The sequence below is a fragment of the Ursus arctos genome, unplaced genomic scaffold (genome assembly GCF_023065955.2).
Source record: "Ursus arctos isolate Adak ecotype North America unplaced genomic scaffold, UrsArc2.0 scaffold_18, whole genome shotgun sequence".
Taxonomy (NCBI): Eukaryota; Metazoa; Chordata; class Mammalia; order Carnivora; family Ursidae; genus Ursus; species Ursus arctos.
The window spans coordinates 34,182,699-34,471,056 of NW_026622852.1; the positions used below are offsets into that span (position 1 = coordinate 34,182,699).

Sequence of the window (288,358 nt, forward strand, 5' to 3'; positions counted from 1 at the left end):
GCATCCAGTCTTTCTTCTTCCCCACAGCATCTAATCCAATGCTCAACACACAAGAGGTGCTTAATAATATTCACTGATATGAGTAGAATACTTCTTAAGGAACATTTTGAAAATTTAATTGACACATTATTACCACTTATTTATATTAATAATAAAGCAATTAACAAAAGTTATGATGGTAATTCATCTGCACTAAAGTTTTTCTCTCCAATACATAATCCCATATGGAAAAAAAGAAGAATTGTAAATTAACTCCACTCTATATTTTGTTACGGAACTCAAAAATTACAACAAAAATTGCACAATTTGAGCTTTTAATGAAGTAAAAAGTAGTCTATACCACCATCTAGTGGCCTCAGAATATAATAGTACAAAGAAAAGTACTTACCAGGAATGTCACCAAATACAAGCATCTGGAGTTTACATGTAGAGCTCCTGCCTTCCTCCCTACTCAGTTGGGACAGCATTGGTTCCACCTCTGTTGCTTCCTTCTGCAGATCTGCATGAGCTGGACCTTTGGACAAAACCATGCAGGAATACGATCAAGTGGACTGTTGCCTTTGCCACCTCATATAATTTCTTCCACCCTTAAACTGATACCTATTTATTACGTGAGATGCAAAACTGCATCTTAATACCCATTAAACCAAATGAGCAATAATTAAAAACTGGTCAGAAAGGGGCTCCTGGGTGGCACAGCGGTTAAGCGTCTGCCTTCGGCTCAGGGCGTGATCCCGGCAATCTGGGATCGAGCCCCACATCAGGCTCTTCTGCTATGAGCCTGCTTCTTCCTCTCCCACTCCCCCTGCTTGTGTTCCCTCTCTCGCTGGCTGTCTCTATCTCTGTCGAATAAATAAATAAAAAATCTTAAAAAAAAAAAAAAACTGGTCAGAAAAACCTCATACACTGTGGTTAAGGGTATAAATTTATAAGACAGTTTGGCACTGTTTGGTAAAGCTAAATATGTGCATATCTTATGATCCAGCAATTTTATTCCTAGATTATATAAACTAGAGCAATGGTTCATAACCTCCAGTACACAGATCCCCAAAGGGTCTAGGTATAGAATTCAGAGGGCCTGATAACTTGGATGAAAAAAAAGTTACATCTTTAATGTCACCAACTTCTAACTGAAAATAAGCATTTCCTTTGAATATGAATGTAAGCAACAAATCACGGTATTTTTTGTACAAGTCACGTTAGCAAGATAGACTTTGTAACCAATAAAAATCAGATATTGTCAAATTCCATTAACAGATCAAAATTTCTTATATGCTTATCACTAATTCAAAATTATATTTCATATCTACTGATAGATCTTACTATTTAGTACCCTAATAAAGAACTATGTCTACTTCTTTTTGAAGATTTGCTTTTTGTTTTCCAGTTTTTTTGAGATATAATTGACATATAACACTGTGTAAGTTTGTTTTCTTTGTATCTTTTTTTTGTAATTTATACTTTATTTTCTTTGTAACCCTATTCATTTGTTATACATTTAAAAACATTTGGAGGGTGCTCCTGGGTGGTTCAGTCAATTAAGTGTTTGCCTTTGGCTCAGGTCATGGTCCTGGGGTCCTGGGATCAAGCCCAGCATCTGAGCGACCTGCTCTGTAGGGGGCCTGCTTCTCCATCTCCCTCTGCCTGCCGCTCTTCCTGCTTGTTCTCTCTCTCTCTCTCTCCTTCTCTCTCTCTCTGTGTCAAATAAACAAATAAAATCTTTAAAAAATAAAAAAATTAATAAAAACATCTGGAGACTATAGACACAAGATTTCCAAAGGGTTTTAAGACACAAAAAAGGTTTAGAATGCCTGCCCTGAAAAAATACTTCCATTGGAACCAGGAAACATCTACAAAGAAAAAACAGCTTTGTTCATATAGTCAGATGGACACATAAATTAAGGAATGGAAGAGCACAGAAATTAATTACTACAACTATATTAACATGGGTGATTTTCAAAAGCCTAAAGTTAAAGCTAAGAATTATGTAACAAAATTTTTTAAAAATCTGATTCCATTTAAAGAAATGTTTAAAATAGACAAAGCAAAACAATATCTTCTATAGTATTATTTACAAATGTAAATTTTAAAGACATCAATATAATGATTAACACACAATTTGAGATCATGGTTAATTCAAGGAGATCTGGGAGGGTGTTATAGAGAAAATGGTACCAGGAAAGAACATGTATTGAGCTTCTAAGTTGCTGGAAATATTTTATTCCCTAAGCTTGGTGGTAGGGGCACAGATGCTCATTTTATTATTTTCTTTAAAATGTAGATACATTAAAGATATATTAAATATACTTTTGTACTGGGGTGCCTGGGTGGCTCAGTAGGTTCAGTGGCCAACTTGTGATTTCAGCTCAGGTCATGATCTCAGGGTTGTGAGATCAAGCCCCCTATCAGGCTCTGTGCTTAGTGGGGTGTCTGCTTGAGATTCTCTCTCCCTCTCTCTCTGCCCTTCCCCCAGATCACACACTCTCTCTCAAATGAATAAATACCTCTTTAAAAAAATAAAAATTTAAAAAATGGTAATCTCAACAAATTAAAAAAAATCAAAGTCACACCTTTAATTTTATCTGACCACAATGCTATAGAAGTTCAATAACATACTACTAAACAATGAATGGGTTAACCAAGAAATCAAAGAAGAAATAAAAAATTACATAGAAACAAATGAAAATGAAATCACAACAGTCCAAAACCTTTGGGATGCAGCAAAAGTCGTGCTAAGATAGAAGTTATAGCAATACAGGCCTGACTCAAGAAACAAGAAAAATCAAATAAACAACCTAACCTGACACCTAACGAAGCTAGGAAAAGAAAAACAAACCAGAAACCCAGCAAAAGGAAGCAAATAATAAAGATTAGAGCAGAAATAAATGATATAGAAGCAAAAAAAAACCCAAAAACAAAAACCAAAAAACTATAGAACAGACTGAAGAAATCAAGAGCTGGTTCTTAAAAAGGTCAAAATTTACAAATCTCTAGCCAGACTCATAAAAAGAGAGAGAGAGAGAAAGAGAGAGAAAAAGGACCCAAATACATAAAATCACTAATGAAAGAGGAGAAATGACAACACCACAGAAATATGAACAATCCTAAGAGAATAGTATGAAAATCTATATGCCAACAAATTGGACAATGAAGATAAAATGAACAAATTCCTAGAAATATATAACCTACCAAAAATAAAGTAGAAAGAAACAGAAAATTTGAACAGACCAATTACCAGCAATGAAATTGAATCAGCAATCAAAAAACTCCCAAAAAACAAAAGTCCAGGACCAGACAGCTTCACAGGCGAATTCTACCAAATATTCAAAGAAGAGTTAATGCCTCTTCTTCTCAAACTACTCCAAAATATAGAAGAGGAAGGAAAACTTATGAATTCAATCTATGAGGCTAGTATCACCCTGACCAAATCTAGATAAAGACACCACAAAAAAAAAGGGTACTACAGGACAAAATTTGTCATGAATATAGGTGATAAAATCCTCAACAAATTATGAGCAAACTGAATCCAACAATACATTAAAACAATCATAAACCATCATCAAGTAGGATTTATCCCCAGGATGCAAAGGTGGTTCAATATTTGCAAAACAATCAATGTGATATGTCACATTAATAATAGAAAGAATAAAAATCACATGATCATTTCAACAGACACAAAAAAGCATTTGACAAATACAACAACCATTCATGATAAAAACCCTCAACAAATTAAGTTTAGAGGGAATATATCTCAACATAATAAAGGGCACTTACGAAAAACCCACAGCTAACATCATCCTTAATGAGGAAAAACTGAGAACTTTTCCTCTATGGTCAGGAACAAGATAAGAATGTCCACTCTCACCACTTGATTCAACATAAAACTAGAAGTCCTAGCCACAGCAATTGGACAACTAAAACAAATAAAAGTCATCCAAATTGGTAAGGAAGAATAAAACTCTCATAATTTCCAGATGACATGATACTATATATAGAAAACCCTAAAGACTCCGCCGAAACAAACAAAAACCTACTAGAACTGATAAATGAATACAGTAAAGTGGCAGGACACAAAACCAATGTACAGAAATCTGTTGCACTCCTATACATTAATAATGAAGCAGCAGAAAGTGGAATTAAGAAAATATTCCCATTTATATTTGTACCAAGAATAATAAAATATCTAGGAATAAACATAATTAAAGAGGTGAAAGACTTGTACTCTGAAAACTATAAAACACTGATGAAAGAAATTCAAGACAATAAAAAGAAATGGAAAGACATTCCATGCTCAAGGGTTGGAAGAACAAATATTGTTAAAATGTATATGTTACCCAAAACAATCTACAGATTTAAGGCAATCCCTATCAAAATACCAACAGCATTTTTTATAGAACTAGAACAAACAATCCTAAAATTTGTATGGAATTACAAAGGACCTGGATAGCCAAAGAAATCTTGAAAACCAAAAATAAAACTGGAGTTATCACAATTGAATATTTCAAGTTATATTACAAAACAGCAGTAATTAAAACAGAATGATATTGGCATAAAAATAGACACATAGATCAATGAAATAGAATACAAAATACAGAAATAAACCCACAATTATATGGTCAATTAATCTTCGACAAAGGAGGAAAGAATATACAATGGGAGAAAGAGTCTCTTCAACAAATGGTGTTGGGAAAATTGGACAGACACGTGAGAAGAATGAAGCTGAACCACTTTCTTTCACTATACGCAAAAATAAACTCAACGGATTAAAGATCTAAATATGAGAACCGAAACCATAAAAATCCTTGAAGAGAGCACAGGCAGTAATTCTCTGACATTGGCCATAGCAACATTTCTCTATATAGGTCCCGTAAGGCAAGGGACATAGAACCAAAAATAAACTGTTGGGACTATATCAAAACAAAAAGCTCTCAGTGAAAGAAACTATCAACAAAACCAAAAGACAACCTACTGAATGGGAGAAGATATTTGGAAATGGCATATCCAATAAAGGGTTAGTATCCAAAATATATAAAGAACTTATACAACTCAACACCCAGAAGATAAATTCTCCAATTAAAAAATGGGCAGAAGACTTGAACAGACATTTCTCCAAAGAAGACATCCAGATAGCCAACAGACACATGAAAAGATGATCAACATCACTCATCAGGAGGAAAATGCAAATCTAAACCCCAATGATATATCACCCCACACCTGTTAGAATGACTAAAATAAAAAACAGAAGGAACAACAAGTGTTGGCAAGAGTGTGGGGAAAAAGGAACCCTTTGCACTGCTGGTAGGATTGCAAACTGGTGCAGCCAACATAGAAAACAGTATGGAGGTTCCTCAAAAAATTAAAAATAGGACTATCCTACAATCCAGTAATCACACTACTGGGTATTTACCCCCCCAAAATACAAAAACACTAATTCAAGGGGATATATACACCATATGTTTATGGCACCATTATTTACAATAGCCAAATTGTGGAAGCAGTGAAGTGTCCATTGATAGATGAATGGATAAAGATGTGGTATATATACATAATGGAATATAATTTAGCCATAGAAAGAATGAAACCTTGCTATTTGCAATGACATGGATGGAGCTAGAGAGGATAATGCTAAGTGAAATAAGTTAGTCAGAGAAAGACAAATACCATATGATCTCACTCATATGAGGAATTTAAGCAAAACAAATAAGCAAAGGAAAAGAGAGAAAGAGACAAAACAAGAAACAGACTCTTAACTATAAAGAAAAAACTGATGCTTACCAGAAGAGAGGTGGATGGGGGGATGAGTGAAATAAGTGGTGGGGATTAAAGAGTACACTTATCATGAGGCAATAACATAAAATAAATATATATAAAAAAAATAAAAAATAAATAAAGATGAATGGTAGACTGGATTTGTTTTACAATCTGCCTTTAAACCCTGGCTGAGCCACTTAGCAGCAGTGAATCTCGGGAAATTATTTAATCTGAGTCTTACCTTTCTCACTTATAAAGGTAGATAACGTTTAACTTACAGCACTTTGAGGATAATTAAAGCCTGTGAGAAACTGAATAGGAGATTATCTTAGGCACGTGATACCACTTAACAATGTTCATCTATCTCTAAGTTATAGCTGTGAATTTTACTCCTGTGTTGTAAGCATTTCCTTTTAGATCTTCTTGGGGGTTCTATCTTTTTGCTGACTAGAAGCAATTAATGATGAGGTTCTAGTGAATGGCAAAACCACAAATTGAAGGAAATCTGTGTCCTTAATTCAACATGTATAGAAGAACTGCCCATATACTAGGAAAACTCACTTTGGATTCTTACAAAAAATAAGTTTGAGTCATAATACACTTTTGGTATTAATTTGTAAAAGCAAATTTGCCTATGCTAATTAATATATTCCTGAAAGATACTACCAATATTGAGATCTCTGGCCGCCTTCTCTCCTCAACTTCAGGAACCTGGCAATAAAGATTATATCGCACAGATGGGACGCTGAAATTTCTTTTCAGGGGAAATCTTACTAGACAAGAGAAATAACTCACAGACAATAACAGTTGAGGTGAGGGAAGTCCACTGAAGGTCCAGGCAGGTCACATTACAGTAAAGCCCATTACTTAACAAGACCTACCCATACTCATATAGCTTTCAAAATTTTTTTGTCTCACTCCAAATATAAGCTGATAGACAAAGGTCATGAAACAGAAAATTTTTCATAACTTAAGAGTATCCAAATTGGAGAGGGTCTACTGAAATAATAAATTAAAAAAACAAAAACAAAAAAACCATCTACTGCAAGGCACATTACTGTGAAATTTCAGAAAATCAGGAAGAACGAGAAAAACATAAAAACTTCCAGAGAGAATCAAGTCACATACCAAAAAATCAGAAATCAGAGTAGCATAAATTTTTCACTAGAAGCTATAATGCAATGATGCATTACTTTAAAAATATGAGGAAAAAATTATTGCCAATGTAGAATTTCATACCCAACCAAACTATAAATTAAGAGGGTTGATAAAATAAAAACAGTTTTAGAGATGAAGTTCTCAAAAGTTTAACTCCCATGTACCCTCTCCTAAAATCAGGAGGGGAAAAAAAAAGACAATATCCTGAAAACAGGAGATCCAAAACGAGGCAAATGATATTTCCCAGGATGTAAGTGAAAGGGGATCCCAGAAGTACTACCATGCCACCTTAGAGAACAACTAGTCCACAGCGGAGCAAGAGAACAAAGAATTTCCAAAAGATAACTCCATTAGATGAAACTGACAAGCTGATTAATAGCTTTAATCACATTGAAGGAAAAAAATGTATACTTTAGGCAAAGACTTTGGTGATTAGTAAGTGATAGGTATAAAGAAAATAATAGAAACAAATGAGAGAAAAATAAAAGTCACCCTCCTATTGATGACAGTTATAGGTTTAAGCCATATAACAGTAGCTTAAACTAGAAGATGATTTCTCTTGTAAAATAAGTCCAGAGATAGGCAGTCCACAGATCCTAGCATGGTGTTCCCTGGTGACAGAACCTAGGCTTCTCCTCTCTTGTTCTACCATCTCCAGCTTGTGGCTTCTACCACACAATCCAAGAGCTTTTCCCATTATATCCACATTTCAGCATGCAGAAATAAGAAAGGGCCAAAAAGGAGAACCACCCCTCCTACACTGCTTAAGATCACTTACAGTAAAGTCATAAATGCACTAAATAAAGGCACTGGCCAGGACTCAGTCACATGCCTGCACCAAGCTGCACAGTTTCTACTGCAAATTTTTTAAAAAGGGGGACAGAAGGAGAATGGATAATGATAAACAGCTAACAGTCTCTGCTACCTCCCTCCAACACTTTCTGTTCTTCAGAACTTACTTTGTTCTTCCTCATAGTATTGATTAATCTCTGACATATTTTCTCTTCATTTCTTTGTTTCCCCTAACCTTCAAGTTCTAAGAGGACAAGAACTCTCGCTTTTGTTCAACTCTGTACCCCAGTTACTGCAAATGTGCTTGAAACATAAAAGAAATTTAACAAATATGGGTCGAACAAGTGAAAGAGTTGTTAATTCCAGAGGGGATAAAGGCTAAGAAAATAAATTTAAACATTAAAGATCCAGTCTGGGTACAGATGATGCTTTGTTTTGTCTACATGAGTTAGAAATTGATGCCCATCATCCAGAAAAACTGACTCATTCCCTCTGGAATTACAATTTTTAAAAATCTACTTTCTGCTGAATAGATCATTGAAAACTCTTTGCACAAAGTACAACTAATTCCTTAGTCCTAATAATGTAATATGACATTGTTTGCAATAATGTAATTATTAACAAGAATGTTAACATAATGTAGATAATGTAAATTAATGAAATCAAATAACTATTTTTAATGTAAGCATTAGACGCTGGAAGGAAAATTATTTTGATGGACTGGTACATAGAGACTTAAATCCTCTTGCATAAAAGTCAATAGATACTATCTATAACTGAAAAAAAAAATCAAGAAATAGCAGAAAATGCCTACAAACAGGCATTAAAAGAAACAGCATGAAATGCTGAAGGTGTTACTTTGGTGACCAATAACCAGAGACAGGGACTACTGACTGACTAGATCATAACGTCAGCTGTTCTGCTTTTCAGGTTTACAGAATTATCTAGTTTTAAACAGTGTATGTTGAACTTTCACTTTTTCACGTCTGGTTCAGCACCCTCATTCTTGGGAGCTCCTGGGAAGTACAACGTAAATTATTAGAAGCCTTATGAGGTTATGCTGGGGTGGCGATTAGGGAAAGAGGACGTACTTCATGAGGAAAAGTGAAGGCTCCCTGGTCTTTACGTAAATCACCCCGACTAAAGATTAACCACGGCAAAAACCTCCACGATTTTAAATGCACAGCATTACGCGTGTTCGCATCTTACTCCCTTAAAAGGACAAACACACGCATTCTGCACACGAACTCTTCAGGACTGTGCGCAACAGCGCGTGGAGACAAGGTGATGGGCTCAGAAAAGTGCAAAAGGAACGATCTCCGGCTTCAGCCAATTCCAGTGTCCCCTCTGACTTTTGGTTAGGAATGTCTGAGGAAACAACCGAGGACCAAAAAGCACGTGCCGCCGAACGCGCCCGGGGCTGGGCCACGGAGCACGCGAGCGGTCGGGGCGGTGCCGCCGCACTTCTCGGCACCAGAGGCGGAGCTGACGCAGCTGAGTCCCGCCCCAGACTGCGTCCGCCAGGAGTCCGGTCGCTGCTCTTTTCCAGGAGGGTAAGCCCTAACGGGAGGAATCTAAGAAAGAGTACCGGCTGGCTGTCCTTCCCAGCGCTCGAAGCTGCGCCATGCTCGTCTTCCGAAGCGGCCTGACTAGGGCTTTGGCTGCGCGGACGCTCGCGCCTCAGGTACCGGCCGCGGAGAAGCGCCCAAGCCGTGCCCTGGGGGAGGGGAGCGGGCGTCAGCGTGGAGCTCGCGGCCCCGCGCATGCGCTACCGTACTTGCTCGCAGAGACGCGAGTGCCGCGAGTGCCGCGCATGCGCCCAGCCGGTTCGCCTGTGCAGATTGCGGGCGTGGAGCCACCGGGGAGGTTGTAGTGGTTGTCCCAGGCCCCGGAGGCGGGGCATCCCACGACGCGCGGGAGGAAGCGGGGCGCAGCTCGGAGGAGGTCCGGTGGCCAGTGTCGCCTCCCGGACAATTCGGGAGCAACTGCAAACACGGTTTTTCTGGCCTAGGTGCCAGGCGGCCCTTAGGACACCCCTGAAGCTCCAGCCCCTGCGTTTGCCACGTTGGGGCCAGTGCCTGGTCCTTGCTAGTCGAACCTTTCCTATTGATTTTGTCGTTTGACAAGCACCGCCCCCTCCAGACAAAAGGTACAGGAGAAATAGGTCAGCCAAAGGCTGGCGAAAAAACCGGCCTCCACCGTTTAAACAAAATGTACACAACTTCCGAGCATTTTGCAGAGAACCTTGAAGAGGAGGGCAGGGCCCTGGTGGTGGAGCGTCCTGCGGGCGGTGTCTCAGCCAGGCAGGGCCACGAACCTCCTGGCAAGCAGGATGTTAACAAACACGTTTAACCTTAGATGAGAAAAACACACAATAGATTTTTGTGATTCACTGTCGGGACTTGGCCTATTCTGTGAATCTACAGATTTTTTTCCTTTGCTATTTAGCTTGTACTTTTCTGGAAGGTCACAAGTGGAAGGGGATGAAACTACTCTAGAGACTGACTTTCTGCTGAAGACTGAGGAACCAGCAATGGCCTGTTACTCAAGATTAGCGATCCAGTCTTTAATCTTAACTGATTCTCACTCTAGTGGGGCAGGGCCAAGAGTTATTCCTTACAACTTTATTCTGAACTTTGATTATTAAATGTCAGCCAGTTCTCATAAGTGAATTGGAAGTCAGTGCTGCGCAAAATGAGCCTTTTTTTGGAGATCAGGGAGCCTGAAGCACTCATGTTTCCTTCCCTAGCATACTGGTCCTGTACTGTGGTTGCATAGTTCTAGTGTCCCTCAACAAAAATCACCTCACCCCTTCCCACACACACACATACACATCTCATTGCTTCATTGCTCTTAACCTCTCCCTGAGCTTTCCTCTTGTACGTTTCTGCAAAAAACAATAAAACTGTGTGCCTGTGATCACTTACTTTGTTCTCCAAATACAAATTCCTTGAAAAACAAAAGCAATTGTCGCAAGTACCCCATTGGCCTATTTTTTATACATTTATATTTTATTTATAATATTTTTAAGCTATAATATTAGGCAGTTTTCATTTGCATAGCATTTTGTTATTAGAGTAGTAAAAAGGCACAAAAAAGAATGTCTGCCAAACGTAGGGGCAGCTGCAATTGTTTTCAATGGCAAATGTCAGTCAGACAATAAGAATATAACTCATCATAGACATGAACGGGATGAGCTCAAGATAGATGATTATAATTCAGCCTTACACACAAGTAAAATACATATACTATGGTGCTTTGTAAAAAAATATATATATATATATGTATATATATATACGTCAGAGCAAGAAGTCTACTGCTTTTGATTTGTTGTATCAGGTAGTCAGCATAAGCCCAAAATTCATCTATAGCTTTACAGGTATGAAAACTGTTATAATAGATTATGCTGGTGTAATCAGCTTTAGGAAATGTGCACATGCTAACCAAACTTATGTAAGATGGATTTGTAAACTAGAATACCATATGACTGTGTCTGTGTTTATGTACCTGTATTTGTGTGGATATATACACATATAAACACACAGAGGATAATCTCTGGCAAAGCATTTCCCACTGAAAGTTCAGTTCACTCAGAGAACCAAATTAAAAATTTGCATAGTGAATATATGACTATTACAAAAGGAACTAATGGTTCTTAAAAAGCATTTCCATTAACATGGTATAACTGGGTGGGTTAAATGCCCTTCTTCAGACTGCATCTATAATTAAAAACATAATGACTCAAGAGTACCTGGGTGGCTCAGGCAGTTAAAGTGTCCAACTCTTGGTTTCAACTCAGGTCATGATCTCAGGGTCCTGGGATCTAACCCCACCTCTGGCTCCCACCCTTAGCATGGAGTCTTCTTTTCTCCCTCTGCTCCTCCGCACTACCACCCCCACTCTCACCCCCCACCTCTGGCTCATGTGCACTCTTCTCTCAAATAAGTGAATAAATAAAATCTTAAAAAAACAAAACAAAACAATGACTCAGACAATTGTGACTCATTGACTTTTTTTCCTTTTTCTAGCTTTACACATTCTATGACTATATTACAATGCAATTGGATAGGTTATAGTTTCCTATTACATTAAATTCCTATCCTTTTTTTTTTTTTTTTTTTTTTAAGAGCGAGAGTACAGTGAGCAGGGGCAGAGAGAGGGAGAGTGAGAATCTTAAGCAAGCTCCATGCTCAGCACAGAGCTAGAGGCAGGGATCTTATAACCCTTAGATCATGACCTCAGTGGCAATCAAGAATTCAGTGCTTAACCAACTGAGCCACCCCAGTGCCCCTCTATCCTATTTTTTGACCAGTGGTCTTCTTCATTGGATTTAGGAAATACTTTGACCTGACCAGCAATTTCCATTATTTCAAGAACCCAGAAAGAGAGAGAGAGAGAGAAAAGAGAGAGAGAAAGGAAAGAAAAAAAAGAATTTTCTGCTAGTAAACACATTTTCATTGTGCCAGCCAAAATACTGTATATTTTATAAAATTGTTTTAAATGTTTAATTATAACATAATATTGACTAAAGATGGAATATTGACTAAATAAGGGATAATTAAACTATTTGCAAAACTTATTAGGATCCTAATTGTAGTTTTTGGGTAAAGAAATTGCCCCAATGGCTTCTTAGAAGAACGTTCTCATGGAAAAGCAACTAGAGGTAGACAACCTACAAGGACATAGTATCTATATATTTGTAATACTTAAAAGTAGTTCACTTTACTGATCTCTCTAAACAAATTATCTATGGAGAAAGGACCACAGAAGTACAGATTGTTAGTCTACTGACTGTCCCTTGTTTCCAGATTCAGATTTGGTTGTAACATAATATTATAAACCCTACCTTCCCAAAATATTTAAATTTGCCTTATCTTTCTTCAGGTGTGCTCATCCTTTGCTACAGGCCCCAGACAATACGATGGAACACTCTATGAATTTCGTACCTATTATCTTAAGCCCTCAAAGATGAATGAGTTCCTGGAAAATACTAAGAAAAACATTCATCTTCGGACAGCTCACTCTGAATTGGTTGGATACTGGAGTGTAGAATTTGGAGGCAGAATGAATAAAGTGTTTCATATTTGGAAGTATGGTATGAGTCATCAGCTTAAGTATGAGTCATCAGCTTAAGTATTCAGTACAGATTTTCATTCTGATAGATGTTACCCACGACTTAGTGACTTAGTTCTTGGATCTATAGTACTATAAATACATACATATTATTATAAATACATACAGGTGAAGTAAAACTTTTAAATAGCAATACTAAAAAATAAATTAAGGGATTGTGCCTCCCAGTGGTATACCTATAGTAACTCATTGCTGGAACCTTTTATTAGCATATGAGAATGTGACAGTGAGAAAATGGCATCTCAGATTTCAAGTCATAAAATTATGAACCACACTCTAATTCTTAGGGAAAGTTAAGAATAGCTTTTTGTAAAGATGGTTTATAAAAAATTTAAAGCAGTGATTGCAAGAACCCGAGTGGCTTAAGATCATAAAAGCAAAGTAGAATTTTTTTTTGAAGCTATAGGGGATATCAGTGTTTCAACAGAAATTATTCAAATGTCTAGGGACTTTAGTGAAATAGAAGGTAATAGGAGATGATAGTAAACTTTGAAGGCTTCACCCTTCTGTAGGATATAATAAATCTGTTAGGTTTTGGACCACTTTTATTTTATTTCTATACCCCAGAGTTTCAAGGAATTCACTGTCATTATACTAGTTTAGGGAAGTAAAGGAAAAGGAATTAGAGTTCTTCCCATATTGAAACTGATCCACCCCTGGTTTAGTAGAGGAAGGAGTATGGTTACTGGAATCCCAAGAATGTTTGTTACTCCATTGTCTAATTATCCTGAAGTCCACAGTAGTACATCATGATATCCAAAAGCTTTTAATAATTTCATTTAGTATTTGGTCATCTGTTTCCAAAGTTAATAGTCATAAAATACTTTAATGTGAAAAGTGCTCATTCTATACTTACCATGTCCACAGTTTAGGGGTCTTCCCAACTGTAGTAGAACAAACCCCATTAAGACACAATTTATGCTTTAATGCACCACCAATTGAATTGTATCTCAGTAAAAAAAAACAAAAACAAAAAACTGCTTGTACAGTCCTGATAAAACTTACTTAAGCTCTAGGATAGATATTATTCCTTATCCTCAGCATAAACCATAGAAAACTATTTTACCATTAGTCTTATGAGGCCTTAATAGTTAAATGTAGTACTAGGCCCATATGTTAACAAATATATGTACTTGTTTGGGAAACAGAGAAGAGAAATAGTACTGAGTAAAAAAGAAGGGATGACAATAAGAGAATCAGCACTATTTCTTTGGAAGCTCTTGGTTCAAAGCAATAGCTGTCAAAGTGCATCTTAATTTCATTTACGTTAAATGTAATTCAAGGTGTATCTTGACCTGATCACCCATCACCACGACCACCATAGAAAAATACCCTAAACTGCCACTATAATTTAAATGCCTCGATTAAATTAATAAGACTAGTTAATGTGTTTTGAGTTCTAAGGAGGTGCCAAACACTGTTGTAAGCTCCTCTTGTTTACTAATTCATTTAATCTTAACAACACTAGAGGGAGATACTATATCATTATCCCCATTTTACAGATTAAGAAATAGGCACAGAAAGATTTAATACCTTAACATGAGTTAACCTAACTGCCTACTAAGTGGTAGAGTCTGTAAAGCCCACTACATGACATTAGCATTAGTTGTTTACATTTCTACTGCCCTTTCAGGCCACGAGAAACTTGGGAGACAGATGTCACATCTGTATGTTATCTCTAGTGATATAATACAGTGTCCTTCTGTGCCCTTGATGAACACATGGTGAACTGAATGAAACAGAAGAAACACAGGTGATCTTAAATCAGTAATTTTTGGTTTTCTTACTCCTTTTCCCATAGATAATTTTGCTCATCGAACTGAAGTTCGGAAAGCATTGGCCAAAGATAAGGAATGGCAAGAACAATACCTCATTCCAAATTTGGCTCTTATTGATAAACAAGAGAGTGAGATTACTTATTTGGTGCCATGGTGCAAACCAGAAAAGCCTCCAAAAGAAGGTAAGTCCTCCCCCTTAGTCACTTTTGATTCCGATAGAGAAAACATTAAAGATTTTAAGCTATAAAAACTCAAATTCTAATGGAAAAGAAGTTAATCTTTGTTTAATATAGGAACATATGTTAATTGTTCAGATAAAAATAGATTGTGCTCTTAGCTTGTCTTTTTAAGAAATGACCATTAAATAATGAAGTGTTTTTCCATATTGGTATCTTATTGATTCTTAAAGCTTAGCTATATTATAGAAAACATTAACATGGTCAGTAAAGGTTGAGAAGTTGGGCCTTGGGAGCAGAGAACACATCTGTGGGTAGGTGAGGGATGCTATGTGATACTTTGTCATAATTTTAAAATAACATAAACTTTTAAATATAAAAGTATTTTTCCATAAACTACAACTAATCTTAAATCTTAAGTATATATTTGCTTATAAAACTGACTAGGAATGAGTTAACTGCACTGCAAAGCTGTATTACTATAGTCTTAACTTTCATGTCTTCCTCTTTCTTATTTCTCAGTTTGAAAGTAATTCCTAAAGATTTGTCTTCTTGCTGATTTCACTTCTTGCTGACTTAAAGAAATTATTACCTCAGTCCAGTTTTAAACAAAGGTCAGATTAGCAAAAGCAAACTAATTTAAATGTTGTCTTATTTCCCCCATTATTCCCAACTTTGTAGTGTGTTTTAGATTATAAGAGATTTGAAAAGTCTTTAGAAACTTACCCTCTTAGCTCCCCCTCAGCTTTCAGCACTAACTAAATGAACTAGTTGGCTTCTCAGAAAGTATCAAATCTTAGTTCTTTTCCTCTGTGTTATTCATGATTCTTCAGTAACTTTGCATGTTTTTCTTTCACTTTCTAAATCTACTTGTCCCCTGGTTTCCTTCTCTTCACCTGGTCTATACTTCCATCCAGAAGGTAAAATGCTTTCCAAATATTTACCTGGATATTTAGGAGTAATAAAACCATCTCTTTTAGAATTATTTTTTTCCTCAGAACTCGGAGACAGTCACTTCAGGTTCATTATTTGCTTGCTGTTCCTGTTGGAAATGGAATCTTACAGGGGAAATTATAGAGAGAGATAAATTGGTAGAAATTGGTAAGAAGAATAGAACTGTAAGAGACTGGAAATACGTCCTTTATTCATTTCTTTTATAAAAATATGACTCAGGCAACTAAAAAGTACTATTGCATCATAAATTCTCACTAACTTTTACTGACAAATTTTATATTCTAAAAATAGCTTAGATAATACCTTAACTATAGATTCCATCCATTTTTGTTTGTTCTGTATGATAAATTTAACAACTGACCCTTAAACTGGGACAAGGACTTTTTAAACATAAAAGCAAAGAAAAACAATGCAAATTATTAGTAAATATGTCTACATAAACATGTATGTGGGTATGATCCTCAAAATCTATATATATAGTTAGCCTTCCACTGGAAGCAAACTGAACTTGATTAGAAATTGCTTGAATGTGTTCTATAAAATAATTATTTTTCTCCCTATTCTAGGAATCTATGAACTTGCTACTTTTCAGATGAAACCTGGTGGGCCAGCTCTGTGGGGTGACCCATTTAAAAGGGCAGTTCATGCTCATATCAATCGAGGCTACACAAAACTAGTTGGAGTGTTCCATGCAGAATATGGAGTGCTCAACAGAGGTACAGTTGTCTATTTCTTCTTATGAAATTGCAAAATATATGGGTGATCCACATTAAGTTCCTTTGATCAGTTTGTCTCTGTTCTTATTATGGAGTATATTTTATTTTTTATTGTCCAAGTTTTAGCTTTGTAATTTTAAGGGTTGAGCAAACCTGTTTTACATCTTATTTAGAACTTTATTCACCTGGGAGGCCTGGGTGGCTCAGTCGGTTAAGTGTCTGTCTTCAGCTCGGGTCATGATCCCGGGCTCCTGTGATCGAGCCCCGCATAGGGCTCCTTGCTCAACTGGGAGCCTGCTTCTCCCGCTCCTCCCTGCTCGTGCTCTCTCTCGCTATCTCTGTCACTATCTCTGTCTCTCAAATAAATAAAAATATTTTTTTAAAAAAGAATGTTATTCACCTCATAAAGTTTTTTAAATACTAAACTGTTCTTTTCCCTGATACATCAAAATGATAAAATTTTAAATACTGGAAGGAACCTGAAAAAGTCACCTATTTCTTTCATCACCTTATTTTCCTCCTAATGTACTTTTAATGATTTTTTTTTCCTTTTTTCCCAGTTTTATTGAGATATAATCGACATAGAAGTTTAGGGTATACAACATAATGATTTGATATATTTATATGTTGTGAAATGATCACCACAATAAGTTTAGTTAACATCCATCACCTCACAGTTACAAATTATTTCTCCTTATGATAAGAACTTTTAAGATCTACTCTCTTTTAGCTTTCAAGTATACAATATAGAATTGTTAACTGTAGTCATCATGTTGTATATTACAGCCCCAAAACTTATTTATCTTGCAACTAGAAGTTTGTGCTTCTTGAATTTTTTTAAAAAATTTATTTATTTTTAGAGAGAGAGAGAAAGCACACATGCACGAGAGAGAATGATGGAGAGGGGTGGAGGGAGAGCGGGTCTTAAGCAGACTCCACACTGAGTGTGGAGTCCAATGAAGGGCTCAGTCTCAAGACCCTGAGATGACCTGAACAGAAACCAAGAGTCAGACACTTAACTGCACCATTCAGATGTCTCTGTGATTTTTTTTTTTTTTAAATAACATTACTTGGGCTAGAAAGATTGTTTAGGGGTGAAAAAGTAATATGTAGTTATTATAAATATTAAAAACATGGACAAGCCCAAAGAAAAAAAATTACCCATTTTCCACTAAGTATATGTAATATATATATGATATAAGCATGTGGTTTATTAATTTAATAAAATACCTATTTGGGATCTTTAATTTTTAAAGTTGAAAGATACTCCAGTCAGAATTTCAGAGAGTTTTCTTGTGGCAAACTCTGAAAAATGTTTGTAATGTTTACCTGAAAGGATAAATGACTAAGAACAGCTCATAAATATTTGAAGGACTTGTACTATCCGGTTGCCTCTTCATCTTCTCCACTGTATGTCCAATGGACATCTCAGACCTGACATATCCAAAACTGAGCTAATCATGGCTCAGGAAGCCAACCTCTACTAATATATATGTAATAGATGTATATTCAATTTGGAAAATATATGAAGAGGAGAAAAAAATATTAGATGCATATCTTATACAATATGCTAAAATAAAATCAAGATGGATTATGGATTTCAGTTAAAAAATTGAATTCATACAATTACTAAAACAAAGTACAGATGAATTTAATTAATAATGTGTATGGAAACAATATTTCTAAGCCAAAAAGCAAATGAAGAAACTATGAAGGGAAAAGAGAATAAACTGATGATTTTATTAAACAAAGGTCAAACCTCGTGCCTCCCAAAATACCTAAAATGAAATCAAAAAGCAAAAAATAAATAAATAATAAATACTTCTACAAAGGTAGACACAGATGACTACTAAAAATGTATTAAAGAAGATTCAGATTAAAACAATGAGATGCCAGTTTTTACCTGATAAGGATACATTATATAGATATGGTATTAGATAGGTCAGAGAAAAATGAGTTAAACTTTTGGGTTCATATCTGCTTCATTTTCCCTCAAAAAATTGGCAATATAAATAAAAAGGCTTACCTGTTATATTTGACATTTTTTTAATTTTTCATTTTTTTAAATTTCAGTATAAGTAACATACAGTGTTAAATTAGTTTCAGGAATACAATATAGTGCATCAGCAGTTCTATAGATTACTCAGTACTCATCATGATAAGTGTACTCTTAATTCCCCTCACCTATTTTACCCACCTTTCCACTTACCTCCCCCCTGGCAACCAACAGTTCTCTATATTTAAGAGTCAGGGCTCTTTGTCTCTTTTTTTCTTTGTTCTGTTTCTTAAATTCCATTATGAGTGCAATCATGTGGTATTTGCCTTTCTCCGATTGACTTATTTTGCTTAGCATTATATCCATTAGTATTATATCCATCCATATGTTGCAAATGGCAAGATTTCATTCTTTTTTATGGCTGAGTAATATTCCGTTATATATATATACCACAAATTCTTTATGCATTCATCTATCAATGGAACTTGGGTTGCTTCCATAGCTTGACTACTATAATTAATGCTGCAGTAAACATAGGGGTGCGTATCTTTTCAAATTCATGTTTTCATATTCTTTGGGTAAATATCCAGTAGTGGAATTACTGGATCCTATGGTAATTCTATTTTTAATTTTTTGAGGAACCTCCATACTGTTTTCCAGAGTGGCTGCACCAGTGTGCATTCACACCAACAGCACATGAGGGTTTCTTTTTCTCCACATCCTTGCCAACACTTGCTGTTTCTTGTGTTTTTTTAATTTTAGCCATCCTGACAGATTTGAAGTGATATCTCATTGTGGTTTAGATTTGTTTTGATGATGATGAGTGATGTTGAGCATCTTTTCATGTGTCTGTTGGCCATCTGTATGCCTTGTTTGGAGAAATGTCTATTCATGTCTTCTGCCCATTTTTTAATTGGATTATTTGTTTTTTGGGTGTTCAGTTATATAGGTTCTTTATATATTTTATCAGATATATCATTTACAAATATCTTCTCCTATTCAGTAGATTGTCCTTTAGTATTAATGATGGTTTCCTCTGCTGTGCAGAAGTTTTTTATTTTTTTTCATTTTCTTAAAGATTTTATTTATTTGAGAGCAAGAGTGAGAGAGGGAAAGAGAGAGCACAAGCCAGAGAAGAGGCAGAGGGAGAGGGAGCAGCAGACTCCCTGCTGAGCAGGAAGCCTGACATGGGGCTCGATCTCAGGACTCTGGGATCATGACCTGAACAGAAGGCAGACACTTAACCAACTGAACCACCCACACACCCCAGAAACTTTTTATTTTGATGTAGTCCCAATAGTTTATTTCTGCTGTTTCCCTTGCCTTAGGAGACATATCAAAGATGTTGCTACGGCTAATGTCAGAGAAATTACTGCTAGTGTTTTCTTCTAGGAGTTATGGTTTCAGGTCCCACAATTAGGTCTTTAATCCATTTTTTAAAAGATTTTATTTATTTAAGACAGAGAGTGGGAAAGAGCGAGAGAGAGAGAGAGAGAGCACGCACATGAGCAAAGGGGAGGGGCAAAAGCAGGCTCCCTACTGAGCAGGGAGCCCGATGCTTGGCTCAATCCCAGGACCCTGGGATCATGACCTGAGCCAGAGGCAGCCACTTAACTGACTGAGCCACCCAGGTACCTCTGGTCTTTAATCCATTTTGAGTTTATTTTTGTGTATGGTGAAAGAAAGTGGTGCAGTTTCATTCTTTTGCATGTAGCTGGCCATTTTTCCTAGCACCATTTATTGAAGAGTGTCTTTTTCTTTTGCCTCCTTTGTTGAAGATTAATTGACCATATAAATACGAGTTTATTTCTGGGCTCTCTGTTCTGTTCCATTGATCTATGATGGATCTATGCATCTGTTTTTGTGCTGGTACCATACTGTTTTTATTACTACAGATTTGTAGTATATCGTGAAATTTGGGATTATGATGCCTCCAGTCTTGTTCTTCTTTTTCAAGATTACTTTGGCTATTCAGGGTCTTTTGTGCTTCCATACAAATTTTAGGATTATTTGTTCTAGTCCTGTGAAAAATGCTGTTGGTATTTTGATAGGCTTGCATTAAATCTGTAGATTGCTTTGGGTAGGTAGTATGGACATTTTAAAAATATTGGTTCTCCCAATCCATGAGCATGGAATATCTTTCCATTTGTTTGTGTCATCATCAACTTCTTTCATCAGTGTTTTATAGTTTTCAGCATTCAGGTCTTTCACCTCCTTGGTTAAGTTTATTCCTAGGTATTTTATTATTTTTTATATAATTGAAAATGGGATTGTTTTCTTAATTTCTCTTTCTGCTACTTCATTATTTGTGTATAGAAATGCAACAGATTTCTTTATGTTGATTTTGTATCCTGCAGCTTTACTGAATTCATTTACCAGTTCTAGTAGTATTTGGTGGGAGTCTTTAGAATTTTCTATATATAGTATCATGCCATCTGCAAATAGTGAGTTTTGCTTCTTCTTTACCAATTTAGATGCCTTTAATTTCTTTTCGTTGTCTGATTGCTGTGGCTAGGACTTCCAGTACTATGTTGAATAAAATTGGTGAGAGTGGACCTCTTTTTCCTTACCTTGTTCCTGAATGTAGAGAAAAAGCTGTTTTTCACCATTTAGTATGATGTTAGCATTGGGTTTTTCACATATGGCATTTATTATGTTAAGATATGTTCCCTCTAAACCTGCTTTGTTGAGGGTTTTTATCGTGAATGGATGTCGTACTTTGTCAAATGCTTTTTCTACATCTGTTGATATGATCATATGGTTTTTATCCTTTCTTTTATTGATGTGATGTATCATTTGATTGCTTTGCAAATATTGAACTACCCTTGCATTTCAGGAATAAATCCCACTTGGTTATGGTGAATGATTTTTTTAATGTATTGTTGGATTTGATTTGCTCATATTTTGTTATAGATTTTTGCATCTAAGTTCATCAGGCCTGTGGTTCTCTTTTTTGTAGTGTCTTTATCTAGTTTTGGTGTCAGGGTAATGCTGGCTTCATAGAATGAATTTGGAAGCTTTCCTTCCTCTTCTATTTTTTTGAATAGTTTGAGAAGAATAGTCATTAACTCTTCTTCAAATGTTTGGTAGAATTCACCTGTGAAGCCATATGGTCCTGGACGTTTGTGTTTTGGGAGTTTTTTGATCAGTGATTCAATTACATCACTTTTATAGTCTGCTTAAATTTTCTGTTTCTTTCTTTTTTTTTTTTTTTTAAGATTTTATTTATTTATCTGACGGAGATAGAGACTGCCAGCGAGAGAAGGAACACAAGCAGGGGGAGTGGGAGAGGAAGAAGCAGGCTCATAGCGGAGGAGCCTGATGTGGGGCTCGATCCCACAACGCCGGGATCACACCCTGAGCCGAAGGCAGACGCTTAACCGCTGTGCCACCCAGGCGCCCCTCTGTTTCTTTCTGATTCATTTTCAGGAGGTCTTTTGTTTCTAGGAATTTATCCATTTCTTCTAGGTTGTCCAATTTGTTGGCATATTATTTTTCATAATATTCTCTAATCCTCTGTATTTCTGTGGTGTTGGTTGTTATTTCTCCTCTTTCATTCCTGATTTTATTTAATCCTCTCTATTTTTGAACAGTCTGATTAAAGGTTTATCAATTTTCTTGCTCTTTTCAAAGAACTAGTCCTGGTTTCATTGATATGTTCTATTTTTTGTTTGTTTGTTTCTATTTAATTTATTTCTGATCTTTTATTATTCCCTTCTACTGGTTTCTGGTTTTGTTTGTTCCTTTTCTTCTAGCTCCTTTCAGTGTAAGTTTCAGGTGTTTGAGATTTTTCTTGCTTCTTGAGGTGGATCTATATTACTATAAACTTCCCTCCAAGAACAGCGTTTACTCCATCCCAAAGATTTTGGACCCTTGTGTTTTCATTTTCATTTGTCTCCCTATATTTTTTGATTTCCACTTTGATTTCTTGGTTGACCCATTCATTGTTTAGTAGCATGTTATTTAACCTCCATGTATTTGTGGTCTTTCCAGACTTTTTCTTGTGATTGCTAATTTCATAGCATTGTGGTTGGGAAAGATGTATGGTATGACTTCAGTCTTTTTAAATTTGTTGAGACTTGTTTTGTGGCCTAACATGTGATCTGTCCTGGAGAATGTTTCATGTGCACTTAAAAGAATGTGTATTCCACTGTTTTAGGATGGGATATTCTAAATATACCTGCTAGACCCATCTGGTCCAGTGTGTCATTCAAAGCCATTGTTTCCTTGTTGATTTTCTGTTTGGATGATCTAGACGTTGATTTAAGTGGGGTGTTAAAGTCCTCTATTATTATTGTATTACTATTAATTACTTCCTTTATGTTTGTTAATAGCTGCTTCATGTATTTGGATGCTCCCATGTTCGGTGCATAAGTATTTATGATTGTTACATTTTCCTGTTGGATTGTTCCCTTTATGAGTATGTAGTGTCCTTTATGTCTCATTACAGTGTTGTTTCCATTTCTATTTTGTCTGCTATAAGCATTGCTATCCCAGCTTTCTTTTCATTTGCATGATAAATGTTTTCCCATCCCTTCACTTTCAGTCTGCATGTGTCTTTAGGTCTGAACTGAGTCTCTTTTAGGCAGCATATAGATGTCTTGCTTTCTTATCCAGTCACCTGGATTGGAGCATTTAGTCCATTTACATTCAAAGTAATTATTGATAGGTATGTACTTATTGCCATTTTGTAACTTACTCTTTTTTTTATTTATTATTATTCTTTGTTCCTTCTCTGGCTCTCTTCACTTGTGGTTAGATGGCTTTCTTTAGTGATATACTTGGATTCCTTTCTCTATACTTTTTGTATATCTACTACCGTTTTTTTTATTTGTGGTCACCATTAGGTTTATATACACATCTTATGCATATAGCAGTCTATGTTAGGTTGATGGTCACTTAAGTTTGAACCCATTATAAAAGCACTAAATCTTAACTCCCCTCCCTTCTACATTTTAGGTATATGTGTCATACTTTACATCTCCTTGTGAATCCTTTGGCTGATTTTTATAGATATACTTGATTTTACCGCTTTGTCTTTAACCTCCATACTGGTTTTATAAGTGATCAATCTACTACTTTTATCAAGTTTATATGTACCTCTGAAATGTTTTCCCCTCCTCCTTTTCTTACTCCTGCTTACAGTCTTCCCTTTCCACTCAAAGAATCCCCTTTGACATTTCTTGTAAGGCTGGTTTACTGGTGATGAACTCCTTTAACTTTTATTCATCTGAGAAACTCTTTTTCTCTCCTTCTGTTCTGAATGATAGCTTTGCTGCATAGAGTATTCTCAGTTGCAGGTTTTTTCCTTTCAGCACTTTGAGTATGTCATGCCACTCTCTTCTGGTCTGCAAAGTTTCTGCTGAAAAATCAGTTGATAGCCTCATGGAGTTTCCCTCATATATAACTGTTTTGTTTTCTTTTGCTGCTTTTAAATTTTTCTCTTTATCAGTACTTTTTGCCATTTAATTACTGTATATTTTGGTGTGGACCTCCTTGGGATGATTTTGTTGGGAACTCTCTGTGCCTCCTGAACCTGGATTTGTTTCCTTGAGTTTTCAGCTATTATTTCTTCAGATAAATTTGCTGCCCCTTTTCTCTCTTTTCTCTGGAATCCCTATAATGCAAATGTTATTACACTTGATGGTGTCACTGAGTTCCCTTAACCTATTCTCATTTTTTTAAATTAATCTTTTTTCTTTCTCCTGTTCAGCTTTATTGTTTTCCATTACAGTCTTCCAGCTCACTGGTCCATTCTTCTGCTCCCTTTAATCTACTATATATTCCCTCTAGTGTATTTTTTAATTTCATTTACAGAGTTCTTCATCTCTCACTGGTTCTTTTTATATTTTCTATCTCTTTTTGAGATCCTCCACTCCTTTCTCAAGCATAGTGAGTATATTTATGATCATTACTTTAAATTCTCTATCAGGTATATTGCTTATTTCTATTTCATTTTGTTCTCTTGCTGGATTATGTCCTGTCGTTTCATTTGGTACATATTCTTCTGTGTCTTCATTTTGTCTCTCTGTGTCTCTTTCTATGTGTTAGGCAAGTAATGGCCTTATGAAGAAGAGGTCATGTAGTGCTCTGCAGTGCAGTGTCACCTGTTCACCAGAACCTGCCCCTTCCAGAGTGTTTCCTATGTGTGTTGCATATACCTTACTATTGTGGCTGAGCCATATTTGCCTGGAGTCCAGTTGTCTGCAATAGCACTTTTTGCCAGTTGTGGGCAGGGCTTAGTTCCTGTGTTGTAAGAGGCCACTCTGGGGCTGCCCTGGGCAAAAAGCCTTAATTTTTTGAATTGTTTTTGCCAATATTAAGGAAATATGCATGGATATGTAGGTGTGTTTAGTTATACAAGAAGGAAACTTGAAATGACACAAAATATATAGCCATATTTAAATAATGAGATTAAAGATTTTTTAAGTTTCTAATTTACTATAATGGACATGTATAACTTTTGCAAGAAAAAATTATGCAAATGTGTGTGCATACATATTGTAATCTTGGGGCGCCTGTGTGGCTCAGTCAGTTAGGTGTCCAAATTGTGATTTCAGCTCAGGTAATGATCTCATGGGTCATGAGATTAAGCCCTGCACTGGGCCCCGCACTCAGTGGGGAATCTGCTTGAGATTCTCTCTCTCCCTCACCCTCTGCCCTTCCCCCCATTCATGCACACATGTGCTCTCTCTCTAAAATAAATCAATCTTTAAAAAAAAAAAAAAAGAAGAAGGGGCACCTGGGTGGCTCAGTTGGTTAAGTGACTGCCTTCAGCTGAGGTCATGATCCCAGGGTCCTGGAATCGAGCCCCACATCAGGCTCCCTGCTCAGCAGGGTGCCTGTTTCTCCCTCTGCCACTTCCACTGCTTGTGCTCTCCTGCTCTCTTGTTCTGTCAAATAAATAAATAAAATCTTTTAAAAAAAGAAAAGAAAATGTGTGTGCGCACACATTTTTTAATCTTAATTCATTGTTAGTGTACTAGGAGAATGGTAATATGCTGAGTACTTCATTTCTGGAGGACAGTGTATAACATATACACTGTATATTTGTAAGTGTATATATATATATATATATATACACACACAAGATATACTCTGGTTCTCTGAATTTAAATTTTAGGAGTTTATATTAAGAGAATATTCAGATCCAGACTTCCTGGGTTTGAATCCCAGCTTCACCACTTAGAACTTTGTGAGCCTGGGTAAGTTATTTAACCTCACTGTGCCTTAGTTTCCTCATCCATAAAATGATGATACTAATAATCTACCACCTAAAATTATTGTGAAGACTAAATGAGTTAATATATGCAAAATGCTTAAAACCAGGTCTGACATAATCAACACCCAATAAATATTAGTAGTAGTTGTCATCAACTTTGTTATTATAGATATATATATAGATGCTGCTCTAACGAAGTTTATGTCAGTATTATTTACAATAAAGGAACATTTTTATGTAGTATGCATATAATCCAGAAAAAAATATGTATCATCTACATCATGTATTTATATAACTGTAAATTTACATGTTTATGTGTGTATAAATACATATTCATAAAAGTACATATATGTATATACATAAATATGGAAAGAGATACAGCAAATATAAAAGTTTTTTTTTTCTATGTGGTATAGAAATGACTCCTCTTTTCTCTTTTTATCCACATTTTCCTATACAGCTAACATACTTACATTGTAGTTATTAAAAATTTGTAAAATATTATGCACAAAAACATTTATTCCATATTTCAAAAATAAAATAATAATCTAATAGGTCAGGGGTTTGGATAAAAAGTTCTTATATCTATAGGGAGGAATTCACATAGCTGTTAAAAATTAAGGTTACTACCATGGGAAATACGCATTATTGGTTTTTTAAAATCTATTGGTAAGTGTAATATATAGCTTGCCCCAATTTGATTTTACTCATTTGTTTAAAAGAAATGCTCTAAATGTCAATAGAGGTTCTCTTGAGGTGGTTAAAATTACGCTACTTTTGCTTCTTCGTATCATCAAAATTTTCAGTAGTAAACACAATTATTTTATAATCTTCCTTTTTTAAATAAACTAAAAGGTATTAGAAAGTCACGAGGCCTCATTCTAGACTTAATTGTGTGTTTAGTGTGTTATTTACTTTCCCTTTAGAGCCTTCTGTTTCTTCATCTATAAAACCAGTTTGATTAATTTATAAATTTCTCTGCCAAATCTCTGAGCCCTTCTGAAATCTTACTACTAACATACTTAATTTTACCTTTTGGATATTCACTATTTTGATTTAAACAACAAGACTTAATGTTTCTGATTAATTTTTCTGTATTTCTTACTTGTAGTAACGCCATAGTCTTTAGAAACTATTTTTGGTTTATTTCTGCAGTTCATGTTCTTTGGTGGAATGAGAGTGCAGACAGTCGTGCAGCTGGGAGACATCAGTCTCATGAGGATCCCAGGGTTGTGGCAGCTGGTAAGCTATTTCACTAGGCATGAATTATTCTCATAACAAATTTGATTTGGTTTTTAACTTTATATGCCTTCTTATGAAATGTTTTTTTCCAGTTCGGGAGAGTGTTAACTTCCTTGAGTCTCAGCAGAATATGCTTCTGATTCCTATGTCATTTTCACCATTGAAATAGTTTTCCATTGAAATACGAAGCATTTCATTAACTGCTATAAGATGCGTCTGCTAATGGTGCTTAAATTCTCCCAAGAGATTCTTATTTTTATTTGAAGGAGGTGGTAAGTTAATTTGCTATGTCCTTTGCATTTTTAAAAGCTACCTCTGTCCATTGTCTCCACCATGACGAAATAGTTCTGTTCATTTTCCCTTTGGCATTTCAGTATCTGTCATACATTAAAAATTGTTGTCATTCCTACAAGATCTTGATTTTTTTCATTTGTTTCAGAATATCTTTTGTACTCTATTTTGACAACTCCCTGCTTTTATAGCATTTCCTTATGTTGAAATGATTATGTCACATTTCCATGCCTATGATAATATTTTTAAATTATTTATATACATTGTCAACCTTTTCATGTCTATTTTTCTGAAATTTTAAAAGTTTTTGTCCAGTAAAGTTTATTTTGTAATACTAAATGAGAGTCATAAAAATATTAAACATGTTTATTATGGAAAAGTACAATATCATCTGTATCATCTCTACTAATTTTGGTTTTTATATTAATAACTATTTATGTGAAAAATAATGTTATTAGATCCTCATATTAAAAACTGTTGAAGACTCATTGGTTTATATGCTGAAATGTCTTCATTTACAATTTATTTTGCTAACTTTTAGTTCACCTTGGATTACTATTTAACAAAGATACTTGGGACAATGTATCTGTGATAATGAGATATTTGTGGTTATGGAAATGTTTGCCCTAATAAAAGCCTCCAGATACATTCTGATTCTTTTTATTGTGTTTTATATTTGTATCCTCTTACCTGGAACTATTGTGTTGCTATAAGGTAATGAGCCAGTAATAAATGTACTGTCTTTATTGTAAGTATTAAGTTACTTCAAGTAAATAGCATGCTAATAACCCCACAAGGAGAATTTCATTGGTACTGTCACAGATGTATTAGGATTTTCCTACAAAAAAAAAAACTTTAATTTTTATTTTAGTTGAGTACCTCAGCCTTCTTAAACTAGATTTGGTACTTGCAAGCTCTCATGGTAGTCTATATTTACAGCTATATGATTTTATGTTTCTAATATATATTGCAAATACAACATAGTAAATTATTAGCTATCTGAGGGAAAACTGAAAAACAGGAAGAATACTCACCTCTCACTTATCTGGTCCTCAAGAATTCAAAGGACAGATAAATTCCTAGTAAGGCAAAGAACATCCTAACTCTGGAGGTAAAAACCTATCAGAGAGGTTTTGAGTTTTGACTAAGAGTCTTCTACCTTAGTGTTTCTTTGAAAAGTTGTCACTTAGCAAATTAGGTGACAGTGGTATTACTTGCAGTCAGTGTAGACTGACTTTTTTTCTCTCTGGCATAAGATCAGTTCTGTGTCATGAAAATATACAGCTGCTTCTGCCTTTCCCTTTTTCATTCATCTTTAGATTAGCTAGAACCCTTTTAGAAGAGACAGGGGCTCTTTCTTCCAATCCATAGCCCCAACAGAGATTTAGAAAGCAGCAGCAGATGGGTGTTCTTACCGTATCCCACACAAAACTGGAGAGCCAGTAGAGGACAATCTACACTGCTCATGAACTGCAGTCATGAGCTTCACTGACCCACTCCTGGATCAGGAACACAACACTGGCTGAGACGAAGAACATTTCAGAGATAACACAGATGGACACAGGATGTCCACTGACATGCTCTTCCTGGAGAGAGAAAGTCAGTGAGGATCTGAGGAGTCACTGATGCAGTTGAAAACACAATCAAGGAGGACACACACACACAAACACACACAAATATCTGATGAACACAGATGGACACAGGATGTCCACTGACATGCTCTTCCTGGAGAGAGAAAGTCAGTGAGGATCTGAGGAGTCACTGATGCAGTTGAAAACACAATCAAGGAGGACACACACACACAAACACACACAAATATCTGATGAATAGCCCAGGGAAAAACATCTGTTCAATAAATAAATACATTTCTTTTACTCAGAGTTTAAACATGATTATTTTCAAGTCAAAAATCTGAAAAACAAATCCATAACATCTCACTGAGTTCTAGTCTAGTACCAGGGCACCTGGGTGGCTCAGTAGTCGGTTAAGTGTCTGCCTTCCGCTCAGGTCATGATCCTGTAGCCTGGGATTGAGCCCTGCATCAGGCTCCCTGCTCAGTGGGGAGCCTGCTTCTCCCCCTCCTGCTGCTGCTCCCCGTGCTTGTGCTCTCTCCTCCTCTTTCTCTCTCAAGTAAATAAATAAAGCCTAAAAAAAAAAAAAAAAAATGTCCTGTACCATAATGAAACTATTGAAAGAAGTCTGAGAATGGCCTATTGGCATTCACTTTGGTCCACTGTTCCTGACCTTATAAGAATAGCAGGTTGTAAATTCTCACACACACACACACTGTGGCTTGAAAACTTAGTAAGTACAGAAATATTAATGTGAAACTACTTAAATAAGTTAAATTCTTCCAGCTGTAAATAAATTTAAAACAACAGTATATAGCATAGCAATCTAATAGAGAAATTCCAAAAAAAAAAAAAAAAAACGAAAAAAGAAAAGAAATTCTAAGATTCTGGTTATAAGAATGGTTCTATAAGCCCATTACAAAGGGTCTTGTATAAAATTCCTAATGACCTATATTGATACCGTGTAGGAAATAAGAGAAAGAATAACTGCCATGCTCCATATACAGGATGTACACTTTCAAATACTAAATATACAGAGTAGCTCAGTCTTGGCTGACACAAGCTCACTAAATACCAGTGATGGCTTTGTATGCAAAAGTCCTAAACAATAAGCTGCTACATGATCTGACTGACCTACTGTGACTCCCACATACCAGCAACTCTGGGCCCACTTTCCTGACAAGTCTTGGAATAGATAAAGTACCTTGGCCAACTTCAAGTGTTTCTTGAATCCTTTGACTCAGAGGAGGTGACTGAGAATTACTGTCACCAGGGAAAACCCACCGTACCTAAATAACAGCCTGACATGAAACACAGACAGTGTGGAACACAATACCACTCAGCAGCAGATACCACAGGAGTATGTACGTGTTTCATTTAGATATTTCCTCTTCAAAGGAAATTCAAAGTTAGACTTTGTGGAAGTTACATCACAGCCACCTCTAATGGATTCTGGCAAACTTTTGACTCTTATAGAAAGGGTCTATAGGGGCTTATAGAAACTCCAGTGAGATAGCGAAGGGACCTGGGCCTGATTATTGACTCTGGCATCTGACACATTGAGGAAGGAGTGGTTATTCGTCTCAGATGCTCCTCTAGACTTGGTAGCTCAGGCCTGAACATGGGTCTCAAGCAAGCAGATGGGGAGCCATAGCAAACAGATGGGCACTGACCACAGTAGGCTAGAGAGGGCTGGATAGACAAGCCATGGATCCTTCCTAGCATGAGGGCACTTTAGGGGTCCCACTCTGCACTGCTCAGAGTACTGTGGGTACTGGCTCTTGGGGAAAAGGCAAGGGAGGAAAAATTGGAAGTAGTGACAGAGCTAAGTTTTGAGGCAGCCATAAGGCATCTCATTTTCCAGGAGGTATGAATGGACTTCAAGGACTCCTTTTCTTCTCAAGTCCCACTTATTCCTTCAAAGCGCCAAGAAACAAATGGGTTGAAAAACAAGGAAAATAGGTAGTTTTAATACTATTTCTTCAATCCAAGTCCTTGTCAGGTCCATATAAAAAGTGAAAACTAAAAAACTGTCCTGGAATCCATACAACCCTCTGGGAATGTGATTTGGGAAAAAGTATAACTGGAATAGGAGACTCATACTTTGAATTAAACCAGTTTAAAAACCACCATATTTAATAACATGACTGAACTAGAAGCTCTGTAAATTTAAAGTAAAGAAAGCACATGTGCCTTTATGAACCACAGTTGGGGCAGAAAACAAAATGGGTAGCAATGACACATGTCCCTCAAACATGGACCACAGTGTGACCAGACCCTGCCCACAGGGCTCAGGCACTGCCATCAGCCAAACACAGACGCTGGTCCATTCAGCTGTCAGCATTGGCCATTCACTTATGCCAAGCCAAGATGTCCCCAAGGAAATTATTCTGAACTACTGAACAATAGACAGTGGGATATGAGTCTTCATAGTCACAAAGGTTTTTAGGGAGCAGTATCACTGACCATGCCCAGTGACTTCTTTTCTTCATTGGAGTTATACTGATGAATAGATTCACGGTTATTTTAAGGAGAAGTAACCAGGACTTCATTAAGTTCTCGCACCTATTTACAGTTGCTGGTCCTCACCCTGCAACCAGATGCTGATGAAGCAACAGAGGGAGATCACAAGCAAGCCTCTTCCTGAAACTGTTCTCAGAAAAAAGGCTCAGAACTGCTCCCCAGACTCACAGTCTCACAAACTGTCAGAGTTTTAAGACCCACAGAGGTTTTATGGGCAATTCAGAGGTGAGGAAAAAGGCCCAAGAACTGAGTGGCCTGTCTGAGGTCACCAGCTCATCTGTGGCAGAAGCAGGGATGAAGCCGGGCCTGTCAGAGTATGTTCTGTCACATTAACTCAGTGGGAGAAGCCAGACTGGGTCTTCCACAGCCCACGGATCCTCAGTGTTGTGATCTGGTTTTAACTAAAAAGTAAGTAACGTAGGCTGACTTTTCAAAATAGAGAAACAAGCTTAAGATATAGAAACTTGTGGACCAGCGTCTTCCCTTCAAAATGCTTTTTTTTCACATGCTTTTCCCTAAGATGAGAATGAAGATCAAGACTGAAAGACAACCCCCTGACATGACAGGTCAGCCATTCCTTCTTCCCAAGCAGCAGCTCCCAGCCTACCCTGCACCGCCATCTGCTCAGTCACATGGAGAGTGACTCACTTGTGGAGGAGGCAGCCCCCTGCCCCCAGGGGATGCACGGGCAGCATCTTCTTGATTTTGTCACTGCTACACTGGCAGGTGGGTGAGGGGTTCTCCATCATCCAGTTTCCTTTTTGGAAGAGGTCCGTGATGGTCTGGGGAACTGGGGCGGTGGTCCACTCCTCCTCCCCCACTGAGCAGGGCATGTCTCTGCAAAGGGAGGACATCAAAGGTAGCATCACCCGAGAGGACCTGGCCTTTCCTGGTGCCTCAGGAGCACACGCCCACCAATAAGCACCGCAAACACGCAACCACCCCCTCACCATTTGTTTGATCTCCCCAGACCACGTAAGTGAAACTCACTTTACAGTTAAGGATGAAAGAACACAAAGAGGCCCTAAATGCTCAGATACCAAACTCCAGTCAATCCAGTCTGCCGGCATTTGCTTTCTTGTTCCCGTGTTCACTCAACGAATATTCACTGAGCATCTACTATGTGCCAGACACTGTTCTGCATATTTGAGAGTCTGGGGTGAACAAGACAAAGTCCCTGCCTTCACGGAGCTTGCGTTCTTGTAGAGGAATGCGGCAGTAAGCAAACGTCACTCAGCCAAAAATAAAGCAAAATAAGAGGACAGTGAATCAGGAGAAGAGGGACTACTACCTTCTCCCAAGGCATAAAAGCTTAGAAAGGAGTCAGGAAAAGATTTGGGGAGAAACAACACTACAAGCAAAGGTGATAGAAAGTGCAGGTACAAAGCCCCTGAAACGAAATGAGCTCTCCATGTTTGAGGAACAGCAGGAAGGCAGCGTGGCTGGGACAGGATGAGGTAGGAGGGAGAGTGATGGGAGATGAGTGGTGGAGGGAGGGAGATGCCAGATGACACGGGCCTGGGAAGGAGTCTCTGTGTGATGCTCAGTGTGCCCAGAGTCTGGTGCAGAATGGCAAGATTCCCTTTATGTTCTAAAATGAGCTCGGAATTGGGGTTTGGAGGGGATGGGGTGAGAGTGCTCAGTACATGAAGAGCTAGGTTGTCTGCAAGCATCACGAGGCCTTGATGCCTGACCTGAGCGCTGAATCACTGTGGACCATCAACACGACGCTCACCCTCTTGGGTCTTATCTTCTCCACCAGTAAAATAAAAGTTCAAAATGACATGTGGAAATAGTCATTTCTAGCAACCCTTCCAGTTTCAAGATTCTACAAAGCAGAGCCACACTCTTTATGTTGTTCTTGCACGTACTAAAAATATCAAAGGATCACATTTGTGGACTGCTCTCTCGTTCTCTCTAAAGCACCATGACTTGATGGAAAAGTCAAAGTAAGACATGGGGTTCACACTCTAAAACCTTCACAAGATGACTGACCGAGACAAAGCTCAATGCCAGTGTCAACATCCCAGTCAAACCTCCCTCAGTTCAACTCCTTTTGGTAAAACCTAGAATGTGAATTCAGGAACAGTTGCCAGAGTGCGGCCCCTCCATCACCCCGCCCCTCACACGCACACGCAGCAGTGTTCTGCCCAGGTGCTGTGAATCCTCGCACAGCAGGGGCCGGACCTCTTTTGTCTCTGGAGGCTAGCCCAGAGCCCAGACCAGCTCCTTCCGTGCTGGCACTTATCTGAGTCCACACTGCTCAGCGGGCATATAACGAACCCACCTCATCTAATTCTTCTACCTCACCTACGAAACATGCAGATTTGTCAAAAGTCTTGTGACTCCAGAGAGGATGTCTCCATGTCCTTTTCCATCACGGTCATCTTGTTCTTTAGGAACGAACACTGGCTGCTAGGGCTTACCACCCATGAAGCAGTAAGTACCAGCAAATGTTCAGTAAATATCCAATAGTAAGAGCTGGCAAGGACATGGTAGCATTCCGTCTAGAAATCTGCTCTGAAACCTTGCACACCCAGGTAAAGGCACACTGGTCTGTCACTTGCAAACTCAGTAACTTCCCTTTAAAACCTGGAATTCAAGTTAGTCCTTCTCCAATCCTCCTATACCTTCCCACACTCTCCATAATTCCTCCATGTCTGTGCTACAACTGAGCCAGAAAATCATTGTATCTGAGCCTAGAACCTTTAACCTGCATGGGCCGCGGTTTGGGTAGCTTGGAAACGCACCTCTCTTCACGGTCTTTATGCACAAAGACCTCCGCACACACCTCCCCCCATACCCACTTAGAGACACATGGGTACTTCACTGCGTTTATCCATACACTGCCTACTTCCTTAAAAAGGATTTGGAAGAAAAATACAAAAATATGCAACTCCAAAAGAAGAAAATGTCCATTTTTACACACAATAATACAGAACATCTTTCAGGTTGGTAAAGTGAAGAAACTGATAAGCCAAACTGCAAATGATATATAATGGCAGCCTATCTCTGTGTCTAGGTACAGGAGCTGGTAGAAAGGAAGAAGGGGAAAGCAACTGATCAGTGCAAAGTGCTATTTGAATTAAATATTAACCTCTAAAGCAGTAAATAAACGTCTGTAGTGATTTTATATTGCAGATGTTAAAATACTCTCCTGGTCGGCTCAGTTTGTTTCTAGATGGTCTGGTTAGATTACTGTATCAGCTTTTTAAAGATAAAAAATGTTTTGAGGGGCGCCTGGGTAGCGCAGTCGTTAAGCGTCTGTCTTCAGCTCAGGGTGTGATCCTGGCATTCCGGGATCGAGTCCCGCATCAGGCTCCTCTGCTGGGAGACTGCTTCTTTCTCTCCCACTCCCCTGCTGTGTTCCCTCTCTCACTGGCTGTCTCTCTGTCACATAAATAAATAAAATCTTTAAAAAAAAAGGTTTTGAAGGACAAATGATACTAGTCACAATGTGGCATCTATCACAGCTGATAAAGGTAATATAGCAGACATCACGCCAGGTGACAAGCTGTCAAGGGTCTCATAGCTCAAGGGACACTTACGGGATTGGATTTCCTTCCATACATCGGGTCCCGAAGCCAGGGTGTCTGGTGAGGGCATTCAAGAGTTCCTGGGTGCCCAAGTCCTCAGGAGCATCATTACTGTGGGTACATGAGAGGCAGCCAGCTCAGCAATTCATTTAAACCAGGAACTGGGAGGTGGAATTGTTCTTTGAAACTGAACATTTTGGTAGGCACTTCCTGTGTGCCAAGCGCTCATAACAGAAAAGAATAAAACACAAAACCTACCCAAAAGGAGCTGACGCTCACTGCTTACTTGGGATCAAGGTAAGGGACAGCCCTCTGAGCTTGTATAAGTTGTAATGAATGGAAAGTTGTGCATATGGGTGTGTGCACACGTATAAATGCACATGCACATTGATACACGTATTTTTGATGTGAAGAATTTCATTAAGGATCAGTTTTTCAAACATACTTTCACAGTTATCCATGAACCTGAACCAAACAGGAAAAAAACATGGGGCTAGAGAAAGAAGAACGAATTTGCATATTTATGTATATTTTGTTTTCGTTGTTTGTTTTAAGGCTTCCCTTTTACATTAGTCAGATGCTTCCCCATCTAACGGTGTAGAAAAAGCCCAAGATGAAGAAAACTGTGGAAGGAAGTAGGGAAATTCCTTTGTCCTTTTGTTTGAAGCACTGGATTGTTAGAGTAGCTGGCATTCGTGTCTGAAGAACAAACACTCGTTAATATCTGCAACGCAATGAAACCATGAAATGTACTGTGCAGACAAGAAGCTGGAGGTGTAAAGCTGGGACCGTGTGCTGAAGCCCTGGGATGAACCGGCAGAATTAAAACATAGCTGTGAGAAGTCCAACCTATAGCTTCCTCACAGGTGTTTTGCAAGGGCAGATTATTTACGTAAAACACAGATGACAGCAGGGTAAAAAGAAAGGAGGTCAAGAGCGGGAACAGAGGACGGGTCTATTTTTGGAGGTTCAATTTGTTGCTGTTCTTTGCATACGATATGAGTTTGTGTTACGGCTTTAGAATAGCTGATAAAATCCATTCCACTGTGTGATTCTTGAGTCCACCTCCCCTTGGCCCTCAGCAGCGTCAACACCCTCCATCTGCGTGAGCTCTCTTCTCTCCCGGGGCACGGAAAGCAAACACGTACCTGACAAATGTGTACTGTTCCTTGTACATCCAGGGCTGAAGTTCCAGGCTGGGGTACTTGCCAAAGGGGGGCACAATCAAGCTGAACACCAGGGCAATGCAAACAAACACAGCTGGCAGGATGATCTATAACCAGGGGACAAAGGGGGAAAGGAAATGGCAAAACAAGGGCAAATGTCACAACAAGGAGACTGGGACAAGCCGCTAAGAGTCCAGCCAGCCTCCCAGACCAGCCAGCATGCAAGTGAGCACCGCAGGACCCACAGCAAATCTCCACCAAGGCATTCACGGCAGGTGGGAAGCAGCAGATCCTGCCACCGAAACCTCTTCCCTCCAGGCCATTTCTGGAGCCTGGCAGCACAAGGCCGGGGCTGTGGCCACCTCGCAGAGGCACGAAGCTCAAAGCTTTACAGAGTAAATGGTGGTCACATGTGAGAGTGACTCACAACACTGGGTCCTGGCCTCTTCCCTCTGAAGACCTGAGAAAGACCACGATGGGCCATGAGCCCAGCTCAGCTCAAAGAAAGGCCGAGAGAACAAGCCATGCACCAGGAGCCAGAAGACCTGAAGCCTGGTAATTTAGTCTCTACTACAAGTGTATCCATGTGAAGTCACTCCCGCTGCAGCCTCAGTATTCTCACTTGTAATCTACAGGCCAAGACTAAATGACCCAGTCAGATCCCACACTCTGAAAGGAAACAGCAGCTGCTGTCACTATGGAATGGCCTCAAAAAGTATCATTACCTAAATCCTTCTTTATGAGAAAATACTATATGACCATTATCTCATTGCATTATCGTTACAACCCTATCACCAATCAACAAACAAGGTAACTGAGCTCAGAGAGACTAAGTAACTTGCCCAAGGTCACAGAGCCAGTAAGTGGCAGAACCGGAAGTCAGACCCAGGTCTGCATGCTCCAAACTCATACTCTCTGCATTACCCACATAGTCTTCAGGGAAGAATCTCTGCAGACGCTTTCTCTATGCTTCTCGATTTTAAACAGTGGAATAATTTTATCCCTTCTGACCAAGCGACTTAGCATGTAAACACTGACTGACATGCAGGCAACAGTGTGATGAGTCCTCTCTGTTTGTCCATTTTTTTTTTTCTGACCCCTCTGGCTACCTTTCCATCAACTTGCAGTTAAACATCAATTTAGAGAAAAGTCATGTTTCCAAGAAGTTTATATGTCAACTGCATTTCAGGTTACAAAAACTAAATTGACCCAGTCAGTTTTTCTAAACTCTGTCTTTTTTACGCTGTCCTCTACCATAAAACACACATGTGCGTGCACACACACAGAGATACACACACACACAAACACACACAGCACTACTTAATGCCAGGCCCCATTCTAAGCACTTACTCACTTTAATCCTCATAATAACCCTTGTCATAGGCACATTTTTTTTTTTAAGATTTTATTTATTTATGTGACAGAGAGACAGCCAGCGAGAGAGGGAACACAGCAGGGGAGTTGGAGAGGAAGAAGCAGGCTCCCAGCGGAGGAGCCCGATGTGGGACTCGATCCCAGAACGCCAGGATCACGCCCTGAGCCGAAGGCAGATGCTTAACGACTGTGCTACCCAGGCGCCCCAGGCACATATTCTAAAGATGACGACATGGAGGCACAGAGAAGTAACTTGCTCGCAGATGTGTGAGCGACAGGAAGCAGGACTGGGATTGAAATACAGAAAGTCCGGCTCCAGCATCCACCTCATAACCATGACCCTCTCCTGCTTTCACTGGTCAGGGAGCCTGCAGCCCACCTGTGAAGCCAGAGTCACTGCCTGGAGCAGCACTGTCACCTGAGCAAAGAATCCCTTCCGACTCCGTCTGGCAATCAGCAGCCTCTTCCACAGAAGGGCCACAAACTGCTGCTGTGTGAGCTTCCAGCCCTTCACCTGGTAGGAGCCTTTGCCGTCCATCCCGCTGAGCAGGTCTGTTTCTCTGGATTCCGCAAGAAGCCGACACTGAAGGTCACCTACTATCTAGGCAGTTTTGACATCACCTTGCTCTTTCAGGCTTCTCCAGCAAGACTTCAAGTCAGTAAGATAAAGATGAATGATACAACCGAAAATTGGGCAACGGTATTAAAGTGAGATCTCAAAAAAATGAAAGCGATATGGCCTAGAAAATTATGAAAAGATGCTGAATTCACAAGAAATCAGAGAAATGTAAATTACTGCTCACATATAAATGAAAAAATTATAAAGATGCTGCCAAAACGATGATGGTCAAGTAAAACTAAAACACATTAAAAAGTGAATTAATTACTCAGCTCACAGGTATCTATTTCAGCCTGTGGAGGTGAAAAGAAATACACTGGAGAACACTGGATAATGGGTCATTTGAAAGAGGAACTTCATGAAAAAATATGTCACAAACTAAGTGCACAAGTGTGTTAAGCTAGAAAGTATCTCAATTTATATGTAGGAAAAAAGCCAGCATATTTAGTAACAATCTAAAACAAATAGCAAAAGTTCCAGAAATACTTCTCCCTTAACATCTCTCTCCAACTCCAGTTGGGAGGCACAAAGATTACTCAAAGCAAGAGACTTGCAAAGCCTATTTCAAGAAATAATTACATTTATTAATGAGAAGTTTAAAATATTACTGGCACTAGAATTCACTTTTAAATGCAAAACATAAAGAAAGCCAATTAATATAGGATATCTAAAAAGGGCTATAATAATAAATATTAAATACATATGTTCATGTGTTTTAGTAATAAAAACAATTTAAATAGAAACAACTTCAAAGAAATTCATGCTATATTTCTATATTTAATACTGAGTTGCTCACAAATCTTTCCTACTAATTCCAAGAAGACTACCAACAAGGAGGCTGGTACAGAAATATCAAGACATGTTGACAAACTAAAGAAGTAGTGTACAGTTTATTTTCCTTCCCACGGCATTTAACTCAACGCATAACACACAACAGGTGCATAACAAAAATATTCACTGATATGAGAAGACTTTTTAAGAAACACTGAATGAAAACTGAAATTATTTTTTATTTCTGAAATAAATACTTACAAAAGTAAAAATAAAGAAACCCATAAACATTGACAGTAATTCACCTTGTTGGAAAAGAAACAATAGACCCAAAATGGAGTCATTTTCACCCATAACAGCAAACCAGGACTTAACTGCAGTTTCCACCTCTCCCAGAAATGGGACCTTGAACAATCTGTTTTTGAAATCTGAAATTTCCTGATTAGCACTAGCAAGGTAATCTGCATAAAACCCCTGCCATTCCCTTTCCCCCAAAAGATGACCAGGCCAGAAACAATCTTTTTTTTTTTTTTTTTTTTTTTTTTGGCTAATAACTTCCTTGCCCCACCCTCCTTCTGTCTATAAAACTTCCATTTTACACAACTCTTCCAAGTACCTATTACTCAAAGAGATGCTACCCAATTCATCAATTGTTGAACAAAGCCAAATACATCTTCACATCTTCAAATTTCAAACTTGAATTTTTGTTTTTTAAAGGCCTTTACTGAAAATTTTCTCTTCCAATACATAATCCTGTATCATGCACACAAAAAAGGGAACTGTGAGGTAACTCCACGCTAAATAACTATAGCTTAAACCACCGGAACTCAAAAATTACAACAAAAATAGCACGTTAGCTCACACTTTAATGGAGGGAAACTAGTCTATACCGCCATCTAGTGGCCTTAGAATACAGCACTGAGGTACTTAGCCAGGGAAGTCACCAAAATACAGACATCTAAAGTTTACCTGTAGAGCTACCACCCTCCTTCCTACTCATTTGGAACAGCATTGGATCGACCTCTTCTCCTTCCTTCTGCAAATCTGCATGAGCTGGACCTTTGGATAAAACCATGCAGGAATACCATCAAGTGGATTATTGCCTTTGCACACGTCATACAATTTCCTCCACTCTTTACTTGATACCTATTTCTTATGTAAGGCATAAAAATGCATCTTCATACTCATCAGACCAAATGGACAGTATAAAAAATTGGTCAGAAAAACCCCACACACTGTGAGTAAGGACATAAATTTATAAGATGGTTTGGCATTGCTCAGTAAAGATGAATATGGTACATATCTTATGATCCAGCCATTCCATTCCTAGGTGGTATATACTCTAATGCAGTGGTTCCTAACCTCTGGTACACAGATCCCCAAGGTTTCTATGGAAGAATTCAGAGGGTCTGGTAACCTAGATGGGAAAAAAATTACATCTTTATTGTGTTAAAACACACACACACACACACACACACACACACACACAAAACCAAAAACAGTGCACCAAAATGGCATCAGTTCAGTTAAGGTCCCAAGTCAATAAACCAGGGCTTAATACCTAATCTAACTGCAGTATCAATCTTACCCCAAAATGTAATCTTAAGTGGTCAGTCAGGAATTTCCTGAATGGTGCCACTGAGTCTGTCACGTGTCCCTCTCCAACCCCCCAAAGGAAGATGAGGTAATCTGCATAAGAACCCCTGCTCTTCAATCTACACTTTCAATGCCATCCCGATCAAAATACCAATGACGTTTTTCAAAGTGCTGGAACAAACAATCCTAAAATTTGTGTGGAACCAGAAAAGACCCTGAATCGACAAGGAAATGTTGAAAAAGAAAAACAAAGCTGGGGGCATCACGTTGCCGGACTTCAAGCTATACTACAAAGCTGAGATCACAAAGACAGCATGGTACTGGCACAAAAACAGACACATAGGCCAATGGAACAGAATAGAGAACCCAGAAATGGACCCTCCATTCTTTGGGCAACTAATATTTGATAAAGCAGGAAAAAACATCCGGTGGAAAAAAGACAGTCTCTTCAATAAATGGTGCTGGGACAACTGGACAGCTATATACAGAAAAATGAAACTTTATCACTCTCTCACACCATATGCAAAGATAAATTCCAAATGGATGAAAGACCTCGATGTGAGACAGGAATCCATCAAAATCATAGAGGAGAACATAGGCTGCAACCTCTTTGACATCAGCCACAGCAACTTCTTTCATGACACATCGCCAAAGGCAAGGGAAACAAAAGCAAAAATGAACTTTTGGGACTTCATCAAGATCAAAAGCTTCTGCACAGCAAAGAAACAGTCAACAAAACTAAGAGGCAGCCCACGGAATGGGAGATGATATCTACAAATGACACTACAGATAAAAGGCTGGTATCCAAGATCTATAAGGAACTTCTCAAACTCAATACATGAGAAACAAATAATCAAATCAAAAAATGGGCAGAAGATATGAACAGACACTTTTCCAATGAAGACATACAAATGGCTAACAGACACATGAAAAAATGTTCAACATCATTAGCCATCAGGGAAATCCAAATCAAAGCCACATTGAGATACCACCTGACACCAGTTAGAATGGCAAAAATGGACAAGGCAAGAAACAACAAACGTTGGAGAGGATGTGGAGAAAGGGGAACCCTCTTACACTGTTGGTGGGAATGCAAGTTGGTACAGCCACTTTGGAAAACAGTGTGACGGTCCCTCAAAAAGTTAAAAATAGAGCTACCCTATGATCCAGCAATTGCACTACTGGGTATTTAACCCAAAGATACGGACGTAGTGAAGAGAAGGGCCATATGCGCCCCAATGTTCATAGCAGCATTGTCCACAATAGCCAAACTGTGGAAGGAGCCGAGATGCCCTTCAAAAGACGAATGGATAAAGAAGATGTAGTCCTGGGGCGCCTGGGTGGCACAGTGGTTAAGCGACTGCCTTCGGCTCAGGGCACGATCCCAGCGTTCTGGGATCGAGCCCCACATCAGGCTCTTCTGCTATGAACCTGCTTCTTCCTCTCCACTCCCCCTGCTTGTGTTCCCTCTCTCGCTGGCTGTCTCTATCTCTGTCAAATAAATAAATAAAATCTTTAAAAAAAAAAAAAAAGAAGATGTAGTCCTATATACAATGGAATATTACTCAGCCATCAAAATGAATGATTACCCAACATTTGCATCAACATGGATGGGACTGGAGGAGATTATGCTAAGTGAAATAAGTCAAGCAGAGAAAAACAATTATCATATGGTTTCACTCATATGTGGAACATAAGGAATAGCAGGGAGATCGGTAGGAGAAGTAAGGGAAAAATGAAGGGGGGTAAACAGAAGGGGAAATGAACCACGAGAGACTATGGACTCTGGGAAACAAACTGAGGGTTTTAGAGGGGAGGCGGGTGGGGGGATGGGCTAGCCTGGTGATGGGTATTAAAGAGGGCACATATTGCATGGAACACTGGGTGTTATATGCAAACAATGAATCATGGAACACTACATCAAAAACTAATAAATAAATAAATAAATAAATAAATAAATAAATAAATAAAACCCCTTCTTCCACCACCCCCGCCAAGAGAAAGTGACATTGCCTGGAACAACCCTTTCTTTTCTTTGGTTTATAACTTTCTTGCCCCACCCTCCTTCCTATAAAACCTTCCATTTTGTATAAGTCCTCAGAGCATCCCTTACTTGCCTCATGATGTTACCCAATTCATGAATCTTTTTAAAAATTTATTTATTCGAGAGAGAGAGAGAATGTAGGCAACAAATCACAATATTATAAACGGGACCTGTGACTTTGTGACTAATAAATATCACAGATATTGTCAAATCCATTCAGAGGTGTTACAAATATATAAAAATTTCTTTTATGCTCATCACTACTTAAATTATGATAGTTGTTAAATCCAATGATAGATCCTGTTATTTAGTACCCTAATAAAGAAGCATGTTGGGGTGCCCGGGTGGCACAGCGGTTAAGCGTCTGCCTTCAGCTCAGGGCGTGATCCCGGCATTATGGGATCGAGCCCCACATCAGGCTCCTCCGCTAGGAGCCTGCTTCTTCTTCTCCCACTCCCCCTGCTTGTGTTCCCTCTCTCGCTGGCTGTCTCTATCTCTGTCACATAAATAAATAAAATTTAAAAAAAAAAGAAGCATGTTTATTTTTTTTTATCAAGAATTTACTTTCAGGGGCACCTGGCTGGCTCAGTTGGAAGAGCATGTGACTCTAGATCTCAGGGTTGTGAGTTTGAGCCCCATGTTGGGTGTGGTGATTAGTTAAATAAATAAACCCAAGAGAAAGAATTTACTTTTATATTTTGATCATTCTAGCTTAATCTATTTGCTTTGTAAACCTGTGTATTGGCTAAGCATGTATAACAGTAGGGTTGTGTAGAAGAGTGAGAATTCCTGTCCTCTCCAGGGGGTTCTTCTAGCTGGACTAAGAATCATATTGATGAGAGACAGATTAACAGGAGAAAATCAAATTTAATAGCATATATATGGGGAATCCAAATAGATATGGAAATTCCAAAGACAGGCAAAATGAGGTATATATGTCATCCTGAACTAAGAAGTGTGTAGGTTTCCAGAACTTCACAGGAAAAAAATGTAATTCACAGGGCAATAAGAAGAGCAGATGTTTGGTAATCAGATGTTTGTCCTGCCATACAGATGGGTCACTCATATAAAATTTATCTCTGGCAATAACCCTTATGCTGGCAAAGATGCCCAGTTTAGGTTCTTTTATGTACTTAAGAGAAGGGAAAAAGTTTCTCTTGAGCCTGCAGGGTCTTGATTGCCTTCAGCTCAAAATAATCTTCATTCCAAAGTGGCCCATCTTGGAGTGACCTGCCCTCAACCCCTACATTTCCATAGGACTACAAGATTCCCAAAGGTTTGGAGGGACTGAGTGGCTCAGTTGGTTAAGCATCTGCCTTTAGCTCAGGTCATGATCCCAAGGTCCTGGGATCAAGCCCCATGTCAGGCTCCCTGCTTAGTGGGGAGACTGCTTCTCCCTCTCCCTCTGCCCCTTCCCCACTCCCCCGCTTGTGTGCACGCGCTCTCTCTCTCTCTAGATCTTTCTCTCTCTCAAATAAATAAATAAAATCTTTAAAAAAGATTTCCAAAGCGTGCAATGCATAAAAAAGGTTAAAAACCCCTGCCCTAGAAAAAATTTTCACATAGAAACAGGAGCTATATATTTAAAAATTCAAAACATCTTTGTTCATAATATCAAATGGAAAAATATATATCCAGACAATGGAACAGCATATAGTAGAGAAATGTATTAATTACTGTGACTGCATCAAAATACATTATTTTCAAAAATCTTATGTCAAAGCTAAGAATCAACTAACAGCATGACAAAAATAGTCTGATTCCATTTATAGAAAGTTCTAAAATAGGGAAACCAATGCAATATATTATTTAGAGTTATACACACATGTAGATGAATTTCAAAGAAAATGAATGCAATGATTAACACAAAATTCTGTGTCATGGTTGCTTGAAGCAAGGAGGTCACGAAAGGTGTTGTAGGGAGGCAAATGTGACCTGAAAGGAACATATATTGGGCTTCTAAATTACTGACAATATTTTATTTCTTTCTTGGTGGCAGGGTAACAGGCATTCCATGTATTATTTTTTAAAGTATACTGACACATTACATCTACTTTTGGGTATGTACGATACATGTTTCATGTTACCTTCTTAGACAGGCAACCTTAGTCCACCCAATCTAAAATAACTATCCAGTTGGTCTATATCACATTAGCCTACTTTAATATTACAGATTTATCTAGTTTTGGACTACTTGCCAGAAGTGTAGGATAGACAATGATAATTTTCAACATACTTTGTATATCTTCTAGGCAGTTCAGGGGTTTGTTTCAAAACACAATGTCACATAAAAACATTTTCTGTTTTTAAATGGTTTTTAGAGGCTATATTCTACCACACATATTTTTAAAATAAATGGTGAAATGAACTGGTTTTATAATCTGGCTTTAGACCCTGAATGTGCCACTTAGCAGCAGTGAACCTAAGAAATTTAATTCTCTCAGAACTTCACCTTCCTCACTTGGAAGTGAAGTTGAACTCACAGGGTTTTGAGGATGATTAAAACCTGTGAGTGAACAGGAGACTGTCTTAGGCACCTAGCTGCACTTACCAATATTTCCCCTAAGTTATAGCCATTAATTTTACAGTGATAATAAATAACAGACAGTGATTCACGGATAGTGATCTGTTAAGTATTTTCATCTTGGAAATTCTCTCTACCTTTCTGCTGGCTAGATGAAGCTGATGATGGGGTGTCCATGGATGGCAAAACCACTAGGTAGACGTCTGGATCTTTAATTCACTATGTATAGAGAACTGCCTGCCAAAGAGGAAAACCCATTTTAGATTCTTAAGGAACAAGAAATAAAATCCTATTGTCTCTGAGACATTAAACATTTGGTGTCTATTTGTTACAGCAATTTAGCCTGTCCTCTTTAATATATTCTTAAAAAGGTGAACCACATTCAGAAGTACCAGATACAGTTGAAGGGGTGGTACCAGTCATAAACAAATTAAGTGAATGGCTACCTACCAAATAGTGAGATATCCAGCCTTCTTCCCTCCTTAGTCACAGAAAACTGGCAGTAAGGCTTGTAACTCACAGATGGGAATCTGGAAGTTTCCTTGCTTGGTAACTGACTAAACTTAAAAATATTCCTTACGGATGAAAACAAATGGGAGTTTTCCCCCTCAATGAAATAAAAGATAACCTATAGAAAAACCTAAAGTGAAGCCCACTATTTGACAGGCCACACCCATACTCAAAAAGCTTTCAAAAAATTTTTGTCTCACTGCAAAATATGAGTTGAAAACCAAGGATTACAAATACAAAACTATTTTAGGAAAAACACTAATATTATGGAAGAAAACAAATCAAATGATAAGAAATATGAAACAGAACAAAACTTGAAACAATTCAGGAAGAAGACCCACAACAACTAAAAAATAAACACCTACAATTAATGTCCTGAGATAATTTCTGATTAAAAAGAGACAGAGAGAGAAATAAAGAAATATTCTGGGGAAGGGATAAAAAAAAAAGCTTTTAGAAATAAATACCATGAAAGTATGTTTAAAATAAATGAGTTAGAAGATAAAATTGTGGTACTTTATCCCCAAAACCACAGACCAAAAAAGCAGAGATGTAAAACAGTAGAAAGAATAAAATTAGAAGATCAAGTGGAGGTACAATGTTTGATTAACGGAAGTTCCAAAGATTGAGAAGAAAATTTAAAGATCCAAGAAACGAAAAATTTTCAGGATTGATGAGTGTCCACATTATGAGGGTTACACTGAGTGAGGAACACTGTATGAAAAAAATATCTACTCCATGGCACATTACTGTGAAATTTCAGAACGAACAAAGAGAAAAACATAAAAGTTTCCAGAGACTGCAGAAACAAGCAAGTCACATACAAAGAATTAGCAATCAAAATGGCATGAATTTCTTAACTAGAAGGTATAATACAATGGAGTACTGCCTTTAAAAATATGAGGAAAAGTTGTTTCCAATGTAGAATTTTATACCCACCCAAAATATGAATCAAGAGGGCTGGTAGAATAAAGCATGTTTTATAGATACAAATCTAAAAAGTTTAATTCCCATGTACCCTGTCCTAAAATTAGAAAAGAAAAAGAAACAAAATCTAGACAATAGGAAGTCCAACACAAAGCAAAGGCGATCCCAGAATTACTACCATGCCATCTTAGAGAATTAATCCACGCTGGAACAAGAGAACAAAGAACTCTCCAAAGATAACTGTAGAAGATGAAACTGAAAAGCTGATTAATAGGTTTAATAATATTTGTTACCAAAAGATCCATCACAGCTGCTAACTCAGTAAACATATGGGTAAGTAAGCCCTGGTGCACTGCCATGGCCAATTAATTATTCCGTCCCAGAGAATTCGAAGGGGACTGGACAAATTGAAAGCATAGCTCCTGGCTGGGTTTGCCAACACTGTTGCAGAACAGTCAGATAAACTCGTCACAGGAGTTTATCTGAGAAGTAACTCAAGAGATAAGGGTTTGGAAAAGAGAAGGGAGAAATTTGTTTTGGGTACTGGCAGTCAGGGGAGGTGGCAAGCTCAAGACTTAACAACCAACCTCTCTGCCTCCAAGATGGACACTTAACAATTTTGTAAGGAGAGGTCGGCGGGGAGCAGACACCTTGTAATCATGGGTGAGGGTTGGTATGTGTTCAGCCCATGATCTCTGACAGAAAGAGGACCTGTGGGTGTGGTCTTTCTAGGCATTACATTGCTATCAGGGCTTCTCTGGTGTGGTGTTTGGAATGTTCCAGATCCTTGCAAAAGAACTTCATCATACTTCAAGAAAGTATGATAAGAAATAAGCACAATGGGTTTTAGTTAACAGCACGAGTTAAGCAGTCTTGTCTAATTTCTGGTTTTAACTGTTGGGGTCTACAGTTGAGCAAGAGGGCTCACTAACATATTGAATGGTAATTTATTCTTTTGGCAAATAGTTTGGTGATTAATAAATGATAGCTATAAAGAAAACAATAGAAACAAAGCAAAGAGCCAGAAAAAAATGTAGTCACTCTCCTATTGATTAAGATTACAGGTGTAACCCACTTAGCAGAAGCTTAAACTAGAGACGATTTCTCATGTAAAAGAACTCCAGAGATGGGAAGTCCAGGACTCCTAGCACGCTGTTCCACGGAGTCAGAACCTAGGCTTCTTCTCTCCTGTTGTCCCATCTCCAGCATGTGAGCTCTACCTCATAATCCAAGAATTCAAGCCATTACAACCATATTCCAGCATGCAGAAATAAGAAAGAAACAAAGAAGAGAACTGCCCCTCCTACACTGCTTTACGATCACTTATAGTAGGATATAAAAGCACTAACACATTACACTGGCCAGGACTTAGTCATACAGCTGCACGTAGCTGTATGGGTTCTATTACTAATTTTAAAAAAGAAGGCAGCAGGGAGAATGGATAATGGGAAATAGCTAATAGTCTCTGCTATCTCCCTCCAGTACTGTCCACTGTTCATATCCTACATTGTTTTTTCTCAGAGTATTTATTAATCCCTGTATATTTTTCTCTTTATTAATATTTCCCCCAACCTGTAAGTCCCAAGATGACAGGGACTATGCCTTTTGCTCACCTCTGTACCCCAGTTTCTGGGAAAGTACCTGAGGCATAGAAGGAATTTAATAAATATGGGTGAAATGAATGAATGAATTGTTAATTCCAGGGAGGGAGCAAAGTCTAAGAAAATAAACTTAAACATAAAGACCCCATCTAGGCACAGATGATGCTTTGTTTTGTCTCACTTGATTAAAAACGATGCCCATCACCCAGAAAAAATCACCCCCTCTGGAATGATAATTTTAAAAAGCCTCCCTCTGGGGGCACCTGAGTGGCTCAGTTGGTTAAGCATTAAATGGCTGCCCTCAGCTCAGGTCATGATCCCAGGGTCCTGGGATGGAGTCCCCATCAGGATCCTTGCTCAGCGGGTAGCCTGCTTCTCCCTTTGCCTGCTCTGCCTGCTGCTTCCCCCTGCTTGTGCTCTCTCTCTCTGACAAATAAATAAATAAAATCTTTAAAAGAAAAAGAAAAAGAAAAAGAAAAAGAAAAAGCGTCCCTCTGAACAGATAATTCAAGTCTTTGAAGAAGGTACAACCAATAAAACCACTGGTGATATCCCTGTAATAATTCCCTATTCTTGATAGTATAAGCAGTATCATTTCATAGTATGCAATAATGTAACTTGTGTAATTGTGAGTCTAATTAAGCACTGTGTAATTACGTGTTATATGTAATGTAATTGGTTATAAAATGTAAACATTAATATACTGTAAATTAATAATGTGACAATTTTTAATGTACCCATTATCAGATGAGGAAGGGAAGATTATTTTGAGGGAGTGGTATGTAAGAGACCTAAATCCTCATTTACCTAAATCCTCACTTTCCAAGCTACAGATACTATCTATAACTGAAAATACCAAGACACACCAGAAAAAGCCTATAATTTACAGAAAGAGAAGAAAGCATTAGAAGAAGTAAGTGGAAAATGCTGAAAATAGTTATTCTGGGGACCAATAATCAGGGATACGGAGGACAAAACCCGAGGTCTGCTGGTATGCTTCTTTAAGGCTTACAAAACTATCTGACTTTTTAATACTTAGTTCGATGTCCCCATTCCAATGAGCTCCTGAAAAATACAATTTCAATCATAATTAGATGCCTAATGAGGTCATCCTGGGGTGGCGATTAGAGAAAGAGGATGCACTTCATGAGGAAAAGTGAAGGTTCCCTAGTCTTTACGTAAATCACCCCGACTGAAGATTAACCACGGCAAAAACCTCCACGATTTTAAATGCACAGCAATTCGCGTGTACGCATCTTACTCCCTTAAAAGGACAAACACACGCATTCTGCACACGAACTCTTCAGGACTGTGCGCAACAGCGCGTAGAGACGAGGTGATGGGCTCAGAAAAGTGCAACAGGAACGATCTCTGCCTTCAGCCAATCCCAAAGTCCCCTCTGACGTTTGGGTAGGAATGTCTGAATAAACTACCTAGGACCAAAGAGCACGTGCCGCCGAACGCGCCCGGGGCTGGGCCACTGAGGACGCGAGCCGTCGGGGCGGTGCCGCCGCACTTCTCGGCACCAGAGGCGGAGCTGACGCCGCTGAGTCCCGCCCCAGTCTGCGCCGGCCAGTAGTCCAGTCGCTGCTTTCTTCCAGGCCGGTTAACCCGAACGGGAGGAATTTAAAAGTACCGAATGGCTGTCCTTCCCAGTACTCGAAGCCGCGCCATGCTCGCCCTCCGAAGCGGCCTGACTAGGGCTTTCGCTGCGCGGACGCTCGCACCTCAGGTACCGGCCACCGATAAGTGCCCAAGCAGTGCCCTGGGGGAGGGGCTCGCGGCCCCGCGCATGCGCTACCCGACTTGCTCGCCTAGACGCGAGTGCTGCGCATGCGCCCAGCCGGTTCACGCGCCGAGGTTATTCTAGTACCAGTGAGGGTCCCAGACCCGGTACTGAGCTGGGACTTTCTGGGATGCGTGGGTGGGAGGGTGTCACCAGTCGGGGAGGGTGCGCTGGCCAGTGTCGCCTCCCGGCCGGCTCGTGAGCAACCGTCAACAGGACTTCTTTGGCCCAGGTGCCAGGCGGCCCTGAGGACAGTCCTGAAGCTCCGGCTGCTCGGTATTTGCTTCCCAGCCCCGCTGCGTTCGCCAGGTTGGGGCCAGTGCCAGCTGCTTGCTGGTCGAGCCTTTCCTATTGGTTTGTCCTTTGACAAGCCACCGCCCCCTCCAGCCCGAAGGTAGAGGAGAAACGAATAGGTCAACCAGCCGCTGGGGAAAGAACCGGCCTCCCCGCGTTTTAACGAAATGTACACAACTTGGGAGCGTTTTGCAGAGAACCTTAAAGAGGAGGGCAGGGCCCTGGTGGTGGAGCGTCCTGCCCAGCTGCCATCGTGCGGGCGGTGTCCAAGCCACGGGGGGCCAGGAACCTCGTAGCAAACATGATGATAACCTCATTTAATCTTAGATGAGAAATGTACATAATAGATTTTTGTGATTCAACCCTGTCGGGACCTGGCCTATTCTGTGAATCTACAGATTTCTTTGATATGTAGGTTTGCACTTCTTTTCTTGAAGGGTATAAACAGAAGGGGATGAACCAACTCTAGAGACTGACTTTCTGCTGAAGACTGAGGAACCAATGATGGCCCATTCACCCAAGATTAGCAATAGAGTCTTTAATCTTTCCTGATTCTCACTCTACTGGGGCAGGACCAAAAGTTATTCCTTACAACTTTATTCTGAACTTTGATTATTGAACGTCAGCCAGTTCTCATAAGTGAATTGGAAGTCGGTGCTGTGGAAAATTAGCCCTTATTTGGAGGTAAGGGAGCCTAGAACACTCATGAATTCTACTCCGGAATAGTTGTAGTTTCTGCTCTTAAGAAAAATCACCTCCCCCTAAGCATACTCGCTTATCTCACTGCTGTTATCCTTTCTGTGGGCTTCTCCCTCTTACTGTTTATTCTTTGTTTCCAAATACAAATTCCCTTGGGGCGCCTGGGTGGCTCAGTCGTTAAGCGTTAAGCGTCTGCCTTTGGCTCAGGGCGTGATCCCAGTGTTCTGGGATCGAGCCCCGCATTAGGGCCCTTCGCTGGGAGCCTGCTTCTTCCTCTCCCACTCCCCCTGCTTGTGTTCCCTCTCTCGCTGGCTCTCTCTCTCTCTGTCTAATAAATAAATAAATAAATAAATAAATAAATAAAATCTTAAAAAAAAATACAAATTCCCTGAAAAACGACTTAAAAGTAATTGTTATAAATACTACACTGTTCCGTTTTCTGATATATTTTATTTATGCTACTTTTTTTTTTAAGATTTTATTTATTTATTCGACAGAGATAGAGACAGCCAGCGAGAGAAGAAACACAAGCAAGGGGGAGTGGGAGAGGAAGAAGCAGGCTCATGCGGAGGAGCCTGATGTGGGGCTCGATCCCAGAACACTGGGATCATGCCCTGAGCCGAAGGCAGACACTTAACGACTGCGCTACCCAGGCACCCCTATGCTACTTTTTAAACTATAATACTAGGCAGTTGTTTATTTAGATAACATTCTCTTATTAAAATTTGGTTAAAATGACACAAAAAGCATGTCCAGCAAAAATAGAACTATCTGCAATAGTTTTTGGAGGGACTGTTTGCTTCCCAAGTAAGCTTAGACACTTGGGCAGTAGGAACCTAACTGAGAGGACATGAATGGAATGAACTCAAATAGATAATTATAATTATATTATACACAAATGAAATACATAGACAGTTGTGTGTTTTAACCTAAATTATGTCAGATAAAGAAGACTACTGATTTCATTTGACGTACCAGGTAGTCAAATAAGTCCAAAATTTGTCGATAGCTTTGTACCAACTGTTGGTAATTCTAATTAATAAGCTTCATGAAACTAAAATAAAGAAATAAATAAATAAGCTTCATGAAACTGGCACGTGATAACCAAACCTACAGTAAGAAGAATTTGTAAGTGAAAATGCCATAGGACTGTGTGGGTGTGAATGTACACACATGCACACATATATACACAGAAGATAATCTCTGGCAGGGTATTTCCTATCTAAAGTTAAGTTCATTCAGATTTGGAAGACTAAATTAGAAGAAAACTTTATATAGGTAGCATATAACTAATACAGCAAGAACTAATGGTTCTTAAGGGATATTTTCATCAATCTGGTAAAATTGGATGGATTAAATGCCCTTCTTCACATTGCATCTGTAATTAAACCTAGTAATGATTCAGACAATTCTAACTCATTGACTTCTTTCCTTTATAGCGTTCATACAGTCCCCCACCATGTTCTAATGCAGTTGGATAGATTTTATAAGAGTCCATTCCTATCTTTTACCAGTGATCTACTTCTTTGGATTTGGGAAATACTTTGACCTAAATAGCAATTTTTATTTTTAAGAAAAACCTAAAAGGGAGTTTTTCACTAGTAAACAGATTTCCATTTTGCTTGCCAAAACACCTGCATATTTTATAAAGTTCACTTAAATGCATGACTGCAACATTTTTAGTACTAAGAATGGAATATTGGCTAAATAAGGGAAGACATCTGCAAGTTTATTAGAATCCTAGCTGTAGTTGAGTAAAGGACTCTTAAGACCCCAGTGCCTTCTTATGATTAAATTTCATGAAAAAGTGGCTAACAGTGGATCCCTGCTAAGAAACTTATATTCAGCATACTTAAGACTAGTTTTATTTATTGGCATTTCTCTAAACGAATGTCGGAGAGATCACAAAAGAAGTATAAATGTGGATTATGAGTCTAATGTGTGCCCTTTGTTTCTAGATTCATATTTGGTTGTAACAGTATTATAAACCTTACCTTCCCAAAATATTTAAATTTGCCTTATCTCTCTTCAGGTGTACTCATCTTTTGCTACAGGCCCCAGACAATACGATGGAACATTCTATGAATTTCGTACTTATTGCCTTAAGCCCTCAAAGATGAATGAGTTTCTGGAAAATGCTAAGAAATACATGCATCTTCGGACTGCATACTCTGAATTGGTTGGATTCTGGAGTGTAGAGTTTGGAGGTCAAATGAATAAAGTGTTTCATATTTGGAAATATGGTATGATTTTTCCAGCTTCAGGATTCAGTATAGATTTTCATTGTTAAATGTTATCTGGTGCTTAGCTCTCGGATCTAGATTAGTATAAATACCCACAGGTTAAAATAAATTTTTAAAAAGGGAAACAACAAAAAATGAATTCAGTGATTCCTCCTCCCAGTGGTATACCTTTAACAACCCTTTGCCCAAATCCTTATGTTACCATAAATGGGAAAGTATGGCATCTCGTATTCCAAATCATAAAATTGTGAACTAGACTTTATACAATGGTTTGTCATAAAGATGATTTATGAAAAAAATTAAAGCAAGATTGCAAGAGCCCAAGTAGGTTAAGATCATAAGGGAAGGGAGAGTTGTTTTTTCTTATTCTTGAAGCTATGCCTGGATATCAGGATTTTAGTAGAAACAATTCAGGTATGTAGGGACTTTAGAGTAGTAGAGGTTGCTGGGGATGATAGTTAACTTCTAGGCTTCACCCAACTCTGAGATTTAATAATTTGTTATGTTGAGAAAGTAATTTTTGTGTCATTTGTGCATTCCAGGGTTTCAGGAAATTCATTGTCATTGTGCTGTTCTAGGGAAGTAAAGGCAATCAAAGTTCTCCCCATATTAAAGTTGATTGACAGGTTGCACAAATCCCTAGGATGTTTGCTACTCCAGTGTCTAATCCTTGTGAAGTCTACATCAGGACTTGATGAAATCCAGAGAATTTCAATACCTTCATTTAGTGTTTGATCATCAGTGTCAAAGTTAATAGTCATGAAGTACTTTAATATGAAAAGTGTTCATTCCATTTTTAACATGGCCCTAGTTTAGGGGTTTCCCCTATTGCATAGAATAAACTCCATTAAAACACAATTTATGCTTTAATGTGCCACCAGCTGACTCAGATCCCATTAAAAAAATCACTAGTAAAGTCCTGGTATAACTCACTTAAGCTCTAAGTTCCCCAGTATAAACCATAGAAAGCTCCTTTACCATTAGTCTTAATGAGATCCTAGTAGTAAATATAGTACTAGGCCTAAATGTTTAGTAAAGTTTTAAATAACAAACAAGAGAAATAAATACTGGGTAAAAAGAATGGTGATAATAAGAAAGAGAAATAGCCCTCTTTCTTTGGATGCTGTTCAAAGAAGAGGCTTTAAAAGTGCATCTTCCTATCATGTACGTCACATTTAATTCGGAGCGTACCTTGACCTGAACACTCACCACCACCAAAGAAAAAGTCTTTCTCTAAACAGGCACTATAATTTAAATGCCTCAAATAATAAGAATAATTAATATATATTGAGTGCTATCTAGGGGCCAAACACTGCTCAAAACCCCTCTCATGTACTAATTCATTTAATCTTCACAACAACCCTACAGGGAGATACTATATCATTATCCCCATTTCACAGAGTAAGAAATGGGCACAGAAAGATTCAGTAACTTAACCGAAGCCACACAACTACCTACTAAATGAGTCGATAAACCCCACTACATGACATCAGCATTAGCTGTTTACATTTCTACTCCCCTTTTAGACCATAAGAAACTCGAGGACAGATGTCACATCTATTTATGTTGATGGCTCCAGTGATAGAACAGTGTCCTTATTGTGGACTCGAACATTTGCTGAATTGAATGAAATCCAAAAAAAGGTATAGGTGATTTTAATTGTTTTTATTTTTCTTACTCCTTTTTGTCCCCTAGATAATTTTGCTCATCAGACTGAAGTTCGGAAAGCTGTGGCCAAAGATAAGGAATGGCAACAAATCATCGTTCCAAATCTGGCTCTCATAGATGAACAAGAGAATGAGATTACTTACCTCGTGCCATGGTGCAAGTTAGAAAAGCCTGCAAGAGAAGGTAAGTCCTTCCCTCTTAGTTACTTTGAACTTTGATGGAGAAAATGCTAAAGATTTCAAGCTATAAAAACTTAACTTCCAGGGGTGCCTGGGTGGCTTAGTCAGTTGAGTATCCGACTCCCGATCTCAGCTCAGGTCTTGATCCCAGGGTTGTGAATTTGCCCCCCCCCCATTATACAGATGAATGAATTTTAGATCTTTGCATATTAAAACAATGAGCATTGTATGATGAAGGGTTTTTTTTCCAATTTGGAAAAGCTCTTAAAATTGAGGCATAAATATAAAAAGATGACATGGGGAGTAAAGGTTGAAATTAAAAATACCAAACTATGACATCACTGGCTCCATCGTTTGTTCCTATTAGAAATGGAATCCTGTAGGGGGAAATTATATAAACAAGAAGTATTTCCTCTCAAAATTGGAAAGAAGAAGAAATACAGGAGATCAGAAAATGCCTTTTTTTTTTTTTAAAGATTTTATTTATTTATTTGACAGAGAGGGACTTCCAGCAAGAGAGGGAACACAAGCAGGGGGAGTGGGAGAGGAAGAAGCAGGCTCCCAGCAGAGGAGCCTGATGTGGGGCTCGATCCCAGGACTCTGGGATCACGCCCTGAGCCGAAGGTAGACGCCCAACGACTGAGCCACCCAGGCGCCCCGGAAAATGCTTTTCTTATTCATCTTACCTGAGAGTGCAGATTCAAGTAGCTCAAAAATCCTAGTCCTACTATAAATGCTCAATATTTGTTTTATTGACAAAATTTGTAGATTAAAAATATTTCACGGGCACCTGGGTGGCTCAGGTGGTTAAACGTCTGCCTTCAGCTCAGGTCATGATGTTCAAGTCCTGGGATTGAGCCCCACGTCAGCCTCCCAGCTCAGCGGAGAGTCTGCTTTTCCTGACCCTCTGCCTCTCCCCCTGTTTGTGTGCTCTCTCTCTTGAATAAATAAAATCTTTAAAAAAAAGTATTTCAGATAATAGCTTGATATATCTTCCCTTTTTTGTTGTTCTGTATAAGCTTCACAACTGATCCTTAAACTTGGACAAGGACTTTCTAAACATAAAAGCAAGGAAAACTAGTGCCGTAATTCATAAATATGTCTACATAAACATGTACGTGTCCACACCTGAGTATGTAGATCAGCCTTCCAGTGGTACCAGACTAACCTGATTAGAAATTTCTTGAATATCTTTTGTAAAATAATTATTTTTCTCCCTACTCTAGGAGTCTATGAACTGGCTATTTTTCAGATGAAGCCAGGTGGGCCAGCTCTGTGGGGTGATGCATTTAAAAGGGCAATTAATGCCCACGTGGATCTAGGCTACTCAAAACTAGTTGGAGTTTTCCACACAGAATATGGAGCACTCAACAGAGGTACAGTGGTCTATTTCCTCTATGCAACTGCAAAGTATACTGGTTAGCTATTAAGTTTCTTGGGCCCGTTTGTCTCTTTTTTCCATTATGGCATATAGTTAAATTTTTATTGCCAAATTTTTAGGGTTTTTTGTAATTATAAGGGTTGAAAAAAACCCGATTTATATCTTACTTGTTTGGAACGTTAACACCTCATGAAGCTTTTTTCAAATGTTAAAATGCCATGCTTTCCATGACACATCAAAGTGATAAAAAACTGCAAAGAGCCTCAAGAAAATATCTGTTCTTTCATCTTTTTTTCCTCTAAATATACTTTTATGACTTTTTAAAATAACATTACTTGGAGTAGAGAGATTGTCTTGAATGAAAAAGTAGTACATATTTTTACACATATTAAAGAGATGGACATGCCTTAAGAGGGGAAAATATTTGCCCCTACTTAGAGATAATACTGTTAACGTTTTGGTCTTTATATGTCATATATAGATATAGATATAGATATGTCATATGTCATTCATATATATGTGTATGAGTATAAATATATATAAATATATATTTGTGTGCACACATTCATATATATGAGTGACATAGGAATAAGAAAATCAAAATGTCATTTAATATCTATACATGTTAGAAATAATGCATTTGCATGATTAATAATGACCTCTTAACACTTCAGTGTGGGTAAACACAGCATACAGGTAAATATACATGCCTGAATTTATTTATTTACTTTTAAAGTTTATTTATTTAAGTAATCTCTGCACCCAACTTGGGGCTCGAATTCACAACCCTGAGATCAAGAGTCATATGCTCCACCGACTGAGCTAGGCATGTGCCCCCTGAATTTATTTATTTTATTTTTTTAAAGATTTTATTTATTTATTTGACAGAGAGAGAGAGACAGGCAGCAAGAGAGGGAACACAAGCAGGGGGAGTGGGAGAGGAAGAAGCAGGCCCACAGCGGGGAGCCTGATGTGGGGCTCGATCCCAGAACGCCGGGATCACGCCCTGAGCCGAAGGCAGACACTTAACAACTGAGCCACCCAGGCGCCCCATGAATTTATTTTTAAAACATCTATTTGGGGCATTTAACTTTTAAAATTGAAAGTTACTGCAGTTGGAATTTCAGAGAGTGTTTTATAGCAAACTCTTAAAAATGTATGTAAAGTTCATCTGGAAGGATAAATGACTAAGAATAGCTAATAAAATATTTGAAAGACTCATCATATTGATTTCCCTACTTAACTTCCTATTTAATGTCCAGTAGACATCTCAAACTTGACACACTCAAAGCCGAGCTCCTGATCTCTACCCAGAAATTTAACTTCTAGCAATATATCCTAAGAAAATAATCAGAATATAACAGGAAAATGTATTTTTAAGTTGGGAAATATATCAAGAGGAGAAAAACTATGAAAATTAGATGTCTATCGCACACCATATACTAAACTGGAATCCAAATGGATTATAGATTTTAGTGTAGACAAAAAGAAGTCATAGAATTACTAAAATAAAAATAAATGTACAAAATAAAATATAAAAGTTTAATAATATGGATGAGAACTATATTTCTAAGCTAGAGAACAAATGAAGAAACAATGAAGGAAAAAAAAAATCACTTGATGATCTTGTTTTTAAAAGTCTCTATCTTTCTGCATGCCCCAAAACACCATAAATGAATTTCAAAAGCCATAAGAAAAATGAAGATTTCTGCAAAGGTAGGTATACACATGACTACTAAATATATATAAATTAAAGAAGATACAGATTAAGACAATAATGAGATATCATTTTTACCTAATGAAGACATACTTATATAGATACAGTATTTGATAGGTTGGAAAAAATAAGTACTCATATGATGTATAGGGTTCATACTGTGTTAATCTTTTCCCTACCCACAATTTGGCAATATAAATAAAAAGCTTTAATTTTTAAATTATTTTTGCCATTATACTAGGAAATATGCATAAGCGTATAATGTGTTGGGTTATATAGGAAAGAAGTTTGAAAGGATGTAAATGATATTAATGATGATATTAATGTTTAAGTCTTTTTTAAAATGGACATGTATAACTTTTATACGAAAAAAAACTACTGAAAACGTGTACACTTTTTAATCTTAAATTCATTCTCAGCATAGGAGAATAGTAACATGCTGAGTATAAACAGGACATAATTTCTGGAGGACAGTGTATATATAATCTGTACACTGTACATATGGAAGTATATACAAAATACTCTTTGGTTCTCTCAGTTTAAATTTCGGGAGTTCATATTGCGGAAATAATCAGATACAAACTGCCTGGCTTTACATCCCAGCTCCATCACTTACTATCTTTGTGACGTCACATGAGTGAACTTCACCTTAAGGTGCCTTATCTTGCTCATCGATAACATAATGATAATAATACCCTAAGATTATTGTGAAAATTAAATGAGTTAATACATGCACAACTCTTAGAACCAGGCCTGGCATATAGTAAGCACCCAAAAAATGTTAGTAGTAGTTGTCTTTGACATTGTTATTATTATAACTACACGTGCAGCTGCTGCTGCTCTAAGGAAGTTTATGTCAACATTGTTTACAATAAGGAAATGTTGGAAACAATGTGGTTATGACCCTATGTAATGTGTATATAATCTACTTGTAACACACAGATGTACATCATATAGGTCCTGTACCTTATTCAGCATATACACTGTGTGTATATAAATATGTAAACATACAAAAACACGTATGTACATACATATGGAGATACACTAAAACAGAAAAGTGGTTATTTTAGGGTGGTAGGATTAGAAATGATTCCTGCTTTCTGTTTATCTGCATCTTCCAAAATCTCTACAGCTAATGTATATTACCTTGAATTATTAAAAAAATCTCAGTATTTGTAGAACCCTGAAATATTTTGTATAATGTAAATAATCAACAATAAGGGGTTGGGATAAAAAAGTTGTCACAAGAAGGAATTCATACAGTCATTAAAAATTAAGGTTACTGTCATGGAAAATACGCATTATTGATTTTTAAAAACCCTACTAAGCATAATATACAGTAAGACCCTAATCTGACTTTACTCATTTTTTAAAGGAAATACACTAAATATTTGAGGTTTTCTCTGGGTTGTTAAAAATTATGCTTTTGATTTTTTTCTTTGTATCATCAAAATTTTCAGTAGTAAACACTTTTTTTTATAATCTTGCTTTTTTAAAAAATAAAGTAAAACATAGTAGGAAGTCCTAAAACTTGGGTCTAGCCTTGATTGTGTCTTTAGTGGTGTTACTTACTTTTTCTTTCCAGCCTTCCTTTTCTTCATCTATAATGATGAATTAATTTATAATCCCAAATCTCTGACCCCCTTGGAAATCTTACTACTAGCTAATCTTACTACTACTAACATACTTAATTTTACCTTTTGGATATTCACCATTTTGATTTAAAGAACAAGACTTAATGTTTCTGATTAATTTTTCTGTATTTCTTACTTGTAGTAACGCATAGTCTTTAGAAGCTATTTTTGGTTTATTTCTGCAGTTCATGTTCTTTGGTGGAATGAGAGTGCAGACAGTCGTGCAGCTGGGAGACATCAGTCTCACGAGGATCCCAGGGTTGTGGCGGCTGGTAAGCTATTTCACTAGGCATGAAGTATTTATACAACAAATTTGATTCAGCCAATAACTTTATATGTCTTTTTATGAAATTTTTTTTTTCCAGTTCGGGAGAGTGTCAATTACCTCGTGTCTCAGCAGAATATGTTTCTGATTCCAACACCATTTTCACCTTTGAAATAGTTTTCCACTGAAATACAAAGCATTGCATTAACTGCTATAAGATGTGCCTTCTAATGGTGCTTAAATTCTCCTGAGAGATTCTCACTTGTCTTTAAAGAAGGTGGTAAGTTAATTTTCTGTGTCTCTGCACTTCTAAAGCCACCTCTATCCTTCCTTCCTCTGTTTCCTCTCCACCTCAGGAAACAGTTCTGTTCATTTTCCCCATGGCATTTCAGTGTCTGTTACACATTAGAAATAGTTGCTACTACTTGATGATCTTGATTTTTCATTGGTTTCAGAATATCTCTTGTATTCTGTTTTGACAACCCTCTGCTTTTATAGCATTTTCTTCTATTCAAATGATTTTACAATTTGTACCTGATATTTTAAAATTATATATAATGTCTATCTTTTCATGGCTCTTTTTTCTGAGATTTAAATTTTTCTTTCATTCAGTAAAGTTTTGTGATCAAATGGGATTCTAAGACCAAATGTATTTCTTTACCTCGGCAAAGTACAGTGTCACCTGTGTCATCTGTATTAATTATGGTTTTCATATTAATTATGAGTCAAACTTAGAAGATAATGTAATTAGGTCTCTGCTAAAAACTTCAGAAGACTTGTTTTATGTGCTGAAATGTGTTCATTTATAGTTAATTTTTGTTCGTTTTGGCTCACTAACAAAGATACTTGGGACAGCTATTTGTTTTAAAGAGATTTTTATGGTTACAAGAACTGTTTCCTGAATAAAAGCCTACATACCCATTCTGCAGGTTTTTTTATTTGTGGTTTTTTTTATACTGTCTTCTCTAGAGCCGTTACTGTGTTGCTATAGGGTAGTGACACAGTAATAATTTAACAACTTTATTGTAAATGTTAAGTTACATCAAGAAGATAACGTAATAATAATCCCAGAAAGTTTTCAGTACCACCACAGATCCTAGGGCTTTTCTTGAAACACCTGTAATTTCCATTTTAGTTGAGTGCATCTGCCTTCTAAAACTAGGTTTGGATGGGGCGCCTGGGTGGCACAGCGGTTAAGCGTCTGCCTTCGGCTCAGGGCGTGATCCTGGTGTTATGGGATCGAGCCCCACGTCAGTCTCCTCCGCTGTGAGTCTGCTTCTTCCTCTCCCACTCCCCCTGCCTGTGTTCCCTCTCTCGCTGGCTGTCTCTGTCAAATAAATAAATAAAATCTTTAAAAAATAAATAAATAAATAAATAAATAAATAAATAAAAAAAACTAGGTTTGGTACTTCTGAGCTCTCTTGATAGTCTATATTTAGAGCTGTATTATTTTGTGTTCTTAAACATATTGTGAGTATAAAAATAGTAAATCAAGAATTAGCTGTCTTAAGGGAAACTTGGAAAACAAAGTACAGTGTGAGAGTCCGGATAGAAGAAATATCTAAAGGATTAAAAAAAAAAACCACCCAAAAATTGAAAGGTGAGATAGGTGCAGCCTATGCTATAACAGACAAAAATCCAAACGAAGCCTTTGTGATCCAGCTATTGTCATGTTTTCTGCTCCACCGGAAAGCAGAGCTCTCGGGAGAGTTACGTATATTCCCCATCTTTACCTCTTACTCCTCCCTCAACCTGATACTTGTCAGTCTACTGAAATGACTCTTTTCAAGGTCACCAAGGACCTCTGTCTTACCAAATTCAATCGTTTTCTCTGCCTTTACCTTGCTTATCTTCTCAGCAGTGCTGGACACAACTGACCACGTCTGCCTTCCTAAAACCCCTGATTCTGAGCTCCAATATATGGCATCATACTCAAATTTTCCTCCTCCACTGGCCAGTCCCTCTCTTCCCTTTGCTGGCTTCTCCTCTAAATGTGGGTAGGATCTCAGGGCTCAGGAATGTTCTCTATCTTCATTCTCTCTAGGTTAGCCCATTTAGCCCGAAGGCTTAAATACCATCTATGTACTGATGACTCACACGTTTTTATCTTCTTTCGCATCATTGTTGCTGAGCACCAGACTGAAGTATCAATGGCCTTTTAACACAACCATTGATGTAGTTTGGGTCACTAACTAGAAGTCACCTTGATAGCTCTTTCCCTCAACCCCTACATGGAGCTTGTCGGCAGTTCCTGTTGGCTCTGTCTCTAAAATAGATCCTGAACATTATTATTCCTCTCTATGTCTGTTGCTACACCCTTGCCCAATCCACCAACATCTCTTACTCTCTCTACTGTCCCTTCTCCCCATACAGCCGGCATTCTTTCTGAAACAGTGATTACATCATCAAACCACTACCTTGTTTAAAACTCTCCAGTGGCTCCTCATGGCACTAACAATGAAATCCAGATACCTTACCATGGCCTGCGAAGCCCTACAGGTTCTGGTTTCTGCCCCTTACACCACTCCAGAGACACTGGAATTCTCTCCCTCCTTCCCCAACCTACCAAGCTGTTTCCCACTTGGGGCTTTTGCACCAGATGTTCTTTCTTCCAGGAACGTTCTCTCTGCCCACCTTCAAATATTGGCTCCTGCTTATTTGATCAGATCTGAGCTCAAATGTCACTCCTCAGATGGCCGACTCTGACTCGTCTCCATCATTATCTCATTACCACGGTTCATTTTCTTCTTAGCACTTACTGCGGTCTCAGTTTATTATGTGTTTGTCTGCACATCCATTGTGAATGCGAGTATGATTTCGCCACTGAAATTTAAGTTCATTAGAGCAGGACTTCGGTCTTCAACACTGCATCCCCAGAACCTAGAAAAGTATATGGCACACAACAGAGTTCAATAAATATTTAAATTATCGTACGAGGATGCCAGACAGATTGTACAAGGGCATTTGTAACTGATACTCAACTGCACCCGAAAGAACCCTCTGCCACTCTAGTAGCAGCTTAACTTTTAACAAGTTCTTCATCCGCTGGGCCACAGTTTACTCCCACCTCAAATGGTACTGCTAACCTCTCAGGGGAGATAGTTAATTGGGGATTAAATGAAATGCCTGACCCCACAGTAGAACACTTGAAAAAGGTAGCTAATTTTCCCTTCTACTTTTTCATATTTCATATATGCATTAACATTTCAAAGGTTCCAAGGTTTTTTTGAGCCTACAAATGTTTATATAGGCTCTTATCTAGATAGAAGAAGGTTTTCCTCCAGACTCATGGGTGACTTACATGATTATCTAAATTACTTGCCTTTTCATCTTTCAGTAGCTTTCTTCTCTCGATTGTCATTTTCACAAAGAAACAGTTTTCCATCATTTCATTGAAGTCGCTGTAATGTGAACTTTAAGAGGGAAAAACACAGCTGCGATGCTGACCCCTAGTGGTCAAGGAGGCTCACTCACAAACGGAGATCCTTCCTCCTCACACAGTGGGATGCGCGCCTTAGCAGAAGACCACTCGTACCTGTTGTCAGGGCCGTTAGAGGAGGCCCCACACAGGAGCCGCGACTCTGCTGTGCTGCGTACGAGGGGCTGTTTGATGGAGGTTCTTCGAGATAAGCAGACAGCCTTCCCGAGACGAGACTTTGCTAGTGAGCTATGAAACTCACGTCCACACGTCTCAGCACAGCCCCACATAACCCTGGCTTTGGACTGCACGGCACTTTTTACAGGAGAAAGGGAAGGCACCTCCGATGTTCCTCTACTTCTTCCATTTTTCCTGCATGCTCACCGAGGCCACCACGCCCAGCACACCTTGCCGATACACTTGCCACACTCTGTCCTTGTATTTTCAGTTGAACAAACAAAAGACATCTGAAGGCGGCCTTTGTAGCTTCAATACCAAATAAAACTGAGGTTTTTATCAACAGACTTAGCTAGAGTATTTTCAGAGATCTCTACAGCTTCAAAATCATAAGCTGAATACATTTTACCTAAAAACCTCTTTAACTTAATATTATTTACTGTCTTAACTGAATTATGAAAGTGTAAACACCCTTTATCTCCAAGTATTGCCCTCAGTTCTTTTTTGTAACAGGACACTTAGCCTTCTCTAAAATTTCTACTCTTGAGTCAAAGGGCTTCCCACTACAAGTGGATGCTTCTTACTTTCCTAATGGCTTTACAAGCTTTAACAGTAGGTGGTGCTATGAATGCACAGAAATAAATTTGCATAGAACGGCAGAACTGTCACAGCTTTATTTTGTGACCCATTACAACATAGAAATATGCCTTTTTTAATACTTCATATAAAGTTATTGACATACAAAATTTTTTTTCTTTTTTTTCCTTTTAATGAAAATGATTTAACTTAGAAATCTATTGTGAAACTTTTGTCTAGTTTTGCAATTCTCAGATATTCCAGTGCAAAAATAGATCCCATTAGAGACAGCATAAAGTGCTTGGAATGAAGAGCCAATGATAAAGAAAAAGCACAAAAACATAGCTTCATCTTAGGGTATAAGAAGAGAGAATACTTAACCCTTATGGAAATAGAAACATTCTACAAAAGGGATGCAACAATTTTGAAGAGAATTAGAGCTATATTACTATAGTACTCTATTATTACTAGTAAATAGTAACAAGGGTACAAATTAATTTCTCAGTATCAAAGTGGTTCTGTATTATATATGACACATGGCTCTTTGGGAAAAAAAATTTACCTGATATATACAACCACGAGAAGAAAACAGACAAATCCCTTTAGTCAATGATTACAGTGGATGAAAGATGTGCAACATTTAATTGCCACAATGCACACGCTTTCAGTACAGATATTAAAATACAGTAGTTTGAGGTTTGGCTGTTTTTTTAACAATGAGCTGTGCTGGATGTTTATGTATAAAGGGCTTTGTGATTGTTTTCTTTTGTATTTTTCATATTCACAGTTGTTAATTAAGTTTCCAAGGTGTTCAACAGAAGCAAAAGCAGCAACCTTTGAACACTTTTTTTTTTTGAAAATATTTGAAACTCACATACTTACATTTCCACAGGGAATATACAGAAATTTCACTTGAGAGTAGGTAAAAATTTCTACTATAATTAGGTTTACACAGAAAAATGTAAAAGATTACTATCTGGATAGTCTAAAAAGTAACAATGAAGTCAGTGTGTAGCTATAGATTGTTTCTAGCTTCAGAAGAGATCCTTGTAAATCTATATTGAAATTTTTTTCTTTTTCAAAACAGTTCACAGTGTCTTTTGATCTTTTTAAATATGGCCTTGAAGTCAGAGTAATTAAAGCCAGGAGCTGCTCACTGATTTAATAAAATAGAGAATTAGAACATGATTCTAAGTGAAATGGGAAAACTAACAAAAGTTGGATTTTGAAAAATATTAAATAAGCAGAAACTAAATTACTCTGTGAATTTTATATCATTAAAGATACCACAAAATCTAATGACCTCATCATGCCAACAGTTACTGGAAATGGGCCTTCATTACTCGTTTATTATTTTAGAAAATATTGGCATTAATTTCTAAGTCATTTTCTTTTTCCAAACAAGTTATGTGATAACATTCTGTAAATTTTTAAAAATATAGATTTGAAATAGATCTGAAATCTTACACCTTTAGAGTTACTATTTAAATTCTAGAAAAAGATATTAGTAATGACATTGAGAGATGGCTTGAATTTCAGCTAATAGTACTTCCCTCGTATTTTTGTTATCTCAAGACAGATCACATTAAGCATTAGTGAAATAATATTTTTGTAAGTGTTTATTGACTAAAAAAATAAGACTGGGTTAGAAGAGTCAAATATATTTCATGTGGGGGCATTGGCTCTTTTTATTTTTTTCATGAGAATTTCAGGACTGAAGATATGAAAAATTTGAGATTGTCAGAATGGGCTAAGATCTTCAAAGCCAAGTATTTGACAGTACCAAATATACCATAAGCACAAGTTGTGTTATTCAAAAAGTTTTGAAGTTAGTGATCTTTTTTGTGAAAGTATTCATCGTTTAATATTGTGACCCTTATGACAAACTTTTTTGGCTTTTGCACTGTTGCTATTTAAAAAAAAAAAAAAAAAAAAAAAAAAAAAAAAGGCTTCCCAGCATTCTTTCACTGGGATCCCACAACCACAACAACAAAACAACCTATATTTGTAAACCTGTTAGCTGAATAACATGGCACAGGATATCTACTGAGACTTAATTTCTCCCCACCCACATCCATACATATTCAATTCAGCTAAAATATACACTCAAAAAATACTTGATTAACCAACTGAGATTAAGAGTATTTTAAGTGATCTTAAACTCAAATAAAATGTTGTTATGAGATCTCGACCACCACATTGTTTTCCGGTCACCAGGCACTAGTCAGAGGATCCATCTGCAAGCTTCCGTGAGAAATAAAGCTGGTGAAGCAGTGCGGCCTTACTCCTCCACACCATGGGCTTCTACAAAGAGGCCATTCCAAGGATTCACAAGTCACTGACAGAACTTAAGATTTCAAACAACATTAAAAGTACAAAGATTTTTGTCAAAATACAACTCCATCCTTCAATATTCTAGATTACTTTTAAAAAGCCAGAAATAACACTACACTCATGTCAAACAGGAAGATCTTGAGATGCAATGTACCGTGTTAGCAGACAACCAGGACACAGGCCTCCCTAGGTTTGATTAAGCCCTCTCTTGAATCCCATGACCTGGCCTCAGCAGCTGGCAGCCTCAACAGTTTGGCGGCTCTTTGTGCTTACCAGGATCCAAGTATATTTAAAGAGTCCCAGAAAAAAATGGCCCTGGAGACCCATGGCTCCAAGCAAGGGACAACCTAAAAATGGAACCAAGTCCACCTGTCTTGAGCCACCCACACTTTCACATTAGGGCCCCACCAGAGCAGCTCATCAAAGAGGGAAACAATGCAGGGCTTTCCCCGTCCAGGGCACCATTTTGTCAACTGATAACGATGCTGACGGACTCTGAAGCAGAACAGCTATTGCAAAAGTGTGCATGACACACCACGGTCCTTCAGGCTTTCTGAGCGACTTGGCACTAGTAATTCTAGCACACTCATTGCCAGCAATGGATGTGTCGCCGGGAAACCAGTCTCCTGGCATGGCACGGCTTAATGAATGAAGATGTACAAGCTTTTTGATTTTGATAAATAATCACTGGCCATGATTACTTGATTAATTATTGTTGCAACCCCAGTGAGAATACAAAGGAACAACAACAAAAAAAAAGCGTGATTTCAAACCCATTTGTCCACTGGGTTTCATACTAGAGTTTCACATAGGTCTAAGGTAATAAACTAAATTCAAGTCTTTTTCACTTGAGAGCCATACGAGACATAGGCTACAAAGGCACTGCCCCTGTAATGGAATTTTGTTTTCATTGCATTGAATTGCATTGCATTGAATAGTAGCAGTACAGTATCCAGTTTACTTCTTCCCACAAAAACGTCCAGCTCTTGCTTTTGGAACACTTCACATGGTGCAAAGGAAGGGCTCGTTCTCCTTTCTTTTAGTCACCTGTATGAACAGTCTTCTTCATACATAACTTTCTTTCACTTTCTCATCCTGGAGAAAAGATGTGAGAACTGCAACATCGACTACTGTCTGGTTTTTGTGTAATGACAAGTCCTTTAAGTGGTCATCATCACTTTGGTCCTTGGCGAAGTTTACAAATACCTGTCAGAAGAAAGATGGACCTTTATTAATACCTCTCTACTTGCTCTTTCTTTATTCTGGTTGCATTTTTCACCATGTGGAGATTAAGTCAAGGAGGAGAATACGAGCTTGCCTAAGTAGATCAAGAAACTGTTGTGTGAGGGAGAGGGGATACTTGGAAAAGCATCTGCCATTTAAAAACTGAGCTTCTCTACTGCCCCTCAAATTACCAACTGCTCAGTCATCTAGTTTGATTCATACAGGCCTGATTAAAAGGGAAGAGAGACAAAACTAACATTTACTGAATAACTACCAAGTGCCAGAATCCGGTTGGTACCTGATGTTATCCAATTTAAATGGGACAAGACACCTGGGGAAATGTCTGGCATGTGGTAGGTACTCAGAAAATGATAGTTACTGTGCTTATTATTATACCCTATTCTCACAATAACCCTCTAAAGTAGATAGACTCATTTCCCTTTACATGTCCACAGTGGTTTAGTAAAAAGCATAGCTTGTGGTAAATCAGAAATTCAAGCTCAGTCAGTCAAAAGTGCTCTAGCCTCAACAGTTTGGCGGCTCATAATGCGACCCATAATGGGAGTGGGGGAGAGGGATCAGGAATCTTCACCCTGAAAAGTCAATCTGGTTTTGACATTCAATGCTTACTTGGTCAAGTGTTGTCTGAGAAACAGAGTAGTCTTCTATGTGGAGTCTCTTCTTGCTCTGGGAAAGGATGCTGAATATCCTGGCCAGAGAGGACAGTGAGGATGGAAGCTGGTACTGTAGCATGTTCCGGTGCTTCTCCTTGAGGACACTGCCTGGAAAGGCAAGTCCAAAGAACTCCTGCACAGGCTTCAGGTCAGGGTTGGACCCTGCTATTCGTACCACGATTGTATAACCATCCCCAAATCTGAAAGCAGAAAAAACAAAAAACCAATGAAAGATCCCCAGGAAACTTTTCAAAATAATATGTAGCCCTACCCCACTGGTGCTGTGAAAAAGGAAGCTCCCCAACAGACCCAGACATGAGGGTCTGAGGGAAGGAACCGGTTACCATTTACTGAGCATCTGTTCTAGGTGACGGGCCATGCTGTGTGCCTCAGACGCATGATTCCACTGAATCCTCCCCTGGCCACATGAAGTCTGACAGATGTTACAGAGAAACTGAAGCCCAGGGAGTTAGCCACTTGCCCAAGATACAGAGCTCTTAAGTGGCAGGGCCACAATGTAGACTCATTTGTGTTTGACTCCAAAGCCTATACGCTCTAACCACACTGACGTGTGTCAAATTCCCCATTCCATTTGTTTAGCAAAGCCAGAGTGCAGATACTCCAGGATACAGACTCTCAGAAAAGTTAAGTTATTTGTCCAAGGGCACACACCAGGAAAAGGTAAAGAGAGAATTCAAATGAAGCTCTGTTCGACTTCAAAGCCCTCATTTTTTCCACTATACCATTTTGTTCAGTTTGTTTGCCTGTAATTTGGAGCCACCATTTATATGCTCACAAAAAGAATAAACACAAGTGTTCTCAGTAGATGTTATCCCAAAGAAATTATCTTGGTTACCTATTTTTCAGATGTTGGACACTGCCAAGACACCTGAACCTCCCATTGACCATAATTGCCATCCTAGTGCAAAGAGCTTCACATTCTTCCATACTGTGGGAAAACAGAGATTTTTGTTTTAGAAAGATGTTCCTCGAACCATCCGAACATCATATGACATCTGGAATTTCAAGGAAATAGGTTCCCAGCTTCCTAGGGCATAATTGCCTCCTATTAAAAAAACACGAAGTTGTAGGGATAACGCTGTTACTGCCGTGCTGTTTACACTTGTAAAAAAAAAAAAAAAGTTGGAAACAGTCCAGATATCTACAAAAAAGAGGAACAGTTAAATAAATTAGGGTATTTCCTATTGGAATACTGTGTACTCAGAGCTATAAGAAATGATGACACATCGAAATGTACTGACTTGAAATAATGTTCACAAAATATTAAGTGATGTAATGTTCCATGATTCATTACATCAATAACTAAGGATATACTGTATGGTGACTAACATAATAAAAATGATTATAAAAAATACTAAGTGAAAAAGAACAGTATATGTACAAAACTTGCATTTTTGCTTGTAAAAATAGATTTGCACAGAAAAACTGCAAAGATATACAGCCCAATGACAGCAATGGTTGTCTGCTAGCATTTCAGGTTGATTATCACTTTTTATCTTTGCCTTTCTATATTTTTTAATTTTTATACAATGATCACATTACTACTTGGAAAATCTTAAATATACACAACACAGATGCCAAGCCAAGTCTCCACTACTGACCTGTGAGATGTAAGCACTACTGATCTGCCTTCCTTGACAATACTTAGGGCACAATTCCACAAGAATCGCCGGGCTTTGGGGTCCATGCCTGTGGTAGGTTCATCCTGTAATTAGAATAAAATAAGTCCTATTATTTGTTGAAAACACATCAAATTTAGATTTGTTTTTAAATGCAGAAGCATCTTTGAAATAGCCTAAATTTCAACTTACCATTCTGGTTATTTCTTGACAGACCAAAGAACCAGACCTCAACTGAATACTTGTTTGTAACCAGTTCACTCTTACCAGTGTGTCACTGAAGTAGGAAACTCACATTTTTTATAAAATTAAATTTCTCCAAATGAATAGAAAGGGAAAGGAAAAAGCTATTTAGTTCCAATCATCTTTTCATGACTGACAAGTATACACTAAAAATGCTTTTTGTGTGAAATCTCTATTAAAGTCCATATAAGGTTTGGGTAAAATTACTTTTCTTCTTTTTTTATTCTAGCTCATTACAGCGTAGCCTGTTATATTGTACTTGCTCGTCTTAGAGAAACAAATTGCAAATCCAAAAGGTCAGATAACATTAAAGCCTTAACCCAAGGCTTCTTCCTGTAATAATTTCAAAGCAGAAGAAAAAGGGTCAAGGGGCTCCTGTCCAGTTTATTCTTCTGTTTTCCATCTATCTGTATGTAAGGAACTATGACCCAGGTGCAACCCTGGGGATCTTAAAGCTGTGTCCACAATCTCCATCTTCAGGAGATGAACACATAGATGGTCAGAAAGAATGTTCCAGAGAAAGGTCAAATCACATATCTAGGACTCAGCCAGGGTTCTCCAACATCAGACAAACCAACCCCTGGAGTGTCTCTCCTTTGGAGTCTCCTTTGGAGGACATTGCAAAGCCACCCCAACGTGTATCAAGAAGAACAAAGGAACTTCCCTATGGTTTTCTAAGGCTGTTCTGCTGTTCCTGGTCGGAGGAAGGTTGGTTTGCCGTTAACCATGCCAGTCCAGTAATATCCCTGGGCATACAGGACTTCAGAAAAGTGATGGTTTCCATTCAGGCCCAAACAGGAGTTCTCCATTCACGGTCCTACTCACCAGAAACACTACAGGGGGCCCGCCAATCAGAGCCATGGCCGTTGAGAGCTTGCGCTTGTTGCCTCCGCTATAGTTACCAGCATATTTTTCTCCATACTTTACGAGGCCCAGTTTCCGAATTGCCCATTCACCAACCTAGAGTAATAAAAAGCACCTTGACTTTTGTCTGGTTTATCATGCTTTCTTACACTTGTATATGATTCTTTAAAGAGTAGGACTAGGAAAATTCTTTTCACTGAGTAGATTCTATAATAGCAAGTGCCAAGGAACCAAAAAGCAGGGGGAAAGGACTCGTGGGGGTGGGCACAGCACTTCCTCTCTGCTCTCCAGTATGTGTCTGTCCACTCACACTTGCCCCCCCAACCACCACCAACACGGACTCCCACTCTGCAAAGTAGGTGCAAACAGCCAGCATTTCATATTGCTGCATCCATATGTAAAAAGAGCCTGAAGCCAATGGTCATTTGTGAAAGTCAAAGCCATAAAGTATACTGTTGGCCTGCCGAAGGGGGCAGGCTGGCTTCTGGTGCCCACCGTACCTTGCCAACTTCTTTTTCTGGGACTCCTCTCAAGAGGGCAAAGAACTCCACGTGCTCTCTTCCGGTCAGCAGCTCTGTGATGGCATCGAACTGAGGGCAATAGCCCATGTTCTGATGGACTTCGTGGATGTCTGACAAGATACTGCAAAGGAAAAACTGGTCAGGTTGTAAGAATTTAGAGAGACTCTGATCGGATAGTCTTGTCTTATGTTCCTATAAAGTGTGCTTGCACGTGACAAAAATAACTAGTGAGCACACTTGCTGTAGCTTGAAGGAACCATCTTTCTGCCCCCGGAGGCCAGCCCCTTCTGGCGGTCAGGGTTCCCGCCTCTGTCCTGCCTTCTGCTTGCACCTGGCTCTTCCAACCCCTTAGTCAGCAGGCTCAGTCCCATTTCAAGACTCCTAAGTCCATCCCAATTGCAGCACTAACTCTACTGACAATCTCACTCACACAATCCTGGGACATTAACACTAAGTCTCCATTCCAGACTTGACCCTGTGATCCAGTCATATGTACTAAGTACTCTGTTACTCCAAAGTCTCCCTAATGGCCATTCAGACCCAGAGGTGACCCAGCAAAACTGGGTGTGACCTCCCTCTCTCTGCTGTTTGCTGCCCATACATCAGCCACAACATGGTCCAGAACCTCTGGTCCCACTATTTACCCAACCTAGGCACCCTCCTGGTTTTTAAGGGCTTTATTTTGGGGATTTTTGTTTTGTTTTGTTTTGTTTTTGTTTTTGATCACAGGCTCTCTGAAAATCTGGTGACCAAAAAATATATCTACAGACACAGCTTTAATTATATCGGTGGAAGCAGATTTTGGGCTCTATGAAGCCAATCTCAGGTTAAGAACCCTTGATGTGGGAGATGCTCAGTGTCCCATCGAGTCCGATGGCTGCACATCAGCCACCTCTGGACAGCGTTTGACCTTTGCTTGGCCTTTTAGCAGTTTCATTCCCCTCTGCCTATCTGTTTCATACTCCCAGGTCCAGCCTTTTCCAGAGTTATGACTGAGATCCCCACAGACACTGTGCTGGCCCTCACAGCAACACTGCCCCAGGCAGCTCTTACAACTGGTCTCTGGGATAAACCTTAGTTTGAGCCAGTTATTGCTCCCATTGCTTTATATCCCAGGAGCCTGGTGGCAGGAACAAGCCTGGGGAAGCAGACGCACAATCTTAGGCCCGCTATTCCAGAATTTCTGTTTTCTTGAACTTTCTCTACCCGCTACTGAAAATACTGGTAAGAGACAAAAGAGGGGACCCATCACTCTTTTCAATTTTATTGGCTAGTAACCCCCTATTATTTCTAAGTTGTGAGTCATCACTCATTAGTGAGTTACAAAATTAATTTAGTGGGTCATGATCAGATTTTTTTTTAAAGATATGCCTGTTTATGTGATTTTGTGTATTTCCAAGGTTGAGAGGTAAATTTATTTGCTACTATGGGTCATGGTCAGAAAAGTTCAAAAGCTACTGTCTTACAACACCTCTCCATATAAAAAGCCCACAGAAGCCCCACATTTCATTTTTAGAGTACTCAAGGGTAACATTGCCTAATAGGTCTCTAAAGTGGAGGTATACCCCCTAGTGACCGTGCATTCTCAGATAATGGCCTCATGTGGCCTCCATAATTGATACACCCTTTAGGGAGGGCAATTTGGCAAGTACACACCCTTTTACCTTGTAGAAATTTTCCCTGAGGAAATAAAGACAAATACAAGGACATGTTTACATAGTCAAAAACAGAAACTAATGAATGTCTAGCAATAAGGAATGGATTAAATAAACTGCAGGTAAGTGTACACAGGGGGACTGTAGGCAGCCATGCGAAGTCTACATCTTAGAATATGCAACCCATTGAGAAATAGCCATACTAGACTCATTAGCAATGAACTAATTTCAAAAATCTAGATACAGTATGATCTCAATTTTATAATACATTTATATGTGTAAAATAGAGAGTCTGGGGTGGTGGGAATGTTCTAAAACTGGATTGTGGTGATGAGTGCACAGCCTTGTAAATCAACTACAAATCACAGAAACCACTGTACTCCTAAGACAAAGTAAACTGTATGCTATGTAAAACTATACCCGAATAAGGCTGTTAAAAAAGAGAGAGGGAGACTGGGAGAAAAAATGTAAATAGTAGTAATCTCTAGGTAGTGGGATTATGGGTGATTTTTATTTTTGTTTTTACACTTTATATATTTCAATATTTTTATAAACATTTTATATAGTACTGTTATAATCATAAAATTAAAAATATATTCATTTAAATAAAGTTAAAAAAAAAGTCTTTGTGGCAAAATACCCGTCTTTTCTCACCTATTTTTGTTAAGGAAAGCATCTCCTCTGGTAACAGTGGTATCTCCAGTTAACATCTTGAAAGTTGATGATTTCCCAGCCCCATTAACTCCCAGAAGCCCAAAGCACTGAAAAAGATTGGGTAAGCTGTTTAAGCAAACTACTGCAAATCTGAATATAAATGACCCTTATAAAATAGTCACCTCAGCTTAGTTTTTAGATAAGGTGATTCTAAAACATTCTTAAGTATCAATGAAGAGTTAAATTTTGGAGGGTTTTAAGAACTTCTATAGATATTTAAACATTTTATAATGAGACATACTGAGCATATTTGTAAATATTATTGGAGTTGTCAGGTTGAAGCCAAAGTTAATGTGTAAAAAACAGTAACGAAAGCCAACCAGTCACATTTCACCATCTAATTTGGCTAAAGGGCATAAAAGAACACAAATTTGAACAAGAAGAGAAAAAAACCTACTTAAAAAAATCTGTTTGAATTTCATCATTATTTTAGACGGATCACAAAGACACATTTTGGATGTACATTCTTTTTTTAAATTGCCTGAGATTATCCAAAATTGTTGCTTTTTGACATATGGGGTCCCCATCTTCTCAATGACTGATTGCTCCACATAGGCTTAAATAGAGAAGGCTTTAAAAACTACTTTCAACCTTTATAGATGTTGTCATTTGATTGGGTAGATAATCTGAATTAAGAGGGACAAGTACAGTGTAGACTGTGCCTTTACCTCGCCAGGAGGAATGCCCACGCAAATCCTGTCAACAGCAGGCTTCCTCTTTCTTCTATATATCTGCAACCAACAAAATGCAAAAATTCAAGAGCCATAGTGAATCACAACTATCCCAAGTGACCGTGGAAGAGGGAATTATAACCCAAACAGCCCATGAAGTAAGGCTCATCAATAAAACTAAGTCACATATCTGATAGAGCCGTGGTCTGTCTCTGTGTCAACCAGCTTCTCAATGACTCGAAAGCTTAAAATAAAAGTGAATTTCTTTTTATTTTTAATCTAATATCAACCTTTTTTATGGAGAAATTAATATTTATTGACACAAACAAGCCATATATTAATGAGTGCAAAAACTATGTATGATAGGGTCTTATATAAGAAAATTTGTTAAATATTACATAAATATATAAATAGACCTTTCTAAGAGACCTATTGGTCATTAATATCTACATAAATTTTCATTTACTTGATACTGTAGATATTTTATAAAAATTAAATTCTAGGGCTTTTTGGGGTGGCATAGTCGGATAAGTGTCCAACTCTCGATTTCAGCTCAGGTCTCGATCTCAGGGTTGTGAGTTCAAGCCCTGCGCGGGGCATGGAACTACATTAAAAAAAAAAAATTCTACAGGGTCAAAATATAGAATCAAAACATTGCAAATATTGTACATATTATAAAAAAGTGAACTGTTGGGATTCTGGCAGCTAGAGTGGACTTAAAACAAACCCTCCTCCTGAGCAACAGGGAGAGATTTTAAGACCATGATACTCAAAAATCAACCATTTATTCTTCCTACCTCAGCTTTGCCTGGATATACAATTTTAGTATGTTTTAACAAACACATAATTGTAAGTGTGGAAAAACAAATATACTTGAGAACCAGACTTCACATTAGGAGAGTATTCTCAGTAGGACTTCTTTAATTAAGAAGTCCCCTCGGTGTATTTTAAATAAAAATTAAATTGATAGAAGTTTGGTCTAGAGGCACATATTTAGGGAAGTATGCTCTTTTCATTAATCAAATCAGCAAAAATGCTCACGTCCAACATACAAAGATGAAAAAAACTGAAGACCAGTTGTTACAGCCTGTGCTCATTGTCTCACCTTCGTCAGCTCCTTGATTTCCAAGATGTCATTCTGTCCTCCACCATCAAGAATTCTCTGTCTTTCCCGCTTCACATCTTCATCCTCATCATTCAGAGGAGGAAGCTTTGCATTTACGGGTCTTGGGAAAAACATTTTAAGAAAATTCAGTATTTCCAAGTATTACTCAAGACAAAGATCCAACTTCTAAGAAAGTCCTTTAAATCTACTCTACACAGTTTTTAGGATCAGCAGCGTTGCGGGCTAGAGGATGCCCACGTTAGGAAAATCAGCTGGAGTGTCTTGAATTCAATGCAACGCAACCACCGTTGACCAGTGTTTCCCTGTGTTCCTCTGTGACCCTCAACCAGATGCTCCATGAGTTCTGAGAAAAAGCTCACCTGGGCCTGATGAAGAATCTGTACTGGATGAGAACAGTGATAAGGAAGAACACCACCCCTTCCACGGCCATGGCGAAGAGGTTTCGTCCCACTAAGTCCCAAGACAGTGGCGAAACGAAACGGTTCTCCCCTGGCAGACACAGTGCAGAGATGCAGTTAGAATGGAGGCACCAAAGACCATGGCCCTTCCTCAAATTCAGGCTCAAATTCACCTATGTTCCTAGAAACACCAGTGGTTATTGCCCATAACAAGGAAAAATTAAGGGAGTGACTCCTGTCCAAGTCTGATTTAGGGTAGGGTTTTAGAAAAACACACTGTGACCCACTATCAGTCAGAATTTCAGAACCAACATGTTTTAGATCTATAATTTCATATCTTATGTATCCTTTTTAAAATGAGACATGCCAAAAATCCAGGGTAACTTCTAGGGTATTTTAGCAAACCATAAGTTTCACCAAAGGAAGATTAGAGAGCACTTTAAAAAGATTCCCCTTTCAGTAGCATATAATATAACCTAGTGAACCAACGAAATCACCCAGCTTTATGGGAGTATTCCTCACATTCCTTATACATCTCCTTTGTACCTGCTAGATGGAAAAAAAAAAATCCCTCCTCTATGTCCATTAAATAACACGGCCCATCTAGCTATATGAGCCAGTGGATAAAAAATAGTAATGTGGCCACAGGAGAAATATTTTTAAAGACTCTAAAGACAGAAAGAGCTGCAGTAAATTACCTTTTTATAGACTATGTAAAAGGTAATAGATGGCCACATCTGCAGGCCCATGATTTTCCTCGTAGTCAGAGCCAAAGTTTGTACCCTTCCTTCTGATTCTCTGGCCTGTTTCCAATTCTCAAACTATGCTTTGACTTTTCCAATGACTAATGAATGCAACCAGTGGCATTATGCACCGGATTCAGGATAAAGCCAGTATTTTTTCCTTTCCTCTTACTTTTCTCAATGCTATCCAAGGCACAGATGAATGTTGTATCAAAAGATCCATGCCACACCCAGGTTCATTGTCATGAACCTTTTCTCAATGGTGGGAAGTCCTATGCCCAGTCACCAGCTTTTTTCCAAACCAAAGTCCAGAGTACTGAGGCTCATGAAAACTGCCATCTCCATGAAAGCACCCTCAAGCCACTGCTATCACTCACCAAACCTTTCCAAGGCATCAGCCATTGCTTGGTTTTTCACCATGTCAATGAGCCCCCGTCCCAGGCAAAAATGTGGGAAGATCAAGAATACAGATTTCAGGATATCATTGATGTTATTCAGCTTCTAAAAAAAATATATAATAAGACAGAAAGTGAATGTCATTTATGGCTTAGGCCAAAAACATATCAAGGTCTGAAATATGGAAGAGAAGAAAAATTTGATTCCCTGGGGTCAAGCTGAACCTTTGAATTCAGACACCTATAAAGAACAGCAGCCATAGTTGATGACCTATAACATAGTAAAATTTCCTCTTTAGAAGATTTGGAGTAATGTTATGAATATGGAGAAATATGAGCAAAGTTTAGAAACACGGTTATGTTTAATCAGAAGCAAATCCGTAATAAAATATTGGCTTAGCATTTCAAAAGCAAATTGCTCATGTCTGGGTCAATATTTCAGCTTCAGGATTTTGTTGGCATTTTAAAAATTCTTCTTGTATACATCAAGCCTGTGGCCAAATATCCAACGATTAAGTTGCTACGGGCTGGACGCTTTGTGCTAGGGCGCAGGGGAGGCAAAGGTTAATAAACAGTCTCAGATACTCTGAGGAAATGAGTACATCATCGGAAAGGTGTTGTACTTGGAGGCATGGCATGAGGGCTTTGGGAGCACCGGGGACAGAGAGAGCACCTCCCATAGGGCAGGAAAGGAAAGCTTCACAGTTAAGCGTGGTCTTTAGGGGTTAGTGAGATAAAGGAAGTCAGACCTAGGGGAGTATGGAGGGTTTAAGGAACAAGCAACTCAGGTGAAGTTACAGAGCCTTGGCAAAGGAGATGGTGGGATCTGGCCAGGAAGGGCTACACAGCTCTGAAGGCCTTGCATGCTAAGTTACGGTGTCTGGACAAAGACAACACCAACAGGAATGGGCAGAGACGTTAAAGAGATCTGTACTTGGAAGAACTGACAAGGTAAATAATTGAATGGGGGAAATAAGCAAAAGCAAACCATATATAAGGACCATACTCCTGCCAGCTCGGGTGACTGGGTAGATGGTAATGCCATCCAGTGTGACAGGAATGGCAAGAGAAATACTAAGTTCTGAGGGAGAAGATGATAAAGAAAGGTCAAGTCTGGCGTATCTGGAAATAACCTAAATGGAGCCACCCGCTAGGCAAGTGAAAACGTGAGACTAGAGGTTCAAGGGAACAGTCAGGGTCGAAGGCAAAGACACAGAGAGGGGAGTCAGTAAAAGCCTCGGGAACGAATGGCATCACATGGAGATAGCATCTAAAGTGGAAAGCCAAGGGGGCAGAGCACCAATATTGGGAAGAGCAGCACTGAAACAGAAAGGGGTACAAAAGAAACTGTCAAAGGAAACCAAAGGGTTTGATCCATCAGGGAAATATACGGAAAAGGAGGAGAAAGAGGTGCTATGCAAACCCAGAGAGGAGAGAATCTGAAGGAGGACAGATTGGTCCGTGGTATCAGCACCACAGACAAGTGGCGTAAGATAATGATTCAGCGCGGTCCTCTGGCTCGCAGAGAGGCTCGTCCCCACTGGAGGTGCTCTTTCTGCAGGACTCACGTTGTTGGTAAAGAGCTCCAGCACAAAAGTGGCCACACTGCCGTTGATCCCGATGAAGAGGTTCACGCTGGTGAGAACCACGTAGGCTGTGCTGGGGATCTTGAACACGAAAGAGGCTGGGTACATGAGCGGTGTGATCGACCACCTGGTGAGGCACGAAGACAAATGTCCACTGGGTGTCCCCTGCCTTCGCTCGGACTCTGGGCACCATATGCCTTCCACCCCTCCAGAGGTGCCTTACCCGTACAGCAGAAGTAGAAGGGCTAGCACAGGCAGGTTGGTAGAGGACACGTAGGACTTCTGCTGGAAGCAGATGAAGATGATAATGACCAGCGTGGCAGGGACCACGTAGTTGCACTAAGAGTGAAACAAGGAAATAAAGTTTACCCCTAAGGCAGAGACACAACACACCTCAAGTCATCACCATCATAGGACAAGAAAGGGCAGATAAACATAGCGGAGAATAACTTTGAATTAATGAAGCCACAAAAACTATTCATCAAAATACTGGACAATACATTTTGACAAGCATTTTACCCTTGGCTGATTTTATAAACTGAATGCCCTTTTTGTCTTTCCAACAGCTAAGCCAAGGTGTCACGCTCAGTAAACTTACTGAACGATGGATTCCCAGTCAGAGTAATTACAATTTCACAGGCAGCAAATAAGCTTCCATTATTCTTCCCGAAGATGATTGTGTGTTTCATCATTAATGCTATATTATAGTCTGCCCAAGTTCAATCTCACATGTAATCTATTTATAAGCACTTACCTCATAACATGAATGTCAGAATTGTTTCATCACACTGAGAATAATTTTAAAGTCTGTCCTGACAGTGTATCAAGCACTACAATGCAGATATAAAGACCTGACTACAGGACAATTATGAGAATTCATAGCTGGTAGAACAAAGCACAGGCAGGGAGGTGAGTGGTCTTGTCGGCTATTAAAAGAATTTGAGCTTCGGACTACAGGGCTCTCTGCCTCAGTCCCATCCTTCCCCACATGTTTATCAACAACCTAGATGAAGATCTGCTTTTAGCAAATTTCAGAGTCTTGAAAGCAGGAAGTGACGGGTAATACGCAGGTAGATAAGTGAGGCCTGAGTTCACAGACTGGATCTTTCATCTCTGAATCACCTGTGCCTGCCACAGTCAGATACATTGTGAGCACTCGGTAAGTGTTTACAGAATGAAGTAATTACTGGGGCAAGATAAAAACAAAACAAATGGATACGAAACAAGATGCAGTGTAATAGGGATAAATATAAAGTTTATATTAGGTTCAGAAAGTCAACCGCATTAGTGTAGAAGCAAAGAGCCCCATTCACCAATCATTTTGTGAAATGGAAATTTCAGTTTGCTACCAAGGTTGCTAACAAGACAGTGTCACTTCTGCATGCAAAACCCGTGGGCTGAGTAATGAAGTTATGGGATAAAGATCAACTCTCTCTAGACTTGGAACCCTTCAGACCACAGCCTGAACACAAGGTTAGTTCTGGGCTTGGTTTTTCAAAAGGAACATTAGCAATGTGGAGCACGGCCACAGAAAGGCAACGTATCACAAGGGTGACAAGTCTGAGAGGCTTGGTGTAATCAGCACAGACATCATCCTCGCCATCATCACTCGAGTTTGTACAGTGCTTTAGAGATTACAAAGTATGTCCTCATATATCATCTTATGTGGGGAAGACTTGGGTTAAATGAAAGTTGTCTTCAAATACCTGAGGGGCTATGCAGTAGGAGAAGGATTAAATTTGTTCTGTGTGGCTTACAATTAACGGAAGTCAAGGGAGATATATTTCAACTCCACTTTACAAAAATTAGAACTTCAGAATTCTTTGAAGTCCTCTGTAGTGGTCTGAACAGAAGCAATCTATTACAGCTGGCACAAAAACATGTGAAATGGACAGATAAGCTTCTGGGTAAAATGGATAGCATTTCCAAATGAAGATGGATTTCCTACTAAGGCAAAGAACACCCTGAATCTGGAGGTGAAAACCTACCAGACAAGGTAGAGGCATTGGAGTTTTGACTAAGAGTTTTCCAGCTCAATGTTACCTTGAAAAGTGGTCACTGAAGAAATTAGTGGTAGTGATGATAGTGGTATTCATTGCAGTGTAGACAGATTTTCTCTGTGGTGTGAGATCAGCTCTGTATTTGATGCTATATACAGTGTTATGAGAGTACACAACTGCCTCTGCCTTTCCTTTTCCATTCATTTCGACTACCTAAAGCACTTTCAGAAAAGCCAGGGGCGCTTCCATCCAATCCACAGCCCTGATGACTTATGAAACAGCATAGACCAGGGTTCTTACCATATCCCACACAAAATTGGAGAGCCAGTAGATGACAGGCTTCACTCCACTGATGAACTGCAGGTGCTTTGCTTTGCTGACCCGCTCTTGGATCAGGAACACAACAAAGCTGGCCGGGACGAAGGACATCGCGAAGATGACACAGATGGACACGAGGACATCCACTGATGTGGTCATCCTGAAAAAGAAAGGCAGTGAGGAGATGAGGGGCCACGGATGCAGCTGAGAACTCAATCAAGCAAGATACAAGCACGCACGCGCAAATGCGCACACGGATTTCTGAGATCCGAGGCATAGCCCAGAGGGGAAAAAACCCATTGACCAAATGTATTTTATTCAGGGTTCAAGATGATTATTTTCAATTAAAAAAATGCTGATAATTAAAATGCAAAACTGATTTCAATGAGGCAAAAAAGTATCCAATGCCATAATGAAATTATTAAAGGAAGTCTAAGAATGGCCAAATGGCATTCACTTTGGCCTTCTGTTCTTGACCCTTAAGAGCATTAAGTTGTAAATTTTCACACATATAGGACCAGTGTACCTTGAAAATGAAATAATGCAGAAGTATTAGTGTGAAAGTATTCAAATAAGTTAATTTCTGGCTGTAAATAAATTTGAAAACAATAGTGTGTAGCCTATCAATCTAACACATAAAAATTTTATCAGCTTCTACTAAAGGAGAAGAGTTATAAGCCCATTAAACAGGGCATAACATACTATTTATATATATATTAATTTTATAAAAACTTGGTATAAAGATCCTAGTGATATATATTGATATTCTATATGAGTTAAGCAGAAATAGCTGTGTCACGCTCTGTAACAGGAAAGATTCTAACCTGTGTTGAATATCAACAATGTGCTGAGTGCTGGCCTTGGCAATTTACATGAATTGACTCATTTAACACCATACATCTAGAAATTTAGAAACCAGACTCAAACACAGATCTCTCTGATTCCAAAGCTTACGCACTTTAAACTGTTATCATGCTGGCTTTAAACTTCACGTGCACACACACACACACACACACACACGCTTGATTTAGGAATTAAAAGGACAAGCTGATAAAAGCATGCTTCACCAAGTTTAGAAATAGTGGTTTCAAAAATAATGAAACTGGTTTTTTATTAACCACTGTGTTAACAGTGAGTTAAATTATTTTAGGATTTTTATTGACAATTTCACTTTATATAAATTCATCTAAATGTCATGGTTTTTATCCATCAGAATCCTTGATCTTCTGCAGTTTAATCCCTGCCAGCCAATTCATAAAGTGATCATTTTCTGCTCAGAACCTGAATTAACCCAGACCTGCCATAATACACCTATATCCTCTATATCCTCAGCAGGTACTCTACAACCAGCTTCCCACTTCCTTTCCCTACTCCATGGTTCCACCAACAGCCTCTCCTCTCCTCACCCCACCCATTAAGACACAGCCATGCTTACAGAGCCACTTCCGAGAGCTGCTGCTTGGTGAGATTCAGGGGGTGATTGAAGGCAGTAATCCCATACTGGCTGGGGTTCTCTCCCTTCTGCAGGTTGGCCCGGAGAATGGCGTTGTTGATGACATTCAAGAAAGAGCTAATGGCATGCCAGCCCTTGTTGTTGAACCACACCTAAAATAAAAGACACCAGGTACAAAGTAATGCTTCCAAATCCTGTTCCCAGAGGTAGGTGCGCATGCAAAACATTTTCAGAATTCCAGGCATACACCAAGATAAAACACTACAGTCAGAGAACATGGCAAAGCACTACCAGCAGCCAGGGTATGTGGAGTACTGACTGTACGGCCAGGCAGTGCTCCGACAACCTCTGATCTTGAACTCATTCAATCCTCACCACAGCTTTAAGATGTGACTCTTGTCTCCATTTCTTAGGTTAGGAAACTGAGGCTTAGATAGGCTAGGTAAGTTGGTCAAGGTCACGGCGGTTCACTTAGTACGTCTGGAGGTAAAGCCAATTCTCTTTATCACCATACTGTCTGGCCTCTGTGGTAAAATTAGGAGTCTGCTCTTTTCTGTCATGAATACACCTGTCAACATTATGAGCTGAAAGTACTTAAGTATTATTGTTCATCAAGAAGCTACTGGAACAGAGGGCCTCACCTTGACGTTATTTTTTGTGTCCAGTCCTGTCATGAACCTTCCCAAGCTGCTGAGAAATCGATCTGCAGAACTGTCCTGTGAACAAGAGAAACCTGCCTCAGGTGGGGTGGCTCACAGGGCAGGGCAAAAGGACAACCCGGTGAAGGGCAACATCGTTACTGCCTTGTTCACGCAAGGGAGATACGAAACGACTGAAGGACCGGCGCCCGAGAAACAAGTGACCAGAAATCTAAACCACTCATGTTGCCATAAACCACAGGTTTTGAAAGAATCACAGGGACACCCTGTGACTGAAAGTCCCAAGATGCAGAGGTCTCACTTAACAGGGTGGTAAGCACTCTTCAAAGTGTTACCTCGGTGTCCTCCTAAGACCCAGAACTACACTCAGGGGGCAGATGCGTCGGACACGTGGGGTCTGTGCCTCAGAAGCAGAGACACAGATTCTAGGACTATTGCGGATGCCCATGATCCTGAAATCCATGCCATCAGAGCCCTCACCTCATTTAAAAATCGGAAACCACCAATACTGAGAAATGAAGTGAGAGCTTACGAGGTCCTGCTGCCAGCGTAAAGGAAATGATTCATTTCCTTTTTAATCAGTGATTGTTTTAGGTAAGTAGGTCTGAAGCCCACTTTATTTACCTACTGGCTAAATTCATGAAGTGAAGTTATTTTGAGAGCTTTTAAACCTCTGAAATTTTTTTTGATCTACGTTTTCAGATATTAAATATACACACTGAGGGGCTCAGTCTTGGCTGGTGCAAGATCAGTAAATGCCAGTAATGGCTTTGTAGTCAAAGTCTTAAAAACAGCAAGTGGCAAGGTGATTAGATGTACCTGCCAACTACTCCCACAGAGTGGCAACTCTGGGCCCACTTTTCCGCCATGTCTGAAGATGGACACCGTACCTTGGCCAGCTTCAAGTGCTTCTTCACTTGCTTGATGGCATTATTAACTTCTTGACTTGAAGGAAGTGAATGAGAATTACTGGCACCCAGGGAAAACCCTCCATACCTAAAAGAACAGCCTGACATTAAAATACAGTGTGGTACACAGTATCATTCAGCAGCAGACATCACATGAATGTGTGCATGCTTTGTGGAGGTGAAATCACTTATTCAAAGCAGAACCAAAGATGGACTTGGAGAAACCTGTATCTTGGCCTCCTCTGATGACTTCTAGCAATCTCTTAACTCTTATGGTTACTGCCCAAGGGGGAAGGACCTGCACGTGATTACACACAGAGTGAGATGTCTGGACACTGAAGAAAGAATGGTCCTTCATCTCAAAGATGCTCCTCCTTCCACCTGGTGGCCCCGGTCTGTGCCTGCACATGGGTGTCTGGGTGTCAAGGCAGGCAGATGGGGAGTTAGAGGAGGGCAGTGACCAGAGTAGCCTAGGGAGGGCTTAGAGACAGGCCATGGCTCTTTCCTAGCATAAAGGCACTTTAGGGGTCCTAGTCTGCATCTGCTCTGTGCAGAGTTCTGTGGGTGCTGGCCCTTGGGAAAAAGGCAAAGAGGGAAGGTGGCAGCAGAGACAGAGCTAATTTTTGAGGCAGCCACATAAGGCATCTCATTTTCTAGGCTTCAAGGGTTGTTTGTTCCTTTCTTCCCTGGTGCCACCTGTTCCTTCAAAACCGATAGAGATAAAGGAGTTCAAATACTGTGAAAATAGATAGCTTTGATGCCTCTTATTTCATCCAAGACCTACTTGGTCTCATTCTAAAGGCCTGGAAAATTGTCCCGGAGTTCCCAGGACCCCTTGGGAATCTGATTTGGTGGGGGTGGGGGGAATACAAATAGAGTAAGGTGTTTCCCTCACAACACTGTGCTTCCCTGTTAAACCCCTAGAGACCTCCAAGAACCTGCTGAGGCTCCTCGAGGGGATCAGAATGCGACACACTTCAAAGGCCTCTGAAGTGGCAGCTGAGCACTGAGCAGAAACACCAGGGGCAAAACAATCCCCACACCCCAACTTCCTGGGATCCGAGATACCAGGATCAAAGTCATCCTTCTGAACTACAGGAGTCCAGACAAAATACAAGCAAGCACAGAAAGAGATGAACTTACCTAAACTCATTCACCCAGATCTTGTTCTTTAAACTGCAGAAGCCAAAGAAAAAGAAACCAAAAATCAGTTCAAAGAAATATTGATCCTATTTCTGATGATACAAAAGAAGTTACTCTCTACCCGAGGAGACAAGCCAGGACAGAAAGAAGAGTCCTATGATCAGGCCGGGGGGGTGGGGAGGGTGATACCCATAGAAGGACACCTCAGTGACTATGTCTTTCCTTCTCCCCATCTTAAAACCTTGTTATTTATATGAAAATCATGCTTTGGATTAAACCACGTCAAAAACCACCTTATAGACAAAGATGTGACTGAACTAAAACTTTTTTATTACTCTTTTTAAGTAGGCTCCATGCCCAACATGAGGCTCGAACTCATGACTATGAAATTAAGAGTCACATGCTCTACGAACTGAGCCAGCCAGGTGTCCCAAAACTTACTGAATTCAAGGTCATATGTCAACTACAGAGAACATGGAGTTTCTTCGAAACTCAACAGTAATTGCCATTCAAATATACCCTTGTCATTTAAAGTCACTGGGAACACCTAACAGAGAAGCCCAACGAACCAAAAGGAAGCCAGAACAAACATCTCCTGGGCATCAAGTAAGTATTCAACACTGTGCCTCGATAGCCCTGGAAACTTCGGGGCTGTTCCAAGGCTCCACAGCCACATCAGGCCACCAAGCTGACCCAGGGCTCACTACATAATGCCACATATCATCCATATTATCACACATTCCATAATGAGAGGCACTTTATATATATCAATGATATTCAATCTTCACAACAAAATACTAAGAGCAGCGGTACTAACCTATTCTACAAACGAAGGCTTTTTAAAGGATAACTGGTTGCTCCTGGTAAAGCAGATAGTAATTAGAATTCAAATTTGAATCCAGATTTATTTTTTTAGTGACATATAATTGACCCAGAACATGGTGTAAATTGAAGGTGTGTAACAGTTTGATTAGACGTATTTAGACAGTATAATATGATTACTATGGTACCTCCATCATGTCCTAAAATCATCATCTTTTGTGTGTGTGTGTGGTAAGCGTATTTAAGATTTAGTTTCTTCACAACTTTGAGTATATGATACAGTATTGTTAGCTATAATCACAATACTGTACATATGATCTCCAGGATTTTTCTAATGCACTGCCCTGTGATTATACCAGGCAGCCTTAACCTTGATGCCGACAATTGAAAGTTCATAATACTCATCTTTTCTAGATTGGGAGAATATCCTAAACTTCCAAAAGCCAACATCAGGCCACAATTTGATAGTTTTCCCCATTACTCAGTCTGCTATTTTTAGACCTTTAATTCCCCTAGTCAAGACTGAAAAAAAGCAAGGGCCAAGTTCAGTAAATAATGACCTTTTGGCTATGATCTGCACATAGGTCTTCACCAGATAATCTGAAATGTTTCTTCCGGTCAGGTTCTGAAGGATGTCTGCAGTGTTCTGTTTTCTCTGTCATCACAGAAAAAATAAGCGTTAAGTGTCTTTATGGACCACAATTGACACAGAAAAAAAAAAAAAACTACAGTGACACATGTCCCTCAAACATGGACCACAGTGTGACCAGACCCTGAACAAAGGACTCAGGCGCTGCCATCAGCCAAACACAGAGGCCTGACTTATGCCAACCAAGGATGTCCCCAAGGAAATTATTCTGAACTACTGAACAATAGACAGTGGGATATGAGTCTTCATAGTCACAAAGGTTTTTAGGGAGCAGTACCACTGACCATGCCCAGTGACTTCTTTTCTTCATTGGAGTTATACTGATGAATAGATTCACTGTTATTTTAAGGAGAAGTAACCAGGACTTCGTTAAGTTCTCGCACCCATTTACAGTTGCTGGTCCTCACCCTGCAACCAGATGCTGATGAAGCAACAGAGGGAGATCACAAGCAAGCCTCTTCCTGAAACTGTTCTCAGAAAAAAGGCTCAGAACTGCTCCCCAGACTCACAGTCTCACAAACTGTCAGAGTTTTAAGACCCACAGAGGTTTTATGGGCAATTCAGAGGTGAGGAAAGAGGCCCAAGAACTGAGTGGCCTGTCTGAGGTCACCAGCTCATCTGTGGCAGAAGCAGGGATGAAGCCGGGCCTGTCACAGTATGTTCTGTCACATTAACTCAGTGGGAGAAGCCAGACTGGGTCTTCCACAGCCCACGGATCCTCAGTGTTGTGATCTGGTTTTAACTCAAAAAGTAAGTAACGTAGGCTGACTTTTCAAAATAGAGGAACAAGCTTAAGATATAGAAACTTGTGGACCAGCGTCTTCCCTTCAAAATGCTTTTTTTCACATGCTTTTCCCTATGATGAGAATGAAGATCAAGACTGAAAGACAACCCCCTGACATGACAGGTCAGCCATTCCTTCTTCCCAAGCAGCAGCTCCCAGCCTACCCTGCACTGCCATCTGCTCAGTCACACGGAGAGTGACTCACTTGTGGAGGAGGCAGCCCCCCTGCCCCTAGGGGACACACGGGCAGCATCTTCTTGATTTTGTCACTGCTACACTGGCAGGTGGGTGAGGGGTTCTCCATTGTCCAGTTTCCTTTTTGGAAGAGGTCCGTGATGGTCTGGGGAACTGGGGCGGTGGTCCACTCCTCCTCCCCCACTGAGCAGGGCATGTCTCTGCAAAGGGAGGACATCAAAGGTAGCATCACCCGAGAGGACCTGGCCTTTCCTGGTGCCTCAGGAGCACACGCCAACCAATAACCACCGCAAACACACAACCACCCCCTCACCATTTGTTTGATCTCCCCAGACCACGTGAGTGAAACTCACTTTACAGTTAAGGATGAAAGAACACAAAGAGGCCCTAAATGCTCAGATACCAAACTCCAGTCAATCCAGTCTGCCGGCATTTGCTTTCTTGTTCCCGTGTTCACTCAGTGAATATTCACTGAGCATCTACTAGGTGCCAGACACTGTTCTGCATATTTGAGAGTCTGGGGTGAACAAGACAAAGTCCCTGCCTTCACGGAGCTTGCGTTCTTGTAGAGGAATGCGGCAGTAAGCAAACGTCACTCAGCCAAAAATAGAGCAAAATAAGAGGACAGTGAATCGGGAGAAGAGGGACTACTGCCTTCTCCCAAGGCATAAGAGCCTAGAAAGGAGTCAGGAAAAGATTTGGGGAGAAACAACACTACAAGCAAAGGTGATAGAAAGTGCAGGTACAAAGCCCCCCCCAAAAAAGGCTCTCCATGTTTGAGTAACAGCAGGAAGGCAGCGTGGCTGGAACGGGATGAGGTAGGTGGGAGAGTGATGGGAGATGAGTGGTGGAGGGAGGGAGGTGCCCGATGACACGGGCCTGGGAAGGAGTCTCTGTGTGATGCTCAGTGTGCCCAGAGTCTGGTGCAGAATGGCAAGATTCCCTTTATGTTCTAAAATGAGCTCGGAATTGGGGTTTGGAGGGGATGGGGTGAGAGTGCTCAGTACATGAAGAGCTTGGTTGTCTGCAAGCATCACGAGGCCTTGATGTCTGACCTGAGCGCTGAATCACTGTGGACCATCAACACGACGCTCACCCTCTTGGGTCTTATCTTCTCCACCAGTAAAATAAAAGTTCAAAATGACATGTGGAAATAGTCATTTCTAGCAACCCTTCCAGTTTCAAGATTCTACAAAGCAGAGCCACACTCTTTATGTTGTTCTTGCACGTACTAAAAATATCAAAGGATCACATTTGTGGACTGCTCTCTCGTTCTCTCTAAAGCACCATGACTTGATGGAAAAGTCAAAGTAAGACATGGGGTTCACACTCTAAAACCTTCACAAGATGACTGGCTGAGACAAAGCTCAATGCCACAGTCAACATCCCAGTCAAACCTCCCTCAGTGCTACTCCTTTTGGTAAAACCTAGAATGTGAATTCAGGAACAGTTGCCAGAGTGCGGCCCCTCCGTCACCCCGCCCCTCACACGCACACGCAGCAGTGCTCTGCCCCAGCGCTGTGAATCCTCGCACAGCAGGGGCCGGACCTCTTTTGTCTCTGGAGGCTAACCCAGAGCCCAGACCAGCTCCTTCCGTGCTGGCACTTATCTGAGTCCACACTGCTCAGCGGGCGTATAACGAACCCACCTCATCTAATTCTTCTACCTCACCTACGAAACATGCAGATTTGTCAAAAGTCTTGTGACTCCAGAGAGGATGTCTCTGTGTCCTTTTCCATCACGGTCATCTTGTTCTTTAGGAACGAACACTGGCTGCTAGGGCTTACCACCCATGAAGCAGTAAGTACCAGCAAATGTTCAGTAAATATCCAATAGTAAGAGCTGGCAAGGACATGGTAGCATTCCGTCTAGAAATCTGCTCTGAAACCTTGCACACCCAGGTACCAGGCACACTGGTCTGTCACTTGCAAACTCAGTAACTTCCCTTTAAAACCTGGAATTCAAGTTAGTCCTTCTCCAATCCTCCTATACCTTCCCACACTCTCCATAATTCCTCCATGTCTGTGCTATAACTGAGCCAGAACCTCATTCTGCCTGAGCCTGGAACCTTTGACCTGCCTGGGCCATGGTTCGGGTAGCTTGGAAACTCACCTCTCTTCACGGTCTTTATGCACAAAGACCTCCGCACACACCTCCCCCCATACCCACTTAGAGACACATGGGTACTTCACTGCGTTTATCCATACACTGCCTACTTCCTTAAAAAGGATTTGGAAGAAAAATACAAAAATATGCAACTCCAAAAGAAGAAAATGTCCATTTTTACACACAATAATACAGAACATCTTTCAGGTTGGTAAAGTGAAGAAGCTGATAAGCCAAACTGCAAATGATATATAATGGCAGCCTATCTCTGCGTCTAGGTACAGGAGCTGGTAGAAAGGAAGAAAGGGAAAGCAACTGATCCGTGCAAAGTGCTATTTGAATTAAATATTAACCTCTAAAGCAGTAAATAAACGTCTGTAGTGATTTTACACTGCAGGATGTTAGAATACTCTCCTGGTCGGCTCAGTTTGTTTCTAGATGGTCTGGTTAGATTACTGTATCAGCTTTTAAAGATAAAAATGTTTCGAAGGACAAATGATACTAGTCACAATGTGGCATCTATCACAGCTGATAAAGGTAATATAGCAGACATCACGCCAGGTGACAAGCATAAGACAACCCAGCTGTCGAGGGTCTCATAGCTCAAGGGACACTTACGGGATTGGATTTCCTTCCATACATCGGGTCCCGAAGCCAGGGTGTCTGGTGAGGGCATTCAAGAGTTCCTGGGTGCCCAAGTCCTCAGGAGCATCATTACTGTGGGTACACGAGAGGCAGCCAGCTCAGCAATTCATTTAAACCAGGAACTGGGAGGTGGAATTGTTCCTCGAAACTTTGGTAGGCACTTCCTGTGTGCCAAGTGCTCGTAACAGAAAAGAATGAAACACAAAACCTACCCAAAAGATGCTGATGCTGACTGCTTACTTGGGATCAAGGTAAGGGACAGCCCTCTGAGCTTGTGTAAGTTGTAATGAATGGAAAGTTGTGCATATGGGTGTGTGCACACGTATAAATGCACATGCACACTGATACATGTATTTTTAATGTGAAGAATTTCATTAAGGATCAGTTTTTCAAAAATACTTTCACAGTTATCCATGAACCTGAACCAAACAGGAAAAAAACATGGGGCTAAGAGAAGGAAGAACAAATTTGCATATTTATGTATATTTTGTTTTCGTTGTTTGTTTTAAGGCTTCCCTTTTACATTAGTCAGATGCTTCCCCATCTAACGGTGTAGAAAAAGCCCAAGATGAAGAAAACTCTGTGGAAGGAAGTAGGGAAATTCCTTTGTCCTTTTGTTTGAAGCACTGGATTGTTAGAGTAGCTGGCATTCGTGTCTGAAGAACAAACACTCGTTAATATCTGCAACGCAATGATACCATGAAATGTACTGTGCAGACAAGAAGCTGGAGGTGTAAAGCTGGGACCGTGTGCAGAAGCCCTGGGATGAACCGGCAGAATTAAAACATAGCTGTGAGAAGCCCAAATCCTACAGCTTCCTCACAGGTGTTTTGCAAGGGCAGATTATTTACATAAAACACAGATGACGGCAGGGTAAAAAGAAAGGAGTTCAAGAGCGGGAACAGAGGACGGGTCTATTATTGGAGGTTCAATTTCTTGCTGTTCTTTGCATACGATATGAGTTTGTGTTGCGGCTTTAGAATAGCTGATAAAATCCATTCCACTGTGTGATTCTTGAGTCCACCTCCCCTTGGCCCTCAGCAGCGTCAACACCCTCCATCTGCGTGAGCTCTCTTCTCTCCCGGGGCACGGAAAGCAAACACGTACCTGACAAACGTGTACTGTTCATTGTACATCCAGGGCTGAAGTTCCAGGCTGGGGTACTTGCCAAAGGGGGGCACGATCAAGCTGAACACCAGGGCAATGCAAACAAACACAGCTGGCAGGATGATCTATAACCAGGGGACAAAGGGGGAAAGGAAATGGCAAAACAAGGGCAAATGTCACAACAAGGAGACTGGGACAAGCCCCTAAGAGTCCAGTCAGCCTCCCAGACCGGCCAGCATGCAAGTGAGCACCGCAGGACCCACAGCAAATCTCCACCAAGGCATTCACGGCAGGTGGGAAGCAGCAGATCCTGCCACCGAAACCTCTTCCCTGCAGGCCATTTCTGGAGCCTGGCAGCACAAGGCCAGGGCTGTGGCCACCTCGCAGAGGCACGAAGCTCAAAACTTTACAGAGTAAATGGTGGTCACATGTGAGAGTGACTCACAACACTGGGTCCTGGCCTCTTCCCTCTGAAGACCTGAGAAAGACCACGATGGGCCATGAGCCCAGCTCAGCTCAAAGAAAGGCCGAGAGAACGAGCCATGCACCAGGGTCCAGAAGACCCGAAGCCTGGTTTAGTCTCTACTACAAGTGTATCCATGTGAAGTCACTCCCGCTGCAGCCTCAGTATTCTCACTTGTAATCTACAGGCCAAGACTAAATGACCCAGTCAGATCCCACGCTCTGAAAGGGAACAGCAGCTGCTGTCACCATGGATTGACCTCAAAAAGCATCATTACCTAAATCCTTCTTTATGAGAAAATACTATATGACCATTATCTCATTGCATTATCGTTACAACCCTATCACCAATCAACAAACAAGGTAACTGAGCTCAGAGAGACTAAGTAACTTGCCCAAGGTCACAGAGCCAGTAAGTGGCAGAACCGGAAGTCAGACCCAGGTCTGCATGCTCCAAACTCATACTCTCTGCATTACCCACATAGTCTTCAGGGAAGAATCTCTGCAGACGCTTTCTCTATGCTTCTCGATTTTAAACAGTGGGATAATTTTATTCCTTCTGACCAAGCGACTTAGCATGTAAACACTGACTGACATGCAGGCAACAGTGTGATGAGTCCTCTCTGTTTGTCCATTTTTTTTTTCTGACCCCTCTGGCTACCTTTCCATCAACTTGCAGTTAAACATCAATTTAGAGAAAAGTCATGTTTCCAAGAAGGTTACATATCAAGTGCATCTCAGGTTATGAAAACTAAATTTGCCCAGCCAATTTTTCTAAACTCTGTCCTTTTTGTGCACACACACACACGCACACACACACAAACACACACAGCACTACTTAATGCCAGGCCCCATTCTAAGCACTTACTCGCTTTAATCCTCATAACAACCCTACGTCATAGGCACATTATCTTCATTCTAAAGATGACGACATGGAGGCACAGAGAAGTAACTTGCTCGCAGATGCGTGAGCGACAAGAAGCAGGACTGGGATTGAAATACAGGAAGTCCGGCTCCAGCATCCACCTCATAACCATGACCCTCTCCTGCTTTCACTGGTCAGGGAGCCTGCAGCCCACCCATGAAGCCAGAGTCACTGCCTGGAGCAGCACTGTCACCTGAGCAAAGAATCCCTTCCGACTCCGTCTGGCAATCAGCAGCCTCTTCCACAGAAGGGCCACAAACTGCTGCTGTGTGAGCTTCCAGCCCTTCACCTGGTAGGAGCCTTTGCCGTCCATCCCGCTGAGCAGGTCTGTTTCTCTGGATTCTGCAAGAAGCCGACACTGAAGGTCACCTACTATCTAGGCAGTTTTGACATCACCACGTTCCTCCCTCCAGCATCCTCAGCAATCATCTGTCCCAGGAAAAGTTAGGGCCCCAGACTTCCAACAGTAGAGCTTTCTGCCTTCCGGTTCTTGTGTGAGGAGTGCAGAAAATGAAGGTGCCTTGAGACTACTGAAGAGAAGTGTTCACACACAACGGCTGTACATCAAGTCATTTCGATGGACCAAGTCATCCTCAATTTCTTATAGAACATTCTATGAGACAGGCCATGCATTTAGGCTGACAGAGTTGAGAACAGATGATGTTGATTTGTCTACCATCTACTATTTTGGTAAAAGGTGGACACATTCTAATGATCTAAGTACTGACAAGGTCTGAAACCAGGGAAAATATGAGGGCCACACACTCATAGGAGCAGGACTAGAAGAGCCAGAAAGGTTTCTGTACCTCACAATTGGATAAAAATCCTTGTCTTAAACTAATGATTCCTAACTGAGGCGCTTTCAAATCTTACCAATATTTGCTTGACTCCTGGCCTCCCCTTCTCCATCCCAGTCAAACACACAGGGACACACTCATCCAGAATATCTAAGTCGAAGGAACAATTAGCTCTAAAAGCTGACTTAATTCAAAATCATTCATCCATTCAAAAAATATTTATTTAACAATTAAACCCCTTATCTAGGCAAGAAACTGGGTCTCCACAGAAAAAATAAATGGATTTAGAGGACTGAGGAGCCAACCTTTTATATGTGTCTCAAGTGAAAGATCTCAACTAAATGAAGAAAGTGACGAGGATGGGCTCCTTCAGGTTTGATGGTTTGCCCAGTGCTGGAAAAGGGAATGTGGTTTTCATCTTCCCACTTCCCTTTGGACCCTGTAGGCATCTATCATTCCATGCTCAAGGACGTTAAAGGGAAACATGGGAGTACACAAGACAAGAAATTCACTTTCAGACAATGGAACACAGATCTTTCCCAAACAGACCTGGGTCTACATCAGAATCATTAGGATCAATGACATCATCTTCAGTGAATGGGCGAAGACAGCTCTGCTTGTCCCCGAAGGCCCGTCTGTTTCGTCTTGCTGGCAAGGTGCCATCTGAAGGCAAAAGGAAGGAATTCTGCATTTTATTTGTAACAAAACAAGCCTTCCTCATCTGTCACAACTGTATACACTAAAAGTAAGAATGGGATAAACCGAATCAAAGGGAAAGGGACAACAGTGGTGAGCTAAGATGGCCTAGAGAAGGCACTTCCCAAGAACGTACAGCTCCCCCAGAGGCTTACCTGAGGTCTCAGCATCCACCCCACTCTCTTCAGCCACTTTGAGAAATATCTGAAAAACAGGAGTGAGAACAGTGTAAGCCCCATGTGATAAGAGCAACCATCACCGCCATGATTATTACATTATTGAGTGGCTTGTTAGCCCCTAAAGACAAAAAGTAAAAGCTTTATTTATTAATAATACTTTGCCAGTCATTTGGGAGTGAAGGCACTTTTAACCAGAGAACATTTCCTCAGTAGTGAGAACTATCAATCCAGACAATCATTTTCAAATTAAAGGTATGACATAGGAACACTACAAAAGAAATGGGTTCTGGGGGCACCTGGGTGGCTCAGCCGTTAAGCGTCTGCCTTGTGCCCAGGTCATGATCCCAGGGTCCTGGGATTGAGTCCCATATCGGGCTCACTGCTCAGTGGGGAGCCTGCTTCTCCCTCTGCCTGCCGCTCTGTCTACTTGTGATCTCTCTCTCTTTCTCTCTCTCAAAAATAAATAAATATTTTTTAAAAAGGAAGAAAAAAAGAAAGAAATGTGTTCTGAAACTACAGGGAACATGTTAGGTGTCTGTCTTCTTCCAGGTCGATGGCCCCCAAATCTTTAGGTAGGCTAGCACCATGATAAGGTATCCAAGACAGAATGATCAAAAGATGATGGGTTCCCCACTACTAGAAATATTATGTCGCGGATTCAAACATGGTAAGAGAATGTGAACTTGCCAATGATTTCTTTTTTTCTTTAAGATTTTATTTATTTGACAGAGAGAGAGACAGCCAGTGAGTGAGTGAACACAAGAAGGGGGAGTGGGAGAGGAAGAGGCAGGCTCCCAGCAGAGCAGGGAGCCCGATGCGGGACTCCATCCCAGGACCCTGGGATCATGACCTGAGCTGAAGGCAGACGCTTAACGACTGAACCACCCAGGCACCCCTCGCCAAGATTTCTAAACTCTGAACTACAGACCACGGCCTGGAAAACATTTAATAAAAGCACAGACATTAAGGTCTTACCTCCAGAAATTCTGATGCAAAGACCCTGGTGCTGAGGATTGCAATTTTTATTGTCAATAACATCCCCAGATGACTTCTCTGCCTGGTAGAGCTTGGGGACCACTGGGCCAGACAACTTCTGCATCCTTCCCAGCCCTCCAGGTCTATGATGCTGTGCTCTCTAAAGGCAGGTGCTGCTACATAGTAAAGAGAGCATGGGCCTTGTAGCCCAAACCGTCGATGCTGGATCCTAGCTTAGCATCCCTGAGTGCCCACCTTCTCATCTTATTATGGAGACTATATCAAGTTACAAAGTTGTTTTTTTTTTTTTAAAGATTGTATTTGTTTAAAGAGAGTGTGCATGAGTAGGGGACAGGGGAGGGAGAGAGAGAATTCCAAGCAGACTCTGCACTGAGCATGAAGCCTGTCACAGGCCTCAATCTCATGACCCTGAGATCATGACCTGAGCCAAAATCAAGAGTTGGACGCTTAACCAACTGCGCCACCCAGGAGCCCCTACAATAATCAAAACAAACAAATAAAAAAGAGCAAAAAACCCCACACACCCAGTTTAGCACCAGGCACATGCAGATTTTCCGTAAACGTTGGCTATTTCCTATGTGTGGCCATGACACAGCCAGGTCAGGGAACAAGCCTAATAGAGCTCTCTTGCTATCTCCCACCACAACTTTAAAGGGTTAACTGTGGCCAATAATACCCCAATATCAATGACCTAAGGACTCAGATGACCAGCTCCATGGTAATCCTATTGCCCTGGGGGAAAAGCAGCTGTCGGGCTTTGGGACTGTGGGACCTACTATACCCTGACAGTCAGTCACTGAACTTACTTCTTCCAGGGTCGTCTCTGAGATGCCGTAACTAGAGATGCCCAGGTCTGAGAGCCGGTCATCAATCTCATGGAAGAGTTCCACAAAGGCCCCCTCTTTGGCAGCTTCGTAGGGCAGCACGTATGTCAGTTCATGCCCAATGTCTTCCACTAGCCTGGCCTCAGCCACGTGCTTCCTGATGAGGTTGGAGATGGCAGAGACATCTGTAGGGACCAAAGCACAAAGACAGCTCAGCCGGCTCAGAGGCCCCCCATCAAGGGCCAGCCATGCCTTGGCTTCTCCCTTTGCCTACTCCTCAGAAGCCAGCTGCCCACACCTGATACCTGCCCCCAATACTGAAGTCATTCCACATGTTCATCTCTGGCCTGAGAGTTCCTGGGGGCAAGGATTAGGTCTTATTCACCTGTTTATCACCAAAGCCAGGAACACTGTAGGTTCTCAGTACATTGTGGGTGGGGTGGGTGAGAGGAAGGAAGGAGAGAAGGGCAGATGCGTGGGTGAAAGGAAGGCAGACTTTCAGAGGTTGAAAGCCTTGTCTATTGCCTTAACTCTATGATTCTTCAATGGAAAACCTGAGTAAAGGAAAATTAAATGATTCCTCACCCTTCCCTAACTTTCTAAAGGAGGCTCCTTCTATTTACGCCAATAAAGGGCTAATCGAACAGTTTGTGGAAGGAGACATCTCTCTGGAAAAAGCCAGTTGTTAGGACTAGGCGCAGATGAACACAGTAAAGGCTTCTGCTCCATAGGTGTTACTGGTGACACTTGTGTGCTATATATAGCTCCCAAGGAGGACCCAGCAGGCTGCTCTCCATCTCCTGGGCTCTCACTCTCCTTAGCTCCTGAGACCCAATCCCTCCCCCAAGGCTTGGCCCTCAGCTCCTCATCCCTGGTCTCCAGTGTCTGGCCAGATCCATTCCCCAGGAGATCCCCACCCCCATCACGTCAGCCTCTCAGGGGCACTGCCCTGCCAGCTCCCACACCGAGCCGCAGGCTCCCCAGCAAGCGTTAAGCCAATCTGCCACCAAGCTGCACCCTCTCCCAGCCCCCCAGCCCCAGCCCAGCAGCAAACCTTGAGTCAGCGCCACCAGCCTCTGCACCTCTCCTCCTCTGCCTCCACTCTGCCCAGCTGGGGGAAGCTCAGGCACCACCTGAATAAGAAACCCCAGAGTCCTTACCGATGGTCAGCGTGTCACTTTCATGGTCGCTGCCCAGGCCAGCATCAGAACTGCTCTGAGAAACACTGTCCTCCTGATGGCAAAGAAGGAGGTGAGAATGGGTCAGGGACCAAGCAAGTACAGCCACCAGCACCTTCGCCAGGGAGGGCTTCCATGAGGCTCTATCATGTGGCTCCTCCTGGGAGGCAACCAACTGGGCGGCTGGGGCTTCTGAAGCCACTGACACGGGTGTGCCGTGTGGACGGGAGGTCAGGAAGCACAGCCATGAACGGAACCGGGGCCCATCGATGAATGCTGTCACCAGGCATTTGCTGACCCTCCTAGGCATGGGATTTGCCTGCCTAGTTGTCTGGCTCAGTGCTTCTCGAGCCTTGATTTATGCTGAGCCACCAGGGGACCTTGTTAAAATGCAGATTCTCATTTAGTGAGTCTGAGCTGGGCCCCCGTTTCTGCATTTCTAACAAGCTCCCAAGTAATCCCAGTGCTGCTGGTCCTCAGACCACACTCTGAGTAACCAGGCACTGGTTAAAAGGTAAATAAGCAGATAGCAGTTGAAGGCTGGGATGTAAATGTTTTAGGTGCCACTGGTTTCAGCACACAGATGAATCTCAGGCACGTACTGTGAACAGAGGAAAAATTACCTGGTTATCAGGCTCTGGTCCCACCTCTGTTATTCACCTGCTCGGTGACCTACAAGCCTCATTTCCCTGATCTGGGATAATAATCACAATATCTCCCTCCCACTGTTGCTGGGCGCTTTGAGGTGATAGGAGTTAAGGGGGGAAAAAGTTTATAAATGATAACAATGTTACAAAAATTTAACTATTACCGTCATTTTCTTTTACGCCCAGAATCTGCTAGAGTTGAGTTTCCGGCGTGAAATTAGTGTTCAGTAAACATTTGCTGTTTTGTAGTTTAAAAGCTGAAGTCAATGAAATTTACAGAGAATGAGCAGGAATGGCAGAGCATTCTGCAGCGAGGGCTCTTCACCCCGGCAAGTCTGTTTTCTTCTCTATAATAAAGTCCTCCAAGGACCTTCTCTATCACTCTCGGTGCCTCCATAGGAAGAAGGAAGTGGGATTCCACCACACTCTCACAACAGGAGCAGATGTGTCCTGAGCCTTCCACATGGGAAGTATGATGTGACTCCAAAGGGACCGCAGTGCAGGGAGATGGTGACCCCCATGTGGCAGAGTGGGGTGGACGTGGACAGGCCACTCCCAGCCAACAAGTCCTGACTCCCTGGGCCCAGCACCAGCCCAGCACCGAAAATACAACTCACCTTTTTCAGGTACGACACAGTGCTACTGCTATTTCTACAGGAACTGAGGGAGGATTCCACATCCTTCTTGACCAGGGTCAGGTAGTAGCCTGTTCCCAGCTGGTTCTTCAGAAACAGGGAGGAGCCCACACAGCACAGCTTCCCATGGGAAATGATGGCAATCCTGTCCCCCAGGATGTCCGCTTCATCCATGTGGTGCGTGGACAGAATAATGGTGCGGCCTGCCAGGTACAAACACAAGGACATGGGACAAGTGAGCCCTATTGGTTCTCATTGATTGAAGCAGCTGCAACTACAGATATATCAGCAGGGGTCACCGAGGCAGAAGAATCTGGAAGCCTGTGTGGCAAAGCCATCCTCACAGATATCGGAACAGGAACGTTCATTTGGAAATTTGCTACATGCCAGGCAGGGTGCTACGTGGTCTGCGTGCATTCTCATTTAACTTATCTTCTATGAGGCAGGCACTACTGTTATTATAGGTAAACAAATGCAGACAAGTTAAATGACTTTTCCAAGGTCTCAGGGCCAGCTGGAACTGGCTCCAAAGTCCATGCTCCTCATTTGCTCATCCACTCTTTCAACAAGCATATATAGTGTACTATGATGGGGACAGAGATGACCAGACACAGCCTCTGTTCTCAGCCATTGGTCTAGAGGGGAACACAGTTGTAAGAGACATGTCCAAGATCTATGCTGGAGGTAGCTCTGGGGACCATGCCCTTTATCCCCATTTCTCTTCTGGCCAGCCCCCAGATAATGAAGGGCATACACGCTAAGTGTCTTGTAAACCAGGTCTTCCTTCCACATCCGTACTATGGGGGAACACAGAGCTTTAAGAAAAGAAGTCCCACATTGTCCTTGAGAAGCAATTCTGTTGCTCTGTCACCAACAGCCATGAGCCACGGCCACAGCCGTACTTCTCAAGAGCCTCTCCATTCCTGCCTCCCTCAGAATAAATGCACATCAGCTACCTTGTCGATATTTCAGCAGGAGCTCCCATATTCCCCTGCGGGAGTAAGGGTCCACACCGGCAGTAGGCTCGTCCAGAATGACAACCTTGGATCCCCCAACAAAGGCCAAAGCCACAGACAGCTTTCTCTTCATTCCACCTATGAGAGAGAGAGACACACACACATTTCAGGACCAGCCCCAGACAGCAAAGGCGGAGGTGTTGAGAGACGAATGGAGGCACCCACCTGGGGACAAGCCAGGGACACACTTCTGACCTACCCACCCACCCCCACAGTGGGACACTGGGGCAGCTATTGCTTCACCCGTGTGTGTGTGTGTGTGTGTGTGTGTGTGTGTGTTGGTGGGGGGGGGGTGGTGCTGGAGGAGGAGGGGGCACTCACCTGACAGCTGACTTGTTTTGCTTTTCAGTTTGCTGGGTGGCAAACCCACATCCAAGGCCATCTGCTCCATCTCTGCTTTCACGTGCTTCTCCGAGAGCCCCTTCAGACGTGCATAGAACCAGATGTGTTCTTCCACAGTCAGCCTGGGGACAGAAGGGCAGGTCAGCTCTGCACCACACGGGCTGCATCAGAACACAGTGCTTCCTGATCCACAACAGAAGAAAATAGGCACATTTCCACTGCCTCCCTCCCTGACCTTTTCTAACTTTATCAACTTCTGAAAAATAATAGGAAGAATCAAGACAGAAGCACCGTAAGCAACCACCAGAGCTGCTGAAGAAGCCAAGGCTGAAATGTGCCCAGTCCCTTCCAGCCTGTTCCCAGCGGGCCTGGCCACCATACATCAGGCAGTTGCAACTTTCAGCCTCCGGTCTTCAACGGGCCCACCCCACAGCCCCATCGACCAAGAAGCTGGCTGGGCATTCACCTGCAGCAGCCCCCTCCAGGAACTCAGACTGTGCGAGAAGGGAGGTCCCTGTGGAGGACATGAGCCTGAGCTGCTCGCTTTAGGTAAGAGGAAATGGAGGTACAGAAGGGGAGAAGTCCTTGCCCAAGGTCACAGAGCCCAGGTCTTTCTCTGCTCCACCACGAGGGCTCCCTGGGGGGCCTGAACTGTTGATAGGCCAACCTGAATGGAAGCAATGTCTCGAGCAGGAAATGCTGGGCCATCATGACAAGGGCCCCAAGGCATTGCCAGATCTGGGCAGTGGAGCTACAGCTGAATCAGGGAGGAGTGTCGTGGGAGAGGGAACGGGCTAACTGGCTCTCTAAAGAGTCGGTAACGGAGAGCACCATTTCCCAAGCGCTCATCCACCAGCTGGACTGATGGGACACTGCCTACTTTCCCCAAAATGGAAGGACAACAGGGACTCACTGTGCAGGGAGGGGAGACCAACCGCCCCCACAGAAGGTAAAATGCTTAAGTCCCCCTCTGCCCATGACTCATGACACACACATCCAGAGATGGTCTGCTTCTCCAAGCGCGCTGGTACTCACATGTCAAACAGCACGTTATGCTGGGGGCAGACCCCCAGGTTCTGCCGGATGGTGCTCATCTCAAAGCGAATGTCTTTCCCCAGGATGTAGGCAGTGCCTGAGGTGGGAGGGAACAACCCAGTCAGGATTGACCTGAGGACAAAAATGTAAGAGTGCAAGAGTCAGTGTTATCCCCATTCCCCTGGAAACGCTCCACGCCAGGCCGCAGAGCCCGGGCACCTAGAGCAGAGGCATCAACCCTCCCACAACCCCATTCCTTCCTGACAGACCCGAACTGACCCCTACAAAGCAAACAAGTCTTTGCTTTAGTGGATAACCAGGAGTGGGCCTATGTGTTGGAAAGGGCATTATCAGAACAAGCATTTTTAAAGGATTCCAATTTGCAATGGAAAGTACAATTTGAAACATACATTTTGTAAGTCTAAAATCATGTCCATGAAAAATGGACAAACCACAAAAAGTTATTCAGAGATTAAAATGTTTTTTTGTGTTGGGCAGTAGGATTTTTGTGTGCCTTTTAAAAATTATCTGCGATGTTCATATATTGATTTTGCATTAACAAAAAAAAAAAAAAAAGAAAAGAAAAAAAGAAAAACAGGAAAAGGTCATCATCCCGAAAGTTATACCCTTAGCAATAGCTGAGGGACCACACTGAAAGTCACTGAGGCTAACTCTGCTGTTTATGGCCCGAGCTCCCTCGTGAAGCTGCCCATTATAAGGTCTTTTTATAGGTCCCCGTAGGTCCCAGAAAGGGCAGTCACATGGCCAGCTGTTTCTCACACCTCCTTAGCGACAGAGATCCTGGAAATCACTACTTCCAACATATCAGATCTTCCCACATTCTTGCTCATAGTTCTAACCAAACCAGCTCAAAAGGAAACCCCTTCTCGGAGCTGTCACAGCCTTAAGGTTCCAGGAACAGTGCAGAATTCTGAGAACCAAACGGGAAAGGTCATCAAGAGGTCTCCCAGGCTGTTTCAGGCCGAGGAAATATCTAGCCAAAACCGGCAGTGGGGAAAGCACTCTTGTGATGAGACAGTATCTTACATTCATCAACTCCTCCCGGGCGCTGCCCTTGCCCCAGTGACCAATGCAATGTCCTTGAGTCCTGCTTTCTAACTGCACTACAGAACATTCCTGAAGCTGATTCTGACAGCCACACCCTCTTCTTACATGGTGGTGGTCTTTCCAGCTCCATTGTGGCCCAAGAAGGAGGTGATCTGGCCCTCATAGAAATTCAAGGCCAGGCCATCAACAGCCACCTTCATGCCATCCCGGTAAACCTTCATCAGGTTCTGAATGGACACGCCCAGCTTCAGGTGTGTGGGTTCCTCCTCCATGCAGACTGTCAGAAGACAGAAGACAGAGGATGGGAATGAACCCACGGCAAATACCAACGAGTGGGGCACAAAGACACGGGGGCTGGGGTCGTACTTCCACGACTGTCCTCTCTCCACGGATACTTCTGGTTTCTCAGGCAAACATTTATTTAGGGCCTGTTTGTGCAGGAGTGTTGGTGATGGGAATTCACTGATAAAGGAACATTCACAGTCTATTGGGAGAAAAAGACTTCACAAGCAATTAAAATACAGGAGGCTAAAAGTAGTTTAAAAAACACATGTAAAATTGCCGTAGAGCTGTGGAATACCCAGACCGTGGAACACAACTCAGCAATGAAAAGGACTGAACTGTTGTTACACATCACAGCTTGGGTGGATCTCAAGGGAATGATGCTGAGCGACAAAAAGCCAACTTCAAAATGTCCCATACTACATGGTTCCATTTGTATCACATTCTGGAAATACCATGCGGAGAACAGAGTGGTGGCTGACAGGTGTCAGGGATTGGGGAGGAAGGGGGGTGGCTGTGGCTTTCAGGGGGCAGAATGAGGGAGTCTGTGTGGATGGAACAGTTCTGCATCTTGACTTAGCTGGTGATTACACGAATCTCCATGGGACAAAGTGCACAGAACTAAATACACACTGGTGAATGAGTACATGTAAAACTCTACAATCTGAAGAAGGTCTATACGTTGTACTAGTGTCAATGTTATGGTTTTGATATTGTGCTGTAGTTATGCAAGGTGTTACCATTGGGGGAAACGGAAATGAAATGCACAAGGGAAACACCCCAATACTATTTTTTGCAACTTACATGAGTTTATAATTATTTTAAATAGAAAGGCCTTTTATTTCAATGCCATGCAATCTTAGAGGAGGGACTGACTACTTGGGAATCTAGAAGGACTATTCAGGGATGGGGTACAGAACTAGATCTTGAGGAAGGAGGAGGATGGCAGGCAAGTCAGAGAAAGGGTTCTCCTGTGAGGACAGAGTACGTACAAAGGCATGGCAGTGTGGAAGAACAGGACGTGTTCTAGGAGACTGATACAGAAGCTTGGTGTAAAGAGGAGACTGGGCAAGAAGAGTAGGACGAGCAAGGGAAGAGGCTGGGGACAATGGCCAAGGGCTGGCTCTAAGTTGTCTAGTATGCCTGCTAAGGAACAGCAGACTTTCCCACTGGCAACTAGGGGAAGGCACAGAAGAGATCAGCAGAAAAAGGACTCATTAAGTACTTAGGAAGCCACACTGAACACAAAGATAGTTTCTCTCCAAGAACCAAAGCAAACAGCCAGAAAGACAGTTTGCTAAACTGTGGACACCTCCACCCAAGTCAGGAGCCAGGAGGATTAGGGCTCTGGGTAATGAAGGGTGAGAACATCAAGAAGCACAGGCTGAGCTCTGACAGCCACTTGGTGTCAGCCTACACAGGCTCATATTTCTATCACTATGATGAAGCAGGCAGCGAGGTTATGGTTCTACAATTACAGTTGTCCTTACCTCCTCTTTATAGCTGTTAATTTATCATAAGAGTGTGTGTTGGGGTGTGTGTGAATGTATAGATATGAAGGGCCTCTTTCCTAGAAGCCAAGAAAACAAAGGCAATGGCCCTCAGGGACCCGGAGAGTGACTCCCCAATAAGTTGACAACAGCACTGGACACAAATGGCATGGGAGAATTTGGAAAGATGCATTGGGTGTGATTTCTTTGCTCCTAGAGTGGTTTCAGACTCTCTAAGGGCAGTGGGGGTAAAAGCACTTAGGCTAAAGGGACGGCAGGTCGGCAGCACTTACTTTCTGATACTCCCTTCTGGCTGGAACCAGGGTGGCTCTTCTCATCAGTTTCCTCACCAAACCAGTAGGATTTGGTGCAAGGAAAATACCAGGGCCTGGGGATTCCATACTGGCCTGCAAGCAAAGATAAAAACCAAGATGGAAGCCAAGCACAGCAACATCCTAGCGTTCCTGAGGTATTTCAGCTGGAACTACTCCCTCCTTGACAACGCCTCTGGAGCTGGCACCCTGGAATGGAGGTGGGGGTAGTGGGAGCTCACATCTGCTGAGACCTACTATGTATTCAAACAACCCCACGAGGCAGGTTATCAGCCCCATTTTACAGATGAGGAAACTGAGGTATAAGTAGCCTACTCAGGTCACTCAGCCAGTAAATGAAGGACTCAGAATCTGAACCCAGAACTGTAGGGTTCAGATTATTCAGATATTCAATGCAGGAAGCTCAAGTAGAGGTAATGAACACTCCGCTTATACTCCCTTAGAGGAAAACCAGGGGAAGCAGAAAAAGTTAAACCTCACTCTCTTAGAATTTGATCTATATAAAAATGTATCCATGGCAGGTCTTGGTCAAGGAGATTTATTAAGGGAAGTACTAAAATGAATTTTTATGAATGTTAATTTGATTAAATCATAGGTAAGGGCTTAGAGTCAACATATCTTACTTTTCACAAACTGTACTCAGGAAACAGAGCCTCTGCTGGTGGCTAATTCTGGGGACACAGAATTAGAGAATTGGGCCAGCGCTGGCAGGAGGAACCCCCTGGACTAGCTGACCCAGTGTGACCCAACTGGGTTCACCTCCAAGCACCAACACTGCCCAGCTGTGTGTCCCACAGGCAAGTTACTTCTTTGAGTCCTAGTTCTCCCATTTGCAAAAAAGTGGGTCTAACAGCAAGCCCCCAGGCCCACACAATACTTGGCACAGCACCGGCACACAGGGCTCAGGAAATGCAAGCTAGAGCAGGAGCACTTTCTAGCATCAGCTGCTTCTCCTCAGATTGTTTGCTTGCCATGGGTCTAAAGCCCTGGCCACTTTCCAGGGAGCGCCAGGCCCTGCAGAAATGTCACCACAGACAGAGAAGAGCTCAGCTGCTAGAGATTACATTTCCCTAGCCGATGACTGAAGCTGTGTGGAAGTTCCGTGTACCTGGAAAGACAGCCTCGATGTACCACGTCATCACTCCATAGAGAAAGGTGTCGAACAACATCATGGAGACTGAAGTGGTGAGGCTGAAGCCATCCTCCTCCATGGGGCTCTCAAACAGGTTGTCCCACTGCACTCCAATGCCCTGCTCCTCGAAAAGGGCAAAGTACTCACAGCCAAACCCGAAAGCCACAGGAGACAGCAGGCTCTGTGAGAAAGAGGCAAAAGTCACTTATCCATCTCCTTGTCTTTCATTTCCTAGCACTTTTAATATAAATTCCACCTAGAGAAATGTGAATTTGCAAAATGGATCAATTACAAGATATGGAAGTATTCACCTACAGATCCCTTGAGGGGCGTGGGCTCACTAGCAGCATATAAAAGGATTCTATTTATAACCCCTCATTATGCACACATATTTCAGAAATGCATGCATGACAAAGCGTAAAACTTTTAGAATTTTATGCTTCCAAAGATGCCCCAAAGGCTCAGCAATCCTGTACCCCACACACACAGACAGACACACACACACACACTCTCTCTCTCATCTGCCGTTCTCAGCTTGGACCGCAACGGGGAGGTGAAGCGCCAGGGGTGGCTGTACGCGCAGCTACTACCCAGGGGTGATTCCTCACCACGAAGATCTTGAGAGAGAAGCCCACGTAGTCTTGCCACGCCACGCACAGCACATAGGGCAGGTACAGAATGAAGTAGATGATGCCCCCACAGGCTGCCGCCAGGTTGGCTCTGGAGAAGAGGGTGCTGATCAGGAAGCACTGCAGGATGGTCACCACGCCGAACACGGACAGAAAGACAAACACTACGCTGGGGTCGCTGTACGGCAGCAGGTTTCCTAACTGGGAAGGAAGAGAACTGTTAAATGTGCTGCCTCAACAAGCAAGCACGTCCTCGCATGATCTATGGAAAGAAGGACTCATTCATCCTCATCTGAGAGACAATAGGGAAGAGCAGTGCTGCTCACTGCTCTGATCAGGAAACTGAGGCCTAAGTAAGGATAATGACTAGCCCAAGACCACAAAGCAAAGTAAGAGCAGAGGCAGGAAGGGAAGAGTCTAGGGCTGAGATTCATCAAGACTCAACTCAATGGACAATTTTGCTCTTTGGCTCTCCAAGAATTACTGTTACCTGGTGTCTCCTTTTGTAAGGACTAGGGCTCTCAGCACCAGGAAAGAGTTGTGGAAGCCAGCATTCTATAGGACTTCTCCCTCCAAAAGCCATGGAAAACGGCCAGGGAATCTTATTCTCCCCCTTGTGACCTGCCATGGATTCTGCAGTCCCACAATCATCCAAACGCTTATGGACCTGTCAGGTCTATCTCAGGCCACTTCATCTGGGTGTGTCTGATCAGGACCAGCCAGCACATGGTCCCAGAGCAGCTCTCGCCCACCAGCCACAGGACCACCATCCCCACCACGGAGCTCTGCCCTTGCAGTCAGATATCAGAACATGAGCAGGGGTTGGTTTCAGCAAGAACTGCTCTGTCATATTGCTGGGTGGCCTTGGTGAAGCCCTTAACCTTCCTTGGTCTCACTTCCTCATATGTTGAATGGGTTAGTGAGGATATAATCAGAAAGCACAGGTGAATGTGCTTTAAACAGTGCTTGGCAATCGGTAAGTGCTCATTTGTATTAACAGTAGCTAGTATTAACCTAAATATTAGTTCCTCACCCTTTATACCCCCCTCTCTCTGAAAACATTTTTTACGTGAAGCATCCTTAAAACAAATCATTGTAAGGAAAGAAGATTAGCATATAAACCTATTAATATATGGGGTGGCACAGAACAGCACTGCCCAGGGTCCCCTTGAAGGGGGAACGTGTTGCCTGGTTGCAACAGCAGACAGCCTCTAGCTGTCAACTCCTCTGGGTCTGCCACAGCCACAGAAAGCTGCCTGGCCCTGGGGCTCATAACCCTAGTGATTGATTGAGGAGCCCGGGGTCTGGGGTGTCACGGAGGGAGGCCTTGGGCCTGGATAGCTCAGCTCAGTGAGGGACGATTTCGGCAAGCCGTATATGCTCCCGAATGCCCGTGGAGTTGGCCCTGCACTGCATTTCACAACTCATTCCCCTGCTCAATCCTGCACATTCCCCATCCCTTCCATAGATGTTGATCCCTAGTAAGTACCCCTGTGCCAAACCCTCTCAGCCTCTGCTTCCAGAAAAACCTAACCTGCAACAATATGTATCCCTCTGATTATGGTTTCTAGAAATTCTGGCAGAATCACCACCCAATACATCTAAGGAAATGAACAGCTCTCAGATGCTGCCACGAACCACTGCCCAGCACACGTCATGGTGTAGGTATGTGTAGGCGAGCAGGAGCCCTGGGTTCTAGCCCTGCTCAGCTGCTAGCCAACTGGGTTGACCCCGGGCAAGTCACTCTACCTCTCCCCAAATACAGAACGAGGAAATTGCAGGAGATGACATGTCTGACCCCTTCCCTCCCACATAATCTTTGCTTTTCTCCTCACAGCCTGTGTTGGGCTGTTTCGGAGTTCCTTGGCAGCAGGGAGCCAGTGTGGCAGCCTTACTTTCAGGATGACCACCAGCAGGCTGGCGCTCACGAGCAGAGGAATGAGGCTACTGATGAACCAGCTGAACCAGAGGATGCCGTTGTCCAGGCCCATGATGCGCATGGTCTCCTTCAGCCGCGCCTCCTTCTCATACACGATGCCCTTGATGATCACAGCCACGGAGTAGATCCAGGCCAGCGTCATGAACAGGGGCATCGACCGGCTCATCACCCGCAGGAAGCTGGAGGCCCCACAGAAGGGTGGGGAGAATTATGGGGAGTGAGAATCAGGCTCGGAGGCCGGTGCCCCCAGGAGCCTGCGTGCAAGAGGAAGCTCCGAGATTGAGGGAACGGGAGGGAGGCTCACTGGACTCCAAAATGTACAGGTTATCACATGCTTCATGAGGAGCGCAATGTAGTGTTAACAGTGAGACCAATGAAGTGCCGCCAAGTAGCATTTCTTTGGGGCCTGCTTTAGTCACTAGATAACTGTGAGGCGTGGGGTAAAGTACTAAAACAAAAACCAAAAAACCAACTCCTTCTCTCACAAGAGTACAACATCTCCAAGGTCATGTTCCTATTGCCTCGCACAACTTTTATCACAGACAATACAGAAATAGACTCCAGGCAGCTCTTGTCAGTCATATTTCAGATTCCAAACTGGAACAGGAAAGGCAGTGCTGTGAAGTAAAAGGGACACAGAATTTGGACCCTGGAACTCCAGGCCCAAGTCCCAGCTTTACGACTGAGGCACTTACCAGCTAAGTAACAACAGGCAAAGGCCCTTAATGCCGCTAAGCTCCCCTCCTGTCCTAATCTTAAGACACCCTTTCTTGAGTAAATCTTGGCTGAGGGGGGTCTTTGGAAAACTCTGGCTAATCTTTCTGAAGGTGAAAAACAAGATAATTTGGGGTGACTTGGAAAAGCTAGAGTGAGCCACGCAAGGAAACAGTTGCCCAGTGCAAAGCAGAGAACAAAAATAAGAAGAGGAACCCTGCTCCTTCTACACTCTTATCTCTACACACACACGCGCCACAACGGAGAATGAGAGAATTTCCAGAATTCAGAAGAGACGTTACATATCTCAGATGCCTGCAATAACTCCACCTCTGCCCATGCTCTCTCACAAAAAATCATTAGAGGAGCGCCCGGGTGGCTCCGTCGGTTCAGCATCTGACTCTTGGTATTGGCTCAGGTCACGATCACAGGGTCATGAGATTGAGCCCCACACCTGCATGGAGCCTGCTTAAGATTCTCTCTCTCCCTCTGCCCCTCCCCCACCCTCCCCTGCTCTCTGTCATTCTCTCTCTCTCTCAAGAAAAAAATCATTAGAACCAAAGGCACAGTTCCCATGAGATCTTGACAGCTTAGTGACTAAGCGCTGAAAGATTATCTAAAGTTTAAGATAAAAAGGCCTTGTTCAATTTTATTTGGATTGTTTCAAAATGCGATTTACCCCTTAGAAAGAGTAAGTGGGCAAACAGACCACCTGCAGGCAGCTCTTATGGGCCTAGATCACTGTTTCTGTGCTTGGGGGATGTACGTATGTGTGTATGTGCTTGCCTGTGTTTGTCACGACACATTTGAAACTGCAGACTGAGCAAACTTTGACCAAAAGGGTAGGGTATGTAAAAAACAGAAGCGCTAGTAACTACAGATGAAAAAGGAGGGAGGATTCCAGGATGTGCACGTGTGTCAGTGATGTGGCTGGAACCGTCAACAACCTACACCTGGCTTATCTCCTAAAATCTTCACTGAATTTCAAAAAAGATTTTTTTGTATCAACACACCTTTAAAATACACAAAATCAAAGCATCCCAGCTCCTCTTTTGGACATATGCACACGCGTGTGTATGTACGTGTAGGTGCTCTCATCCATGAAATGGCAGCTCAGTGGTAACTTACATGTCGTCGACGTAACAGGGGTAAGGCATCTGCTGCACATAGACACCAGTTTTCTTCTCCGTGCCCGTCAGCACCCTGATGATCGCCTGCTCCACCACGTCTTGCAAGTAGGCAAAGCCCCCCCAGACGTACCGCATATCCTCAAAGGGGTCAGCCCGAGGACCCGGGTCCCAGTACCTAAAACCGAAATACAGGTCAACAAATATTCCTTAGAACCATACATCAAAAAAAAGCCAATCACCCACAGTCCTACCATGACAGAGCCCCTATTTTCATCTTATATATTTATATCTTATTTTATGGTCTCAGGTGTGCACATATTTTTATTTTTATTATATTTTATTTTTTAGTTAAATTCAATTAGCCAACATATAGTACATCATTGGTTCCAGATGTAGAGTTCAGTGACTCATCAGTTGCATATAACCCCCAGTGCTCATGACATCAGTGCCCTCCTAATGCCCATCACCCAGTTTTCCCATCCCCCCACCCACCTCCCCTCCAGCAACCCTCGGTTTGTTTCCTAGAGTCAAGAGTCTCTCATGGTTTGTCTCCCTCTCTGATGACTTCCCATTCGGTTTTCCCTTCTTCCCTAATGATCCTCTGCACTGTTTCTCATATTCCACATATGAGTGAAATGACACATTTTTAAACAGATATAAGCAGAATGAGCATACAAACGAGCAGAATGTTGGTTTGGCTTCGCCCCTTCCCCGGCTACCTAACGTTACTTCAAGTGGACATACCAAAATTTGCTTAATCATTCCCTTTTATACTGGTTGTTTTTGTCCCTTTTCGTAAAAATGGATAATGCTAGCACAGGGAACCTGAAGCCTTTATTTCTTCTTTTCTTCCTGTTAATTTAATGCCATGGGATTAATGCTCTCAACCAGAAACACTGAATCAAAAGATGGTATTTTTTATGACCTTTGAAAAAACTGTCTCTAGCAATGAATGTGCCACTTTCACCAAAATCATGCCACCAATTGGGAGTTATTTTTGGGTGAAATTTCTACCAAATTATTACTTAAAACCAAGTGCCTCTAGTCATTTTAGCTGTTCTTGTCTTCCCCCAAACTGGCTGCTGGGGGGGGACTGAACTCACCCATCCTTGATCTTATTTGTTCTCTCCACATTGTCAATGTCCATTCGGATCTTGTACTTGACATGACGGGGTAGCTCAACACTGCCGGGAGTGATTCCAGTGAACACGACACCAGCCCAGAACTTCCGCTCGTCCAGCAACTCCATGGACTTGTTGATGAGCCGGACTTCTGTTGCTACCGGTTCGAGTTTGTTCAAGTTGACACACTGACAGAAGAACAGCCTTCATGAGAACTCTGGAGGCCAGGAAAATGCTCAGTGCCCAAGGCAGGCTCTGTCCTAAGAGGGACGTGCTAACTGCGTGGCATTTTTATCCTCACCCTCTCATCCTCTCCAAAGTCATTTTCCAATATTTGATTGAGAATGGATCCTTTTGTTTTTTAACTGCAATTAAGAGAAATGCTAGAAGTATTTAGAGATATGTTACTTATATGGATTTTTGTGGAGGGGAAGAGGTCGAAACAATGATCATACTTCCTTTTCCTCTGTTTTCTGGCAATTTTGAATCATTAACCAACCAAACAAGCAGACCAAAAAGAACCCCTTATTTGTCCTTATTAAGTCACATCATTTTTAAAACTAGATTTTTAAAATATAATGTATCCTATTCATTCTTAGATAAACTTCATAAATAACGCCTTTTTAAGGGCATGCTTTCTTGCCATTAGGTACTGAGCTATGAAACCTTGGGAAAACCTAGAAGACAATGGACAGAAACACCTCTGAGTCAGAGAGAATAAAGCTAGAGTTAGGTCTGTTTACTCATTCATTTAGTCATTCAACTAACATTTAGGAAGGCCTTCTGTACACCAAGCCCCATATTAGGCTAAGGATACTATTGGAAATAAGACTATACATTATTTCTAAACTTCCTCCAATCCAAACCTTACTGCACCACCTGACAGAAAGAAGCCAAACACTTTTCTAAATGATCCATGGAACAACAGTTCCTCACCTCCATGAAGCGAGAGATGGTCTGGATTGCCTGGTCAGTCTCATTGAAGGCCTCTCTCCAGGTGTACACAGAGCCATTAGCAGACTGGACATCCTCAGGGTGCTTGGCCAGAAATGCCAGGATATCTTTAGCAGTCCAGTCTAAGCCATCCAATTGCTGTTCCCAAAAGTGGTCATTGCTTCTGCTGTCCAACATTGTCTGCCGTTCCAATGAGAAAGTACAATCAATAAATACCAACTAAGTCTAGATACTAAGTCTTGAATGATTTACAAAACCTAACCTTTTTACGTATGCTGTCTCTTTTTTTTATCTTCACAGAAAACTGTGAGGTAGATAACAGTGTTCCCACTTTACAGGTGAGAATACTGAGGTCGGAAAAAGAAGTATGATTTTAACCAAGGTGAGTCATAATGCTAACAGACATGGAGCTGAAACTCAAACTCAGACTAGTCTGAATCCAGAGTCCAATTTCCAGCCTAGCTTAATAGTATCAACTGCAGTAACAACAATGATCATACTTACTCCGCACAATTTTTATATTAGATCATTTATATATTCTACCTCACTCAACTCCATGAGGAAGATATATCTAAAAGTTCCCATTTTACAGATGAGAAAACAGGTTCAGAAAGGTCAAGTCCCTAACATAAGGTCACACAGCTAACAAGCAGCAAAGCCAGGGTATGAAACATGGACTCTGATTCTACGGTACCTTTCCCCAGCATTATATCGTCTTCCTCTTTTGAGACTCAAGCTGATAACTCCTCATAAACACCTTATCTCTAGACCGAATTAAGACAAACCCACTTGTGCTGTTTAGTTTAGGAAAATACTGCTGTGATGAAACCAAGTAAAACTGCTGGATGCATGGTTGTGATGCAGAAGAGGCCTGCCTTCCATGTCTTGTTCCCTGGCTGGTTGGTTTCCCACGTGAGTCAACATGGAAGAGAAGGACAAACTAATCTGCTGTTCAACCAGCAGATGCAGAGGGCTGGGGCAGAAGCCTGCACTGGTGCTGCCAGAAACGTGGGTTAGCTTCCAACTCAGCTCATGGAAAAGGAGAAGCCAGTGTAACTCCTGTCACAGCTTTAAGAGGGGAGATGAAATTCTGGCTCTACTGAAATGGAATCTCTAAGGAGCCAAACACTGCTACCTTTTAAATCAGTCTTATTTCCACTAACAATTTAAGTTTTTCCCCCATGTGGCTTCATATGTATTATTTTAATGGGAGTATAATGGGTTTATAGAGTATATATACTATAATTTCATTAACTATTCCCATACTGCTAAGAATTTAGCCTATTTCTAATTTCTCACAATTATTATAGCAATAACATTTCCTCTCATACAGTGACTTCTCTCTTTAAAATTATTTCTGTAGGGTACATCCCTGAGGGTGTATAGAATGGAGATACACAGGATAGCACTTTTTTTATGGCTTTTGCAATTTTCATTCCAAACTGCTTTCCTATAGGGAGTAACAATTTATACTATCATCAGTAAGACACGTTAAGTATTTTTGTTAACAGATACAAATTTTTACCTCACAGAAGTTCACAGGGGCATGGTTTAGCCATTCTGAAATGGCTTTCTTTGGAGACTCGAACAAGTAAGAGCTGACTGAAGACACATGGCATTTGGGGTGAGGTCTGCCCTGCCCTGCCCAGTGTGGCTTCAAGCAACATGGTTAAGGAAGGCAGCAGGACCAGAAAGATGTGCCCATTGAGACTGCTGATTACGCGGCCATTTTAGGGTACTTGAGGGGATCAAGAGACCTAAGATCACCCTCAGGAGTGGTAGCCAGGGAGAAAGCAAGGTCTTCAGAAGAAGGAGGCAAAGAACAGCTCAGAAAAGAAAACAGTTAATGTCAGTGGGTTTCATGACTCAACAGAGAAGTGCCTCCCGATCTGGGTGGGAGGGTGGTGGTGATGCAGTACACGTAGACACAGCTGGAAAAAGCAGAACGAGAAGAGCTACCACGGAGTAGAATGGTGGCTGCCAGGGGCTGGGAGTGAGGGAAATGGGTAGGCCAACGCGTACAAAGTTTCAGTTACGCAATATGAGTAAGTTCTGGAGACCTAATGCACGGAAGAATGACCGTAGTTAATAACACTGTACTGTTGGCGCGCCTGGGTGGTTCAGTTGGTTGAGCATCCAACTCTGGTATTTGGCTGGGGTCATGGTCTCCAAGTCCTGGGACTGAGCCTGCTGTCAGACTCAGTGTGGAGTCTGCTTGTCCCTCTCCCTCTCCCTTCCCCTCTGCCCCTCTCCCTGCTCACACGCACACATGCTCTCTCTCTAATAAATAAATCTTTAAAAAAAAAGATACTGTACACTTGAAATTTGCTAAGAGGCTACTTTGTGAGGTGATGGATATGTTAATTAGCTTGATTGTGATGATCATTTCACAACATATACTATGTCAAAACATGTTGTACAGCTTAAGTATATACAATTTTTTTTGTCAATTACACTTTAATAAAGCTGAAAAAAGAAAGGAAAACAAGAGCTACCCCAAAAGAAGCAGAAGCCTCAGGCATCACCTCACATACCAGATACGAGACTGTAGGGGGTACAGAGGACTGAGCAGCCCAAGCTTGGGGAGTTAGAGAAACACTCCTTCAGAGAGAACTGAAAGCAGTGGAGGAGGCCCCTCAACTTCCACCCACAGACTGAGGCGTCCCGAGTCAGTGTTTCCAGTTGAACCACCTCCCTGCACCCTGGGCCTTAGTACCCATTGGCATATTGGACATCCCCACCATCCTCCTGCTAGAAATCTTTCCCCCTCCACAATCAAGCAGCCACCAGGCTTCACCTCCTGCAGAAGCCTTGGCCACCCACTTGGCTAGTCTCCACTCTGGTCTCTGCCTTCCATCTTTCCATACTTCAATCCACCTGACATATCAGACTGATGTATCTGCACCTCTCCTTGCTTAAAACTTGTTCATGGTCCCCCAGAGCTTAAAGTAAAAGTTCTTGGCTTTACACACAAGGCTCTCCAAACCACATGCCATGCCTTCCTCCCCAGCCATAGTTCCTACATTTCTTATTGCACATCCTGGGTTCTCCCAGCAGAATTACTAATGAACACCATGGCCATGTTTACAAGGGCTTTGACCTCTAAGCACCTGGAGCTAGGAGCTGCTGGAGCACCCAAGCCAAACTCTCCACTTAAGAGTAGGGGAAGCATCTAATATTATATATCAACTGTACTTCAATTAAAATTTTTAAAAGAAGGGACACCTGGCTGACTCAGTTGGTGGAGCATGCAACTTGACCTTGGGGTTATGAGTTCAAGCCCCATACTGGGTATAGCGATTACTTAAAAAATAAATAAAAATCTTGATTTTTTTTTAATCAATCGATCAGTAGAGTAGGGGCAGCATCTATCTGCCTATGGACCAAAACTCATCAAGTCCCTTCAAAGGACCCCTCATAATCTTCTGAGACACAGAAGGAGAGACATCCAATAAGTAAAAAATCAGATTCCAAGGACAGGACCAGGAAGAAGAGGCCCAAGACCACACCTGGGTCTATGGCACTGTGCGTGCTGGATCATAGGAATCCCTTCTAGAGGAGAGACTGGAGCCCAACAGAGACCCATACTTGAAGGGCATGAGTTGTTATTACTAGCCAGGAATTATTCCATATATTCATGCAAATTATTGTTCATGTTTCTCTCACTCAAGTCCCTTAGTTTTTAAAGGCCCCACCCAATTTAAGAATTCTGCATTTGTAACAGGACTCGAGCAACAAAGATGACTCCAGCTTTCCCATCACTGGAAGGCTCCCTGGGTATCACACCACCCACCCACCCCCAGGGCATCAGGGGGAAATCCAAGGCCTGGGAGAGAACCTTCCAGGTAGGAACCGCCTCTAAAACCCAGCTGCCCCCTACGATCAATGAGTGTCAAGACAAGAAACCTGGTAAAATCCATTCCTGCTTCTTAATGGCAGCAGAAACAGGAGAAAGGAAATAGTCTAATGACTCTCCGACTCAGCCCAAGGCAGGGATGATGTGATTAAATGGCACTCAGGCTCCTACAAAGGAAACATTCTGTTCTTGCTCAGACTCCTCCGCTTTTGAATCCAATTGTCTGTAGAGCACCTCTCCCTTTTAAGTGGCTCAGAAGCACTCAGGGCAATTCCTCTCCACACCTTAACGGTGGCTTGGCACTCACACAGTGCCTTGGGAGCAAGGAACCAGGCTTTTGCCCCCACATCTGTGTCGAGACCTACCAAGATACAGGAAGGCTAACTAAGACGCCGTGGTTGGCTTTAGGACCAGAAATGACAATAGGCAGGGGTCTACAATCACCAATACCAACTCTCACTAAGTTTCCTGGAACACGGATTTTTGACCACAGGCACATGGATGCCGGCGTGCATGAGAGCGTTATCTGTGCACCATCACTGGCAGCTGGAGCTATGCTTAATACATCGATCCTGGTTAAATGTAAGAATTCCCGTCCCAGTCACCTGTGGGAAAGTGACCAGAAACTCCCCTCTCTAGCATCAGGCAGGCACACAGCAATCCAAGGGACACTCACCCGAACAAGGTCCATTTCCGGGTTACTCTCCATGAAGGTCCAGATCTTGGGGCTGAGCTCTTCCCACATACCTTGCACATCATGAAACACAGCCAGTTCCTGAAAGGTCTTATTCACCTGGAGTCAGTGGGGGACCCGGGGGCAGCAGGAAAAAAGGAGGAGAGCCATGAGACATTCAGCTGCCCCCTGACGAGATGCGCCATCACTGTTTCCAGTCTTTCCCATCTCTAACAAGTGCCTGCCTGAAGCTATGATTCAAATATCCAGGGCTGGAGAGCTGGCCCTCCACAGTCAGCTCTGGCCTGGGGCACACTTGCAGTTCTCCCACGTTGGAAACCCCAAAGAGCCATGAGCATAGTCGATATAATCCATTTGAAGCCACCTTCACTTTTTTGCCCATAACTCTAAGAGGATTCTGGAGAGGGATTTCTGGGCCTGGGCAGCTTACCTCAGCCATCACCTGCCTGGTGGCTGGAGTGTCAGGAGTATACAGGATCTTCCCAACAAGCAAAGGCTTGAGAGCTTTCCATATGATGCGGGAAAGAGGACTGGACTCCAAATTCTTCATCAAATCATTGCAATAAGGAGCTATGAAGACAAAAGGCAGATATTCATATGCATGGTCATACACGTGTGGGAACAAAGAGGGGCTTCGGAGCTAGCCAAACAGTCCTGAGTTCAAATCCCAGCTCTACCACTTAATCGCCACGTAACAAATACCTTCACTTGTACCTTCACTTGTCTGAGCCTCAGTTTGCACCTCTGTAAAAATAAAGTTACTAGGTACTTGGCAGAGATGTGGTGAGGGTTAACAAATGTTATCTGTAGAGCCCCTACAACAATGCTTGAGAAAAATTCATCAGAGCTTATTATAACACTGATGATGGATAACTCACAACAGAGAGGATCTAGAAAAATGTTTATTTTTTTTAAGATTTTATTTATTTATGTGACAGAGAGACAGCCAGCGAGAGAGGGAACACAGCAGGGGAGTGGGAGAGGAGGAAGCAGGCTCCCAGCGCAGGAGCCCGATGTGGGACTCGATCCCGGAACACCAGGATCACACCCTGAGCCAAAGGCAGACGCTTAACGACTGCACTACCCAGGCGCCCCTAGAAAAATGTTTTTACTATGCACATACCTGCATAACTCTAGATTCAGAGTCTCATGTCAGCTTGTCACCTTGTTTTCATTGAGAACAGAAAGCTGAATTTCAACTTAGTTTTCAAGCAAAAATAAAACATTTCCCTCTAACAGGTCTCATCACAAGTATATCTAATATATATAATAAAAATTCCTAATGGAAAAATCCAAAATTATAATAGACAATGAGGTTTGGTTATCCAGAAGGATTCCTGAAATTGTTTTTAAATTTTTCATTTTGGGTTCTTTTAGATGGCAAGCATCCTCTATATGCTGCAGAGAGGATATATTAAAAAAAAAAAAAAAAAGGTTTCCTCATAGTTGTATCTGCTTTGCAAATAAAGTTTCCCTTGGGTTGACTTGCAAGTGAGGGAGTGGAGCAGACGGCATTTCAGAAAACTGCCTCTAATGCCATCCCCTCTAGGCTTGCAAAGCAACCTGCTATGTCTGGAGTGCTTCACTCCAGAGAAGAATAAAAGGTTCTTGTGTTACAGTAATGCACAAAAGGCTGCCTCACCCAGTGTCTGAAAGAGACACCTGCGGTTGGAAATGGAGAAAGGCTCACTTGCATCATGTTTTCAAGGAAAAGGATGCCATTGTCTAAAACTGTAACATTGGCTCCTTGCTGCCACCAGACGGAACACATCCCCACGAAACTGCCCAAGTGTGAGAAGCAGATACGGAGTTACAAGGTTCTGTAACACCACCTTGCAGCTAAGCACCAAAAACAAACAGCAGATCAAATGTCTGAGTCTGATGGCACACACACCACATCAACAGCTATCTCAGAGGCCACGTGGTTTACGGGGAAAAAAGCACAGGGCCAGGCAGATCTGGGCTTAACCCCGGCTCTTGTGGATTCACTATGGTGTGGCTCCGATCAAGTCACTTAACCTTGCTGAGCCTATAAAATGGGGGGTTATACAAACTTCCTTGCAGGGTTCCTGGAAGGGTTAAATGAGATAACGTCAATAGAATGCCCAGTACACAGGAAATGTTCCCTAAATGTTAGCTTTTATTGCTGTCGTCATTCTGTTATTTTAAAGTTTTTAATATACAGCATGTCTGGGGAGGGGAGAGGAGGAGGAGGAAGAAGAAGATCCTTGATTTCTCTGGTAATTCCCCTCCTACAACTCTCAGGAAACTGGGGGGGTTGGCTTTCAATCACTCTTGCATTTGATAAAGACACCATGTACCTGAGATCTGCCAGGCCCCATTCAAAGCAGGGGGAGGCGGTTCGCTGATAAGGAAAAGTCTCCGCTAGGAGCTCAGCTTGGTGGGCAAACAGACACGTACACTTCCAACGGTGCTCCAGAGGATAAGGGTAAACATGGGGGAGGAGGGATGCGGGATCCAGGCTAGCACTAAGGGGGGCTTCCGTCTACGCAGACACTCACTTGTAGAATTGTCATAAAAGCTGCCAGCATCTTCATCTGTGCCATTGCCGCCAAAGAGGGCTTTGTAGTTGTTGTCCTCGTACCAGTTGAGGGACTTGATCTTCAGGCCCCCACCCTCGGGATGGCCACAGACGATGCGCGACACGGCTTGGTATATCTGGCTGGACGAGCTGGAGCTGTTCACATTGGTCAGGAACATGACCTCCTGCCGCATGTCACTCCAGCTGTTCATGCTGAACAGCTGGTGCCCGGATCGGGATCAGGAGGAGAAAGGGAGGGGGAAGGGAAGGAGGAGAGGAGGGTATCGCAAGGGTGAGGGAAAGAAAGAGAAAGAAACAGCTTATTTCCTTGACCTCTCCAGAGCCACACCCCAGAACATATCTGTGTCGTGTCCTCTGAGCCTTGGGATGGGATTGCCAGCACCCTGCTACTCCATGGGTGGTCCAGGGACCAGCAGGGGCCTTATTGGCGAGGTGCAGATCTAGCCAACTACAATTCAAATCTGCATTTTCACAAGACACCCAGGTGATCCCTATGCAAATTCGAGATTGAAAAGCACAAACTAGAGGTCAGTAGAGCCCCTGGGGATGGGCTTTATTTCATTTGGATTATCTTCTGGTTGATGGAAGAGAAGGCTTTCTCTGAATAGCCATGTGTTCACATACATCCATCAGGAATGACTCACACCCTAGAGCACGTGCTCATTTCTAAAACACCTTAGACTTCCCTGTAGAAACTGAGGAGGCCTCTGCCCCTGGGAGGGAAAGTAGCATGTGTGACGTGCCCATCCTGGTCTCAGTGAAGTGCTGGACAACACGAGAAGCATAACATGGGAGACCCGAGGCTGAATCCCAGCTACAGGTCTCATTCACTTCCAGCCTTACAAAAGTCACTTCTCTGAGGGCCCAACTTCTTGCCAAGATGATGAAGCTGAACAGAGCGGGGGCAGAGTAAATCACATGAAATAGAAGAGAAGGCCCTGCAAAGGATGAGTCCCACGTCCCAGCAGCCACGGGCTGTGTCTGTGACTTACACTCAACTAGCGCTTTGTCTCATAGACAAATGTGCTCCAGCACCTTGTAGAGTTCTTGGCCCAATTGTTCTTACCATTAAATACTTATCAAGCACTTTGCATTTCTACACATTTCACAATAAATCAGAAATACATTTCTACATTCCTTGAAATGTCACTGCATGTTCTCACCACCCGAAAGACTGAGCCATGGAGGGCAGAGGGGAGAGACCCAGGGGCCCTGCCCACTCCCTGTGGAAGGCTTAGATTCTGACACCGTGTGCCCAGTTTTCTATCTCAGGCCCTCCTGGTTCCTTTGGGTCACATGGTCCTCAATACTGCAGATCCTGACTTTGCCTTTTGCCTCCAGGGGGAAACCAGGCACTCCAGGGACAAGTCAGAGGTCACAAACATTTCTACCTCCAAAGAGGAAGCATTTGACATATACTACAAGAACACAATTAGATGGCCAGCTTTTCCTTACTTTATCTTTTTATCACCTGGATGAGGTATCTAGACAGGGAGGGCAGAGGTAGTCAGACTACCTTTCCTTTTGTTGGTGGGTGAAGAGCACTAGAGATGTTTTAATGACAGTGAGAGCCACTCACTTCTCTTTCCACAGGCTGCATCACTACCACCAGCTCACCAGCCCCCAACCAAAAGAACAAATTTCTTCCCACATAAAACCAGTACATCTTTGGATAGAGGCACCAGCATGACGGAGTTATTCCATACTGTTGGTTCTTCTCAGCACCTGTCTTGGGGAGAACTCCTATTCATTTTTCTACACCTCAGCTCACGCTCCACACTTCCTCTGTGAAGCACTCCTACTCAGGGGGAAGGGTGGCCATTTGTCTTCCAGCCCATGAAAGATGGTGTTTGATAATCATCTATGGAGTGACTGAATGGCTGGCTGACTACTTTCTCAAGACATTGCAGTGGCCCCCTTCTTCCCTTGCCCCCACCTTAGTCTCTTCTCGATTTAGCAGAAAGAAAGTAAACAGTCTCATACTCTAGATCACATCATATACCCTGTGCTCCAAACCCCCCACTGGCCTCCCATCTCGCAGCGTAAATCCAGCCTTACCAGGCCTGCACGGTGCTCACCTCCTTCCCTGGCCTCAGCTCCCAGCACCCTCTCCACTGTGTTCCCTCTGTTCGGCCCATACCATCCTCCTTCCTGGGTCTTTAAAGGCCTTCCTTAATCATGCCTTACATCAGTGTCTTTGTATCTGTTCCTGCTTGGAGTGGACAATACATGATCATGTCTTCAAGTTCAACTGTCACCTCGTCAGAGAGGACTTCTCTAATCACCCCTTTGAAACAATACCTCAGCACCCTCTATCCTTCTTACCCTGCTTTATTTTTCTTCATGGTGAGATGCTTGCTGGCACATTATATGCTGACCTGTTTATTTCTATCTCCCACCACACAAGCCCCACAAGAACAGGAAAGCTAGTGTGCTCACTTTTGAGACCCCACCATCTAGCAATGTCAGGCACATGGTAGGGGCTGAAGAGATAACTGGGAGGCTCCCCATCCTGCCTTCCCCATCTCATCAGGCACACCGTCCATGTCACCCAGATGTGGAGCTCATGCCAGCTTTCACTCATCTAGTTCCTAAAGTCTCCATTTCCACCCAATTGCCAGGCCCTGTTAATCTGTATTTCCTTCCTTGAAGAGTATCGTTTCTATTCTAGTCTAGTTTCCATCAGAGTTCACCACACAAAAAGTAGGCCATAGTACCAAGAACATGGGGTTTGTAGTCCAACAGTCCTGGGTTCAAATCCTAGTTTTTGCCAATTAACTAACTAGATGACTGTGAGTCCCACTTTTCTGAGCCTCAGTGCCATCTGTAAAATGGGCACAGTAAGACCTACTCACATTTGTCGTGTGAATGATACAGGGAAATTGGGTGAAACTGCATGAATCAGGGGGAGGTCCTTAGAAATTGTTAGCTCCCTTTTCCTTTCAAGGGTGGTGCTTTGGTCAAAACATTCAACTTCCTTTCAAACACTGAACAGATACACACATGCATTTATTTATCTTCTCCTCATTTGTCCCAGGGAAATAGCAAGTTAGACAATAAGTAACTCATGGTCACGGGGACTTGAAGGTGTTCCACAGAGAGGAGCGGGTGGTCCTTGCTTGCCCTGGCCCAGGGAGCGAGCAGGGCACAAGGAAGCAGCTGCCAAGAAAAATGATATATGGCTCAGTGGAGAGTTTCTGCCTCATCAGCAATGGGAACATCACATGCTTTCAATTATTTTTCTTACCCCGGACAAAAGGCAGACCAGTGATGTAAGAGAAAACACTGTACCCAGACCCTAAATTTAGAGACACCCTCCCATGTCACAGTCTCTGCTCTACTTGCTCTAAGGCTGGGAGGAAAGCTGGGAGAATACAGGGTATGTTGATGCCTGCTAACAGGACTAGAGAAATGGCTATGGACTTGCCAGTCAGTTTCTGTTTTTCTTTCTGCCTCCTGGAAGAGCCCCAGGTGACCCAGCTTCTGCACTTACATAAAGGTCACCAGCATTCACAAGCAGAATAACAAATGGCAGGCTGGAAAGGACTTCTTGTGAAAGGGACCCAAAACCTAAGCTTCTTCAGTCAGACACCCATGAGCAGAATTCAAAGAAAAAAGAAAACTGAACTAAAAGCAATACACCAAATTGTCAACAGTGTTTAATCTCTGTGTTTTCCAAATGTTCTGCACATTCCATCATGAACGTACAATACTTTTATTCTAGGAAACCTAAATTTTGATATTTGAGAAAAATAAAACAAATACCAAAAAATGATTTAGAGAAACGATTCAAAATAAGGCTGGACTAAGTCTGAGAACATTATTCCTATCCACTGTCCTGGACATTTAGGCCTGATTGTTTCTGATCACCACCCCCTGGCTCAGCTGCTCACACACTGGGCTCCAGGCAGCTCCTCCTCTCCAAGTCTAACCAGAAACAAGGTTGGGCATCACCGACGTGAAGCACACGCTGGCTGGCAGGCAGAGAAAAGGTTAACTGCTTTTGCCAGCACCTACAGGCCCCCCTGATCTTGCAAATATAAGGTTATTCTGATATATTTGTCAACATGTAGACCTAAAAGGCAAACTCAACTTAATGTTCGTCAAGAAAGGACAGTCCCAAAGGTGAACGTCAGAGGCCAGGCTTTACAGGGGAAGGTCTGAATTAGGGGTTCATGCTATCCCCGTTAGTTAGCAAACACATGTTTTGGTGAAAGGACCAGCCTTGCTAGGGTCAGAGAGTAACAATGCGAGAAAGTTCTAGACTAGGTACCGTGACTTCAGCCGCAAACTAATTAGCTCTGAGGCATCTCTGTACCTTGGTTTCTTCACCTCTAAAGTAAGGGGCTCAAACCAGATAATTTTTAAGATCACAGATGCTTCTAAAATTGATTTTATAGGTCACGTAATAGTCAAATCAAAAGGACCCTCTGAGCCACACTCAGGGTGGAGAAAAAGCCATAGTGGATGGTCTGCCTCCTGGTGCAGGAAAGACACAACTTACCTCTTGCGCCAAAGTCCCGAGACTATCCAGCAAAGTTTTTGTGGCTTTAGCCAGTTCCTTGCTCAGGAAGGGAGACTTAGAGTTTAGTTCCCTCTGGAATGAGAAAAAAATACTTTGTTTCTAAGCTCAAATGTAAACCTGAAATCTCTACTGAAAATAAACAAGTTAATTAAAACCATTCACAATCTTGAGTTTAAACCACAAGAAACCCACTCCTAACCAAAATAAGACACTAAATTTATCCTAACTGCCAGTCTGCAGGTTGTTTCAGATAAGAATTACTAATCCTCTGATGAATGCTTCTAAATAGTGTAGAAATATATATTTAAAACTATTTGATATGCAACAGATAAAACCATTTCATGCAGGGGTGTGTGTGTGCGTGTGTGTGTGTGTGTGGGTGTGTGTGTGTGGGTGTGTGTGTGTGTGTGTCTCCAATGCAAGCCTGACCACAAATTCCCAACTTTGTCTGCAAGATGGGCAACAGAGGAATGACCTTGAGAAAACAAATTTCTAATGGCTCACAAGAAAGGAAGAATATATAAAGTTTAAAGCTGCCAAAAGCATGGAAAGGAGAAATTCTCGTTCATTCTGCTCAAGCCAGCACTCTTTCTAACACTGGAAATTTAATACAGAATGCGTATTTGTATATCTACTTTTAGTCAGACCTTTATATTTACTCATGGTATATTTAATTGCTGTCATATGCCACCTAGTTTCACAGCAAATACATGAAAATCATTGGACCCAAGGAAAAGATAAGTTAGGGCAGAAAGCCTAAGCTAGAGAAGAAAAAGAAGAATGATGCATGGACCCTGAGGCAAGAGCTGAGGAGTCTCAAATTTGGGTTCTGAGTTTTCAGGCTTCCAAAAAGAAAAAGATGCAGGGCTAGTTTCATCATTTTTATTCATTAAATAGAAAAAAAAGAAGTTTCTGGGAAAACCCGTCTTTCCTTGGTGCTTCTATGGGCATCATTTTATTTAGTATCAGACACCTCTTTAATCTAGAGAAAGCTGGGCTATTTTTAAGATTTATTTATTCATTTTAGAGAGAGAGAGAGAGAGAGAGCGAGCATGAGCAGGGGGAGGGGCAGAGGGAGAGAAACTCAAGGAGACTCCATGCTGAGTGTGGAGCCTGACGCAGGGCTTGACCCCACGACCCAGAGATCATGACACGAGCTGAAATTAAGAGTCGGACACTTAAATGACAGAGCCACCTAGGCGCCCCAAGGCTGGGCTATTTTCCTATTTGTCTTGTATCAAGGAATGTTGTGAAATCATAATACAGACTATGTGGAAAATAGCTGGAAGTGGACAGAGTTCATCATTATCTCAGAAATAGCAGCTGGGGAGATTTTCCTTTAAAAAGAACTCCAGGGGAGGGAGGGGGGCGCCTGGGTGGCTCAGTTGGTTAAGCAGCTACCTTTGGCTCAGGTCATGATCTCAGGGTTCTGGGATTGAGCCCCACCCACGTTGGACTCCCTGCCCACTGGGAAGCTTGCTTCTCTCTTTCCTTCCCACTGGTGTTCACTCTCGCTGTCTCTGTCATATCTCTGTCTAATAAATAAAATATTAAATAGATAGATAGATAGATAGATAGATAGATAGATAGAGAAAACTCCAGGGGTGCCTGGGAGACTCAATCAGTTAAGGGACCAACCGTTGATCTCAGCTCAGGTCTTGATCTCAAGGTCATGAGTTCAAGCCCCCTTTGGGCTCCACACTGGGTGTAGAGCTTACTTGAATGAATGAATGAATGAATGAAAGAAAGAAAGAAAGAAAGAAAGAAAGAAAGAAAGAAAGAAAGAAAGAACTCCAAATACAGAAGATTAAAAGTTAGTATCATCATGATCATCATAATATCCAAGCCAAATCCTGGATGTACATTTCTGATAAAATCTGTCTAAAGGTTCTATGCAAGAATCTGTCCAACCTGACACATGAGCTCTCCTAGAATGGCTTACTCACCAGGGTCCACCTTTCCCACACTCCCCGTCCTCAGGCCTCTGATCTCCCTTAACCACTCCACTCAAGTAGGTCTCGGTGATGCAACTCACAGATTATGTTAACAATCGTTCCACTAAGTAATCATGAGCAAAAACAGGTGGGAGGTTTTTGGTGCTTTACTTTCTTACTACAGGTTTACATCGTCACTAAAGGTTATCACATTAAAAGCTGACCCTACAGAACCTACAATAAGAAAACTTTTACAAGCTGAGAGGTCTCCTTTGGAAGGCATGGGAAGTAAAGGGTTTCTGTGCTTATATCAGGCCCATGGATGACACACGCTCAGGATTGCGCGGCAAACAAAAAACGCCAGATTAACTTAATGTCCTTTTTCACAACTTAAAATTTGGTAGTTAATCCATTTCTTTCATAAAGTCTGAATGGAAATAAGACTCTGATGACCCTCTTCTCTGGTTCTGGGGACCGGGGGTGGCTACCGAACCCTGGGCAAACGGCTCAAACTCCCCATGGCCTGATTTCTGCAGCTATGCAGCAGCGTTCGTGGTGCGCACGTCTGCTGGGATGGTCAAAAACGCGACGTGACAGGACGTGTGCAGAGCACCTCACTCAGCGCCTGGCACACAGTGAGCCCTCACAGTCCTCAGAAATGTCACCCCTGCCTTCCTCTTCCCTTCCCTAGAAATTTACTACCAAAACTGAAGGGTTTTCTAGTTCTTGAAAAGACATCCATCCTCTGTTTCCTGGCTAGTTCTCCAAGAACTGTCTCGCCTGTCGAGGCGTCCTCCCTCCGCTGAGCAGAGAGCTAGAGTTGTCATCTCGAAGCACACCAGCCACACCCAACGTGCGATTTCTAACACAAGAAATCCTCTTCAGGTAAGACTAGACCTAATTCCTGAAGACTTGAGATGAAGGCTTCTTTCCTCCCTAAGGCCCCCTTTTCCCTCAGTGTTTGCAAAACTGTGAAACAAAAGATGTTAAGCAGATGAAATATATACTTATATTTAGTAATGTTCCGTGGATGAACTATAACTACAGATGTATATTTATATCACACACGCACACATATAAACTTGCTCCAGGGCTGACACTTAGACTGAAAAACTGGAAGGAAAAATCATCACCTACGTTTAGGTATATGTGTGTATTTATACCTACACACATACACCCATGTATACGCACACACACATTTACCTTAATGCATATGGATGTGCCCCTTCTATTTATAGGGGTATTGATTTTTACCTTTATAGTAGAGATATCTTTCCTAAGTTCATTAAACAAACGTAGTGAATCTACAAAAAGGAAATACTGCATTTAAATAGTACCAATTGCCTTTAACGATAACCAAAACCATGGCAGACAACTGGGAAGGAGCAGCTTCCGCGGATACAGTGTGGTCCCAGAGCTCTTGCACCAGCACCAGCACCAGCTGCCATGTTTGTTAGGTGTGCAGCCTCCCAGCCCTCGGAGACCCTACTGATTCAGAAGTGAGGCATGTGAGCCAAGAAGCCTCAGGATTTTTTTGCACAGAGAAGTTCAAGAACCACTAAACCATAGCCCCTTGGGCAATGTTCATGCCTCTTTTTCACAGCCTACTTTGCACGGAGGTGGTTGTTTGTACATTCCACGTCTGGTCAACATGAGGCTGTCTGCTTTGGATGGTGAAGCACTGAAGAGAGACCAATCCATTCCCCTAGCCTCGACTGGGATCAGAGATGGTAAGAAATGCATGTGAGGCCAGAACGTCACACCAATTGAGTTCACAGCCACCAAGTACGAAAGGCCACATCTCTGAAACCTTAGCTATGCCACTGGCCTGTTGTCAACATTAGCAGTCACCTCTCCCCGGAAGGGTACTAATCAATCAGCCGTTCATGCTGTTCTTAGACGACGACTTCCTCATCTGAACGAATTTAAACTTTCATAGGTACTAATTTTCCCTTCAGGTTTTTCAACTTAAATGTCTTAACCTTTGAGGCAGGCTTATTCTTCTTGTTTTAAAAGCTACACAATTCAGCAAAGCTCCACGCATGGACACTGCAGGACTGTTTAACCCATGAACACCACAGCTGACCACAGACATAAATACAAGGACTTCATTACATTTACCATGGGTATCAGACCTTTACATATTCAGACACAAATGCGATACCACATCATATGGTTGTTGTCAATAGTCTGAGCTCTGGTTTGCTTGTAATTTAGGTTTTGGTCTCTAAGAGAAACACTGGCTAAACCCAGCCATAAGTAATAGGTAAGACAATCAATGTCATTATTAGGATCCCTTTTTACACTAATTGTTGTTTGAGATTAAATGCTCAGTATTCATGAATGTAAGTATTCGCAACCTATTGTCAATACAAACAAATATCCATTTTCAAAGATGTGTTGGAGTTACACACAATTCACCTTCAGCATCGTTTAAAGCTCAGGGTATCCAGATATTTTGCTCAAGACTTCATTTTACTTTTCTGGGCTTGGATGTTATAAAATACAGAGAAGAGACTGATGAGAATCTGCAAACTAAATATTACAAATTCATGGGGAAAAGATGGGCTATTTAATTACTATTGCTGGGACTAGTTGTTCATGTAAGAAAGATCAGAAAGTTTTCCATCTCACACTACTATACAAAATTAAGTTCTTGGCAGATTACAGAGCTAAAAGTAAAAAGTGAAAGTTGCAAATATATAGAAGATGTCTTTATGAACTTGGGGTAGGGGAAGGCCTTCAAAATATAAAAAGTCCAAACCAAGGTGGAAAAAATGACTTCAACTTTCAAAAGTAGAAAACTATGCACCAATAGACACCATAAACAATGTGAAAAAAATAAGCCAAAGACAGGAAGAACAGATTTTTTTAAATTTCAGTATATAAAGGAAATACCATGTAGCAGTTAAAATGAATCAGATGCTACATGTTATTGATACTGATGAATCTCAACAAGATAATGTGGAGTGAAAAAGACAAGTTGCAGATCAATATACACATTTATACGATGTGAACACCTACAAACCAATAGGGTATATTGTTATTAACAGAATGCAAATACATCCATATGGTATAAAGCAGAAAAGCACGCAACTCCAGGGTAGTATCTGTCTCTGAGGGAAAGAGATGGGAATACACAGGTGGCATCGACAACCCCTGTAATGTTTTATTTCTTGAAAAGAATCGGAAGCAAGCAAGGTAAATGACAGATGATGGTAAGGGTGGTCTTTGTATTAGGCTCTGCTTTTTTCTAAGTTTTCACTAGTTCATACTTTTTAATTAAGTTAAAAGAGGGAGAAAGGAGGAAAGGAGTAGAGTGGACAGGAGTGGAAGAAGGGTTAAGAGTGTAAGTTGGCTTGACTACATATCCAATCTGAAAGTTCCTTGAATAAAATTAACCCCAGGAAACATGCCCTGAAACTGGGCCACAAAATGAGGTCTGAGAACCACGTGCCTGCACCCACTATTAAATGTGGTCTCCTGCTAATATTTGACAAAGGAACACAAAGCTTGCAAGCTGGTATTTCCAAAGAGTTCCAATAAACAATGTATAGTTCGGAATTCCTACTATTATTTTTCCTAAACAAAACATTCCCTTGGCTATGAACTCACATGGGTCCCCCATTGACCACAGGAGGCAAGTGATTTTCTTGTATGAAGAAAGAGGGAAAAAGAGTGAAGATAAAACCTTTAGTGAGGGGCCACATGACCTATGTTAAGCTAACCAGAATTCATGTATTATTTGATATTTTTAGATTATAACTAAATACTGTAATATCATTACAGGAAGAATAGACAAATGCATATTATATTACCCAAAACGCTCCCACCATTTCTGCAACGTGTGTTAACCACAACATGGCAACATTGCCTAAAAGCACGACATTCTGGAGCGCTGGCCCCAGAATGACAAAGGCTATTGTGCCCATCTTTTTTGGGTCTAACAGATGATTTCATTATACTCTTTCTATTCTACTAGCTTAACTAAATTGTAAAAGACTGAAAATTTAAAAAGCAGTAACCTAGCCAAGTCAATTTGACTTTAATTTCTGAGCTGGTGTTTTGTTTTAACTCAGTGTCCAACATAGTCCCTGGCACAGAATAATTAGGTGGCCCAATAAATGTGTGTGGAAGAAAGACCAAAAGCAAGATAGAAGCACCTCAGGAGGGGCAAGAGATGAACTGGTGTGAGCCCTGCTTCAAAGGTCATTCAAATTCACCTCATCAAGTCACTCACCCTCTGGAGCCTTTCAGTGGGTTCTCTTGCTCTAAAGGATGAGGCCCAATGACCTAACACAGCTCCTGAACGCTTGCCTCTGCTAACCTGTGGTCGCCTCCACAGCATCCTGTCTTACTGTTCCTTCTCCCATCAAACTCCCCATAGCTACATCTGCTCCACTCTGAACCACTCAATCACGTGTGGTTCCCCTAAATACCACCTTCGTTTTTCTTCCCATTCTGGACCCCACACACAAGCCAGGTCCTGGAACATTCTTCTCCCTGCTCTTTACTTGACTAAACTTTATTCTTTAGGTCCCATCTTAACAGATGCTTCTTTCCTGATCCTCAAAGACTGGGTTAGTTAGTGTGGGTTAGGCCTACACAACAGCCAGCAGAGACTGCATCTGCTCCTTTCCTGGTCTGTCCCATCCATTGCCCACCAGCAGGGAAACAAAGAAAGCTGTACCTTGCTCGCCACTGCCCCCCTAGCCCAGCACATGGCACAGATCAGGGCTCAATATTTGCTGAATGAATTAATTTAATGTAAGTGTTTGTTTATAGACGATCACTATATAAAATAAAGACTGGGAGAGATTACCAATGCACTGAGAAGCCACAGTCAAAGAGAAATAGAAGACAGACCATCTGTGAAATTAAGTGTAACTGGAAACTCTTTTCAATTTACAAAAATCTTATCCCCATTCAAATTCTTCAGGGACTCTACTGCTAAACAATGTGGATGCATATATATTTGAATAGGATTTTCAATATAATGCACAATTTTATTTCCCCCCTGTGAATACATGTTACAATGTGTTCATTAGGACATTTCAAACTTCCCTTAATCTCAAAGTAAGCTAAAAATCTCTACTTCACTTTGCCCATATTGAGAAAATCCAACTCAGGGCTAAGATTTTATGTTTTAGCTCAAATGGAAAATAAGTAAGCCACATACCAGGTACAAAGACTACTGCCACCCAGAAGACATCTTACCTCTTTCCAATGATTCACATGACAGTGAAGTTTTCCTTTGAGGAATATTTTAGTATTTCTTACCAAAGTAGGGAACTGTAAAACTCATGTCTGAGGGAGGTACTGATCTTTTAAAAACAATTCAACAGTTTAAATAGTAACTTTTAAATTTGATGTGTTTAATGCAATTAAAATATTTTGCTATTTCTTTTTTTAAAAAGATTTATAGATTTATTGATTTATTTGAGAGACAGTGAGAGTGTGCAGGGAACAGAGGCAGAGGGGGAGGGACAGAGAACCCTGAGCAGGCTCCATGCTGAGTGTGGAGCCTGATACAGGGCTCAATCTCAAGACCCTGAGATCATGACCTGCGCCAAGAGTTGGAGGCCCAACCGACTGCACCACCCAAGTGCCCCAACTTTTTTGCTATTTCTAAACACAGTTTAATACATACACTACCACATGATGCAGGACCAAAATCAAACCTAACCTTAATTTAAGAAACAGCAGCACTATTCAAGGAAGAACTAGTCTGAGACAGAAAGGTCTGTAAAGATGGAGTAAGTCAAATTAACACTCTGTTTAATTCACCAGTTTATCTCCAGTTGTGTGCTCCCCTTTTCTGATAGGAATTAACTAAACAGTCTTTTTGTTTTTTAAAATTTTTTAAAAAATTTATTTGACAGAAAGAGAAAGAGAGAGCATGAGCAGAGGGAGCTGCAGAGGGAGAGGGAGAAGCAGACTCCCTGCTGAGCAGCGATACCGACACAGGGCTCCATCCCAGGACCCCAGACACTTAACCCAACTGAGCCACCCAGGTGCCCCTAAACACACAGTCTTAAGAGTGAAGCCATGAGGTGTGTCATTCTACCACTTACCAAATGATAAGGATTGCAGCGGACTGCAAGATGAAAACATACGCTGTAAACAGGTAGGCAACAATCAAACAACACCAAACAAAATGTGATACTTAACACAAATGTCTGAATTTTATGCAGGAAGAGAAAAGCAACTATTTTCTCCTGCAAAAAAATTCGCACAAATGCTTTAAGGGCTGCATGAGATAAGCTGAAGTATGTAGCCCCAAAAAGGAATGAGCCAAGCCCTTCTGTATTCCAAGCCTTTGTCTAAGGATCAAGAAGATGCTAAATAAAGAGCGTGCAAGACAAGAATGACTTTGTCTCCTCCTCCTCTATCTGTTCCTTCAATCTACACAGAGCCCAGCTGTGAGATCACTGGTCTTCTGGGGACCTCAGGGCACCACTCACTTTACCTCCTTTGTCCCATGAGCTGAGTTCTGCCTTTGCAAGAATATGCTGCATGCATCAGAAGACATGTGAACAGAGCTCTTTGTTCCACAGAAACAGAACTTTCCCTTTTAGGGTAAAGGTATCATCAGAGGTCAAAACAATCTAACCACATGGTTGTGCAGTCCTCAAGTTGTTACTAAAATGAAGATAAGCCCGTATGCCTGTCCTTCCTAACTCAAGAATCAGACACCGTTTGCTCCACCTCAAGGATCAGACACCAGTTTTGCATCACCGCGAGGATGGTGAGCCAAGACTAGAATCCAAGCCTAGCTAAGCCCACATTCTTTCCAGGCTTACAGTGTCCCGTGCTGGCGAAAATTGGTGTCAGGGAGCTGCTAGGGGCTCATCAGTGAAACTGGGAGGGAAGGACATCCCTCACTCTACAAACCCAGAACCTGTGAAGAATCCTCAAATTCCCAACCTCGCCTGAAAGTTGGTCCCCAGCGCCCACTAGAATGAAAGCTGCGTGTGCGCTTGTCTCCCCTCATCATGGCTGAAGCTCTAGCACCTTAGATCGGTACCGGTACAAAGCAGACATACGGTAAATCTTTGTTAGTTTGTTGATGCATGTCTCATGTCTTGTTCAGAGATGTTCTACTTCCCAAAGTCATTGCTGTCTCTGGCTTGCGCATTAAAAATCCTAGTGGGTAATGTTTATTATGGGTTGGAGTCACTCTCAGAATATGGGCAAGAAAATGTACAGAGCTGAAGAGGGACTAATTAAAATCCAGGAGCACTGAGGAAACATTTCAAACACATAATGGAATATACCTTTCAGTTAAAAAACATTTGTGGCAGGATGAGTGCCTTCCCCAAAGCAGTCCACATCCTAGTCCCTGGCACCTGAATATGTTAGATCACATGATAAAATGTACTTTACAGATATCATTAAAGTTATAAACCTTCAAACAGGGAGATGATCCTAGATTATCTAGATAAGTCCAATCTAATCACATGAGCCCATAAAGGCAGAGAACTTTCTCTGGCTAAAAGCAGAGAGATATGGCAGAAGGAAAAGACAAGAGAAATTTAAAGCATGAGAGGGTCTCGACCCAGTGTCGCTGGAGAGGGGCCACATGAAAATCATGAGAAGGAATGCTGGTAGCCTCTAGGAGCAAAAAGCGGCCTCTAGCTGACATCCAGGTAGGAAACAGGGACATCAGTCCTACAACTGCAAGGAACTAAATTCAGTTAACAACCTGAATGAGCTCAGAAGCAGATGTATCCTCAGAGCCTCTGAAAAGGAATACAGCACTATAAAGCCTCTGATTTCAGTCTCGTGAGACTCTAAGGAGTAGACCCAGGGGAACCACACTGCGCCCAGACTTCTGGCCTACAGGATTATGAAATAATAAATTCATGTTGTTCTAAGCTGCCAAGTGTGTGGTTATTTGTTACAGCAGCAATAAGAACCCAACACTATCAGCAAGGACCTTGACAACAGAAGCAAACAAATCCCTCTGGCCAGAATTTGCTAGTCCACTGTTACGGCTCCTTCTCACAGTCCCAAACAGATTGGAGGTTATTGAAGGACAGCAGAGAGAGGCCCCCATAAGACTTCTCCTCTGTCTGGGAAAGGTGGACGCTGCTTCAAGAAGGACCCGCAGGGAAGGCAAAGGAAAGTTCACCTGCCAGCCAAATGGAACAGGCAAATCCACCTTTCTGAGCAGTGAGACAAAAAAGTCACTGCTAGATAGCCACGATCCCCTCCTAGAGGCTGTTCTGTCAACAGTACAAATACTATGAACATAAGTCTCCCTTCATAAATGCATTTAACCTGGAGATAATATTTCATGTATCGACCTATCCTTGTACTCCTCAGAAGCCATCTTTGTGAGGATCTCCGTTGAGTCCACCTCCCAGAACATACCTGACACATAATGAATTTAACATAGTTCAATAAATGAGTATGTTTTTAAATTAAAAGGAGAATGCCTAATGGAAACCACCATTAATCCTGGAGAACTTTAAAAATGCAGTAACATTCTGACATCGGTATTAATTTTCATGCAAGGTATAAATAATTGAGGTGTACACATACATAAGAAACTACAGGGTAAGAAGCCTTGACAACATCTAGGCAAAGAATAAAATTTTTCACTGAAATGTTCTTCAGGACTACTTTGCTTGGCATCACCGATTCCTAACACAGAAGAAAATTTCCATCTTGCCAGCAATTGCTTTCAGCATGAAAATATTTCTATTGATGACTGACCTCTATTTATTAAACCCCTAACGTACGCCAGGCCCCTTGGTCACGCTCTTCATATGCATGACCAATAGTCACAAAGGTAAAATATATCACCTGAATGTAAAAGAAGAAGAAACTGAGGCTGACTCACACTAAAGTTATCCAAGGTCACACAGCTGGTAAAACTGCTGACGCAATGTTTGAACCCAGACGCAGCTGACCCCAAGCCCACGGCCCTTCCCCTCTGCCACACTTTCCCCCGTGTTGTCAAAACACTGTTGTCCAGAGGTCATCAGAAGACAGAGGCGGCACAGGAGAAAGAGAATACTCTTGGCTGAAAAACAGAAAACTAACCACACTAACTCCCCCCCCCCCCAAAAAAGAGGAGAAATGTTTCAAAACATGTCTTTCCTGAAAATCCACTTCAGGAACAGAAACACATATTGACACCCCAGTTTCTCTCCCCACAACGCTGCCCCTGGCACCTGGTTGCTGCTCCTGTTGTGTTTCTCAGTGTGATTCACTGCCCATTGCCAACGATGCTGCATGTCACATTCATCTACATCGAAAATGTTGAAATGTCAACCAAGTGGCAGGAGTAGCAGGCTGCTTAATGTAAATCAAATATCAATCCCAATGCTCCAATTAAGGCCCTGTTTAACTCAATCAATAAAAGTCACATTGCAAAATGTTTGGAAGTCATTTCATCCCAAAGGTATCCTTCAAAATCACCTCTATACAGAACAATTTTGACCACTCACCATACTCTAATTCAAGAGCCCCATTTTCTGACTTTATGCAGAGAGAGCTCTCAGCAACAGCTGATAGGCAGGCGCAGAACCTGAGATGCTCTCTGTGCCTAAGAAACGTGCAAAAAGCAGATGATAGCCACCTTAATCCCTGTCGTGAACCAACTGATCGGCAAGGCACAACCACAACAACAGGATGGGCTGCGATGTAGCTGACAGTTCTGATGGTGCATTTCCATGTACCCTATTATGCTAACCCCCCCAACCAGGGAGGGATGATTATCAGGTTGAAACCTAAACTGCCGACTGTCAGGTCACGAAGGCTACACTGTCATTCTACTTGGAGGGCAATTCAGACATTATGTGAGTTGACGGATTTTCCGGGTTGTGCACACAATAAGTGTTTAATCATTAAACAGAAATGAAACAATGAATGGGCACCAATGTAAATTATTATGTCTTCTAAAAGCACCATATTTCCAAAATTTGCATCATTCTGGCTGAAAGGGTGAACATTTCTCTCTTGTGGTGAAATAGAGCAAAATAGCTAAAACTGTACAAGGAAATGGTCTCACATTTCTAATAACCTTTGGCCCTCTATATCACACAACCCAAAAGGTGCCAACAGGCTGCATTTGTCTACACAAATGAGCTTAGGCAGCCACTTGGACCAGTTTTCTGGAACTGCAAACATCATCCCCACTTAGAAATATATATCTTATTTGGAAATTATACCATGGAAACATTAACCAATAGAATTACAGACCACTGAACGACTCAGTATTTTTTTTTAACTGAAACAGAGAATACTACTTCTGGAATAAAACAAAAACAGATCTTAAGCATTAGACCTATGCCCTTTATACTGACTGGTTTACCATCAACCCTGACACAGAAAATCCCAAGAATTCACAGTTTTCCTACTACCTTCATCTCAGGCAGAAGCTGCACCATCACAGAGTCAAGGATACAGGAACTTCTTGATGGTCACTAGTGTATAAACCACAGAAGATGTTTCCAAGATCACTTTCTAGGGTGTGATCCAGGCACAGCGTCCAGAAACTGGACCTTCTTTCTATCCTTGGGATAAAGGATCTCTCTAGAAAGAAATTATGCTGCACAAAGTCCCAGAAGATTCTACATCTTTTTATTATAATGAGGAATGTCTCTTTCCAGGCACATCCTTCTTCCAAGGTTCTTTCCCTGGTTTTAAGAGAATCTACTGACAAATCAGAGTGCTATCTGGGGAGGAGACCAGAACACCGGATGCTAAATGCTGTTGTTGGAGAGACAGTCACCAGAGCTCTCAGAAAATCCAAAGACATACACCTGTTCTGGAACTATACCCAACCCTCTGATGACCAAAATGCCCAGGTTCATCTGTATTCTTTAAGAATGAACATGTATACTCTGGACCACTTCTCTGAACTACTGATTCCTAGGCTAATCAGACTTTGTTGCAATTTTTTTTCTGCAAATGCACTTTTGTCATGGATTAATCTAATTATTGTGTGTGCTCCCATCCAATTCCAAGGTTTTCCCACTGTGACAGCTTACAGTGTTTCCTTGCTGAGATGCTCTCAAGAATGGATATCCATCTTCCCATCAATGATTTTGAGACTTTGTTTTTAATCTGGGGAACCCCTTCTCCAAATGAACTCTAATCTCAAATGTTGACAATAAAACAAAAATAAAAACAAAACAAAACCACAAAAAACGGGTCTTCTCTGAAATAGGCACAAAAGACCTGAGGCTTAGATTCAGAGCCATACCCAACTCATTCTTCCCCCTTTTACCTTTTGGGGAAAAGCCCAAAGGTTTGAAAGAACAGGATACAACTGAGCTAAATTACCTCTCAAACTCCCAGCCAGCCCTATGTTTCTACAAAACAAAAAATTATGTTGTCCAGGGAGAGTGTTCACATTTCAAAAGCATGAGTGCTTGAAGCTTCTCCACACGGCAAGCCGACTCACCAGGATCGGTTTCAGGATGTCCATGTTGGAATGAAGCACTTGCTCTGCTGAATCCAGTTTCTCCCTTGGCAAGCTGCAAAGCTTGGAAACTTCTTGTTCACCAAGTTGAATCACCTCTTCTAATTTTGATCCACTGCACAGATTGGTCAAATGTAACTGGTACCCTTGCAAAAATACCTGGAAGCATTTTATGGAAAGAGAGACAAGCAAAACCGGGTTACAAAGAGGCAAAGCTGGGTCAGTACAGCTCTGCACAGTCCAATGCATCAGAGCTCTTTCCCGACCTTTGGAATGTACCAAGACACAATCCGACAGGAAACATAAAGTCTGAATGTTTTGTTTGACTCATCGTCTCCCACACTCTTTTCCTTGTGAAGGGAAATCCTTAGTCCAACTCTTATTCTCAAAAGTGGGACACATGATTCAGGAAATAGGAATTGAAAGTCTAAACTCCTGAAACCATTTTTATTATTTTATTAGAGAAAAACATTCTCATTATTTTGGAACATATGATATGTTAAACTGCGGCTGGGCTGAATTATGAAAAAAAAGTATTCATACTATTTACTTACAGGTATAGCTATTTCACAGATGCAGAAAACTATGTTGAAGCAATTTCAGAATTTGGACTCTTCATTTTATTTGCCCCAGAGAAGAGTACCAGAAAGCCAAGCCTCTTAGGAAAAGGCCTCATTGAAGGCCAACTCTAAGTCATTCTTGTGCATTCATTATAAGAGACCCCTTAGAGAGCCTTTCCTTGGCCATATTTTGTTTTCTTAAATAACTTTTCTGGGCTTCAATAAACTGTACTTCTTCATACAGGGTCCTTACTGTCCGTTAGACAGCAAATTCAGTAAGAGGAGGGGCTTGCTATTTTGCTCATGTTGTGTCCATAATGCTGAAACATTATCAACAGTAGGTATTTGTGGAATGAATAGATAATGCAGATTGTGTATTATCCCATTATTATCTCCCCCGGTTAGTTTAAATTAGTGCAGCTTGACCTGCTTCTAGTACAACCTAGTGTCAGTGATGGACCAAAAGCCTCTCCAGGCCTATGTAGCTTTTTAACAATGCAGAGCATTCGGCCTGCCATGGTTTCCATGAAGTTTTTACCTACTACCAAACACACAAGTGCACTTCCGTTTTACTCCTTTCTCCAAGTAGTCCTTGCTGTCAGCCTACCTTCAGTATCTGTGTTTGAGAGCACTGACTATGGAGAGACCTGAATACCATGCAAGGACCACCTCCACACTTAGGATGCCCCTTATTTTCAACTGATCTGATGCGACAGATATGAAATTGGCAGGGGGGAATGGAAATTGTGCTAAATGCAACTGTTTTCATAAGCTTGCTGCCTTTGGCCCATCTCCCAACCATACAAATGGTAAACACAAGGCATATTTTCCTAGTTTCATAAGGGCAAGTGGTAAGCATATTTTTCTAATTTTAAAAATTCTACATCATGTAAAGCGAAGATCTTATTTTCAGGCATAAACATTTCCACTACTTCTGCTTAGTGTAAAGATAAGCTAGTGTGTAGATGAGACAGGGTAAAGAAGCAGGGCCCCTTTCTGCCAAAGAATAAATTTGGGAAGCTTCTCTGAAAAATTGATAACCATTCAACCCAGGTCTGCTACTCGCTGCGCAGGAGCTCTATGATATCTAATTACGCCAAAGGAAGTTTTCTAAGAATCTAAGATTAAAATTCTATATAAACACGAATATTACTTCCTGGTTTTACAAATTAAGGGAAAAAAAAGCCATTTTTCTCCTTACATATTCTTCTTATCCATCATTAAAGGAAGCATTAAGTTTTTAACATCTCCTGTCTTAGATTTTATGGACAGCTGCTCTGTTCAATAATCCTCAACTCTAGTTATGGTCTCAGAACTGTGAAAAATTTTTTAAAATGTTTAATTCATCTTAACTTAAATTCATCCCCCCCCCCTTTGGGGGGAAGTTATCAACAAATGCCAGTTGACAGGCAGGAAATCGGTTTTATTTCAACCAGTTGGCCCACGATGCCAGGTTGCACATTCCACTCTCTGGATGGTTTGGCAATGCCAACCTAATCAGAGAAGTAAAAATGGGTAAAGCTGAACTTGAGCTAATAACCTCCTTCAGCACCATTACCAAGACAGGGGTTTATTCATTTCTTTCCAGACACTCTTAAACAATGTAACTGCCATCAGCCCCACCAAGGAAGCTGAACATCGCAGCTTACCTTGTGGAGACTGACACTGGCCCCCAGCATTTTGTCCACAGTAAGCCTTGGCAGAGAAAGGTTGTAAGTCAGGAATTCAGAGAAGGTTTCATTGTCCACTAGGAAATCCTGAAGCTTCAAGCCTGCAGAGAAATAGTATTTTATTTTCATCTGATAAGTTAAAAAAAAAAAAAACACGATGGGAGGTGGAGAAAAACATCTTAATACTGATGGCCTCGTTTTAAACCAATTGATAATCACAGGCTTCTGGCGGAAGCATACGGAGAAATGATTTTCAGGGAGCTTTGCCTTACAGGAGAGATGAAAAGAATGCTTTCTGTGGATGTATAGAACTAAACTCCAAGTGTGCTCCTAGACTCAAACAGTATGACACGCTCACACAGCCTTTCCTTATTTTCGAGGAAAAAGCCAAACCTTTTAAGTAATCTCGCCCATCCCATCTGAGATTTGTGAACCTAACCCCAATACTCCTATCTCTCAAATGCCACCTCAGCTAAAAATCGGCGGTATTTAAAGCCTTAGTCCCACAAGCCCCGGGAGGCTGATCTCCTCTTGATGCAGAACAGTGGTTCTCAAACTTGAGTGGACAACAGAATCACCTGAAGGCTTGTTAAAACCAATTTCCAGTCTCCAACCCCAGAGTTTCTGATTCAGCCAGCCTGGGATGAGGCCAGAGAATTCACATTTCCAAGGAGCTCCCAGGTGAAGCAGATGCTGCTGGCCTGGGCCCCCACACTTTGAGAACCATTGAGCATTACGCATATCAAAGCACTCTCACAGATGTGATCTCATTTTGATTCCAACTGTGGAACACATGATACAGAGCTCCAAACCCCAGATCTGCTAGACTTTAAGGAAACACAAGCATATATTTAAAAATCAGCCCTACTAAATGACTGGATTGCTCCAGGGTTTCATAAAGAATCCCTTTAATAATAAACCCTGCAGGTACATTCCAGTGTAGTGAAGCAGAAAAAGCACTGGCCAGAAGTCCAGAATTTTAGTCCCCAGAGTTGGAGATTGTGCCTGGTGGTGTCATTGGGGCATTTCATATCATCTTTCTGAACCTCAGCTTCTTTATCTCTAAAATGACATATTTCTGACCAGATGTTGGGTGGGGGCCCCCTAACTCTGAAATGCTACCGTTTTCCCTGCCCTATTTCATTTGACTGTCCACTTCTCCTTCTGCCCCACCCTCTTAATAACCCAACTTCTTTCAATAAAGAGAAAACCAGCTCACCATGACCACGTGACTAGGCAATGCTCCTTTGCAGACTACAGCCCACAGGCCCAGGCACTAACAGACCTCTAGGGGGCAAACCTTGCAAACCCAATCATTTAACTGACTCGAAATACAGGTTGAATCTGAAATGGGGCTACAGTGTGAGGCTTAAAGAGAGGACAGGAATTAATCCTGGAAGTGAAGGGGGGTCATGTGCAGAGATAAAGCAGAAGGAGGGCACAAACACCCAACCAGACTATCATCATTGCTGCCTGATCCAGGTATGTTCCTAAGAAGACTTGCATAATTTAGAGCTATAGAAAGGATAAATTAAGCAGGATTCACATCTCTAGAGGGATGACTGTTGGTTACACCTAACATACTAACGCCCCGTTATTCCTCATGACACCTTCAAGAAGCTGTTCCTTGCCCAGTCAGTGTCCCTACTCAGAAGAGGTCCTCCTGCAGATGAACGCCAGCCCAGTGCTCCCCATCGTACAGCACATTATACTCTTACTGCAGGGCTCACTCCCACAGTTGCCAAACCTCAGAGCACTTAAGATGCACTTAGGGAGCACACAGAAATGCAGTTTCTTGGGCCCAATTCCCAGAGATTCTGAAATAGTGGATGGAGAGTGCAGCCTAAGAATCTGTATTTTAATAAGCATTTCTAGTACTAATGCAGGGAGTCTGGGGACCATACTTTAAGGAATCTTTTTTTATTTGCATATTATCTCCACTAAACTATGCCCCTGGGATACAGAATATGTGTGTGGGCGGGGTTTTTTAAGCAAGGTCTACAACCAACATGGGTCTTGAACTCACAACCCCGAGATCAAAAGCCACCTGCTCTACCGACTAAGCCAGCCAGGTGCCCCCAAAATATGTGTTTTATCTCTGTATCCCTGTGCCCAGATCAAAGCCTGGTAAAGAATTACTGGTCATTACAAAGAATGATGGCTCAATCATAAATACTAGGAGGTGAGATTAGGGCTGGGAAGATTCGAGAAGTATCTCAGCAGTATCACAGATTTTCTTTTAGTTGAGTAGGGCCAAGAAGGGCCCAGAGATATCAGGACAATTCCTAGGCTACATTCCAGGAGTAAACAGGATCCCTATATTATATTCCCAGGGACACAAAGTAACATCCAGGTGTTTACCCCAACCATAGCTTCCAAGAAGGAAGGTAGGAAAGCTAGTGGCTTCAATCGAAGCCTGGCATGAAAAGCCAGACACTGACCACTGTGGAACAATGGGAAAAACACCATAAGGAGGGGTCAGAAAACCTAGGCTCTGTATCCATTTATTCGCCAGGACATTTCACCCAAGCTGTGTCTCCACTGCCTTGCTTTGTAAAATAAGGGGTGAAATAAAGACATCCCTGAGCCCCGGATAGAACAGAATACACGCATGAGTTGACCCTCCTTGACCACATGGACCACGAATGCCTCCCAAGTGTGAAAAGCCAGAGATGAACGTGCACACTTGCTAGGGAACTTCACAACAGCCTCCTTGCTCCGGAGCATGATTGCTAAAGTGTGGGAGGCTGACCCAGGCTGCATTTGCAAAGGGTCGAGGTCATAAGCAACACTCTTGAGACCAGCAAGTAGGCTCGGTGTTTACAAGACTCTTCTGTTATGTCAACAGGCTGTGAGGATGAGAACAGCTGCATGTGATCAAACTCAAACCGCCTATCAGTGAATCCCCCAGATGAGACAGAAGGACCAAGAGGCCGACTCAATAGTCAACAACCCTTGGCAGTGCACGTGCACAGGGTGGTGAGGTCGCTGGGTGGGGGAGCAGCAGGGCGGGCTAAAGATCCCTGGCTACAAAGAAGCCCATTCTGGTCACAGGCGTACCACACATATGGACCTAGATTCACATACCACCAACAGCTAGAGCCAGCATGGACAAAGAAAGGCAATGTGGAGCGTTGCACTGGTTCTCAACCTTGGCTCTGATTACACTTGAATAGGTAGTGTTACAACCACCCCAATGCCCAGGGTACAACACCCAACATATAATCAGAACTTTTGGAGCTGACACCCAGGTATCAGAATTTTCTACAACTCCCCAGGTGACTGTAGCTGAGTTTGAGAAACAGTGGAGTGGTACAAAGATCAGGGACGTGGGGCCAGAAAAACCTAATTTTGATGCCCGACTCTGCTACTTACTGACTGCGGCTTTGAGAAATGCATTTTGCCTTCCTGAGACCAACTTTTCTCATCTAAGAGGTAAGAATAACGGTATCACCACCTTTCCAAGACAGGAAGATTGGAGACAGTCATCTGTAAAGCATGAATAGTGAACAACTAGGTCATGGTATATTTTCGATAAATGGTAATAATTTTGCGATTATTGAAAAGGGTTTCTTTCACTTAACTTTACCAATGTACCGAAGTGAAGTGTAGTGAGTAGATAAGGACACAGTTCTTGCCCTCAAGGAACTTTCAAGGCTGATAAGGGAGATGAAGAAACACGTCAATAAAGCAGAAGGAGGAATGAGGAAGACATGCAAGTGACCAAGATGAGGCTTGTCTATAAGTGCGTGGGGGTGGGGGTCAGGGGAAGTCAGGCTGAAGCCAAATTCTGGAAAAGGACAGTGGGCCAAAATCCTCTTGAAGTTGTAGCTGGGGAGATCTCTCATCATGTCAGGGCCAGGATACCCTGTAGTCGTAGCGCTGTGTGCATACTAGGTGCTCATAAATGTTTTTCGATGAATAAATCAACAAGCAGATAAACATAGAGAAAATTCCTCAAAACCTAAGATCTGGGGAATAGAATGGGAGAAGGAGGAGAAAGGAGTATAGTGGGAGCCTAGGGTGGGGTGGCTTTGTACCTCTGGTCTCCGTTTTCTCCTTTATGTAGCTGGCAGGAAAATGAGTAGAGAACCCAAGAATATGGAGAAAGTCAGATGTCTGAAACAGCCCTTCTTCCCTTTGGCCTAGCTAATTCCTACTCTTTTTGTCTATGACTTGGCCCATGAGTCATCTCCTCCAGGAAGCCTACCCTGACTTTCCCACCCTCAAGCTGGGTTAGGGGGCTGTCCTTTGTGCTCTAGTAGCCTCCTGTGTTTCCCTCAGCCACACACAGAGCTACAGTTGTCTGGGCACACATCTTTCTTGCCAGAATAGAAGCGCCTTGAGGGGCGCATGGGTGGCTCAATCGGTTAAGCATCTGACTTTGGTTTTGGCTCAGATCATGATCTCAAGGTCATGAGATTGAGCCCAGTGTCGGGCTCCATGCTCAGTGTGGAGTCTGCTTGAGATTCTCTCTCTCCCTCTGCTCCCCCTGCTCATTCTCTCTCTCTCTAAAATAAATAAATAAGTCTTAAAAAAAAAAAAAAAGTGAGCCCTGAGGGCTGGGACTTTGTCATTTCAAAGCCGGCAGTGCCTGGCACAGAGAGGCACCAGAGACCCGAATTCAAGTCCTAGCTTTGCTCTTTCCTAAGTATGGAGCCATGAACCCTGCTTTTCTCCCCTTTTCTTAATCTCTCTGGGCCTCAGTTTCCTCAGATGTAAAATGGAGCTAACGCCATTCACCAGTTGTTGTGAAAACCAAGATCAAGAATGGGAAAGTACTCTTCCAGAGGGAAAGAGCTCAGGAGCCTCAACAGTTCACCCAGGTAACTGAGAGGGTGTGCAAGCTTGTCAGAGCACGGTCATCACGGAGCTGGACTGGTCGCTAAATTCAGCGTGGGTCCTGCTGCCCACAGAGAAGACTCGGAGTCACTATCCAGCAAAAGGCCAAGAGAGCTCTCCTGCCGCGATCTCTCCAATACGGACCAAAATACACCACCCACGCAACTCAGCCTCCTCGGTGGCGCCTGGAGGAGCAAGCGGTGGCCTCTCCAGTTCCCAAGCTCTTTGCTTTGCATGTAGAAAGGTAGGGCAAAGGAGAGAAGAAACAAAACAAAACAAAACACCAATTCAGGATCTTGGAGTCTAAAGAACAAAACACATGAAACGTGTGTTTGTGGGCTGCGGAAGAACAGGGCAGATTCCTCCGTTTCTTGCCAGTCCCCTGGGCCAGGCCTCTGCCCAAGCTAAGGACACACTTCCACAGCAGCCAGGGGCGAGGCCCCGCACCCTGCGAGAGGCTTTCCGGCCACTTAGCCTCGCTTCTGCTCCTCTCCCGCCCCGCGGAGCGCAGCTGAGGACCGGGAAGGAGGGGGAGGGACGGCGGGGAGGAGGGAGGGCCGGCAGGAAGGCGGAGGAGGGAAGCCCTCCGCAGAGCCGGCTGGGGTTACTGTAGGTCAGTACCCTCCAGTCCCCAGCTCGAGTTTCAAGATCCCTGTAGTCTCTTTTGTTCAACATGAAAAGCAACCACAGCAATCAGCTGCTTGAGAAGTGGGGGGAGGAGGCGAAGGGGAAAAAAAAAAAAAGACGCGTAGAAAGCGAGCACGTCGGCTTCCAAGGCCCAGAGACTCTTCTGAAAGGGACCCCAGGAGGGTCTCCCAGCCGTCGCCCTGTCATATGGGCAACAGCCTGGAGGGGACCAGGCCGGATTCTAACTCGTGGCTTTCCTCAGCCCAAGCTTGTCTGGCCGTGCAAACAAAACCTGAAAACATCTCGCCACTAAGAACAGGCTGGTTAACACACTCCGGTGCTTTTTTGTTGCCGGGATTTTTCTTTCTTTCCTGATGTTGGGGCTCTACTTTCTTCTCCAAGGATAGCTACCCCGGCTTCCTTGAGATGGCTGGACCCTCCTCTCTGGGAAGACCAGGGCTTCTCCGGGAATTCTGGGGCTCTGGGCAGAGGAGTGAGGCAAGGTGAGTGGCTGCTCCCTGGGTGACCCATAGGGCAGGTGAGAGCTTGGGATGTACACAGCCTCGGAACTTCTCTGCTGTGCTTCTGGGCTCGGGCCCCCCAACCCAGGAGATTTCTTCATTACAGTGAGGGCTTGCTGAGGGGATTCCTAGGCATACCTGGACAGTCTCAGGTTCTGGACTCTGGCTAACCTGCTTCAAACCTCATATCCAGAATCTTCCAGTCATGTGGCCTTGGAGAGGTCACTTAAGCTCTCTGAGCTTCCATTTTTCTGAAAGGGAGGTTTACCATTACTAGGAGCCTGAACTTTAAACAAGTTCAAAACAAATGTTGATAAAGTCATGTATGACAATTATGTGAAGGGGTCCCAAGAGAAACCGGAATATTTACGGTTATGCTCCCTGAACCGTTTGCAGCAAGTACCAGGGAAGCTGGAGTCTTCTGAGACTAACGGGAGTACTCTAAGCTTACAAAACACATATTCCTTAAAGTATTTTACATGTAGGGTTAACTTACATTAGTTCAACAAACTACAAAATGGCTACTGAACCCGAAACACTAGTACTGTGGTTCAAAGGAGCAATATTTCTCAGTGCTTCTTGAAGGCAGGAGCCTGTAACAAAAGAGATGCTCTGTGAAGACATGATCCCTGTCCTTGCCAAGAGGAGATGGAGAAAGGATCAGGTCGGCAGACCTGTTAGCCTCCAGCCCTGTCTGCAACTCCACAGTCAGTCATCATTAAAATCAGGGGGTGGAGAGAGACATCTACTAAGGCAGTAGCTGACCTATGTCTTACTGAGAAGTAGGCAACATGGGCTGATGGGAGCCCCTGGAATGAGGACTGACATCAGCTGATAAGAACCTGAACGGCAACCAGGTCCCCAAGGAACAAGTGGAGACAGCAGCCCCAGGGGGAAAGGGTGATGGGTTCACACTGGCCAGGAGCACTCCTGATGCAGTGAGGGTGATGGGCAGTCGGGCTGGTTTCGGAAGCCCGGCAGGAAATGAAGGTAACATGAGGTGAAAGGTAACAGAGATCACGTTGGCCCACATGAATTCTGGACCTGAAGAGAAAGAGAGGAAGAGATGAGGAGCCAGCATTAGACAAAGCAAGGAAAGAGCTGAAAGCACTGTGCATGGAGAATGCTTTGTGAAGACCAGGGAGGTGGGAAGGTGGGAGAAGATGCCTGGAAAAGGCAAGGAACAAAGAGAAGGAAAGAGGTCAAAAGTATGAAGCACAGAGTCCAGGAACAGGAAAGACTGAATCAAAGAGAAAGGGTGGAGAAAAAAAGAGCTGGGAAGAAAGAAGAGAGTTGGAGGCATCAATCCTCACTGATGAGCTGGTCTCTGACTGAAAATGCAACTAGACACTCCTAACACCAGGCAGCGTGGGATCAGAATTAGCCCCAGGACCATGAGAGGTCTAGGGAACATGGGAGAAGAAAGGAAGATGAGTTTAAGATGGGGTAGGGTGTGAGAAGGGATCCTTTCCAGGGCTGAACTAAGGAATAACTGTTAATATATATAATGTATAAATAACTTAGCTTTCCCTTACTTTCAAAAGGAATAAACTATATCAGGATAGGGACAAAGTAGTCATTTGTGCACACTGGAAGGTGATTAGCATTTACAGAGCATCAGACTCATTATATGTATTCTTTTTCTAGAATGCCTAAAACAAGCTTACGAGAAATGTCATAGTCCCATTTTTCAAATATGGAAATAGACCCAGAGGCGTTAATACCCAGCTCAAGGTCACAGAGCAAGCAAGTGGTAAATTTGAATTCAATCAGCTCTGGCTAAAAAGCTTTGGCTCCTTCTACTTTATGGGGAATTCAATGAATCACTTCACTCTTTAAAATCTCTTCATCACATTTTTGACATCAAAAGATGGATGATGCCACCCATGCTTCCTGGTATTGGAATAAGGCAACATGGCAGCATGGTGGTGGAAAGATGCTAAGCCTTGGGGTCAAACAGACCCAGATTCAACTTACAGCTTTCTTCTGTGACCTTAGGTAACAGACATATCCCTTTTGAGTCTCAGTTTCCTTGTCAATAAAATGGAAATAATACCAACCTGCCAACGCCACTGTAAGCCTTCAATGTAATAACATATCAAAATGTAAAACAGCATCATTACTTGCTGCAACTTCATCTGTTGGAGGAAGTGTCACTCCAAGATTGTCTTTTGTGCCTCAAGGCAACAGTGATGAGAGGGCAAGAAATGGGAAGCTTTCAACTAAAAACACACTGGACTCCCAAAATTCCTCTTTGCACCCACGGGGTAAATAAATCTTATACTGGAAAAGCAAGACACATGAAACTCTGTTCTTGATGTTAACAATCCAACTTTTTAAAGGCAGTCTGCTGTTGTGGAGTACATGCTGTCCTGTAATTGAGTGTAATTGTGTTTTCTATTCTTGTCTGGGTAAAGTTGACCTTTGATTCAATTTAGTTCAAGGAACATTTCAACATAGCAGTGCAGCACTGCATCTACCTGATTACAGCCTAGCTGGGGCCAGACCCCTACCCTGCATGGAAACCAGCAGTCTGGGCTCCGGGACATAGCCCGGCCGTGACAGGTCTGGGAAAACTTCCTCACTGTAGGTTGAAAAGGTTTCAAAATATGAAGTCCCAGGCCCTAGATCAGAGCTTTCAACAAGTGCATGCAGAACGTGAACTGCAAACATGCAAAGATTTCAAGAAATTTCCAGTCTGATGATATAATGTTGACACATATGTCATCAGATCTCCGCAAAAGATGACTCACAGGGGGCCCACAAGGACAGAAAACAAAGTTTGGGGCTGCAGCCTCAACTTCGGTGGCTGTCCGAATGGAATGAAGGGGTTCAGGCAGGAAAGGAGAAATGGCTGTGAGTCACAGGATGTTCTTTTAGACGGGCCTTGGGAAACGTTCCACCCATGCCTGTGCCCCAATGAAACCGGGGAGCGGAGGAAGTCTGATATTTCTCCCAGAAGCCCTCTTGTCTCCTTGCTGATGCCAACCATCCATACCCCGTTATCCTGTGACCTCCCTCGGGGGAAGTTTCTGGCTACCCTGGGCGGCTCTCTTTAGGATGTAGTAACAGCAGAGTATGAAAGAGTGAAGTTGCAGGCCTCTTCCTCCCTTTACCAGCTATGCTGCTTCAGGCAAGTTACTTAACCTCTCTGAACTTCAGCTCCTTCTTGAGCATAAAAAGGAACAAAATTCCCTACCTCACATGGTATGCACTAGAACTAAAGTACAAGCCTGGTGCCTCTTACGTGCCAAGCACTGCATTAAATGCTTTACCCGTATTAGCTCATTGGTATCTCCATTTTGAGGAAACTGAGACAGAGATGTTATGGAATTATTCAAGGTCACATAGCTGATAAGCAGAAAAGCCAGGATTTGAATCAAGGTTGCCAAGTGTTCTCTTAGCACTAAATTATACTGCCCAGTGGATGTTTACAAGATAACAGTTTTATATCCTCTTCCCTCAACTCCCTGTTACAACCAACTATCTTGCCCTGTCACCAAAGCCTGCTCCGCCCTCGGTGGATCAGGTCTGCTTGACTTTCAAAGATCAGAGCAGAATCAAAAGTCCACACGGTGAGTCCAGTGAGTCTGCAGTATAACCAGTAAATCCAATAGTCAGAAAGTTAGGACCTTTTTCCCTGAGTAAAATCCAGCGTAACCCTGAGGACTTATTTCATGAAAGTCTTACAGAGCCACATCAGAAAGGCCAAACAAACCAGATTTGTCCCATGCATATATAGAAAATGGCAGCAATGCCCCTGACATACTAAATCTAGCTAAAGGACAGAGAAGCTCAAGACCCAAGTTGGGACGTGGGGGTGCACGCGGCACTGCCCTAGATCTCCCCTCCATGCCTGCCTCTTTCTAACCCTCGATCTCCATGATGTGGCATGCCTTCCAAAGTGACATCTCCAGCCCAGTGACAAAATGCCCAAAGTTCTTCCTTGTCTTCCCTAGGGAAGTTCTCATAAGCTTCAGAGGGCTCTACATCCCAGACAGAAGGCATTTCAGAAGCTCCTGGACCGGGCACGGTGGGGGGCCAGTTGTAACCCTAGTCCTCACTGGGAGGTGCTGAGATAAGTCCTCCAGGCCATAGCAAAGAGCCACGAAGGCCGTGCACCACCCAGCTTCAGGAAGTATAATTCTCGGGGAGTGCCATCCGCATGGACGGCAGTGTACATGGCATCCACAGAAATGTGTAACTTGCCAGCCCTGTGTATGTAGCTTAAAAGCCGTCTCTCAACTGTCCCACCTACCTGCCCTGGCCTGATTCAGCAGGTCCAGAAGATGATCTCAAGTCCCACAGAACACCTACTCAACTTCTGTTAAAAAGCATTAGGGTAGCTGTAATTTGGGACAGGGCCTGACACCTGGAGAGGTAAGATCTTGGCTAAGGATGGAAGTTGCTGAGTCCCTTACACAGGGGAGACTGGGGATCTGGCATCCAGCCACACCACAGAACACCCCCCCCCCCGCCCCATAATCCTATCCATTGGGGCAGGTCAGAGCTGATAAAGACCGAGAACTCCCACAGCACCTCCACAAGCACAGGAATCGTCCCAGAGCAATGGTGAGGACGAGGGGGCAGCCAAGGGACACAGCAGTGGACAAGAGCCTAACTAACTATGAAAACGAGGGACACTGGCAGAGTTGGGAACTTCTTATAGGGGACGTGAGGACGGCCGACCCAGGAAGGCAAGAAGCCTCAGCCCCCACAACGTGCATTTCCCAACTTCCAGCCAAGCAGGAAGCACTGACCGCGCTTGGCATAAACTCAAGAGGAGTCTGGGCCCATGGTGCCATTTAGAGACAAAGGAGAGTCTATAATGGAAATCCCAGGATTTGGGGAAGGAATGGGGCATTGGGGTAAAGTGGATATATGAGCAGAAATTTTCAGTAGGAAGCAGGCTAAAGAAAAGAGCCTGGTGAGTAGCACTAAGCAATGCATTTAAGTAGCTGAAAAGGAAACAAGTAGAAAAGACAGAGCAGAAAGCAAAGGGACATCTCTCCAGCCCAGTCCTGATCTGAGTGACATCAGGCCCACTGGCGAGGCCTTGGCTCTGGCCAGTCAATTCTTCACCCATCTGAACCTGCCGGATTCACCAGAGAGGGGCAGGTGGGTTGGGTGTGGTGACAGAGCCTGAGGGGAAGGCCAAGAGGGAGGCTAAGGAAGATGGCACTTCTTCCTGTCTCCCCAGGGCCTCTGGCAAGAGCAGATGCAGGTCTGTGAGGCCTGAGGCTGACACAATTTGGGAGGCTCTCTTTATGAAAAAGAATATTTTTTAAAAATCCTGCTTGGACATTTTCTGATAGCGAAGATCTCTACCAGGGCCTTCAAAGGGGCCGAGGAGAGTGAACCTTCTTTAGCTTCTCAGTAAATCTACTTCCGGCCTCCAGGTTCATGGCAGCACTTCCTACAATGTTCCAAAAGGTGAACCTTGTGGAAGAAAGCAAGCCACGACTGTTTGAAGAACTTTTGTCATTATTATTTAGCCCGGTTGACTTGGGTTCACAAGAGGGAATTAACTAGAAAATTACACGCGCTAGGATTTTATACCTTTCAAAGAACTTTCACTTGACGCTTAAAATACCCTGTGAAGGAGAAAGGGCAGGTATTTTCTCTCACTTTTATTCCACCAAGATCCCCTGGTTGCTTACCACGTGCCTGCTACTGTGCTAATGCTTGGGGTAGAGCCATGAACAAGGCCCCCTCCTGCCTTCGAGAACTACAGTCTAGGGGAATGGACCACAGCACTGGTTAGTCCCAGGTGATCTCCCTTCCAAGTACTGACCAAGTTTCCAAAGTGTAACATCTTCAGGTTGTTTTGCCAAAGTCCCAATTTCAAAGCAAGGAAAGTCAAGGCCCAGAGAAGTTGAACAAATTGGTAAAACTAAACAGTCAGCCAGGAACAGAAGGGGAGAGGAGTCAACTATGTGCTGTGCCCCCCTATTAGCCATCCACAGATGTCATCTGATCTAATGTTCAATGACCCTTGGGTAATCTCTATTTTCTAGGTAAACTGAGGGTCAGAGATAATCTAAACATGCTCAAGGTTCACAGATAATGAGGGGTAGAGCCTGAATTTGTTCCCAAAACAAATCTTAACACAAAGCCCCCAATTTTTTCTCTTATACCAGCATTTTCCAAATTTCCATCACTTACAAACTACTCTCACAAGTTTTACCATATGCACAGAAAACAATGTATTCTCTAAATTAACTCTTTCTATTTAACATCCTCCAAAGCAATAATACCCATGAATTTGCAATTTGATAGGGGTTAAAATTAAAAGTTGTCATCTGTATACTGCTTGAAATAATCTCAGATACTACATCAAACTCATTCAAAGAAACACTCATCCCTGCCAGTCTGCATCTCAGAGACAGCATCTAAACTTGTCACTTTTTTTACAGTTCCTGAGAATTTGTGCAATTTTTGTATTTCCCCTGCATTGCAGTCATAATGGGGGCTTACAAAGAATGAATGCTCCTCCCATGGACTCCCAAACATTAATTTAACCTCTGGTCAGCCTGTGTGGTTATAGGTTTAGGAAGAAGATAATAAAATGTCCAAAAAGTTCCAGTGATGAGAAAATAGGGTAAGGCCCCTCTGTAAGGCTTCCTGTGTGGGTTTCTCATTAGGATGGTTTCAAAAATAATTAGACTTGTCTGTGATTTAATTCTTAAAATGAGAGGGCTTTTCAGTTGGAAGATTACCAGAACAGCATAAGATAGCACTGTAGAAAGAGAATTTCATGGAGCAGCAGACATTTAGCTGTGCTCCATTCCTAGAATAACCTTCTGGTGGCTGTGCAAACTTGGAAAAGTCACTCCCCCTTCTAGAATAGGTTATTTTCTATTCCAGGGACATTTTGTTTTTTACACTTCTGTGTTCCAGCACCTAGAACACTGGTTGACACATATTAGGTTCAATAAATATTGGCTGAATGATTGAACGAGTCAACCCATTTGTTTATAAATGAACTAAAAGACCTCTAAGGTCTCATCTAGTAAATAGAAAAAAAAATGATGCTCGAATTCAGGAAACCATGGGATTAGAAGATAGTATCTGAGTACAGACCCCCATATCCACAAATTATATGTGGATAGTCCAATGAATCTAAATTGAAGGAAATAACAAGTCCTCCAACTTGATCACAGGGCAGGGGCTCCCTGCAGTGATGACACCATAGGTTGGTGAATCTGTAAGAGCCTGAGGAGTAGTAGTCCAAAGGGGTCATTAGTCTCCAGTGAACTGATCCAAACCTCCAGCCTTGGTCCACAGTTATTAATGACTTGGATCAGAACAAAGAGAGCTAGTTATCAAATTCCTATATGACAGGAAACAGTAAGAGGCAGCAAATATACACATGGCAAAATCAGAATCTAAAATGCTTTGGGCAGGACAAAATGACATAGGGAATTTAAAAATGTAAAACACAGAGGAAATAGATGTTTTCCCTTTTGGTTTAAATGGCCAACAGCGTGATCAAGAAATGGAGAACAAGTAACTTGCAATATTGTGTATTTAAAAGACTGCAATATTGGTTGACTGCGTGCAGAGCAGGAGTCAACAGTGTGACATGGATGCCGAAAAGTCCAGTGCAATCTCACACTGCATTAACAGAAATAGAGTTCTCAGAACAGGGGAGGCAAAAATCCCCTTCTACTCTGTGCTGGAATACCGTTGTAATTTCTGATCAATTTCAAGGAAGACATAAACACACTGAAACACAACCAGAGGAGAGGCAGAAATCAGGGAGGCAAAAATATTCCAGAAGAGGAACGGAGGATGTTCAGTCTAGAAAAACACAAAGACTTCAAGGAGAAAGGGGGAAAAAAACCCACAAGAGCTGTCTTTAAATATTTCAAGGGAAATCGAATTAGCCTCCATCGACTGTAAGGTATAACAGGATAGTGAGTATGTTCTTCTAATTAGAGCTATTACTACCCAGAATGAGCTGCCGTGTGAGACGTAGGTCCCATCACAGGAAGTGGGTGTGTGGTAGAGAAGGAGGTTGATGAGGACAAGACTCCAGACCAAGGATCCTTCCAATCCTGACAGTGACAGTGTAAGAAGGCTAAGCCCACCATCATACTGTGAGTAGGGCTGTCAATGCAGATAAACACAGGTCTCTAGGTCAGGATCTACACTGATATACCCCAGCCTTGGATTCTCTCTGAAATCTAGAGTGCTACTCAGATTTGGCAAAAAGTGACTGATTTCGCCTAGGAAGAAGTAACATTCCTGTGCATTTCCCTCCAGTCCGAGGCCTGGTTCAGTGATGCAAGACAGGCAAAGAAAGGTGGGAGCAATTTAGGAAGGAACTGCAGCGCAGAGATGGGAATGGACTGGGTGAAGGGAGAGATGAGTAATAAGCATTGATATGATATAATCAAAATTAGAGGAGATTCTCTCTTCAGAGCTCTGCAGAGAAAGTTTTTTGGACATAGGGTTTGTCTTCTCTTCTCCACCCTAACTCATGTCTCCGGTTGCTCAAAGAAGAAAAATGGTTGTGTGTCTAAGGAAGCCCCCACTAAGATCTGAAACTCAGCCCCATTAGTTAGTCTGTTTCCCCAGTCATGAGAGGCAGAAGAGCAAGGTGAGGTGCTCAGAAATGCCTCACTGACACCTAAAAATTACAGTGGCTCGCATTGATTGAACATCTATTATGTGTCAGACACTGTGTCAGGTCTGACATTTTATGTTGTAAGTTACCTATTATTTTACAGTTGAAGAAATTATGGCTCGGAGAGGTTAAATGGTTTGGCCAAGATGTCACCACTTCAAAATAATCACAGCTCGTATTCACTAAGTGCTTCCTCTGTGTCCGGTGCTGTTTTTAAGCAATTACACGCGTTATCTCATTCATTTCTCACAACAATCCTATGAGATAGGTTCTCCTATTGTCCCCATTCTACAGATGAGAAGAATAGCCTCAAAGGGCCTAAATGACTTATTCACAAAGCCACAAACCTACAAAGTAATATACCAGAGTACTCTTCCCTATGGGCCACACTGTGTCTCTGTGGTAGGAGAAATAACCCCAGCTCTGCCTCTGGTTGCCAGGCAGGGGCCCTCCAGTAGATCAGAAAGGACACAGACTTTGACTGGTGACTGTGACCTCTGGGTCCTATGCTGGGACAGAGATGTGTGTGCAAGGTCAGGGGCCTACAAGGCAAGGAAAGAGCACCCAAAGGGCCAGGCCATGCAGCCCAGAGTGGTCTAGCCAGGAGCTCGTCGCAGCTGACCCAGGAGCCTAAGCACAGCCACACCTCTCTCCGAGGGGAAGTGACACCTGCTCCCTGCCACCCACATAAGATTCCCCGTGCCATCAAGCCCCACGCTGCTGACTGCCTCTTCTCTTGCCCAGGGAAAGCACAGTTCTGTTTTCCCAAGAAAATGCTCCAAGTCTGGTGGAAACCCTAGCACTTTATACCACTTCTTCTTTTGCCAAGTGGGTCACAAACCAGGAGGCTTTTCAGCAGAAGCTGACCCTCCCCATCCCTCCTAAATCACCAAACTGAGTAAAAAGTACTTTCCTGGATGCAGCAGTTGGCCCATGATGGGGAGTAATTTATGACTGCCATTGTTTAGAACCACCAGTACATGGTGATGACAATAAACAGACCCACTCTTAGTCGGCTTCATTATTGTTTTTAAATTCTCTATCGACCAGGCCCGCCGTGACTGGCTGCACCCGGGAGACTGCTCCCACCGCCCCGTTCCCCTGGTAGGCCGCTGCCCGGCAGGCTGCTCCATGATTTCTGCGGCCCATGCCTGCTCCTCAGATGCTGCCTCGGGACAGGCAAGAAGCTCCCTGGGCACTTACCAGGTCAGAGATGAAGACTTCACTTTTAAAAGATCAGACGTCAAGTGCCCATCAAACGACTACACGGAAGCTGAGCTGCGCTTCCCTTTTGGAAATAAAGGCTTAGCTTTCACCTATCCATATCAAGTGCAACCTGAATTGTGCTTACATGCACATAATCATCCCCTGTCTATAAATCTGCCCATGTGCTGCAACCATATGGGCAATTCCAAAAAAAGTGGAGTTGGCAGCAACCTGCACCCCCCTAATTGTCCTAATGCTGGGCCTGTGCCATTCCTCTCCAGTGACTTTTCTTCTGTCTCCCCAGAGAAGGCCAGCACATTCATTGTCTTCCTAGTTTCTTCTCAAACACCCCCTGCAGAGAGGCCATACAGCCCAGCCACTGAGGAGGAAAGCTCCCTAGGAAAGAACTGGAGGAACAAGTGCCAGGCCACCTGGGCTGCTGTCTCACCCCCATGGAGGTTGATTTCCAGTTATGAACCAATGCACAGAAGACTTTTGCTTACTTGAAGCGGAACTCTCTATCTGCTGTAATGTCCTCAGAACTTGGTGTATGTCTTTCATGCTGGTGTCTTTCTGGCTATATAAGAGAAGCCGCCGAGCATCTGAGAACAGGCGAGACACACTGTAGAGGGTGCAAGAATAGAAGAAAAGCCCTGGTTAGACAAGCTGCCTCTCTGGCTTGAAGAAAGTACCTGCCAAGAAAACACACCCCCGCCTGGCTGCCAGGTATTCCATGGGCCAGCCCTGGTCCACTCCTACTGCTCCCCACACCCAGCTTCACGAATACCCTAGGCTCCTACTCACCTACCTGCCATCCCTGCCCCAAATGCTCTTCCTGTGTGTCCACACAGCCAAATCTTACCACGCTTCAAGGCCCAGCCCATGTACCTCCTATCCAGGAAGCCCTCACCCCCCCACACACATATCCAGGGCCAACTTAACCATGAGACACAGCAGACACAGTGCCTAGGGCCCAGGATGCTCTTAGGGGTCCACAAAAATTTTTAATGTCTTTTAAAATCAGAATTAAAAAAATGAAATTCAGAAATTCAGAATTAAAATATATGATAATAAATCCAACCTGGATTATAGTCATCTTTATACCAACACAGTTATCAAATAAAATTTTTAATATTTCTGCATGCAAGGAGGGGTCCCTGAAAGCTACAAAGCCTAAGGTCCATGAATGTTATGTGTGGCCCTGTCTGGCCCGGCTGCAGCTTCCTCGGAACTCTCCTGATACACCTCCTACAGTCCTTTGTCCCCTCTAACTCAGGCCATGGTTCTGTGCATTCCAGGAATCTTCAATGGCTCATTCAGCAAATACTTATTAAGTCCATATTTATGTCCAGTATTGAAGCCAGGAGCCAGGAAGACAAAAGCAAAGGAAGCAACATCCTGGCCCTTGGGGAACTCACATCCGGTGAAGAGAGAGACCTGCAGACATTGGGACACCACAGTATGACAGGGCATTGACAGAGTGAGAGCGAATCTGGAAGCCAAGGAACAAACACTCCCAGCCTAGGCTGTGAGCTCCTTCTGGGCAGGCCCCCTCCTGTTCATATCTCTGTACCACCTCCCCCTCCTAGACCAGCCATTTCAGATGCACACGAAATGCTAAGTGAATAGGCTAATGAATGGACAGAGCTGACATGCTGTGTCTCCCCATTCCCTACCTACAAACCAGTTTTTGGAAGAATAGCCCCCAACCACATGACTCTTATTGTCATAAGAGCCACATATTGTTACTCCTAAAATGCACCAAAGTAAAATCCCAGTCTTAAATCCTGGCAGCAATTCTCCCTGCCCTCATTCTTCAAACCTTTACAAAAGCAACTTCACTCAAATTCAACCATTCAACATTCTCCAGAGGTTGAGAAGGGAAGGAAAAGTATTAACTGACAAGTTTGGAAAGAAAACCTGATATAGTACTTACATGGATTTGTTAAAGTTTCCAACAACCCCAGGGGCCTCACCAGGAGTCGGATAACGGAAACAGGGGTTATTGGCATTACAGATAATCCCCTGAACCCAAGGAAGCGTTCCTGCAGAGGGCATGGCTTTGTTTGGAAAGTGGCCTATGAAATCAAGAAGAAAAACACAAAGAGAAACATTAATGCTTCGAAGCGATTTTCGGACTCGATAGGAACCCTTATCTCATTTGGTTTCACCCATACATTGCTCCATCCCAAATGTGTCTATCCCATTCCTCACATCCCAGACACCTGCCACCTCTGGACTGATTCCAGGCTGAGCTGGAAACTTGGCATCAGAGAGTAGTACTTAATCTACTTGCATCATCTGTAGAATGGGGTTCATGACCTCAGCCTTGGGGAAGTGATGAGAAGGGCAGAGTAGACCATACACAGAAATTGCCTGGTGTGCAAGTACCTGACGACACTTACTTCACCTTCCACTGCCTGCCTCACCTGCCAGAGACATGGAGGGGCCCTGGGAATGACCTGATCCAGTTCCTTCATGCTCTAAGGAAACCACAGCAAGATGAAGTGGCAGGTGAAGAATGCTCAAGGAGGGGCGTCAGAGTGGCTCAGTTGGTTAAGCATCTGCCTTCAGCTCAGGTCATGATCCTGGGGTCCTGGGATGGAGCCCTGTGTCCTGCTCCCTGCTCAGTGGGGAGTCTGCTTGTCCCGTCCCCTCTGTCCCTCTTCTCCCCCACTTGTTCTCTCTCTCCCAAATAAATAAATAAAATCTTTAAAAAAAAAAAATACTCAAGGAGTCAGTGGGCAGGACTGGGAGTGGAACCCACATTTCCGTGATCTCAATCCATGTTCTTTCCCTTATACCTGAGGCTTCCCTTGTGCTCTAGCTCTTCTCAGTCCCCTCTTGTACTGTCCTTTGTTGACCAAACATGTTAGTTTCTCCTCCTCTACCAGCTCACAAGCTCCTCAAAGGCACCTAATAAACTTGTGAACTTGGGGTCAAATGTCATCCATGAAGCTATCTTTGTGGTCAGTGCTGTTCTGTCCCTCATTAAACAACGAGTCCCATCCCATAGGTCACCTCCTCACTTTCCTTTCCCTTCGTTACGGAGGAGCTGCTTACAAACAGCAGGTTTAGAGGTACTTGGGTGGGTCCTAGGTGTCAGAGGACTTTGGTGTGTGGTAGGCAGCCACAGGGGCCACTTACGAGGATCAACATAAATGTGCCCTGGGACCAGAGGCTTTTCACCGAAGGACAAGCATGTGTGAATTCCTCTGGACAGAAAGGCCATGGCTCCAGCTTTCACCATATTCTCAGGGTTACCTGTGACCCTAAGAGAGGTAACAACCATTAAAAACAACGGCTCTAAGTGACAAAGAAGGGCTGTGTAGCTTTACAGGGGTGGAGGTCAGACCTACGGGGACTCATATCCAGTCCCTGCAACTAACTTTGATCAAGTTACTCAACTCCTACCTCAGTTTCCTCATCTGTGAAATGGTGATAGAAATACAGTCGACTTCCCAGAGCTGCAGTGAGTGTTGCGTGAGTTTTTACAGGCAAAGCAGATAGCAGAGTGCCCGGCCTGGGGCAAAGGTCTGGGGAGTGAGCCCGTCAGGACTGTTGTGGCACTCTGGTTGTGAGCCTCCAACAGTACTCACTCTGCCGCTGTCCAGCCAGAAATAGTCCTTGCACCCACAGTTATGACCTTCCTCCAAACCAGGAATCTTATCTTATTCATCTTACTCTTTTCATGCAAATATGCTAACAGAGTGTCCCCAGAAGGTAAGCCACAGCCAGGAGTTGCTACCCTTTGCATCTCCAATATTGGAGTCCTTTTCTTCTTTTTCTTCTAGCACAGCCCAACCAGAGAGGCAACCTCCAAAGCAAGGAGGTAACAAGATCTGATCACTGCAGTCACCCTCTGCGGGGACTCTGGCCTGCCGAACGTTTACTCAGTTAACCTCCTTATCTCCCTGTTAATAGTTCAAGGAAAACCAAACAAGGTCCCTTGCCTAGGTCAGCTGCTCCTCATGCAGGGAAAAGTTTATGTAACCCAATCAAATACTCGAAGAATCAAGGGATTCTCTTTAACCTCCTGGAGATACTGGCAGCAAAAATAGGGTAGTGTTGGTCCAGGCAGCACTGGGCAGTGGAGGGGAAGTTATTTCAGGCTAATCCTTGGGGAGTAAAACAAAGGCCCTTCCCTAGAGGTTGGGTCCCACCTGATTTGAAAAAAAAAAAAAAGCAGTATGGGGATTTGGCATTTGGTATACAGGACAACAATCAAATAGCATAATGGACCCCCAGGGCCCAGGGAAGTGATTAGGACCTTAATGGCTCTCAATCAAACTGGGAAAGATTTATGGGGAAGAATTATACACCAATCCTTTGTTCCTAGGAACAAGACATCTCTGCAGGCTTCATCTTAGCTCTCTGCCCTTCTAGCTAGGTCCCTGGAAGGTGGTGAGAATAGGAGGGTAAGGTTGTAAGAAGTGCACAGGTGGGGGGCAAAAGTCTCATCTGCCTTCTGTGAGTATAGTGATTTCACATTTCTTAGAATCTATAGTCTAGATCCAGAGGGATCTGGGTTAAAATTCAACAACTTGCCCAAGATCATGACCTCAGCAAGCAGTATAGCAAGGATCCAAACAAACCCCAATTTGTCTGATGCCAAGGTCTGCACTATTTCCACTACACCATCTTGCCTGCTTGTGATCATTCCTGAGAGAGCATAGCCTAGCAGATAAAAAGGCTGAGTTTTCCCTAAAACCCTAAAACATGTACTTCAGTGAAGCAGAGGGTAATGCTAAAATAAAATCAAATATGCATTTGTTCATTAATCTTTGGGGCACCAAAAGAGAAGGCGGAATTACCTCCCAGGCCCACAAATTGAGTGTATATTTCATTTTGTGCTCTTTTCCTTTCTGGTGAAATCAGAAAAATCACATCTGGTAGAATGTTCTTGAGGTTTTGTGGATTTTGGGGGTTTTTTAACTTGAATATGTATAAGACGTATTAGCAAATTAGCAGGTAAATATCTGCCACTATGAGCTGTGAGAGACGGAACGAGACTAAGAACACAGTTAAAAGGTGTCCCTAACCCCATCTCTTCCCTGAAGAACAATATCCTGCAAAAGCCTGTGCAGTCAGTGGGCTGTGCGTGGAGCTAGCTGATGGCAGGTAAAGGCTCTGAAGCAATGGAACAGACGTGCCAGTGAAACCTCCCATATAAATGTTGACCTTTCAGACTGGGACATTTTTGCAGTCAGTCCTTCCCAGTGAGCCGAGCCAGGAGACAAAGACGGTGATGACAGAATGACACTCAGGACAACCACGTGGGGTAGGTGTTGTCATTCCCCTATGATAGAGTTGAGGACACTCAGGTACAGAGAAGTGAAGTCACTTGCCCAAGGTGAGATACCTAGTAAGCGTCGAAGCCAGGATTCAACCCAGGTCACCTGACATTGAGAGCTTGTGTTCTTAGCCACTACTGTATTTTCTACCCTCACTATACAGAGGCCATCATCCAAACACATGCCCAGGAGTCACATGATCGGAACTCGATTTCCTCTGTGTCACTTATTACATGTGTGACCTCGGGCAAGTCCCTGCACTTTCCGGAGCCCCAATTTACTTATCAAGAAATTAAAGCAAATGCTAACAGTGAAGGTCTATTATACAAGGTTGTTAATGACAATCCAAAGAAATAATATTAGTCGATCTGAGCAGTTCTATACAAATGCTGCTTAAAATGATATGCTCCCTGATTTACAACTGTGCAATAAAGACATAATGATATGAAAAAAACCTGGCAGGGTCCAGATGACAGTTGAGTTAAGGCACTGCCTCAGGGGGCTCTTTTAATCACCATCCTCTGACTTATTGGTAAGCTTCTTTTACTTTCACGATCTAAAATGTATGAAACAGATGTTGGCTATTATTTTAATTACTGTTATCACCATTTGCTAGGACGAAAATGGTTTCCTGAGTTCACGCCTTATCAAAAAATTGGAAGCTTTTCTCTTCCAAACCATGTGCGCTGTTTCCTAAAGATAGCATCTTGGGACAGGACAAATGTAGTCCACGTCCCCTGCCTGGATGTCGAGTGCCAGCAGAGTCTCACCAGGGATGGTCAGATACTTACATTCATGTTGTTCATAGGGTGGGTAGCTCAGCCGAACGGAGATCAGGATCAGGAAAATAAATAGAGGCCAGGCCACTTCCAGCAACAGCTGACACTGAGGGGGAAATAAGACAGAACACTGTGAGTTTAAAAAAATAACATGGGTGCTTAACTCCACTGGGCTTTGGGAAATCCATAGTTGTTAATTAAACAACTGATCGACTCTCCAGCATCTCCCACCACTCTCCTGGCTTCCACAACACTGAATTGTTTGCAGTTCTCATGTTATAACATACTTTTCCATACCTCTGTATTCTTAAGAAAGAGAAAACCCTTCTTATCCTGCTTCATTGGGCTCATTACTTACTATTCATTCTTCAAGACACTCCGGCACCATTTCCTCTACTAAAATCTCAGGCTAAGTGAGAAGCCCTTCTGTAACAGTAACCCATGCATATTCCTCCCAGAGCCTTTTCCTCCAGCCTGAAATCATCTATCACTGGCTTCCTCAGGCAATGAGCCCCATGAAAGCAAGCACTGAGTCAGCTTTGCATTCCCAGCCCTAGGGCAGCGTCAGGTAGGGACGGACCCTTTGTGGAAAGGAGAGTGTGGGGCAACCTGCTCTGCTTAACACACCACCTCTGCTCCTTTAACTGCACACACAGCTGCCCCAACATAGGGCTGAGAAGAGGGCTCCAAAGGACAATGGAAATTGACACAGGGTTCCATATGGATCTTTGTGCCTCCAAGACTGGAAAGAGCTGGGAAAAGTGCAAAGTTCTTCTTCCCCGTCTGTCAAGGTCTCAGTACCATCTTCTCAAGTGGGTTAGAAGATCATTAAACTTACAAGTAAGCATGATCCACTGGTTAAAACAATGCAGTGTCTCTAAAGGAAAACCCTGCCTCAGTGAGTTACCAAAGAATAAATAAGCCCAGGGACAGGATGGAAATCGTTAGACATAATTTAATTGAACCAGGATGTTCAGACAACTAGTTACACTGCCCGAAAACTCTCACCTCTTTCATTCCCTTCATTTCTAGACTCTGAGGTTCTAATTAGGATGAACACCAAAGAGCCCTAAAGAGTCACAGGGCCTTGTGGTTAAGAGTAATGACAACTGTGGCTGCAGAGCCACAAAGTCAATAGGGCACTAGCCTGAAATCCTCCCTTTTTTTTCAAACAGAATTTTTTTTCTTGATCTTTAAGTCCATACATTATTACTGTAGAAAATCTGAAATTAAAAAATTCTAGAAAAGTATAAGAAAGTAAACACGATTCACCCTTAATCCTACTTTCCAAAGATAATCCCTAGTAAACTGAGCTCACAATGCCCACTATTAATATTTTTATTTTTTTCTATGCATACATGAATACTTTTCTCTACAAAACTGACATTATACAGCATATATAATTTTGTATTTTGCTTTTTCTTTTAACATTATAATGGGAGTGTTTTCCATGACATAAAATATTCTCTTAAAAAATGGACTTTAATGGCCATTTTCATATCCCATACTGTGAATAGATCATAATTAATTAAACCTCTCTGCTCTTGCTGGTCCTTCAGATTGTTTTTGCTTTTTTATCATTTGTTGTTGCATTTTGGTATTTTAAATAACCCATTTTTAATTTCCAAAGACCTTTGATATGATTACCCATTAAACTCTTTTAAAATCTTTTTGGAAGGAAATACAAAGATGGTAATAGTAGATGTCCTGGGGTGATAAGAATATGGGTAATTTTTTTTAATACTTTCCTGTGTTTCCTAAATCTTCCATAATGAGCATGTTTTACTTCTTGAATGGAACAAAAACCCACTGTTACCATATGACATGAAGAATAGTTTATACTATTTGATAGCACACAGCAGTCGGTGGGGGGATGGGAGGTGGGGGTAAAAATGGGTCCCTCTTTGGAAGAAAGCATGCTGTCAATGGGGTCTCCAAGACCAAAGATGTGGCTGGTCTTTCTAATATTTCTATAAATAATCCCAAGAGGCAACACACACTGAAATCTCCAAGCTTTCAAATGACATTTGGTCTCTTCTACCAGCAGAGTTGTAAGTCCCTCCTTGGAGTCTCCCAGGTACTCCTGCCTTCACCAGCACATGGCACAGCAGGGGCCCTATTTAAAAAGGACTTTTTGCCTTCCACATACAAGGTCTTAAAAAATGCTGAGTAAGAGAATGAACTGAAGTTTATGAAATAATAAAGATGGAAATATAAATCAGTTGAGCCCTCTGGGAAAGCAATTTGGCCATATGTAGTCAAAAGACACATTTATCCCCTTTGACCAAGTAATATGCATAGGAATTCATCCTACAGAACTAAATTTAAAATCTCAAAAAGCTATATACGTGAAGTCATTCATCCACTGAAACACTGTAATTGCAAAATATTGGGAACAACTTAGTCACACAGCACTGGGGAAATGACTAAATTATGGTACATCTACAGGACAATGTATAATGCTATCATTACATCTATGAAACACAGACACTATTAACCATGTATTATTAAGTGGAAAAAGCAGAACACAAAATTGTATATACATTACAAGCTTACAGTTAAATAAAATCACTTACAAATATTTACAAACAGGAATAAAACTTTTTAAAAATGGCAAAACTGGGAATGAACTCAGAAAAGAATTAATGAGTTTAGAAAAAAACAAAAACAAAATTAAATGAAGAGTATGAGTAAGATAAATAGTCACAAACCTCGGCACTCTGAAGCTATCATTTGTACATTTAGGACAAATAGTATTTAGAGTCCAATATGTAGTAGGCACATTACCCATGGATTATCTCATTTAATCCTTCAAACAACCATGTGATGGAGGAACCATTACTGTCCCCATTTTGTATATGGCAAGGTTAAAGCTCAAGAAGGGGCAAGTCATGGAGATAAGAGGCAGAGTTCAGATTAACTGCCAGTTCTGCCCAACTCCAGAGGCCACATGGCATTGACACAGCAGGTGGCCCAGGTGGGAAATAACCACACTCAGTGACAAGGTCACAAAACATCAACTGGTGCCACAGAGGTAACATGAATTATAACAGTTAACATCCAGTAGTGAGCACCTACTGTATACCAGGTATTTTTATATATCTCATCTCTAATATTTAATTCTCGTAATGACTTTGTGAGATAGCTTGAATTGTTACCATGAAGCTAAGATTTGGAGAAGTTATCACCCATAACCCGATAAGAGAGTACACCAGTACTTGAACCCAGCCCTAGTGACTCCCATGTGCTTTTGTACCCATTTTACAGATGAGGACACTGAGGCCCAGAGAGTTAATAAATAAACGTCCAAATGTTGGCAATAGGGTATGAATTTATCAAATTAAAACTACACTGGTAGATTATTGTAAAACTACCAGGAATGTCAATAGCATCTTGTGATGATAAATTTGGGGCCAAAAGATTCTTCTCTTATTAACTTCCTAATTTACAATACTTTCTTTACCTGTGAAGCAGCAATTTTAATGCATGCCTTTCAGAATTGCTTTGAAATTTCAGAAGACAAAGGATATAAAATATTTCAAAACTACAAAACACAGTCTACACATCAAGAATCATTATTATAAATATGAAGATTACTTGGAAATATGGGAACATACACACCAAATAATGTCAAATGAAAGAAGAAAACAGAACATAAAATGGTACATATACATGTGATGATGACAACTGTCACCTTGGGCTACTGTCACTCAAGTCCCTCAGTGCCAAGGACCACAATCCGATCCTCATCATCATGACCCATCCACCTCAGAGACTTCTTTTGCACATAAAATAAAATTCAACAGCCCTTCCCCAGCTCCAAGGCCAGCCATGATCTGGCCCTGCCGATCCCCAACTCATCCGCAGCCAGTCTCCATTCACCCCACCAGTGCCGCTGGCTTTTCTGTTCCTTGACTCAGGAGCACGCGTTAGGCCCCAAGGTCTTCACGCCCTCCACCTCTCTACCTGGAACATGGTGCTCCTACTCTCCGGGCTCCTGATCTTCTCCAGCTTGAACATCAGGGCTCTTGGCTTAACCTTCCATCCTAAATTAAGTCCCTATCCATAGCCGGGTGGTATCCAACACAGTGCCACAGTTGGTCTGATTTATCTTCCTCCTAACACCTAACACAGTTGGTTATTTTATTTTTACTTCTGCGATCATGTGTTTCATACCTGCTTCCCTCACTCTGCGAGGGCAAGGGTCGTGTCTGTCTACTTCACCACTGCACGCCCAGCACACTGTCCCACATGTTGCAGATGCTCAATAAACACTTATCCAAATGAAACAATAAACGGCCATATGTTCTAATTTTCTTCATTCCACAGAAGACGAAACGAAACTCAAGAGCAGTGGGTTTCCCTCAGCTACCGAGGCACATGGTGGCCAAGCTGGAATTAGAACTGAATTAGAATTAAATAAAAATTAGAATTACTATCTGGATTTGAACCATCACTACCAGGCCAGGAACAAGGACAAGGGAGAAATATATCAGCTGAAACTGGAAGTGGGGAGGGAATGTGGAAATTATTCATCTACCTGGAAAATTCTCTAATGGCTCTTAAATGAGGAGTTTTAATTTTTATTTATTTAGTAGTTTATTCCTTATTATTAGCCAATGTCCAAATACTGATACTCTACGCAAAAATTAGAATTATCTATTTTCACAGCCACATGGCTAATCAGATCTCATGGAGACAATTAACAGCAAAGGCAAAAGAGAGAGGCCATATGGCCACACTGTCCCATCTGTTCCATGGGACCTTGGCCTCTGGCTCCGCCTGAAACCAGATGAGGATCCTGAGAACTCCGAAGCCCCTCGCCCTTCCTGTCCCAAGCCCTGTTTGTGCTGAATGACTGCCACCCACACAAGTTAACCGTTACTTTGGACCCAAACTGAGCTTTGCACCCGACTTTTGCAACTCAGTGTATTCTTTGCCCAACAGAAACAACGGAAAGCTAACCCTGGTTGATGGTCCCCATGAGGGGACAATGGTGGCACAAGAGAGGTCCCCAGGATTCATCAGCAAACAAGGACACAGAGAGGAAGGGCAAATGCTGCCTTTCCATGGGGTTATTCTGGGGTGTACTGCTCAGCTCCCAGCTTTCACACATTCTTCCTGGCAGCAGCACACAAGGCCCCAACAACAGGGGAGACTCCTTGAGACCTGCAAACTGATGGCCTATTTGACACATTTACCACTCATTCAGCAAATATGTTTTCAGCATACCCTGGGTGCCAGGCTCTGGGCCCAAGTGTGTATACTCTAGGATCTGAGAAAATGGGAGACGAGCAATGATTTTCCACACATTGTGGGCAAGAACTATCATGGAGTTTCTTCCTCTGCCTAGTGGGCAGGGCTGGTTCTGACTATGTGAGCTAACAAAGTGGCACCAAAACTCTTAACAGGTCCCACTGTCTGAACAATATAATTCAGAAATCCAAGCCAGGTAGATTGGGAAGTAGCTATTAGTCAGCATTTAACATCCATGGGCATTAAACCTTCAGTGCAGACAAAGCAGAGTGCGCTTAAAAAAAAAAAAAATGTAGGGCCACCAAGAAACTGGTTCTGGTGCTCCTTCCATGACTAACCCATTCTGGACCCCTGCCCCCTGCCTGGAATCCCAGGTTCCATCAACCATACAAAGAGCAGGACAGATCTTTCCAGCTCTGACAATTTAAGCGTCTATAACCTGAAATAAACCACCTTTTTTTCTGGTTCAGCAAAACACATTTCCTTTAGATATCAGGAAGGGAAGAAGGACAAGCTAATAGGCTTGTGGTGTATCATCTAGAAAACCCCTTTTGGGTCAGGATGCTGTATCTTTACTTCCGCCAACAAAAACTTCCATAAGGCTACAAATCGCCTTTGACTAAAGCCTGCCTATCTCTCTAATCCTAACTTTTTAAACCCACAAGCAATACTAAGCAAGAAGCAAACAGCTCCACACCAGTGGAGGCTGGCCCAGTCTGGATGGCTCAACCTCGCCTCCTATTCCAGCACCCTGTGCTCCTGAGTCCTTGCTTGACATTGGGCAAGTCCCTCCTCTGCTTTGTGTCTCAGTGTTCTCAGCTGTAAAATGAGAGGTCTGGACTGGACTACCCTTGAGCCCTGCTTTCATTGCTGAGATGATACAGTTCTTTCCATCACTCAGTGGCTAATGGACACACTATGACAGAGACAGTTTCCCATCATGTGGGCTGCTGCCACCAGGATGAGAAGAGGCAGGGGACCTGGACCACACTGTAGTTAAGAAGTGAGGACAGGTGATGAACACATAGGACCTGGAAACACCAAGACCTGGGAACAGCCAGGAGAAACGGGAGCAAAGGTAAGGGAAAGGTCAGAAACATCAAGATTTTGAGACCAAAACCAGAAAAAATGATACTACTGAAAAGCAATTTGACATAGTGATTTAGAGTACCAATGCTAAAGTCAGGTTATCTAGATTTGAACCTTACATTTGCTCCTGACTAGCGGTGTGGACCTCGGACAGATTACTTAAACTCTCTCTGTACTTTAAGTACCCCATCTACCACACAAGGAAATAACAGTACTTCATGGGGTTCCAAAGAATTAATCCAATTTAATAACCCACTTAAGTGCCTAGCACATGGAAACTCATTCTAGGTGTTTGCTTTTCTTAGATTATATAATAATATGTTATATTTTACTATTACTATCATCACCAAGACAGATAGGATACATAGATTCTAGTTTCCACTCTCTGACTAGTGACCTTAAGATTCAGGTCCCTACTTGTAACATGAGTGGCTTAAAAAAATAAATAAATAAATTTTTTTAAAAAATCATTGTCTCTCAGACTAGAATATATATTCCTGAGGTACTAAATATGAGGTCTCTGTGAGGATTTTAAACATTTTGTGTTTTCATTTTAGTGGTCATCTAAACAAATTCAAATAAACATAACCGAATTTTCTGAATACCTACTTTATAACTATTTCTGGCACAAGATTTCAAAGCCTAAGTTTATATTTGTGTCTGTGATTGTGTTGGCACCAATATAATTGTAGCAGACTAATGAGAAAGGAACAGATGCAGACGCAATTTATAAATGATGAGACTGGACCAAATGAAAGCCAAATGACATCAAATGAAGGTCACTGGAAAAGTGGCTGAAGAATGGAATCATTAGCACATAGTAATATAGACTGTCTAAACTCAAAACGAATCCGCACTACAGCATTCGCTACCATATTCACATTACTACTTACAATTTGGTTTCAGCTGAAAAGGGCAGCTGTTTCACTACATTAACAATGTTAATTTGAATTGTATTGGTTTTGCAATTTTGTTTGCATTTCATTTGTAAGTATGCATGGGTCATATGGTTGTGTAATAACCTATAAGTACAGAGGTTTATATCTAGTTTCACATATGTACACATTTAAGTAACAATACAATAAAAAAGAAATTTCATGAACACAAGGGGACATTGACATTTTTGTTCTTTTAAAGAAGGTTCGAGCATTACTCTAGTTTGAGAAACACTAATTAAATTCTCTCAAAGGTCTCTCATGGCTCTTTGAGTCTAAGAAAGATGATCATTTTGGTTATAGACATGTTAAGCTTAGTTAAGATAGCCCAGTGGGGACACAGGCTTAGAACTCAGAAGAAAAGGCAAGGTGGGAAACAGATTTAGAACTCAACTACAGGGGCGCTTGGGTGGCTCAGTTGGTTGGGTGTCCGCCTCTTGATTTCATGTCATGATCTCAGGGTCGTGAGATAGAGCCCCACATTGGGCTCCGTGCTCAGCAGGGGGGTCCGCTTGAGATTCTCTCTCCTCTCCCTCTGCCCCCAGCCCCTGCGTGCTCTCTCTCTAAAATAAATAAATAAATCTTTAAAGAAAAAAAAAGAAGAAGCCAACTACGGAACAGTGCAGCTAAACCCAGGAGACTAGATGGGGTGTCCAAGAGTGTTCAGAGATAGACAAGCCAAGAGCTGATGTCCGAGCTTCCGGGAGTTCACCATGCTTCACAGCCTTCCCCCTCCTCCGTGTAAAAATACCATTCACCTGAGCATTAAAGATGATCTTCTCAGGATTACGCAAAGAATTCTGTGTCCCATCCAGGAAGTGAACGGCTTAGAACCCTCCACAGAAATCAAACAAATCTCAGTTTTACATTCCCCTAGGCTTGCAGTCAGAGCTGAGAGAATCCACATTGACACGAAGAGATCCGGTCTCTCTCTAAGAGCTGGGCCATTAACTCACTTCATTCCTACCTCCCAGAAATACAGGGGCCCTCAAGTGCTCATGAGAGCCAGGGGGCCCGCAGGACTGCAGCAAAGGGAAAGAGTGGGATGGTCGGGGGCAATTCTGTGCCAGATTCCAGAGGTCAGAATCTGGCCTGGGCACTAGCACACTACAGCTAACATTTCTGCCTGGCTGCGAATCTTCCCTCTCTGATAAGCAAAAGGGCTATTCCGGGACCACACAGACCTGTGCCCACCAGGGCCAGATTCATTCAATGCCATTGGGAAAACCAAGAAGATTCTCTCTCTTCCCTCCTCCAACCCCCAACTCAAAACCATGAAGAAAAGCAGGGGAGAACCGCGCCCCTCGCCCCCAACCCCATACCAAAGAAACCCAGGCTTACTGTTTGTCTTCTTCTGAAAGTGAGGTTCTTCCACAGCAACAACTTCAGCTGAGGCCAGTAAGCCATGTTACCTCCGCTGCTGCCCACAGTAACCGCGTGTGGCTCTGGAGCCCGTGGAGGTAGTGGCCGCAGCTCACAGCAGGGCGGCCGTGGCTGGTCATTAACTGAAAGATAAAGCGGGAGGGGAAAGAGCTATCAGTTATTACAAAGGCAGACGCCGGCGAGGGCTGTTGCTCCAGCCCCCTCACCTGAGACCTCGATACCCACATCGGTGTCCTCACTGCTCTCAGGAAGTCCTGAGTCCCCAGCTCCTGGCTTCAGGGTTCTCCTATAAATGGGGATTCTGGAGGTTTTCTGGGAGCAGCCTAGAAGCTAGTCATTATCATTTTAGCTCCATTGGTGTGATCGTCTGGGAGCGAAAACTGCACTTCTGAAAACAGACTTAAGTATTTGGTCAAAACACTGAGGTTGGAAATGGCATACTGGAATCCCGGAGACCTGCCTCACCTCTCTAAGAAAATGCTTCCTTTCGCATAACGTGTTAGCCGCGTTTATAAATTTTGCCTCAAATCTGGAGTAATTTATGGTATTCCTTGAAATTTGCTACGGACTACATTTTCATCTGGCCACACAGTTGTGTCCTTCAAATGATAAATGGCACCAGCGATAAAGCAGTTTCCCAATCTGGAAAGCCACAGTGCATCTTAGAAGATGGTGAGTAAACGCTGAGGAAGTGCCATTGACACCTGGTTCCCAGGTGATGGGGACAATCCCAGCGCTGCGTGTCTGTGGAAAGAAAACAATACCCCATGGAGAAACAAGTCTGCTAAGGCAGGCGGAGAGCACCACCTGTGAAAGCAACAAGCTCCCACCGTCCAGACATACGCACACCCTGGCTCTGCTCCACCTGTACCTGGGCACAGGCCCCGGCTACTCCGTGTGGCAGGTACCTCCTTGGAGGACTCTTTCCCCATGCTGGGGGAAGGGACGGTTCTCATAAACAGAGGATACAACATTCTGTGTGTCCCTGCTATCCACTCAACAACTGTATTTATTAAATGCTGGAATTTGTATTAAGTAGCCGTACTAAAATTAAAGTTGGGGAAGGGGCAGCAAGTAAAAAGTAGATGAAGAAGGGAGGGACACAGAGGTCAAAGCTAGGCCCTGTGGGCACTTGGTAGTCATGAACTCTTGGCAGAAACTGGAAACCAGCTTTACTTCTAAATAGCTTGGTTTATCATTGTGGCCCCGAGTGGAGCAGAGGTAGGAGTGGGATATTAGTCATGAGGAACAAATAGCAAAAAGAACAAATGCAGTGACCACTTTATGGATACAAAACCAAGTATCGGACTAAGAATCTGTGAGTCCAAATGAGATCTCAGTGCAGAGATCAGCCTCTAGCAGGATTTTACTCTTTTGTCCCCTACCCCTTCAAGGACTTGCATTTAAAACTTCTAGAGAAGAAAAGAGATTGGACAGAGTTTTCAGTTGTCTGAGAAGAAAGACTGACCCTACTATTACATTATGTATTTAATTCATTCGTTGACAATCCAACACATCAGGAATTCCTCCAAAATATTCAAGCTTTAGGACCTATTTCTTTTCCTTATCATTTGCTCAGCAAATCTCTAGGACACAGACCCCCAAAATTTCTCACCCTAGAAAGAAGAGTTAAACCAGCAATGAATCGGTTTTGTTCGCAATTTGTTGTTTAAAGATGTCAACTGACCTCCCAGGCACTGAGAGCCAGAATGCGACTGTGAGACATGTTTGTAATCCCAAATTGTTTTGTAAGTGGCCTAGGAGAGGGCCTGCATTCCAGAAATACTGAAATAAATAATTAGCTAGATTTTTCTCATGCAAAAGCTGTTCTCCAGGAATCACTTAGTTGATTTAGAAGCTACATGAATCTTTTCAGATCCCCAAGGTAACAGTGAGGAGGTTGGAATGCAAGTTTGTAATTTAAAAAGGACAATTAACGAGCAGAAAGAGCCCCAGTAGGAATTAGCCCCAGCTTCCCAACTATGTGCCCTTGACCAACCCTTTATATTCTCCAGGCATTAATTTCCTCATCAAAAAATGCAGATGACAACACCTACCCTGCATGATGTTTGAAGAACTAAATGAGATGATATAAATAAGTTCCTGACACAGTACATGGCGCACTGTGAGTGCCAAAGAAAGGAGTGCCCTTCTCCCCACTTTTCTTTCTCTAATTAGTACCTTCTAACAGAGAAACGGTTACGTCCTGTCCAAACATTCTTTTCTATTCCATTATTTCTAGCAAACCCATCCTGGGTTTCTGGAAAGATAGTAGGGGCCAAGTAGGAAAGATAAAATCTGAACAGCCTAGTGTTAGTGATCCTCACAGCCAAACCAGAGCACAGAAACCCCAAATCTGAGTGGAAAATCTCAGAGGAAAAGAAGACACACCTTGATAGAGTGTTCGTGAGATGAGAAAGGCCAGGGAGAAGTTTTTTGGAGACTAGAGTTTCTGGATCTCCAGACAAGGGTTCTGAGCCCAGGGACCCTCCAAGAGACATACAGAGAAAGTTGTTAGAAGAAGTAGCCCAGAGCAGCACTGAAGGCTCTGCTCTGGCTTTGCTGGGTACAAGCAGGCAGGCTTCTTTCTCCAATCCCCCACGCACCTTGGCATGGCCCTGGCCTCCTGCATGATTCCCTCCTCCCACTTTAGAACACAGCAATCGTCGCTGGAGCAATTCTGTCCACAAAGGAGGGTTTGGCAATGCCCAAACCCCTCTGCTCAGGTAACTGAAGCCAAAGGGACATTTCTACATCAGTTTTCCAAGGAATTGAACAAACAAACCAAAACCAAAAAAGAATGCAGTACTATGTACTAGATTTCTCAATGTTTCAAAGTTAGTCCCACACTTGCTTCTGCCCTTATGCACATTTCCAGTTACTGGCTGGAAAGGGTCCTACTTCACAATCACCGCCAGTCAATAGGCCACTCTCATCCCACTCCTGGGTGACCACAGCAGCCATTTCACTGGTCTCCCTGCCCCCAGTCTTGTCCTGGCTCCCATCCATTTATCACAAAGCAGCTGCAGTTATTCAATTAAACTGTATATCCACATATGCTATTCCCCCTCTTAGAACCCTTTGCCAGCTCCCCACCGCTCTGAGAATGAGGTCCAATCTGTGTTGGGGTTTACTCTCCCTGATGACTCCTACTCCTCTCATGCTGATCCCCACCTCCTAAAACATGCCCAGAAGAAACTACTTACAGGCTCTGAATGGGCCACACTCTCCTACCACTGGGACTCCTTGGTGCATTCCCTGTCCCGGAAACCCTTTCCCCCAGCACTGTCAGCCTGGCTAACTCTTCCTCAATCTTAGGTCTCCATTTAGCTGCCCCTTGCCCCTGATCCTGCCCTGCTAACCTCCCCTGCATGGACACCTGGGTTAGGAGCCCCGCCTAGGTGCCCCCAGGGCTGCCTCTGTTTTCCCTTGAAGCGTTTCTCTCACATTCTGAGTCTGCAGGAACCATTCCTGTTTTCTTCATCACTGTCTTCCTAGTACCTGGCATGTGGTAAGCAGTCAGGCAATGTTTGCTTAATTAATTAACTAGGAGATGGACAGAATATAAGGGTGGTGGCATTCCTGGGCCTGCGGCAACTGATTTCTCAAGCTTGATTAACTGATTCCAGCAAACTGTCCCCAGAGAGGGAGCTCTAGGTTCAGCAGCCTTCTACCACACACTCTGCGGCCAAAAAGGACTGTTGAGCTTTCCCAGGCGACTCCTGGGGCATCCGGGGAAAATATAATTAAATCGAGGTCTACTTCCCACAAACACCAGGTTTAGCTAAGGCCCGAGTAAGCCGTCCCAAGACCAGCACAGCCATGAAATCTGCCTTCTGCCAATCTCCATGCTCAAGTCCTAGGCTCTCTCTCTCTGGCTCTCATCACCAGTCACTCAGGTGGACCACCCTTTGCCAAAATGTAACATAGTTTCCACACCCTAAACTTCTTTTGTACAGTATGGACCTAGAGGAAGTGACTTTTCAAATCTTTTGTTTTTAAGTACGCTCCCTGTCCAGTATGGAGCCCAGTGCAGGGCCCAGGGCAGGGCTTGAACTCATGACCCAGAGATCATAGACCTGAGCTGAGATCAAGAGTTGGACGCTTAACCAACTGAGCAACCCAGGTACCCCAGGACTTTTCAAATCCTTAGCCAATTTCTTAAAGAAAGTTTCACTTCAAATGCAACGGATATTATAAAATTATTATTACCTAGAGAATACAACAGACTGCTAAAACATAACCTTCTCGAATAAGCAAAGGTGCTCAACATCACAGTTGCAGAGAAATGCAAATTAAAACCACAATGATACACTACTACACATCTGGTAGTATTAGATTTTTAAAATTTTCAAGTGCTAGCAAGTATGTGAAGCAACTGGAACGCTCATATACTGTTTATGGGAATGTAAAATCAAACACTTTGTAAAACAGTTTGGCAATTTCTTGAAAGTTACACACAGACTTATGTACAGCCCAGCTACTTCATGCTAGGTATTTACCAAAAAGATAACTACATGACATTCTCATAAGGTAAAACAATGAGAGGACAGGTCAGTGGTAGGGGGTGGAGGTGAAAACAAATTGCAAAAGGAGCACTGAGTGATGGAAATATTCCATATCATGATTGTGGTAGCTGTTATACAACTATAGACATTTATCAAAACTCATCAAACTGTATACTTTAAAAGGGTAAATTTAATTGTTATGTAAATTCTACATCAACAACCTGACCCCCTCCCCCCAAAATCACTGGCCTTCCATTACAATAGTTAGTCTACTGAACAAGTCCAATCATGTCTTGGAGGACCTGAGAACTGTATAGTGTAAAGTCTGATTATTGTGTGATTCACTAGCAAGGTGAATAGTGGTTAAAATATTCACTATATATTCATTCAACAAACTAGGAAGGGTTCCATTAGCACAACAAATATTTACTGACTGCCTATTATGTGCCAGATGCTGTTCTAGACACTGGAGATTCTGCAGTGAACAAAAGAGGCAAAGTTGTTGCTCTTGTGGAACCTCTATTCCAGGTGGAAAATAGACAAGTCGGGGTGGGTTGTTAAGGCAGTGGGCGGTAGGAGTAATGAAGAAAAATAAAGCAGAATCAGGGGAAAGCCTGGGGGAGAGGGGTAACTCCTTTCTAAGGAAGTGCCTTCAGGACAGTGAAATGACACTGAGCTGTGCTACAGGCAAAAGATCACCCCATGACAGCTGCGATTGTGAATTCTTTCAGCCTTTCCCAAAACCAAAACCTGGAATGTCAGATAGACTCAGTGACGCTGGCAAAAGAAAAAAAAAAAAAAAAAAAAAAAAAAAAACCCTATAATTACAGGTTTACAGGAAGCTTGGTGTGAAGAAGAAAGTATAGGACCCCAGTCAGCACCTACCCCACTTCTCCCCAACCCCTCTTCCTCACCAAAACGTTTGGCTCTTTTGAACTTCACGTGTAGGTTTCAAAGAGAGATGGGAAATATAAAGAAAAAAAAGGGGGAGAGAAAGAGGAAGTCCTGCTAAAAAGACAAGGTAGGAGGGTTTTTTCCCCACTTGGCAAAGACAAAAGAAAAACAGGAACTACTTCCCGTGACTGCCTTCTACCCTTCTAAAGCATTAATCTGTCTACGGAAATGTAACAGGGGGAAAAAATGCACATGTTTGCACTGCTGCCAGGAACTCCTAGTCTCTGCAGTAACCAAAGGGTTGGTTGGTCGTTTTCCTTCCGGCAAGAACACTGGGAGCACGCGAAGCCAGGCCTTCCAGCTACAGAACTGAGCTTCCATCTAAGGGATGGGGGAAGACGACCCCTCAGCCACGGCATGTGCCAGAGGAGGACCGTCTTCAAGCAGGGACCACCCTGTCACCACTACTCACTGGGGCAGAGAAGTTGGCCCCTCTCGGCAGAAGAGAACAAGCCCTCACGTGGCCCTACTCCAGCCAACTGTCTTATGAGCAGATAGAAAGAGTTCGATGTGGTTTTGGAGAGCTGTTCTTACCACACCCCTGCCCCAACCTTAGAGAAAAGCTGAAGCCTCCAAAAAAGCAAGTGACTTGCCCAGACTCAACCCCGAGAGCTAGAGCTGCCCCCACATTTCTCAAGAAGTACTTTTTTTCAACAACTGTTAGATTCTCTTTCCCACTATCATATTTCTCCTCCGGTTCTGTTTATTCTCCTGAACACATTTTTCTTACAAGTTCTACCCAAACACTTCATATAGCCAGAACATGCAGTCAGCAACTAGTTTTCATTTTTCCAAAACCGTGGTCTTATGACAGTTAGTTCTCTAAAATTTTAAAGAAAGAAACAAAAAAATAAAGCATATTTCTACTTCACTGACAAATGTCTACGTAGTTACCAGGAGTGAGACAGAAGTTGAAATTTGTGACAACAGCTTAACATCTCTCCTGATGAAACGTATCTAGATGTCTTATATGAATACACAGCCAACCAGTAACCAACAAAGCAGCAGGTAGATTTCAGGCAGGATTTAACCATATCACATATGAATTGAAAATGAGTTGGCACTAAAGCTTAACTGATTGCCTATTCATGAGATGTTGATTCAAGAGCAAGAACCCCAGATGTTTATGCCCCTCATCTCCAGAGAGATGTGGAGGGTCCTGTAAAATTAGGATAGGAAACCCATAAGCCCAGGAGAGCATGCTTGCTTTGGAAAAGGTCTGTTCTTTAATTGCATCTCTGAGCATATGGCTCTGGGTCCGTAGCAAACATTCAGGGAAAAGGCCAATGAGATTACTGAGAGTCAGAAAACGGGCTGCAACAGGCTTATTGCACCCATGACTGAAGACAGGACGGGGCCGCTGCAGTGGGAGGAGGGGATCTGGACTGGGACTTCTCTCCAGCTGACCCTGGGGAGCTTTAGTAAGCCCGGAGTTCATCTAACTGCCTCAATTTAACTTCTCTGGTCTCCAGATGCCACCGAGCTCTCTACCCATAAGGCCATCCTGGGTAACCCCCTAAATTCCACCCCCTCGCACTTCCCAACCATCCTGTAGACCCACAGACTTAGTGAAACTGCCATTAATTGTCACTAGGCCCTTAGAGGCCTGCAGAAAGGTCATGTGCGGGTACTCAGCGATTCCCTAAAGGTGTGTTCCTACTTATAGCATAACACATTAATACTTAAATTTGAGGAGAAAAAAGATGTAAGAAATCCTGCAAGGTAAAAAGTCAAGGATAAAAGGAGGCCATTCTATCATTCTAGGAGATTTCGATCATTCTAGAATAGGCTTTGCTATCACGATACCCATTTTCAAAATACAGATCCATGAATTTTATCAATTCTAACAATATGTGACTCCGGGGGACCTTTTTTAAAAGTACCAAATCCGGGGCACCTGGGTGGCTCAGTCATTAAGCATCTGCCTTCAGCTCAGGGCGTGATCCTGGCGTTCTGGGATCGAGCCCCACGTCAGGCTCCTCCGCTGGAAGCCTCCTTCTTCCTCTCCCACTCCCCCTGCTTGTGTTCCCTCTCTCGCTGGCTGTCTCTCTCTCTGTCGAATGAATAAATAAAATCTTTAAAAAAAAAAAATAAAAATAAAAATAAATAAAAGTACCAAATCTATCATACTTGATTATTACTAATAATTAGTTTATAGAGGAATATATATTCAATTTCCTGGACAAAAGTATCTGCTAAAAGCTCATTTTCAAAGTGAAGGCTATGAAATGAATACATAAATGAATACATAAAAACTGAAAGAGATCCACAAATACTATCAAATCCATAACTAGCCTTGGAGAAGCATCATTCCTCCTGTTGTCAATGATTCTATTTTAAAGGAGACTCACAAAGTTTAAATCTATTTCTATCACGTCACTGATATTTGGACAACCAAAGATCCTAGTTATCACTCTCGATGTGGCAGTTGCTGCTAGCTGAAACAGTCTCAGGACTTCTAAAACTGTCAAGAGCCACAGTTCCCAAAAGCAAATCCATCCTGTACCCAAGTTCTTGTTTCACTGCTGTAGAATTATGGAGAAATTCTAACAAAATGTTAGAGATAGCCCTTCTCCCCCTGCTGATTTCCATTAAACAAACACAGAGCAACCTTCAAAGAAAGACTTCAGCAAACAATACAACTATTTGCTTTCTCTGTGGTCGGGGGTACCCAAGACATAGGAAAAAGAACCTTTCCTGTTGAAAAGAAATCAACTTGTCAACATTATAGATCATAGAAAAAAATTTTTTTCAACCACCATCATAATGCCAAAGTAAGAAGGGCCTGCAGAGAAGGAACCACTGAAGTCATAAACACCCTGAGCTGTAGAAACACAAGCAAGCAAGTCTCCATGAGCAATCAATACTTTATTCGCAGAAAATCTTGACTATCATGTTCCCTCCCTATCATTGTTACAGGAGGGTTTTCCAAGAGAATTTTAGGATAAAAAGCTTAGTGACTATATCAGCAAAAACCATTTTGTTTGGCTTACATCTCTGAAGGGTCAACATCTTCAAATGTCCAAACTTCTCCTAGCCTAAAGGGTTTATTTTTATAAACATGCTCAAAGGACTTGGGGACAGAAAAACCCAAATCCCTTCACTGGCTTCCCCTTCCTTTGGGCCTGTGCTACTTTACAGCAAACTCCCCCCAACCATCCTTAACTCTTTTATTTTCTAGAATTAACTGGCCTAGTTGAAAGAAGGGAGGTTCTGGAGTCAGAGAAAACTGGGTTGGAATCTTGACTCTGCTACTCACCAGCGCTGGGACCCTAGGGACTCTGAGCCCCAGCATCCTCTCCATAAAATAGAACTAATAATGTATACAAAACATTAAGTCAGTTCCTGGAACAAAGAAAGTGTCCAGTAAACGGTAGCTATTATAATGATTAGTGCTGCTGACTTCACAGGGTGAAGCATCCATCAGGGGTGGGGCACAAAGTGGGCAGCTTATTAAAGGAATCTCTCTTCTCTCTTCTTTGTTCACAGAAGGTAGTACTTCCTCCAAACGCCCTTCCAAAACCAACTGGAGCTCTCCCCAGTGCCCAGCTCAGTGGAAGATGTGAGGGGGTGACCCTGAAATCCTGGTGCCACTTCTGGCATTGTTTTACCACAAAGCTTCCTTTTGGGGACCCCCACCACTCACTTATGCTATTCTCTCCACACTCTTGGCAATCGGCTCCTATTCACGCAAGCACACTGCTGCCTTCCTCCAAGCCCTCCGAGCCTGGCTCAGTTTCCCTCTCCACCCCACTTCCTCCAGCCTCCATGTCAACTACCGATTGCTACCTGGGCCTTATACTTCCTCCATCTTTTCAGCTCTCCCTGCAATCTTCTCCAGGGTACTGACTCATCAGGTAGTCCCTGCTAAACTGCAAGCCACAGGTGGCAAGCTACCGTGTCGCACCATCTTAATCTCTGCCATCCTGAACCCAGTGCCCAGGATGATTCTGTGTCCCGTAAACATTTGTAGAATGAGGGCTTCTGAAGTCAGACTTCAGGAATGGGAGAAAAGAATTAAAGGAGGTTCGCTACAGTAACAAGTCAGAAATTTCATTGAAAGTAAAGGTTCAGTTAGCCCAAAAGCATGACAAAATGTCTAGCTGGGCTCAAAGAAACTCAAGTTCAAGCTGGAGTGCATTTAATTTGGTTGTCCTCAAAGCCGCTCTAATTTGTTGGGAAGGGCATTCATTTTCATTGAGTTCATGTGAGCAAAGGAGAATCTGTAATTTGCCAGACATAGGCTCTACAACCCCTGTAAGCATGCCAGCTCCAAGCATATCTCTCATAGGGGCTCAACCCGAAATAGAAGACTGTCAGCACTGGTCAGGACTCGAACTCTACACCCATAGGCTCAAGTCAAAACCTCGCTCAATGAAGCATAGCAACACCTGGATACAATTTTTCCACCTCGATACTTCATTCCCTTTACTTTTGCCAAAACGAGCCATCTAATCTCCAGGCTCTTGTCCAGTTCTAGCTCACTAAGTGTGTGACCAAACCCAGCAATCTTGTCCAGAACACCCTCTTCCACCAGCCAGCTCTTGAGGCAGTGCAGGCTTGCGTCATGTGTCTGAGATGCCTCTGTTTCTGTAGCCCAGCAAGGACCCCGTAACTAGGTAAGTGAGAATTTAGTCTGGGTTCGAGGCCAGACACAGAGGTGCAGGGTCTAAGCTCTGCCCTCCCAACTTTACAACTGAACTCCTTCTCTACAGTAACCCAAACAAACCACGTTGCTGGCTGCTTTGCTAAATTAAAAGGAGAAAGAGGAATAAGATCACAAGTTTAAATTTGCATACTTGTGATTCTGAAAAACAAAAACTGAAGGACGTTAGCCTTTTTTTTTTTAAATACTGGCAACATGAACTCTGTTATTTGAGGTTTGGGAGGCTCTTCTCAGAGGAAACAGATTTGCATTATTCCAATATTATTACGATTCTGAGTATTCCTTCTAGAAAGCACTGTCATTAAGATTTTCACAATTCAAACATTTTATGTGCCAGATTTAAAAAAGTGTTCAAGGAAAAAAACGACACTAAACTATTGGGTGGAACTCCTGCTAGCCTACTTTCCTCAACACCGGTTTTATAGTGACATTTAAATATCTGCACAAACCCATCTCGTAGGCAGCCATGTGCTAAGTATCTACTTCAGGTGTACACTGGCGTCCCCAAATGGAGCTCCGCCTAAAGGACAGAGTGCCCTGCGGTCCCTGCAGCCCCCAGGGGCACCAGCACTCACCTTAATGGAGGCCATTTGAACCCACTGTCAGACAACCTTCCATTTGCTCAGCGGAGGAGGAGAAAGCCACGCTATGATCATGTGAAATGTGACCGGGATTGAAAACTGGAAAATGGCACTAATTCCACTAAATTTGCAAATCCTGCAACAGGACTGACAACTGAATAAACACAACTTGACCAAAGGCTTTCTTTCTCTTGAACTCAAGGTCCTTATTCAATGAACACAATCATTAAAGTTAAAACACACACACACACACACACACACACACACACAAAACACTCTGCCTTGAATCACAATTAATCTTAACTGGCCAAAATTAGCACAGGGCTTTGTACTTTTGCATAAAGGAAACAGATCCCAGCAAAGACAACCTTCAGCACTGCTGTGGGGATTTCCTTCCAATTCAAACTTAGAACCAAGGAGCAATTTTTATTGGAGAAAGAGAAAATACAGTTGAAAAACCCCTTAAGATTCAAATTGTATCAACAGACAATAAGTAAATGAGGCCAGTCCAATTTTCAAGGATTCAGTGTCCATTATAAGCTGAAAAGGACAGACTTTTATAGACACAATTTCTTTTTTCTCTCGGAAAGGACACTGTAAATATTACCCGAAATTCTGGTACAGTAGTAAGAACCCTGGATTAAAGACACATGGGGCCACATTTTTAATCTCCAGTTAATGACCGCTAGGGTGTGAATCTAGGCAAGTCACTCTACCACCCTGAGCCACAGAACAGAAAACAAGTCTTGATGATGAAGAGGCTGGAGGAGGAGATCTTCTGAATCTAAAAAAAACTGCCTGGAGCTTGGGGATCAGACTTGAGTTTGAATCCCAGGCGTTGCCATTAGCAAAATATGTGAACCATGAGTAAGCTATTTAACTACTCTATCGGGGGCACCATCTGAAAAACGGGGCAACCTCAACATTCCCCCAAATGTGAGAAGAACAACACAAGACGGATTAAGAGCTATCAAATTCCAGGGGCGCCTGGGTGGCTCAGTTGGGTAAGTATCTGCCTTCAGGTCAGGTGATCGGGGTCCCGCGATGGAGCCCCCACGTTGGGCTTTCCTGCTCAGCAGGGAGTCTGCTTCTCCCTCTGCCCCTCCCCTCTTCGCACATGAGCTTTCTCTCTCAAATAAATAAATAAATAAATAAAATCTTTTAAAAAAGAGCTACTCAAATTCCATTTAGAGGATTTTAGATGGACAGGCACAGTATTAAACTGTGACTCACACCATGAGATTAATTCATTCTTTTCAGCACTTTTTTGGCCTTTACAAAAATTTTAATTCCATTAAGGAGAAAGTTTTTGTTTGGCCTTCTCTTCAGCACCTCTTTAACACAGGCTAATTCCCCTTTCTAACAAAGCGAGAACAACTGCCAGAGTCCACTCGCACGTTTCAAAAGCAAGTTTATTTTATAGACAAGACTGTTGAGAAAAATAACTTGTTTTCACTCTGCTTTGTGAATAACCTTCTATTTGAGGCAACCGTGAACAGTTTTCAATTTAGAGGACCCATAGAAGGTTAACTTTTAAAAATCCATTGATGATTACAAAAACGTGAGTCAACTGAAAGAACTTGAGTGGCTGATGTGCCGCCTACCAAAGACACGGTGACAATGATAGGAGGTGACGTGGCGGAAGGCCTAGCCCTCGTGCTCTCATCTACCCACGGCCAGTGGGGGGAATCTCAGTCAGTGAGCAACAGGAGCAGAGGGCGCGGTGCAAACAAAAGCAACTAGAGGATGAATGTGAGACTCCAGAACAATGAGAAGCCAAAAACTAGCAAGAAGGGGTTCCTAACGTCCAAGTCAGAGCCATGAGGAAAACCTGTGGAGGGAGATTCAGCTAACGAATAGTTATTAGGCCGCACTAATCACCAGTGAAAAACCAAGTCGAGTTCAAGTATGCCTCTTATAATGGAGGATGAAGCTGTCAAAATAGGTCAGAGTCTTGTTTCAAAGAGCCCTGAATGCCAAGCTGAAGATCGTTATGGTGGCAGACCGTCAAAGTCTTTTGACATTTGTTCAGCACCCTAGTACTTTACATGGTATTTGAAAACCTATCTGTTAAAGAAATGAATATCAGTTTCACGGTATGTTCTGTATATTAGCACATTTCGCTTTTTTATAAATTAACACATTTTGTATATTAACACATTTTTCTAATCATTTATCTTCCTCTTCCCTCCCTTGTCCAGTACCAGAGATCACACCTCACCCCAGCTAAGATAAACTGCCACCTCCATCCCAAAGCCCTGCATCTGGGAGTAGAGAAGGGTCCTCAGGTCAATCTAAACTCTGTAGTCTGAGTCTTCACATACTGTCTGCCTTTCCAAGGAGAGCTGTTGCTTCCCTCGTTCTTGCGTTTATGTCAAACTTGGATCACCTAAACATCAGATGCAATCGATTTCAAACTGCCACCCCCTTGGGGACTTGCTTCTTCAAGAAAACAAGCTTGGTTTGACCCTTGGCAAAAGCAATTATTCCCAACCTGGCATCCTACAGGAATTTTGCAAAGCAAGTGTAAATAGGGAAATGAAACCCAAACAACTTCTTTGCAGCGTATTTCCTCCCCTTGTGCCCCCCTCCTTCAATCCTAAAAACTCTTGCTCCTTTTTCTCCTATCTTCTTCCTTCTGGTCCCAATCTGTTGTGATCTCTGAAACAACAAATTCAGGACAATATTTCAGAAAGCTCTGTGTCTTGCCCACCTATCCCCAGTGAGAGTCTTCAGCGATATGTAGGAATATCCTTATCAGGTTAGTCCAATTCTCATCTTCTGAGGGACTGGCACACCTTTCCACGTAATCGCTTAACTAGGACTACGGTGTGAGTATAAGAAGCAAAACCTATACCCATAATGGAGATGTCCAGGATTAAGGGTCCAAATGAATATTTTATTTCAGAGAGATTCTCCAAATGGTGAAGTAGAGACGAGAACGTCTTACTAAATCATATTTGCTCTATTGAAATGTATTGAAATGAACCAACTCCCCCTTCCTTTGCATTTCAGATGAGAACGCCTTTTTGGTTCTATGATTCACGTCTTCCTCCATTAACACAGATAAATAGGCAATTTCAACAGCTTTCTTGCCTGTACTTTCCTCTCTTCCCATCACCTTTTTGTGCCACGTTCACTCTCATAAGGAATACTCGTAGGCATTCCCTGGGCGTCTTCTCTCTACCTCCCGAAACCCATATGATCTGTTACACTAATGCTGAGGATGCCCCGAAGGACATACCTCTAAGCAGCTCCAATCAAAGAATCATCCTTTTCCTAAATACAGACCTAGAGCTGGAGGATGTAAATGCAAGACAGGCTCTTTAAAAGCCATGTGCTTTCCGCACTTCCATTTTATAAACCAAGAACCTAAAGCTTGGAAAAGTAAAATGACTTGCCCAAGCTCACATGGCTCTTTAGTGGATTTCTGAAATTATATGTAAAATATAAGTAATTATACATAAAGCTTGGAGTGTGCACGGCTAGGTTATATTTTTTTCCGAGAGAATCCATTGTTTTCATCATATGCTCAAAATTGTTAAAAATCCTCTCCCAATAAAAGACAACCACTGATTGGTTATATATGTAAAATTCTTTCTGGGAAATGTCCCACACTAAATACCAGTTATGATAAAACATCTGGACTTCAAGACTAGCCAGATAAAATGCTTTGGCTTTCAAATGCTTCTTGGAAGTTGGATTTGGCATAGAAAACATTGCAGAGTTTTAAACAAATACACACACACACACAGAATGAATAAAAGAACAGATCTTATACATAAAAGTTTATTTTGTTTTTTTAAAAGTATTTAAATTCCAAATTACTTAGTGAATTATCTCATTCTTATTTTAAAAAATTAATTAATGTGCAAATCAAAGTACTTGAAAGTGAAATGTCACAGATGATCACATTTTCTCAAATCACAGCTGCCTCAAAAAAGAGAAATGAAACTGAATGGAATCAGAATTGTTTGTTCTACAAAAACTAAGCTGGCCTAAATTGACTATGTACTAAAATTTCTCAATCTCTATCATAAACCTAATCTTAACTACAGTTCTCATATAATTCTATTTCTAATGCTTTTCTGTAATTACGCCGTCATTCTAAATAGAGCAAACAAACATTAGTTTCCCATTCTCTTTGTCTGAGTCCTTCAAGTCAGCTTTTATTGAACCTCTTTCATATCAAGGGGGTTGAATTAAAGACTGGGGAGAATGAATCAAAGACCTTCTCGTGGAGAAGCGTACACTCAAGAGGAATACAAATAAATGTTAACTATAACAAAAGAATGCAATTAAATACATGGCATGAACTGTGCACTGAGCCACTCTTATGGGAGTAGAAAAGAAGGGGACAATTTTCACTCTGTGTTGGCAGGGAGGAGTGAATCCAGTTTATGAGAGGGATGGCATTCAAATCAGGTCTTAAAGTAAGTTTTCAAAATGGAAAAAGACAGGGCTTCAAACTTTGTTTTGTTCTAGGAACCATGTGTGATGCACCTGCAGTCTGTTGTTCGCATAAATGCTCTTTGCTTTAATATAGTTCATCATCTCAATGGACGGTAGAGTAAACGAAAGCTCTCTCTGAAAGCAATTCTACATATGAGATTTTCATTCTCTGGCCTTAAGTACTTCTAAAATGTACCTCCCTCTCTAACAACATTTATGCTGGTACTTATCCAGGGAACTATTTTTAGGTGCAAATAACCAAATGAAAAGGATAATCACTTTGCTTTTTGTTAGTATTTCTTTTGTCAAAACGTGGTATTTTGACTAAGTCCCTACCCAGATACTGGTAAATTCATGGAAACTAACCTGCCTGAGATGTAACCTCAGCTTCACTACTTACCAAACTCCATGATCAGGCTCCTTAACCTGTCTATACCTCAGTATCCCTGTCTGTAAACTGAAAATAATAATAGTACCTACTCTCACGTGGTTCTCATGACAATGAACTGAATCATCATGTAAAATACTTAAAACTACATCCAGCACCCAGTAAATCAACAATAAATGAAACTGTTTCTACCCAAGCAGAAATGTTTTCTAAGAGCTGATTTCTAATTTGCTATGACAATTTAATTCACTTTTATAAAGCAGACTTTGAAACTATATTTACTTTCAAAGAAAGATGCCATAAAAAATGGCTAAATTTGATTCCTAGACAGTAATGGTAGTAACAGAGAAATAGCTTATTTCAAAAGGTCCATAACATAATTAAGGATAGAACAAGCAGAAACTGTATTGTATTATAACCAATAGAAAAAAAATTCACAGAAGTTAAGACTGACAGCTAAACTAATGGTTCTCTTTCCTCTGTCTTTTGTTCCTTACACTTTTACAGCCAAATACTCTGCCATTCCATTTTATATGTATTACACAGGAAAACAATTTTGATAGCATAAACCTACTCAAAAATACGTGACTGAAGCAACAGTAAAAATTTCATTTTAAACCAAGAAAAGAATTCGAGCTGAATAAATGTAATTGTTTGTTCTTTCCATGGTGTTGCAATCCCCTATGCAACCTATGTCCCAAGCTGAAGAGAATTTGGTTGGCCCACTCCCAGCAACAAGGGAAATATGATACAGGCTGCAGAGTCTGATAAGGTCTCTAGCAGATGAATATACCATAAACATAACAAGCAACCTCAAAAGTCCTCTGCTTATAGCAGCTAAAATTGTTACCACCTCAATGCTTAGTGTGGGCATTAAAGTACTCTGGGCTCACTGGCTGGGTTCAAATCTTAGTTTTGCCAACTTGCAAGATGTGTGACCAGGGACAAGTTAGTTAACCTCTCAGTTTCTTAATTTGTAAAATAGGAATAATAAATGGGTTTGTTGTAGAGATTAAATTGGTTAGTATTTGAATAGTGCTTGGCACATAGTGCTATATAGTGTCTTTTAAATAAACATTACAATAACTTTGGCATTTGTGATTATCTCCACAGGAAGATATGAAGAGGGTCTCAGTTTTTTATGTAGGCCCTCTCCCAGAACAGTTAAATTAAAACAAATTTTCAGAAAGATCATTTAAAATGTGATGCTGGAATAACAGCCATAAAGAGCATTTTACTTGCATTATTTAATATCCAGACAGTAAATAAAAATGTATTTGGATTTGAGAGTATTTTAGAAATACACAACCACATGTCTACCGGTAATTCCTAGATATACAAAATGTTCATTATTAGAGTCTATGGTAATGTCCACTTAATTACTTTACAAGCTAAAAACTGAAATAGCAAAAATATTAACAATTCTCAATCACTATGAACCTAGCATAAGTCACTTGGTTTATGGGAGGACAGATCCCTAAACAAATTTTTTTGATGGAAAAATATTCCAACTTATCTCCATATAAGGGAAATACTACAGAAGGTAATAAAAAGCTGTGTTGCTGAGTTTCATTCACTTTTAATAATGTAAGCTTTGAGACTTCCTAGAGCAGAGGTTGAAAACAACAAAGCCCTAACCACACTTTTTCAATCCTAGACTGACCATTGTCTCACCTGAACTGTAAATATGCCCTAGGTCAAAAACGTGTCCGTTATAGGCCACTATTTAGATGTAAATTTAAATATTTATGAGAGCTGAGATTTCAAATGCTCATGACACACATACCACAGGTGGCCCCTTCAAAGTCAGGTATGTCATTCTGGAGCATGAGGTTTGTCCTTGCAAGGGAATTACTCTGACTAGAATAGCAATTCTTTTTTTTTTTTTTAAAGATTTTATTTATTTAGTTGACAGAGAGAGAGAGAGACAGCCAGCGAGAGAGGGAACACAAGCAGGGGGAGTGGGAGAGGAAGAAGCAGGCTCCCAGCGGAGGAGCCTGACGTCGGACTGGATCCCATAACGCTGGGATCACGCCCTGAGCCTAAGGCAGACGCTTAACCGCTGTGCCACCCAGGCGCCCCTAGAATAGCAATTCTTGTCCCTTAAATGGATGTGGTCCTCATTAAGCCTGGTCACTCTGATTCTACTGCTGTTTGTTTGGGTTTTTTTTTTTTCAAGTAAATATCAATTTGCTCTGCATATCCAATTTTTTAAACTCTATCATGAATTATTTGCTTCATAGGAGCACTTGGGGGAACAGGCTGACAATAGAAACTTTGTACTTGAAAATTATTAAACCATCTGAAGAGGTTCTACTCCAGGACATTCTCCACACTTCAACACTTTCTTTGATTTGGGGTAAGTGTCTCAAGGGAATGATTCAAACAACAGAAAGCTTCCATTATTTTTGTAGTAGGTATAAGGAAAAATGGGCTGAAATAAAAGGGGAGAGGAGAAATTAAGCACTTTATTAGTTAGGATTTAAGTCCTGTCTGAAAAGAAGATCAAAACTTAGGTTTAGGTCCCAAACTATTGTTAAAAGAACCAGTAAAACTGCTTTTGAACTTGGAAAATTTTGTAAGGTGTTCGGTTGGGAGGGGGCCTTAAAAAAGTGACGTGCTGATTTTCATCACCAAGGAAATGTTTTATAATATCAAATTTATCCTCTTTTACATTAACGTATATACCACCCACTCACTTTGTGAGGTGTCAGTGAATAATAGTTTTGGGTTTTAAAAGCTGATGGTATCAATGCTGCAAAAGATAAGGGCCGATTATTTCCTGTGCCAGACGCTTCTCTCTCTCTCTCTCTCTCTCTCTCTCTCTCTCTCTCTCTCTCACACACACACACACACATTGTTTATTTCCTCCTATAAGATTAAGCGCTGAAAAAGACACCTACGCACAACCGTGGCACTGGCCCACTCCAAGAACCTTCTCATGTAACAAGGGTCTGGGAATCGGGAAACATTCTGATAAAAAACAACCAGACCGCTTTTTCGCCTGATTCCCCAGGCTTCCTCCCAGTCTCCAACCACCCGTCTTCGCCGGATCTTAGTCGGAACCCGCAAGCGACAGCCCCTTGTGGAGTCCGGGCCCCCCTCCGGCCACAGGGTCGATTCCCAGGCCGTTCGGCCAGGAGGCGCTGCGGGCCAGTCCCCCGGGGCCACCGGCAGCCCGGGCCCAGCCCTCCCTCCCCCACCTCCCGGCCCAGCCCCGCGGCGGAGCTTCGAGTTCTGCGCCGCCCGCCGGGGTTACTCCCGGTCACTCCGCGGCACCATCTCGCCCCAGCTTCCCCAGCCGTGCCCGGCCTGCGGCCGCCTCAGGAGACTAAGCTGCAAAGGGCAGGAAGGATGAGGAGGGGGCGGGGGAATGGGCACCTCAGCTCCAGGTTTCCGCAGGCTCTCCTTCTAAGTCTTTTGTTTTTAAAAGGCACAAAACGCGTCCCCCCGCTGCGCCAGGGACACCAGCTGGGTGAGCGCACGGAGACCAGAGGCTGGACTCCCAAGTCAAACAAAGCCCCCGAGGCCTTAAGTGATCAATAGCGCTACAGACCCCGTTTGGGACACCACCCCGTCGAGTTCTTGGGGAACAAGAACGCGCCACTCCAGTCCGGGGGCGCACGGGGCGGATCCCCAGGTCAGAGCCCAACTCAGACCAGCTCCTTAAAGAACGGATTGGGGACTCAGTGCTGGCACTTGTCCCGGTGGGCGCGGGCCGACCCGCAGCCGGAGGGGTTTCCAGCCGGCTAAAGCGCCTCCGAACAAAGGGAAGCGCTCGGAGCTGGGACTGCCACTCTCCGCCCCCCACCCCCCGGCATCAGCGCCCCCGGTAACACCAGAACCCCCGCCCCCCATCGCGCTGCGCCCCGGTACTGCGCCCGGGTCTCCACGCCCAGAGATGCTTCCCCGGCTCCATCGCGGGGCGAGCCCCGAGAGCAGCAGCGCCAGCGTCTTTGGGTAGCTAAAGCTCGTCCTAGGACGTCCTCTCCATTTACACCGCCCCCGCCCCATTTGCGCTGCAAGAGTTGGGGGTTCGGACTAGTCCCCGAAACCCAGCGCTTCCCAGAGCCTCCTCGGCCCCGAAACAAAACAATAACGCCCAAATCACTGGAGAACCTCTTACCTGGTTTCCACTTTTGTGTTTGCGTCTTTTTCCCCCACCCCTTGAAAAACCCTTCCAGAGGAGGGAAAAGGGAAAATTAAAAAAAAAAAAAGAAAGAAAGAAAAGAAAAAAGGAGCAAAGCGACCCCGAGAAATTGGCTCTGGCTGCGCCGGTCCTGCGGCGACCCCTGCCCTGCCCACCTGCGCCCGAGGACAGAGGTGTCGGCTGGGCTCAGCTGGTCCCTGCCCCACTCACTCTCCCTCAGAATTACCGGGGTTCTGCCGCGACTAGTTCCTTTTATAGATTCGGCTGCGCTGAGCGCCAGGGTTACTATCGGTCAAAGCCTGTTCTCTCCCTCTTTCCCCGCCCCCTTCCCCGGCCTCTGTTTATGTAGTTCAGTCACTCAGCAGAAAGCACGTGGAGCCGCGCCCCGCCCCTTAAACGGGCGACGTCCCGCTGCTCCCGGCAGGGCTGGGGGCCGAGGGCGGGAAGTGGGGGGTGCTGCTGGCCTCCAAGGTCCAGGGTGCGTGCCCCCTGCCCTGCCCGAGCCTGCCAGTCTGGGAAGAGCGGGAAACCTGGGGTTTGGGGCTGAGCCAGAGACTGTCTCCTCCACCTTCCCTTCAGCCAACAGCACTAGTGGAAATCGCTTCCTCTAAACTCCTGCTTTCAGCAATTTTTTTTTTCCTTTGTTACTTTACCCTGTAAAGGGATTGGGGGCCGAAACCCCTCAGGACACCAGCCCTTTAGCCTTTCCTTTCAAATGCCCAGGGTGTGGGGGAGGACGGACAGTCCTCTGGATAATTGGCAGTTTTTGTTTTCCACCACAAACCCTGATTTTGGTATTCAATAGGCAACTTATTTATTGCCTTTGGGATTCCCAGCCTGGGCCTCCCAGGTCCCTGGGAGGGCCAATGAAAAGCCTCTTGCTCCTTCTCTTTGCAAACTGGGGGGAGGTGGGAGGCAGCAAAAAACATGGAACAATGTGAACCAGTCCCCTTTATATTTTCATTATATTGGTCAGAGTCCCAGTGATAAATACACAGAGCTTGTGTTTTGGCTTCTATAGATTTTCTATAGAAAAATGCAGCTAGAGAATCACAGTTGTGAAATTATATAACCATTCCAGTTCTCCAACTTCCTCCTCTGGTTTAGCCATGACAGAAGCAGACTGCCCATAACATTTGAGGGACAGAGGCAGAAATACAAATGGAGGCCCACATACTTTGTCATAAATCAAGCCAACAAACTGTAAAATAAAGGTCTCCTACCTTGACAAAGATGTGTTTAAAGCAACCTGGAAGGACAGGTTCACATTCAGACTCCTCATGGTCTGACCTGAGTTTTGGCAAAAATGTGGTAGAGTAGGTAGGACGGTGGGCCCCCAAACCCCTTCTCTTCCCAACCCCAGCTCTGTCATATTCCAGAAGAACCTTCACTGTGCATGTGGACCTCAGCTGCACAAGCCCCTCCACACTACACCATACTACACTACAGTCAAGGCCACAACCTGGGCAGATGCACACATCAGTGGTTCTGTCAATACTCAGGACAGATCCAGTGAGGAGGCCCATGCAGGCTCTGGAAGTGCACCTAGGGACTGTAGGGCAAGGAATTCTGGGGTCCCGGGTACTCAACTCTGGTGACATAGTCCCTTGGCCCTGTGGACTGCTCACCCTTAGGAAGGGTTGAAGTTTGAGGAGGGCCAGAGCCAAGCCTTCTGAGGCCCAGGGCAAGCAACTTACCTTGGTTCAAAGGATAACCCTGGCCAACAGACTGGGTTCTGGGTCAAATGTGGCCGAACACCATGATGTGCAACTTTCTGCTCCATTTCTTCATCTGTAAAATAAAGAGAATATGTATGCTCTCCCTGCTTCACCAGGGATTTTCTGAAAGTGAATTTTGCTCATTTGACCTCCTTGGAAGAATGGCACTGTAAACAAAGGGGGTGCTATTAGCTGAGTATTAATGTCATTTTCAGATACCCAGCCATGGCCTATAAAGTTTTTCCAAATCATGCCAAACAGTAAACTCCAGGTCTTGCAAAGAGTTAAAAGTAATCTCTCTGACCCTCGAGATATAAAGGAGAGCTCCTAGAAGAGATGATACCATTCCAAGTATGATCAGGGGAATGATTAGGTCTCCCAGACTCTCCATTCCCTGCCTTACCACCCACCCTCCACCCATCTGTCACTGTGCTTAAAATCCCACCACCAAAATCATTGTTTTTGGATGGTTCCCAAGAAAACCCCTATTAAAGTATTCCCTTAGACTGTGCCACTGGGGAATGAGTGACAATAAATTCTGTGCAAGACGAAGACAGGATGCTGGAGAAAGGAGGTGAGCCCAAGAAGAAAAGCCCCAGAGAGAGGATAGCCATTGATTTTAAATTAAATACATAAGTCTATGGCTCCAACACCAAACATGACCCTTTTTTTTTGAGAGGGAGGTGGGGTTTGGGGAGGGGCAAAGGGAGAGGGAGAGAGAGAACCTCAAGCAGGCTCCATGCCCAGTGCAGAGCCTGACCGATTCTCAGTCTCACAACCCTGAGATCATGACCAGAGCCAAAATCAAGAGTCAGGGGTGCCTGGGTAGTTCAGCCGTTAAGCGTCCGCCTTTGGGTCGGGTCATGATCCCAGGGTCCTGGGATCAAGCCCCACATCAGGCTCCCTGCTCGGCGGGAAGCCTGCTTCTCCCTCTCACACTCCCCTTGCTTGTGTTCCCTCTCTCGCTGTCTCTGTCAAATAAATAAATAAAATCTTAAAAAAAAAAAAATCAAGAGTCAGACGCTTAACTGACTGAACCACCCAGGTGGCCTCGTGACCATTTTTAACTAAGAACAATCTGTGGGGTCAAGAATCTGCTCACCCCGGAAACGAATGCATGAACACTCTGTAATGGTTGAAACATATTTATCAGTATTGTTGATTTCTATCAATAAAAGAGCCCACGCCCCCAAAGAGGCTAAGTGACTTATTCAGGTGACCCAAGGACTTAAGTCTGCTGATACCAAACCCATACTTTGCAAATGGCGATGGGATCATATAACCAAAATATTGATCCAAAAGTTATAGTGTAAGAGAATGTGTCCCTTGAGAAAGTTTGTCAATGCGAATGCTCTCCCTTGAATATCATAGGTGGTTTTGTTCCTGAGCTTTTCTCCAACTCTTTTGATTCCTGCTAACACCAACACCAAAACTCCCAAGTCCCCACCCTAGGTGACCTTTTCCAAATATTAAGAAGGAAGGCCCTTCTTTGTTGCTGTTGCTCTAGAGAAGCTGATTCTGTAAATGTAGCCCAGGTGGCTTGAAGTTCTATTCTGAGATCACCCTGGCATCTTCTAATTACAGACCTACCCTTCGGGCAGCTGTGGCCTTGGAGACCCTGCTAGAGGTCATGGAACTTTGGAGAAGCTCAATTTTATCATTCCACTGAGATTTGTAAATTAGGCATTACCTAAAAGACTTTGCTTGGATGTTGCTTTGATAGATAATATCTATTAACTGGTCTACATAAATGTACATATATACATTGTTTAAAACATAAATGATTTTCACTACACATATGTTTTTGGTTGGTGTGCACACTCTTTGGTTTCCTTCAGAAACTCGGAAAAAATAGAGTATCACAGGAAGTCAATGAAGAATAAACCAGTATTCTAAAAATAAATTTTCAAGCTGAATGTGTTACAATTAAGACCTAATAGCTGGATTTTTTGAGAATTCCTGGGGAATGTGAGGTGCCTCAAAGTTAAAGAAAAAAATAGGTAATTCTTTTTTCATATAAGAAGGAATAAAAGGACCTACCGTTCATATTTGAGTCAGTTTAATTCCAATACATGGTTGGACACAAACAAATCATCAAGCAATCGATATTCAAATTTTAAAAATACAAGGAATACCACTATCTATGGAGTAAACCATGAATCACATAGGCTCTGAATACCTACAAATTCAATTTAATTGGACCAATGCAATCAATCGCCTTCTGTATTAATGTGACTCCTATTGACACGTAAGCAACATTCAAAACATTACTGCCTCTGGATGTGAGTAAGATGTTTGTTCTGCCTGTCATTGGGATCAGCAAGTTAGCCTGGATTATAGATAGATATATACCCCTAAATTACTAGTTGATCAATGACTTATAATTCTTTTTACAAGCCATCCTTCCAATATGCCGCCCTTCAAGCTCTCCTTCCCTTAATAGCCAAACTGCTGGAAAGATTACATCTCTACTCCTTTCCTTTTATTGAAACTCTCCAGCCCACTTCAGGCAAACTCTTGCTTCCACCACTGCATGTGTTCTGTCCAAATTCATTCATGATCTCCTTTAAAAGAAAGAGAGAGGCATATGTGTTTTATTTTTTATCATTACAAAATAGTTTCAACATAGAAAAACAGAAAAATGTCTCAAACACAGAACGACTACTTCCCTGGTAATGCCGATGACCTCTTTTAAGTCCTTAGGCTACCTGATCTCTGTCTGGTACTTGACACTTCTAACCACACCTTCCTTCCTGAAACTAGTTCTTCTCTTGTATTTCATGAATCTGGTTCTCTTTTGACTCTCCTGCCTCTTTCAGCTGCTCTTTTTCTGACTCCTCTTTCCTTATATAGATGTCTCCTATTGCTGGCTTTCTCGTTTTATTTCTACATCTTCACTCCCTTGGCTTCATTTATCCCCGTATCTCTAGCTCTCATCTCCTTGCTGAGCTCCTGACTATGCTCCCTAATGTACGGTAGAGTACCCAGCAGGACCAGCAGTACGTACGCTCGAGTCAGCTCAGTCCAGCTCAGAGAGCTGACTGTATATTCCTCCCAACTCTGCAAGGACTGACTTCCATGGGGTTAGCTTAAAATCAGCCAATGGTGAGAATATTTACACCACTGGAAATCGGCTATAATCAGGGCTTTCTTTTTCTTTTCCTTTCCTTTCCTTGCCCTTTCTGTTTTTTTGGAAAGCAAGTTGTTAACACCAGCACAACACAGTATAGGACATTCTGCAAGTAAACCCCCAAAGCAATTTTCTTATCTTCCCTTTAACTTGCCCTTCTCCATCTGCATTTTATTTTTTATGTCATTTAATGACAGCATCATCTACTCAGTGACTGTGGGAAATCATAGTCGTACTTGCTTAACTCTCCATCTCTCTGTCTCCATCTTTCTCTTATTCTAAAAAGCACCAAAGTCAGGTCAGCTGAACTCCCTAAGTATCTCTTAAATCTCTCCTTTCCTCTCCATTGCCCCGCCAAAGGCTTGGGCTTCTGTGTTGTAGTAACCTCCAAACTGCTATTCTTGCCTTTAGTTTCTTCCCCTTCCTATTTATCTTCCCTACCACAATGGAGTTATTTTTGCATGGGGAGAAGAAAAGCTAAGAACACCAGCAGAAAAACAAAACCTGTCTAATCATATCTCCCCCCACACATACCCAAAGTTTCCTATGGTTCTCCATTGCTTACAAAGAAAAAAATGCCCTCAATTCTTTAAGAAAGCCTACAACGGCCTTTGCAAACCTCTGACCTCTGAAAGCCTTTGAAGCCTAATTGTAGGCCCTGCTTCCTCCTCCATCCCCCATCCCTATCTCACCTCTACCCACCCCCCATTCCATAAACTTTCCCTGTCTCTGCTCCAGTAGCTTCCCCTTGCTGGGAAATGCTTCTCATCTGTGCCCCTATACTCCTGTGCAAGACTACATATTGGAGGACATGGGTGGGGTTAAATAATTAATTCTGTTGTGCTATGATTCTAGAAGCAGGAGGCCAAAGGGACAGAGAAGAGAAAGGGTATAGAAACCACTTCCTTCATTAGATGGAAAGGCGTGGGACACAGGGTAGATGAAAGAGAGGGAGAGAGAATTACTAAAGATAGATATTTTTTAAGTACCCAAATTAGTAGGCAAATAATACCGTCAGCTCAGATCCATTTGTAAGTGTAACAACAGATTCAGAGGGTAGACAGTGCCCTTAAGCTTGGAAAGAAAATAATTGGACTCTGGGGATTAAAAGAAATCAAGCATTTATTTTAACAGAAGTTATGTATGTGCATTCTTCTCTCCTTATTCAGTGTGCTTTTTTTTTTTTCCCCTCTCAGTGTGCTTTTTTGACACCTGTTAAGAATTCATATTCCTGGCTGTGATTTCTGGGAGGAAGGACTGGTTTCATTTCTTAGCCAGGAACTTTCCTTCTCTCTGATACATTAGTAAGAGAATAACTCATTAAAAACAAAGAAATCCTAGAAAATGTTCCAGATTTCCCTTTTCTCTTAATCCACCAGAGAGGCAAGCCTCTCTTTTTTCCCCTCCAGCATTTTGAGGATGATTCCTTAAGGAATGGTTTTCCCTTTGTTGACCCCTCAGTGGCCTTGTATTGGTTTGACCTGTCCTTGCACCTGTGCCCTACACAGCTTCTGAAATTATCCAGACAGAACGAATATTTTTGTCTCTTAAAAGACTAACTGTCCAGATGTTGTGCTGTGACGATGCCGTGGTGGGAGGAGGGCTTTATGTCCCTTCTTTGTTGCCGTGCTTCTGGTAACTGATGTCCAGTGAAATCCAAGCAATTTCTTAGCTGGTTACTTGTCCCAGAAACTACACGTGCAGAATCACCCACAAGCTGTAAAGTAGTGGGAAATGGGCTTCATTCCCAGAGGCCTGGGGCTTCCCACAGAGCTGACCCTAAAGCTGGTTTCTTCTTGATTGACTCCATTAGCCAACGGAGCTCAGCAGGAAGCTCCCACATCTGTCTACTTACTGCTGGGCACGGGCTGCCCTGGACACATACTGGAATGAGAAAAGAAAGCTAAATTGAGGGTCTAGTCCTAAGACATTTAAGGAATTAAAATCGGAGGTTAAAGGAAGAGGGAAATGGTGTAGAAATGAAGATACTAAAAACTGAGGGTGTTAGTGGCATGTGAATTGGCCCAACATTCTGACAGGCAACTTAGCAACATGTATTTAGAGGCTTTGACCTACTAATTTTACTGGAAGGAATTTATTCTAAGGAAATATCAACAAATATGGTCAAAGACTTATGTTCAAAATGTTTGTCCCTATGTTATCTGTAAGAATGAACATTTTAAAAATATTTACTCATCCAACGGCATGAAAATTCTAAAATCAACTCTGGTAAACTCATATGATACAATTCTATGTAGTCATTAAAAATAAAAATAATGTTTTCAAAGGGAGTGATGTGGGAAATGGCTCACAATGAACATTAACTGAAAAAAAAAAGCAAAGCTATAGTTATATGTGTATATATGATTTATATTTGGTAAAAATAATTAGTAGTGTATCTATAGCCTTTTTAGGTAAATGTATATACATAGAGAAGAATGGAAAGAATCCCACATAAAGTGAACAGTTCTTTTCTGCTGATGATGGTTTTAGGAGCAATTTTTTCATATATGTCTGTATTTTTTATAAAATTTCTAGGATAAACATATGTTATTTTTTAGCTAAGAAAAATGGCATTAAGAGGAGAGTTTGTAGGGGCGCCTGGGTGGCACAGCGGTTGGGCGTCTGCCTTCGGCTCAGGGTGTGATCCCGGCGTTGTGGGATCGAGCCCCACATCAGGCTCCTCCGCTATGAGCCTGCTTCTTCCTTTCCCACTCCCCCTGCTTGTGTTCCCTCTCTCGCTGGCTGTCTCTCTCTCTGTCAGATAAATAAATAAAAAAAATCTTTAAAAAAAAAAAAATAGGAGAGTTTGTAGATTAAGTAGTGGGAGGAGATAGTTTACAACCACAGAAAGGCAAACCATAAATCACCACATGGGAACAGTAAACCCTAACATATTTTAAAATAACGCATGCACTGTAATGAAGAACAGAAAGGAATATGGAGAGATGCAAATGGTTAGGACAGCTAGAATTTTCTGTTGAGTAGGTTTATAAACTGTTAAAAAAAAAAAAAAAGTGAGAGGATTTTAACCCAGTCCCAGGAATCCACTGGTAAGTGAACATTCCTCATTGTTATGACATATCTGTGTGTCCTTCGGCATGTTACTTCACCTCTCTGTGCCTCAGTTTCCTCAACCAGCAAATGGAGGTAATAATAGAATGTACGGTGTAAGGTTGCTGCGGGTGTTAGATGAGTTCGTGCATGTGAAGTACTTGCACTGTGCCTGGCATATGGTAAGTGCTCGATAAATGACAGCTGCTGGATTATTATTACCATCTGTTATTATTACTATTTTTATTATCATTTCCAACAACAGTATAATTGTTCCTCAGTGCTTAATAATAACTTCATAAATAGGACTCCTTTCTAAAATTCTAATTTGTGGATTTTTTTAATTGATGTTTTCAGTTAGATTAACCAGTATAAGCCACCTCACCAGGCTGGGGTTCCAATATGGTCATATCTCCTTTTAATCTTTAATTACTCAAACCCCACTTGCCCATTAGCAGGATGTCTAATGTCTCCTTCTTGAGTTTTCCTTCCCAAAAATTGCCTCAGAGCCCTCAGGGCTTCCAAAGAGATCTAGAGAGGCTAATCAGGCTGTAATTTTTAGCAACCAATTATTCTGTGGCTAATACACAAGTCAGTACCACTGAAGTCCCACGTACCCTGTCCACTGCTGGAATTGGGTCCATGCTGGTCCTGACCTTGAAACAGCTTTCAGAGGCACCCTGCTTTTGGACTCCCAAAGTTCATGCATGTTAGTTTTCATCAGAAGGTGCACACTGGTGGCCCATGGCCACAGTCGGCCCTCTGACACACAGTTTGGACTAAAATGAGTTGGTGTTTTATTTGAAATAGTTGACAAGATGGAAAATGTCACACAAAAATCTTTATTTTTTGCTTCTGTTGAAAAGGTGGAAGATCTGACCACACGTGGCCTATTCCCACATAGCAACAATTGGCTGATGCTGAAAAAAGTTTCTCTCTGGAAGGAACATGCTGTTTTCACTTTGCTCAAGTCCCCACTAATCCCTGTCCTCTTAAACAGCCAAACTTACTACTCTGCACCACTGGCCTAGCCCCTTTAGGCTTCTGAGTTTACAGCCTGTTGGCCTAAAAGTTCTTGGAGTGTGGTGGTGAAGGAGACACTAGTACCTTGTGCACCCCAAGAGGGGGTCGGGAGAGCTGCCTAAGCACGTGAGTGGGGTAGGCAGTGAATTACCTAAATCTTGGTGAAATTAAACCTCACTCAAAGTCCTTTTATCACATAGCTCTCATTTCTGCATCAATAATAAGAATCACATCTTTCCTTCCAGATGGTAACCTACACTTTCAACTTTTGCTAGTTTGAATTTGATTTTTTTAAGGCACACTTTTACAACTGTAACCGAGCACAATTCGAGACACAAAGCAATAAAAGGCTTTACCACCTCTAACAAAAGCAACCCACTTCCTCAAAAATCTCACCCGTCACTACTATCAAAGTCCTAGAACAATCAGCAGGGAAGAGTCAGAGAGGTCAGAAATAACACTCTCTTTTGGTAACGAAAAATGCCACCAAAGAACACGTCCACACCCATAAGAGCCCAAAGTTTGGCCCGAGCCACTTCGTTTGTTGAATTAAACCCTGGAGATAAACAAAGGAAGCAAGATGAAAAAGAGTCAGCACACCACTGGGGGTGGTCAGTAAGGCAACGCTGGAGAAAAGATGAATCAGAAAAACATGTGGGCAGCTGGGGAGACAAAAGCATTCCCAAATGAATCTTCAGTGTGTGGGAGAGAGTTCTGAATGAGCTAAGACTCAATGAGATAATGACAATTATTTCTTCGGCAATTTGCCTGTCACCTTATATTTCTATGAAATGGCCAGTGTGTCATATAAAATATGACACAATGAGAACTGAATTTGCAGCTTCACACTCTTCATTTTCTTAAAATCACACAAAGGCAAACAGAAACGTGAGACTGTGAGACTTCAAGGAGACTGTGCAGTCATAGTAATCTGACTCTAAAAACAGATGTCTGACAGGAAGTTATATTTAAATCAACCATCAATCTATCAGGACATAATTTCTAAATTTAGTAACAACCTTTCCATTTTATCCTTCCAATTACCATATGCATAAAATCATACCTTGTCCTGAACAAGGTGCATTATTTGGGTTTTAACCATACAAGCACCCTTAGGTTATGTTCCTTCAGCCGAAGAATTACAACCCCTAAAAAATGAGGAAGAGTGTTTGGTAACCCACACATATTGAAGGGTGAAAAGTTAAACAGTGGAAATAACATTGCTGGTCTCAGCAGTCCTAGAAAGATGCAGCTAGATGCCCTTTTTTATAGTATATCCAGTGTAGTATACGTGGTGTACAGTACAGACAGTATAAACTTTTGTGTAGTCCTTGAGGTTTGAACACATCTGTTTGGGGAAAATTATATCATGGTTTAAAACTCAAACCTTCAAACTTTGCACGTGTTTTTATAAAAACCAAAAGGAATTTTTAAAATAGATAAGTTAACACATGCTCCTAGTCAAACGTTCAGACATTAATGAAGATATAAAGATAAAAAAACTACGAAGGTACAAAAAGGAAAGTGAAGATCACTATAAGCCCATGACCCAGAGACAACTTCTGTCAATGTCCCTGGTGTACATTCTTCCAGAATTTTTTTCTATGAATACATATTTGGACAAAACAAGTTCATGACAGAGATGCTATCTGTAAACTATTATTTTCACTACATAATAAATTATGGACATTTCCCCATGTAAACAAGTATAGATTTACATCATTTCAAATGGATGTATGATCTCCCACTGTACATATGTATCATAACTTGAAATCAAATCCCCACATATAGTTTGTTTCTTTTTTACAATCATAAAAAATGCAGCCATGAACATGCCTGTACTATCTTTGCACACAGCCAAAGATTCCTCAGAATATTTTTGCAAAAGTGGGATTGCTAATAGAATAGGCATGCTTTGCATTTTGGTACATATGGCTAAATTATGCTCCGTAAAGTTGGCACCAATGTATATTAATATGAATGGGGATGACAATGCCTAGGATTTTTTTATTATCATAGAGTAAAATGTGCTTTTTTTTTTTCTTTTAGGGGTATACAGTTTTTCATAAGATTCATTCTTAACACACATATAGGTTTGTGTTACCACTACTATGATCAGAACAGTTTCATCTCTCCCACATCTCCCCTGTTCTGTTTCTTTATAAGCACACCTCCCCAGCATCTAAACCCTTGGCAACCACTTATCTATTCTCTGTCCCTATAATTTTTTGTCTTTTCAAAAATATCATAAAATTGGGGTCCCATAGTATGAAACCTTTTGAAATTGGCTTCTTTCACTCAGCATTATGTTTTGAGATTTGCCCAAGTTATAGCATGTATCAACAGTTCTGGTTTTTTGTTTTTGTTTTTGTTTTGCCAAGTAGTATTTCATTATATGGCTACACCACAGTTTATTGGTCCATTGAAGGACAGTTTTTCCCGGTTTTTTCAGTTATGAATAAAGTGGCTATAAACATTCACATATAGTTTTTGTGTGTATGTGAATACAAGTTTTCTTTTTTCTTTTTAAAGATTTTATTTATTTATTTGAGAGAGATAGAGACAGCCAGCGAGAGAGGGAACACAAGCAGGGGGAGTGGGAGAGGAAGAAGCAGGCTCCCAGTGGAGGAGCCTGATGTGGGGCTCGATCCCATAACGCCGGGATCACGCCCTGAGCCGAAGGCAGACGCTTAACCGCTGTGCCACCCAGGCGCCCCACAAGTTTTCATTTCTCTAGCATAAATATTCAGGAGTCAGATTGCGAGGCCATGCGGTAAGTGCATGTCTCAGTTTAGGAAAAACTGCCACACTGTTTTCCAGAGGGGCTGTTGCATGTTGCATTCTCACAAATGGAATGTATGAGATTCCAACCGCTCCACATCCTTGTCGGCTGTCAGGATTTACTTCAGCCTTTCCAACAGGTGTATATTGGTATGACTATGCCTCACTCTTCACCCTTCTATCAACATTTCTATCAGACTTTAAACTACGTCCAATCTAACTTACTATTGTTTTATATTTTAACTACTAATAAAATGGAATGTCTTCCATATGTTCATTGAACTTTTTATTCCAAATGTTTATCTTTTTCTTATTTGTTAGACTCTCGCTAAACCAAGCGTTTTAACTTGACCATTACATGTGTCACAAATATTTTTCCCAGATTGCCATCTTGCTCTTTTTTTTTTTCACTGTCTTAAATCTATATCGTCCCTTTACGGTTTCTGGCTTTGATGTTTACAGATTCCTTCTCCATTTCAAGATTATAGAAATATTCAATCAAATTTCCTGAAGCACTTGTATAAATTGGTAAACATTCGATTTTGTTATTACCAGCCACCTGCAGCCCAGCCCAATGAGGAGAGGCTCAGAAATGGGGTAAGGGTCAGGGCAGTCAGCTTATACTCATTGTTTGAAAATTAGAACTTTTTTCGAAAAGTGTTTCTTTATCAGCAGGGATCGGTTTTATACAACCACATGAAAACACTATGTAAAACGTTCTGCTGAGCTTTAAAGTAAAAAAGCCAAGCTATTTCATGAGTAGGGAGGTTGTTCTGATTCTTTGGGGGAAGGATAGCGGTGAGGTGGAGAGAGCCTCTCCCTGAAAATGCTGCTAATAATTCCATCTCCTTCCCCACAGAAGGCAAGAAGATGACCTTTCTAAAAATCAAGAGTTCGTTACTAAAAGCCCTGATTTAGACCCCATACATCCCAAAACAGTTTTAGTGAGTAAGCAGGATTAATGCTGAGCTAAGCAGAGATGGCCACCATAAAGGGAGAGGCCGAGGGTTCCAAGATTGGGGGTCAAACGTTGGGGAGAACCAAGAAAACAAATGACAGAAGAGAAAAAAATTAACATGCAAAAGAATAAACTGCACAAGAGAAAGGATCATAGTAAAGAAAAACTAGGAGAAAGGAGTCTGTAAGAGTCTGCATAGAGCAAATGATTGGGTATTAATGCATTGTAGCAGGAGAAGGTAAGCCCTGTGACAAAGGAGGAGAAAAGACAAAGTTGGGGGGCCTCCGTCACACTGAGCCAGGTATACCTGACAGGTCAGCAACTACTCAGGGAAAGAGCAGAGCAACACTCAGAGCAAGGGCAGAATTTGTAATAAGTTGAAATTTTCCCTCCTTAATAAAATCAACTAATGGTTTGTCCACATTTTACAAATAAATTATTCTCAAATGCTTCCCATGTTTAAGTACTTTGTTTAAGATGCTCTGATGCTCATTAATTAAGTAAAAAATTCTCAACTCCTGTCATGTCCAGGATAGAAACACCATATCCTCCTACAGGTTCTACCTGCACACCTGCTTACCTGGTAGAATGAAAAGGGAGGGTTTCATGACTCGCCCTGAAAATAAGGGTGTTAACTCGCATATATGTTTTATCGTCAACATCATTGTTCGAGTGGTTGCTTAATTCATACGTTAGTAACATCACAGCATCAAACTGTCAAATATTTATGAAGTGCCAACAATTTATGCAAACAAGCCAAAATAAGTGAGAGGATTGAGAAAATTATCAGGATAATCAGAGCCCAAAATAAAGTCCTTTACATTAGCTTGAAGACAGATTCTCTGAAGGCCCATAATTATCTAATGATGGTCACACTTGCTTTAGGCATTTTTTTCAGTAAACACTTATGAACACCAGCTGTGTGCCACACAGAGTGCTAGATGCTACCACGCTTTGAAGAAGCTCACACCTTAGTGAGGAGAGGGAGAGAAAGGAGTTACAGAATCACTGGAAACAAGCTGTGGTGGAGGATAAGCCAGGTGGGGAGGAAATGAGCAACAACTCAGCCTGAAATGCCTGAGAAAGTTTCAAGGAGCAGCTGACATTTGAGCTGAGTCCAAAGAGCTGAGGACTTCTCCAAACTCAGATGGAAGAACTTTCCAGGAAGGGTATATAAAAGCACAGGGAGTTGAGCAAATCAAGGTGGGTGTAGACAAAGTTGCCTATTGTGGCTGGAGCCCAGGAAATTCGCTCAGTGTGGGGAGGCAGCCTTCGTGGTAGAAAGCCTAGCCCAGGTGGCTCAGGAAGGCCTGAGAAGCCGTGCCAGAGGGATTGGATTCACTGTGGCCCCTCCAATTTTTTACCCCTTGGGTTTTATTGAGATATAGCTGACATACTGCGCTGTATAAGTTTAAGGTGTCTCCTCTACTTCTACTTTGGCCTGAAAAATGCTTCTAGTTAATGACCTTCCTTTCTTCATTTGCCATGTGGACAGACACATCCTTGCTTTTGAGTGATTAAGTGTGGACACTCTGAAACCAAATGGTCTAGTTTCAAATCCCAGACTTGACCTTTCAGTAGCTGAGTGACGTTGGCCAAATTATTTGCCATCTCTGTGCCTTGGTTTTCTTGTTTATAAAGTAAGGATCATAGTACCTGCCCTGCAGGGTTGTGGTAAGGATTAACGAGTATATGTAGAACTACTTGGAACAAAGCTCATAAATAGTCGGTGTTCAAAAAATATTAAATATCATTGTTATCAGATTGTTTTGACATATTCAGATATTAATATGCTTTTAAAAGTCTCTTTTTCAGCATGTGTTTTCCCACTGACCCTCTGATTAGATCACATGTGATTTTTGTTTTCTCTCAACAGTCTTGCTGGGCACCCTTGGGACAATACCCTTCCTTAAAAATTACTTCTGAAGCAGAGCGGCATTTTCCTATTGTCAGCCTGGTCTTGTGTGATCACTGACCAGCCCGGCTGCTCATCAGAAATGAATGAACAGTTCACAGCCAGTTCAGCTGTGCCGCCGAGGGCACAGCCCAGGCCAGCAGAAGCCACTAACTTGGAGAAGTCTCGGCCTGTGGCTCCGGCGTGACGACACTGTGAAGATGAGCTTCCCGCTCTTGCAAGCGGGGATACCATGATATCACACCTCCACGGGAGGCATTGCATTTAACTTTCTTCTGAAACAGCGATCTGCCCACTCCGTGGGGAGTAAAAATGATAAAAAGGTGTCAGTGATAAAGCCTGGGAGAGAAATCAGAGGCCCAGCAGAGAATAAGCAGACAGCTGCAAGAGGCACTTTCAGGTTCGTTCCAAACCAACCACAAATGGGTGCGGTTAGCTGCCAGTTTGGCAAACCATTTCACGCTCACATTTATGATCTATGATGAACTCAGCGAAGGGATGGTGGCGCAAGGACAGCAAAACATCAGTTTAGGAGTTACCTCTCAAACACCGAAGATAAAGCCTCACAGTGGAAAAGCAAAAGCTGCGACTGACGGTCTTCTTCGATGCCACAGGATCTGTCCATAACCGGGCATTTTTTCCAAGAGCTCTGGAGGAGAAAGAGGGTCCCAGGCCCACGGGCCACTTCCGAACTCCAAGGCAGGAGCCACGTGATGGGACATTCTTTAGGTCTGCATGTGTCCAACAAAACTTTCTGGAGAAAGAACTCTGTTATCTTAATATTAAAAAGAACGTCCGGGTGCCTGGATGGCTCGGTCGGTGAGGCTGCCGGGTCAGGTCATGATCTCGGGGTGGTGGGATGGAGTCCCACCTCGGGCTCTGCGCTCAGCACAAGAGTCTGCTTCAGATTCTGTCTCCCTCTCCCTCCTGTTCACTCTCTATCTCTCTCAAATAAATGAATGGATAAAATCTTTTAAAAATAATAAAAATAAAAAATACTTTGTAAAAAGAATCTCCAGCTTTCATCTTGCCAGTGAGGTCATTGTAAGATGAAGGAAACTGAGGCACAGAGAAATCAGGTGACTTGCCCACATTATTATTAGTGACAGAGCTAAAGCGCAGGAAAATCGACTCCCAAGCCTTTTGTTCCACAGGTTGGTGAAACCATGTGGATGCCAGCAAGCTCACAGCAAAAATCACATAGCTGAAGAGCCCAGGTTTCACCTGCCTGTGAGTACAAAGCAGGTCACACGAACAAAGTCTCCCAAACTTGTCAGCTCTGTGCCTCTACCTGCTCATTCAGGAATTTATGCCCCTCCCCAAAACTTCCCTACCCAGGGTCTTTTGCTTGGTCCTGCTCAGGGACAGTCTGCAGCTTACAAGCCCCTTATGGAAGATGCAGACTGTTAGTCCAGCAGCCATGCCCTGCCTTGGGTCTTTCCTGATTCTCCAGCAAGATCTGTACATTTCTGCAGACAGGTCTCAGAGCCAGAAGCAGCACTCTTGTGAGCCCGGCAGAGGTGGGAAACGAGGGGGCGGGGCACGTGTGGCTCATTGTGTGCTGCCTTTGGCCACTTTGGTCTCAAAGCAGGAGTGTGTGTACCCCAAGCCTTCCCAGTCTCTCACGAAAGACAGGCTCTGTTCCTTGCTCTGGCCCTATTCCCACAGAGGCTCACAACCAGGCCTTCAGCCAGGAGGGAAAATAAGGGAAAAGTTTGAGGTGACCGTCCAGACAATTTTTGCCTTCCTAGCTTTGTATGGTCTTTATCTCCCCTCACACCTCCCCAATGCCTCTTCACCAACACACACACACACACACACACACACACACACACACACACACAAAACAAAAAACAAAAACAAAAACAAAAACAAAAGCACACAGGAGCAACATCTGGCACCTCCTCCCTCAATCACTCAAAAAACAAAAAGTGCCTACGTGTATGTGTTTGAACTCGTACAAAGAGGCCTCTGGAAGAAAGTAATTGCCTAACCTGGGGGACCAGAAGCGTCGGAGTTCCAGCTCTGTCTCAGAGAAGATAAACCTTTATAATTAGTGGAATCATATCATAAGCTGATCACGTGCTTAAATAAATTACTGCTGGGTGGCAGTAAGGGAGAAAACATCACTCTGAAGCAATGCCTGCCTTAAGTTTACGTTCCCTCAGGAGTAGAAGCTGTGAAGGAAATAGGTACTGGTACTATATTTGAAAAGCAACCCCAGCTAGAAAGTAGGGACAAGAACAGGAGGAGAAACATCAGTAAAGGGTATGTGAATAAGTTAAGCCATTAACTACAAGCTACTGGGGCTCAGTCCTGCTGGGAACCCTCTCGGAAACTGTGAGGAACTTGCCTCAGAATCACAGTCAGGACACCAGTGGGGGGGAAGAAGGTGCAAAATTTAAGGAGGCACTTGTTCTCAGGGTCGGCCAAGTCAAGTCATGCAAAACAGAGTCAGTCTTGCTCTGAATCATTCTACTGGGAAGACTGAAGCATTTACTCATTAATTTCCATCTCCTGTTGGTTGAGAATGGTCCCCCACCCCAGGGATGCTGATGTCCCCCGCACTTCTGGGCTGAACCTGTCTGAGGCTTTGCAAGGTCCTCAGGGTGCCAAGAAAGCCCCGAGGCAGAGAAAAAGAGAAGCAGGTGCTGGGGTGGGAAGCTCTCCATGCTCTGGAATGCGTCTACACCAACTGCCAGTGAGCATGGGTAGTTAAAGGGGATAGGAGCAGGGCATCAACTGCATCTGTTACATGCTCTATACATACCAATGGTATCTTGAATCCACATCAAAATTATGAAACTCATGTGCGCACTTCAGTATTGGTAAATATGTGGGCTTCCCATGACTCAACCAACATCTCAAAACTCAAAGCAAGCTGAAGGCAAAAACACTCTGCACTTAGAGGTACAGAATTTAAACACTGAAGTTAACATCATCGCGTAGTGAAGAACTGGAAAGACTATACAGATAGGCTACACTTAGGTGTTGTGGCCACAGCCCCAGTTAAGATGTCAGCCTACAGCCAGCATCAGCCTCCAGGGAGGTTAGCGAGCAAGCCCTCAGGTAATTCCAGCCCTCGTCGTTTGAGCTTCCCCAGAAGACATGGAACAGAGATGAGCTGGTGCTCTGAACTCTGCCAAAATTAGAGATTTGTGAGCAAAATTCATTATTGGTTTTGTTTTCAGTGTTAGGTTTCGTTGGCTTTTTTTTTTTTTTTTTTAAGATTTTATTTATTTATTCGACAGAGATAGAGATAGCCAGCGAGAGAGGGAACACAAGCAGGGGGAGTGGGAGAGGAAGAAGCAGGCTCATAGCGGAGGAGCCTGATGTGGGGCTCGATCCCATAACGCCGGGATCACGCCCTGAGCCGAAGGCAGACGGTTAACCGCTGTGCCACCCAGGCGCCCCTGGTTTTGTTTTCAGTGTTAGGTTTCGTTGGCTTTTTAGGCAGCAGTACATACTGGAAACAGCTGTCCATTTTCCCAGTACACTCCTGAAGATAAGGACAGTGGCTAATTAACTAATGAATGTGCAGAACCTGGCATATGGTAGGTGCTCTGTATGTACTGAATGTGGGTGAAAGAATAAAATATGGTTCCAGCTTTTTTTTTTTAAGATTTATTTATTTATTTTAGAGAGAGAAAATGAGAGCGTGAGCGGGGGAAGAGCAGAAGGAGAGGGAGAGAGACAATCTCAAGCGGAATCCTCACCGAGCTGGGAGCCCGACTAGGGCCTTGATCTCACAACCCTGAGATCATGACCTGATCCGAAATCAAGAGTTGGACACTTAACCAATGGAGCCGCCCAGGCGCGTCAAATACGGAACGCTTCATGAACTCGCGTGTATCATCCTGGCACAGAGGCCATGCTAATCTTCCCTTTATAATTCCAACTTTAGCACATGTGCTGCCAAAGTGAGCACTCCAACTTTTGAAAAGCAAGTTCAGCAGAAGAATGAGCTTCCCTAAAAAAATGGAGCCATCTTTTTTTTTTTTTTTTTAGTAAAGTTGACATACAATGTTACATTAGTTTCAGGTGTACAACTTAGTGATTTTCCAAGTTTATATAGTGTGCTATGTTCACAAGTATAGCTACCATCTGCCCCATTACCTTGCAATTAGATTAACACTGACTATGCCTGATGCTCTTCTTTTTATTCCCATGACTTACTCATTCCATAACCGGAGGCCTCTATCTCCCTCCCTCCTTCACCCATCGTGCCCAACCCTCACGCCCAAAATGGAGCCATCTTTGAGATCTGGGATGTGTTTTGAGGAAAACAGCACTATTGATAAGTCCCCTAGCTAAAAGTGGGTCTCTGCTTCATGGGAGAAGACACAATATGCCCGGTCCACACTTGACAAAAGGTTTGTCTCCGTGCCCTTAGCTATGGAATTCAGTTGCTCAGAATGAGGAAAGTTACACCTCCTATGAAGTCATGGTCTCAGAATGTACAAATAAGAGTCTGAGGAACAATTTGTAAAATATTCCACTTACTCTAGATAAGGGGGGGCAGTCCAAAAAAGTATAAAATTTAAGACTTACAAATTGTCAATCAAAAGCAGGATGCTTAACTGCTCCCATAGCTTTTCAGGGCCTTTCTTCGCTCTCTTGGTATAACGTATAGCTATCACCTGTCAACTCCCTTCTAAGAACACCACCTTCCCCTTCTTGGTGTATACATAAAATCTTGGCCTCCCTTCTTGACTAAAGACTCTTTCCGTGAATATGTCAGTGGCTCTGTGTGTGTGTGTGTGTGTGTGTGTGTGTGTGTGTGTACCAATAGCAGCTTTATAGGTTAGCACTTTGGTAAAACTCAAAAAAGCACCCTCTCCATACACTATCTAGTTATGTTGTTTTTATCTCACACCTAAAAGGCACCTTCTCTGAGGAGAACCACAATGCGCAGGTTTCAGTCTGGCCAAGCCCAAGCCAGACAGTCACAGATCAGTTAGTTACAGAGGGCTTCCGGGGGTGTGAGTGCTTCCAGCCCACACTCAGAACTGGTTAAAGGAGGGGCGCCTGGGTGGCTCAGCTGTTAAGTGTCTGTCTTTGGCTCGGGTCATGATCCCAGGATCCTGGGATCGAGCCCCGCATCGGGCTCCCAGCATCGGGCTCCCCGCTCGGCGGGAAGCCTGCTTCTTCCTCCCCCACTCCCCCTACTTGTGTTCCCTCTCTCACTGGCTGTCTCTCTGTCAAATAAATAAGTAAAATCTTTAAAAAAGAAAAAAAAAAAAGAACTGGCTACAGAAATCCTGAAGATTTTAGATCTGCCTATACGTCTGACCAGGAAGAGTAAGAACTACTGCTAACTGGAATCCACAGGGTAGCTGTGCGGTGAGTCAGTGCAGCACAAGGAGAGAAGTTACATAGCCCTCCTCTGAGATTACATTTGGCAGAATTCTGTCATTAGGCATGACTTAGATTCCAGGATTCACTAGGAAGGGACAGGAGACTGGGTGTTCACAGATGGAAGAAATGACACCGCTTCGGAGCCAAATTTTCGGCTCTTCTCTGACAGCAATCAATACCTAATTTGATCGCTATAGTGACTACTAATGCAGCATAATGAATATGGATATTCAGCATATTAGGTTACTGAGAATTGAATAAGCTTTCAGGATATTATTTTGTTTTCCATAATCAGTCAGAAGATCTGTTCCGGGTCCAATTAATACATTATTTTAATTCCTGCTTCACACAGTCACCAAACATCTGAAATGCCCATAGGTGTCAGGCACTGCGTTACTCACCTGAGAAACAAAAATGACGAGAGCAAAGTTCTTGACCTCAGAGAGTTTGAAGTCTTCTGAGAAAGCTGACTGTCTGAAGGACAAATCTTAGGATGATTTTAGAAGCACATAGGATCTTTGCTTATTTGGTATTTCAGCCAATCACCGAATGAACAGATTTCGTTGTCTTTGTGAGCACATCAACAAAAACAATTCTTTCATCACATCAAGCAAACCACAATACCTTTTGGTCACTGTTCACTACATCCCTGCGTGTGTGTGGGACGTGGTTAAACATGTAGCAGTAGCGGTACCCTTTCCTCAACTCAATTCAGATATGGATGATGAACAAACAAAACAGATAGAAGCGAAGCAGCTCTGCTTGCAGTGTGAGGAGGGAGGACCCCCAGACATCTTGTCATTCAATCTTCCCTCTCACACACAGCAACCCCTAAGAAATATTTGCAAAAGCCCTAGGATGCCACAAGGCGCTGTTTGAAAACATGCACGGAGCAGATGTCCAAAATTCCCTCCAGCTCTGAAAGTCTGTACAGCTGACACTTAGACACTTCACTGATATGAGAGTGACTCTAGACTCCTCACTGCACTTCTCAGACTCTCAGTGGGCTGGCTTGCAGGCACAGTGCCCATCTACCCCCTCGAGACTATGCTCGTTTTGTGTGCAAACTGGATTTATTCCACCTTGTGTCTCCAATTTCTACCACAAGGCCCGGCACTAAGTAAGTGGCAAGAGTGAATACGGAATGACAGACAAATGTGGCTGAAGATAAATAAGATTCTCCTGGAGGGAAGCCACTGTGAAAGAAGGAGGAGCGGAAATGTATCCTATTACAGAATAAATGTCTGTGTCCCCTCAGAATTCATATGTTGAAATCCTAACCCTTGATATGATGGCATAAGGATGTGGGGCCTTTGGGAGGTTAATCAGGTCATGAGGATGGAGCCCTCTTGAACAGGATTAGTGCCCTTACCCAAGACACACCAGCAAGCTCTCTCGCTTTCCTTTTGCCATGTGAGAACACAAGAAAACAGCAGTCTGCAAGTCAGAAGAGGGCTTTCATCAGAATTCAACCACGCTGGCACTCTGATCAGAAACTTCCAGCCTCCAGAACTGTGAGACAGACATTTCTGTTGTTTATAAGCTACACAGTCTGTGGCATTCTGTGATAGCAGCCATACTGACTAAGACAATACACTCTGATCGCCTCCTAGTTACCTATTTACCTAGACACACACACACACACACACACACACACACACACGTGCACATGCACACACACAGAGGCACACACCTTCTTGCCTTATTCATGGCAAGAGACCAACAGCTATAGAATGCCCTACTTGATTCTCCCTGTTGTAGATAACGTGTGCCCTGGAGCTACTTCCTACACATTTATTCTTTCAACCCCTAGGAAACTGACCAATTCTTCTTCCATCCTCCTTTTTGCTTCCAGGCTTTCCTCCTTCTCTCTTGTGCTCAGAGTAGACATTCAGTACATGTTGGTGCTTTCCCCTCTCGTTCCCATGATAGGATCTACAGATTCTCATCGACTTGGTCAGATCCTCTGGATCTGCTCCATTTTGTTTATATCTTCCCTAAAACCAGACACATGGCTTTAGAAACAGTACTACTGATCAGTGTGACCATTAGAAAGTAGAGTGCGATGGGCATTTCCATCTGCTATGGATACTATTCTATTATTCAGCATTTTAGTCGGTTGACTCACATGACATTTGAAATTGACTAAAATACCCATGTCTTCTTTTCACAAACTAACAAGAAGTCCATTCTCCTCCATCATATACTTGTGCATTTTTTAAGACACAGACTTAGGACTTTACATTGCCTTTATTAAAAATCATTTATTAGTTTGGGGTGTTGTTTCAGTTGGCTTTATTTTCCTTCTTAAAAAAATTTTAATTTTGATATTCATTGTATTGAGTATCTCTACAATGTTGTGTAAAGGTACGTACAAATTCCATTCAACTTACTGATAAGATTGGGGAACAATTAAAAGTCCTGTGACATGTCACTATATACCTCCCATTAGCCACGTGTTGAACTAGCAACAAATCTACCACATTACCATTCAGGGGACTTTTCTTCATCTTGTCCTCAAGAAAACACTTTAACCTTACTGAAATCAAGATACACTGATTTTAAGGAATTTCTCTTTTCTATCAGTGTCAACCCTCTCATAAATGGGAACAAGGCTAGTTGAGCATGGCTTGCTCTTAGTAAACTCATGCTGTTTTCTTTGCTTATGTGCTTACAAACCATCTGTTTCACCATCTGATGCCAGGGATTGCACACCAAACCCACCAGTTTAATGACTTCACTTTTCCTGTCTGAAAACTTAAGCTTATTGCATGTAGAACTAAGTTTTTTTTCGTTTTTATTAGTAAAGCATGACAGATTTAGATAGCAGTTTGTATATAACGCATTTGCAAATAAAAATATATATTAATGCCTTGCCGGGGCCCGGATTTTATCACAACAGGAGAGTTGAGAAAATGCCAGGATCTGAAGCATATGTTGCCCCTGTGGGTCTGCATGCCACTTTCTCCATCACTGCGTTTGTATAGCCCTTCCCCCGGGTCGCACACTGCTCCGAGGTCTGATACTAGCGATAAGCACCGTCAGGCACATACAGAGGTTTGATACAAATGATTTGGTAATTGGTAGGGAAAGCAAGGTGACATCATAGTAAGAAGGTAACTGCACTGAGATAGCACCAGGCAAACGGCAACTCTCCTTGTCTAGTATAGTTGCAGAGTAAACACCACTAGCGAAGATGGAGACGGCAGGAAGCAGCCTATACTTTACCCCACCCTTATCCCTAGTAGGAAGTGTTATCGATTCCAAGCTTCACAGGATGGAACAAAACAAGCCCACATCCGCAAATCCGTTTTTTTAGAAACCGGTAATAGTCAAGGAGAATTCAAGGTAAAATCTCGCTCTGTACCATTCATTTTTATATGAAATGTGTTCTGGATCATGAAGAGCAAGAGTGGAGAGGATGATGGAGAACGAGGATATGACCGCATGCTGTCTGTAGGGCTGCTCTGTCCGCCTCGTGAAGTCTCTGTGTGCTTCCAAACAAACCCACAGGCCTTGCCTTCCCTCTGCGTGCCTCGCAATTTTATGTTTCCGGAATTTTATGTTCCTTTATGTAGGAAGTTGATCTTCATAAATTATGGCCCTTAGAGTTTTTCTAATTTTTATGTGCCTAGCTGTGCTTCCCACACCCTTCTTGTCTGCTCTCTTTCAGGAAAATCCTAATTGAACTCCATGGAATTAGTTCTCCTCTTTAGGTCAGACCTTATTTATAAAAGTTCTAGAAAAATACATTATCTCTCTTCCAGACAGAATAGTACAAACTCAACTATCATCACCACATAGAAAACAACTGCAAAGCAATCCCCCAAATTCCTAAGCAATAGAGGGTAAGGACCAAGAGAAAGAGAAGCAAAAGTTGCTTCAGTCAGGAAAAATATTTTGAGAAGCATTAGGAATATGTGAGGAATCTGGCACAGTAAATTTTACTTAACTAGAATATTCAGGGAATGGCTCTGCCTTTCCGTTTTTGTGTGCATGTTTGCTTTTGTTTTAAATCCCGTAATTAAAAAGTTGTTGTGTTACTGTATAATTCCATTTGCATGTCATTCTGGAAAAGGCAAGACTAAAGGAGAGACTAGGTCACTGGTGGCCAGGGGTTAAAGGGGGGAGGAAGGGTTGACTAAAAAGGAGCAAGCAGCACAGGGTACTTTGGGGGGTAATGGAAATGTTCGGCATCTTAATTTTGGTGATGGTTGCATGACTCCACGAATTTCTCAAAACCCACAGAACTGTACACTTAAAGTGAATTTTGCTGTATATAAAAATAAGTGGAGTAAAATGTTAAGTTGCTGTACAATGTAGGAGGAAGACCTCTGGCCTGGGATACGAGACCTACATTTCACTCCCTCTAGCTCTGTTCCCCTCCCTAGCACTAGAGCCAACAGTTACTCTGCCTTTTATTCTTATTACCAGAATTCTTTCTAAAATTACTCTAGGAGATATGCCTGCCTTAGGAAGCAGACCGTGCAGGGGAGAAGGTCCGCTTCCTTTGGCATGTTTCAACATCTTCAGTACATGTGTGCCACATCCCGGGACACAGAAGGGATCCATCAGCACAGCACGGCAACCCTGGGCAGCCCAAGACTCAGCCGTCCTTGTCCTCCTCTGGTGCTTGGCACTTCCATGGGCCATCACATTCTTACAGATTTTACTAAATAGTAATGCATTTGTTCATTCTTACATTTCATTACAAAGCACTTAGTGAGTTCAACAGTCAGACTCTTGAGAGACCAACGTAGGGTTGTTTGTGATTAGATTCAGCAACACGGAGATGTTCGCACTGAGTTGGCCTCCTGTATGTGTTCTCCACAGCTTCTGGCTTTGCCTGTGTCCCCTGGACGAGCTCTTGTGATACAGTAGGTGTCTGAAACACGGTTCAGAGAAACCCTCCTATCACCACAATCCAGTACATATTTTTAACTCCTGAATTGAAGTGCTCTTTGTAACAAATATTTCTTGTTTGCTTTTCCAGATTTGTTTATGATTTGCCCTCAGCATTTCTATATGATTAGTCCCAGGGCATTTTTATATGTCTCATTTCCATTACCTTCTCTCTTCCATCAGTATTCTCTGTCTTTAGAGTTCGTCTCCTGGACTATCTGATTGTTCTATATCTCAATAGTTTTTCTTACATGATTTTTTGGGATCAAAACTTATTAAAAATTTATACAGCTCAATCATTTAAGCTTCTTGTAACTCTTAATTATGTAAACTGATACACAATCACTGGATGGTAGCATACTGGTTGACTATAGTTTTCAAGTGGAACCTTGCCCAGCAGGACCTTGGGAGGCATATCTAAGCATTGTAAGTATGTACAGAAGATCGCAGTACATATCACGTTTTGTCTCAGGTGACACCCACAACCCAGAGTTTCTGGCAGAGATTGCAGATCTTTGTGAAATGGAGGGGAGGGGGCAGTGCAGAGGCTTCCAGTCAGGAGTTATCCTTGGCTCCTCTTTCATCATCTCTCACCTCCTACTGGTTATATCTTGTCACCTCCCTCACTTCTCTGTCCTACTCTATCCCCAATGCCCTGCCCTTGAACTCTCTCTATTCCTGGATTGACCACAGCCACAGGTCTAAGGAGCTTGACACACAGAAAGGAGTCAGTAAACATTGGGCGGATGGATGGATGGACGGATGGACAAAGGAATGGGCAGGAAGGAGGGAGGGAAGGAAGGAGGGGAGTGGAAAAATGGAAAGAAGGAAAAGAAAGAAGGAAATAGTTCTTTTTGAAATCACATGAGTAGAGTACTTGCAAATCATAAATGACCATGCTGTGAAGCACATTTAATTTCCTAGTTCTCTAAGTACCAGAACGAACCCCAAAACATAATTTTTCCCCTTCCCAATTCACCAAGGATTCCACTATCCATGTGGATTGTTGGCATTTGATGATTAAAAATCCTTTACACCTACCAATCAAAAGCAGAGAGACAAATCATATTCTCACATGGGCCCCTGGGCAGGTGATGAAGCATCCAGTGCCTTTTGCCGAGAGCCCTCCTCTACCCTCCTTACACACAGCTGCACAAGTCCCCAGGACCCACAGCAACAGTTACCTGACTGCCTGTTCTTTCAAACCAGAAAGCCCCACCACATCACTTATCCATGAGAGCTAAGTCCTTCTCCTCACTTGCCTGGGAGTCTGCAACCCCTGCCTTGGAAAGCTGTGCTGGCCAAGAGAGAGGCAGCCTGGCCTATAAATGGCTAAATAACTAAAGCAACAAGCTGGAAGACAGAAATCCATTCTTAAGACCCTCATTCTCCTTTTTTTGGTGGAAACTGACTCTTCACATTAAACTATGGATCGTATCTCTGTTGACTACACTGCTCTTTATTGTAGTGGTATGATACTAGAACTTTATCATGTTTCTACAGGTGAATGCTTTTTGGCTTACTATGCATGGGGAAAAGCTCCATAAAATGAATTCAAGTTTATATGTCGGTGGGTGTTAACAGCTTTGGGTACTGCCTTGGTGACATTGCTTGGTGGAGCTCTATACTGTGGTTTAAACATGGGCTATTTTCCCTTCCCTGGGTGAACTCTAACAATCTATACCTGGCTTTTGGTCCACAGAAAACCATGCGTTTAAAACCATCTGAGAACGTAAAAAGCCAATTGCCCGTGGCAAAAGCTTAGCCGACTTTCTCTAAAGACAGAGAAACTCTTTCCTACCACCTTCAAGCAAAGCGTGTAGTGAATGACCACTGTATGACTGGAGGGTAAGTGGGGGACCCTATAAGCCTGGCTCAATCAGTTCCAATAATCTGGAGGTTATAAAAGGGTGAGCAATGAGGCCAAAAGGGAAGGCTGAATAGCTTGTACAACTGGTTCTACTTTAATTTATAAGCTGTATGGTACAAAGACAGTGTAAAACTTATTTATGAGGTGTTCAGTCGAGTACTACGCAAACGTGGGTGCCTAATTAATAAACTTTTTTTGCTGATAAATGGAAAAGCATTCCAAGGCCATGCATCACTTGAGAATCCAGGAGGATCTGTGATTTAAGGTATTAAAGTAAAGGTGGTAAGGAGCCAGTAAGTCCTATGAAGCATCTTATTTCAAGTGCTCTTGTTCTGAGGGGTAAAAATAAAATAAAATAAAGATTTGATATATTTTTCAATAGCTGATTACAATAGTGACCGTGTGCTACCAACTTTTCAGCCAAACTAAATTTTCATAATTATGTATCTTTAGTAAAGCAAGGTGTAATATGTAATCTGCAGATGGATTTTTTTATTATTTTCAATTCTTTAAAAAGTAACATAAAAAGCACCTTTTTTAAAATTGAGACATAACTGGCATATAATGTTGTATTAGTTCAGGTGTACAATCTAATGATTTGATGTATGTGTATATTACAGAATGATCAACACAAGTCTAGTTAACATCCATCACCATACGAAGTTACAAAAGATTTTTTTTTCTTGTGATAAGAACTACTTTTTTAAGATTTTACTTATTTATTTTAGAGATAGAGAGCATGTGTGAGGGGAGGAGCAGAGGGAGAGGGACAAGCAGACTCTGTGCTGAGCACAGAGCCCCATGCAGGGCTCCCACCCCAGGACCCTGAGATTATGATCAAGAGTCTGACCATTAACTGACTGAGACACCCTTCTTGTGATAAAAACTCTGAAGACCTATTCTCAGCAACTTTCAAATATACAATACAGTATGGTTAACTATAGTTACCACACTGTACATTCCATCCCCAGGACTTACTTATTTTACAACTGGAAGTTTATGCCTTTGGACCACCTTCACCCATATCGCCCACTCCCAAAAGCACCTTTTCTAAAACTAAAACCAATTGTGGTGGGGGGAGAAGAGACACTCATTCAAGAATTTGGCTCAGCTGCCATCCCACTAGTATTTGGGATTCCAACAAATTAATTTGTCTATTTTGATTGAAAGATGCCTACAGAGAGATGAGGTGTTTTAAGTGCTTAAAACTGTAGCTTCTATCTGCATCTATCACAGATCGGTAGTAAAGAGCTTTGCTCTTAGTCCTCACCTGTTCTGTTCCTAGAGTAAGGATTCTCAGCGAGCTTCAAACTTCTCAGTGTGGCTAATCATGTTATCTTCACTAATACAACCGTGTTTGGGGATGTGGAGACAGAAAGCTGGACAGATGGCCCTCAGCAAGGCCCCTACATGCCTTAGTCCTCAGTGCCAAGAGATCCTACAGAGAGCAATGACTCACGGGATTGAATTACAAGGGAAACTCAAAGTTATTTGAAAATGTAAATATAACTGCAGTTCACCAGAGGTCAGTCCTGTTTTTTTTCTTTTAATGGAAAATTTCAAGAGATAAAGAAATACAATTTACAGACGTATATTAAGCTCAAATTTTATTTCTTCCCCTTCAGTTTGGTGTTTATTAATCTTACGTATATCGTTTATATTTTCTCTACATATAAAAGTATCTATAATTAGGAGCACCTGGGTGGCTCAGTTGGTTAAGCATCTGACTCTTGATTTCAGTTCAGGTCATGATCTCAGGGTCCTGAAATGGAACTCTGCATCTGGGTCCACACTGAGCATGGAGCCTGCTTAAGATTCTCCCTTCCTGCCCCTCCCCCACCTTGCACATGAGCAAAAAATTTAAGTATCTGTAATTAATAACTAGTGTAGTTTGGTATGTTCCAAACTTTGTATAAGTGGTATTATATTGGCATTAGACACATCATTCTGTAACTTGTTCTTCTTCACAAATTATGTTTTTGAGATTTATATATGTTGAGAATACAGTTCTAATTCATTCATTTTCACTGCTTTATAGCATTCAATTGAATGATTTGATTTACTTTTCCACTCTTCTGTTGAGGGACATTTCCATTGTTTCTTATTTGGAGCTGTCATCATCTATATTTTCCACCATGTCATTCTATGTATATGCATATGCTAATGCATAGTTTCTTTAGGTAATATGCTCAAAGTGGATTTGCTTTATAGTCTTGGCTTTCGTGATATTGCCAAACTGAACCAACTTAACACTAACACCAGATGAGAGTTTCTGTTGCTCAAAATCTTTGACAACAATGGATATTATTTGTCTTAGTAATTTTTCCAATCAGATAAATGTGAAACGATGTCTTCTTGTTTTAATTAGTATTTCCCTGATTACCAGGGAGGTTGAGATCTTCTCACTATTAGCCATTCAGTTTTCCTCTTCTGGAAACTGCTAAGTCATATCTTTGTTCATTACTACTGTATCATTATATTGTATCATTTGCCTCTGCTTTATTGATTTGTAGTAAATGTTCTGAATACTAATCTTTCATCTCTGAGTTGTAAATGTTTTCCCAGGGTTTGCCTTGCCTTTTCACTTGTGTCTTCTAATGTACAGAAGTTTTGTTTGTTTGCTTTCTTGCTTGTTTGTAATGTAGCCAGGTTCACCTATCTTTTCCTTCATAATTTGGGCTTTGTGTGGCTTGGTTACAAAATACTTTTCTAGACAAGTTGATAAAGATATATAGAAGAACATCTAAAAGTTTTAAAGTTTTGCTTTTCACATTAAGTCTCTCGTTAACCTACAATTTATTTATTCTTTTTTTTTTTTTTTAGGACGTTGAGATTTAGAGAGCCTTTTTTTTCCCATGTGGCTAACCTATCATTTCAAGCACCATTTATTGAACAGTCCATCCTCTCCCAATGATCTATCATGTAAGTCCCCGTATATGCATAGTCTGTGTTCTGTTCTCTGTTTGCCTATTCCAGCAACAACACCATACTGTCTTATTACTAGGTTCCCCACCTTATTCTTCTAAAAATGTTATTCATGAACCATTGATCTTTCACATAAATTTAGAATAAACTTGTTAGGTCACACACAAGCACTAAATATTTATTTAGTATGTGAATATACATTTAGTATATTTAGTATGTAAATGTACATATACTAAAAACACTACTGAAAATTTTATTCAGGTTATATTAAATGTATAGATTTGAGGACAATTGATAGCTTTATAAAATAGAATCCTTTCACCCAAGAATGTGATGTATCCATCCATTTATTTAAATGTTTTCTTAATGTTTTTCAATAAAGTCTTATACTTCCCTCCATTAAAATTCTGCACACCTTTTTTAAAAAAGATTTATTATAGGTTCCTGATGTTTTTGTTGCCAATGTAAGTGGTATCTTTTGTCAAACTGAAGTTTGTCCTTTGTTGGTGGTGCCAGGAATAAATTTGATTACTGTATATTATATTTATTTCCAGCTCCCTTCTCTTAAAAATGTTAGTAATTTGTAAGTTCTCTTGAAATTGTCTTGTACACAATAATATTGTCTCGTATGTTATGCTTTCTTTTCTAACTCTGCTGGCTAAGACTTGACAAACTGAAAGTTTAATAAAACAGTGATAGCCAGAAAACTTTTTTGTTTTGTTTTTTTTGTTTTTTTTTTAAAGATTTTATTTATTTATTCGACAGAGATAGAGACAGCCAGCGAGAGAGGGAACACAAGCAGGGGGAGTGGGAGAGGAAGAAGCAGGCTCATAGCTGAGGAGCCTGATGTGGGGCTCGATCCCATAACGCCGGGATCACGCCCTGAGCCGAAGGCAGACGCTTAACCGCTGTGCCACCCAGGCGCCCCTCCAGAAAACTTTTTTGTTTTAAGCCATAAAGAGAACACTTGAGAATTTGGGGAAATTTTAAATCTTATCAAATATCACGAGTCTTGCTTTCTCTTTGATTTAATGTTTCACAATGTATGGAGGGTTTGTTTAGAGCACAATAGCTGCTCCAGTCATCCCCCACATCACTATACATCAAGTATTATTTCCATTTTCCAGTATGCCTCTTGCTGGGCTCCCCTACACAAAGAACAAATAAGAAATTATACGTCTTGTTCATTTTTGGCAAAGATGGCTAATTTCATACTACCCACAAATACCACACTAAACAGACTGAATGCATACATAGTCATAAAACTCAGCAAATTGAAGCTGAGACATCCAAAAACAAAGAAAAAACCCAACTCTAAAACTATCCCACATTCAACTTCTGAACCGATTCCCTTTGAGGCCTTTAAAATGTATTTGTTTGAAAAAAAAATAAAAGGAGTTCATTGTTAGCAAGTGGAGGTGGTTTATTAGCAGCTGTTAAGAAATCGGGGTTAGGACTTAAGGTAGAAAGAGAGTAAGAAGTTCTTATATTTAGTGTGTTAAGCCAATAAAATCTTAAATCAGTTCTTACCACAGTCACTACTCTTCAAGAAACCCACAATAGTCATGAGGACCTAGGAGCCCAATGGCACTATTCTGATAGCTATTCCTCATGCCCTGTAAGAACCATCACTTTTTGCTTCCCTATAGCAAGAAGCTAAGAGCAGCGGTTTCAAACCTCACCCCCTACATCCTAGTCAAAGATTAGATTACGATTAAAAGTAGATTTTAAAATCTGCACCTTAAAACAGGATTTCAAGTGTGCTACATTTTAAAGACGCTTTATTACAAAATATAAAGCTTAGAAAATGAAAGTAGAAAATTTATCAAATCAACAAATAAGCTTTTACTTGTTTAGGTTGATTTACTGCAGGACTTTTTCAAAGACTACCCTCTTATTTACTGTGTTGAGTCTTTAGAGAAAACAAGTGAGACTAAACATCAGTCACTGCCACCCGAAAACGAGAAAAGAAAATAAAGTTGCTTTGACATGGCAGAGAAAAAATTCATCTTACAGAAATTTAACACACAAGCTATTTTTTTTAAGTTCTCGTTTGCCAAACTGTCGTTCAGAATCTGTGAAGCAGAAGCAGCAACTTCTGAGCTTGAGGGAAGCCTCTAAAGGCGCTTAACTGTTGTTTGTTTTGTGCTGTTTGCTAGTTGAAGTGCAAACAGGCAAAAACGGAAAGACACCTTCAACAGAACGCAGAACTCAGCTGCCGGCCAAGCCCGCAAAAACCGATCTCGCCGCTTTAAGCCGCGGGAGGGCTCTCGGCCCGCCCGCGAGAGGGCGGGGCCAGCGCGGCGTCTCCTGGGAGTTGTAGTTTCCAGACTCAGCGCTCCTTGACTTCTTTCTTCCCAACCCCATAGCCCCCCCGGCAGCCTACACAGACTCTGAAGCTGCTTTAGATTGAGCACGAGGCACAACCGGAGATAAAAGGACATGATCACGACACCACTGATGAGTGTCTAGAAAGTGGTGGCAGGGCCAGCTCCGCGCATGCGCGAGTGGCCAGGCGGCCCCTGCTCCACCGCGCCCCTCGGGGCGCGCTGGGCGGGGACATAGGTAGGGCAAGAGGCAAGTTTGAGATAATATGGTTTTCGGGTCGCGATTTTTAGCGAGGCAATGGGGGGAGCTGGCTGATAACAAGGGGGAGTGGTTCTCCTTCTGCCTCATCCTGTCTTTCAGGACTCTCCCACCTCCCACCCTTTTTGGATTTGCAGAATTGCAGCCTTCTCCCCGCCCCCACCTCCGTCTCTCCGTGGGAAGCTTTTCCCTGCTGTGTTGTGAAATCCGTTAGAGCTTCTCAGCCAAGGCCTTTTAGCCCGCCTGGAATTCAAACTGCCCCCTCCCTGCCAAATTCAGGGCATGTGAGGCAGCAAAAGACCCGGCACAGGCCCTACAAAGCAATGCCCTGTCATTTCTCTTAAATCTACAGTTACCCTGCCCCCCTCTTTGCCCTAGTCCCTGGGACTAGTTAGGCGACATTAGATGGATAGATTGCGTCCTTAAGTTGGCGAAGATCTTTCTTTCCCTTTGCTCTGGGAGGTGGCCTCAGTATAGGAAAGGGCAGTGAGAGAACTCACGAGTGTAGTCGGTACAAAGCCTCAGGACAGCAGCATACAGGAGTTCTAAATCCGCTGCTTTTTCCACGACTTCACAGCTGTCTCAGAAAAAGCTAAAAAGATGTAACCAGCAGGGCCTGATACAGCTGGCTTTCCCTGGTTCACCATAGCCACTCTTAAATTAGTGAACAGTTGCCCACAGTGAGTGTGCAAGACTTCCAGCAAGCACACAGGATTTTGGCTAGGGAAATGTTCAAGATTAGGCACATACTTTATGCTGGGCCCTGGAAACAGATACATCACATCTTAGCTTAAAAGATACCCTTCCCCAAGAGACAGGTTGGACTGTAAAGCACCCTGTATTTCCTAGAGGATAGCATTCAACGCACTTTGTTGTGTGGTTTCTTGTTTGTCTGCCTTTCTTGAGAGTCCATAGGACTGCTTTGTTCACCATTGTGCCTGCAGTGTTAACCCACAGTGGCCTCTTAGTAAATGTCAAATGATGAAATGCATGAATCCAGTGTCTGCCCTTCAGGTCTCTACCCAAAGTCTGCTGGGAGAAGTAGAGATGAAAATAGTGATATAGGTTTATACAAAGGTTTGGGACAGGAAGGAAGAAGCATGAACTCCCTGGAGAGGTCCCTGAAGCCTGCGTGAAGGAGGACATAGTATCTGCTAAGTCTTTTAATTGTCCCTCATTGAATTAGCAGATAGGAAATTATTATACCAACATGTCTGTCTGAGCTTTGCCGAGACGGAAAGGGATTGATAAAGAGCCTACCAGGACAGGAACACAGATGCTACCCACTTCCAGGTGGTCATCTGGAGAGGCCACACTTTCCAGGGACACTGGCTTTCTTCAGATATCTTGGGAATGCTCTCTGGAAATGCCTTTTGAGCTTACGGCACATTCTTTTGGACCTCCTCAGCACTGGAACATCTCGTTCCTACAGATATTTGATATTTGGGAACAGCCAGAAATCATTTTGGATGCAGGTCTAGAGGATGAGGAAGACACTCAGGCTGCATAATAACGGCTGTTGAAATTTGGGGAAGGGTGTTTGTTTACATAGGGCAGGGGTTCTCATCCTGAAGTGTATGGAAGTTTTAAGTATGTGTGTCTTTTCCTAAGGGACCATGTCTTTAGCTTTTATCAAATTTCCCAAGGACTCCACGATGCAAAAAAGATTAATAAACACTGCTATAGAGTTATGAGATTGTTTCTTCTATGGCTCGAGAGCTGGCTCTGAAGGAGAGTCATGTGGAAGGAAAACAGAGGGCAGGTTTCAGTTCCTCTTATACTTTGATGTGTGGTCTCAGTGGGTTCAAAAGCTCCCAGAGCCTCAGTGTTCCCACAAACAAACTGGAAAGCAGAACTGAGAGGGGGTGAGGGACTAGGGTCCTGTCTTGCCCTGTTGACTGCATGAAATTCCAAGAGAAGAATTCCAGAAATGTTCTTGAACAAGAACAGCATCCCTGGACTAAGCATATAATGCAACCAGGTGACTCCTTCAAATGACAGCCCTAATTTGGAAATGCGCTAGCGCTAGTGTGCTTGTTCAAAGAAATCAGCCTCCTGATGTCAGACCTGGGTCTCTAGTAACACCAAATATGCCAAATCAAAGGAGGAAAGGCAGAGGCTCAAAAACCAGTGAGACTTGCTGAGAACAGTGCAAACGGTCAGGGAAGGGCTCATCAAGAAGAAGAAACCTGGAAAGAGGGAAGCAGGTATTGGAGCATTGCATTGCTAGGGGCGGGAATCAGCCCCAGACAGGCAGCACAGAATCAAGGATTCTGCCTTAAGACTGAAGGTTCTGGTAGAAAACTTAATCTCCAGAAGGACCAGTTGGAGTAAACAGAATTCAAGCAAGACAGTCATTTGGCATGGAGCCCCATTCTAGGAACAGGGTGACCTGAGACCAGGCCAGGAGCCATGGCTTTCAGAATTCGTTCCAAAGCCTGCAGCTAAGGACTCTGACACCAGCTGTGGGGGCAAAGACCCTTGGGACCAACTGCCACCAGGGAAAAGCAGAGGAGCCAGGCACTGAGAGTCATCACCAGCCGTATGTCGATTCCTTCTCTAATGGCATGACTCCTGGTCTTATTTTTCAGTTAATGCCAAACTCAGAAGGAGCATGTTTCGTTTTGGGCTCCCCAGTCCTCAACACAGGGCCTAAACCTTTGATTTGGATCAGTCTGGAAGGAAGAGCTGGGTCCAGTGGCCACTGCTACATTGGAGCCTCAGGGCCCTTTTTGTCACAGGACCCTGAGGCCATTTAGCAGTTAGTGATCTGGAGGACTTAGACACAAGTTTGGTCTCCTAACTTTAAAAAAAAAAACAAAAAAACTCTACATCCCCAAGACCCACGCTTAAAGAGAAGAGAGTCGATGAAGGACATCCCTGCTCCGCTAATTTGTGCACTGGTCATAGTCAGGGCCAGACACATCGAGTGAACTGAGATTAGAAACACAGGAAAAGCTGTTTCCAAGGCTTTCACTACTTTTCAATTATATATGTGTATGAGCTTTCTACCTTTGGCTTAAGCTGTTTCTCTTTCTGGAATTCCTGCTGCCCATTATTTGCCTCCATGAGAATCCAAGAAGAGGGAACACCTCCCTGAGGAATGCTGTTTTCTCTCAACTGAATGCTTTTATCCTTCTGGTCTCCTAGCAAGTTCCCACACATCATCCATGACTCTCAGATACCTGCTCCACTGTGAATCTTTCCCTGACATTCCCTCCATGACCTCCAGGGCTCAACTAGTCACCTGATCCTCTGAGCAGTCATTGCACCTTGACATTCCATTCTTCTGGCCGCAATGCTTAAAAGTCCTCCACGACTTGGCCTCTATCCCAACACGTCTCTATTCTGGTTCTTATTCCAGTTCCATGTACAAACTGCCTCAAACACTCTACCACTCTCCTCTCTACAACAACCTGGCAAAGTCCTTCATCCTCGAGTTCCCCCTCCATTGTGTTCCCCTTAAAAGCTTTCCCCGACCCCAGAAAGAATTAACTGCCCCATCGCCATCTGCCTTGGGACTTTACAATTTTTAACATAGCTACTGCGGCACCTAACACATTGTATTGAAATTTTTTTTTTTTAAGATTTTTATTTATTTATTTGACAGAGATAGAGACAGCCAGCGAGAGAGGGAACACAAGCAGGGGGAGTGGGAGAGGAAGAAGCAGGCTCATAGCGGAGGAGCCTGATGTGGGGCTCTATCCCATAACGCCGGGATCACGCCCTGAGCCGAAGGCAGACGCTTAACCGCTGTGCCACCCAGGCGCCCCTGTATTGAAATTTTTTGTTTATATACCTATCTCCTGAACTATACTATAGGTTCTTTTTTTACCACAGGGACCATGTTTATTTCATCCTTGAACTTGGGACTTAACAGATACTCGGTAAATGCTGAATAAATCAATGAATGGATGAATGCTATAGTTTGTTTACGTATGTGTCCCTCCCACTTTATTATTAAGGCTTTGAGGTTGGGAATATTGGCACATTTACCTCTTGTTCTTAATAGCTAGCTCAGTGTCCCACATATAATAGGCATCCAATAAATATTTTTCATTGAATGAATGCAGGGATGAATAAAGTCTTTGGTAATATCTCCAGCCTAATAGGTGCTTTGCCTCCTTTGAAACCTCACACACTCTCCTTGTGTTCTTCCTATAGCGTTTTCTTTAGCTTGTACTTCGCTCAGCGTCTAACTCCCCCTACTCAGTGGCCAGCTCCTTGAAGGCAGGAGTCAGGCCTTACTTCCTTTAGTGTCCTCCGCAGTGTCTACTGCAGTGCCTCGCATACAGCAAGTGCTTAAAGCTGAGCTTTTCTGAGAAAGATAAGAGCGTGTGTCATTCTGAAGCCCTGCTCTAGCAATAAGATGCCCAAGTACGTGAGCTACACACACTGAGTCTCCTCATCCACCCCTTTGCCTCACACAAGCTTCAGGCTGTCAATTCCTGGGCAAAGCTGAAAAGAACATGTTGTTTCGTATTTGTGTTAGCTGAAATACTCTGTACTAGATGTCCAGTAAATATCATGTTAATGTTAATAAAAGATATGATGCCCACCAAGAACGGATGAGCCCAAAGATACAAAAGAGCAGCTGAAAGATAAAAATCACATCAGTCAATAAGGAGAAATGGAAAGGCAGATCGTGCATTCCCCCTCAGGGTAACAGTGTGAAGGAATCAAAAAGTATGTTTTTCTCCATAAAAGACAGTGCAATGTATGCATTTCAACTTCAAAATGTTACAGCCCCCTAATTTGGCCACAGCTAAATAGAGAAGCGCAATCCTCAAAATTAGAATCCATTAATAGTCGTGGGGGTTTTTCATCCATCACTTTGTGTGGGCATTCATGCCTCTTCCTTCCTCTCTCCTCCCTCCCTCCCTCCCTTCCTCTTTCTCAATCTCTCTCTCTCTCTCTTCTTTTTCTTTTTTTCAATATATCTTTACTGAGCATTATCTATGTTCTAGGTACTCATTCTTCTAAGTGCCTTATACTCACAATTTCTCATAATGCTTATGATGATCCTATAATGTAGGTATTAGTGTATTCACTTAAAATGCAACAAAACCAGGGGCGAGATTCAAGAAGTTGCCTAAGGGCTCACAGCCAGTAAGGGCTGGGATCATAATTTGAAGCCAGGTTTCATAAACTCTGAAGCTTATATGTTATTGTTTAATTTCTATATTACAATGCCTCTCCATATATTTCAATGGCTCTGCTCTCACCTAGCTTACAGACAATTAGAAAGACAGTCAAAGTAAATTAAGTACAGGGTCAGAGGTTAGCAAAGGATAACGCTGGAACAGAGAGAAGGCCATCTATGTTGGGGCAATAGTAGGATCAGCAATGGCTTCTCAGGGGACAGGTCACTCAAATTGAGATCTGAAGGATACGTGGGAGTTCACCAGATCAGCCAGGGGCATCATCTGGACAGGGGGACAGCAAGTGCAAAGGCCTGGGGGTAGGGAAGTAGCCCAAAACATTCAAGGAACTGATTTCTTTGGTTAAGCATCTTAGTCATTCTGTTTTCAAAGTTTTTTTTTTTTTTTTTTGTATAGCTCACAGTGGCTAATTGTCTTTGCTTTTGTCTAAAAGTGCTGAAGTGTAAGGGTGAGTGGTCACTGAAATGAATTAGGGTTTTCATGTTGGTTTCAAATGCTCTTGAGGGAACCAGTGCATTCTGATGTCCAAACGACATAGCCAAGAGGCCAAAAGCATGTGCCCTGCTGTTCCAGTGAAATCAGATAGCTGTGAAAGTGCACGAAGATCCTTTAGGGACTGAAAAGTCCAAAATGTAAAGGCTTATATTATGCTTTCTAAAAAGGAATCCTCATTTATCATTTCTACAGGACACATAAATGTAAATCATTTTACTCTTATGTCAGTCATGAAATCTGAAGTCAATTTAAAATGAAGTTATTTCACTAGTCACCCTAAACACTGAAATGATACTAAGATCTAATTTCTTTTTTTAAGTAGGCTCCACACCCAGCTCACAAACCTGAGATCAAGACCCGAGCTGAGATCAAGAGTTGGGCACCCAACCAACTGATCCATCCAGGTGCCCCAAATGATACTAAGATCTAAGGCAGTGGGTCCCTGGGAATCCATTATACTAATCTCCTTAATTTTGTATACATTTGAAATTTTCCATAATAGTTTAAAATTTTTTTAATAGTCTTATTTTTTAGAAGTTTTAGATTTATAGCAAAACTGAGTTGAAAATACAGAGTTGTTTTATACTCCTTGCCTCCCCTCCCCCAACAGCAACTGCCATATCAACGTTCTGTACCATAATGGGTTTTTTACATCTATTCTTTAAATCAGACATAGGGGTGCCTGGGTGGCTCAGTTGGCTCAGGTCATGATCCCAAGGTCCTGGGATCGAGCCACACATTGGGCTCCCTGCTCAGCGGGGAGCCTGCTTCTCCCTCTCCCTCTGCAGCTCCCCCTGCTTGTGGTCTCTCGTGCTCTCTCTGTGTCAAATAAATAAATAAAATGTTAAAAAAAAAAAAGTAATATATTTTTTTAAAAACTAGTTACAAACTGTGGTGAGAAAATGCAGATGTGTACTGGGAGAACTCCCTTAGTACAGGTGGTCAGGGAGGGCTTTCCCAGAGAAAATCAACAGGTAAACTGAGATCTGAAGGATAAGTAGGAATGAACTAGGCAAAAATGACAGAGGAAAGCTTTTCAGGCAAACAAAGTAACATCTTCAAAGATCTTAAGGCAAGAAGGAGCCTGTTGTATTTTAGGAGCTGAAAGTTGATGGACAAGGACAGAGAGATGAGGCTGGAGAAGCCGGTGGAGGCAAGAACACTTGGGCACTGGAGGTCGGGTTAGAGTGTTGTCTTTGTTTTTACCCTGAGTGATGGGAAACGGTGGGTGGGTTTTACAGAGGAGGATACGTGAACGGATTTTGTTTTAAAACGAAGCCCCTGATGGCATGGGGAGGAAAGGATGGGAGTGAAGTAAGAATGGAATTGGGGAGACTCACTAGGAAACTACTAGAATAGACCCAGAGATCACAGCGGTGTAATAAAGGAGAGAGACACAGAAATGGATGGGTAGCATGGGTGTCAACAAGATTTGGTGTTTGCTTTGAAAAGGTAGGAGGGTGCTGGGTTTCTAGGCTTGCGAAACCAGATAGATAATGGTGCATTTACTGAGATGGGAGTAGAAGTGAAGAGAAGATCAGGAATATGTAAGGGCTCTATAGCTATTTTTTCTTTTTCAAATAATGACTACCCTATGCAAGGTACCATGTTAGGTGATTCAAATTCTGTATCATAGAAGACCTTTCATCTGATGAAATAGGGACTAGCATCAAGCACGTTGATTCCCATACTGCCACAGCTCAATGAACTTTAAGAGACTGTATTCACTGTCCTCTGTTATCATGTCAAGTGCAGGTTGTTTATCACCGATGCACAGCCCACTGACATATAGATAGATGAAGCTCTAAGTATTGTTTCCAACACCCTTCCCAATTATTTTCTCATGTGACTCCCTTCGCAACTCCCACACCTTTTTTCTTCTGTCAATGCTATACCTACTCCGTGGTAACTTGTTTGACAGGTTTATCGAGGCATCTTTCCCCTCCCCCTCCACAGTTAGCTTAAAGTCTTCTTGATCAGACCAAGTGGTCACTGGGCCAAATATGTCCAAACCATACCTATTAGAAATTCATCTCCGGTTCACGATCCCAAATCCTCCATCCCATTATTACTAGTTGTATTTTTCCCTGGCCTCACTTCACTTACTAAGGCTCTGCAGTGATTTGCCCACTGTTCTAAGGAGCAGTCCCCAAGTTCTCACCTTCCATTTCAAAGCCTTTATTAGAACAGGCTGGCATTTCCATCTTGTTCTTATTCTAGAATACCTTCTCTATTTCCTTGAGGCCCTTCTGTTATTAGTTCTCTTCAATGACAACAAAAACAAGAGTGGACAGGATGTTTTCATATATGTTGTACCACTTAATGCCCACACTGCCACTCCCTAGTTCCTGTCCCCATGCCTGGTCTATAGAGTCATCGAAATAGTTGTTGAATTGATGAATGAGCTGTGTTGCTGGGAAAGCAAAGAATGCCTTATTTGGAGGGAGATCAGGCCCTAATTTCTGTTTCTTAAGAGAAATTTTAATGTTTCTTAAGTTTTCATAAGTAATAGTTGATCTAGAACGTATTACTAATTTTAAACTATTAATTCATTTATAATAGTATAATTCATTCCGTATGAATAACTGTACTATAAATATGAACCTGATACTCCCAAGTGAATTATTGTTTAAATCAGATGTAAAATTATCCCAAAGCACCAGAAAAAGTAACAACGAAAAGTGAAACATTAAAATTATCTATTATCTCATGGTGCTTCCACAATGATCCAGATTTTTAGCTTTGGGTATCCACTGAACATAGCTAGATGACTATTTTGTAATACTTCAATGCCTCTTCTAGACTTTCATCGAACAGTAGATACAACTTTCAAGCTAGATGATGCCATATTATTGCTTGGTGCATTTTGGTAGCACTTTATATTTGTAAAGTGCATAACAATCATATTCATTAGTGTTTCTGCAAAGCCCTCCTGTGAGGTAGCAGTAGCTCAGCATTACTGAAGCCAAGCATAAAAATAAGTGTGTACATATAGGGAAGATGCTGATAGGATCCAAATGAAATGTCAATGAAAACTAATGCACAATATTCAAAATGGTCCAGTTTCTCTGGATATATCTCAGCAGAACTATCAAAACCTCTTTCAATATCATTTGAATTTCCAACCCCAGGAATGAACCCTAATTTTAAAGGAATTAAGTGATTATTATATTAGATCTTACTTTAAATGTTAGGGTTCACAATACCATTTAAAACTCAAGTACACAGAAGCCTAAGTTTATAAAGGTGATGTTTATTGTATTTCATATGTGATAACTCATTTGCATTCTTATAGCAATTTTCTAGCAGTCAGATTAAGGTAAAAATTAGATTCCCTTGTGGCAGAAAATCTGAATTATTCAATTAAATGGATTTGGAATGGCCTAAAATTGCCTGGAACTTACCATCTTAAAGATCAAATTTGACTTAATTAGCCAAAACCTTTCACCTCTCATCACCTATCCAAGAACCTGTTTGTAACGGAGGAAAAAGCTCCAGTCCATAAAGGACTAAAAGAAAGGGCAAATACAAATAACTGAAGCGAAAGTCCTAGTGTCATTTAGGGATCGTATTTGCACAGAAACCTGACCACAAAGGCTTAATTGAATATAGGTTCCTCCTCTTGTGTAAGTGGAAGCCTCAGAAGGGTACTTGGGGTTGTATGGAGGCTCCCCGATCCTATCGAGTACTCAGGGTCCCCCTGTCTTTTTGCTTCACCAGACTCCACATGTGGCCTCAATCCCATGGTTCAAGATGGGGGCTCTACCTCCAGCCTCTCACAGAGTTTTATAGCAGAAGAAGAAGGAGAAGGAGGAGAAGGACAGCACAGGTATCAACAGAACAAGACTTCAGGACTGCCAGCAGACTCCCTCGTAGATTTCCATGTAGCCTCACTGGCCAAAGTCCCCAATTAGTCGCATGGGAGAAAGACAGTAGAGTAATGTATGTGTTTTTTCTAAAACTGGGCATATCCCAAACAAAACTGACATTTTGGTAATAATAAAAAAAAAGAATGAATGGATCTGAGTTAGAAGTTAACAATATCCACCATACTCATTGTTTCCAGTGTGAATTATGGAGACACGTGAATGTATGGTACAGAGAAAGAACATGCCGAGCAGCGACAAGAACAGTGGGAAAAGGAGAGCTGGTGCTAGAAAGGTTCTGTGGAGGTTACCGACCCCTTTATGAGGCCTCCTGGAGTTGTCAGAAGATGTCAAGGTGGAACCACATCTGCAAAGTGCTTTTCATAATTGTGATGAAAGTGGTAAACTTTATGTAGAGTGTAAATTCAAATCCGCCAAGTGTGCACAAGGAGCCATATTCAAGAGTGTTCATTCCAGAATTATTTGTAACAGCCAAAATTTGGAAAAAACTTAAATGTTATCAACAAAAGAATAGATTAATTTGGAGTTATTCATATAGTGTGGAATACTTTACAACAGCTAAAATAAGTAAAACTTGACAAAGTTAGGTTGTCGGTATTAAGGTGTTTCTTATATTACTCGTTTTGTTTTTCTGTGTGATTGAAATATTTCATAATTTTATAAATTAGCAAAATAAAACAAAACTTGGGCAGTGTTTCTCAATATTTGGTCCATAAACCACCTGCACCAAAATCACTGAAGCTATATATTAAAATGCAGATTCCTGGGGCCCCTCCCAGACTGAGTACCAAAAAAAAACCTCCAGCTTGGGCCTAGCCATCTATATTTCAAATAAGACCACCAGGAGATTCCTAAAGGAGCACTGACACAGGGTTTAGGAAGGGAAAACAATTTAGTAGGAAACAGAAACTGAGTAGACCTCTGGGCTGGAGAAATGAGTGGTGCAGAGCCTAGAGGGGGCTGAAACTATCATCCATCTCAGAGTCTGAGCGGGAGGGGAGTTGAATGGTGAGCACGACCTATTAGGATTAAACTGTAAGAAACAGAGAACCCAAGTATCAGTGGCCTAAACAAGCAAGCCTGGCATTTCCTGCTCATATGGAAGAAGTCTGGAGTTAGTCCAGGGGGCAAGCTCTCCATGGTGTCAGGAAGTCAAGTTTGTCCTATGCTGTGACTCTACAGTGCTCAGCAGGCCAAGCCAACCTCGTGGCCTAAGGTGACCGCTGAACTTTAGTCACCATAACTATATTGCCACCAACAGGAAAGAAGAAAGGGGGGGGAGCCTATCTTCTCCTTTTAAAGATACTTCCCCAAAGTAGCACACACCACTTCTGCTCACATCCTGAATGTCGTCTCCTGGCCGTACATAGCTGGAAGGGACCAGGACATGTTGCCTTTATTCCAGGTGGCCAGGTACCCAGCTAAAGATGGGGAGGAGAAGCTCTATCACCACCACAGAGAAAAGGGTAGAGAAGATGTAGGAGTCTCTGTCATAGAATGGTCCGGTGATTTCTGAGGTGGCACGTAAGCCAGATTTCTGCTTTTCAAAGTGTCATCCCTGGGCCAGCAGCATCAACTTCACCTGATAGCCTGTTAGAAATGCAAATGCAGGCTGCACCCAGTCCTACTGAATCAGAATATGCCTTTTAACATGATCCGCAGCACTGGGCTACAAGATCTCAGAGAATGAAATGGTGAGAGACTGGGGAAGCTGGCAGCACAAGGGTGCCCTAGGGAAAGTGGTGGTTGGGTTCCCATGACCCAGGGAGCCCCCTATGGAAGTACACACGGAGGCAGGCCAGACTTGACTAGGGGATCTGAGTGGAAGACACTGCCAACAAAGGACAGTAAGGAAGAGGAGGAGGGATGCTTGAGAAACATGGAAAGAATGTGGCCTGAAAAACACACTTGGAGAGATCAGTGAAATGCAGACTCAACCACCTTGCGTTGTAGACCATGCAGCATGTCATCCTCCCAACACCCTTGAGTGGTAGGAGCCATGATTCCCACCACAGATGATGAACTGAGGTTCAGAAATATCACCTTGCCAAGGTCAGACAGCTGGATGTTAGCACAGCTTACAAGAATACTTTGTCGAGATCTGGCCAGTTTACAAAGCACTATTATAATGCATTATCTAATTTAACCCTCACAATTAATCTGTGAAGTAAATAGAAAGTGGTTGTTATTTTAATTTTGCAACTAAGGAATTCCAGGACTTTTGATTCTTCATCCAATTTTTTTTTTCTGTTTTTGTTCCTGATCTCCTAACACATTATGACAATGAAGAAGGGATGACGTTCACTGGACCTGAATTTAATTGTGTGAGAGTCTGGCCCTGTGACAAGCGTATGGGAGACCCTCTAATGCAACTGACACAGTTATTATTATAAGTACAACACTTGGCTTTGTTCAACTGGAAAGTAATATCACAAAAGTAGCTTACTGGAGCAAGGATCAGAGAAGCCAGACATGAAGGGGAAAATTGAACACTTTGTGTCAGCAATTAGGGATGGATTTCTAAATAATGCTGCGGAGTACACCCTTTAGAGCCAGACAAGCTGAGTCCACTTGCCATCCCGGCTATTTATTAAAATGGTGATATTGGGAAAATTACTTAACATCCCCTTGCTTCCACTTCCTCATGAAAAGAAGATTGAGAAAAATAAGTATTTATTAATTATTGTTATTGGGTAATATTATGAGGATTAAATGAGATAAACTATATAAGAGCATAAGCCCAATGCTCAGAAGACAACAAATGTTCAATAATTACAGCTACTATTAAATGTGGTTATGGACGGAAGACAAGACTGAGGTGGACGCTGAGGCACTAGTAGGTGCCAGTGCTCATGAAAATAAAGAAAGTAACCTACATTGACTGCTTTGAGTGTTCATGAGTTTATACGCTTTGTTTATGTCAACTTTAAATTAAAAAAAGATAATCCTTCTCCTCAGGCCCACAGACTTTACATACTGATTACAATTAATTTGTCTTCTGATGATGATGCATCCATGACTGATGCTTCCGAGTTGTGTATTTTTAAATTCCTGTATTTCTCACAAATGTATTCGCTAACTCTGAATATAGCAAATGTATACAAAACAAATAGTCATAGGCTTTTACCTTAAATGTTCACAAAGTGAAAGAAGTCAAGGGAAAACGCTAATGAACTCATTGTCTCGTTTGTGAGAAACTTTGGCACAACTTATTAAGGTGACAAATGTTCTGCTTCCTAGAACCTTTTTGTTCCACCCCCAAAATCTATATTTTCCTTTAGTATATTGATTTCTTGTTATAGAGCGGGAATGGCTATTAAATATCTTTATTTGGGAGCTGAGGGGTGCCAAGATGTGAGAGGGGAAATGCATCAAGAGCTGAAGGGATGAGCAGAGGACTCGGGAGAAGGTAGTCTGTATCTGGGAAATTGTTTACAATTTGACTGAAGAACAGACACACTTGCCAGAGGAAGAAAAGGGGGAGCTAATGAAAAAAGCATCCAATCACAGGTAAACCCTTTGATGGATGAGGAAGATACTTTAATAGATGAGAAAGCACTTTCCCCAGTGGCCAGCTGGCTCACCTCATCTCTCTTTTGGCTTGTAGCACAGTGGAAAGGTTCAGTGTAACAAATTATGTTATATGACAGTGGTCCCGCTGATGCATACAAGTAACAGACAGAAGTGTTCTTTTCTGTTTTGAGGAAGGGGCGACTGCTTTCTCTTTTAGGATGAGGCTGGATCTTCACTACCGAAACATAGCTGGAAATTGAGTTGACTGATTATGAACAATGTCCCAAATGCCACTTTTCTTAGCAATACAAATAACATTTCTGTAGTATATTTAGAGTTTCAAAGCATGCTCACCTGCATCATCTCATTTTATCTTATAAATAACCCTGTGAACTAAGTGTCATGATTTTCATCTTTATGCTTGAGAAAACCGAGGGTTAGAGGAGTAATTAACAGAAGAGGGGCACCTGGGTGGCTCAGTCAGTTAAGCGTCTGCCTTCGGCTCAGGTCCTGGGTCGAGTCCCGCATCAGGCTCCCTGCTCAGTGGGGAGCCTGCTTCTCCTTCTCCATCTGCCTCTCCACCAGCTCTTGCTCTCTCTCTCTCAAATAAATAAATAAAATCTTTTTAAAAAGTAAACAAAGAAGTAATTAACAGGAGAATCCACACCAGGTTGTGTCTGACCATGCTGCCTTTCTTTGACTCCTCCAATAAATGTCAATCTATGGCCACAAGTTCCCACAAAGGGCTTTTTTGGAGCAATCTCTGCCAAGCGTAGCCTAGGTTTCAATAATGTTTTTCCCTCCAGAACAATTCTATGGTCCCTGACATCTCTTAGAGGCTTTAAGAGCTCACCTGAGGTCTCTTGGGGGACCTGGAATGACGGTGGGGGCTACGAGTGGACAAGGCAGTGCGGTGCCCCAAGCAACTAAGCTACAGCTTCCCTGGGCTTCAGAGGACCCTGTATCCTTGTTATCTCACTGTTTCTCTGCAGCTCACACCTGCAGCACCCTCTCCTATGTCCTCTTAGAGCCCATAAGTTGCCCTCCAGCCATCCTAGGTATTCCATTCCTCAAAGCCTCTCTTGCTTCTGTATTGCTCAGCACATCTCAGCCAGCAGTTGGGAAAGCAATCACTTACTGCGAAGTGCTATCTCCCTGAAAGAATTTCCCATATGGGAAACAGCCAGTGGAGAGGGGTCTTCCTTAATCACACCAAACCTGTTCTTTCATCCGTGGGCAGAGAGCTTTCAGACTCAAAGCAACATCTCCACTTCTTCTTCCTCTAATAACTTCCCGGTCTAGGGCAGAAGCTTTTCTATCATCAGTGGTCAATGAGTTTACAATCGTGCCTGCGCATGGAAGAGAGGCAGCAGCCTTGCCTCACCTTGACAGGGCAAAGTAATCCCCATTACAGTTAGATAGACGGTAGTAGTTGCAAGCTAGTATACAGATTTGCCTGTATCTGAATCCAACCTGCACAGTTCGCTAGCTGTGGTACCTTGGGCAAATTACTTACCTTCCCTGTGACTGGGTGTATGCATCTTTAAATAAGGTAACTAGTATATATGGAATGGCAATGAGAATTAAAACTTCTAGATATTTAAAGTGCTTAGAACAGTTCCTAGTGCACACAAAAGCAATATAAGGATTAGATATTTAGATATTAGAATTTTTAAAATTAGATATGGATTAGATATTTAGATATTAGAATTTTTAATTACCTACTTTTAAAAGTATCTGCTCTATACTAGGTTCTTACATCTAAAATTCAGATGCCATCTAGAGTTATACTGACCCTTCAGATGCACATAATAAGTGACTTAGATCTCCCTTTCCATGGATTAGAGAAAAAATTAGTAACCTTCCCAAGAGTTCTTTGAATTCCCAAGGGTACTTTACATTTCTTGATTAGCTCAGGCTCTAAACACCAGCTTCTTCAGAATTATTCTGTGTGGGATTGTTTTGTTGTTCTGCAATAAATTGCGTGACTGTGTCCCACAAATGTTTAACCCAAATTAATATCCCCCAAACATATCAATGCATTCATGTGTGTAGCAACCTTTACTGAACCTTTGGGGAAATACAGGGTTTACATTACAACAACCCAATCAATTTTAAATTCAGTGTCAGTCATCCCTGATAATTTCCTTATAAGGTCTTTGACCATGTCCACATGTTCGGATCGGGCCTCCTGCCAGGTTCCTTAATCCTGTTCTCTCATCCTTTTCCCTACTATCTCTTCTCGTCCAGCTTTCACCCCCAGATTGCCTCAGACTCCAAATTCCTCTTGTTTCATTATGCAGACAAACCCACTGGGCTCTCTCCAGCCCATGACTTTTTTTAAAACCTGGCTAAACTTCTGCCATACAAAGCCCTTGCTGAAGATGTGACATTATCCTTTTTGAGAACTTCATTAAATTATTGGTCAAAGATTAAATTCATCCTTGCTCTGCATTTCTATGAGGATGGGAAACAGAGAGACGATGGTTAGTCAATGTGCATTATCTCAATTAGTTCTCACAGCAATGCTGCAAGGTAGGTCTGACTTTCCCTATTTTATAACTAGAAAAACTGAGGAACATACCCATGGTCAGGTAGCCAGAAAGGGTGAGCAGAGTCAAGATCACATAAGTCTGGCTTGGAATCCTTTGCTGTTTTTACACCACACTGCCTCATATGTTGTGCTAGGCCTTGGGAATCTGAAGGGTTCCAAGGTAATGGCAGAGATCAGAGGAGCCAAATGCAGCTCCTTCCTGGGCCCTTCATCTTGGACAGGATGATCTTGGCTGCCATCTTGGCAAGTGTCCATGATACACTGCCTAGACCTGAGCCCAGGCTTCCAGGTGGGATCTGACAAGCACACTGGACAGCAGGACCCTCCACTTCATTCTTTACCCTGGATTTCTAGTGATACAACCTGAGGTCCCTTTGGCTCCTTGAACCTACATTTCATTGCTGATTCATTCTGAATTTTCAGCCAACAGAAATGCCTAAAACAGGGGCGCCTTGGTGGCTCAAATGGTTAAGGTCTGCTTTCGGCTAAGATCAAGATCTCCAGGTCCTGGGATGGAGCCCCATGTTGGGCTACCAGCTCAGCAGGGAGTCTGCTTCTCCCTCTTCCCCCTGCATCTCCCCCTGCTTGTGCGCTCTCTGTCTCTCTCTCTCAAATGACTAAATAAAACCTTTAAAAAAAATGCCTAAAACAAAATTCTTCCTTGAGGTCTTCTAGGGTGAATCCTTGTTTTACCACTTCCTGTGAGAACTCGGACAATTCACCTCTTTTTTAGGCCCCAGTTTCCACAATTTCTCTAAAAGAGACAATAATTTTATTTACCTTATAAAGTTGTTAGAAGAATTAAATGAATTAATGCATGCAAAGTGCTAACCCAGTACTTGAAACACTGTAAACTTCAATAAATATTAGCTGTGATAATAATAATAATTATAAACACCTATCCTCTCTCCCACCTCCAGAAAAATCTTATCTGTGCATTGCTGCATCTCCCCCATCTCCACACAAGCCTGCATACATGAGCATGCGCACGTTATTGGAAGGCACCCTCCTAAAGAAGGAGGCCTGGCCTTAGAAACCCTGGATTCAATTTAATCACATGCTAGCTGTGTCTCCAGATGTTCAATCTCTCTTAGCTACAGTTTCTTCCTGTGCAAAATGGAAACCATAATTTTGTACTCACTTAACTCACAGATTCGTCATAAAGATTACATAAAGTAGAAATGTAAAGAAGCTCAGCATTTATTGATACCTTATTTCCATTCTGCTGATAAAGTATGTCAGTAGATTTTTTTAACTAAGTGCAGGATTTTATACTAATCCCCAAACATACAGATTCATTTAGGATTTATCAGATTAATATCATTCTTTTTAAAAAAGATTTTATTTATTTATTTATTTATTTATTTATTTATTTATTTATGGGGGGGAGAGAGAGAGAAAGAATCTCAAGCAGACTCACGCTGAGCATGGAGCCTGACTTGGGGCACAAGCCCACTACCCTGATATCATGACCCGAATGGAGATCAAGCATTGGACACCCAACTGACTGAGCTATCCAGGTGCCCCCAGATTAACATCATTCTAAGTGATTTCTCTATATTCTGCCTTCACATTTTTTTCTCATGTGATGCATTTATTCTCATGTTTTAAATGAAAGCACTGGAACCCTATCCCCACTAGTCACAAATTTTCTTTTATTATTCAGAACAAATCTGCACCAACTGGCTGCCTGATACACTGTGCTGGGGGCAATGGCCGACTCGAAGAAATATAATTTGGGGTGGGTGCCCTCAAGTCTACTAGTATATTGGAGAAAAAACTTCATACTTAATCTTAAATGTTAATGTCTTGAAATGGTTACAAAACCTTTCAAAGAAATCTCAAAGTGTCCCATCAAGGAACAATCTTGTATCTTTGATGGTGATTCTCTTCAACAGTCTTCCCTCCTGGCTCTATTAAATGGAGGAGACATGACATTGTGGAACTGAAAATCTTAGGATCCATCACCTAACTTTAATACTGAAGGTCCTGGGGGATCATCCAGACGAACCCCTACATCTAACAGGAAAAGGTGCAGTGATCCTGAGAAAGCAAAGGACTTAATCCAAATCACTCCAATCGGTGGCAGAACCTGGGCGAACCCAGGCTGGCCTTGACTCGTTCGGGGTTGTTACAAAACGGTAGGAATCTAAGTGGGAAGAGAGTGGGACAGGCCACAGGCAGAAGAGGTACATTTTGCACACATCTGGTTCTCATACCTCCTCCTAGACCTTGTTTCCTCCCCCTCAATGGGTGGAACGTCAGGGGGAGAACCCCTGGAGAAGAGATAACAGGACCCCTGAAAAGCGTCACCGGGGGTTGTGTGGCTGGGCCCTCACAACCTTGCCAGACGGGAGAGTGGTTTCTGAGCGCACGGAAGCCCTTCCCTCCCCCCAGCGCCGCCGCTCTCGCCCGGCCCGGTGCCCGACAGTAACCCCGAGGCCCCCTGCAGCCTCGGCGATCTTCAATGTAGCCATTTGGGAAGAGAAAAAAAATAGAGAACGTGCTCCTTTTCTCTTTAAACCCGGTAGTTAGGTCGGGGCCCCTCCCTTGCTGAAATAAGAACTTGAACTTTGCGCCCACGTGGCTTTTCCGCGAGCGTGCGCTCCCTTCGGCAGCCCGGGGCTCCTTTCCTAACCGCCTCTTGGGGGAAGAGGATGTGGGAAGATGGCATCACTGAATAGGGGCCAGCTGTGGGAGAAGGGGGGGGTGAAGTCAACCGATGGGGAAAGAGGTAACGAGAAGTAATGGGGCGTCCGAGACGTAGAGATGTGTGGGGGTGACGGCTCAGGGTGCCATGGTCGCCCCGGCGGGCCTGAGATTGTGCCCAGCCCCACCAGACCCAGAAATTAGGGCACATCCGCAAGGCCCACACCCTTTATTTCAGAGGATAACCGAAACCACCAAAAAATAACCGCTCTGGACTTGGACGACCCGCCGGAGCCTCGAGCAAGCTTTGCGCAGGCGCACACGGCTCAGCGTCTGCCCTCGAGTTACCCTGCGCCGCTGGCCGGGCGAACTAGGTGAAAGGTAACTAGCAGGCACTGCTCCGGGCGACAGCCAAAGCGCGCGTGCGCGGTTGGGCGGGTGCGGGCCCTGGCAGCTCGCTCCGACTTCCCCAAGTTTCTCCAAGTCTGCACTTCAGCGAGCGGTGGGAGTGGCGCGGCAGGGAAGGGGCAGTGCAGGAGGCGCTGGGGTGGGGGACAGGGGCAGACTTGGAAAATTATTGTCCCTCAGTCCTCCATGGGAGGTCCCGGGATGATGCGGGGAGAGAACCACTTACCGAGTGCCATTTGTGTGCCCGACTAGGTGCGGGGCGTGTCACTGCGTTAATTCTGGCAACCCTCTGAAAGAGGCTATATGGCCTCACAATTACGGAAGAGAAACCGAGGCGCTGCGGTTTCATGTAACTTGCCCAAGGTCATTCAGTCTATAAAGGGCAGTTTCCACAAATGGTCCCTGATTCGAGATTTGTTTGCTTTGCCCTAGTGCTAATAACTGACATGCTAATAAATGACAGTGCATTTTACAAGGCACCTCTTAGCCATTATTCAGTCTTTACCTGAAAGCCACACAGTAAGTAATATTACTATCTCTCTTTTGTAGATGGACAAACTGAGACTCAATGAAGTTGTTCTAAGATCACACAGAGACTAGCAGAGTTGAGATTTTATGCCTCACTTTAGAGGGATCAAGAAAGATCAGGCTCCTCCACCTCCTATCCCATAGAACAAGCTCGAGGGGATGAGTGGCCCGGGACATGAGGAAGACAAAGATGTTCTCATCACTGGAGGTTTCCTTTGATTGCAGGTTTCCATTACACAATTACAAAGTGACCACTCCTTCTAGGAGATATTTGAGTTGTTAGCTCATTGAGGGCAGGGACAGAGTGCCCTGCTCATAGTTTGTTGAACTTGTTTGTTGGTGAGTTTATAACTAAATGAACACATAATCAACCTCAGACTACCCCAGGGGGAAGCGGCAACTGTGTCTGGCACTGGATGAAGTGATTACTTTCTTGTGACTTTTCCCCGATGAGGGCTCTTGCATTCATTCAGCAAACATCCTTAGCACCCACTCTATTGTGCGCTGAACTGGAAAACAAGATGGGAGCTTTAAAAGGCAGGAAGGCCTTGCGTCTCCTGAAAACTCCATTCTGAGTCCTAGACATCTGGGAGTTTGCCCACCTCCATGCATGTGAAAGCCACAGGGTCTCCTGTGAGGGCAAGAAATACACCAGTCAGGGAAGGGCGTGGGACCAAATCACACTCCTCCCTCCCTCGGTGCCCAAGCTATTCCTCAGAATCACAAAACAAAATCAGCTCTGCTCCTCTCCTGAGGAGCCCTTGGAAATGGGCAACTACCAAAAGGGAAATGCAAGGGAAGCAGAAAAAGCTGCAGAGCGGCGGATCAGCCCCCTCCCACCCTCATCTCCTTCCAAGAATCCCTTCTTCCCTTGAGTGTCCAGTCAGGGAATTGGAATGTCACTGCCTGTGCCCCAAGACTCTGCTGCTGCTCAGGCTGATAAAGACAAAGGCTGCAATTGGACTGTCTTTGCCCGAATGTAACCCTCCCTGCCTTGTAGCCTCCCTGAGGTGACCAGGGGAGATCACGTGCTGCCCGAAACTATCAAGATGCTTCTGCAAGCTGCCTGCCTGGTGGTGTTGGCAGAAAGAAAGCTGCTTGGGTACTAACACTATCAATCTGTTGAGAGTCCCCGTGCTGACACACTGGGCGTTCTGATACATACTTTTTTTTTTTTTTAAAGATTTTATCTATTTATTTGACAGAGATAGAGACAGCCAGCGAGAGAGGGAACACAAGCAGGGGGAGTGGGAGAGGAAGAAGCAGGCTCATAGCAGAGGAGCCTGATGTGGGGCTCGATCCCATAACGCCGGGATCACGCCCTGAGCCGAAGGCAGACGCCTAACCGCTGTGCCACCCAGGCGCCCCTCTGATACATACTTTTACTTGAGTTCCCATAGGATCCCCCACAGCCCTATGCAGTAAGTCTTGCGATCCCCATTTTGTAAAGGATAAAACCTAGGCTCCTGAAGGGGTGATTTTCCCACATCACACACCAAGTAAAAGGACTGGCTAAAACTCAACACTCACTGCTCTATGTGTTTAGAACCCAGCACCCCAGTGGGGCAGGTACTTGGAGCTGGCTGGGAAACTGTCCCTAGGATACTTACCTTCTTCCCTAATTATCCCAGAGACATTTCAGTAAAAATGTAGAACAAGTGAAATTCCATGCCTTATACAAAGTTAAATAATAAGTGACCTGATAGAGGAATGAATGAATGGATAGATGAAGGTGGAGAATGAGATGTGACTAAAGTGCCTGGAATTGCGGTCAGCACATAGTAGACACTCAATAAATATTTCCTCAATGAATCTGTAAAAGAGAAAGAAGAAATCAAAATATAAAGAATGGAAGAATTTCAGTGTGAGTTGCTGATATTTTAGGAAAACAATTTCCCAACCTGAAGCTCACAGATAAAGTTTATAGTCCTGTTGGAATTTTAAAAGCTCCTTATTGAATTATCGCTGAAAAGTTTACTGGCCCCAGAAGGTTATCAGTAAATACACAAAAAGTGGATGCAGTTAAGCCCTGGTCCACAATCCCCTTCCTATTGAATCACCTCTTATGGTGCTTCTTGGGTGTGATTTGTGCTGCTGGTTTTTATCAGTTGGAAAGGCCTTTCATTCCATTCACTAAGTGCTAGTACATACTCTTTATGAAGCACTACGTATGTTACAAAGTGCATAAGATATGGTCCTTGCTCCCAAGTGAGGAAAACATGAGATTTGGAGTCAAACGTCCTCGGTCTGAGTCCCTGCTCTTCTCAGGTGTGTACTTCTGCATATTATTTAACCTCAGCCATCCTCAGTTTTCCCATATGTAAAAGGGGCATAAAATGACCTCACAGATAGCAAGAAAATTTAATAATATACAAAGAAGGAGGAATTAATATGAGGCAAATGCTATTAGTTTAACTTTATTCAGAGAGAACATGGGGAATGTGGTGCCAGGCACCAAACCTAGCTCTCTTCAGGGAAGGGGAACCGAAACCTTAAGACCTAAGAAGGATTTTGGACTGGAGGCTGTCCAGGCAGCACGGAGCATGGAGGAGCAAAGTCTTACTGACCAGGAACACTGTAGGAACTAGGTAAGTGCCTCTTGGGCCTTAGCCTTGGGCCACATTTCTATTGAGATATGGATATGTCACTTGAATCTGATGGCTGCAGAAAGGAGCATCCCAGAGCAGCTGAATCCTACGAGAACTCTGCTGCCATTTCCCTGAACGCATGGCAGCCAGCATTTGTTCAATCTCTGCTGGATGCTAGACCCTAAGAATTCAGAGCAGGCCTGATACAAATATAAAATTTGTAAACACAGAATGACCTGAAGGTTTAAGAGGGCAGAAACCTAGCCCACTGGGGAACGAGAAATTCCCGAGGAGGTAGCCTTTGGCTGAGACATGAAGGATGGGGCAGATTTTGCCTATGAGAGGAAAAAAGAAAACAGGTTTATACCTTTTGACAAACAAGTAAACAAAAACAAGTAGAATTCCACTTTAGCCACACTAAATGTTTTCTTTGATTTAGTCACAGAATTTAGAGGGAAAGGAAGAAAGCATGAGGATATGCATCTTGGTCATCTTGGAAGGCAAGGGAGTAGTTAAGGCTTTACAGCTTTGACTTGTTTACCAGCTCTGTGGCCTTGGCTCATTACCTTCTCTCGAGCCTGTAGCCTTGTTGATAAAATAAGAACTCTCATACCTAACTGACGGCATTGTTGTGGGGCTTAGACGAGATGGTGAAGGTAAAGTATCCACTACCATACATACCAAGAACTTGATAAACTCTGGGGAAATGGCAACTTCTTTCTCCTCCACCACCAGATGGAAGGTCAGGGCTGAACTCCTTTATTTGCATTTAGCCACACAGCCTCTTTGAAAACAACAGGCTCAAGAAACACTTCCAGACATCCTCCTAAACTCAGAAATGTCTGCTTTCTCTTTATCCGTAGAAAAACTTGTGTAAATGTCCATCCCTCGGGAACGTAGCAACTCTGTTAATTAAGCATAACCCTATTCTGTCTGAAGACAGTAATTAGCCTTCTCCATAGATGTCCTGCCTTGAGAATTCCTCTGCTCCAGGGCTAACCTGTCAGAGCCCAGCCCCCTTCGGGTGGAGATGCAGAAGGGCTGGGATCTCAGAATCTGTCCACAGAGGACAAACTCTGGTCCCCCTGGAAAGTTGTCGTAAATAATTAGTGTGAGTCCTGTTTCTTTCCCTAGCCTCATGGTGGTTCCAAGGACAACAATACAGAGGAAAGCCAAGTCTCTGAGGAATTTCCTGAATAATCCAAAATGCTCAAGTGTCAAGGAATTTCCCCACACAGCATCCAAGTCTAACCCATTCTGAATTTTGTCCCACTTCACACTTGAATACACTGTAGTAGGTACACAGAAAATTTTAATTCCCAGTTGTTGTTGTTTTTCTTTTCCAGAGTTAAGTCACTGGGAAAAACTGTCAAGGCTATAAAAAAGAAACAGGGAAGTTTAAATTCCACCTAAATTCATCTCAGTAGCTTTATGTTCCTCTGGGGGAACCAGCGGCCAGTCATTTCAGGAGCTTAGAAGGGGACCCAGGTGACTGGGATCCTAACCCTGTTTCTACCTCTAAGCCGACTCGCAGCCTAAGCTAAGTTATGTCCGTTCTCCGAATCTCATTTCCCACACCTGTCAATTTAAAGGTTGGCACTAGTCAACTTTTAGGTTCCTTTCCAATTATCAGTCACCTCTGATAAGTATTCATCCCCGAATTTTTGCACATTCAGGTAAGTTCATGGTTTGCTTTGTTGCAATAATGATGTCATAATATAGTTTCAAGTTTATTTCTATGGCAGAATTTATTTATTTACTTATTTTTTGAGGGGGGGAGGGGCAGAAGGAGAGGGAAAGGGACAATCTTAAGCAGGCTCCATACCCAGTACAGAACCCAACACGAGGCTCTATCTAACAACCCTGAGACCATGACCTGAGCCAAAACTGAGAGTCAGACACTTAACTGACTGAGCCACCCAGATGCCCCATTGCAGAATTTATTTTAAAATCACTATCGGTTACTTTAGTCTAATAAGGATAGACTTTATTAAGGGTGTCACAGGGTTACTTAAATGTCTCAGTTATTCTTTAGTGCATTTCCTAGAGGAGGTTATATGCTATACTGACATTGATAATTTGGTATCCAAATTGTGGAGATATTCCTTACAGATATCAAGGGGCTTCTGTTATTCCAAATGAAATGGAATTTTTTTTAAGATTTTATTTTTCATTTGAGAGAGAGAGGCAGAGAGAGCACAAGCGGGGGAGGGGCAGAGGAGGAGGGAGAATCAGACTCCCCACTGAGCTGGGAGCCAGACATGGGGCTTGATCCCAGGACCTGGAGATCACAACTTGAGCCAAAGGCAGATGCTCAACCATCTGAGCCAACCAGGTGCCCCTGAAATGGAATTAAATATTCGATTGCTTTCAGTGTGCACAGAACCCAGGACAGTGAGTGCTTCTGAGGTCCCCATCCTATGTCCATTTCACACCACATGATCTGGATGCATTTGTGACCTTTATGAACAGGCTTCTAATTAGCCTGATAAATGTTTGCACAGTCCCACAGTCTAGAAGTTCCAGGTTCCAGTGCCAGGTCTGGCCCTGAGTAGCTGGGAGTCCTCACGCAACTCACTTCTCTGGGTTTCAAGTTCCTCCCCTCCCTTCAAAGGATAAGTTTATTCACAAATAGCAATTACCAACCTGGGATCCTAGAACCTTATTGGAATTTGAAGGTAGTAATGAGTATTCACAAGCTAAAATACTTTCAATATTTTATTAATAACCTTATATAGATTTAGGTTTGACAGGATAAGAAAGGGGGCCCTTTTCTTTGTTTGGACTGTGATGATGCAGAAATCCTCACAACTCTTCCAGGTATATACTATTGTTATGAATTTACAGATAAGGAAACTGAGGCACAGAGAGTTAAGCAATTTGCTCAAGATTACACAGATCGTTAGTGGTAGAAGGAAGATTAAACCCAGGTAATCTGATTCCAGAATCAATAACCACACTGCTTACTGCTAATTCTAATTATGTCATACTAATTAGGAGCTCTGACTGGCAACAGTTATGTCTTTAATAGAAACAATTAAATATTATTAATTAATAATTAAATACAGTTTGGTATGCAAACATTTTCCAGAACCTGAAGTATTCAGAAAAAAAGCACTTTCAAATGTTTGAAAAGAATGGAAATGTTTGACCAGCACTGAATTAGATAATACCCAAGTTCCCTTCTGGTTCTAATGTCTCTGAGACTGAGGAGGAAATATGGACATTAAAGAAAAACAACTCCATAAAACATCACTCAGACTGGAGCATTTATATCCCAAGAGTAATCAAAACACTATTTCTTTGTTAAATGGTGCAGACAAGTTTAATTTTAAAAACCAGTAATCAAATGAGAGTCAGTGGACTTGACTATTAAGAAATTTTAAAGTCAAAAGCAAAAGGGCCTTAGAACTGCAATTTCATGGTTGATTTTTACCACATTAGTATTATGCTGGAGAATAATCACATAGAGTTCTTACATAGTGCTTATCAAAACATCTGACCTGCTTTATAAACATTCTCCTCATTCCCCACAGCAATTCTGCAAGTTTGGTGATCAGGATAAATACAGTCAACTTAGATTACTTAATAGTAAGAAAAGGAGAAAAAAGAGAGAGAGAGAGAGAGAGAAAGAGAGCCAAAGGCAGGATCTGCCTTGTATCTCTCTCTCAGCCATTTCTAGCATAAAGCTGGCACATGACAGAAGCTCAGTCAACATTTGTCCAATGGCTGAAAAATTCACTACGGGGCTACTAGATCCTGACAAAATCTCTATTCAGCTGCCCTGTGTTTGTAATGTAAGTTTAATATAATATAATGCCAACCAATGCAATTAATCTTAAATAGCTGTATGTAGTGCAGTGTAATTGAGGCTAAGGTCAACAACTTTTTAAAAACTCTGTGACCATGGAATATTACTCAGCCATCAGAAAGGATGAATACCCACCATTTATATTGACATGGATGGAAATGGAGGGGATTATGCTGAGTGAAATAAGTCAGGCAGAGAAAGACGATTATCATATGTGGAACATAAGGAATAGCACAGAGGATCATAGGGGAAGGGAGGGAAAACTGAATGGGAAGAAATCAGAGAGGGAGACAAACCATAAGAGACTCTGGACTCCAGGAACCAAACTGAGGGTTACAGAAGGGAGGGGGTGGGAGAATGGGGTAACCAGGTGATGGGTATTAAAAAACTTTTTTTCAAAGGTTTTATAAAAAAATAAAATAAAAAAATATAAACTCTGTGACCTTAGGAGCTATAATCTTATAATTATATTCCGAGTTTACTTTATCTTCTCATCAGTTCTAATCCTTGCCTTGCTCAAAGTTTGTATTATATTTTGCACATGTATAATGAGTCATGTTCTTATCCTGACATTCTTGATAAAATAGAGAGGATCTGAAGTCAAGTTGTGAATTAACGTTTTTTATTCAGAGGTAGGTGAATGACTTCTGGTAACCCTGACTGATTTTAACATTGGGAGCAACCCCACCCTCCAATTCATTGCGCAATGGGGGAAGTGGTTTGCTGGGCAGGCCTACACAAAAAAGGCAAAAACTGTATTGTACATTAAATGTGTGAGTCATATCCCTTGCTTCCTGCTCAAGAAGAATTGTATCTTAAACAAGTGATGGAATGCATGGGCCAGACACTGTTGCAGTTTCAGAGGTGAATAAGATGCAGTTCCAGCAATCATATGACTGGGGGCTGCATGAGGAAGCTGGAGGGTAAGCCAAAAAGAAAAAAAAAATGCTCACAAATAACTATGATTCAAGGCAGAATGTGATGAGAACACTCAATTCCCATAGAGAGAAAAATTATTTCTAGTTAGAGGATCAAAAGATTTCATAAGAGATATGTCAATAGAACTGGAATTCCCCATTCTATAAGAATCTCTTGAGCTCTGCTATTCCCGAGACTCTGTACCTGGCACTGGGGATTCAGAGATAAAACCAGCACATTTGTGCTCATGGAAAAGCCTTCAGTCTAGCCAGGAAAGAGAAACTTGTGAAAAGAAAAGTCTCAACCCACCCTGGCAAAAGTTCTTTTAGGAAAAAGAAGAAAAAGCCACTGGAGCACAGAGGACTAAGCAACTGGCTCTGCCTGGGGACTGTGTCACAAAAAAAGGGGGTAAATAAGAGTTTGTAAGAGAACGGACATATGACTCACATAGTGAAGCAGGTGCTTTGCCTGAGGCCTTACACGCATCCATGTCCTTGATTCTCACAATAACCCCTGAGGCACTTACTATTTTCCCCACTTTACGGATGGAAAAACTACAGCTGAGTTTCAGTAAATTGAACATTGCCTAAAGTCATACAACGGGTAAGCAAAGAAGCAATGAAAATTGAACTCTGGGCTTTGATAGCTATCTCCAACTGCCCAAAAGAAAAGGGAAGAAAGCTAGAAGTACAAAGGAATTTGTTTTAATAGCTTGATCACAGGCCAGGAAGCAGAACAGCCAAGATCTTCTTGGGAAAATAAGACAGGGCAGCTTTTCCAGAGTGTAGGCTTCCTAATAATTCAGAATATAGTTGTACCAGAATATGGAAACCCTTCCTTGAGACTGGATGTTTGTTTCCAACATTGTGCCATTAAAAGGAGCTAATAGCACTAACACAGAAAATGGGGACAGGAAGTAATGGGGAAGATGAAGGTGGCTTTTTAGATGTAGTAAAAAACAAGACCTCCCTCTGAAGAGGTCGGTGGGCATTTAAAGTAATTAAGCTTGGTAGGAAGCCAGAATATTTTAAAGATATTGATAAGAAATTTTTTTTACATGTTGCTGTCCAGTTTTCCCAACACCATTTGTTGAAAAGACTGTCTTTTTCCCATTGGATATTCTTTCCTGCTTTATCAAAGACTGATTGATCACATGGTTGTCAGTTCATTTCTGGGTTTTCTATTATGTTCCATTGATCTATGTGTCTATTTTTGTGCCAGCATCATACTGTTTTCATGACTACAGCTTTGTAATATAATTTGAAGTCTGGAACTGTGATGCCACCAGCTTTGCTTTTCTTTTTCAAGGTTGCTTTGCTATTTGGGACCTTCTGTGGTTCCATACAAATTTTAGGATTGTTTATTCTAGCTCTGTGAACAGTGCTGTTGGTATTTTGATAGGGATTGCATTGAATGTGTAGATTGCTTTGGGTAGTATAGACATTTTAAGAATTTTTGTTCTTCTAATCCATGACCATGGAATGTCTTTCCATTTCTGTGTGTTGTCTTTAATTTCTTTCATCAGTGTTTTACAGTTTTCAGAGTACATGTGTTTCACCTCTTTGGTTAGGTTTACTCCTAAGTATCTTATGGTTTTTGGTGCAGTTGTAAATGGGATTGATTCCTTGATTTCTCTCTCTACTGCTTCATTATTGGTGTAGAGAAATGCAACAGATTTCTGTATGTTGATTTTGTATCCTGCAAGTTTACTGAATTTGTGTATCAGTTCTAGCAACTTTTTGGTGGAGTCTTTTGGGTTTTCTGTGTAGAGTATAATGTCATCTGCAAATAGTAAAAGTTTTACTTCTTCCTTGCTGACTTGGATGCCTTTTATTTCATTTTGTTATCTGATTGCTGAGGCTAGGACTTTCGGTACGATATTGAATAGAACTGGTGAGAGTGGATATCCCTGTCATGTGAAAAGCTCTCAGTTTTTCCCCATTGAGGATGATATTAGCTGTGGGTTTTTCATATATGGCCTTTATCATGTTGAGGTATAACCCTACTTTGTTGAGGGTTTTTATCATGAACAGATCTTGTACTTTGTCAAATGCTTTTCCTGCATCTATTGAAAGGATCATATGGTTCTTATCCTATCTTTTATTAATGTGGTGTATCACACTGATTGATTTGCAACAAGCAAAAGAATGAAACTGGACCACTTTCTTCCCCTATACACAAAAATAAATTCGAAATGGATTAAAGACCAGGGTGCCTGGGTGGCTCAGTCAGTTCAGTGCCCGGCTCTTTTTTTTTTTTTTTTAAGATTTTATTTATTTATTTGACAGATAGAGATAGCCAGCGAGAGAGGGAACACAAGCAGGGGGAGTGGGAGAGGAAGAAGCAGGCTCCTAGCGGAGAAGCCTGATGTGGGGCTCGATCCCATAACTCTGGGATCACGCCCTGAGCCGAAGGCAGATGCTTAACCGCTGTGCCACCCAGGTGCCCCCAGTGCCCGACTCTTGATCTCAGCTCAGGTTTTGATCTCAGGGCCATGAGTTCAAGCCCTGTGTTGGAGCCTACTTAAAAAAAAAATGGAGTAAAGACCTAAATATGAGACAGGAAACCATGAAAATCCTAAAGGAGAACATAGGCAGTAACCCCTTTGACATCAGCCATAGCAACCTCTTACTAGATATGTCTCCTGAGGTAAGGGAAACAAAACCAAAAATAAATTATTCGGACATCATCAAAATAAAAAAACTTCTGCACAGTGAAGGAAACAATCAATAAAACTAAAAGGCAATCTATGGAATGGGAGAAGATATTTGCAAATGACATATCTGATAAAGGGTCAGTATCCAAAGTATATAAAGAACTGATACAACTCAACACCCAAAAAATGAATAATCGAGTTAAAATGGGCAGAAGACATGAATGGACATTTTCCCAAAGACATACAGATGGCCAACAGACACATGAAAAGATGCTCAACATCACTGATTATCAGAGAGATACAAATCAAAACTATGAGATATCACCTCACACCTGTCACAATGGCTAAAATCAACAACACAAGAAACAATAGGTGTTGGTGAGGAAGTGGAGAGAGGGGAACTTTCTTGCACTGCTAGTTGGAATGAAACTGGTACAGCCACTCTGGAAAACAGTATGGAGTTAAAAAGTTAAAAATAGAACTGCCTTACAATCCAGCAATTGCACTACCAGGAATTTATCCAAAGAATACAAAAATACTAATTCAAAAGGATACATGCACCCTAATGTTCATATCAACATTATCCACAATAGACAAATTATGGAACCAGCCCAAAGTCCAACAACCAAGGAATGGATAAAGAAGATGTGGTATATATCTACAATGGACTGTTACTCAGCCATAAAAAAGAATGAAATCTTGCCATCTGCAAAGATGTGGATGGCTAGAGAGTATTATGTTAAGCGAAATAAGTCAATCTGAGAAAGAAGACTTCTATGTGATTTCACTCATATGTGGAATTTAAGAAACAAAACAAATGATCATGGGGAAAAAAAGAGAGAGGCAAACCAAGAAACAGACTCTTAACTATAGAGAGCAAACTGATGATCACCAGAAGGGAGGACGGTGGGGGGATGGGTTAAATAAGTGATGGGCCTTAAGGAGTACACTTGCTGTGAGAAGCACCAGGTATTGTATGTAAGTGCTGAGTCACTAAACTGTACATCTGAAACTAACATTACACTATATATTAAGTAACTAGAATTTAAATTGAAACTTTAAATAAATAAATAAATAAATTTAGATTTTAGAAAGCTAATTTCAGGTATATGCTATATATTACGTAACACCCCTACCCAGTAAGGTCTGGAGCAGCTCCCCATAATCAAACACACTATTTCTGCAGTGAAATATATGCATATTCATACCAAGTGAGAGAAATAAAGACAATAGTTTCACATCATTTCATGTCTAACACCTTGCTGCCAAATAAAAATGATTTTTTTTTAATTTTCAGACCTTTGGGTATTTCAGAATTGCAGATTCTGTGGTCCTGAATTTGAGCCCATTTTCGGGTACAAATGTTAAAAGTTCAAGTCAAAAAGCCATCTATTATAATAGTGTAAAGCAAATGTGTTCAAGTACATCAACCTGTGAGTACAAATGTGGTCACATTATCATTCATACCTAATATTCACCAGCCCCAAAGCCATTTATAGTCCAGTGGGATTTCTAGTACAATAGAAAACTCCTCAGATACTTCTGGAAACTCCCAAGGTGGGCAGAGAGTATCCACAGCACCATTCTAGGGACTTACTAGTACAGTAGCTGAGTCAGGAATTTTCAGCTGAGAATGAGCATGCAGATGCCCTCCTCTGAGATGACCTGCTGTCCTAATCTGCAACTGTTCTATGTTCCTGGAATGAGAGCCCATTCCCAACACCCTTGTCTTCCCTTCTTCCTCACTGCCAGGCCTGGCAATGGATTCTAACCAACAATGCTTTTGTGAAATGAGAAGTAAAATGTGATCCCTTCCTGTGATAAGCGCTGTGAGAGGATGGCTCACACATGAATGACTTCTAAAGTATTACAGAGCTTGCTACAAGGACTCTTCCAGCTTGTCCTCACAATCCCTTTTTTCTACAAATTGTACTCATGGTTCAGGATAGATTATTTAGTGTATTCTTTTCCTGTTGTTGCTATAACAACAACCAACCACTAACTTAGTGGCTTAAAGCAATACAAACTATCGTCTTATAATTCTAGAGGTCAGAATTTGAGACGGCTCTTATGAGCTAAAACCAAGGTGTCCACAGGGCTTTGCTCCTTTCTAGAGGCTCTAGAGGAGAATATTTCTTTGCCTTTTCCACCCGCTAGAGGCTCTCTTCATTCCTTGGCTCATGGTTCCTTCTTCCATTTTCAAAGCACATCACTCCAACCTCTGTTTCCATTGTCCCACCTCCTCTCTCTGACGTCAGCCTTCATGCCTCCCTAAGAAATCTTGGATTTCATATTCCTCTCTCTCATTAATCTTCCCATGTCGATATCCTTAATTTAGTCACATCTGCAAAGTCTCTTTTGCCACATAAGGTAATTACATTTGCAGGTGCTGAGGACTGACATGTGAACATCTTTGGAGGGTCATTATACTGACTGCCACATGCTGTACTTAGAACCATCCTTCATGCACCCTCTCTGCTAGCCTACCTTGCCTCCCTAGACTAGACTCTCCCCCAGCAGGCACCATGCACCCTACAATCTCCCCTTTAATTAGTCTACCTTTCTACCCGTCACCATCTCCAATTTATCAGAAATATGTAGTTGAACTTAGGAAAGAGAACAACATAATTTCCCAGTTAAATCTTTTCAAATTTTATTAGGATCCTCTTCAAGTTTCCTTTGATTCGCATCATGTTTTTACATTTGATGGGATGAATGAGGACCCTTGGCTCTCTCAAACAACAACGCAGAAAAGACACTTTTATTTTGTCAAACACTTTCCAATTTTCAACTGACCCTCCTGATCCAATTCTCAACTGACAAAAACCTAATTAAACATATAAGGCAAGATTTTATTTCCATTTTACAGTTAAGAAAACTGAGGCTCTGAAACATCAAGTCCTTTGATCAAGACTATATTGCAGGATAAATATATATATCAAGACGTTATCCTCTCCATCAAGTCACAAGGAGCCAAAAGAAAAAAGAAAATCACCCCAAAAAAGGTCAAATTATGGAAATATAAAATATAATATGCATATGTGTGCTTATATTTTTATTGTACATGTAACACAGTCATGATAGCTTTAAGACAATAGGAAAATTGGAGAAGTGTGACCTCTCAGGGCCCTCCTCCTTCCCCCAGTTTGTCTTTCCTCCTCCTCCTCCCAGACCCACAACCATTTTCTAGCCCTAGAACCTTTCCCTCATCTTGTTCTTGATTACTGAGAATCCTTTAGAAAAGCTCTGTCCAACAGCAATATTATGTGAGCCACATATATAATTTTAATTTTTCCTGTCCCACATTTTAAAAAGTGAAAATAAGCAGGTAAAACTGATTTCGGTAATGTATTTATAACCCAATATATCCAAAGAATTATCAATTCAACACATAATCAATAGTAAAATTGCTAATGAAATACTTATATTCTCTTTTCATTCTAAGTCCTCATTCAAAATCCAATGTATATTTTATATTTACAGCATATAAGTTGAGCTAGCTGCACTTCAAATGCTCAATAGCCACATGTAGCTAATGGCTACCATATTAGATACTGCAGTTCTAGGACCCAACACACTGCAATTGTACCTCTTTTGTCTGTTTCAATCTGACTTTTACTCTGACCTTTCCAGTTAAAACTCTAGTTGCCTTTTATCCAGTTATGGAATGAATAAGTTATGGGAATTAAAGGCACAACATAGGGAATATAGTCAATGATATCGTAATAGCGCTGTGTGGTAACAGATGGTAGCTACACTTCCGATGAGCATAGTGTAATGCACAGAGGAGATGAGTCACTATATTGTACACCTGAAACTAATGTAACACTGTGTGTCAACTATACTCAAATAAAAAAAAATTTAACTCTAGTTGCCGTTTATCTAAGACATCTACTAGTGGCTCTAACAAAAGTAATGTAATAAGCGTGTGTTTATAATCTTCTCTTTGGATAAAAGAACTGTGTTCTTTTCCATTTAGTTTCTCCATCTTTCTTGGCTAAGCCAGTTCCTGTGTTTCGAGATGCAGAATCTATAGAATGGGTAGAGATGTACGACTAAGAAGCAGAGAAAGAAATTAACAAGATCTCAAGTTGAATTATTTAAGAGCTGGGATATAATGTGAAGGGACATAAAACAGACCTTGAGGACATTAGGCTAAGTGACATAAACCAGTCACAGAAGGACAAATACTGCATGATTCTATTTATATGAGTTATCTAAAGTAGTCAGATTCATAGAAGAGAGTAGAATAGTGATTGTCAGGGGGAACTGAGTAGTTACTGTTGGTAAAGCTTGAATTATACAAAATGAAAAAGTTCTAGAGATATGCTGTACAACATTATAGTTAACAATAATGGTCTGTATGCTTAAAAACTGTTGGTGGGAATGCAAGTTGGTACAGCCACTTTGGAAAACAGTGTGGAGGTCCCTTAAAAAGTTAAAAATTGAGCTACCCTATGATCCAGCAATTGCACTACTGGGTATTTACCCCAAAGATACAGACGTAGTGAAGAGAAGGGCCATATGCACCACAATGTTCATAGCAGCATTGTCCACAATAGCTAAATTGTGGAAGAAGCCGAGATGCCCTTCAACAGATGACTGGATTAAGAAGATGTGGAATATGACTCAGCCATCAGAAAGAACAATTACCCAACATTTGCAGCAACATGGACGGGACTGGAGGAGATTATGCTAAGTGAAATAAGTCAAGCAGAGAAAGACAATTATCATATGGTTTCACTCATTTATGGAACGTAAGAAATAGCAGGGATATCGGTAGGAGAAGGAAGGGAAGAATGAAGGGGGGATAAACAGAGGGGGGAATGAACCACAAGAGACTATGGACTCTGGGAAACAAACTGAGGGCTTCAGAGGGGAGGGGGAGGGGGGATTGGGATAGGCCAGCAATGGGTATTAAGGAGGGCACATATTGCATGGAGCACTGGGTGTTATATGCAAATAATGAATCATGGAACATTACATCAAAAACTAAGGATATACTGTATGGTGACTAACATAACATAATAAAAAATTATTATTAAAAAAAGGTATTGGCTACTGCCATATAACTAGTGAGTAAAGGATCTAGAATAGAAACCCCCCCAAAAAAAATTTTTTTAAAGATTTTATTTATTTATTTGACAGACAGAGAGACAGCCAGCAAGAGAAGGAATGCAGGCAGGGCGAGTGGGAGAGGAAGAAGCAGGCTCCCAGGGGAGGAGCCTGATGTGGGGCTCGATCCAGGAACCCTGGGATCACGCCCTGAGCCAAAGACAGACGCTTAACGACTGAGCCACCCAGGTGCCCCCCCCAAAAAAATTGTTAAGAGAATAGATCTTGTTATGTGTGTAAGTGGGTATTTTGGTTTTTTGTGGGTTTTTTTTTTTTTTTTCTCTTTATCTCAACTAGGAGAAGGAAGAGGAGAAAATGGAGCCAGGGATAAAGGAGGAATATGAGAGGCTGCCATGTGAGAAACTCCAGAGCAGATTCAGGGTATAACAGAACTGGGGCTGGTGGAAGTTGTTGAGAAGTGCAATTCACAGCTAGGAACAGGATCTCCTTCAATATTCCATAATAGACGTGGATAAAAAATAGAATTCATTTTAAAAAAGATTTTATTGATTTATTTGACAGAGAGAGAGGGAGAGAGAAAAAACACAAGCAGGGGGAGTGGGAGAGGGAGAAGCAAATTCCATACTGAGCAGGGAGCCTGATGCGGGGCTTGATCCCAGGACCCTGAGATCATGACCTGGGCCGAAGGGAGACACCCAACCAACTGAGCCACTGAGGCACCCCTAGAATTCATTTTTAATAGCTTTTAGAGGAACTCTTGTTTATTCTTCAAGTGACAGAATGAGTTGCATGGACTTCAGGGATTTATAGGATTACCTATATTATGTCCTATTCTAGAATTAGCATGGTATAATGCAGGGGGGAGTAGAGATCCTGAGTCAAACTGTATAGGCTGTAAGAGCCTCTGACTCTTACTAGCTCTGTGACCTTGAGCGAGTATTTGGGCCTCTGTTTCTTCAACTAAAAGCTGGAGGAATCATAATATCTACCATAAAAGGCTGTTAGGAGTACTTAATATGAATGAGATCAGGGGCGCCTGGGTGGCTCAGCTGGTTAAGTGTCCAATTCTTGACTTCAGCTCAGGTCATGATCTCAGGGTTGTGGGATCAAGTCCTGTGTCAGGCCCCATGCTGGGCATGGAGCCTGCTTAAGATTCTCTTTCTTTCCCCCTAGCCCTCTGCCCCTCCCCCTCCACACTCTCTCTCTCTCTCCCCCTCTCTAAAAAAAAAGAAAGAAAGAAAGAAAGAAAGAAAGAAAGAAAGAAAGAAAGAAAGAAAGAGAAAGAAAGAGAAATGTATATATATGAATGAGATTATATGCATGAAAGCACCTATAGACGATCTGACACATAATAGCTTTTCAATAATTATAATTCCCTTTAGAATAAACTCACACCAGGGAACCTGTTAGGGTTGCAAGATTCCAAATTACGGACATCGTTTTGAGGCTTAAGGAAAAGGAGTATCTCATCTTCTTCCAAAAAATGGGAGCAAAAGATAGCTCAAGTGCTCTAAATTTTGCAATCTCGCCCTGTAGTTTAAGCTCCTAAAGCTTTTAAGATTAAAAGTTCCTTTGTGAATATTAAAATTCCAAGAACTACCACACAATCCAGCAATTGCACTACCAAGCATTTACCCAAAAGATACAAGCATACAGATTCGAAGGGGTACATGCATCCCACTGTTTATAGCAGCATTATCAACAATCGCCAAACTATGGAGAGAGCCCAAATGTCTATCCACTGATAAATGGATGTGGTGTGTAGAATATTACTCAGCCATCAAAAAGAATGAAACCTTGCCATTTGCAACGATGTGGATGGAGCCACAGTGTATTATGCTAAGTGAAATAAGTCAGTCAGAGAAAGACAACTACCGTATGATTTCACTCATATGTGGAATTTAAGAAACAAAACAGATGAACATATGGGAAGGGGAAAAAAGGAGAAAAAAAGAAGAGAGGGAAACAAACCATAAGAGACTCATAATGATAGAGAACAAACTGAGGGTTAATGGAGGGAGATGGGTAGGGGGTGGGCTAGATGGGTGATGGGCATTAAGGAGGGCACTTGTGATGAGCACTTGGTGTTGTATATAAGTGATGAATCACTGAATTCTACTCCTGAAACCAGTATTACACTGTATGTTAACTAACTAGAATTTAAATAAAAATTAAAGAAAATTTTTTAAAAATTAAAATTCCAATGAGTTATATTTTTTCATCCAATAGATTGGCAAAGAGTGAAAGACTAATAACACATTGTAGCCAAGAGTGTAGAAAAATACTCACCTTCATACATTGCTGTAGGCAATACAACACAGCACAACTTTTGTGTAGGGTAATTTGATAAGGTCTATCAAAAATTTTAAAGGTACATATCCCTTTAATGACAAGTCTATTTCTAGTAACTTAGCATATAGATATACCCTCACATGTTTAAAGGATATATGCATAAGGATATTTATTGCAGCATTGTTTATAATACCAAAACAACACAGGCTTCCTATAAAGAAGCTTGTTAGTCAAACTGAAACTGGTAAAACAATATATGACACATCCAGACAATGGATTTTATGCAACATTTAACAAGAATGAGGCAATTTTGTGTATATCAAGGTAGAAAGGTCTCCAAAATATATTGTTTTTAAAGTCAAAGTGCGGGGTCCCTGGGTGTCTCAGTAAGTTAGGCGCCAACTCTTGATTTCAGCTCAGGTCATGATCTCAGGGTCATGAGATCGAACCTTGTGTCAGGCTCGGGGCTCAGCGTGGAGTCTACTTGTCCCTCTCCCTCTACTCCTCTCCCCGGCCCCCTCTCTACTCACTCTTTCTCTCTCTTTCAAATAAACAAACAAACAAACAAACAAATAAAATACTTTCTTTAAAAAAATCAAAGCACTATGCATGAATACGAAGATACCATTTATGGATGTGGGGGGGGTGGAATACACATGTATGTATTCCAAACTGCATAGATAATCTCTGAAAGCACACACCAGCAACATGTTAAGCCAGTGGTCTCTCTGGAGAGAAAAACTTGGCAGACAGCAAATTGGGGCAGGGTGTGGGGGGACTTTTCACTCACTATAACTTTGGAATTTTTACCCTGTATATGATTTACCTATTCAAAGAAAAAGATAACATTAAAAAAAAACAGTATGGGGGCGCCTGGGTGGCACAGCGGTTAAGCGTCTGCCTTCGGCTCAGGGCGTGATCCCGGAGTTCTGGGATCGAGCCCCACATCAGGCTCTTCCACTATGAGCCTGCTTCTTCCTCTCCCACTCCCCCTGCATGTGTTCCCTCTCTCACTGGCTGTCTCTCTCTGTCGAATAAATAAATAAAATCTTTAAAAAAAAAAAAACAACAGTATGGAACAATTTGGAGTGAAAGAGCTGGTTTCAAGCTGTTATTTGGTGCCAGGATGGTCTTAAACAAGTGATTTTCCCTCTCCAAGTGTTTGTTTCTTTGGGGAAATATAGGGATACTATAACATTGTTGGGAGAACACTTGAGATATTGGATATGAGAATGCTTATAGTAAAATGTTTCCATTTGTCTAAATATAAGGCATGGGAAAACCCAGCTGTCACCAGATCTAGGAATTACTCAGACTAGAACTGAGTCTCACACCTTGGGTTGATGTCACAAAAGGTCTTAGAAGTTTAAGATCAAAACACAGGCTACAGTAGTGGTTCCAAACCCTGCTACATATTGAAATCAAATGGGGAGCTTTGTGAGAAGTTCGGTCTCCCACCCACTCAGATTAAGGGGTCTGCAGTACAGCTGCTCCTTTAGGTGATAGGAGCATGCACCAAGGTCTCAGAACCACTAGTCGAGTGGAAGAATCTTTACACAGTTAGTTATGCAATGGAGGTTCATGCCTAGGTCTTGCCCAGGCTGTGTGACTTTGAGCAAGTTAATTCACTTTTCTGGACCTCAGTACCCTCATCAGTGTAAATGGCAAGTTAAACGTCTATATCTTTTTACTAGCTGTAATCTCTGAAGAACTTTATGTTTTGAATGTCCTGTGATTCTCATTCTAGTCAGTTTGTGTCACCTATGAAGAAATCCCTGTCCAGGAGAGTTGGGGGACTAGAGAGGGTCAGAGAGTATGTATTAGTGGTGTAAGGAGGAATGATTCTAAGATTCAGTCCTGACAACGAGGACAGTGCCAGGTAACTGGAGATGCTATTCTGACACACAGTACAAGTATCTATGAACCATTCTGGCACTAGATGGAACTTTGTATTTCAATTCACCTGAACCTGATTCTGTCTAGAACCCTTAACAGGTGGGCAATCTTACTAAATATCATGGATCAACCTCCACTGTGCATTCTTGGTTAATGATCAAATATTTAAGAGTCTGGCTCTGAAACTAAATTGCTTACAGATACTACGCCATTGACTAATTCATTCATTTAGTTAATACTTAATATCCAAATATTTGGTGAGCACTTACAATTTTCCAACTACCTGTGTCCATATTTGCAAGGAATTATATGTGTAAGTAATTTATTTCATCAAGAAGTAAATAATGTAGATATAGACGTAGATAATAATGTAGATAAGTGATACAAAAAAAGTTATTAAACGCATCACTAATTATCAAGGAAATGTACATCAAAACCACTATGAAATATACTTCCACCAGTTAGAATAGCAATTATCAAAAAGACAAGAAATAACAAAGTGCTATCAAGGATGTAGAGAAAAGGGAACCTCTGTGCACTATTGGTGGAAATGTAAATTGAGGCAACCACGTCAATGGAGGTTCCTCAAAAAATTAAAAACAGAACTACCATATGATCCAGCAATTCCACTTCTGGCTATTTATCTGAAGAAAACAAAAAGACTACTCAAAAAGGTATATGCATCCCCATGTTCATTGCAGCATTATTTACAATAGCCAAGATATGGAAACAACCAAAGTGTCCATTGATGGATGAATGGATAAAGAAAACATGGAAGGATATATACAATATGATACTATTTAGCCCTAAAAAAGAATAAAATCTTGCTATTTGTTACAACATGGATGGACCTTGAAGGATTATGCTAAGTAAAATAAGTCAGACAGAGAAAGGCAAATACTGTATAATCTCACTTGGTGGTGAAATCCACACCACCACTCCCCTACAAAAAACAAGCTCATAAATGGGGAGTGGGCAAAAATGGGTAAAGGGGGTCAAAAAGTACAAATTTCCAGTTATAAAATAAATAATTATGGGGATGTAATGTATATAGCATGGTGTCTATAGTTAATAATACTGTATTGTGCATTATAAATTGAGAGTAGATCTTAAAAGTTTTCATCACAAGAAAAATCTTTGTCATTATATACGATGACAGATGTTAACTGGGCTTACTGGGGTGATCATTTTGCAATATATACAAATATTGAATCATTATATTGTCCATCTGAAACTAATATAAAGATATATGTCAATTATACCTCAACTAAAACAATTTTTTTGAAAAGAAGTAAAATAATGCTGAGATGTATTTGGCCATAGGTCCTCCTTGGGAGAACCATTGCTTTTGAGAAAGAAAAGAAAAGAAAAAAGAAAAAAGAAAAAAGAAAAAAGAAAAAAGAAAAGAAAAGAAAAGAAAAGAAAAGAAAAGAAAAGAAAGAAAAAAGAGAAGAAAGAAACAGAGGGAGGGAGGGAGGGAGTTAGGAAGGAAAGAGAGAGAGAGAACGAACGAATGAACGAACGAAGAAACCTATAACTATATGGGGAGGATTAAAAAGAAGCCTGCAGCTTCTAACTAAAACCAGGAGTTCAAACAATGTCCTTGAGCTCCCCATCTCTTCCAGCTCCCAGCTCTGCTTGTCTCTGCCATTGGCCACATTCTCTCCTACAGCAGAAAGCTTCACAATGGCTTCCAGTCACTGGTGCTTACACCAGCCATACAGCTCACACCTCAGAGGAAGACTCTTTTGTCTCTCCCAATAGCTCCAAGAAAAAAAAGCTCCAGTCTGGGTCACGTGCCTGCCTCTGAACCAATCGGTCTAGCCATCAAGAGGGAATAGTCTGACTGGCCAGACTTGGGGCTGGATTGAGCTTAGCCCCACTTACACAGCGTGGAAAGGGACAACAGAAATGCTGTGTCAGGCTTTAATAGTCAGACTGGGTGAGGAAGAGGAGGCAGATAAGGGATAGCAGCTTTGGTATGAAAAAAGCAGGCAGGCTGCGTCCACCAGGCTGGGGGTAGAGGAATTAAAACGGAGCAGCCCAGGGCCTGAAAATTGGTCTCGGAGCTGAATGAAAAGACCACTGTGGTTCCACAGCAACCTTAAGTATCACCAACTTTAAATTCAGCAGATGGTCTCCTGGAGCATCTAAAATGTGGCCCAGAACAAAGCCGTGGACCAATATGCACAGCTGCAGGGAGGCACCCAGCAGTCTTTCTTGAAGGTGACAGATCCACTCTCCTGTTTTGCTTCAGACCCTGAGTCCTAACCACTATTTGCCATCACCTAAACCATTGACAGCTTCTCAAAATCTCCCCCTGTCCAACACATCTGAAGGAAATGATACACTTCTAGCTGTAAAGTAGTTATTATATCAGTGATTTGGGAGGGAGAAGATGATGAGATTTTTCAGAAGGAAAAGGCATGCCCCAGGCTGCTGTAGCAGGGACATAAGGATGCTGAGGAGAGGGAAGAGAAAATTACATTTTTAAACTCCCCGTAGGTGATTCTGCTACAGTCCTCCCTCTCCCCTATGTTGCAACTAAGAATCACGATGGTTCTAAATACAGACTATTAACCCTGTGGGTCATCTCCTATGACTGTACCCATCTAGTCCTGGCAATTGTCGATAAGGCAGCCACTCATAACACAATCTAAACCTCAATACATCCAAAATATACAGCAGAGACACCTGCAAACAAGATGTTCAATTTCTTAACACTTTTGGAAATTAGCTCTAAAAGAAATGGAAATAATCCATACAGAAAGCTTTTAGAGAAAAGATTTTCATTACGGATTTACATATAATAATGAAAAAAATGAAGCAGACTAAATGCCTGGGGAGGAAATGATGAAGCTGCCACACTGATGGAACACTAGCCATGCATCAGGCTCTGTGCCCATCAGCACGTGTAGCCCATGGAATTCTCACAATGATCCAGTGACCTTGGTATTGTTTTTATCTGATGCATTCATTGTTTTACAATTAGGAATTCAAGGCACATGGTAGCAAATACATATTGCAGTTTTATGTAGTGATTAAATGTAATAACCATGAAGAGATTTTAATAACAGAAAAATTATTAGGTAGTGGTATTAAGGAGGAAAATTAATAGATATGGTATCAATTATATATAATATATATACTAAAAAAGGACTTGAAAACATATTAAAATGTGACCAATGGCTGTCCTTGGATGGTGAATATCTTCTTCTTTGTAATTTTCTATATTCTCTAAACTGCCCATAATGAGCATGATTGATTTTTTATTGATTTTTAATACTAGTAAAAATAAAACAAATTGATTGTTTAAAAGGTAACTTTGGGGCCCCTGGGTGGCTCAGTTGGTTAAGCATCCGGCTCTTTGATTTGGCTCAGGTCATGATGTCATGGATTTTGAGATCAGCCGGCGAAGGGCTCTCTGCTCAGTGGGGAGTGTGCTTGGAAGATTCTTTCCCTCTGTGCCTCCCTTTAAAGCTTTAATAAAAGTTTTAAATTTGAACCTTTAAAAAGTTAAACATATGCACTATTTACAATTTTAAAAACTAAATACAACTTGAATATCAATCAACAGGAGAGTAGGTAGATAAGTCTGGTATACCAATACAACACAATTGTGTCCCTACATAGACTGGAGTACAAAAACTATTAGTTTTTCACATCTATAGATGAAATTACCAAGGCATAAGGAAAAGAATGTACATGAAAGGTAACTTCATATACACTAAAGCATTACAGTGGATTTCCCTGGGTGAGTGGAATTGTGGATTTTGTTTTTTGCAGTTTTTTTACTTATAATATTCATCGTTTTCAAGAAAATGAAAAATAATAAAAGAAATCTATTTAAAATATAAAAATATGGGGGGAAAGAGCCACTTTAGGCTCTATAAATCCAAATAATTCATTGAAAGCATTTTGGGTTTTCTTCCCAACCTTTTTGCCACCCAATTCTTTGTAACTTAAAATAATAAACCATTATCAGTTTTTGCCTCATGGAAAGTCATCTCTTGCAGCATTGTAAGCCACAAACAGCAGGAAGTCACATTCACCAAGCTGTGCATTTACAAAATGCGGAAAGTCAGGAGTCCGTGTGAGCAACAGCCCTGGTCTGCAGAATGTTTCACCAGTGCATCATAAATGTTAAATGTGGGTGGTATAATTGAAGACAAAGAAACCTTCAAGTCTTTTGAAAGAGAAGAGTTTTCAACTTTCAGAAGCCAACATAGAGGATTTAAAAGATTAAATAAATAGGATTCCAGAAACAGAATTTTCCATAAGATCTCCGCATTCCCAGCCAGAGAGGTGCGGTTTCTGTGGCACAGGAAAGGGCAGACCTAGGACCACACAGCCTTATCATTTATACCACCAAGAAACAGACAGATTTTCCTCCTTCCCTCTCTTCTCAATATGATTCTCTTGGCCCGAGACTGAAAAGTCATATCTTTTACTTAGATTATTGCTATGTCCTCTTCACTTGTCTCAACACTACCACTCTTTCCTCCCTCTAATCTTTTCATCACAGAAAAGTCAAAGTGATTATTTAAAAACATAAATAAGACCATTTCACCCCCTGCTTAAACCTTTGACGACTGTCCCATTCCATGGTGAATAAAATGCAGATTCCCATCCACGGTCTGGGAAATCCTGCAGGGTCAGAGCTGCCTTCTCTCCACCCTCATCCTGGGCCAGTCTGACCTCCCCAGCTTCCCTGCAGCCACACTGGAGTTTTTCTGCTTCTGCAAGTATGCCAAGGTTTTCCCTACTACAAGAGCCTTTTTTTTTTTTTTTTTTTTTAAGATTTTATTTGACACGGTGGAGGAGGGCACAGCTGGTTTACAAGAGCCTTTAAACCAACTGTGGCCTCTGCTGGAAGAACTCTCCCTTCTCTTTTTATGGTTTCAGCTAACTGTCAGCTCCGTTGAAAGGCCTTTCTATCACCGATCTGAGCAGCTCTCCTCCTGCCTCTGCCCCCAATACTCTCTACCATGGCAGCCAATTGTTTCCTTCATAGCACTTGTCACAATTGGTAATTATTCATTTCTACTTTTGTTTACTTTTTATCATCTGTCACCCAGAGTGTAAGACTCATACTGTATTGTATTACTTCCCAATGTAACTCTAGAATAATGCCTGGCACTTAGTAGGTCTTCCTGGAAAAAGCAAACAATTTGTTGAATATATGAACTAGCTCAATTCTGCTGCATATTCCCCATGTGTCCTTGCACAGTTGACTTCTCTACAACTCAGTTTCTTCCTCCCTACAATGAGAATGCTCGTTACCTATCTAAAGATAAATGCTTGTGAAATGGCTGGCACAGTAGCTGCACAGAGCAGGCTCTCCTCTAATTACAGCTCTCACAGTGAAGGTTATTACAGGCTGGGCAGTTAGTAGAGAAATCCTATTTTCATCTTGTGAACTGATAGGCAGTGTTTGTTCTTCTAACTGGTGATATAAATAAAGCACAGTGCCAGGCACAGAATGGATGCTTAGCAAGTGTCTGATGATGAATCAACTTGTAAGATAAAGCTTTGAAATCTGAGCCTTTAAAAAGTTCACCATACACACTATTTACAATTTTAAAAATTAAATACAACTTGAATGTCAATCAACAAAAGAGTGGGTAGATAAGTCTGGTATACCAATACAACACAATTGTGTCCCTACATAGATTGGAGTACAAAAACTATTAGTTTTTCACATCTATAGATGAAATTACCAAGGCATAAGGAAAAGAAGAAACTTAACAATAAACAAGTGAATTTGCTTAGAGAAAACAACTACGCTTTTGTACTGATATGTCCAGATTGGTCAGGAATTACCTTCAGATTTACAAAGGGAGCTTCGGTAAAATAAGCATTATCCTAAGAATCAAGTCCTGGCTTCTCTCATTCTGATTCTGGCATTGAGTAGCTTACTGGACCCTGGCATCTCTCTCAGCCTCATTTTGTAAAATGAAAGGCTTCGACTAGATGATCCCTAAGGTTTTGCTAATTTTAGCATCCTGAGAGTTCGATACTTCATTCACCATTCATAGCCCTCATTGTCAACCATAATTTCCTAACTAATAATGATGACTTAGCTACACTGCTTAACCTCATGAAATAATCATTGATACTCTATCTTATGGTGGAAGAACCCAACTGGGGTCCATAAATGTGGCAAATGGGGTATTACTGCACCACCTTAATTCTTTACAATCCATAATTCATGTTTGCAAACTACAGCATGAGCTCAAATGATTCTGTGTAATTTAGACAACCAAATTCAGAAATCTTAAATTTTCCAGGTTGATACTCTACAGGATAGTAACGCACCAAATAACTGCCAATTCTTACCAGTGACATTACATGATAATCTTCTTACCCCTAAAATGTAGTAACAATTAACCAAATACTCAAATCACAACTTAAAACTTGTAGCAGTATAGAACACAGTGTCAGTGTCAGCTAGGCTTGGGTTCAAAACCCAGCTCAACCCTTAATTGCTAAGATCATAGGAAAGTCCCTTAACTCCATGAACTACTGTTTCCTGTGGAATGAGAGTAAGAATGTTTCCCTCAAAGGGCTATTAGGATAGAATAGGGGCACCTGGGTGGCTCAGTCATTTAAGTGTCTGACTTCATTTAGGCTCAGGTCACGATCTCAGGGTCCTGAGATCGAGCCCCATGTCAGGCTCTGTGCTCAGTGGGAAGTCTGAGATTCTCTCTCTCCCTCTCCTTCTGCCCCTCCTTCCTCCCATGCTCTATTCTCTCTCTCTAAAATAATAAATAAATAAATTTTCAAAAGGGGGGGCTGTTGGAATTACATTAAATGACATCTATAAAACACCAGCCTTTTTGCCTAGTATGCAGTTTCCTTTTCCTATTGAAAACTGGGCTCTCTTCATTTGGGAAGGGCAGAAGGAAGCTCAGAGTAATAGTGGCATTATTCCTGCCTCAAGCCAACTCCAAAGACCAATGCCCAAGCAGTCAGCATTTCCTGGTCCTAAATCATAGCATAGAACCATAGTTGGTTCACACCCATGCTTAATGAACAGCCATTCATCTTTCTAACATTTGTGAGCACTTACTCTATTCCAATCACTAACCTGGCTGCTGGAGTCTGAAACAGGAGTAAGATACATTCTTTAATGAAGTTATGGGTCAGTGAGGGAATACAAGAAAGAAGGAAGGAAGGAAGGAAGGAAGGAAGGAAGGAAGGAAGGGAGGGAGGGAGGGAGGGAAGAAAGAAAGAAAGAAAGAAAGAAAGAAAGAAAGAAAGAAAGAAAGAAAGAAAGAAAGAAAGAAAGAAAGAAAGAAAAGAAAAGAGAAAAGAAAAGAAAAAAGAAAAAATTGCAGCATGACGGAGAGTATAAATGGAGGTATGAGAACACTAAATCCTGCCTAAGTATTTGAGAAAGGCCTCATGGAGGAAGGGACATTAAACTGCCTCTTTGAGGATAAACAGGAGTTCACTGCATAGAGAAGAGAATTCTAAGCAGAGAAATTATGTTCTCAAGGCCACAAAAGCTCTAATGACTAAAATTGGGTGTGGGGTAGAATAGTGGCATGTAGAATGCTGGGAAACTGGTACAGTGTCTATATTGAGGCATACTGTGTCTTTGAAATAATTACTCCAAAAGTAGGGTATTTCCAGAATAGGAGCAGAAAGAAGGAACTACACCAGATAATTGCAGTAATTTGGCCAAAGAAAAGGTCTGACCTTAAGCACTGGCAGTAGGAATGGAGAGAGGAAACAGATTCAAGAATCGTCTAAGAGAACAAAAAGGATTTGTATCTGACTCTATTGTGGTTGCCTGTTTGCTTCTTTTGCTGAACTGAGCTGCTTATATTCAGGGCCATATCTTAATCACCTTTGTCTTCTGCTATGGCACAGTATCTAGCAGTTGTACATAATAAATGATAAGTAAATGTCTACTGAGTCAATGAGAAGGAACTATGAAGATGGCTACAGATTTTTTAGCTTACATATATTTGGATGGCTGATTGAACTAGGAGAGTAAAATATAAGAGGAAGAACAGCTTGGGATAGAGATCGGACTTGAGTCTAATTCGGGACATCATAAGTACGAGGTAACTGTGGGACAACTAAGTAGCAGGTGGATACATAGGGTTGGGACTCTGGAAACGCTAGAAAGTTGGCTTGGGAAGTATGGGAGAGGAAGATGCTCAGGGAATAGGGCAGAAAAATCAGATCTCCCATGCACAGATGGAAATTTGAGCCTCTCTTAAAAGACTTTCCAAGCTCTTCTCTTTCTTCACTACCTACCTGTGCTCTTCCCCCTTCCCTCATCTGGGTAGCATCTCAACCCTCCTTGAGTGCCAGCAGATTAAAATTCCCCATGTAGATCTCAGGGGAAACACTCCAGTTACTTCTGCAAGGCTTCTATAACTCCCTCTTCTTGTTCACCATCCAGTCACTATAAAGTCTAGATATGACAGAAGGCTGAGATCCATACCTTCCACCATCCCTCTCCATCCTTAGCACTCCCACAGTTTTCCAGTTGAGTAAGAAACTCTCAAAGGGTAACATAAGAAAGAGAACTGGGAACCCTGGTTTTACAAGAATAGAAATCATAATTTGTCCAGAAAAGCAATATATACACTATAAAAATTCCTATACAAAGGCACGAAAACTGATGTTTAATGGCAACAACAATAAAAGGGTAACAGATCATCAATGACCCACTACTCCACTCTTCCTGATAAATCAAAACTTAGCCTCCCACTTCAAGCACTTTCAAAGATCTCAACTTTTGTAGAAAAAGTGGGACGATTTAACCTTGTCAGTTACAGGTTCCCACATGATTCTCTAGCTCATAAAAATAATATGACCTTACATTTAGCACAGGCCATTTTATTTCAGCAAAAATCAAATTGCTTTAATAAATTTATTTCACTGCACATCAAACCATCCCCTGCTGGTAAAGAGAAGGCATAGGTGGTTATTTCTAATTTCATTAGACCTAGCCACTGAGTTATCAAATGGTGGTCCAAGGCTGCAGATCAAGACAGCACAAGATTAATATCTCAAAATTCAAATCAGAGGCCGAATACCTAGTTCAGTAGTTTGCCCACGAGGCCAGGCTGCCTTTCTCTCTTCCAGGGTTCCTATGCAACTATCACCCCACAAAAATCATCATAAAGAATCTTTTGATTAGAAGAAAGAAAGAGGGGTGCCTGGTTAGCTCAGTCAGTTAAGCCACCGACTCTTGATTTCAGCTCAGGTCATGATCTCAGGGTCATGGGATTGAGCCCCATGCTGGGCAATGTGCTCAGCAGGGAGTCTGTTGAGATTCTCTCTCTCCCTCTCCCTCTGCCCTTCCCCCTGCTCATGCTCTTCTCTCTCTCTCTCAAATAAATAAATCTTTTTAAAAAAAGAAGAAAGAAAAAAAAAGACCCTTTAAGAATCTTTTTTTTAGCAGGGGGGAGGGGCAGGAGAGGGAGAGAAGAATCTTAAGCAGGCTCCATGCCCAGCGCAGAGCCCCACACAGAGCCCCACACAGAGCCCCACACGGAGCCCTACACAGAGCCCCACACAGAGCCCTACACAGGGCTGACAGAGGGCCTAATCTCACAACCCTGAGATCACGACCTGAGCTGAAATTAAGAATTGGTCACTTAACTGACTGAGCCACCCAGGCACGCCAACTCTTTAAGAATCTTAAAGAAAGATGGGGCGCCTGGGTGGCTCAGTCATTAAGTGTCTGCCTTCAGCTCAGGTCATGATCCCAGGGTGCTGGGATTGGGCTCCCTGCTTGGCTGGAAGCCTGCTTCTCCCTCCCCCACTCCCCCTGCTTGTGTTCCCTCTCTCACTGTCTCTCTCTCTGTCAAATAAATAAATAAAATCTTAAAAAAAAAAATCTTAAAGAAAGAAAGGGGATTTAAATATCTGTGATTAGGAAACAAGGCCCATACAGGTTAAGTGATTTGCCTAAAGTCATACAGATCTTGGGAAGCAGGGCTAGGTATAAGCACAGAACTTTTCATTCATTTTGCAAAAACTGTGGCTCTTACTATTTTCATAAAAATCATGACAATTCTTAACATTTATGAAGTATGTATTAAACTGCTAAACATTTGTTCTAAGCATTTCCAAGCATTAATTTTTTAATCCTATGATTATACTTATTCTGCTGGTGAAGATACTGAGTATTAAAATACGTTAAATAATTTACTTAGAGCTACATAGCTAGGCAAGTAAAGGGGCCAGAATTTGAATCCAGGTCTGTATGACTAAGTCCCAAGTCCTCACCACTATGCAATGTTGCCCACAGTGTCACAGAATTACAGAATTTGAAGAACCTTATTGATCAGCCTTCTCAATCCCCTACTGCATTCATGAACAACCCTCCACGTAATGCCTAAGAAGGCACCTAATGTTATTTTAGGGCAACTGAAACTCACTTCCCTGAGTCTTCAGCTCACTAGTGTAAGCTCTGGATAATAATGGAGCAGTGTCCCCAAAGGACTTTAGAAAGAACAAGGAAGAAAAGAGATGGCAACTCCAAGGACAGCAAGTTAAATTTATGTGATCATACGCAGACAGATGCAACCTCTCTGGTTTTATGTTTCTCTGATCTCATGGAGATATTAATCTAGCAACAATTCAAAGAAGGTATTCCAATGTGGATGGATAGTTGAAATCCTCAGGATCAGGAAGTATGTATCAGCTGGTTCCTGTGCCATGAACAATTCACAAACCCTGAAGGAATATCCAGGAACATCTCAGCAGTGGGTGTCAGTAACAGTTTTCTAGTCACTTCCTGAAGAGAATGTATGAATGCAACCTCCAAAAGCTCCAAAATTCACCAATTGATAGGATATTTTTTGAAAGACATCTGGCTTAATGTGAAAGTTAACTAAAACCTGCTGATGGGACTATGAAGGCTCTCTGGTGGCTTATCATTACAAGATCCAATGAAAACCCCAACTCATTCTCCCCTTTTGCTCTTTAATCTTTAGAGCTGTTAATGTGCCCATCATGGGGCTTAAAACAACACTCAGAGTGTGTATAAATGTGTAATAGCACATTTCAGACCTAACAACACCGGGATTGGGAATTAAAATTAGTCTTTTTCCAGTTTGGGTGTGAGGGTCTTTGAAGAGTTTTATCTAAAATAGAGTAATAGCAGGGTGCCTGGCTGGCTTAGTTGGTAGAGCATGTGACTCTTGATCTCAGGGTCATGAGCTAAAGCCCCACACTGGGCACAGAGCTTACAAACAAAAAAATAAATTACAATAAATGCTCGTATGTTAAAGCTAAATTGATTTCTTAATGATTAGAGTTTCTGTTGAAGATGTTTTGGAAATATTTGTGATGGTCACACATTCTGAATGCAATTAATGCCACTGAATTATATGCTTAGATAATTAAAAATGGTTAAAATGACAAATTTTATGTTATATATATTTTACCACAATTTAAAAAAATAAACAATGCAATATTCTAAAAACCAGTGAATTGTATGCTTTAAGGTGATAAATTATATAGTATGTGAATTGTAACTCAATTAAGCTGCTTTAAAAAACCCAAATGGGGGGCGCCTGGGTGGCTCAGTCGGTTAAGCATCTGCTTTCAGCTCAGGTCATGATCCCAGGGTCCTGGGATTGAGCCCCACATCAGGCTCCCAGCTCAGCGGGGAGCCTGCTTCTCCTTCTCCCTCTGCTGCTTACGCTGCTTGTGCTCTCTTACTCTCTCTGTCAAATAAATAAATATTTATTTAAAAAAATGGAACCTCAGAAATGATTTAGTCTCAGAGCTCATTTTATAACTGAAGAAATAAAGGCCCAGAGAGGGGAAGGGAATCTACAAAGGTGGTACACATTTTTTCATGTTAAAAATACTTCATTTTAATTTTACATTATGTGCATTTTCCACAATAAAAAATACTTTAACTTGTATTTTATAACAGATAGACTTGCAGAAATTCACTGCATCTTCATAAATCTTAATGAATAATATTATAAAATATGACTAAGATTTGCTTGATCCCCCAGACTGCTGGAAGATGTCTTAAATAGGAAATACCTCAATAACTTCTAATAGTGAGCCGTAAGACCACTTGAATTCCAAGACAAGGCAAGAATTCTCAGATTCCTGAGAGAAAAGGAAAACATGCCCACTCACCCCCCGACTGATACCCTCCTTTTGAAGCCTTCACGAAAGAACCCTGAGGTCTTGGCCTCCAAGTCTTTGTCAGTGAGTGTCACTAGTTCCCAAATGGTGTTGAACAAAAAGAAGCTCAGTCACATCCCATGAACAACTTATACATTGATGGTTAGTCAGAAAATAAAGAGCTTCTGAGCCAAGTAAAGAGCAAAGCACACTTCCTCAATAATTCAAGCTAAAAAAAGAGGAATTGTCACATAGGAAAGTAAAATGGAAAGTTTAACAAAAATTCTTGAGCCCAATAATTCTTAACAGTGGTGTCCCAGTATACTTAGATATAGAGGTTGTTACTAAAAATTAAAATACCAATGTTTGAAAATCATTTCTTTTCTTAAAAAAGATAATTCCTATGTAATCAATATAAAGCTAAGGTCACCTCATGGCTCAGCCTTTGCAAAATGTTGCATTCAACAATCTAATATAAACAGGACAGGATGAAAGTGTATATTTACCTTTGCTCTCTCCCCAAACCCACATAAATTGATATTAAAGAATAAAAAAGTTTTTAAAAACCTCCTCAAGAATATAAATTTTAAAAAGAGGGGGAGGCACCTGGGTAGCTCAGTCAATTGACCGTCCAAATCTTGGTTTCAGCTCAGGTCAAATCTCATGGGTCCTGAAATAGAGCCCCACATGGAGCCCACATGGGGCTCCTCGCTCAGTGGGGAATCTGCTTGAAGATTCTCTCCCTCTGCCCCTCCCCCCACTCTCTCTCTAAAATAAATAAGTAAATCTTTAAAAAACACACACAAGAATAAAGACAATGGGAAAAAATAAGGATGAAAGAAACCACTGAATTTTGGGGAAATAAAAAGCAAACAGAGATGCTTTTTCCTCGGTGACTTAGCAAACCAGGCAAAGTTGCAAAGTTACTGAAGAAAGAGGTATTGATAACATGTGACCTGATTTTCTAATACCTTTTTTCACAGAAAAGTCCCAGGACTTGAAAACATTAGGCATAGCAGTAGGGACTGGTTCTAAATATGTATGCAACCTCCACTTTCTCTTAGATTGTAGAAAGCTATTTAAAAAAGAAGAAGAAGAAAGACCTTCCCACCCTTTTTAAAAGCCAGATAATCTTTTAAAAAATAACATTTTTTGAGTTTATCAAATAGCTCAGGTCAGAAGGCAACTGAGTAAGATAAATTCCAAACAAACTCCTCCAAGGAGAAATAAGACACATAAACCATTTGCTTTTGCAGAGAATGAAAAAAGGGAAGAAGTGGTGGTTGCCACATAAACAGGTTAAAAAAAAAATCAACCCAAATAGTAATGACTTGTTAAAGGGCAAACGAGAGATAGCATGTCAGCTTGGAACAGTTGGAGGTCCCAGACACAAAGGGAGTTAGTACTCACTCACGGTCTCTTCTTCAAGGGCCTCTACCAGGTTATGTTGTTAATGGACTCTTTCAATCTGGAAACTCTTATTCTTCAGCTCTAGAAATTTTTCTTCTATTATGTCTTTCATATTTTCCTTCCATCAGTTTTCTCTGTTTGCTCATCCTAAGTATCAGACTTCCAGGAATGATTTTTTAATTTTATCATTATTGTATTTTTCCATTTCTTTATCTTCTTTTCCATCCTATTCTCAAAAGATTTTTTTCCAATGTGATCTTTAATATTTTCTCTTGAATTTCAATTTCAGTCTGCAGGAAAGGCCTGCTGCTATGTTAACCACAGCAGGCCTTATGTTGCTATCTCTAGGAGGTTTTGAGGAGGCTCCTGGAAATGGCCTCTGGTATGTACTCCATGCTACTAAATGATAATGTTTTGTGTGCCTGGGGCACTGAATTCTGTTCTACCAGCCTGCCTAGATTGTTTGTGCAAACAATGTGATTTAGGGTGAACACCTGCTTTCCTTCTGAGAGTTTGGAACTTCAATAATTGTGGATGGTTGCACAAACAAACTTTTCTTAAATAACCAGCAATAAAAATCCAAGACTCTGAGTCTTAAAAGGCCTTATATGGGCAAAAACATTGCACGAGTTCTTCCTATATTTCACTGCTGAAGGCCAAAGCATGTTCTGTGTGAAAACCCCACACTACACAGAGGGAGAACTTTGGAAACCTGCATACTCTGCCTGATATGTCTTTCCCTTGCTGATGCTGCCATGTATTCCTTTGCTGTAATAAACAATAGCTGTAATTACAACTGCCTCTAATTCTGAGTCCTCTTAGAGAATCAATGAATGCATGGGTAGTTTTGAGAACCCTCCAAAATTTCAGCTACCACATTTTTTTTTTAAACATATCTGTGTGTTCTGCTTTGTTCTCTGATTGTACCTCTTTAAAAAAAAAAAAAACTGCTCTTGTTTAAGGGATATAATGTCTTCTCTTCTCTCTTGGAGAATTTTAATTCTAAACTTTGTAGGTATTGCCCCATCTACTCTCTTTCTTTTCCCCTTCTACTTGGTCTCTCTTTTTAATTTTGGATGCTTTCCTTAAAATTTTCGTGTTGCTTGATTGTCCAATCATAGCTAATGATGGGGAGCTAAAAAGCTGATGGAAACTGTGTTTGCATGGCTAAGGCTTGTTAAATGCTGGGGTTGACTGTTGGGCAAACTGGCTTTCTTCACGGGGGGTATCAGTATACACAAGTCTTTCACCTGGAAACAGTTTTTCCAGAAAAGAATCTTTTAATTTTCTCCATATGACATGCACACAGGGCTGCTGGATTTTTATGAGTATAGTAGATAACGGTTTTCAAAATTTGGTGTACATCTGGAGATATGTATATGGGCCTCTTGCTCTGGGGCCAAAAAGTATTTGCAGTGGGCTTAGCCCATAGGTGTCTGCCCACCAACTCCCAGCTCCTGATAGGTAGACCCCTCCTGCTTCCTCCTCCTTCATTCCACCTGTGTTTGGCACATACCCCTATAGCATTTTTGTGGCCCCAGGGATTATCTGCTTTCTACTCTATTTACAGGCTGTATGCCTCCTCTCCAGAGCTGTCTCCCACTTTCATCACTGTCAGGTTATGGAACAGGATGCAGTCTCCTCTGCTTCCCCCATTCTCTGCTTCCCTCAAAATAAGCCCCATTTTTCCTAAGTACACTGCTAATCAAGTCAGGGAAACAAAAGAATGACCAACATAATAAATGTGAGACCAGGACAGAGATTTCTGAACTCTTACAAGTTCTGGAAACTGTTGCCCTTGATTTTTGGTTCCCAATTCTACAGGCCCCATTCTTGCCTTGCTGCCTCCCCACCCCATACATACTGTATTATAAAAATAAAAGTTAAAAAATAATAATAACCTCTTTTCTTATTATACAAGTAATGTAAGGTTATAGTAGAAAAAAACATTCCCCATTCCCCACCACATGCATATACTCAAATGGAAATTTAAGTCACCCATAATCCTTCTACCCACTATTGTTAACATTTTGTTGTATTTCTTTTCAGGCTTTCTTCTATTTAAGAATGTTGACTTACCCACATATATAATACATATTTTGCAAAACTGGGATTTGTACTGTGCACATTTTGCTTTGTTACTGCCCTTTTTGCTTAATAAATAATGACCACCTGGGGCCCCTGTGTGGTTCCGTCAGTTGAGCGTATGACTCTTGATTTCGGCTCATGTCAAGATCTCAGGGTCATGAGATTTGAACCCCAGGTTGGGCTCTGTGCTCAGCAGAGGGATTATCTCCCTCTGCCCTCTCCCCCACTCACTCATGCACTCTCCCTCTCTCAAATAAATAAGTAAAATATTTTAAAAAATAAATAAGTAAATGGGGTGCCTAGGTGGCTCAGTTTGTTAAACATCTGCCTTTGGCTCAGGTCATGACCTCAGGGTCCTGGGATCAAGCCCTGCATCAGGCTCCTTGCTAAGCAGGGAGTCTATTTCTCCCTCTCCCTCTGCCCTTCCCCCCCTGCTCATGTGTGCACTCTCTCTCTCTCTCTTTCTCTCTCATATAAATAAATAAAACCTTAAAATAAATAAACAAAACAAACAAACAAATAATGGCCACCTTTCTAGGTAAAGTTCATTAAAGTTCATTTTAATTATATGGATTTACCATAACTTATTTAACTAATACCATATTGATGGACATTTAGGTTGTTTTCAATCGTATGCTATTATAAATATTGCAGGGGGTGGCACACTTCCATAAATGTCTGCATATTTGTCTGATGTTAAGCTTAGCCACAGAAGTCTAAAAGTCTAAAACAGGCGTACTAATTTATCCCTCACCAACAGTGGTCTCTTTTGCTGCATCATTACTAACACTACATATGAGCATCCTTTTTCGTTTCTGATCACCTGTTAGGCAAAAGTTATATTTTCTTTGTATTTGCATTTCTTTGATACTATGTTTCCACATGTTTATTGGTCACTTGTTTTTCTTTGTGACTTGCTTGTTCTTGTCCATTTTTCTTTTAGGATGGTCAGCTTCTTTTATTCTCTTGTAACAGTTCTTTCTGTACTAAATATATTGACTTTTAGTCTGAATGTGAATTTCCCCCAATTTATGACTTTCCCTTTTACATGCTTATGATACTTCCAGACATTAGAAGATAGAGACTTTTCCTAATCAAATCTGTCCATCTTTCCCTTTATAGTTTCTGCTTGTGGTGTGCATTCTCCACTCCCTCCTACTCCTGCCAAAATATTTGCCAACATTTTTTCTAGTACTTTTATCCTTTTGTTTGTTTACATTTAAATGTTTAATCCACCTGAATTTACTCTAGTATATGGTGTGTGTATTAGTCAAGGATGTCCAGAGAAATGGAACCAACAGGGTATGTGTGTGTATGTGGTGTATGTGCATGTGTAGAGACGCAGAGAAAGATTTATTTTAAGGAACTGGCTCATGCAATCGTTGGGCTGGCAAGTCCAAAATCTGCAGAGCAAGCCGGCACCTGCAGACCCAGGGCAGAGTTGATGTTGCAGCTTGAGTCCCGAGGCTGCCTGCTGGCTGAATTCCCTCTTCCCCAGGGAACCTCGGTCTTTTTTCCTCTTAAGGCTGTCTTTAAGAGAGGTCCACCCACATTATGGAGAGTAATCTCCTTTATTCTGAGTCTACGGATTTAAATATTAATCTCATCTAAAAACTACCTTCACAGAGACACCAAACTGGTAGTTGACCAAATATCGGGGTACTGTGGCCCAGCCACACTGACAAATAAAATTAACCACCACAGGCAGTATGACTCAGGAATCCAATGTTATCTTTGCCCTACTCTTTCTGAAAGTGGGCCCCACGAAGCCCTGATTCCTTCAGGTTCTCTTCTGTTATTCTGAGGGGCTAAAAGCAGATGTTCAACAAATCTCCTTCTCTCTGAGAGCAGCCTTCCCTTCTCTAGAGCGTGCGGATGTTTTTTCAGGCCCCAAGGTCTCAAATGACAAATAAAGAAGAGCAGTGGGTGTGATCCAGGGTTCTCTTGTCTCTGAAAGTGGGGAGTTTGAACCATAGCAGATAAAAGGCATGCCTCATCCTGATATCTGCGGGGATCTTTGCCCATAACACTTCCTCTGCAGGAACAGCCACAAAAACATTAAGTTTCTGCTTTGCTTCACGCTCTAGCAAGCCCTCTAACCCTTGTTTCTCAACTACAGAGCTGAGTCTAAGAGCTCTAAAGCTTCCTAGTCAGGACATTGTAAGGACATGTAGACCACAGTGAAAAGTTCTGCCTAGACATGGAACATCATCATCATTATTATTAATAAGCACCAGCTATAAGTACTATGACAGCTTCAGATCAAAGTTTCACACACAGGCAAGACTGTCATACAATAAGGATTCTAAGTTTCTAAGTGCTTCACACCTACTTTGTGATCAAAACAGAACAGTCATTTTATACACACACACACACACACACACACACACACACACACTATTAATAAATCCAGATACCCCTTTAAAGGTAATTAATCAAGTCTGAATTTCCTTCAGACTCTGTGATCACACTGAAGATTCACACCCTGGTCTGTCTGCTCCAGATCCCCAGGGTTTTACACCCTTTGCCTTGGCAGGAATTTGTATGTGAGGCCTGTCTTAACTCTGAGCGTGAAGGATCACCAGTGAAGCATCATCTCTGCATTTTGGAGGGTGTTAAATGCCAACTCCCATTACATGGGGACCAGAATGGACTCAGGGACATTGGTAGCATGCCAGGCTGCCAGTCTTCCCGTCAGGCAACTCAGCCAACCTGCAACAAACACTGCCTGGTCTAGCTATTTAGAACTGAATAATTGGCACAGACATAAATGCCTGCTGACTTGCATTTGGTGCCCCTATTTGAATTTTAATTCTTTCATTATACCACAGAGCATCCTTTTAAAAGGCCCAGATCTTCTCATAATAATTAGACTCTTCCTGAAGTAACAGAAAAGCTGAATTATTCTTCGTGCCTCTCTGCTCTGGTTGCATTTAAATAAGGTGGTACTCACTTTCTGAGTCAATTAGAAGAAAAGAGATAAGTAAGGCTCAACTCCCTTTTTCAGAAGTGCAGGCAACAATTCTAAAAATGCCTCCTGCTGGTAGCCTCGGTGTGCCTTCCTGGGTGCCACAGGAGGGGAACCTTGAAAATTCTGACTTTTAGTGTGGACTTCCTAGGCACTGACAGCCCTGGGAGACCCTGGCAGGTTGTGGCAGTGTGGTCTGTACGTGCCATGATAAAGAGTTTTGTTGCTGCTTCAATGCATTCATAAGCCCTTATTCAGACAGCAGGTGACTAGAGGGGAAAGGAATCTGTTCAGTGTATTTTTTTTTTAAATCCTTTGGAAAGCTGGCTCTAAGGAGCCAGGCTACACAGAAACATTTTATGTCGTTGTGATTCTTAGCAGGCTGACACAGAGTAACAGAGAGCCAGAATAATGTGTTTTATATAAGCCATTTATTCATTCATTCATTTTTTATTCATTAATTCTTTCACCGAGTGCCTCTGTTATGTACCAGGCTCTGAGTAGGATCCAGCCCCTGTCCTCAATGAGTTGAAGTGACTGTATGGGGAGTGGTTGGTGAGGGTGGAAAGGACAGGTCAGAGAAGTGAGACAAGTAAATACGTTGGTAATTCAATGTGATAATTCCTAAAACAGTGGTGGGTAGAAGCACCAAAATTCAGATGGGGAAAAACTTATTAGGAAAGGTGACCAAAAAGGGTGAGAAGGAAAGGAAAGACTTTACAGAGGAGAGGAAAGTTTAGCTAAATCCTGAATATGAGTAAGACCTCATGAGGCAGATGAAGAAGTAGGCAGAAGAGAAGGAAGGGCATTCAAGTCATATACAAAAAAATGTACAAAATTGAAGGGGCATAAAATAACATTGTGTATGCAGGCTATTATAGGTTGGTATGGCTAAACATTGGGAACATGGGGAAGAGGGCAGCTAAACTGGGACTAGAGAGGTAGTCAGGGGCCAGATCTACAAGGATTTGCACTACCATGGAACATATATCTCTAAAGCAATGTGTTCAATTAGCTGTACCCTGGAACTTGGGGTCACACTTGACACAAAACATGGCTACCTACACGTATCCCTCATTAAGGCCTATGGGCCAAGCAGATCATTGTTTGACCTGGTTAATATGCTAGTAAAGTATGAACTGTCACAGGCCCAGGGCCAATGCCCTGCAGCAGCCACTGGGGATCTGCTTTCTTACCACTATCCATCCGTTAATTGGTATCCACTGGATACAGTTAAGCAGCCACCGCATGATATCTGTGTCCAGCCCATCTTTCCACGCCTTGCCTTCAACAATGTCACAAGAGACATGCCTTGCTGTCATCTGGATATTCTGTGCTCACTCCACATCCCTGCTCAGCCATTCTAATGGCTTTAATCAAAAAAGGAAATTAGATTACTCTGGCATGACCTGTTTTACTGAAACACTACTGGCTTAGAGAGACTGCTGCTTAATTTGTAAGCGCTCATAAGCCATTAGTAGAATAATCTTTTATGGAATTTTGCCTAGGACTGGTGCCAAACTCACGAATTCCTAGTTGGTGGAAGTGAGGAAGAAAAAATTAATTGAATTTCCTAAAAATCAGGACATTTGCCCATCCTCAGTCCTCCACAATGATTCCTTTTTCTATGAGTCCCTCAGCTTATCAACAGTGGTTCTACAGTCACACCAGCAAATCTCCCAATAGCTTGCACAGTGATTGGTTTGGTCCAGGAGACGTGGACTCTTTTAGGACAGGTCCTACCCCATTTCCCCTCCCAGGGGCTTTAGTCTGTTTCATTAGTTTGCCCCAGTCTTTTTAGTCAGAATAGCTTTGTCCTTAGCAGAGAAGAAACAGAAAAACTGGAGTCAACCATTAATCTTTCTGGTTCTTTCTTTTGCTCTGTTGCTTGAACAGCTGTTATATGTTCTTGGTGACTATAAATTTTTTTAAACTGTGGCTGGCTCAGAGCATTAACTCTCATATTCCATACATTTTGTTTCAATGTTTAACATTCTCCAACATTTAAAGTGCATAGGACAAGCGCTTCCAAAGAGACAATTGATGATCCCTGAAACCAAACATTTGAACTCAGTCTGAGTCACAAGAGGGATTTAGTGCTTTGCGAATTCTCTCAGAGGTTATACATCAGGAGGAAATCTACAGGGGCAAGAACCTTGCAAATCAGCCTTGACAGGAGAGAGCCTTTGAACTCATCCACTTCTGTACAATTCCACTTCGATATGTCTCCTTTGTATTAATTGCGTATAAAGATAAATTTAGAGATAAAAAGACAGATTAGCTCTATGAACCTCAGTCTCATAATTCATAAAATGAACAATTCTAGTAAGATGACTTCTAAGATCCCTTTCAATTGGAAAGTTCCACAGCCCCAGAAACCTGAAGGGAAGAAGAGAATTAGAATTCATGGAAGGTTTATTATAGACTAGGCATTGCACTAGACTCAACATCTGTGACCTCATTTAACACAGACAATAATCTTATTGGCCCTATTTGGCAGATAAGGAAGCTGAAGTTTATAGATTTATGTAGCTTGTCTAAGACCACAGAACTATTAATCCTAGAAGGGGTGAGAAAGAATTCAAATATTAATCCACTCACATCATTCTCAACTGGGTTGATCTTGCCCCACAGGGGATATTTTGCAATGTCTGGAGATATTTTTGGTGGTCACACCAAGGAGACTGTTACCGGCATCCGATGGGTAAAGGACAGAGGTGCTGCTAAACAGCCTACAATGCACTGACAGCCCCCAAAGCAAGGAATTATCTGGCCCAAACTGTCAGTGTGCTGAGATTGGAAAACTTTATATAGCAGACCCAAGTGATTTGCAAATAATCTAATTCACTTTTTGAATTCAGAAAATATTAATTAGTCATTGCTACACACAAAGTTTTCTATCTAAAGACCCCCCCAGCCACAGAGAAGAACAAACACATATCCCCAAAAGTGATGTGGCTATTGTCCAAGTTTGAGAATTTTGCACCATATTCCATAATAGGTCCACAATTATATAACAGAAAACATACTTTTTGAAGGCTTTCCTCCCAAATCTTTGCATAAAATCCTGGAAGATATACCATGCTTATCCTATGGTTTCATATACCTACTGACCTGTCACTCATATGCCATGTGTATGGGAGTCCCACCTTGAAAAGCATGGCTTTGGGTGGTAAGAGGGAATAAACTGTCTATTGACAAAACTATCCATCTCCTAAAGGTCTCTGACAGCAAAAATTATAGCTCTAAAGGTAACAGTGTTATAAAAAGAGAGAAGAGATAAGTGAATGGGATATGAGGAAAGACCTCACAATCATCTACTTGGGCCATTTCATTTTAGGGATATGGAAGCCAAAATCTAGAAAGATCAAATCACTTGCCAAAAGCAAGTAATGGGCAGACTCAAACATCACACAGCACTTAACACTAATGAAAAAATTACTTTTTGAGCAAACAAAAAAATCAGCCCAGACTAGAAGCCTGGTGTCCATTATGGCAGACCCTGTCCATTCCTATCCAATAGCCACTTCCACACACCTCTTCCTTGATACAGAACTCAGATTCTTGATCAGGTATTTAGCAGAAAGCAAAATACTTAGAAAAGGTAGGATTAACCCTCCTCTAGGTGACAAATCATCTAAGTCAGTCATGGTAATCTCATTCCTATTGGTTGGTGATTGGTTTAGGGGAGAACCCATTACATAGCTATGGCCAGTGAGACTTTTAAAAGCGAGTACCTTTATGGAAAGAGTCTGCTTTGCTGTCATACCCAATCCCATTCTGAAAGCAGTCTTGAAAGGATAAGATGCCTGAAAATATCTAGGGCAGCCATTTTGTCAGCCTGGGGCCAAAAATCCAATACTCTGTAGCTACAGAATAAAAAGATACAAAATCCTGGGTCTGTGATAACATGGAAATACTCAAGCCGACTTGGAACTGCTTACTTCCTGTCTTCTTGATAAATGACATAACAAATATCTGTAAGATGTAAGGCACTGCTACTTAAGGTTTCTATTATTTGCAGTCAAACACATCCTAACCAGTACAGCCTGGTACCTGGTTCCTAGTACCTGCCACCTGGTAATGTAGAGATTTCAGGGATGTCTTCTTGCTCCATTTAATCTCTCAAAGTTCAGTTCCAACATTACTCCTACTTCCCCTAATGCAAGTTAATCATTCTCCACTCATTTACTCGTTGAGGACACAATAAAGAAACTCAGGCATGGAATACAATTTGGACTGAATGGACTATAAGGCTATACAAACAATGAGCTTCTCTAACAGCAAGATAGTTTACGGTAGTTATTAAGTGTCAAATTTGGAGTCAGACTGTCAGGGTTCAAAGAGCTGCTCTAACCCTGACTAGCTGTGGGAGCTTGGGATACTTCAGCTTCCATTTCCTCATTGGTAAAATTGATAATTTGTAAATGAAGTATCTGTGTGTAAAGCACCTAGAAGGATGCTTGGCACAAAATAAAGGCTTACTATATATTTGTAAAAATAACTGTGCTGCCACTGTATAACCTTTACTTTGAGGTAACTAGTTGCGTCAAATAGAAGAAGGAGATTTCTGTTGCTTGCAGCCAAACTATCACGGAGAAATGGTATATGATTTGTGGATTTTTGTTGCAAACAAAACCATTTGACCCAGTTTAAGCCAAAAAGAGAGTTATTAAAGGCTATTAGGAAACTCTCAGAATTCCTGGGAGGGCTAAATGTTATGTCTACAGGAATAACCCCCAAATCACACCACAGAGCTGCCCCCGGGAGACACAACTGCCGCAGCACTGGGCAAAGACCCCGAGCACACCTCATCAACACAAGCAGAGGGGCAGGGACTGCAGACCATCTGTAACACTTCTGCTTCCGACTCATTCGGGAACTGCATCCACCTGTGACCACCACCATCCAAGCGGATTTTGTGGCACCCCTTCCTTGTGTCACTAGGCTCCAAAAGAATTCTTATCTGATCAGTGGAGTTAGATTCCTGTGTCTAGCTCCCGACTGTAAGGGAGGCTGGCAAGTTTCTGGCCTTTCCCTTGGGTTGGCATGGTGGGGAATTCTCCAAACCAGGTAAGTATTTAATTTATGGATGGCTAGAGTTTTAAAGAATAAAATTAGTTTAAACATCATCCTGATGTTGACAAGAAGAAGTAAGGGAAAGAGAGATACAATTTGGGAGGTCCACCATTTACTCAGTTACCCAGGCAAGAAACTTCATTCCCACCTGGTGTCCTCTTACCTCTTATGTTAAGTCCTCCCACTTTTACTCTTGAACTCTCTCTAGTGTCTGATCCCTCTCCCCAGCCCCTGTGCCATGGTCTAGGTCCTAGACTGCTGAAACAGCCTCCTCACTGGTCTCCTCACCTCCAGTCTGATTCCTCACATTGCTCCAAAAATGATGTTTGTGAAACACAAGTCTGATCACATCACACTGCTATTCATTTCTCACAGGACAGTATACAAAAAACTTCATTACCAGACCGTGCCCATTTTTCCAGCTCCACCTCCTGTCATACACATCCTAGTGTAGAGGCCACATACCCCAGCCACAGGGAACTTACCAGAATCCATTATGTTTTTTGTTCAGATGGCTTTCTTTCTGTTTCCTTTGCCTAGAGTTCATCTCTCCCTATGAATTTCTCCTTTTCACTAATAACTGGGTTAAATGTCATTTCCTCTCTTCTCAGAGAGAATGTGGGACTCGTTTCTCTATGTATTCACATTTTGCATGTAAGTCCCCTGTAACGTATCTCGAGGAGTGCTTCTGGCTTGATTCTGTGGATGTTCCTTCTCTAGATCATGAGCATCTTAGGGGCACGGGTCTTTTTTCAGCACTCACTGAGCTCTCACTGTTTGGAGGAATGGATGACAGTTGGAGTGTCTAACCACACAGGTAGCAACTTGGATTCAATCTGACCTTCCTTCATAGAGTATTCTAGGTTTTTGATGGGGGAGGGAGGGATGAGTTTAATTGTAATAAACGACTTAAATTAGTTAGGTTTGATGTTATTTGAATTAAACGATCCATTAGAAATAGAGGATTGGTAGATCAACAGAGTAATAAAAGGATCCCTTTCAGAATATTCTAGTTTTAGGACAGAGGCTTTAGAAACCTGACTTTTCAACCTACTCTTTTTATGCAAACACAGAATCAATGACCTTAACATTTTAGAAAAACTATTGTGCTGAGTGACATTTTTAATACTTCATTGTGTCAGCAGCTGGACATGTGCCCATTACCAGGAAGCAACCTACCTAAGCAGCTCTGTAAAGTGCTTTGAGTTTGAGAGAACAAACTTCTAGTGTGCAGGGTTAGGACAATTAGAATTAAGATTGTGTTCGCCTTAATGCTCAGGACCCACATGAGTGATTTTTGCTTATCGTGTTCACAGATGTACCCCCAAGTGCCTAGAGTAGTGCCTGGTGCATAGTAGGCCCTCAGCAAATATTTACTGAATGAGTGAATGAATTAGTCAAGATTGAGACTTTCTCTAAATCCATTAAACTTAACACAACTTTACAATCCACTGAAACTCGGGTATAGAATTTCCAAGATTAGGAGGAACTAAAAGAAGAGTGATAGGGGTTGGTTTAGTAGTAGTTCTGCTGGTCAGAGAAGGCCACTCTAAGGAGGGCCCATATGAGCAGAGATCTGAATGATAGGATGGAGGGAGGCACAAGTGTCTAGAAGAAGAGTGTCCAGCTTCCCCCCACCACCCTGCCCCAACTGCTGGCCCAGCAGCTAAATTAAGACACAAAAGTGCATCTTATTCTTACTTCCACAGCTCCCCTTGGAGATTTGCTTTACTGTCTAATATAATTCAGATACCAGGGGGAAGTTGATGCTCCTCCAATTAAGTTGGTCTCAGAGTCCCCACTCAATTCCCTGCAGCAGTTCAAAGGCCTCCCTGAGATGCCCTGGCTCCTCAGGGGCTTCCAACATTCCAAGGGTCTCTCCTGGATCTTGTTTCCACACCTGTGGTCTCCAAGAAGACCCACGTGTTCAACAAAGTCCCTTCTATAACGCCACTCTCCTCAGAGGCACACACGCACAAACCTACTCACAGTAATTCGTGAATATTGATAGACTTTACTAAAGATTGAGAGGTTGGGGGGAAAGGAGGTTGAAGAGGTTTGCTTCACTTAAAAATGAACAAACAAACTTGACATTAAATATGTGGCCTCTCATTGCTGGAGGGGAAAGGGATGGGCGGATAAGGTAACTAGGTGATGGACACTAAGGAGGGCATGTAATGTAATGAACACTGGGTATTACATAAGACTGATGAATCAATGAACTCTACCTCTGAAACTAATACTACACTATATGTTAATTAATTGAATTTAAATTTAAAAAATACAAATAAATAAAAAATATGTGGCTTCTTTATTTCAAATGCCTTTTGGGGACCCACCAGAGGGGACTGTCCATGGCTGTCACCCCACAGGATCCTTTACACCATCTCCCCAGTTTCTCTCAGTCCCCCCGACCCCTCACAACCCATTTCTTTCTCTATCCCTCACTTCCTCATTCCTCCTGTCTCTTTGCTTTTAGAACTGAAAGAACAAATTCTTCTCCTTGTCTCATGCAAAACGGTTTGGCCAGCATCTTTTACAGTCTTGGTTCCTGATCTCTGAACCTCACATTCCACCCAGGCATATTCTCAAGGCATTTCTAGAAAAGTGTCACCCAGGAGCAAACTCATAGTGTCAGCTGTTTGATACATTTTTTTACTTTATTACACCAAGGAATTACAGTATCAGTTCTACTATGAGGATAAACAGAAAGGAGCACCCAAGTCAGTCTTGGAGGAGGTGTTGAGAGGAAGACTTTGCAGAGGAGGTGATGCCTGAAGCAGGACGAGCGAAGAGGGCAAGAAGAGAAATGGCACAACTCACGGAGCTTGGCAAACTTAGCATTTGATAGAGCAGAACATGCATGTGGGGAGCTGAAGCTAGAGGGGGTGGCAAGGGCCAACCCAAGAAGTTTAATGCCTCGGCTAAAGGGTTTTATTGCATTCAGAGAGCAATGGGAGCCAGTGAAGGATTTAAGGTTAACACAAATAGATTTATACTTCTTTTCCTTTCTAAATATCACTGCAAGGACCCCACTGAGGATGGATACTGGAGGAGGGGACAGAGCCTGGAGACAGAATGTCTGTGGACTGGGAAGGAAGACACTGCACACAAGCTGGCGACCGAGCCGGCAGTGAGTGGAGAGGCTGCAAGATCACAGTGAGGACTCCAGCATCAGAAACACAGCAGGTTTCCAGCTGGGCAGCTGACAGATGGTGTGGCCATCCTCCGGGAGGTGGGGCTCAGAAAGAACCACAGCCAGGTTTGGGGCAGCTGATAAACCAATTTCATCTAGTCCTCCCATGCTGCCCCCCACATCAGGTGGTGACTTAACGTGCTCCCAGCCTACAGGACACGTGTCCTTGCCACCCCTGCCAACTGCAGGAGGAACCACCATCTCCTCTCCACACAGCCTTCCAGCTGGGCTCCAGTTGCAGCTAGGCTTCTTCAGAGCACTTCCTCTCCTGGCTGGTAGCCGGTGGCCTCCCCTCAGAGAGAGAAGGCTGGAGCGGCTGAGTTGAGGCAAGAGAGCACACAAGGGCCTGTGAGAAACTCTCGGCTGCTTAATGGCCTAGATTTTTAGATTCTCTATCCACAACCTAGTGGTGGGAGAGAATAGCTACTTCAGACCTGTGCTTCAAAAGATTTCAAATAATGCACATGGAAGTGATTCTGTAAAATGTAAAATCCTGTAGGGAGTGAAGGAAACTAATATTTGTGGCTATATGAACTGAGATTCTCCACCCGCTGCCGACTCCTCTCAAGGGAGATCTGATGGTTTTTGTGGAAGTTGCAATCATCTGCATTGACTCAGAGTCCCTCTGTAGTGAAAATAGGCCCTGAGAGAAGAATGGACCATTACCATGATAATGTCAAGGTTAATGTTTCACAGCATGTAGGGTCAAAGGCACTTTAACTGGAGGAATTTCATTATCCTGGACTGTATGATCTTTTTAAGAAAAATAATTCTTGTACAGACATTTGCCTGTCTGTATGATCTTTTTAAGAAAAATAATTCTTGTACAGACATTTGCCTGTCAGAAGGAAAGTGGGCTTAGTTATCACCGACAGAGAGAAACCAAACTGAAGTCCAGTTCCCACCCTCCCCTATCCACTGCCAGGAAGCCTATCCTGTCACCCACCCATGCTGCTCCCTTTGGCATTAGCAGAAGCCTGGGCAGAGAAGACATCCGTTTGCCTCCAGAGGCAGCTTGTGGTGCACAGGCTGCAAGACATGAGGGACAAGGTACTGGGACTCTGTCATGTAGGGAAGAATAGAGTGTCTGGAGGAAGAAGACACAGGGGAGTAGGTGGAGGACAAGTGAAGGTTGGGGGAATGTTGGGGGGAACAAGGGATCACCAGGTATGACCTCCTTCAAAGACCTAAACAGTGAAACTTGTCCCCAACCCTGATGCAATTCAAGGGATGA

At 42.0% G+C, this 288,358-nt stretch overlaps 4 protein-coding genes and 1 non-coding gene across 13 annotated transcripts; 2 read left to right on the forward strand and 3 right to left on the reverse strand.

Moving 5' to 3' along the window:
• Positions 1-9,122: 9,122 nt before the first annotated feature.
• LOC113260370 (protein NipSnap homolog 3A) lies at positions 9,123-27,857 on the forward strand. The gene is made up of 6 exons (XM_026506105.4): positions 9,123-9,385; positions 12,586-12,796; positions 14,636-14,794; positions 16,309-16,458; positions 26,832-26,918; positions 27,011-27,857. The coding sequence occupies exons 1-6, from the start codon at positions 9,326-9,328 to the stop codon at positions 27,085-27,087; spliced, it is 744 nt and encodes a 247-aa protein (XP_026361890.2). The 5' UTR covers positions 9,123-9,325; the 3' UTR covers positions 27,088-27,857.
• On the reverse strand, positions 24,147-37,981 carry LOC113260371 (phospholipid-transporting ATPase ABCA1-like). Its single transcript, XM_026506107.4, has 4 exons — positions 37,798-37,981; positions 35,988-36,112; positions 34,852-34,950; positions 24,147-32,140 (listed from the first exon to the last, which is right to left on the reverse strand). The coding sequence occupies exons 1-4, from the start codon at positions 37,915-37,917 to the stop codon at positions 31,948-31,950; spliced, it is 537 nt and encodes a 178-aa protein (XP_026361892.3). The 5' UTR covers positions 37,918-37,981; the 3' UTR covers positions 24,147-31,947.
• Positions 37,982-49,493: 11,512 nt separating this feature from the next.
• Positions 49,494-60,761, forward strand: LOC113260369 (protein NipSnap homolog 3A-like). 3 transcript variants are annotated; one of them, XM_026506102.4, is made up of 7 exons: positions 49,495-49,703; positions 52,783-52,993; positions 54,689-54,844; positions 56,067-56,216; positions 57,909-57,937; positions 59,758-59,844; positions 59,938-60,761. In XM_026506102.4, exons 1-7 carry the CDS (start codon positions 49,611-49,613, stop codon positions 59,983-59,985), a joined length of 774 nt encoding a protein of 257 aa, XP_026361887.3. In that variant the 5' UTR covers positions 49,495-49,610; the 3' UTR covers positions 59,986-60,761. The 3 variants fall into 3 exon arrangements, with proteins under 3 accessions (XP_026361888.2, XP_026361887.3, XP_026361886.3); XM_026506101.4 differs by lacking the exon at positions 57,909-57,937 and having other exon boundaries at positions 49,499-49,703; XM_026506103.4 differs by lacking the exons at positions 56,067-56,216; positions 57,909-57,937 and having other exon boundaries at positions 49,494-49,703.
• Positions 60,762-64,081: 3,320 nt separating this feature from the next.
• On the reverse strand, positions 64,082-189,930 carry LOC113260353 (phospholipid-transporting ATPase ABCA1). Of its 7 annotated transcripts, XM_057313637.1 has the most exons (51): positions 169,870-170,033; positions 165,425-165,652; positions 161,261-161,354; positions 160,925-161,025; positions 157,112-157,253; positions 155,679-155,797; positions 139,327-139,448; positions 137,100-137,276; positions 123,726-123,818; positions 119,181-119,421; positions 117,089-117,228; positions 116,641-116,757; positions 112,091-112,288; positions 111,137-111,342; positions 110,032-110,208; positions 108,146-108,368; positions 106,230-106,451; positions 105,598-105,802; positions 104,451-104,564; positions 102,491-102,662; positions 101,318-101,449; positions 100,262-100,404; positions 99,881-100,018; positions 98,907-99,127; positions 97,519-97,597; positions 96,447-96,649; positions 94,621-94,669; positions 94,319-94,432; positions 93,166-93,314; positions 91,586-91,710; positions 90,452-90,550; positions 87,738-87,927; positions 86,660-86,754; positions 85,278-85,310; positions 84,117-84,222; positions 83,209-83,283; positions 82,550-82,719; positions 81,097-81,274; positions 79,020-79,135; positions 78,779-78,923; positions 77,193-77,316; positions 76,034-76,163; positions 75,654-75,774; positions 74,546-74,608; positions 73,818-73,924; positions 71,488-71,629; positions 70,949-71,083; positions 69,863-69,966; positions 69,097-69,189; positions 68,197-68,440; positions 64,082-67,548 (listed from the first exon to the last, which is right to left on the reverse strand). In XM_057313637.1, the coding sequence occupies exons 5-51, from the start codon at positions 157,231-157,233 to the stop codon at positions 67,408-67,410; spliced, it is 6,612 nt and encodes a 2,203-aa protein (XP_057169620.1). In that variant the 5' UTR covers positions 157,234-157,253; positions 160,925-161,025; positions 161,261-161,354; positions 165,425-165,652; positions 169,870-170,033; the 3' UTR covers positions 64,082-67,407. The 7 variants fall into 7 exon arrangements, with proteins under 7 accessions (XP_057169620.1, XP_044242704.1, XP_044242702.1 ...); XM_044386769.3 differs by lacking the exons at positions 160,925-161,025; positions 165,425-165,652 and adding an exon at positions 189,837-189,930; XM_044386767.3 differs by lacking the exons at positions 160,925-161,025; positions 165,425-165,652 and adding an exon at positions 189,587-189,929.
• Positions 189,931-208,008: 18,078 nt separating this feature from the next.
• LOC113260682 (U6 spliceosomal RNA) lies at positions 208,009-208,117 on the reverse strand. The gene has a single exon (XR_003318062.1). It is a non-coding gene; the product is annotated as a U6 spliceosomal RNA (small nuclear RNA).
• Positions 208,118-288,358: the final 80,241 nt, after the last annotated feature.

Coding starts and splice junctions, on each gene's coding strand:
- LOC113260370 (XM_026506105.4), top strand. CDS start 9,326: ATGCTCGTCTTCCGAAGCGGCCTGACTAGGGCTTTGGCTGCGCGGACG. Junction 9,386..12,585: donor CGCGGACGCTCGCGCCTCAG/GTACCGGCCGCG, acceptor ATCTTTCTTCAG/GTGTGCTCATCCTTTGCTAC. Junction 26,919..27,010: donor TCCCAGGGTTGTGGCAGCTG/GTAAGCTATTTC, acceptor GTTTTTTTCCAG/TTCGGGAGAGTGTTAACTTC.
- LOC113260371 (XM_026506107.4), bottom strand. CDS start 37,917: ATGGACGGCAAAGGCTCCTACCAGGTGAAGGGCTGGAAGCTCACACAG. Junction 36,113..37,797: donor GGAAGGGATTCTTTGCTCAG/GTGACAGTGCTG, acceptor CCCTGGTTATAG/ATCATCCTGCCAGCTGTGTT. Junction 34,951..35,987: donor GAACAGTACACATTTGTCAG/GTACGTGTTTGC, acceptor ATGTACCCACAG/TAATGATGCTCCTGAGGACT.
- LOC113260369 (XM_026506102.4), top strand. CDS start 49,611: ATGGCTGTCCTTCCCAGTACTCGAAGCCGCGCCATGCTCGCCCTCCGA. Junction 54,845..56,066: donor AGAAAAGCCTGCAAGAGAAG/GTAAGTCCTTCC, acceptor TCCCTACTCTAG/GAGTCTATGAACTGGCTATT. Junction 59,845..59,937: donor TCCCAGGGTTGTGGCGGCTG/GTAAGCTATTTC, acceptor TTTTTTTTCCAG/TTCGGGAGAGTGTCAATTAC.
- LOC113260353 (XM_044386769.3), bottom strand. CDS start 169,935: ATGGCTTACTGGCCTCAGCTGAAGTTGTTGCTGTGGAAGAACCTCACT. Junction 123,819..137,099: donor ACATCCTGAAACCGATCCTG/GTGAGTCGGCTT, acceptor TTCTCATTCCAG/AGGGAACTAAACTCTAAGTC. Junction 96,650..97,518: donor GCTGGTGGCGCTGACTCAAG/GTTTGCTGCTGG, acceptor TGGTCCCTACAG/ATGTCTCTGCCATCTCCAAC.